The 212,465-nt window shown below is 37.6% G+C and overlaps 6 protein-coding genes across 9 annotated transcripts; 3 read left to right on the top strand and 3 right to left on the bottom strand.

The window, feature by feature from the left end:
• The first annotated feature begins 677 nt into the window (after positions 1–677).
• Positions 678–24,510, top strand: LOC139134685 (cytidine monophosphate-N-acetylneuraminic acid hydroxylase-like). The gene is given in 16 exon segments (XM_070701653.1): positions 678–1,265; positions 6,486–6,577; positions 7,142–7,183; positions 7,186–7,250; positions 8,034–8,224; positions 10,557–10,704; positions 11,296–11,377; positions 15,866–16,003; positions 16,133–16,268; positions 16,761–16,904; positions 17,372–17,419; positions 18,397–18,523; positions 19,080–19,202; positions 20,124–20,239; positions 20,726–20,856; positions 22,567–24,510. Coding segments are annotated over 16 exon segments (1,914 nt in total). The 5' UTR covers positions 678–1,056; the 3' UTR covers positions 22,689–24,510.
• Positions 24,511–27,599: 3,089 nt separating this feature from the next.
• LOC139134728 (uncharacterized) lies at positions 27,600–48,524 on the bottom strand. Its single transcript, XM_070701714.1, has 3 exons — positions 48,219–48,524; positions 43,059–43,478; positions 27,600–32,642 (listed from the first exon to the last, which is right to left on the bottom strand). Exons 1-3 carry the CDS (start codon positions 48,454–48,456, stop codon positions 31,945–31,947), a joined length of 1,356 nt encoding a protein of 451 aa, XP_070557815.1. The 5' UTR covers positions 48,457–48,524; the 3' UTR covers positions 27,600–31,944.
• An 11,449-nt stretch (positions 48,525–59,973) lies between these two features.
• Positions 59,974–63,262, bottom strand: LOC139143888 (uncharacterized). The gene is made up of 4 exons (XM_070714484.1): positions 62,532–63,262; positions 61,727–61,996; positions 60,288–60,761; positions 59,974–60,062 (listed from the first exon to the last, which is right to left on the bottom strand). Exons 1-4 carry the CDS (start codon positions 63,112–63,114, stop codon positions 59,974–59,976), a joined length of 1,416 nt encoding a protein of 471 aa, XP_070570585.1. The 5' UTR covers positions 63,115–63,262.
• Positions 63,263–77,758: 14,496 nt separating this feature from the next.
• LOC139134717 (uncharacterized) lies at positions 77,759–113,916 on the top strand. 2 transcript variants are annotated; one of them, XM_070701693.1, is made up of 9 exons: positions 77,761–80,917; positions 81,505–81,771; positions 82,509–82,988; positions 85,031–85,110; positions 93,154–93,226; positions 94,185–94,934; positions 96,083–96,505; positions 98,706–98,975; positions 107,513–113,916. In XM_070701693.1, the coding sequence occupies exons 1-9, from the start codon at positions 79,228–79,230 to the stop codon at positions 108,226–108,228; spliced, it is 4,749 nt and encodes a 1,582-aa protein (XP_070557794.1). In that variant the 5' UTR covers positions 77,761–79,227; the 3' UTR covers positions 108,229–113,916. The 2 variants fall into 2 exon arrangements, with proteins under 2 accessions (XP_070557800.1, XP_070557794.1); XM_070701699.1 differs by lacking the exon at positions 98,706–98,975 and having other exon boundaries at positions 77,759–80,917.
• Positions 113,917–119,685: 5,769 nt separating this feature from the next.
• On the top strand, positions 119,686–176,706 carry LOC139134859 (cytidine monophosphate-N-acetylneuraminic acid hydroxylase-like). 3 transcript variants are annotated; one of them, XR_011552892.1, is made up of 17 exons: positions 133,977–134,324; positions 137,949–138,179; positions 140,478–140,569; positions 141,063–141,172; positions 141,414–141,604; positions 142,012–142,159; positions 142,883–142,964; positions 145,832–145,969; positions 149,579–149,714; positions 150,449–150,592; positions 153,400–153,447; positions 154,445–154,571; positions 155,054–155,176; positions 168,359–168,474; positions 172,431–172,561; positions 174,240–175,942; positions 176,186–176,706. XR_011552892.1 is itself a non-coding variant. In XM_070701930.1 (16 exons), exons 2-16 carry the CDS (start codon positions 137,962–137,964, stop codon positions 174,419–174,421), a joined length of 1,986 nt encoding a protein of 661 aa, XP_070558031.1. In that variant the 5' UTR covers positions 119,686–119,806; positions 137,949–137,961; the 3' UTR covers positions 174,422–175,422. The 3 variants fall into 3 exon arrangements, 2 of the variants coding, with proteins under 2 accessions (XP_070558031.1, XP_070558044.1); XM_070701930.1 differs by lacking the exons at positions 133,977–134,324; positions 176,186–176,706 and adding an exon at positions 119,686–119,806 and having other exon boundaries at positions 174,240–175,422; XM_070701943.1 differs by lacking the exons at positions 133,977–134,324; positions 176,186–176,706 and adding an exon at positions 121,822–121,911 and having other exon boundaries at positions 174,240–175,422.
• Positions 176,707–179,563: 2,857 nt separating this feature from the next.
• LOC139134734 (uncharacterized) lies at positions 179,564–206,097 on the bottom strand. The gene is made up of 3 exons (XM_070701723.1): positions 205,663–206,097; positions 181,237–181,454; positions 179,564–180,108 (listed from the first exon to the last, which is right to left on the bottom strand). The coding sequence occupies exons 1-3, from the start codon at positions 205,799–205,801 to the stop codon at positions 180,082–180,084; spliced, it is 384 nt and encodes a 127-aa protein (XP_070557824.1). The 5' UTR covers positions 205,802–206,097; the 3' UTR covers positions 179,564–180,081.
• Positions 206,098–212,465: the final 6,368 nt, after the last annotated feature.

A 212,465-nucleotide genomic window follows, 5' to 3' on the forward strand; every position in this document is an offset into this window, starting at 1 on the left:
ATATCGGTAAATCTTGCTTAATTTGTTCCTTCAGTACCAAAATTTGCACAGTGACTCCTTACTTGTTCTTGATTTTGAAAGAGTATGGGTGAAAGATTCCTTGAGGGAAAGTTTGAGCAAAACTTTGTCCTTCAATTTCGAGACTCATACTACCTTAATGAATACAACGCATGCGCAAAACGCTCTTGCAACTTATGGCTCCAAAATTTCAAGCAAACACTGTATAAATAATCGATGAACGGTAGAGTAGAAAAGCTGCGTTTTTGGAGGGTCTATGATTTGATTTTGTCGAAGTTTTAAATGTCGACTTTTTTGCCAGGGTAAACGTGTTTTTGTTGTTGTTGTGGGCTATACCATTAGATCTCTAAGGGGTGGTAAGAGTAAGGATGCTATGATGAGTGTTCTCCTTCAAAGGCGTTATCATTCTGTACGATGCACCGCGTATATCTGTAAGTTTACGGTATTCCTCCGTTTTCAGTTATTTTATCGTCATTTGAGCAAAAGTTGTCGATAGGCATTTATTTATCTGCAATTTCACAAAAGGTAGATTTTATGTAACGACAACTCCCCCATCGGGAAGGAATCAGCAGCCCCTTTGACTCCGTGAAAGGTAAAAACACGCCTGAATGGTGTTGTCGATATGCAAATCCGTGGACCCTGGTTACCTCAACGCTTCGAGTGACTTTTCTTGAAATTTATATCACAACGTGTCATACTCGACACGTAACCGGTCTATTTACAGTTCTACCTTGTTTTGCAAATCTCCTGAGCTGCAGGTCCGCGCATGTCGCCCTGGAAACCTTTAAAGAGTTAAGGTGAAGAGGGAAGTCTGGTGCCCTTACTGCTGCGTTTTAACGTTGGTGGCAACTTTAAAACAAAACAATATTGCGTGAACTAGATTCAACCATTGACTCTCGAAATCTAGGATTCAACGAACGTGTGAGATCCGGACAGGTTTTGGCGCTAGGCTGTTTGAAGATAGTTCAACCGCTCGTGAACAAGTAAGATTTTTTTCTCTCTCTCTTCTACCAATCAGACAACTAGCCTGTCACTGCGATGCAACAAGAGTCTGTCACCGTTCTGAAGCTGTCCCGGGAAGAGACGGAACAACTGAGACCGGGACCAAACTTGATCACCAAGTCGGCCGATGAGCAGTTCATCATCTTCAAGGGAGGCGACGACATCGAGTCGTTCAAAGCTTGCAGGAATAAATGCAAACACCAAGGTGGTTTGTTCGTCAGGGACATCGAGGACGTTGACTCGAGGTTTGTTTCTCGCTTTTTTGTCGATATTTTTTGTCAAAGGACCTGTACGATCGAGGTCAATACACTCTCCTCAGATCTCCCCGAGTGCATATAATTATGGTTCATCTACAAACTTTACGCCCGCTGCCTGCGTCGAAAGTTCAAATGTGCATGTCATGGGCAGGTGAATTTTCAGTGTCACTTTCTCAAGAGGACAATTAAATACTTGCTTTCAATTTCAAGTTACTATTGTAGTACTCTGCAGTCCCTTTTCGTTAATATCGATCCAGTTTTTTTGGGGGTTTTTTTGTCGTAAAGAAAAACAGACTAGAAGAACATCCTTATAAAAGTGCAACTGAAGACGACAAGAACCGACTGTGTATACTTTTCGTTAGATTGAAAAATTGCAACCTCCTGTAAAACGTAGTAAAATTTAAGTCAATAGTTCCAGGTCTAATATGGAACGTCACTGTTACAGTTATTGCACTCCAACAAAAGAAACATCAAACAAACCTAAAAACGTTCGCTCCAAAAACATTTTCTCTTCTGCAGATTTTGAGTCTTTTAACTTTGAGGTTTTTTTTAAATGTGTTCAATGTCTACCTGTCTTAAGTTGCCCTGCCCATCTTGCAAATTTTTCGATGTCCTAGCACATTACGTAAGATACTTTATTAGAATCGGGGTATCATTTGTATGATAATAAACCCTACTGCTGTTTATTGTGTTCGAGCAGATACAAAAACCTCCGCTCTATTCATATTATCTGCCTTCATTGTGCATTGAATCGCCTATTCGTTACACAATGCCGGTACAATGGGCCTCGATCGGGGACAGATATTCGGACTCTCAAACTTTTACAATTCTTTTCTGATCTACCACTTGTTGGGGTTCATTTTAAAGCTCTTGGAGTAAAAAAATTTTACACCGCCGTAGTTTTTTCGAAAGTTTTCATTCTTTTCTCCATAGAGGCAACACAGGGATAGCGGCCATTTTGAATTTTAAATATCGGTAAATCTTGGGAAATTTGTTTCATTAGTGCAAAATTTGCACGATGACCCCCGAGTTTCATTCTTGATTTGAAAGAGAAAGGTTGAAATATTCCTTGAGGAAAGTTCGGCAGAGGCGCATACATGTGCAAGTATTCGTCTGCATAACTTGTCAGTGCCCAATCTCCGTCCAAAGTCACTTTCGTCGGACCATGGACGTAAAAGATGGTCCAACGGAGTCGGCCCTAGTAACCTAACGTCACGTCAATTTAGAGAAGTGTGCCTGACGGCGGCATGGGATTATTTTTTTCACGCTGCCGGTCCGGTCCGTCCATCGTGTGTACTTTGTGATTCGTCATCCTTGGGTCGGTGCAGGTATACGCGTTGACGAATCGATGCCCAAAGGTTAAGTTTTTCGGTTCAATAATCAAGTACAATGCGCCATAGGATGTAAAGTCTGTCTATTTTTGTACATCCATGACTGCGCTGTTACGCAAGCCTGTCCTTGATTCAGAATCTATAGAAAAAGTCATGGAAAACACAGTGTCCTACAATTTTACGTTATTGAGGGAAAGCATTGCTAAAGTCTAGTCTGGTTTCACGATGGCGCGAACATTCGTTTCGCGATTCGCGTAACCGGTTTATGCCTACTGCACCATTTTCGGCCAACCATGGATTTTCTTCTTCGATGATGACTCACATCGGTTGCCTTTCATAGGTGAGCAGTGGTATCCCAATCAACCGTGCTTCTGAATATTCTAAATAAAGTTTCTATGAAGCTGAAGCAAATGGGTCTCCGAAGCATTGTTTTAGTACCTATGAGCATTGTCTCCTAGACATTGTAAGCACCAAATTGGGCCTCTTATTACCGTGGATTACGCCACTAGTAAAATTTAAATGTCAATGCGACGGCTCTGATGCGTTGACCGGCGATTGTGTTGTTTTGGATTTACGTGCTTGGAGAAGTGAATGTAATTAATGCCTTACGCTGACAATGGCGATTACAGTGGGGAGTGGATGTGATGACCTTGATGACAGTGGTGACAGTAGTGCAATATGAATGCTGGCTGCAGCAATGACATTGAAAGCCAGACTTCAGACACATATTGGAATTACAAAACTTCCATGCTATTGGTTTGTAGTTTCCAAGAATATAATGATATTCAAGTAAACACACTGACCCTTTATATATAGAATGTTGTAAATACTAATTCATTTGAAAGCCCGTTTATTCAGGAGTACAGAAGACAAGTTGCTCGTTAGGTTTTGAGACCACGATGCCGGCATTTCATATTGGTTATCTCTTTCCAGAGTACTCTAGTCACAAGACTGTTTCGGCACCAGGATTGTTTCGTGGCCTTATTTAGGTACATTTTGTAAGGAGGTCGGTGATAACGCCCGTCATAGTACAGAATGCGCCTCGGAGACGGATATTCGCACCGGACTCTGAAACTTTTACGAACCGTTTCTGACACACCACTTTTGAGGCGGGGGGGGGGGGCTCATTTTAAAGCTCTTGGAGGAAGACTAATTTTCATCATCTTAGTTTTTCGAAAATCTAAAATTTTATTTTCCCCTATAGTGTTAACATAGGGATGGCGGCCATTTTGAATTTCAAAAATCGGTGAATGTTATGTATTTACTTCTCTAGTACCAAACTGCACGATGACCCCCGATTTTTATTGTCGATTTGGTGAGAAAATGGTTGCAAGTTCCGCTGAGGCGAGTTTGAGCAAAAGCAAGTGTTTCACTGTGGAGAGGCACACTACTAAAGGCACGGATTCTTGATACGTTCCCTCTATTATCTATGGCTTGGTTTAAGCCCTCTGTTGACAACTGTGATCATTGACCGGTTAACTGGAATTTACCAACGCGGAATCAAAAAAAAGTACGCCCCGTTCCCGACAACAAGTTTTTGCAAAAACAGGTTCATACTTGCGCGTGATGGCAACCCATGATAATGTTGCATTTTGTCAGACACGCCCACCATTGAATGGTATTTTTTTAGGCATTTGTACCTGGTCTTTATACCATGTCCATGTACGGATCCATTGTATGAAGAAGAAAAAATAATTGGGACGTGTACAAACAAACACCGAGCCATTACTGAAATTTATGCCTGTACGCAGATACTGATAGAGTAAAGAACTTTTACTAGTACCGGTATGCACGGTCACTCCACAAAACCGTGCTGTATAGCATGTAATGTACGACTTTCTCAGTTTGTCTGTGTCAGCGAAACCAACCTTGCATCTTGAACAGAAGTACCGCAGATTCCTGGTGGTACCACACTGACCGTGGATCAATCAAAATATTAAATAATGGAATGTAACCTGTGATATTCAAGCTTTCTATTACGTCACGTTTGTGGAGATGACGGCGACTACAGTTAAAATACTGTACATTTGCCATAACTTTGTCGTTAATTTTCTCAAAAGATTTTGATTTTTCAAATGAACGTTTATTACTAAAATTAATCTGTTGTACAGAAAAGTACATATCAAAACAATTCAAATTTTGAGACGAAAAGCAAAATGAAATCAGACAAAATGCGAAATGGCAAATGATGTTCAAATACTGAAAATACTAGGCAAAGCTGGACTAATAAATGAGCAAAAACTGCGAAATGGCTATGACACTGATGCTGGAGCGAGACGGAGAGAAACGGTGAAAAGGCAAACAGCAAAAATCACTTACAACATGGGGAAGGAAACCAATTAAATCTGAAAAAAAGCACAATTTTCTCAAAAGAATAAAAAGACTTTTTTTCGCATAAACGATGATCAAGTGCCCCAGCGTCAGATATACTTGATTCGACCATTTCTGGCTCTTGACGGACTCGGGTTTGAAATTTACGCAGGTGGCCTTTCGGAACATTTGTCCTTTTCCCGTAAAAATACGATACGCACGTCGTCGGGTGCGAATAACGCAAGATTTACAAGCTTTACCTGTCTCTGGCTACTTGCTACAAAGCGGTATTCAAGAAGTTTTACTCGGGGCATGCTGTTCTATGATCAGAATAACTACTCTACGTAACCCAACCAAACTTCCCCCTCGAGGGGAAACTCGAGCACCACGCTGCAAACATGGGGCAAGTTGCTGAATTTTTGTGATGATGAGAAAATACCCTGATTAAGAGAACCACAAATCCCGGAAATTGACCTTTAGCAGCGACTTCTAGTGGCCTCTTTTTCGTGCATTGTATTGAAGCCCCAATAGCTGTGAATTTTATACATTGTTTTCATGATTTTATTTTCAAACCAAAGTTGGTTCGTGTAGATGTGCTAACTGAATGATGTACGTAGAAGTATCACTGGTCGCTGATTTGGACCATGCCCACATGTTATAGGCTGAATAATAAACGGGTGCCGCACCCATAAAATGGCGCCCTCGCGGAAAAGTACAAAGCAAAAACAGTATTTCCTGCTCATACACATCATGATCATACCAGAAACAAGCATGATGCCATTCGCCTGATTGGACAACACACAATGGCCAGCATTTTGTTGTTGTAATCTTTGTTTTCTCTGTTACATGATTAGTTTTTTGGAAACGGCGGGAAATCTAAGGCGATTGTAAAACGATTTAATTTACATGCCACTTTCGACTCTTATGACACTATTATACACTTTTTGAGTCTTTTATGGATCTTATTCAAAGAAGACTTCCGGAAAACTCCTGTTTTGATATCCGTTTATAACACATTCGCAGCTATTGGGGCTTTAAGAGATAGTAAAATGCGAGCCATCAAAGCAAAAGTTATCCCCAAGTCTTAAACCGATTAAAAGCAATATTGTGCTTAACGAGTGATATGGCGCTGCTGTGCCTTTCTCTCGCTTTGCAGAATGTCACTTCACCCATGAATTCAGTATCCTTCAAAATGCTGCGCGAGGTCATGGAGGTTCTCTGCCATATTATCAATGTATTGAACTGTGTCTGTATCCTGTCTGTACCTTCATGGTACAGGTGGTTTCGGAACCCGTGAAGGCAGAGATCCATAGCTTTCCATCATTAGTTTTAATATTTAATCGTTCCTTTCGGACTTGTTCGCATGATTTTGTTTTCACTGCACACCTACCGCGGCCTTCAATTTATGCTGTTATCGCTCTTGACATTGGGCAAAACAAAGTATCATGGTTCGTCCGCCGAATCAGTCTGCTCGTGTGACATGTGCATTGGGTCGCCCGAAGAATTCGACCTTTGATTTTTTCTCTCGGAGTTTTGCTCACTACTTTTGTTTGTTTCATTCAAACAGCGTGCTGAAGTGCTCCAAGCATGGGTGGAAGTTGGACTGCTCTAACATGCGATACGTCAATCCCCCGGACAGTTTCAAGCAAGAAGAAATAAGTAAGAAATTAAAATCGTCGAAATCGCTACTTTTTCCTTTTGATTTTTTGTATAAAAAAGAGAACCTATATATACCCAAATAATTTCTAAGGTCTATAGCGTGGCATCCGGGTTGTCAAAAACATTGATAACTTATTATGCAGATAGCTTCCGAAACTGTGTTAACATAAGATGCCATTATACATCATGAAAACCAGAATTCGACCACTTTTCACTCAACAAAAGCAGTCATTTCAACATTCGTTCCAATATCGTTGTTGCTTCTATGACGTAAATGAAAGCTATATGGCCATTCATCACCTGACAGACTCTGGGACGCCACAATGTTCTTTGCATCCACTTTGCTCGACAGTTGACAGTCTTTCATGGACAGGAAATTCACTTGAAGTTATTCAATAATTCATTTTTTCTCAAACTGCCCCGCTACCGTTTTTGTGCACACCTATACATGTAGATACACAAACAAACAGGTCTTTCCGCAAAGACACGATAAGTGCGCAAAACACCCAGAGGGTGTAATTATGTAAATATTTGTTGAAAAAATATTTCGTTTCACTTTTAAAGATCCCGAGATTGATGCTGATGGCTGCCTCTCCCTTGTTGAACTGAACCCCCTCAACCCTGGCAAAATGACGTCAGAGAGAAACTACCAATAGAAGCCGGCGAAGTTACTGTAAGTATTTGACCCTTGACCTTAAATTACATCACTTTCCGCCATGATGAATTGACCCTAGAGAACGATTCAGGAACGTTTTAATTTAACTTACGGTGTGGAGCATCGTCCAATTTTTTCATCTAAACTTCACATAAAGATTTGGAAATTAACATCACTGAAGGTACATGTACAGAAGCTTTTTTGCACTACCTTATTTTATAGGGTCGGTACTTGTAACTTTTGATTTTCTTCAAGTTTGTATTGCATGTCAATTTGTATGTTCTCCTCCTCAAAGCATGTTGAAAGAAATACACTGCACATACTATTCACCTTGCCATCACACAACGTCTATAGGTGTAAAATGTAATGTTATTGTGTACATTTCAATGTCAGTCCGGGTGAGAATTCGCTTGCCAATAATACTGATGCAGTCCACACATGTACAGGCTGATTTGACAGGCTGAAATAGTATGTCAACATGCATTTTGGGGTAGAACAAGAGACTGTATTTGAAATTAAAAACAAGAAAGTGGGAAAAAATCACTAAAAGTTAGAGCTACTCGTCCTTTAAAACAAATCTTTACGTTCTGAAGAAAGGGGAGGGATATGTGTGTAAACTTAAAAATTGATATTCTGGATTAGTTGAATCGTACCTGTTCGTTAACTGAACAAGGATATAATATGGCTGCATCTGCCGCAAGAGGGTAAGTAATATGGTAATAACCAGGCGTGGGTGTTAAGAACTTTTTTTCACGTCTAGCCAACAAAAGTTATAACAAGTTAATTTTTTTCCTCTTCAAGTTCACATACCTCACCCATGCGTGCATGGAGATCAAATTTGGTGACGTCACCATGTTCACGGACCCCTGGCTGACGGGCCCATCGTTTGCACGTGGGTGGTGGCTAATGCACGAACCTCCATCCGATTGGCTGGATCGCCTGGAGAAAGCTGACCTCATTTACATAAGCCATTTGCATTCCGATCATCTCAGGTAGGTTACTCGGCAAGGTTACTTGCAGTAAACGTGACAAACACACTCATAATAATGTCTGTACGTTAGCTTGCAGGTATAGCAGCTTGCATTTGTTAGAAAAAAATCGAAGTTTCGTGAGAGTTTCCTTTTCTCAAAATATGTGGCCTTCAAGAAATCAGCCATTATTTAATATGGAGATCCAGTCTGCTTCTGAAGGGACAAAGTCGGCCATTTTTCATGAATTTTGTTTGATACGAGATACTACTTATATTTTTTGACATGTTGAAATATACTGAATAAATGGTTGACCATGCATATATTCAACCCCAGTTTTAGACACGACAAATGAAACCATCGCGAAAATGAATTAATGGTCATCATCAACTTCGCGACTACCTCCATGATCATAATGGGTACAATCATTGCGTTATACTGTGCCGGAAGAGGTATAGTCATTTCAAAGGCAAATAAAATTGTCTTCGCTCTCCCTTCCCTCCTCCCCCACCCCCCCTGTTTACATTTGCACTGGGAAAACTTAATCGGGGGCACTCACTGAAGTATCTCGACCGAAAAGTTCAAGTGGCCTGAAAACTCCACGATTTACGCATGACGCCTCAAATCGACCGTGTTTACTGCTAAGCCGAGCACAAGGGAAGACGCGGCTGGCGTTTCGTTTTCAAATTAGGCATTGCGGACCATAAACAAAACCCATAGTTCTTCTTAAAACAAGCCAACAAAGCCATACAAACAGAGGCCCTGCCTCTCTTTGATTATCAGGGGAGATGTTACATACTTTATTTATACACATATTATTAGTCAATTATTCTGCAAATGCGCGCAATAAAAGAACGGTGGAAATTAACATATCGTGTTCCAGGTCGCTAACATTGATCCTCGCGTTTGTGTGTGAGATATCAGGAACCCTTGTAATGAATTATCGCTGGAGCGAAAAATCAGCGATCTCGTGATTACGATGGTAATTAAACATGCGTAACGAAAAGGTAACTAAACAAATGACTTCAGTTCAAATATTGTCAATTATATCAATACATCAAAAAAGTACGCGTTCCAAAAAACGGAAGTTTAATTACTATACAATGGACAGTAGTAATCACGTCAATTTCTTTCGTTTGAAGAGACCTCACCTTTGTGAAGGCAAAACCATACAGACGTGTAGCTGGTCAAATTTAACAAATAAATTAGTGTCTTGTGGCAGATTATTTTTTTAAACAGAGCGCAGTGTAAATGAGCAATTTCTTTAAATAAAATTCACACCTCTATGAAGATAATCGCACCTAAATCTTTTGTAGTAGTGTACAGTATCGTCAATACTTTATTCCATAAATCCAGCATAATTTGCGTTGAATACCAGTAAAATATATTTTAGCGCATATTTAAAAGGGACGATAGCAAAATTTCAGTGATGTTATTTTTGCTCTGCAGTATGAACACATTTACATTTTATATACCCCAAGCCGTGCCAACACAAGGTGTTCGCTACTATAAGCGATGCTATTGTTAAGAAAGGTATAGAATTCAGATTTCAACAATAACTTTGAACATGGCATACACGCAGCCTGTGTTAGCAAAATGAAAACAAGGCATTCCGAAACGATTCTCAGTCTTCGATGACGCAGAAAAAGTTCATGTGATTGACATGCGCAGTAGAGTGCGTCAAAAGCAACAGCGAATGGACTACGGTATAATGCGCCCTGGAGACGGATCTTCTGACGCCTGCGGTGGTTCTTAAACTCCTGTAGTCGTTTTTTCAGCCTACCACTTTGTGGAGACTCATTTTAGAAGCTCATAGTGTAACTTTTAGCGATTTAATTTTCGTAAACATTTTGTTTTACTTTGACATAGGTATGACGGCCATTTTGAATTTCAAATGTCTGTAAAAAATTGATAATTTGTTTAGCTTGTACCAAATTTTGCATGGTGACCTCTCACATTTATTCTTGATTTTAAAAGGAAAAAATGTAAGTCTTTTACAAAAAGTTTGAACAAAAGTGTAAATTCAATTTCGAGGCGCGTACTACCTTAGTAGCGTATGTCGATAGATGATTAACCCTTTGAGCGCCAAAGTCAATTTTTGTCACCTTTATAAAATGTGCCCCAGTCAAATTTTTTCAGATTTTTGCCAAAATTTTGGTGAAAAACTGTAGCCAATGAAATGTGATGTCCATTTGATCCAAAATTATCAACAAATTACAGAAAAATTCATAAAAATTGGTAAAATGTTGCGCTGAAAATTTGGTGGGAGAGATTACAGCACTCAAAGGGTTAAAGGCCAAGAGAAAGCTTGTGAAATCTCTAAATATTCTTTATTCTCATGATTTTCCCGTTTTAGTTATCCGACGCTTGAGCTTCTTCAGCAAAGAAATCCGGACATACCCATCTATGTGGGTAACACGGAAACTCCAGTTTTCTGCAAAATGCGCCACAATGATGTCCAGATGAACAATATAAATGTTCTTGAATTCGGCATTTGGAAAGAGGTAAGAATCTTTTGATAATGTTTGCAATTTTTTTGGTTTTTTTTGTTCCACGAAACAATTTTTTCGCTTTCTTCTCCTCAAGGATGTCGGAGTGCAAACTAATGGCATTTCCAACAAAATCCGCTATGTATAGTAATTATTCAATAGTATTGTTGGAAGAGGAATTTCAGTCCATGTTAAAATTCAGGGTATTAACATTAACACTGGACGCCACATCATTCTAGGATGTGGTAACGAGTTGAGTACAAGGCTCTAAACCATGATGTCGAGTGTAAAACAAGATATTTTTACTCTACAGTGACAAATTAATGGCAAATACAATCGAGCTTTAGTTGGTGCAGATTTTACGTCACATATAGTCAGTGACCTATGACCTGATGAGTTCCAAGTCGCCGATACAAAATGTCTTTTTGATGGATCATGCCATCAGGATCAATAATTCATTTGTAAATAAATTTTAGAGTCCTGTCATTGTGCCACTGGGCGAGTGTTTAAATACTCTGATAAAATACATTCAACCCTTTAAATAGTTCGATAATGATACGATGTTGAATAATACGGTGTATTTTTATGTTAATTCTATATTGTTAGATAAATTCCGATCTTCGAATAATGATATTAATGGATGGAGTTCACCCTGAAATGGACACGTGTATCATTATGGATTACAAAGGTAAACAATTGCTGTTCACAATTTTTATCTTAGCTCTCCCCCTCCTCCGTATTCTGTCTCTCTGTACGATCATTCCTCCAAGGTTTCTAATATTGATCCGTGGCGCTCTTGTGTCGATATGGTAAATGAAGTTACATAACGGTCTGTCTATCTCTCTGTGTTTATCTTTTGGTCTGGCATTCCGTCGTGCTATCTCCACCGCTGTCCGTCTCTCCACAGGCCGAGCTCGACCACGCACCACCACTCAGACCACTGACTGATGAAATATTCAAAAAAACACGGAAAATGTCAGTATCACTGCATCAAACTGTCGCCAAGTGAACTCTAAACATACATTGATAAATGATGAGATGTTCCGAAGTGTTTGATGACGTCATCATACAGCTAATGAATATTTTAAAGGGGCAAAAGCTGTCTTCATGCGCTTTGTTCAATAAAAACTCCCGAACTTATGTTGAAATAGAAATCCGCCGACCTGTGTAATAAAACTGTTGAATTCAAGTCATGACTATAATTCAATTCACAACAATAACTTGACACTGCGCATGCGCCTCTGCAAGCTGTATTAACCAGCTATATACAGGGCACATCGGGACTAGAACCTGAAACTGAGAATTTTGAGATTGAAAAATATACCTCGAGCACAGTTTTACGGAAACTCATATTTTGCACAGCGCCCTCATGGTCGTCTGCTTGCGGGGACTCATCTTTGAGTAGTTGTAGTTTCCAGACAGAGTTCTCACAGTGATGGCGGTCACATTGAATTTCAAATTTAGGTAATTGGTTTCTCTTGGCTCGTACGTTCACCTTGATTCCTGCCTTTTTACAGCTGAAAACTGTCCTATATTCCGAGGCGCTTTAGTTTGTTATCACTGGATCAACATTCAGTGCTTCATCTCGCACGTGTCACTGGTAACAACATAGAAAGCGAGCGCTGCATTTGTAGACATATCCGTTCCTGTAGGTTTCGCGCGGTCTATCTGAGCAAATCAAGCGGAGGCACTTAATTACGTGAGGCACTAATTGCCCGTGTCACTCACAAGGTCTGTTTTGACCAAACACACCTAGAATATGTATTGATACACATGAAATACTGAAAACGCTACGATAGGACCGTGCAATCATGAAAATGAGTTAATAATTTAACGTTTAAGAAACGACTGAAAAGGGGGACGGGTCATCATCATCGTTTGTGCGATCGTGCATATTATTCTCCATATCATGCCATCGACAAGGCCTAAAAATAGGATGAACGAGGAAGACATAGGGAAAACGCAGTAATGTTGATAATTATGAAGCGAGTTAGTAATTGAATGTTATTAATAATGGACTGAGGGGGAGTTAGGAAAAGGGCATCTTTTGAAAAACTGGTCACATTCACCGACATTATTAGGTAGTTCTCATGTTGTACATCCGTCAATTTGTGATGTTTTTTATCTGCGGAAAAAAATGCCACAAGTACTTTTTTATGTGTAACTTGAGAGAATTTAGGACACTCATTGTATGTGCACGAACGAGTATTTTTATTGTATTTCAAACCGGCTGAATTTATTGTAAGTGTTTTCGCGATAGAAAAAGCGAGCCCCCGTTTTAAAAACAACGGGTTGCAGTTAAGGCGATGAAAACTAGAGTTAATATTTGGTCAACGGATAGACGGTTGAGAAACCAGTGTCGTTACCGGTACTCCTGCTTGTTGACAACTGCTTAGCACAAATCGCCTTTTGTATCCAAGTCTTTTCACATCAAGGTGCAGATTGTCGCGTTCTTATTGTTATTAATGCGACGATTTGTTACCGTTACGTAACGTCAGCCCATGTTGAAAAGCACAAGTCGATTGCATTAGACCATGAAGGTAGACCCTCTCTCTTTCTACCTCCATGATAAGACTTTGTACGGCCTCGGGGCAACAGAGATAGTTTAAGCCGCTACATTTACAAAGCAGTGTCGCTACTGCCGATGGTATCCAACAACATTATTTTCTAGACCCGTTTGTTTCTGGAAATGGCGGACTTGAAGTTGCCAATGAAGACTGCTGTATGCAGTGAAACCTACTGCGGACTATCGACAGAGCCTGGATCGTTAGAACTAGTCATATCACCAATTAGACATATCACCAATTAGACATTATCGAACTGAAACAATAGCCATCTGTAATTAATAAAGTCCAATATTATTCCCGAAATGGTCCTAAATATGCACGAGCGCGTCATTGGATACAATGTATTTGTTCAACGTGGAAGTCCAGGGAAATTGACATGTCACTTTGTTATTGCTCTGTGAAGATGAGCATTTTGAATTTGGGCGCCATATTTCACAGAAATCAACACCCGTTACAAGCAGTTTTTTACAAGCTTTTAATTTGTACTCCGTGTATGTGACCTTGCGTCAAAATAAATTTTAATACGCAGATTCTTGCGCGGAAACGCCTTCTTGTGTACAAACATTCTTTAAACTTTTGATCACCTGAACTTAACATTAAAACTCCGGAGATTTTTTCAGTGGGTGGTGTATTATTTTTTCCTGACGTGAAAAAGTGGCTGACCCCAACCTTTTTCCATTTTTTATGAAAACAGGGTGACCCCCGCGTCAAAGGTACAACAAGGGGGAATATATATATATATATATATATATATATATATATATATATATATATATATATATATATATATATATATATATATATATAATTTCTTGCTATATTTTAAGCATTCAATCATCATTCTGTGTTTTGGTGAAATTGTTGACATGTCAGTTGTAGATTTCAATTTTAAAGTGTGAATACAGTATTTTTAATGAGCTGTGAATGTATTTCACCTTTTCTATGCAGAACCAGATGTTCAGAACTGTTGTACATAAATGGATGTCAATCACTAATACCAAAGACAGAACATCAGTAAATCATAAACTTAATTTGGTAATTTGACTGTTGACAGTCATCCAATTACTTCTCCTGAGAATCCTGAGAGCTATTTTTATAAGTTGTAGCCAAATCTGATGTGCACAGTGTCTGAGAAGACCTTTTCTTTTAACATCGAAACCATAAAAGGACAGCTGATAATAACAACTGCGTTTTGTTGACTAACATTTTGCTTATACAAAACGCCTTTTACGTGAAAGCCTGTGACATAAAGGAAAAAAGTTGCATCCATGAGTATGAAAAATATCTTGTCATTTCTAAAATATGTCACTGTATCAAATGTATTGTCAAATATTAGTGCACGTTGCTTTCTTATACTGAATTCTCACAGAGAAAACAGAAAATCAGGAATTGGTCATGCTTTTCATATGAATTGCAGATTTCATAATGATTAGTACACTTTGTAAAACTCTTTCTATTTGTAAACATCAAGATATCTCTGACCTACGTGTCTGATATATTTAAGTTCTGCGCCCGAGGGGCACACCGAAAAATATTACACATCCAGATATCTCTGATATACAATATCTAATATATATAAGTCACGCGCCCCAAGGGCGCGCTAAAAAATATATCTCTGATATATTAAAAATATGCGCCTAAAGGGTGCGCCGACAAATGCAAGTGAATGATGAAATTCGTGGCTGGCACGATGTATTTCAGGCTATTATGAGCCCGTATTGAAATTCAAAAACACGATGACCCTCCCTCAATTGCACATTTAAAAATATGGTGAACCCCCCATTCACCAATGTCAAAAACAGGGTGACACCACCCCCACTCCATGAATTCATCGCCCCCAGGCCCAAGGCCGAAGAAACTGGCCAGTCTCATAGGGACAAAATAAATAATTTGGAGTTATTTTAAGTATTTTATTCCAGAAAACCAGAAATCGTCGTTCCTTTCTCACCAAAATATTTGTCGCAATACAATGTATCGGACTTTTGGAACACTGCCGAAATTGTGCGCAAAATTTCATGATATTATCGACAAATAAATTGAATCCGACCTAAAATTCGGTTGTCAACTATGACATTTGACATGACACGCAAAAAATACAGGTATAGACGAGTTGAACGCTGGGTATTTCGTCATGATTTTAGGAGTGAAACTTGAAAGCATATGTCGGGAACTGAACAGATATGATGGCAATTGATAGTTACAGATATTATGGGTGTCCCGAGTGCAGTCACAGCCCTCCAGAGGTGGCGCCCTGCCGTAATTTCAATGTCTCAGTGGCAAGGGTGTTTTACCAGAGGCTGTATATCGAGAGGGGCATGTCTAGTTCCCAGAACGCAACTGTCGCAAACTTTTATGTTTTTTTCGTTTTGTTTTGTTTTTTGGCCAAACACTAGAGAAGACGACGCTTTCAAAAGTTCTGGACAATAGCAGAATATCCAACGCCGCGGCGCGTAGTTCATGATCAATCAAGGGCCAAATTTTCAAGGTAAACACAAAGACTATCCAAGGACGAGCTATGTTATAACGACTCCTATTGCTACAAAAATTCATGTACTTTTAAGTCCCCTTTGTGATAATAGTATTAACTTTCTTTCGTGTTTTCTCGATAGGTCATCTGATTTTGAACACGGTAGATTGCACCAACCCGAATGGAGGGAAACTTCCTCAAAATATTGACGTCATGCTGTCTGACTTCGCTGGTGGCGCGTCGGGTTTCCCGATGACTTTCAATGGCGGGAGATACACAGGTAAATTGTGACCTTTGATTCCGTAACATATTCAGTTCAATTTCTGTATTGCCTTCCATTATCTCGTAATTAAGATTTACTTCTTGTCCGGTGAGATAATTGCATATAATTGACCTCTTTTTTTCGCAGAGGAGTGGAAAGCGAACTTTGTCAAGCGAGAAAGACTCAAGTTGTTGTACTACAAGACTCAAGTTGTTCGGCAGGTCAATCCAATAATTTACTGCCCGTTCGCTGGATATTTCGTAGAGGCCCATCCTTCAGACTGGTAAGTAATTCGTTTTATTGGCCCGTTCACAAAACCACTGATCTTCGTCGATCAGGAGCTTGAAAAGTGGGATTTGCATATTGTCTAGTCAATAATTTTCACAATCACGAAAAACGTAATTTGAATAACGGGGGAAAAATAAGCTTATAGTATTGGTATTGATACGGTGTGATTCGTAGTATGCGCTCAAAACAAACGTCAAATCAGCCCACCATATCTGACCTGGTCGAAACAAAACTTGATGCGCACTGTTGCGAGTCTTAATTGTTTCAACTATCTTGTAAATTGCCGCATCGTGAGTTCCTGATTCTTGAAAAACTATCTACGATGCCTCCAATATTTGGCTTTTCATTACGCCCGCCCCTTGGAACTGGACATATGTCACCGTTCTAGGTTCACATTTGCGAAACACTAAAAAACTCCGCCAAGCGGTAATCAAACGTAACTCTCAATTAATAGTTCAATATTTCTGTCCTTTCTGATTTTTTCCAGGTACATAAAAGAAACCAACTTTAAAAATGACCCCAAAGTACTCAATGATCTCATAAACAAGTTTTCTCCCCACATAAGGACGTGGACACCGATTCCGGGAGCGCAACTTGACCTGGGAGTTCTTCTGAAGGACCCTACAGACCCGTAAGCATTTTAAGTATTTTCAAAATCCGCGAAATGTGTTTCTATTTCACATGGAGAAGGCCAAAATAATTCGATTGATCGTTATGATCGATTGATTTATGGCATAGTTATTTGGTTGGCTTGTTTTCTTATCGTTTATGCTTCGTATACATTTTGCTCACGAAATACAATAGAGCCTAACCCCCCACTCCCCTTTAGGTGACGTCAACAAATCACAGTGCATACATCATAATGGACTGACCAGGCTGTAGGCTGTACGTATAGGAGAGCCAGCATAGCAAACAGGCACACCACAATACAGAGATGGAAAGAATATATGCAGTTACGTTTCACCTATACATGGCAGAACGTGACTTGTTGAAAACTGAGAACTTGTGCAACGCCTAACCATACGCCCTATCTCTTACTCCAGCTTTAACGAATTTGCCTGTAATTATCTCCGTTTTATGTTTTGATCACTCTGACAGGCTGGCCGTTTTACAACCTCCAGAAGGAACGAAAGTGAACAAAGATAGGTAAGCGCATTCAGGACTCACCTGTTCATGCATATCGATTTAACTCATCTCCTTGAATGATAAGTTCCGCAGCCTGTCTGGGAAAACACTGAATGGAATTAAATACCGTCCTTTTTGCAAATATTCAAAAATCGTGACGTAGTTATGTAAGACGGATACTTGACGGACTTTTGATGTTCTGTCCAAAATTTCACTGAACAGATGCAATGTTGCCGAGTCGAAAGCTCGTTGGAGTTGTTTAGGTACTTGGCGCCTCGAAATTTTTGCCCAAAGTGACCGTACAGAAATGTTTAAACCATATAAATCAATAGTTAAAAAATCAGGGATCACCGTGCAAAATTTGGGACCAGAGAGAGAAAGAAAACTCAATATTTACAAAAACCTGCAATTCAAAATGGCCGTCAACCCTGTGTCACGCATCCTTCTGGCGAAAAATAAAGTTTTCCATTTTCACAAAAATGAGACTGAATACTTAGTAATTACTCCCTGAGCTTCATACTGAGTCCCAATAAGTGACAGACCAGAAAAATATTGTAAAAGTTCCACCATGAATATTTGTATCCAAGCACTTTCAATCTCCTTGATGAAATATATACCATGGAGCTAGCTCCATGTACAAACTAATTTCTCCACACTCAACCCCCCTTTCAAACAAGCAAATCTCGGCTATGACGAGGACAGCTCATTTTCTGGAATGTCGATCCAGGGTGGAGGGTGGATTCGGAGCTGTCCTAAAAAGCTAGAAGTGCTTTGCATATTTGAGTCTTGTAATTCAGTGCCTCATTCAGGGATCAATCCACGGAGGTTTCAAGTTTCTAATTGGTGGCGTCTATCGGACCGGAAGGTGATGTAACGATGCCTGCGATTGGTCGAATGGTGACTATGTTTCACATTACCGTGATTGCCACAGCCAATTAGAAAGAGAATTGATCGATATGGTAGATTTCAATAAAAGATCTTTTTGCTTTTTTATCTAGCTGGGAGTTTGACAAATATCTAGATCGAATTAACGAACACGTTTTTGACGAAGTATTCTCATATCCCGAGTGGATCGCTTTCTATTACAACTGGTGTGGCTTCAAGAATTATAACTTAATTCTGAGGGTAGGTCTATTTTTATCCAATATTTTGTTTCGACATGCCTAGAGCAGGCCGATTTAGCTTATTTAAAATGCAGACCGCAATAGAATAATGAAGTCTGAATTTATTTTGACATCGTGATGTTCAGATGTAGGCTCTGTTCAGAGGGCGTTTTTGTCCTTGTCATATGTCTTAACCTGCTCACCCCCAATTCCCTGTAAACTTGTCCACCATCACCATTGATGACAATGGTTTCGGGCCAAACCATTGTGGGGAAAGGGTTAAGCATGGCAGAAATGTGAAAAGAAATTGTCCCACTTGGATTTAGGCGTCGTTGAGTCCAAATCTACGAAGACTCATAAGAACGCATAAGCAAAAAATAGGAAACACGATTTTGTCTGCTTGATATTTCTGAATTTTCCATTCTAGAGATGCACATATAGACCTAGTTTAGCCAACAGTACGATACGAAAATATTAACCGCAGTATATTTTTCTTTTCATTTGTCATTTCTGAACTCTCTCTCTCTCTCTCTCTCTCTCTCTCTCTCTCTCTCTCTCTCTCTCTCTCTCTCTCTCAGATGATAGAAACCGACGATGACTTTGATCCAATTGAAGGAGGCTACGATTTTCTTGTCGACTTCTCAGAGGAAAAACCCACCTTTCCGAGTGAGAGGCCAAACAGAGAACACAATTACCTCGAGGTGAGAAATTTACCATGGGGCAATAATACGACAGAATCAATGATTTCAATTTAGTTTGACATACCACGCCACAAGGGTATACCACGAAATTTTGACAAGTTCACGACATATATGCACCAGCGCTAGCGAGTACCGTACATATACGTGTGAACTGGTCAAAACAGAGTGGCGTATTCGATGAGGTGGTGTTTCTTTTTGCAGTTATTCATAACAGTGAAATTCTTGCGTGTACGTCAAAAGCATCCAATCAGAGCCTCCGCGTGGTCCAATTGTGCTACAGTTATTTTCACGTCTCGACCAATCAGATTGTTGTACTTGCACCATTAATAAACTGGTCTGATAATATCTAATATTGACCTAGGTTAAGTTCCGGATAACTAGTATCAGAAAGAGCAACTGTGGTCAACTGGTGTAATCCCGGTTCTGGAGGAGACGAAATTCGGGGACGGAATATATGTAATGGGGGTCACACATTAAACAGTATCAATGTTGAAGATGGCGTTTCGAAATTGAGGCCAGGGATTCTGTCGACCAAACCGCATAGAATCGGGGAATATCATTTACATATACGGACAGCACATATCTTTAGAAATGCAGCGTCAAATTTCTAATTCGTCAATCAGGTGTCGGTTTATTCGCTGCTCCCCTTTCCTCGGTGACACAAATTAACTATTTTATTAAAACTAAAACCTCATCGTTGTGAAAGTCGAACCATTCTCGTTTCAAGTCCACAAAAACTTGTAAAGGTGAACACGTTTTACAGTATAGTATGGCAAGCCAACTTAAAATTGTCACTACAGGTTGGTTTGGGCTTAATCCAAAAAGACATTTGGCCTGCAATATCATTCCCATTGACAACACTTTTCCACAGTCCACTGTGCAATACTTGATTTCGACATACTTGTTATTCCTATTTTCCAGATCAAAAACCGTATCGGAGTTCACCGGCAGACCGTCAGACGGGGAATGTTTTGGGACGATCTGTACATTGGTTTCAACAATCGTGTTTCCAGAACGCCAGATACTTTCCACTTTCTGTAAGTCTGAGATTTTTTCACTCACCTAAAGTTTCCTCACAGCTGATGAACTACACCATGAACCCTATCACTTTGAGTTATGATAAAATATCCGTTAGTATTTGAATGAATGCTATTTTGTTATTGCTCGTTGAAGCATAGAGGCCGCCATCGTACTCAGGAATTGGGTCAGAAATCGAGGCGAGTTGGAGGGCTGCTCCTGATGAACCTTAAACATCTCTGGGGTATACCTTCAGTTTGATTCAGAAGTGTCAGCGTTGTCCTTTATGACAAACTAACCTAAAGGCGGAAAATCATGAAGATAGGGTTTAAAACCAAGGGAGATGTTTGATTTGACAAAGAGGACAAGATACCACTACCTCTCTGATTTCTCAGGCTGTCTATGAACATGGTCTCGTATTGGGACGGAAAATTGAACGATCCGTGGATTTTAGTTTCACGCGTAATTATGATTTAGTTTCAAGCGTAATTATGATTCTTTTTCAGTTTCTGGAATCACATGCAGATCAGTGTCCCATCTGAACCCCCAGACTGGGAGTCTTTCCTTAGCGAACAGAAAGCCAATAACGCCAAGCGACGCGAAGTCTGGAAACCATCTGATCCTCTCATGATTCAAGGTGGGTCAATCTTCTGGAGACATCTTCCAATTTATTTCAGAGTAGCGGAGGGTGACTTAGAAAAGAGCTTCAGAAATATTCAGTGACACCGTAATGATTAACTAATTTGTACATTATATATTCTCGCCACCATCTTTCTTTAGGGTCTATGTCTGAATATAGTCGGGTCCCATAACCAAAGCTTGCAGATAATAACAATGCCACATATGCACAAATTCTTAGCACGTACCTGTACGCTCTGCTGAAGGCTTACACTCCAAAACAAATTTAGCCATAAGGATATTTTTCCTCGTATTATTTTGGGATGCTTTCACGCTAGAAAACGTTGGCCGACAATTTTTCTTCATAGACGTGATATCTTCCAAAATACTCCTTTGCACAATTCTTTGGGTTTTTTTTTTCAAGTTTGATAGCAGCTTAGTGGCAAATTTATTCGTGTAGATTGAATTATGTCTAACCTCCCTTTTTTTGTTTTGCAAAATTTGATCTTTATGATTTGACCAATCTTCCCCCTTATGGTGTCGTCCTCGAACCCTCTTCGATGCCCGTTGAGGGGAAAGAGTCTTTTCTCTTTACACCAAAGTTAAAGGCGTATAGTTGGCGAATAGTCCAAACGTGTTGGCAGTTTACCATTAATTACCCCACGAGGAATACATTAAGGTAGAATATGCGTCGGGGACAGATATTCGGACTCTCTCAATTTTTTTCAATTTCTTTGGCATAATAAAGATTTTCACAGTCTTAGTATTTTAAATCGAATTGTTTTTCTCCACTAAAATTAACACAGGGATGGCGGCCATTTTGAATTTAAAATATCGGTACATCTTGAGTAATTTGTTTCTCTAGTATCAAAATTTGCAGTTTAGCAATAGTTTTCTCAAAGAATGAACGGGATACATATTTTGGGTAGAAAACTTAAATTTCGGTTTTAATGACAAAAATTGATTTAAGTCGTAAACATGATACTACTTTAGGAAATTTAATATATCATTTGAAACTAGAGTATATGCGAAAAAAACGACAACTTTGTTTTGCGTTCTCTAATCTTGTTAAATCATTGTCAAACGGTAGGGATTGAAAGACTGACATTCAAAACAGAGTGATAAAATCATAATAAACAAAAATGAAATGACTGTTATTAAAAATGTAAGAACTTTATTGCAAAACAAAACTACGGTTTTGTTCCATAGTATAAAGAACATCATGTGAAATTTGAAAAAAAAAATTGAACAAGCAAGAGTGGAATTAAATTTGTTTCGGAAATTTTGAAAAAGGGAGAACAAAAGCAGCCAGGAAATCTGGTGATTAACATAAACCTGCATAAATTTAGACTTCTTTTCTATCAAACTTAGGACTGCTTGACATGCTTAAAGGTGAACAAAATCAATATTTTAATCCTATCTTAATAAATTCATAAAATGTTGAATGAATCTTAGCAAAAAAGTCATTTTGAGAAAAATACGATGTATTGTGAATTGCCACCTTAAAGACAACATCCTGCATCACTCATCCATTTTAATATTATATAATCCTCATTAACAACTTTGGGGAGGGGGGACAGAGAGACAGGAAGACAGACACAGAGAGAGAGAGACAGGAAGACAGACATAGACAGACAGGCAAAGGGAGAGAGAGACCGAGGCCATAACACATAATCACAATTGAAGAAATTTTTTTTGATAACCATATCCAAAATACATTTTCTTGCAGGGAAACGCCTTTGCGCTGACAAACCGCAGAACGAGTTCACGGTTTTTGGTCTAGATATGCGCCTTTTAGTGCCATTGGCCATCGGTGCGGCGGCTTTGCTCGCATACCAAGCCAGGACCTGAGGGAGAAGACTTTGTTTGACATGTGAGGCCAGCCAGGAAGTTTTACGTCATCAATTTTCGTTCGATAAATTGTCTTTGGAACTTTGTATCAACATTGAATCCAAGTTAAACTTTGGCGGCCAATATTCATGTCGATGAAAAAAATGAACCAAAGTTTGGCAATCGAGCAATCAAGGGAAACTGCAATCTATTATTTCAGAGACAAGTTTAGGTAGAATGCGCCTCGGGGATAAATGTTTGGACTCTAAAATGTTACATCTCTTGATGCTGGTAGAGTAAAATCAAGTCTTCATCGGGTTATTTTCATGAATATAAAAATAATAACCCTTTTCCCAGGTACAGCTAACACAGCGATGGCTGTCATTTTAAATTTCAAGTGTAGGTAAACATTGGAGTACAAGTTAAATCTTTTGATTTCGAGGCGCATACTACCTCACGTCGCTTAGCAATACAAGCAGCAATTTGGTTGCAAATCTTGACACCACAAGCAATAAGAAGAGGTTTGTTGTACGTCTTCAAAAGAATTATTTTATAAAATGGTGCTGGACATTGTAGATGTGTTCTTCTAAGGATTTTTGCTCTTCCAAGTATAAATTTATTTTTTATGTAGACATCAACTGACTGTGTTTTTGCTTCTCCTGATACTCTTTTTAGTAGATTAAATATTCTTGTCCTTTCATTTAGATATTGGCCTTGGACTCTGAGTTACATCAGATCGTTTTTTGATTCCAGAAATTTCTGGATCATTAATTTTAGACCCATTCTTTTAGCAAGCAAGATGGCATCAGCCTGAGAATGCTATGGTGTAATCTCGTTGTTATTTATATTGGTGAATGCTGTCTCTGTTTTCTGTGATATGGCCAGTAATCTTTTCTGCAGAAATCTGTGGAAAGAAAGAGGGAAGAGAAATATGATAGTTTTTCAAATGACGTAATGCTTGTGAAGCCTGTAAAGGTGAACAATACTGTCAAAGCCACCGTTATTGTGTTTCTTTCGTTATTAATCTCTGGTGATACACTCTAAAGTCTAATTATCAGTATATTTTTGTGCATTTTTGTTGTTTTTTTACCAAGCTGGTTTGAAATCAAAAGGAACTTGTGTAAAAACGTTTACCGATGTTTGACCTCAGAATGGTTTTAACCCTTTGAGCGCCAAAGTCAATTTTTGTCTTCTTTAGAAAATATACTCCAATCACTCTTTTCACATTTTCGTCAAAATTTTGATAAACCTTAGCCAATGAAATTAGATGTCCATTTGGTCCAAAATTATAAAAAAAATACGGAAAAATTCATAATAATGTTGCACTAAACTTTTGGTGGGAACAATTACATCACTCAAAGGTTTAAACATCGGCAGCTAACGTACAACTTACAAGTTAAAAAAAAAAAACATAAACAAAAAAAAACAACATAAAGACATGGAAGTCACTATATGGCCGCCATGAGCGAGTGTAGAAAATTTAAATTGACACAATTGATCGCCAACGGCTGTCATATTGGCATTTTCAAAACTACCTTCAGGAATTCAAGACATCACTCCGAAGATTGCATTGCATGATATATTTTGGATAAGTAAAAAATATAAAATTGTAATAAAATGGTCAAAACTTACAAATTACAAACATTCATGTGTTTGAAATGATCTTTAATTATTCATTTACTCGTGTACTAATTTTGTTTTTGAAAAAAGGATTTTATTAATCTGCCAACAACGGGGTGGAAGAATGTATTCTTGCCAAGATGTTTGTGCAAGGACCGTTGATTTGGAAATGCGGTTATGAAAAATAAACTTTTTCAAAATAAAAATTCTTCATCGTCCATTATCAAGGTTGTGTGCTTTTCTTTGTAACAAACTTATAGAGAGGCTCTCTTTTCACAATCTAGAGACAATTCTTTGAAAGATATTATAGGGATTCACTTTATTTTACAAACACTTTGTAAAAACTGAACACACACATACAATTATCAAAATCGTTCAACAAAAATTAGTGAGAAAACACTTTTACAATTAATTAACATAAAAACGAAAGAAGTTGCTACGTACATGAAGTATTCGACGCAGTTCTACCTGACGAAACCACCCGAATGAGTGAAAATTATGGCACTGCCTGTGTTGAAGATGCTTAAATTATTTGACCCCAAAAGCATGCGCCAGACAAGCTCTGCGATGTATTGACGGTAGTTTTCTGCAGGTTTCTCTTTGACACATTACAGATATCATAACGCAAAACTTGTATAATGTGCCCATCATGCATAAGGGAGCCATTAGTCCGACATCGGGAAATCACATGATCTTCTTCCTGGAGGGTAAATTGCCTTTTGCAGCTTAGCACGCCTCCCCTGAATAATATTCATACTACTTCGGAAGAAGGGAGAATTATGTGAATCTGACAATCATTTGGGTGATTTCCATGATAAACTAAGGTCAAAGTCAAACTTGCAAAGTCAGATTCTGAAGTTTTGTGCTCACGCCCAATCAAATAGATTATTTGTTTATCTTAAGGCAGTATGCGCCTCGAAAGTTGAAGATTTAAACTTTTGCTCTAACTAAATTTCCTCAATGAAACTTTCAACCATTCTCTCACCAAACAAAAAAATAAAAATTAGGGGTTGCCGTGCAAATTTTGGTACTAGAGAAACGGATTGCCTGAAATAAAGCGATATTAGAAACGGCCGCCATAATTGTGTTGAATCTATGAGGAGAAATTGAAATTTTTGAATTTCGAGAAACTAAAACTAAAAAAGATTTTGTTTCTCACTCGAAGACTTTCAAAATGAACAATAACAAGAGGTAGAACAGAAAAGAATTGTCAAAAAATGGGGAGTGCGAATATCTGTCCCCAAGGTGCATTAGCACTGAATACTGTTCAAAAATGTTTTTCGCAAAAAAAACAATGCAGCCTTTTGACCAGAAATTCATTTATATAATCATTAGTGTGTTTACTTTCATGTTTACATAGGGCGTTAGGATCAGTTATGTAGTTTGGCGGCCATGTTGCATTTTGCCAAAAACCTATGATAACCAGGGAATAATGTTCAAATTTTTTTTAAGTATCCAAAACCAATACACTATTTAAACTGAAATTTTACTGATGTCATCATTAGTGTGTGTACTTTAGTATATCTTGATCATTACTTAACTGCTTGGGCCCCGGGAATGTTGCTTGCAGCTTTAATTTCATTTGGTTTTATACATCTTTATCTAATTTACTTTTGATTTTTTTTTTAATTTTTGTACATCTATGCTAAATATGAGATATTATTTAGTGACTTCTGCAAACTTAAGGAGAGTACACAGTGTGTTTAATTTTACACAAGTCTTCCATCGACTCTGTAGTAATTTCTTTCAGAAACACGCCATTCTTGTATGCATGAGAGTGATACAAATGCGGCAAGAAATATCTGCTTTCAAAGCTTCCAATGATACTTGAAAACAATCATCATATAAACTGTGACTTCAGTAACGTCATCTATGCTATCACCTGTATAAAATGTCCATCCGCTGTATACATTGGCCAAACAGGACAGCCACTGCGGAAACGCATCAACAATCACAAGTTCGATATACAGAGAAACAAAACATAATAAACCTGTTGCCGAACACTTTAACCTGGCCGGACATTCTATCAATGATTTCCGTGTGGCTGTACTGAGAAAGATCCATAGTAAAAGCACCATCCGCAGAGAGACTGAAGAACTCAAAATCATACAATATTTCGACTGTATCGAAGAAGGACTCAATCGAGATTACGGATTTTTAACACATTACAAATAACTATGTTGGCTGTATTTTGCCCCAGTTGTTCCAACCATTGTCCTCATTCAACAGTGTTTTCACACCTTTGCTCAAACTCATTGTTTCACATTGACACCTCCTTTAGGCATTGTCCATTACCCACGATGCATTTGGCCTTTTGCTTCTTTGTCTATTCCACTAGTACATCTGATGAAGGAGACTGTCTCCGAAAGCTAATGTCATACTAAAAAAGTTGATCTACAGTGTGCTACCCTCAACAATATTCACAAGATTGAAAACAATGGAAATTGTTTAATATATAGAAAAGTTACCTAACCTTTGACATGTAAATTTGCGAACTACCTAGTTCCAACGATACATGCAGTGAAAATGGAGTGTGTTTACTGTGGAAATGTTTTCCTTGTAAAACCGAAGGATTTTAACGGCACAATATCAGTGCTGTATGTCGGGGAGCACATGTTTCTTTTTGGGGTGCTCTCAAGCTCTATTTAAGTTTCTATCACCCCTATCAAAAAGTCTGACTGTTCAGCAGCCGAAAGAAGTCTCTGCAGTCGGTGCTACAGCCTTGTCAGTCGACTGTACAAGACTAAGAAATCGATTGAAGTTATCGCGGAGGAGTTGTGAAAAAAAACAACTGCTAAAGCTACTCCGACAATTTTGAAAGAAAGACGGAAGCCACCAGCTACTGGTTTGGCACCGAAAAGTAAAAGTCTGCGATATGGAACACCTTCATTTTCACACGCAGGTTGTAATTCCGAATCAGTGAAACAGGTAGACCAGTATACAATCGAATATCGACCTATGTCGATTACGTGTTTATGTCAGCATTGTGCCTCAGTATATTTTCATACTTTACCCACAAAACACCTGTGTACATTGCATGTGTTTTAGTTAGCCGAAACTATTATATTTACTGAAAGTCAATCCACTGTAGCACATGAAAAAGTTACTGTAAATGCAGTATGTGAGGGGGGAAAAACATGTATTACCGATCCTAATTACACGCACGAACCCTGATTTTTTCGTATTTGAAAACTGAATATAATCACACGGATGTGCTAAATTTTGCGATTTCCTTGTCACAATTAACAGAATGTACAAGAAAACATGAAATGTTTCCAAAATAGCAAATAATGATGATGATAAAGACGATGATGATGATAGAGTAAATTTATTACCACTTTTGATACAGAAATACGCAAAGCTACATTGAGTCACCGCTATTCACTCAAAGAGGACACCTACATGAAGAAGACATCTACAAAATCCAAAGTAAATTCAAGAAGGGCGCTAATATGTTAAATGTATGTAATTAAGGACATGCTCTATGATTTATATTAAATCAAATCAAATAGAAAATTTCACAGTTTGAAAAAAGTGCAGCATCTTTTTGGGCAGGTTTGGACCATCACGAAAAGTGAGCTGAAGTCGAATTTCTGCTTACAACACGATTTGAGCTAATTTGGGATAATTGGATGGTGAAGTTATGCCGATTTCGTCTGCAAATGTAAGCTCATCTGCTTTTCTTTTTCAGTTACACACTTGTTCTTATGAGTAATTTGTAATATTGTCATATTCAGCTATATGGCACCTAACATGAGCTACATATTCATCGTATACAACTTACAAGCACTGACATTAGACAGATTTCTCATCCATATTAAAGCTGGCAGTACCAGACATTGTTTTCTTCCTCAAACAGACATGGAATTTTCCTTTGTTTTGCTCAAATTTTGTAGTTTGAGAAATTTTACATGATTGGCATAGAATATGTGGCCAATGAAAAAACAACCGACTTCAGCTATTCTCTGAGGTTGCTCCAAACTTGTTAATACATATTCCTGTTTCACTTTAATCCATTGTATTATTTTGATATAGCTGTCTATCCATCAGTTAAACATTTTACGAGTGAATCCAACATTTATTCAAAAGCTTACATTTGAAAAAAATTCAAAAATCATATATCATTATAATTTTCCCTTCTTTTTAAAACAAGAAATATTAAAACATTTTCATTTCTTATTGTTATTGCATAACTGCAGCTCCTTTGCACATGCAAATTTGAACAATTTTTGTAGTATGTGCAATCAAACAACTTGTTACAGAATGATCACGTGAACATATTGTTTGCATACATATTGTTCACTACACAACTGAGTCATGTGCTTGAACAGTCATTATCTCCTGGAATCAAATATGCCAACAATGTTTCTACTTAACAATGTAGATGCAAAATTAAATCTTATAACATCTTGATGACATAATAGACATTCATGATCATAAAATTTTCACTGTCAAACATTAATTCTGCAGAGAATCAAAAATTGTAGCTTCGTGGCTGCAGGTGCCAATAAACAATAAAAGTAAAGACATATGTGAATGACAGTTAGGCCAGGAGGAATAATTAAATTGTTAGTCTGAATCGCTGCTTCTACTTTTGCCAATTTTGAAATATTTTTGAAATTGCAGCAAATGTTTACTTATAATATTGTCAAGTAACATCAGTAACAATGTAACTAGTGGGGGATCAGTCAACTTCAGCCAATTTCTAATTACCATATTTAATGATCTTTCCTAATTAGGGTTATACATCTTGATTGACTTGACCAAAGTTGACGAAACTTGCTACGTACATGGTAGATATTATGATACAACGTTATTTTAAGTCATTAAACATTTTTACTTCAGCCAATTTCTAATTTGCATATTTGATAAACTTTCCTACTCAGGGTTATATATGTTGATTGACTTGACCAAAGTTCGTGAAAGTTGCTATGTACATGGCAGATAGTGTGTTGTCCTTATATTTAAAACTAGCGAGGTAATTTTAAAAAGTAGACAGGTGAACTGCGAGACAGCGAAGCAACCGAGCGTCAACTGAGCGCAGTGAACAAAGGTGAGAACCCAGAGGGGGTGTCCCCCCTTTTGCAAGGCGAAAAATGAAATTTGTGAGTGGAATGGTGTGCTGTGGTCGCATCAGAGGTGACATTTGACTATCATGTAGACTGTAGTTGTACTTTTGTTCTGTGTCTTAGATGTGACTCACATACAACAAAACAAACAAACATGATTTTGTTTTATTTGTATTATTTATGACAGACTTATGGTTTTATTTGCAGTAAAGATCTACTTCGTCATGAAATGTACAAAGAACTAAATCAGAACCCCGGACTCAATAAAAAAATGCTAAAATATATAGTCAGAAAGAATATCTGATAAGTACAATCTAGAAAGTATAACCAGGACTCACTCAAAATTAACTAGATCAAAGTTGGCAAGACATGCTATGTACATTGATGATATTAGATTAAACAATATGGAACGTCATGTAGCATTTTCATGTCAGCTAATCACTAATTTGCATATTTAACGAACTTTCCTTACCAGGGATATATATCTGGAATGACATGACCAAAGTCGACAAAACTTGCAATGAACATTAAAGAAACGAAGTTAAATTATTATTGAAAGTCATTTAGCATTTTTACTACAGCTAATTACAACTCTGCATATTATCAAAGTTTTCTAATTAGGGATATATATCTGGATTGACTTGATCAAAATTGGTCAAACTTGCTCTGTACATTGAAGAAACTATAGAGATCAAAAGTTGGATTACATGTTTTTAAGAACATCCAGTTACTAATTTGCATATTCAACGGGCTGTCCTAATTAGAGATATATATCTGGATTTGCTTAAATAATATGTTGACAAAATGTGCTATGTACATTGAAGATACTATGATATAACATCATTGAAGTCATTAAACAATTTTATTTTAGCTAATTACTGAGTTGCATATTTAACAAACTCTCTTTATTAGGGGTTGTATATTTGGATTGACTTGACCAACAAAAATGAAAATTGAAATGACCTTGGTAAATTTGTCTCGAATGAAAATTATACACGTTCAATACTAACCTCTGTATCTCAAAAGTAACTTTCATAGTCTATGGCAAAATTTTAACGCTAAATATTATGTGTACACTGATCACCAGGAATGTGAACTAGCTACACCCCCTGAATGATTTGGTGTGGATTTAGATGCTGTGTGCATTTACCAAATTTTACGAATCTCCTGTAAATCACAAAAAGCAGTCTGGGAAAAATATAAAGAACAGACAGACCCTCTCGGCATCATGCCACAGAAAACATGATTATCGTTGTCCTTGATTTGACCACAGTGCATACCTGGTCTCTCCACCATAGTTGCTAACCCTGCAAATGATGCTGTATGTTTCTGAGGCCTTACAATGCCAGGAACACACAGCAACGTACGCAGGCTACATAGTTTCCGGATTATTTATAATGATAATGGAACACACTGAACGGATAATAGCCCTGCGCACGATGATGTGTGTTCCCGGCGTTGTACGGACATCCCTGAGACCAGACGGTATAACTTCGGGAACACACAGCATTGAACACAAGGCAAAACGGAAAAATGCTACTGCTCGTTTGGCAATACAAATTTAAATGTCAATATATGAATTAAACAACCATGGAAAGCTCACATTAAATTATCCTTACTGCTCATTGGTAACAGTTGAAGAGTTCATCGATCAATCACTTCTTCATCTCCATGGCCTTTATATTACTCATCTACCATCTTTCAACTGCACCCGCATGCAGCTGTGCAATAGTACCCTCTACACAAACCCTGCCATAGTTCATTGCAATGGCGTCAGGTCAACATCGTGTTCGTATAAACGTTGGATATAATGACTTATGTCGGCGTAATTTTGATGCATTGATAGGAAAACTTGAAACCATACATATAACAGAGATAACAGAGGATATGCAGGTAATTATTTTAAACATGATATTACAAACACAACTCTTGATTCTCCATTCTCTACGAGTAGAGATATGTGATGGGATTGGTTCTGTAATCAGTAAGATTGCAGTGCAGAACACACTTCTTGACAAAATGAATCAAATATTTTGGTAAAAATTCTCCAAAACAACTCAGGTTTTTGCATAATTGTATCAAAGACATGAAGTGATAGCTACGTCAAATATTTTTATTCAAAATTCTGTTTGGAAATGCAGAAAAATAATCCCCATATTGATTTTTTTGACACGACTCATATGTTGTAATGTTGACAAATCAACGTCGACTGTCATACATTTCTTGTCAAAGTTCTTTGATTTTTTCAGGGACAATGCATCTGAAATTATTAAATTTCATTATTTTCAAACTCTAGAGATATAGCGACAGAATTTTGAATATTTTGTCCCCTGAATATCGGTTCTAAAAGTGAGAAATAACGGATTATTAGTTTGGAGGTTGATTTAAACAGTGTGGTTTGATCATTTTGTCATGTTCGAGTGAAGATCAAAATTAGCGCCTCAAAGCTCTTGAACAAATTTCAATATTTTGATCAAATTTAGACATTACACATCATCTTGGTGTTTCTGTGTTCTCAGAAAATACTAAAATTTCATTCCAGGACTGGTACCATCCACTAACAACAGCAATTCTATCACTGTCAGCGGTCACGGCCATGAACCAGGGCCATCTATTCCACATTGAAATCCTGTCATTGATGTTATCACAAACATAAACATTGTCAGCACCATCAATGGCAATGCTGTGTGGAAAGTAGAGCTGACCATCGCCGGTACCGTATTGACCATATTTGTACAGGCAATTGAACTGAGTATCAAAACACTTGATGCAGTGATTCCTACAGGCAGACACCACGATGACATCCCTACTGTTGACAGCGACAAAGTAGGGCAATCTGAATTGTGTAGAGCCATCACCGTACCACCAATCTCTGCAATATATTGGCCATTCTGGCTGTACTTTAGGACACGGTGACCTTTGACCTCTGTGACAATAACAAACCCCTTCACAAGAGCTACGCACCTGGGATCTGAGTCTGCAGGCAGGCTAATTATTCTGATAACTTTATTATTTTGATCACAAACAACTATTTGCACATTACTCTTATCAAGGATGAAGTAGTGGTTGTCCTGAGAGACAGCTATGGACCATGGCTCGAATGGCTTGTCAAATTGACCACTGAAACTGCCAAACTCCTTTTCACATGTGTAATCTTGGTTCAGTATGTGTACAATATTGTTGTCTTTGTCACACACCAAAAGTTTGTCATTGTGGAATGCCAGACCTCTCACATCTTTGAACTTGTGTCCTTGATGACCCTTCAGAGTTCTTCTTGACCATCGTCCTGAAAGATCAAAGGTCAAAACAGGATAAGTAGAACGGAAATAGAAATGAACTGATTTAGTGACAATTGGCTGTACCAGACCTGATAGTTATATCCTGAAGCTCAAAGCAGATATGGATTCACATTAAACCAAATCAAAAAGTAAATCATTCACCCAATCTTTTTGGTTCACTTATTATCATACCTCATAAATTTTTATATTATTTTACAATGGCAACACAATAAGTGCATGTTCTGTCGAAGATAGTCATTTCAAAATTTCATCAACGACACAGCTTTTAAGGTAAAGGCGCCGAATTTGGACGCGCACACGCTTAGAACGTTTCTGCGCAGATTTAACTCCAGCCTGCCGCAAATTGGTTATTTTGTAGCGCATGTATTCAACATCACCTGTCATTGTTGAAATTGCGCTTTTACCTAATTTTTTGACCCAGTGTCTTAGAAATACATGTGACCTATAGCCTTGTCATATTTTGACCCCTATGAAGCTCGTTTTTATTCAATATGAGCGAAAAATTAACATTTCTCTCCCATTTACATGACGCATATTACCCATTCAACTGGAGATATCGTAAAAAGTAGCAGGTGACACCCTTCTATTTAAAGTGTAAACTAAATGGTATTACATGCCAGAAAATGCCAAGACATTTTGACCGGTTAACCTCGCTGTTAATTTTATGCAGGAAATTACAATAACAATGCTTGGTCGAATGACGCAGTGCCTTGAGGGTGGGATCGCCAGTGGTATATGGGGAGGAGTACCTTCCCGATGGTGATAAGTGGTGCAGATTACCGTCGCCTAGGTGACTGGCGTATACGCGTGCCAAAAGACACCTATGGTTGATTTCCTGTTGACCAGTCGGATGGCAGAGTTGCAAATACCTGGACTGAACCATTTGGTTTTTGTGGGTGTCGGTGGTACTTTGACAATAAAAGTAAAGATGCACATATATTGAGTTTATTGTCTTGTTTATGAGCGGCCAGTATTTCCAACAGCATAAATTATGTGCATTTGCCTTGAAGAAATAAATAATTTTCGAATAAAACATCGCGAATGTAACTACATTCCTTAAGCTCGACGTACACTTAAGTGCCCCAAAGAACCATGAAATCGCCCGACTTTCGATTGAAGAGATGAGTTTTGCCAAACCGCGTATACAGAAAAAGTGGCAGATGACTTTATTTTTAGAATCATAGACAGTATAGCGAGATGTAAAAAATGTGAAACAGGCTGCCATCTAACTATCCTAAATGTTTTTGTATCGAGTTTGTGTTTGATTTGTTTCGAAAATGTGTTCCTACATTCTTATCCGATTGTTTGTGTTCATGAAATGTTTGTTTTGCTTTGGATATTTGTAGAGAAGTTTGGATTAGTGTGTACGGTAATGTTTTGTTTGTGTGGGGAAAGCTTATGGCGAGACGCAGCCGGACCTATGTTGTTACAAAAGTTGATAGAGTCGCCCTTTGACGCTTGCGTTTCAAAACCCGAGTGTGGTTTCTCATCAGTCGCAGTGTAGATTCTTTCCTTAGTTTGTGTTTGTGAAAATTTATTTTAATGCATTTTAGTGGTCTTGCTTTCCGATTAGCGAGGCAAGTATATTAATTTTGGTCACGTTGTGAGTCCGTTTGGTGGTTCGGTTTGTTTGTTCTATATTTCTTTACTTCGGTAAATTTTGTTTTGACTGGTGTGTCTTTTAGATTTTTGCGGAGGTTTGTGAATTTTTAGGCAATAAGTACCACTGCGGGGTACGGATTTTATGTTTATTGGATCAAGATACTTACAAATATCCTGGTTGATGTGCTTGTTCTCGTGCATTTTGATTAATAGTTCGTTTACTTTGTTTACTGTTTGTTCTGGCTTGTGTATAATACTGAGTGTTGCGTAATTGCCTTTTGCATTCGAGTACGTAATCATTTGTGTTGACAATAACGAAAAACCGACCCTTGTCGAAGGGTTATTTTCCCAAAATTTGTCCATTGTTTGCAAGCTGGTTTATCGCGATTCTTTTGGCACGCGACATGTTTTGTTTCCTTGTTTGAAAGGGTATCTCTAGAAGTGCGAGTTTAGCAGCTTCAGATAGCTTTCAAGTTTTTGTTTTTTTGTTGTTCGTGGAGCCCAATTTGACTTTTCTTTGAATTGGTTTTGCGATGTTTGTGTCTCACGATGTAGCGTAGTCACATTATACGACTTTATTTGTTGAAATCCTGAGGTGGTTTTATTCTTTTTGGTTTTGTTGGTGTCCAAATGAATTTTAAGGCTTTTGCCTAGTACTATTTTTCGGAGTTTCATAGTTTGAGCGATGATAGGTTGTTGTTGAATTTCATGTTGTTGTCGGCTTTTCTTTAGAAATAGCTGATTTATTTCCACGGCCATGTTTTCTGTTACGTTACTGTGATTGTTTTATTTTTATTTAATGTTGTGTTTCAGTTGTTTGTTATGTGTACGATTTTTGTTATTTATTTTAAGTGTTTGTGTGTTCTATGTCATTTTATCGTATTTTTTGGTAGTTCTCTTTTTGGAGTATTTGGTGGCCCTGAAAAGGGCCGCTTGGTATGGGTTTTTGTTAGCACTTGGCGCGTTGTTTTGGCGATGAGCCTAGCTTTTTATGCTTCTTTTCGCCGATTCGATGTGCTTGGTGAGTAGGTGTTTGCCGCCTTCTTGTCACTGTGTGTGCGTACATGGACAGTCTGCATAGCCCTTGAATGTGGTCTCGATTTTGATCAAACTTACAATTTAGGAGTATATATCAAAACTGATAAATGATTTATGTGATTACTGTAGCTATAGATAGGCTACATTCAGGACGGGCAGCGACGGGCAGTAATTAGTAGGCAAAACAGGTGTTTTTTTACCGTGGGCAGAACTCGGTGCAATGATACTGAACATTAATAGTAAGCCTGTCACCTTGAAGGTAATGCTGTAGGTGAAACAAGGACTTCAAACGCACGATGGTACAAACAACACCACAAGTGAAACGTACACATAGAAATACACGCTTTCCTACGTTGTGCCCACCCGGGCCACGAGATTAAAATATGACTGATACTGCTGGATAGTGTTAATTGGGTCGGTAAACAGTCAATTAATAGTTTAATTGACTACCTGGGTGATTGGTAGGTCGTGTCCAACGACGCATATGCAAAGCAGGCCAAAAGACAAAAGCCCCCAAAGTTATTGACAGCTGGCCAGGGGTCACCATGAATACGTAATGAAGCTTCACTACGCAGAAACTGCGTAGTCAAGCCCTTCTTAACCGGTCAAACCCTCTTGGCATTTTCCCTCATGTGTCAGGATTTTATTCGCCAAGTTTGGTCAAAATGACACCATTTAAAGCAACAGGAAGAAAGTTCAAAAATTATGTAGTGATATAATTTCGATATCGTCATTTTGTAATCGATACTTATGTAAAAATTTCTTTACAAACATCATGAAAACTGTACATTCGATAGATATGGATCTTAAGTCTTGGTATTTATTAAAATTAACTCATTTGCTAAGCTTTTTATAATTGCTTTCTTTAGTTTAAGTGAATTATATCATTTTTATTTATTTCGAACAACGCCATTTTAACGTCCGTTTCCATGGAAACGAGCGTGGTGACCCCCATTTTTTATTTCATTTTTGCACTTGCACAACTTCCAAGAATATTTGTGCAAAGTTTCAAGAAAATGACACCACAACCTAATTTTGACATAATTCGTAGTACTTCACCTTAATGTGTAGTTTATTGACCATGTTTGATTATTAACATATTATTGTAACGAAAGAGTCTTTGTCTGGTGTATTTGATTTCATGACAATCATGTTGCCATAGCAACACTCTTTATAAATTTTGGTTCAAAAATTGTCACTGGATCTTATGTTTTGTCCTGAAAGGTTATAGGTCAAAGCAAGATAACAGAATCAGCAACAGATATGTGTAGATAATCTGACTGTACAGTAATTCAAATACCTTTGAAATATGAAGAACTATTTAAACAAATTATATTGACCTTTCATGATTATTATACAGCCAAACTCCTTGATGCATCTGTTATCACTGTTTTTCAGCTTTATTGCCCTTTCACCATGGCAACACAATGAATACAAGTGAAAAAGATCTCTAAATGTTTTAAACAACTCAGCTTGTACGTGTGTGGTATCGATTACACAAGTAATTGTTGTATTGCTGTATCCTTAGTGTGAATATGATTAATTTAGTAAAAGCAATGTTGTCATAGCAACATATTTTTCGCTCTTATTTGGTATACCAAAGAGAGCTTATCGTATATAAGTTGAATCAATTTATTTGCATCTCATATACATGTCTGCATGTATGTATGTATCTATGTCTGTATGGATGTACATCTGTTAAGATCAAAAAATCCTAAACCGCAGCAGCTACCATCATATTTGGGTATAGGTGCACCCAGGGCACGAGCGTTCGATCGCGTAGAGCCATTAACATTCTAATCAATACTGAAAGCGTACGTGATCGGCAATGCATTGTGGGAAATAGTGCCCCCATTCCTTGGGTGGCGAGAAAAAAATTCAAGTGTGTATCACGTGATTCCTTTGTTATACTGCACTTTGAACCCTCCCATAGTCACCTGATCACTCCAATGGCGCTATAACAGTGTAACCATCATGCGTGACCTCGCGATCTTTCAAATGACGCAAACCGTTTCAAAATCGGGTAATTACTCGCAGATTTATACTTTTTTGAACAATTGACCGTTATTTTTTGTAATTTTGACAACATATACAAGAAATTTTGTTGAAAATCTTCAGTTAGGCGGTCAAGTTACGCATGTTTTCGCCCATGTTAGGAAGCAGCTGGTCACACTCTATGAATGGAATGTAAACAACACGTACGTTGCGTTAGTTTTTGATAGTTGTTCGCTGTCTAAAGGTACGGTATTGTTTTTCACGTTAAAGACCCCGCCCATCTTTAGAATATTACGTAATATGTTCTGAAAGTCGTATTTTTCAAATCATTTCCCTTATTTTAATGTTCTTAGTTGTCTTATACCGTACATTACATCAGCGGGTAGCCATTTGCAATACATGTTCTATGATAGGATTGAAATACCGATCTTGTAGTAACAAAATCGACCGTATACTTTTCTTGGCATGCACTTCCTGTTTACATAGACTGTGAGTACCTATGTGCTCAACTTAGTTCATAAGTGAATTTTAATAAAAAATGCTTCAAGTTACATGAATATTTTGGTATTTTTGTGTTCATTATTGACTTGACTTTCAAAATTAACTAGAATTTTCTCCAATTCCGTTAGGTTTCATTCCAAAAGCTTGGTCTAAAAATACACCTTGAACTAATTTGCATATTGACATGTATTACGTAATGATGGATAGTGTTTCACTCATGATGGCATCAGCAGAAGGGATTCAAGTCTGACAAAGGGAAACTGCAACAAACCTTTCTTTTATTGAAATATACTGATCTGTAGTTATTCTAGCATATTTTGAGCATGTGTTGATGTTTTGTTTAAATGCAACTAAATTTTAACAAGGGCAAGAACAAAAATCTGATTGACCAAAACATTCACCAGTAGGCCTACACTCATCAAGTTAGTTTCAAATTTGGGAATTTTTTTGCGTTGAACACAGAAGACAAGACTGTGTAGAAATAGTTTGTCAAATTTTTAACAATTATGTGTACTGGGTACCACACCTGACATCATTTCAAGGGGACACGTACTTGGCCAATTTGCTGGGGGCAGGGCCGGGGTAGCCAATAGGTACTAGGTCAACAAAAAGGTGAATTGTCCACGGTCACCTCCTTTATGTGAAACACTGACATCAACAAGCCAATCTTCAAAGTTTAAAATAAATCATACTGCGCACACAAACACACAAGAAAATAACTTTACACACACAATATATATAATATAAAATATTATATTTCTTTCTGTCTAACCAATTCAGAACATTTCCAAGCAGTTACAGAAACAATCATTTTGTTTCTCATTGATTGCTGTAGCATAACTCGCTATTGGAGAAAAAAAAAGGAACTAGAATGGGTTTTACAAACAAAACACTGTTTTTTGGGCATCTGCAGTGCTCATCTACCTCCCTGGCACTGTCTCGAATTTTGAGAACGGGCGATGAATGCATGTGAATCGTATAGACGACGGCGCTTCTGCCCCCGGCGTCTGCCATGCCGGCATGCCATGCCTGCCAGCGGGTCCTACTAATTACTGCCCGTAACCTCCCAATTACTGTAATCAATCGATATCTCAACACCAAAGACCACTACTCTTTGTCACAACAAACGAAACAGTATTTCCAGATCCGAAAAATGTTGATTTTCGAACGAGTAGCAACGCTAATCCTGTGATCGTGTACATGCATCACCACTGCCACACGTGCACACGGTAGTATGCCCGTCGACGTCCGACCACTGCCCGTCAGGAAATTTACCTTCTGATTACTGTAATCAGTTGATATCTCATATCAAAATCATTACTCACTCTAGAACAAAACAAAATTGTCGTCCCAGCCCCCAAAAACGTTGATTTGCGAACGAGTGGCAACGCTGATCGTATTGAATGTGCGAACGCTGCCCGTCATAGTAGGGGCGCCTGCAGGTCATGTTCTAGAATTTACTCTACCGCGTTCGATTGTTTGTAACAACTTCCGTTCCTTTCCTCCAATTATTAGATTTCCGAGACCAACGCTCGTGAGGGGTGGAGATGCGAATTTGTTTAAATAAACATTTCAGTGTCAAAAATATGCAAATGAGGTAAAAAAGGAAAAATCCTGCAAATTGCTGAAACTCAGTAAGTGTTGGTCAGATTTCGTTGAAACTTGGTATGTAAGTTCCTTTTAGGTATTCTAAATTAGGTATGTACAACTTTAGATGAAATTTGTATGTTTGTATTTTTGCGGTAATTTTTTCAGTTTTCAGTCAAAAAATCTTCATCTCTGAAACAGCTTGTTCGATTGCTTTGAAAGTTGGTATCCATGTTCATTGTTGATGACACAGTCCCCACTTATTAATGGGTAATTTGATTACAAGTCCTTGGAAAGGATAGAGTCCGGTTCATTAATTGGGTCGGCGATTAAAGATGAGTTGCATGGTGAGGACGTAAAACCAATGTGGGCTGCCACCCAAATTACAAAAGGTCATTCAACAAGTCAATTAGTAATTAATTGACAGGATGTTGCCAACACTGACAGATTATCATGTGTACCACATTTCATAAACGATACATGTACCAAAGCCTATCCCTGAATTTGTTTCACGAACAACCTCCCCTTTTTAATCTGACACAGTTAGAATTTAAAAATGCTTAAAAAGGAGAGAAAACATACTGTTATGGACAATGGCGAGAACGTTTCTTGGCGAAGCAAAATCAAAACACGGCAGAAGTACATGAAGTAGGTCACGGTCTTGGACTCTGTGCACGAACCTGATTGGACACTTCAATACCTTTGACCCAAAGTTATTATTCATCAGCACTTCCATATTTAGGGATTGGGGCGAATGATACTGATAATGCCATGCCATGAGGCTAGGTAGAGAACATATGTAGTCATTTCTGGCGATCGAGCAGCGAGAGAATAAATCAATCACCAGGGGTACAGCTAATTTGCTAAACGATATTTTATCTTGAATAGTGAGTTGAATGAGTCATAAAATATCATATTTTTAACGTTCAATACAAGGTTGAAACACGGAGGGACCGTGGTTAAAACAAGAGCCAGCTGTAGTCAACCTGGACCAGCTCATTTCACAGCGCCTTCAAACAGTTGATCGTTTTCACTTGTCATACGCGGCGTCAGTGCAAGCTCTCTCATAGACAACCATGCAACAGAAAAATTAAAACTTTCATAACTTCATTAATATCCAAGCCACGCCTACTAAAACCTTTTCAGTTCTTGCCATTCATTTAGATCCTGAAGCTGTGCACCAAATTTGGTTGACATCCCTTCAGCAGTTCTTGAGATATCGGGTATACAGACAAACACACACACACACACACACACAGACAGACATCGAATATGCTCACGTGTGTGAACACATGAGCAAAAAATGGCCGCATGGCTGCCATATTGGATCGTATCACAAAATAAATCAACGTGCATATGTATGACATATGAAGTAATCCTTGTACCAAGTTTGGATAAAATCACTCCTGGCATCTCTGAGATATCTGCGTGAACGGACAGACGCACGCATGGACACACGCACAGATGCATGCATGGACGCAAATCAAAAATTGAAGATATCATCACAATTTCAATATATCAAACTAAATTAACCCCTAGAAACCTGTAAACCAAATATCATTGCTTTCAAACATGTAGTTTTTGAGAAATAGGTGTTTTGACCAAACATGGCAAAAATTTTCCCAAAATACAAAATTGTAGTTTTCATCGTGATTTGAATATGTCATATTTTAATCAGTGTAATTGTAGTTTCCATCGTGATTTGAATGTGTCCTATTTTAATCAGTGCTATGAATCTGTATACCAAACATCAAAGCTATAAAATAAGCGGTTTTATTTTAAAAAATTTTGACCAAAAATGACTAAAATTGCCTTAAAATTACAAATTTGCATATTTCTACACAATTTGAACAAATCTGGAAGAGGTTATCCCTAGGGACCTATATCTATCCCGAACATTAGCGCAGTTTTGAAGAAGATTTTCAAAGATTTTTTTTAAAATAATTGCCTGAAAAATAAAAATTTGCATATTTCATCACAGTTTGAACTAATCTAAGTAAGGTTATCCCTAGAGACCTGTATACCAAATATCATAGCTGTCTGACTGGCGATTATGAAGATTTTTTATTAAAAACAGCTTTTTCAAGCTAATTTGCATATTTTCAACAATATCAGAAAACAAAAGAAAGAAAGTTGGTGATAATCACATGTTGCATCTATACAACAAATATCAAGTCTGCAAGTACTGTAGTTCTCAAAATATTTGAGTGGACGGACATTCATACATACACATACATACATACATACACACATATACATACATACACACATATACATACATACATACATACATATATACTGATGCCGGATGTGTATACCCATCCAAATAGCTTCTATATAGTAGCTAAAAATGATATAGCAACCTCTGCTTATGATTAATTCATAAAACAGGTAAATATTTCAAGATATGCTGTGTCAGTCTGGTAGAATTCAGGACACTGCTTGGCAATTTTGACTGGTGTGTAACTTTAAAAAAACTGACAAAACACTTTATCACAATATTGACACATGGTATAGATGAAATAACTCATGCTGTCTGGTAGTTTTGGCATTCAGGGCTTTGTTTGAAGACAGCTGGTAAGTAAGAAATGTTTTTGTAAGACTCATGTGCCAAGCCAAGAAATACCGATGCAAGTACAGGAAATCCTAAGTATAAGATATCTGTATCTTAGGGTCTGAAAAAGATATAGTTTTTGATCTAATTATGCTTCTTAAGCCAAAAATGGTGCATGTAGTTGTAATCGCAACACTGTATGGTACATACTGACCAGATGAACTAGGATTGCTCTACCACCAACCATCTCCTTCACAAACTTTGAATCTGAGGTTTCATCACCACTGTCACTATCTGATCCACATAGTGCCTCTGTACCAGAAAATGCTCTACCGCAAAACATCTCAGCCCTATGGACTCTGAATAATTTCCCTTGTCTTTACCATCACTATATGAGCCACTTTGTTCCTCATTACTTCCAGGTATTGCCATACCACCAGACATAACAGAGGACACTGGACAACTAGACAATGCTTTATACCAGGTATTGCCATACCACCAGACATAACAGAGGACACTGGACAACTAGACAATGCTTTATACCAGGTATCGCTGTATCACCAGACATCACAGGGAACACTGGACAACTAGACAAGGAAATTCACAAAACCAGCTCACTTTGAAGTAAGACCTCATTAGTTATATGCATGCCACCAGCATGATGACAAGTAATGACCAATAGGCTCTCATTTCATGAATGTACACTGAATGTTCATTAATGCCATATGAGGGAGTGTTAGAACTAAGGGATCCCACAAATGTGTTTTTTTTTCTTTTGTGTTTTCTATGCAAAACCCTCATCCCTTCCACTCCCATGATATGACTGAATACTCTATTTTCCATCCTCGTTTCAACTCTGATGTTATTATAATAATTAATTCTTTTAACAACTCAGAAATGTTTCCTCACATGTGCCATAAAGACAGTTTCCAGGACTACATCTGTTCATAATTAGTGTCATTTGCCTCATGCTTTACTGAATCATGGTTAAAACTTAACTTGCACAACACTGTATATAATTATTGGAAGTTGACTGCAATGTTTTCTCTATAAATTATGTTCTCCTTATTGATATGCCAAACCATACTTAAAAATATCACATAAATTAACACTAAACTTTTGTTACCTTTCTGGTGCTCTGTTACTGTGGTGATCTTTTTTGTCTTTATTCCATGTCCCTCCGTGCCAGTCAGCTCGGATTGTGTTGGTGTGGCTGTCTCCATCTCACTTCCCTCCCTGCCAGTCATCTCAGCTTGTGTTGATGTGGCTGTCTCCATCTCACTTCCCTCCCTGACAGCCATCTCAGGTTGTGTTGGTGTGGCTGTCTCCATCTCACTTCTATCCCTGCCAGTCATCTCAGGCTGAGTTGATGTGGCTGTCTCCAGCCCACTTCCACCCCTTCCTGTCATCTCAGGCTGAGTTGATGTGGCCGTCTCCATCTCGCTTTCCTCCCTACTGGTCATCTTAGGTTGTTGTGCTACCTCTTTCTCAATCTCAGTGATTTTAGGTTTGATGTTCTCATCATCTGCTGAAGTACCAGTCACTTCTAAATATGAACAAGGCAATTTAACCAATAAGTAGAGATACTGTTAATATAAACTTTTCAATGAGACAATGCTAATAGGACATGAGAACATTGTTCTGAATTATAGACTTTTGAGTCTAAAAACCACCAGCTTTTATTTTTGGTACCAAATAGAAATACAATATGGCCTTCTGGACAACCATTGTTTACCTTCTGTGAGTTTGAAACCATCAGAGAGATACTACATCTCTAATTTCAAAAAGACTGAGACAAAATCTCTTCATTGTGATTGAGCTGGGAATTTTTTTATTATGAAGTTTCAGACAGCAGTATATTTGTCTGTTGATGGTCTGTTTAAGTTATTTTGGTCTAATATTAAAGCGCAGCGGTCGTCGCGCTGCGCGTGCGCGATTTTTTGTTGATAAACATAAATGTTTGTAAACATATTAAGTCTTCTCAACTTCAATCGGAGTGAGATGGGAGTGGTCCCTCGCTTTGTTTAACGCTGTTGTAAGACTCAACATCATGCAATAGTAAAATATTAAAATCGGAAACGAACTTCAGTATAGTATTTCTATCTATAAACTCATGTAAGGCTACGAACATCGAGACACTCTTCACATCATGTCGGTGAGTTTACCACATGCAGTCACAGTGAACAAATGCTTTGATCGCGCCACGGTCACGCTGGTTGTACACAATGCCATGTACAGCATGGTAAAAATACATCACTAAAATGATAAACATTGTATATATACCGGGTATGTAGGCCTAGACCAGCAACAAGCACAATGCCTAACACAAAAATTACACTCAAGACCATGATCGGCAAGCCAGAGCAGGACACGCGAGATGCTGTTGCTTCGATAAGGGAGAAGGTCACCGCGTTGACGTACACGAATATATGAGAATCCGGTCCCACAACCAGCTGCACAACGTACCGGCCCCGCAATGACTTTGCCCACGACCCACTGTTGATCACCATTTCTTATTTCTTTTAGTAATACGTGGCAAGAATTAGTCAAATGACAGGACAAAATAGACAAAACGAGCGGGTTTTCGTGGCATTTGGCAGCAAACACATAGGGACGTATCGAGAGATCCGGGCGAGAGATCCTGTACACAGGTCATGGCAGAGATCCATGAACGGCGAGCAAGTGTAGGCCTACGGTGCTACGCCCCGCAAACTTCGTTGTTGTACCTCCTGATTGCCGGTAAGTCTGAATCCCCTTTCAAATGAGATAACCCCATATAACAAGAATACCTATGAAAGGTCCTTCGCTTGACTTGATACCTGTACTCGGAATTCTCGTTTGCACCCACCAACGGGGTAAACTTCCTAGTGGAGTTGGATTCTCCACAGCCGAGTGTAGCGCGCCATATACCCGGTTCTCTTGACACCGACGTTCATGCAGACCACGGAACAGTGTTTCTTGCTGCAGCGGGCATTGCTCTGCGAGCTGTAGATTTCTGTAGCTTGCGTTTTTGTCAATTGTACTCCTGTTGGGCCTCTTGAAATGAAAGTTCTCGTCCTTGCTGGCGATGTCGTAGACCAGACCCCGGTCATTGATAATCTGTTGGCATATACACGCGTACGGCAGTACGGGTAAGTGTTTAGCTCCATGGCTCGAGCGAGCCCCGTTCAACTGATTCAAGAAAATCATGATCAAATGTGATCTCAATCCAGTGTGTAATTACTGTTCAATATTCAGCAGATATTTAACTTAGATTAATTGACCTTTTATTGCGTGTTAGATTTGGTAAGTTGGTATGCTTGTGACAAATCAGCCGCCATATCAGCGGCAATATCGCAAACATAATAATCAACCCGTAACTGCGTAACATCATGCTGCATTCTCGGATATGTTGTCAACAAGGGGGGACCCCCTCAGGAGCATGCGCAGCGCGACGACCACTGCGCTTTAACCTAAAAGTGAGAGCTTAAAGTGTCAAAAAGCATCTGAAATTAATGTTAAAATTAAACTAAAATGGACACAAGTTTTAAAAGGCTAGCATATTGAGAACTGAAAATTTATTTGGAACTGACCACCAATTCTGAATTTTGTTCATCTATGAGGATCACCACTTTATAATTTTAATTTCAAGCCTCGAGCAGTAAGAGATACCGGTATGATTTATCATAGGATAATTTTGGGTCTAAGGTCACATGACATTTTGTCAAAAAATTTCTATCCTATAATTATCCCTATATACAAAATCAGACATCCAGCTCTATTGGCTTGCTCAGAATTAGATATGTGCTTAATTAATGAGGTACAATATGTGGCGTCATAAGAGTCCCATCATACCAAATATGAAGGGTGTAGCACTTGTGGTTACAGAGTAATGGACAAATATGTATATTCGAGGTCAAAGGTCATTGAGGTCACGTGACATTTTGTCAAAAAAATTGTATTGCTAAGTTATCCCTATATACCAAAAATCAGACCTCTAGCTCTATTGGCTCGCTCAAAATTAGATATGCACATAATTAATAAGGTGAAATATGTGGCGCCATAAGGTGTCCCATCATACCATATATGAAAGTTTTAGCACTTGTGGTTACTGAGTTATGGACAAATATGTATAGTTGAGGTCAAAGGTCATTGAGGTCACGTGACATTTTGTCAAAAAAATTGTATTGCTAAGTTATCCCTATATACCAAAAATCAGACCTCTAGCTCTATTGGCTCGCTCAAAATTATATATGCACATAATTAATGAGGTACAATATGTTCCATCATACCAAATATGAAGGGTGTAGCACTTGTGGTTACTGAGTTATGGACAAATATGTATATTTGAGGTCAAAGGTCATTGAGGTCACGTGACATTTTGTCAAAAAAATTGTTTTGCTAAGTTATCCCTATATACCAAAAATCAGACCTCTAGCTCTATTGGCTCGCTCAAAATTAGATATGCACATAATTAATTAGGTACAATATGTGGGGCCATAAGGTGTCCCATCATACCATATATGAAAGTTTTAGCACTTGTGGTTACTGAGTTATGGACAAATATGTATATTTGAGGTCAAAGGTCATTGAGGTCACGTGACATTTTGTCAAAAAAATTGTATTGCTAAGTTATCCCTATATACCAAAACTCAAACCTCTAGCTCTATTGGCTCGCTCAAAATTATATATGCACATAATTAATGAGGTACAATATGCACCATCATACCAAATATGAAGGGTGTAGCACTTGTGGTTACTGAGTTATGGACAAATATGTATATTTGAGGTCAAAGGTTATTGAGGTCACGTGACATTTTGTCAAAGAAATTGTTTTGCTAAGTTATCCCTATATACCAAAAATCAGACCTCTAGCTCTATTGGCTCGCTCAAAATTAGATATGTACATAATTAATTAGGTACAATATGTGGCGCCATAAGGTGTCCCATCATACATATATGAAAGGTTTGGCACTTGTGGTTACTGAGTTGCGGACAAATATGTATATTTGAGGTCAAAGGTCACAAAGGTCAAATGACATTTTGTCAAAGTGTCTGAGATATCTGTGTGAACGGATGGACTCACGGATGGACTCACGGATGGACATGTCCCAATCTATAAGCCCCCTGGACTTTATTTGTGGGGACTAAAAACTGTGTCACTGCATCTTTTTTGCAATATGAATACGATGAGAAACTAGATTTTTATTTTTCTTGGCCTTATACATGGGAGTCTATGGAGAGCTGCCTTATACATGGGAGTCTATGGAGATGTAAACTAAAAAGTCCTCTAACACGGCCAAATTTGATCGCATTGTGAAACAAATCGACGTGCATCTGTATGAGGTAGGGTACTATTCTTTTGCAAAGTTTGAAAGAAATTGACCTGGGCATCTCTGAGATATCTGCATGAACGGACGGACGGACGCACGCACGGACATGACCAAACCTATAAGTCCCCCCGGTCGGTGTCCGTGGAGACTAATAAGCATACGAATGATAATCAGTGTGCACTTCAAGCCAATTTTAAACTCTATGACGAAAGAATCTTCTCTTTGATTAAAGCCACAATAGCTGCAAATCTGTAATAAACTGATCTCAAAATATCTGGTTTTCCAAGAGTTTTCTTTAATTAAGACCCATTAAAGACTGAAAAAGTGTACCATATGTCATAAGTGTTGAAAGTGGCGTGTAAATTCAAAAGTTTTTAACATCATTTTAGATTTCTTGCCATTTTTAAAAACTAATCACGTGACAGAAAATAAAGCTTACTACAACAAAATGTCAGCCACTGTGTGTTGTGTATTCAAGTAAATTATGCTTGTTCCTTGGATGATCACGATGGTGCATAAAATACTGTGTTTTTCACATTTCTGTGGGGTTGCATTTTACCAGTGCGGCACCAGTTTCTCATTTAACCTGTTAAAACATGTTGCCATGGTCAATATCAGCAAGCAGTGATACTTCTTTACACTTTCTTCAATTAGCACATTTACACAAACCAAATTTGCAGCTACTGCGGCTTTAAAGAAAATTTTAAACATTGCAAAAAAAAACATAAAAGGACTTAATTTACTCTTGAAGGAAATTTCAAGAAACTTCTAATTTACTTCAAACTTGAGAGGGGCACTCAGATAGCAATACTGGTAACTCAGTTTTCAGAATATAATTAAATCTCATGAACTGTCCATTCTGGTTGTATTAATGATTTCAGTTCTTATCAATAAATACATAAATAATAAATTGTGGTTGTATTTATGATTCCAGTTCTTATCAATCAATCAATATTAAGGTTAGTTTAACTCACCCTTTTCATCCATTCCAGAGGTGACAGTTGTTTCATCAAGTTGTCTCTCTTCAGCAAGTTTCTTCAGCAGTTCAATATCAGATTGTGCATCAGATACTTGTTCTAGTTGTGTCCTCAGTCCAATTATTACTTTTTCTTTTTCTTTAAGCTGAGTTTTTAGTGTATTGATTTCACTAAGCTGTGTAGAAACTACTTTTCCAGCATTTTGATACTGCTGCATGTATTCATCACGTTGCATTTTTAATTGTGATTTTTCCTGTAGCGCATCAGTTAACCTGCCTTCCAGAATTATCTTCTCTGTGAAAGCCTTGTAGAGACTGAACTTTAGACTTTGCCAGTGCCAAGTATCTGATGTCAGAATCTGTGAGTTGATATTTGCTTGGTTTTATTGGTAGTAAACTTCTAGCCTGTAAACTTAGTGACTCATATGCTGTTGAGATGGACAGAGTTGGGTCACTATGTTGTGTGAGTTTTTCCTCTAATCCTGTAATACAACAAGATATACCGGTAGGAAGTATACCAACTACTTTCTATTACATTGGCTTTCAGTGGAAAACTAAAACTGCCTATTTCACCAAATACATTGCCAAATGTAGGTTTTCTACATCCAGTGTTCATTCTAGGATGTAAAAACAGGGGGCCATTGTCCCAAGGGGGCCATTTTAGAAAATCGGAGGTGTCATCAATACACATGTAAAACCCTTGAATTTTCTGCAGAAAATATTATAGTCTATCAAGTCAAGAAAAGGAGAATACAAGAGATTCCCCCCATTAATTGGAGTTGATATCTTAACTATACATTATCTGGTTAAAGTGATTTGACTTTTTAGGAGCCAAGTCCTGGTTTTAACTTTGTTATAAAGTTCAGGTTCAGCAGGTAATTTTCAATACTCACTTATAATTTGTCCAAGGTTGGTCTGGGATGGTTCAACAACTGGATCACTTGTTTGCTGAGACAAATCAGGTTCTTCAGACTGACAAACAAATCAGAAAGTTGTTTATGCAAAAAGCTAAATCCACACTGATGGTCTGCCATAATCTCCTAACATTTCCTAGCTATACGAATCACTGATATTTTGCCATTTTGTTGTAAGGCCACTTGAAGAAAATTCTTTGTTTGCCATCCTTAGATTTTTGAAAAACCTACCAGCCAGCCAGAGAAAAAAAACAAACACAGACAAAAAGCAAAAGTGTATTAATATCAGCTCAATTTTAATTTGATTTCCTTTAGAAAAAAAATTATTTTATTTGTAATAGTGTTAACATAGTGTATGTTTTCTTAATTTTCTCTGAAAACCTATCAGCATATGGATGGCAAACAAAGAATTTTATTTAAAGCGCCTAACAGCATAATACAATCTGAAAATGTACGCTAAATACGATGTATACTGCTTGTTATGATGTGGCTGCTCAGAATTTCATCAACGTAACTGTAATTAGGGTGGCTGTCAAAGTTAAGCTAAAATGTTGCGACATTATACGCAACTCACGCACACTGAAAGTGAAATTTGATTTTCGTGAAATTTTAAACGCCATTTTTTCTGAAAATAAGTAGCTCAGTTACTGAAAAAATAGATATTTCCAATTAAAATCGATGTATGAGGCAGGTTTCATTAAAAAACTGAAGAAAAACGATAGAAAAATAGTGTTTTTCCTCTCCAAAAATGCCACTTTGTACTGACCGGCCACAGCGCTCGAGCGGTCGCCGCTCATGGCACGCACTTCTGAATCCAGTCAATACCTATTTTGCAACGGAACTGCTTTCGGGCCCTGTGCACGCTGTCATAGAACTGTGAAACTTGGCCAGGAAGTGGCAGACCATCCCATTTACATGTAGTGGTGAGTTTTTGTTATATTCTGGGAATTTTAGCCAGCAAACACGAGGTAAAGTGAGTACGGTGAATTCGGTGTAGATTTCCCATTTAGATACATATTTTTGCCATAAAACTTGTAGCATGCTCTTTTTAAACATCATTCCAACATTTCTGTGAAATATGACGAAAATCTGTCGACGAGCACAAGTACGAATCATAAAAACAAAATCATGTTCATTCATAGACCTCAGTACAGTGTAACTCAAGATGGCGGCGGAAGGCAGTCACACTGACACACCATTGACAGCCTGCCTGAGGCTGAAGTTAGGGACAGCTATTTCTTACAATTTCATGGCTGAAAATTAACTGCATTAAAAGACAAGTGGCAGTTTAAATTGATTTGTTAGAATTGAGTGTTATTAAATAACATTGTGACAAAATTTCATCGTATTGTTAGCTCTAGTTTTTAAGTTATGTGAATTCAAAATTCATAAAAACATAAAAATCCATCCATTTTTCGATGGTACGGTGCCGCCGCAATTTTGACTAAGTCAGACAAAATATTTTCAATTTTCAACACTCACAGTTTCAAAATCCAAGACTGTGCATCAGTCAAATCTTGATTTTTCCGTAATATTTGGTAAATCTGTGCACAAGACACATAGTTTAATGATTCCATGTGAAGTAAATAAAAAATTATGGGTTGCCAAACTTGAAGGAATCGGCATTCATTGAAATAATTTTAAAATTTGCCGAAAATTGTCCGCGAAAAAATGGCATTTTTTTTGCTTTAAAACTTCATAACTTTGATTGGATACAGCTATTTGCATAATTTTTTTTTATTTTTTCTTTTTACCCCATTCTTGCTAAATATCCATTTAAACTGTGTGTATAAACAAGAGAAAAAAATGGCTTGGCCACCTTACTGTAATATGAAGGTGGCTGTGATAATGACTGCATGTTGCCTCAAAATCCTTAAGGCATATACCATACAATGTACTTCACAATTGAATGATAAAAATTCATTGCAGTTAATTCTAAATGACTGGGCTGCCTTGGGAAATGTCACTGTACAATTGTCACTGTATGAACTTAGCCACAGTGAGAGAAGAGAGAGAAATTACACACATCTTGTGTAACAAATACGCTGTAGCAACCATTAAGGGGGTACTCTTATATTACCAATGTGTGTTTCTTAAGTTTTGAAGTGATTATTTCGGTAGCCTTAGCACCTGAACTTAGCCAGAGTCATTGAATGATCCTTGAAGGCTTTGGACCAGGTATATTGTGAAGTTAGACACTCTGCCATGAAAACTGAATAGACGCTTACAACTTGTCCAATCAGTGAGGCGAATGCTGCATGTTTCAACACGGCAGGACGAACATACCGGGGTACTATGTTAAAAATACCGCAATTACACGGTGTCGCTCAAATTTGATCAGAATTGGTACATACCAAAGATCAACAATAAGTATTGTTTCTATCTGTTGAGTGCAGGAAAATTATACGTTGATGTTATGACAATTTCTGCACAGTACAACCAGAAAAACAACAAGAAATATTTAAACCAGAAAACAAGAATGACAAATGTAAATAAGGTCTTAAACTTTAGGTATACTGAAGGTCAACTTTAGCAACATGCATAGCAGAGAATCTTTCAACCATGGATGTACAAAATAGATATCCATGGTTTCAGCAGGTCTGTTAATATGTCATAGTTCATAAACGACAGGAAATGACCAATTAGCTGTTTCAGTTACTGCTACCACTCCCAAATATAAGAGGTACCCTGCATACAAATAGGTTAAGGTCAAAATCCTCTTATTCAGATGTGTGGGCTGATTCAGTTACTGCAACCACTCCTGCGCATTTACAGGATTTCACTTTTTCTTACCTCATTTGCACATGACGTGTTCATTTGAACAAATTTACATCTCGACCCCTGCATCTACCTGTACTGGTACACCCAAATACTGAGATGGTAGTTTTGGCGGTATGAGAGCCTTTGTGTGTGACGGACATACCGATACATACATACAGACATACAGACGCCACCGACTCATCATATAAGCTCTTTTTTGGTATTTATATATTGTTATGTAGGTCATTTCCCCCCACACTCATCATGACCTGAGTTCAATTAGTCTAGAACATTCTCAAGGTCACTGCCCTTAATGACCTCACAACCTTGAATTCAATTAGTCATGTTTGGAATGTTCTGGAAAGTTGATTAGTTGTGTAAGAGAGATAATTTTAGAACAGTAATTAGCATGTCAATAAAAGTTCTAGATTGTTCTTATATGCCTTTATAAAAGGGACGTGCTCAGCTTCCAGTCAGACTTTTGGGATCGTGTCTCTTGTGTGTTACTAAACTCCAGCAGTAGTCATTCTCAAGACTTCAAGACCTTCACTGTCAACGCTGGATTTATACTGTGGTCTTTGTGCAGCTTCAAGCCTGCAAGCCAAAGGACTGTTCATTCATCCGACTGACTGTTACAACTCTGAGACTGGAGCTTTGCCGTCCCAGCTGAGATAAGTAGTCTGTACACTTTTAAAGCTTGTACTCTGTCCCTAACTTAGCAATTAGTTTTGTTTTCGTAATAAATTTTGTTTAAACGGAAACTGCTGAGTTCACCCTTTTGTTCGTTTTCTCTGCACGTAACAAATTGGGGGCTTGTCCGGGATACGAATATTTTGAGCCGTTTGACAACATTTTGACAGCCTTTTCAAAACTACTGTATACTGTGAACTCAGCGAAATTTAATCATGGCGGAATTTAAGCCAGACGAATTTATGGATGACCTTGATCAGGACACATTTAATTCCCTCAGAAAAGACAACCTCATAGCACTGGCCAATTTCCTTAAAGTAGATGTCAAAAGATCTATGCGCAAGAGGGAAATACAGTACCGTATTGCCAAACATCTAGTTGATTTAGGCCAATTTGAGGAATCCACCCTGAAAGATTATGAGCCCAAGTCTACCTCTGAACTCAGAAAATTAGAATTAGAAATGCAGACAAATTTGGAGATCAAGAAACTAGAATTACAAATGAGAGAAAAAGAATTACAAATGGAAAAAGAGAGACAGGCAGATTTGGAGCTTAAGAAATTGGAATTAGAAAAGGAAATGAAAGAAAAAGAATTGCAAATGGAAGAAAGACAGAAAGAAAAAGAAAGGCAGGAAAGATTAGAAATGGAAGAAAGACAGAGAGAAAAAGAATTGCGATTAGAAGAACAGCGATTACAGGTAGAAATAAAACGTTTAGAGCTTGGACAGTCAGGAAAATTCTTCCCTTCGGACAAGTTTGACATTACTAAGCATTTCAGGTTAGTTCCCCTTTCCAAGAAAAGGATGTTGACAAATATTTTCTCCATTTTGAGAAAATTGCTCAGAGTCTGAATTGGCCTAAGGAGTCCTGGTCTATGCTTTTGCAGAGTGCTTTGGTGGGTAAAGCCAGAGAAATTTACATTCAGTTGTCAGTAGAGCAGGCTTCAAATTATGATTCTGTGAAGGAATTAATTCTCAAGGGTTATGAGTTGGTGCCTGAAGCGTACCGTCAGAAATTTAGGGATTGTGAGAAGGCGAAAGACCAAACTTATGTTGAATTTGCTCGAACAAAAGAACAACTGTTTGATCGTTGGTGTTCTTCTGAAAAGGTCAGTCAGAATTATGACAAATTACGACAACTTGTTTTGATTGAGGAATTTAAAAGGTGCATCCGGAGTGACATCAAGACGTTTATCAATGAACAAAAGGCAGATACATTGGAGGTTGCTGCACGTTTGGCCGATGATTATTCGTTGACCCACAAATCTTCATTTCTCAGCAAACCATCCCAGCCCTTTTCATACAGAAACAATGCAGGTAAATTTAACTCCTCCTTTTCATCCAAGAATTTCTCAAAGGACGGTAGAAAATCAAATGACAACAGTTCACAAAATTCAAGTAACACTCCCACATCATCAGATCCCAAGTCTCAATCTCCTTCTGACAAACAGTTCGGTACACTTTCTTGTAATTATTGTAAGAAAGACGGCCATTTAATGTCAGATTGTTTCAAATTGAAAAGAAAACGTGAAGGTCAAAGTGGTCAAAGTGGATCTAAGCCAACCGGCTTTATTTCTTCATCAACTCAATTAGAGTCTAATAATGTGTGCAACACATTTTCTGAGGTTAAACCCCTCTTCATCCCCAATTAATGAGGTCAAGGTCAATTCTTCTCAAGATAGCATTATGGGTATTTTCGAACCATTTATTCACGATGGTTTTATATCACTTCTAGTGATTTTTCTTCCGCTACCCCTGTCAAAATTTTAAGAGATACCGGGGCTTCCCAGTCTCTTTTGTTGGCAGATACCCTGCCGTTTTCTGAAAAGTCATTTTCAGGTTCTAAAGTTCTTATTAAGGGGGTAGATTGTAATGACTACATTCCTGTTCCTCTCCATAATGTCTATTTGTCTTCGGACTTTGTTTCTGGACCTGTGGCTTTAGGTATTAGGCCTTTTTGCCTTTTGAAGGGATTCACCTTCTTCTTGGAAACGACCTTGCTGGGGACAAGGTCATTACTAATCCACTTGTGACTGATAATCCTAGTTTAGATCAGGATCCAGAGCCAATTGAACAAGAGATACCCGATTTATTTCCTTCATGTGCCATTACTCGAGCCATGTCAAAGAAAACTTCTGAGAATCAAAATACTCTCAAAAATAATGTCACAGATGTGACTTAAATGACACCTTTCTCAGTCAGGTGTTTGACACGGATCATTCCGTTATCCCTCGTGGATTTGAAACTTCCAGTAAAACTTCTGCTGACCAAAGTCAGACATTTTCTAGATCAAATCTCATTGCAGAACAACACAAAGACCCAGATGTTTTGTGTTTGTTTGACAGGGTAGATGATGAAGATAAAACTTCAGATAGCTCTGTTTCCTATTATACAAAATCTGGTATTCTCATGCGTAAATGGAGACCTCCAGATGTCTTGGTTGATGACGACTGGGCTATAAAACATCAAATTGTGGTTCCAAAGCCCTATCGTGCTGAAATATTGCGCCTGGCCCATGAAACCCCCTGGGCTGGTCACTTAGGAGTCAGGAAAACTTATCATAAAATTCTCAGTCACTTTTATTGGCCTAATCTCAGGCAGGATGTAGCACATTTCTGTAAAACTTGTCACACATGTCAAATGGTAGGAAAGCCAAATCAGACCATTCCAAAGGCCCCTTTACAGCCAATTCCTGCATTTCAAGAACCATTTAGTAGGATACTAATAGACTGTGTTGGGCCCCTACCAAAAACAAGATCAGGAAATGAGTACATGTTGACAATTATGTGTACATCAACTCGGTTCCCCGAAGCCATACCACTGAGAAATATAAAGACAAAGGTGTCCAGTCCGATCAAGGCTCCAACTTTATGTCTGGAATTTTTCAACAAGTAATGGATCAGCTAGGCATTAAACAGTACAGGTCATCCGCCTATCATCCAGAAAGTCAGGTGCTCTTGAGCGATTTCATCAAACTTTGAAAAACATGATTAGGACCTACTGTTTTGACACAGAGAAACAGTGGGATGAAGGAATTCATTTTTTGCTCTTTGCTGTTAGAGAGTCAATTCAAGAGTCTCTTGGTTTTAGCCCATTTGAGCTTGTATTTGGACATACAGTCCGTGGCCCACTTAAGCTCGTTAAAGAGAAATTCCTATCAGACGATGATGATTGTCTGAATATTTTGCAATATGTGTCAGATTTTCGTACAAAACTCTCTAAAGCATGTGAATTAGCCAGAGAAAATCTTGAGTCATCTCAGCAGTCAATGAAAACCAAATATGATAAAAAACACTCAAAACGGAAGTTTGAACCAGGTCAAAAAGTTCTTGTTCTACTTCCGGTTCCTGGCAAACCACTCCATGCTCGTTACTTTGGGCCATACCTAATTGATAAGAAATTGAGTGATTTAAATTACATCATAATAACACCTGACAGGCGAAAACAAAAACAGCTATGTCACATAAATATGCTTAAGCCATATTTGGATAGGGATAATCCTACTATAACTCAGCCTGTCAGTGCAGTCAGTTCAAACCATTATGAAGATAGTGATACTGAAACTGACTTGAGTGAAAATACTCTAAACTCAAAGCTGGGCTCGGTCAAGCTTCAGAACTCAGAAATCCTGGAGAAGCTGGAGTCTACAAAGTTGGCACACCTCCAGCCAGAACAACAACAACAGGTGAAAGAACTGCTCCACGAATATAAACACCTGTTTCAAGATGTTCCAACGAGGACAAACGTCATCTATCACGACGTTGATGTTGGGGACAGTAAGCCTGTAAAACAACATCCATACAGACTGAATCCAACAAAAGCGAAATATCTCCAGGAAGAAGTCAAATACCTGCTGGACAATGACTTTATTGAACCCAGTAAAAGTAACTGGAGTTCGCCGTGCATACTTGTTCCCAAATCAGATCACAGTTATCGTATGTGCACAGACTTTAGGAAGGTCAACACTTTAACAAAGACAGACACTTTCCCAATCCCGAGGATTGATGACTGCATCGACCGAGTGGGAAAAGCCAAGTATGTGACGAAATTTGACCTACTGAAGGGATTTTGGCAAGTCCCTCTGACGGATCGTGCTCGTGAAATATCCGCCTTTGTTACACCAGACGGATTGTCAGTACAAGGTGATGCCATTCGGAATGAAGAACTCTCCGGCAACGTTCCAACGGATGATCAACGACGTCATATCCGGGCTAGACGGTGTGCAGCTTATGTTGACGACGTCGTCCTGTATAGTGACACCTGGGAGGAACACATCAAGCTCATGCGGAAGTTCTTTGAGAGACTGAGCAAAGCAATGTTGACTGTCAACCTTGCCAATCTGAGTTTGGTTGGGCGAGGGTGACTTTACCTCGGACATACTGTAGGACAGGGTGAGGTAAAACCTGTTGATGCCAAAATCAGTGCCATTTCAAGTTTTCCATACCAAACTGCAAACGACAACTGATGCGCTTTCTCGGTATGGCTGGTTACTACAGAAAATTCTGTCCAAATTTCTCCACAATTACTGAGCCTTTGACTAACTTACTTAAAAAGAAAGTAAAGTTCGTTTGGTCAGAGCAATGCCAACAGGCATTTGATACACTTAAAGCCATACTGCAAAGTGCTCCAGTGTTGTCTGCACCAGATTTCACTTTGCCATTCAAATTAGCTGTGGATGCTAGTGATACGGCTGCTGGTGCTGTTTTATTGCAAGAGGATAGTCATGGTGTAGATCATCCTGTTTGCTATTTTTCACGCAAATTTAACAAATCCCAGAGAAACTACTCTACAATTGAAAAAGAGTGTTTATCTTTGATATTAGCTTTACAGCATTTTGAAGTTATGTTACTTCTTCAAATCAGCCAATAGTGGTTTATATTGATCACAACCCTCTTGTTTTTCTGCAGAAATTTAAAGGCAAAAATCAGAGATTGCTAAGATGGGAGTTTAATGTTACAGGAGTTTAATCTTGATATTAGACATATCAGGGCAGAGACAATTTAATTGCAGACTGTCTCTCTCGTATTTAGAGTTTATTGTGTTCACTTTCAAGAAATTTTACTTTAGAGTAAAAAAAAATTTTGAGTACTTAAATCTTTTCAAGATTACATTTGCAAAAGAAAGATTTTTCTTTGAAAAATTTCTTTTTTTTGAAGAGGGGGTGTGTTATGTAGGTCATTTCCCCCACACTCATCATGACCTGAGTTCAATTAGTCTAGAACATTCTCAAGGTCACTGCCCTTAATGACCTCACAACCTTGAATTCAATTAGTCATGTTTGGAATGTTCTGGAAAGTTGATTAGTTGTGTAAGAGAGATAATTTTAGAACAGTAATTAGCATGTCAATAAAAGTTCTAGATTGTTCTTATATGCCTTTATAAAAGGGACGTGCTCAGCTTCCAGTCAGACTTTTGGGATTGTGTCTCTTGTGTGTTACTAAACTCCAGCAGTAGTCATTCTCAAGACTTTCAAGACCTTCACTGTCAACGCTGGATTTATACTGTGGTCTTTGTGCAGCTTCAAGCCTGCAAGCCAAAGGACTGTTCATTCATCCGACTGACTGTTACAACTCTGAGACTGGAGCTTTGCCGTCCCAGCTGAGATAAGTAGTCTGTACACTTTTAAAGCTTGTACTCTGTCCCTAACTTAGCAATTAGTTTTGTTTTCGTAATAAATTTTGTTTAAACGGAAACTGCTGAGTTCACCCTTTTGTTCGTTTTCTCTGCACGTAACAATATAAAACCAAATATGAGCTAAAAAGAGTACACAATTCATTGTATTTTAATAATAATTTAATTTTTTCTCATCTTGAATGTTATGGTTTTTGTTATCTACTTGTACGTCACCATTGTTACGACATTAACCGTCTACGGGACTTTGTTAGTTGTCTGTCCCATCTTAGAACAGGTTTTCTACTCATTTATCACAGTAGCATCAGCAGTCACCCAAAATGTGAATTAACAACAACAACAAAATGATTTTGACAATATTGTATCACATCACATTGCAAAATACCAGATGCCTCAGACATAGTGTCTGGTGATCTATAATTGAGGTCTATTTTGGTATTTTTGCATATGTTTACTTGACAAACTGATCTAATACAATTTTGCTTCCCATGTGTTGCTGTCAAGTCACATTAACTTTTTAAGTTCTACAACTTACGATACATTTTCTTTTACCTCTGAATCCAAGCTACAATGACCATCATCATCCTCTATTTCATCATGGAATATAACTGGCTGAACTCCCCCACCATCGCCTGGAAGAAAGGAAAAAAAATACAATCAGGAAGAGAACAAAAGACCTGTTTTGGTCCATGGCATTTTCACAAAAATGCCTTTTAATCTCTTTATTTCCCAATACAACTTACTATGAGATTACTGAGTTGTTCTTTCTTTTATTCACTTTTAGATTTTTATCCATGGAGGGTGGCCATTTGTTCATATCATATATATGAGCTTGCTAAACTGCTAAACTGATATTTGTCTGTTTGTCTGTTAGCATATGGCTCATCCATCAGATTGAAATTCTAGTAGCAGACTCTGTATGGTAAAAACCGACAAGTGTTTGGTGGGCTTGTCTTGCCTAATTAATGTTAATTTGTAATATGAATCTTCAAAGACTTTACAAAAGGTGCAGAAACTTTTCATGTACATTGACGATGCAAAAATATGACACTAGCAAATGACATTAAGCAGTTGAGTTGATCTCCATATTTCATAGTAATATGAAGTGAACTTATATATCAATTATGGTGACCCAATTAACTTTTGTGGAACTTGTTACTAAAATATTATAAAGAATACCAGTTTACTGAAAGGCATAAGACAAGTTAAAGTCAAAAAGTCAAATAATGCCAATTTGCATATTTGACATACATTTTGCAAACTTTTATTTTGTCAATGGAACATTGGCTACATAAATGTGTATGATGTTGTTATATTGACGCTCATCTGATAGGATATCGGTATATTGCAACAGAAAATGAAAGTGTCAATAAACAGACAACTTTACTCACTGCATATACCAAAGTGTTAACATCTGGCTACACTAGAGTAACTTCATGTAGGGCATTAATCAGTGACAGTTGAGTGTACAATTAAAATTTTCACTTTCCTGATTCATGTAGATATTGGCAGTCCAGATTCGAGGAACTAGCAAATACAGATGTTACACAACAATGTCAAAATAGCCTATGGGATGCTGGCAGTTTTTTTTTCAGAGAGCTACTGTCTATGATGCAATCGAGGAATCTTCCCATTTCAAAATGTTTATTTAATTACACAAGTTTGATTACTTTAGAAACTCACAATTTACCTATGAATACATCACAGCAATGTTAATTTGTCAAAGGAAAGTAATTGGAATAGGAAAACTCCAATTTGTCTAAAGGTCACAAAAATAATCTGTTTGCGTTAAGTGATAGGATAATTTCTCCTTCACCTCTGTGACTTCATGCAAGTATTCAAAGTTCCCTTGATAGTACAAAAAGGTAAAAAACAGACTCAGGTACTTTTTCCCTATAAGTCTTTTATTATTAATGTGGATACCATGCTCTGTGAACTGTGATTTAATATTAATAGAGATACCACTTACATTTTGTGATAATTTTAAAAGTAATAACATAAACTCAAAAAAAAGAAACATGCACACTTCGCCTGTGTGATGATTTGTGAGCGCAAAATTCAGAATGAGCTTACGATTAATGAAGAAATGTTCAATTTCTTCAAACTTCACCATGTCATATGTAGCTTTCAACTGCAGTGTTATTCCAACTTTGGCAGCTATCTCTCTCATTTCATCTGTTATCAGCAGTGGTTCCAGTGCTTTGGCAAGATTTCTAGATCTACAAGTCTGCTTCAACCTGTAGAGATAATAAAGTGTTAATATCTTCAGCAAGATTCCCAAAGACTCTGCTGTCACAGTTGTTGGATCCAGACCAACTTTCTCCTTGCAGACTTTCTTTACTTCATTGCAGCTGTCTTCATCTGCCAGCACAGCTTGCACTCTGTTTGTCAGTCCATGTTCACATTCTCTCCATGCAGCCTTCACCTCATTCTTTTTCATTTCCTGCAACCTTCTAAGTTGTACAGAGAGGGCTTGGGTTTGTTCTTCTAGTGTTCTGAGACATTTTTGGAGCATCTCTTCATTCAAGGCTACTTTAACAGGTAACTCTGGAATAAGATAATAAAGATGGTATAAAAAGTCAGAAAACACAGTGTGGTTGATAAATTTACATGATAAATTGAACTTGTCCTTTGGTAATATTTGTTTGTTGTTTGTGTCCATAATCAAAGATTAATAGAGTGAATAAATTGTATGGATGACCAATGCTAGGAATTCCTGAATTGGAACCATTATTACTTGTTCTAAACATGTATAACTTTGAATCTTATATGTGGGGTGATAATTGACATGTTTGATTCTTCTTACCTGAAGCATTTGTAGAGGATAAAAGAAATGATGTCATGGATATAATCTTTGAAACATGACCATGATTGACAGCATACCTGTAATCATTGACCTTGATTGTTCATTTCAGTCATGTAGTGTGCCGGAAGTTGAACCAGTACACAAATTATCCAGATTAAAATTGATTCACTCACTGTTGCAAATTTAGTACAAAATTGCATGCTACATACATAAATGTGTATAGACTGCCCTAACATCGTTGACTTTGTACAGCAATTGGTTACTGCTTGATCATGTGTGCCTGGAACTTTATTGATATATATTTATAATCATAAGTACAATAATGAACAGAACTAATAACTGAAATTACCATGTTATGTTACTATATTTCATAACTCGTGTAGATGTGACTATTTCAGGGGTACATAAGAAATAGTAGTTTTGACAGTGGAAAAGATGCATGACTATGCACGCAGTAGTTTTGACCCAGTGTCTAGGTAGTCACTTCAGAAAAAGTGATGTCGTGCCGATTATCCAGAAGCCGTGACGAAAAAACAAAACGTTTTGACTAAAATTCCACCGGCAAATTCCTCAAACATGTTGAATATTTTGCTCAACGGCTCGAGAGGTAAAAACTCACAAAAAATCGCCGGAATGACAGAGCAAACAGCCTCAAATGAAAATTTTTCTCAGCTAATTCCTCTTGTGTGTGGCAGGCTTAAATTACCTTGTTTTTCTTCATTGCAATTTATGTCCTTTAATGCCTCCTCAGTATTTGGTTTTTCATATTCCACCCCAGACGGTTTGGTCATTGCTTGGCCAGACTCTGCATTTTCCTTACCCATCACATCACCATGTGTTTCTTCAACTGCTTGGCTTCCAATGCCATCATCTTTAGTCACAACTAATGTTGACATTTTTCCATTCATTGATTCCAGAACTCCCTTTGTTGATTGTGTGCTTGATTTTCCAATGTAGCTTGAGTGTTTTAAATCAGCTGGTGTAGTACCGTATAAGATTAAACAAGGAAAAAGGTTAACACACTCTCGAGTCTCATTATGCTTTACATTAATGCAAACTTAGTGTTCATAGGATATCATTTTTAACTACTTATTACAAAATCCATTTGTGTCCACAAGTACAGTCATGATCTTTGTCTTCCTTTTCCATTCACTCTGTCATTCTGTGGATGTCCCATAAAAAGGCAAATGAAAATATGTGGCTTGCTTTCACTTCTGATATCAATGTCATATTAAATTTCATCATGCACAGGTTTTCAAAATTGACCCGTCCTTACACTATAAAGTTATGCTGATTTGTTTTCATTTTAATTAAAAAAGAGAGTTTAACCATAATGACATTTCAAGTGATAATACTTAGTGAAGAAAATGATATGTTGATCTTCTGGGACATGGTATAGCAGAGGAGAAAATGGCTGAATCAATTTCCTCTCAGTCAGATGATTTACTAGTGATAGCAACAGCTAGTATTTGCAGCTTTTTGGGCATGTGATGTTGAACATAGGTACATACCGTCATCTTCATTTTCTTTCTTTATTGGTTCCTGTAATAATGATGCAAATTTTGCAAAACTTTCAGTGATAGCTTCACACTTTGTACGAGCAGTTTTCAAAGCCTTTGCCTTCTTGAAAGCCATAGGTGTCTCTTTGAGATGTTGTGATATTTTCTTTGACAGTTTATCCTCACCACTTCTGACAACACAGTAATCAAAGTGCATTTCCAAATGTTTCATTAAAAGGTGAGCCAGATGAGAATCCTCATCAACTGAAGTTGGCAAACCGAAAGTCATCGCTTCCAATCCATAAAAGCTATAATCCCAATAGCATGGTGAAGGTAGGCAGAGATGAGACTGTTGTAGAGATGTTAGTAGAGATTTTGCTGAGTGCCCTGGCTGGAGTTTTGGGTACACATATGGACTTTCTGATGCATCAGCTAAAATCTTCTGTTCAGTCTTGCCAGCTTTTTTAGAAACTCCTTGTATCTTCCACTCTGGTTGGCTGCTGTAATGTGCTTTTCGATGATTAGCTGCAGTACCAATGGAAGCTGCGATAGACTTGCACCTTCTATGGCCATCTGTGTATCCATCTGACCACATGTTAGTATGTGGTGTTGTATGACCGGCTTTTCCTTCGGTTCTTTCACCCAGAAACACCTGTCTGGTCGTGGAAGAATCTCCTCATGTGGAATGTCTGATAAGTCTCTACCCTGAACTTCTGCCCTGTATGCATTCTCAAAATAATCATAGATGCGAGGTCCTATGGAAAACAGGATGTCTGCCTCACTTGCCATCTGCAGCATCTTTTCTTCAAATTCCACCTGACCATGCTCTTCAGCTTGCAGGCAGTTAGTTTCTGGACAAGCATGATTGATAAGAACTAGCTTTGCACCAGGAAAGAGTTTTCTCCTTATATCAGCTGCAGCACGTCCTGTCTTTGGAGCATAACCAATTACATATTGAACATTTTCTACTTCTCTCAGGTCTGGATAGTAGATTTCATGATTCAGCAACCATTCTAACTTCGGAGGATCATCTCTGTGATCAGCTTTCTCTTTCCTCTGTGCCGGTATCAAGGTTACACCACAGTTCTCAGCATCTTTCTTCTGGTCATCACTGATTTTGACATCAAGTACTGTAGAATAAGCTTTCAGAGTTTCTCCTGCCTCGGCCTTCCTTTCACAAAAATCATGGACAAGAGTTCTGTGAAATCCTTTCAGATCTACCTTATCGGTATTCCATGCTTTGTAAATGAATACTGCTGCTGAGGGTTGATCAGGTGGTTCATAAAACCTGGCATCAGGGAAGAGACTTTCTTGAAGTGCAGCTGCTGTCTTCTTGACATTTGAAGACAATGCAACAACATGGTTTATATTTTCCAATTTTCCAAGTCCTGGATAGTAGTAGTCAGGAAAAAGAAGCCAAGTAACTCCAGGTGGATCTTCATCAGGATGAGATAATTTAGGTCTGGTGGCTGGAATCAGAGTTACACTGTGTCTTGCTGCATCTTCCTTTACTTCGTCACCCACATCAACATCAAGGACAGTGCAGTGAATTTTAGAAAATTCAACAGGCTTCTTCTTCAGTGTATTTTCACAGAACTCTGTGATCATCTTCCAATTAGCTGGGCCATATGAATTTCTCTTCCATGATGTTATAAACAATGCTGCAGATCCTTCCATTTTGTTTGCTGGTAAAATTCCAGATTCAATCGTCAACTTCTTATCCTGAAAATAAGGTGGACATGATGAAATGTTTTACAATAAAATGGTATTAAGTATCTTCATCAAGGTCACATGTTCTCCATTATAGTAACAGTTGGCCAATTATAATAATTAAGCTCCAAAGTTCAAGGAAAAAGATCTTTAGAAAATATGTGGGCATCATTGTTTGTAGAGTTGAAAGTTAAGGAACAATGTTTTGATTTCAATGTCAGTTGTTGGCCACACCTCAAGTTCTAAACAAATGTAAAACATCTCACGTGCATATGTATGACATAGGTCAATGTCCTTGTACCAACTTTGAATAAAATCGGTTGAGATATGCTTGAGTTATGGCTCTGTACATGAAAAAAATTGTAACAAAATGGCCGCATGGCAGCCATATGTGATCATGTTGTGAAACAAATTGACGTGCATATGTATGACATAGGTCAATGTCCTTGGACCAACTTTGAATAAAATCGGTTGAGACATGCCTGAGTTATGGCTAAGGACGTCAAAAAATTGTTGTAACAAAATGGCTGCTATGCAGCCATATTGGATCATGTCGTGAAACAAATTGACGTGCATATGTATGACATAGCTCAATGTCCTTGTACCAACTTTCAATAAAATCGGTCGAACTATCTCTGAGTTATGGCTCTGTACATGAAAAAATCGTAATAAAATGGCCACACAAGAGCCACATTAGATCGTATCACAAAACAAAGCAACGTGCATATGTATGACATATGAAGTAATCCTTGTACCAAGTTTGAATGAAATCGCTCAAGGCATCTCTGAGATATCTGCGTGAATGGACGGACACTCGCACACACAGATGGACGGCCTGACGCATGGACATGACCAAACCTATAAGTCCCCGCGGATGGTGTCAGTGGGGACTAAAAATCACCAACATATAAAATTCTGACTCCCAATTACAGGCATCTTCACAAAGTTTATACATTTGCTGCTCATTATTTTTTATTTAGCATAGCTTTTGCCCGTGATAACTTCATTCAAACAAATTCCATTTACAGTTTAGCATGCATCACCTACACACAAAATATGTGTGTTATGTGCAGCCATTCTTAATGTTTTGTAATTTTAGCAGAGAATTCAAGAATGATATATTTGGCATATTTCTGACCAAAAAACAGCAAAAATTGTCACAAAATACAATATGGGATGTTTAGTCCCAATTTGAACATACTCAAGCAAGTTACCCCTAAGAACATGCATACCAAGTTTCAAACAAGCAACCTAGCGGCCGATACAGCTCCACTGTGTTTTATGTAGAGAATAACTATTTTTGACCACATGTTGATGAAGAAGGTGGAAATCTTTGATAGCTCAATGCAGTGGCCAGAAAAAGTGGCTAAAATAGCTGCAAAAATACACAATTGAAGATTTCATCATACTTTGAACATATCACATCGGATCATCCCTAAGAACATGTCAACCAAAGCGATCTGATGAGTAGTTTTTTTAGAATAAAATTTTCTGACCAAAAATGGCAACAATTGCCCCAAAATTACAAAATTGCAGATTTTATCAAATTTCAATAAATATCATTTAGTGATCTGTAGGAACCTGTGTACCAAATATCAAGGCATAAGATGAGTAGTTTTGGAAATACACATTTTTTTGACCAAAATGGCAAAAATTGCCCCGAAGATACAAAATTACAGATTTCATCAGAAATTCAATATATTTACTTAGCTCATCTGTAGAAACCTGTATACCAAATTTCAAAACTATCAGACCAGTACTTTTTGAGAAATACATTTTTTGACCAAAAATGGCAAAAATTGCCTTAAAATGCAAATTTGCATATTTTTGCACAAATTGAACAAATCTGAAATCGATCATCCTAGGGACATATGTACCAAATATCAAGCTATCTGACTGGTAGTTTTGAAGAAAAAGATTTTTAAAGATATTTTACCAAAATGACAAAAATTGCCTAAAAATACAAATATGCAAATTTCACCACGATTTGAACAAATCTGACTGAAGTCACCCTAAGTAAACTGCATGTCAAATTTCAAAGCAATCGAACAAGTGGTTTCAGTAGAAGATTTTTTTACCGAAAACACAAAAAATGCCCCAAAAATACAAATATGCAAATTTCACCATGATTTGAACAAACTTAAGTGAGGTCACCCCAAGTGAACTGCATATAAAATTTCAAAGCAATTGGAGTTGCGGTTTCAGAGGAGAAGGCAATTGTTGACGGACGACAAGACGGACGACGACGACGACGGACGAGACCGAAAATCACCTATTTGATAAGCTCCGCGTCGCTGACAGCGGAGCTAACAAATCTGATGGAGATCACCCCTAGGAACCTCAATACCAAGTTTTAAATCAATCCGACATGCGCTTTTAGAGAAGATGATTTTTTTACCAAAAACAGGAAAAATTGACCCCAAAATACAATTATGCAAATTTCACCACAATTTGAACAAATCTGACAGAGGTCACCTCTAAGATCATGCATAAAGTTTCAAATTATCGAACATGAAACTTCAGGAGAAAGTGATTTTTGGATTAAAAATTAGAAAATTTTCCCCAAAAAATACAGACATGAAAAATTCACCCCAATTTGAACAAATCTGAAATAGGTTAACCCAAGGATTATGCATATCAAGTATCATAGCAATACAGTAAAAACTTTGGGAGAAAATGATTTTCTGACCAAAACGGGGAAAATTTGCCCCCCCCCCCCCCCCCCCCCCCCAAAAAAAAAAAAAAAAAATTGAAAATTTACGACAATTTGAATAAATCTGACAGAGGCCAACCCTAAGATCATGCATACTAAATTTCAAAGCAATGGGACAAGCAGTTTCAGAGAAGATGATTGTTTGACTAAAAACAGGATAAATTGCCCCAAAAATACAACAGTACTATAAAAATTTCACCACAATCTGAACAAATCTAATTAAAGTTAACTTAAATGACCTGCACACCAAGCTTCAACAAAATCTGACATACTGGTATGGTTACAGAGTTTTAGAAATTTGAAGGATTTTTCCTTTTTTTTTTAAGTTATTCGCATATTTTTGACTGACATTATTTGACCAAATTCACATCTCTCAACCTCCCCAAGTCCACATGTACACCAAATACCAAGACGGTCGGTGCTGCATTTGTTTAGTTTTTGAAGTGGACGGACATACCGCTCATTCATACATACATACATACAGTACATACATATATACAGACGCCACCAACTTATGATATAAGCTCTCTTTGGTATATATACATATACCAAATGTGAGCTATTAAATGAAACTTTTCAACACTCTGGGCCACAGTGAATAAGTGTCAATCTACTGAGTTAAACTCTATTCATTGATGAATAGAGTAGATAAGGTGAATTACCTGACTGCCTAATGTTATCAGTAATGAGACCTACACAAACCTTATTTTATCTCCAGGCAGTCCATATTTGTAGCATTTTGTCTTAGAATATACTCCTCCACTATGGTCTACAACCTTTTGTCGGAAACTACTTGTCTGATAGGCCTAGTATTAATGTAACTTAGCTGCAGAGGAGTTGGGTTTACCCTTTTCATTTATTTTGCACATCTTTTGGAGGATAACTACTTCTCTAAAATTGCTTACCTGATATAACCACCATATCGTTCATAAAAACGTTGGTATAGATGACTTCTTCCATATAAGTGCACATGATGATCAAATATGCATGCATTCCTAGACAAAAGCCATTCAATTGTTTAGAGTTTATTTTTCAGTGAATATTTTGATTAATAACTGACAATACTAAAATGACTGATAAATTCAAATGGTCAGTATCAAGAATGTTCTGTGAATTACTGAAAACCAGATAACTTCAGCTAATTTTCATTGCTGTTTTTCCAGAAACATCTCTCAGAATGTATTGGTCGCCATGTTATGTGTTCTCATGACAACAGTTAATGACAGCTGATGAGCAGAACATTTAATAACACTGGCATGGCTGAAACCTGCACTTAGGATTTCGTGCTCACTTCAAGTGGTCAGCAAATTAACCAGTAAATCTGACATGATTAGAATAGGCCTATACAAACTTCATAACAGCATTCAAATGTATGGCATGTGTGGTATAAATGGAAAATCAAAAATTTCTTTAAATATGAAGATTGTGCTTTTTGAATGCTAAGTGGATTGCCAGTTGTTCAAGGAATGTGTAGAGTCGCACTTAGAAATTAGAATTAGTTACAGCCAGCTTACCACCTCTGAAGCTTTATTAAAGAGTCTAAAGTAAAATATTTTGTCTCTAGCCCAACGGCCAATATCGGAATGCTACGTTATTGATTTATCCCTATCTTTTCACCGACATTTATCTTGGTAGGATGTTTTTATCAGTCAAGTTGGATTTGTTGTTGCTTGTGACATATATGAATCACACAATCCCACATAAATTTGTTCACAATCAGTAACTAAGATCTGAATGGCCACCAGACAGCCATATTTGATCGTATCAAAAAATAATTTCATGTGCATGTTTGAGTCATAGTTTATTGTCCTTGTGCTAAGCCTGATTGAAATCAGTTCATATTAAAGCTGCATAATGCCCACAGACATGAAACAAAATGGCAGCCAGGCAGCAATATTGGATCGTATCCTAAAACAACATGATGTGCATTAATATGTCCACCATAGTGTATTACTCTTGTACCAAGTTTAAAAGAAATCAGTCCAGGCATGTCTGAGATCTCCGTGGACACACACCACTCAATCTATCATATAAGTCCCTGCCCGACTTCATCAGTTTGGGAGGGGAATATAAAAATAAAAACAATTTACAATTAATGCTGCAAGCAGCTTCACAGGCCCAAGCACTTGCAAACACTGGTAAAAGCTACCAGACTGATAATCAATAACCCTAAAAGCCATCAGATGCTTCATCCCATCAAATTTAAAAAGTTTAGCATTTGTGGTTAGTGATTCACAAGCATATTTGTAAAAGGTCGTCTGGTTGAAGGATTTGGCAAATAAAATAGTTCCTGAATTTTCCCATGAATACCGAAATCAGACCTCATTAGGCATATGCTTATTTTAGGTCAAAGGTCATCAAGGCACATGACAGTTTGTTGAAAAATTTTCCTCTCATAGTTATATCCTGTACCAAAACCAGACCTCTGGCTCTATTGCTAGCCCAGTTTTCTCGAGGGTCTAGCCCAGATATAGAGTGTTTGGTATGGACGGACATAAATCCTGTGATGTGTCTGTGTGTGTGTGATGTGTGTGGACACAGGGACAGACACTGGTGCAGGCTTGATGTATTAGAACTGATTACTTAATTGTTTAAGAGAATAGACTTTAACATAGCACGTCACGGACACTTAATCTGTGGAATGTGATTGTCAAGTCAGTATACTGACTGAAGGATGTTTGCTTGATGAAAGTGAACAGATGTGAGATAGTGTTGAAACACTCCCATCTGCACATACTATACATGATTACATGAATACAGACATACAGACGCCGCCAACTTACCATATAAGCTCTCTTTTGTATATGTATACATATACCAAATATGAGCTTATAAGATGCAAATGAGACGGATTCACATTCACAAATTTGCAAGTCCCTACATATAATTTAACAAACTCTGAAATATGTCCTTCCTAGGGACCTATATCTTAAATATCAAAGCTCTCTGACCGGCAATTTTGAAGAAGATTTTCAATGATTTTTTTGAACAAAATGAAAAAACTTGCCTTCAAAATACAAATTTGCGTATTTCATCGCATTTTGAACAAATCTAAATAAGGTCATCCTAGGGACCTGTATACCAAATATTAAATCTGTCAGACCGACTATTAATGAGAAAAAATATTTTTGCCCAAAAATAGAAAAAATTATCCCAAAAATACAAATTGCATATTGCATCATAATTTGAACAGATTTGATTCAGCTTATCCCTGGAGATCTGTACTCCAAATATTAATCAGACTGGCTGTTTGGAAGAAGATGCTTGGAATGAAATAAGTTGATGGACGCTGCCACTCATCCACCTATCATATAAGCTCTGCAATGTGTCACTGACAGCGGAGTTAAAAAGTACATTTTGAATGCGTTTATTGTTTCCAGGATAAACAATACGTAAATTTCCAAAAAAAGCAATGTAATGGAATGGGAAATGAAAATATATACCTGTACTAAAACTTTTGTCATGATTAAACAAATAATTCTCAAGATATTCCTATTTTTATATTTTCAATTGTCTCGATAGGTGGCATTATTCTTCCCATTGTTTGCATAAGGTGTTACATAACAGCATGTTGCAAAATCACATAACAGATTTAAATTTAAAAATGGCATAACTCAATAACAGATCAACAAATTTTAATGGAGTAAAGACTCAAGTTCTTAGAATTTAGTTCTCTACGTACATGTATGCATGAATGAACGAGGAGGTAAAAGAAGTACAAAAATTTCACCAGAAGGCCCTAAATGAGGGTAACACACTTTCTTTGTCCTTCAAAGTCTTAGTGACCATTGGCTATCAGGATTACCATTCAAAATCATGATCATTCATTTGGTACAAACTCTGGAATGGCAAGAAAAGAGTGTAACATACCCGAGTCTCCGAATGTCACCACAGAAGTTCCTTAGATTCACACTGGACTATTGATTTGAAATTACTAAATCACAAGGAAGTTAAACTGGTCCATCAAGTTTGCCGTGAATGTGTCAACACCCAGCCATTATAGCTCATGTGATTTGCATCAGGAATATATTACCTGGTAACCAATGACATGCTGATGGTAAAGTTCATTAATGACACTCACTAGAGGGCGCTGTAATGATTGGTTACCAGCATGGCTGTTGATTGACTTTGTAATTTTCCTGTGTTGTCTTTGGTGAAAAATATAAAATGATCATTTGATGAATGATCTTGTGTCAACATACATGTGAGGCTGTAACCCATGTGGTAGTGAAATATCAATCCTTTGTATCAATCAAATTTATGAATAGGTGTATATACTTACAACAAAAACTCTTAAAGTCGGCCATTTTTTCATGAATTTTGTTTGGTACAAGATACTTATATTGTTTGACATGTTGAATGATACTGAATGAATGGGTGACCATGCATATATCTGATCCCGGTTTTAGACATGATAATGAAACCATCGCGAGAATGAATTAATGGTCAGGACTATTAATTCGTTTTCGCGATGGTTTAATTTAATTTGTCTAAAACCGGGATCAGATATATGCATGGTCACCCATTCATTCAGTATCTTTCAACATGTCAAACAATATAAGTATCTTGTACCAAACAAAATTCATGAAAAATGGCCGACTTTGTCCCTGTAATTGTTGTACTATCATTGCCATTTGAAGTTATGCAGAAATGACAAGAAGAAAACAAGTCATTGACAATGACATAGTCCCCACTTGTAATAGGAGTATTAGTCTTGAGGGGGCAGGGAAATGAGGTCATTAAGAAGTATCACGTATATGTTCAGATCTATGGACACATAGGTCTATGTCATTGTTCCCAATTTGAAACAAGAGGCATGTCTAAGTTATGGTTCTAAATCGGGAAAAAAGATCAGACCTCTAGCTGTATTGGCCAGCCAAGAAATACATATGTGCATAATAAATGAGGTACAAGATGTGACATCTTAAGGTCTATTATCCTATCAAAATTGAAGCGTAAAGAACTTGTGATTACTGAGTTATGCATATATATGCATATTCAAGGTCAAAGGTCATCAAGGTCACGTGACATTTTGAAAAAAAACATTGTATTGCTAATTAATCCATATATGCCAAAATTCAGACCTCTAGCTCTATTGGCTTGCCCACAATTATATATGGGCATAATTAACGAGGTAAAGCATGTGTTGTCATAAGGTCTCCCATCCTACTAAATATAAAGGACATAGCACTTGTGGTTACTTATTTATTGACATAATCGTGTATTTTAGGTAAAAGGTTAAAGAGGTCACATGACATTTTGTCAAAAAATTTCTATCCTATAGTCTATCCCTATATAGTAAAAATCATACATTTACCTCTATTGCCTTGTTCAAAATTAGATATGCACATAATGAATGAGGTACAATATGTGGCATCATTAGGTGTCCCATCATACCAAATGTGAAGGGTGTAGCACTTGTGGTTCCTGAGTTATGGACAAATATGTATATTTGGGGTCAAAGGTCACCGAGGTCACGTGACATTTTGTCAAAAAAATTGTATTGCTAAGTTATCCCTACATACCGAAAATCAGACCTCTAGCTCTATTGGCTCGCTCAAAATTAGATATGCACATAATTAATGAGGAACAATATGTGGCGTCATAAGGTGTCCCATCATACCATATATGAAGGGTGTAGCACTTGTGGTTACTGAGTTATGGACAAATATGTATATTTGAGGTCAAAGGTCACCAAGGTCACATTACATTTTTTCAAAATAATTGTATTGCTAAGTTATCCCTATATACCAAAAATCAGACCTCTAGCTCTTTTGGCTCGCTCAAAATTACATATGCGCATAATTAATGAGGTACAATATGTGGCGTCATAAGGTGTCCCATCATACCAAATATGAAGGGTGTAGCATTAGTGATTACTGAGTTATGGACAAATATGTATATTTGAGGTTAAAGGTCACCAAGGTCACGTGACATTTTGTCAAAAAAATTGTATTGCTAAGTTATCCATATATACCAAAAATCAGACCTCTAGCTCTATTGGCTCGCTCAAAATTAGATATGCACATAATTAATGAGGTACAATATGTGGCGTCATAGGGTGTCCCATCATACCATATATGAAAGGTTTACCACTTGTGGTTACTGAGTTATATATGTATATTCGAGGTCAAAGGTCACCAAGGTCACATGACATTTTGTCAAAGTGTCTGAGATATCTGCGTGAACGGATGGACTCACGGACTGACATGACCCAATCTATGAGCCCCCTGGACTTTATCTGTGGGGACTAAAAACTGTGTCACTGCATCCTTTTTGCAATATGAATACGATGAGAAACTAAATTTTTATTTATCTTGGCCTTATACAGGGAGCCTATGTACTGCCTTATACATGGGAGTCTATGGACTTCCTTATACATGGGAGTCTATGGTCTGCCTTATACATGGGAGTCTATGGACTGCCTTATACATGGGAGTCTATGGTCTGCCTTATACATGGGAGTCTATGGTCTGCCTTATACATACATGGGACTAAAAGTCCTCTACCACGGCCAAATTTGATCGCATTGTGAAACAAATCGACATGCATCTGTATGAGGTATGGTACTATCCTTGTACCAAGTTTGAACGAAATCGCTCCAGGCGTCTCTGAGATATCGCGTGAACGGTGACGGACGCACGGACGCACGGACATGACCAAACCTATAAGTCCCCCCGGACGGTGTCCGTGGGGACTAAAAAAAGACTATTGTACACTGTAAATATGCCTTCATATTATGATATCTCTACCGGTAAATACACTATACAATACAATGATTCCTGTAATGTGCAACTTACTCAAAGAAATTTCCTTATTGTGTTTTTTCAGATGTTGTAAATGATATGCTAAAAGGGCTGAATGAACACAATTCAACATCCACCGGATAATGCAAAATCTGATCCTAAATATTATAAAGAAGCCTCAATTGGTTGAATGTGACATGATACAGTGATACATTTTTTAGTCTGATCAATGCATTCAGAGATCGAGAATCACTGTTTGTGAATTTAAGTTTCATGATACGAGGTATTATTACATATGTATCGCCTTATTCCATTTTGCATGTGAAAATACCCATATTTTTGCAAGTTAATATGCAAATGAACAAAAAACAAAAGTAATCTCATGTCTTTATTTACATCCAGGTAATCTCTGACATTTGTTTCCCCCATTGCACTCAAATAATGTTAAAGGGATACGTCTGATACCAAATGCATAGCAATATTTGATACCAAAGTGATCAAAATCGTAATATGTTGGATTAAAACTGCATGTGATAACCTGGTATTTTTATCATGTCATATGCAAATGAGATTATTGATATGGAAATTGAAATAATCAAGGTCTTTAAGGGGAAGTACTTTCTGTTTGTAAATATCTCTCTCCGAATATAAAATGCTTCACACCGTATGTTATTTATTATGATGATTTGGACTGAAATTGCTTTCTAAACATTTTGACTATTCTTGTTGAGTATTAATTCCATTAAAAACTATAGTGTCTTCACTTTTTGTTCAAAATTAACCTATTGTACTTTAACAACAAGTTTTCTTGTGAAATAAAACAGTCCAAATATGTGACATGCGTAATCTATCTGTGTTTTGTTCTTTGTACATTATAGAACATGCTGGAGAGTGCTCAATCGCAAGCAGATTATGATCTCTATAGAAAATATACACATGAATGTGTATACATTAGCTCAGCCAATCACAGACCTCATAGAACGTCAGCTCACTGGAATTTTATTATATAATATCCATGGACTTTGCAATACTTTTTGCTAAATTAAAGGATCATATGTCATAATAACAGAACCCCATGGCCTCGCTTGTGAAAGGTACTGTGGCAGGATTAGGATATGCCGCATCAGTCATAAAAATAACTTCAGTATCCCTCAAATTGCTGCTCGAGGCCATTGGATTCTGTCATATTATCACATTCATTCCAAGAGGTAACAGCAACATTTTTTTAAACAGTTCAATAAATCTGCTATTTGCCATGTCCATTATTTGACATGAACTTGAAAAAGTCTTTCAGTTCACTCATAAGTTATTGTGATAAGTGAACAAAGTCACCATTTATTCTCAATAAAAAATGTCATTCAATATGGAAATTAGCAATTTGCAGGCACAAGACTTTCAGTCCTTCAAGTTGTACCATATACCTTTGGTGAAAATCCATTAAAAATGAAAGTAGTCTCTTTCATGAAACTTCGGACCTTCAAATCTGTCATATTTCTATGGTCCATATATGTATTGTATAAGAATCATCAGATCTGACGCAGTCATGCTGAGAATATCTAACTTCTTAGCAAATGACTGTGCAGATTTGCATGAATTATGCATTCCAAGCGATCATACAAACCACAAAATGCTGACAAGTTTTGCCATTCCAAAACTTACTGTGTGTGCAGAATCTTTTTTTAATTCTGATCCAATGTACAGAATCTTATTTAATTTTTAATTCTGATCCAATATCAACAGAAACACACACAGAAAAGCACCAACAAATCGGCAGTGATATCACAGTATAAATATGTGAACTGGTGAACTTAAAATCAATTTAAAAAATACAAGAGCACTTCAAATATCATGCCAAAATTCTTTGTTACTTTAGTATCTAGTGTGCTTTGTGTCTAGTGTGTATATGAATTAATACTCTGATATTATCCTTTGAAAATAATTATTGATGTGTGTGGAAAACATATGCATCCGATGTCATACATACCATGAAATTATAATTTTATTGTTTGTTCACTGCATGGCAGTCATGGTTAGTATAAAACTTACTTTAAGGACATAAATGAGCTGTATTAAAATAGCAGAAAAATAGTACTGAATTCACAATTGTATAGTGTATTTAGAGATGTCATGAAATGAAGGCATATTTACGGTGTATATTTGAAAGTAAACAAATGCTAAAACTGTAGTCTTTCTTCTTGTTTTCATTTCTGCACATAACTTCAAATGGCAATGACAGTACAACAATTACTGTTAGAGTTTAATTGTTGTACGTATATACATGTACTGTACACATATTCGTAATTTGCATTGATATAAAGATTTGATATTTCACTACCACATCAGTTACAGCTTTACATGTACCGGGGGTGTTGACACAAGATTATTAAGTAAAATGATCATTTTATATTTTGACCAAAGACAACAGGAGGAAAGTTACCATGCAAGTCAATCAACAGCAGCCATGCTGGTAAAAAATCATTACAGCGCCCTCTCGTGAGTGTCATAAATGAACTTTGCCCTCAGCATGTCATTGGGTTACCAGGTAATGCATTCCTGATGCCAAATCACGTGAGCTATAATGGCTGGGTGTGTTGACACATTCACGGCAAACTTGTTGGACCAGTTTAACTTCCTTGTGATTTAGTAATTTCAAATCAATAGTCCAGTGTGAATCTAAGGACCTTGTGTGGTGACATTCGGAGACTAGGGTATGTTACACTCTTTTCTTGCCATTTCTGAGTTTGTGCCCAAATTAATTATCATGATTTCTGATAGCCATGGCCACTCAAACTTTGAAGGGCAAACATGTATAGCCTGGTTTTACCCTCATATTAATGTCTCTAAAAATGATGATTTTGATTATTATTTCAAAGAATATGAACAAGTTGTACAAATATAAAGGCAAATATGCCTTGAATTTTCAGCAAATATCTCTCTGAGTAATGCTGTAACTTCACTAGAAAGGTCTGTGTGACCTGAAATGACCTTTCTGACTCAACAATGACAGAAGAGGGAAATAGAACTGGGAAGGGAACTTTGTAATATACAAACTGGTATTCATCTTGGGCCCAGGCCCAACACCGGTGCTACACCAAAGTGGTCAATCTGAATGACACATGTTTCAAGTAAACTAAAAGGACCAAAATAATGTCCAAAGTTAGTGGCTTTGTCTCGTTAAGTTGGTTACTTGACATCATCCATACAATAGTTAAGTCATTCAGCAATATTTTGTAACTTTGGATGGGACGCTCAGCTCTGAGTGAGCTCAGCTCTGAGTGAGCGTGTATTTTGTTTGTGTTATGAGTTCAATAATGTTGCTCTAATTTCAAAATATTTTTCATAACAACAAAGCCATGAAAGTGGCACATCAGAACACCAAAAGTTTTTTTCATCTGAAGTACCAGCAAACATTGATCAATTCTAGTTATAAAATATCAAAGCTGTAACAACAATTCATCACAAATTATAAATAAGAAAGAGAATGACAAGTGTTCATTTGACAAAAAACTACAGTATAAGGCAAAAAATTGCCTTTGTATTCACAAGAATCTATCCCTGGGCATTACATTGTGAGTGGAAATGCCTTTTACTTAAAAATTGTCTGCAAATGCCTTTTGAAGGACATAGATGCAATTTTTGATGACGTTTTTAAATATTTCTGTTCTGTAAATCAACTGCATATCCTTGTTCTGGTTCAGGTTCCAAAATTGTTTTGAAATGCCCAGAGTTCAACTTATTACTTCGGCCAATAAATTTTTTATTATTTACAATTGAATTAGTCTGGACTAAAATTCAAATGTCAACAATAACAATGCTGATATCAGCCGTGTTCACAAGATGAACACTGAACATTCCATAATGCCTCAGGCAAATGATTAAGAAAATACAGTTGATATACATGCCACTTTATGAAACCATGTAGGGTATTGTAAAGCTATTACAACAATAGTTTATCATGAAATGTGATTTATTTTTAAAATTTGGATGAATTTTCTGGTGTTACTTAACATTTTGTATTATGTGCATTTTGCTCTTCGGACGGGACAGTCTGAATTTTTGAATAAATTTTAATTTTTACAAGGTAGAAACAATGCATAAGGATATTATGTATGCAGCATTATTTATCACTTCATAGTATTTTTTTTTCATGGTGAAGTTTTTTGAAATGCATAAACAAAAGCGTATAGGCAACAAAATAAAGTTTCACTCTTCGGACGGGACATTTTTAAATTTCTAAATAATTCTAACTTGTAGAAACTACAAACATTCAGCAATCTATAACTATGTTGATTATTTACCAATGTGCAATTGCTAATTGTGATGATATATTTACAGGGATTGTATCATGGAGAACCAGCTGGTATTCCAACATGTGTCCCGTCCGAAGAGCTCTTCGGACGGGACACATTTTGTGTTTCGGAATTTGGTTTCCTTTTGTAACTCAGGTCTATGGATGTAAATCATTTATATATTACAAACAGCAACTCTTGACATCACTCCGAATTCAAACCAATTTCTATTCTTATCTCAGTGTACTTTCTTGGATTTTCAGATAACATTTTTCAATTTGACACCGTGTTTCGGAAAAATAAATTTGATTACATTTGCCCTAAAATGAACATGAGAATAGCTCAGGATCAAGGAGTATTTATAAAATTCTAAAAAAAAGCATGACTGCTTACCATTATTTTTGGTTGATGTTCACTCACCATGGTCACAAAGCAAATGAGAGCTCACAGATTTCAAACATGGTTTTTTTTGTGTTTTTTTTGTTACACATTTCATACAACATTGCACTTGGGTAATTTATTGCACACACACAATGAATTCAACAGATCCTGATTTTTTTGAAAGAACACCTTGAACTGTCTAACACAATGGACACAGGAAAAAAATTGTTCCATATTCCTCAAGTATAGGTGACCTTAATAAAAAGTCATGGGAAAATCTCTACAGCTGTTACAACTGAAAAACACCATTTTTGTGACCTTTGAACCTGTACAGGAAAAAAATAATTACACATTGGCATTTAATTATCTCCAGTAAAAAATCATAGGAATCCCTAAAAAATAACCTTCATTTACATTTCAAATAGAACATCAAATAGGGAATTGGACCAACAACCCACTTTGGCACGTTTAGCTTGCAACAGCCGTCTAGCAAAGTCAGGTGTGTAAAAATGAAACAGACCAAGCCACACAATAAAAGTAAGAGTCCTGTAAGTAATGTGTCTGTACATATAATATTAGATCAACTGTATTAATGCTCAAATATGAGACATTTTACATTTGTTTACTATAAATTGAGGTCAGGACAACAACTGGCTTTAAAATGAAATCAAAACACTGTTCCTGAACTGTCAATTCTACAAACAATGATGCCAACATATTTTCTAAAGATCTTTTTTCTTGAACTTTGGAGCTTATTGGCAAACTATTACTGTAATGGAGAGCATGTGACCTTGATGAAGATACTCAATACCATTCTATTGTAAAGCATTTAATCATTTTCTACTCATTTTCAGGATACAAATCTCACAATGCAATCTGAAAGTTTATCAAGAAACAAAATGGAAGGATCTGCAGCACTCTTTATAACATCATGGAAGAGAAATTCATATGGCCCAGCAAATTGGAAACTGATCTCAGATTTCTGTGAAAACACACTGAAGAAGAAGTCTGAGTTGTCAGCAATTCACTGCACTGTCCTTGATGTTGAACTCAGTGAAGAACAGAGGGATGATGCAACACGATATGGAGTTAATTTGATTCCAGCAACAAGGCCAAAATGGTCTAAGCCATCTGAAGATCCACCTGTAATCAATTGGCTTCTCAATCACTACAATTACTATCCAGGACTTGCAAAGTTAGAAAATATCACACATGTGGTGGGGCTGTATGCAAAGACACACAATGCTGCATCTGCAATACATGAAAGTCTCTTCCAACAGGCCAAGCTTCACCTGGTGCCTTCTAAACCGTCAGCATTATTTGTTGGAAATTCCTGGAACAAAGATGAGCTGGGTCTGTCAGGATTTCACAGAACGCTTGTCCAGGATTTCTGTGAAATGAAGAAGAAGGCAGGAGAAGACCTGAGAGCCTACTCTACTGTTCTTGATGTTAAAATTAGTGATGACCAGAAGAAAGATGCTGAGAACTGTGGTGTTACCTTGATTCCAGCACAGAGGAAAGAGAAAGCTGATCACAGAGATGATCCTCCAAAGTTAGAATGGTTGCTGTATCACGAAATCTGCTATCCAGACCTGCAGAAATTAGAAGATGTCCAGTATGTAGTTGGTTATGCTCCAAAGACAGGACGTGCTGCTGCCGATATCAGGCGAAAACTCTTTCCTGGTGCAAAGCTGGTTCTCATCAATCATGCTTGTCCAGAACTTAACTACCTGCAAGCTGAAGAGTATGGTCTGTCTGAATTTGAAGAAAAGATGCTGCAAATGGCAAGTGAGGCAGATATACTTTTTTCCATTGGTCCTTGCATTTATGATTTCTTCCAGAATGCATACAGGGCAGAAGTTCAGGGTAGAGATTTATCAGACATTCCACATGAGGAGATTCTTCCACGACCGGACAGGTGTTTCTGGGTGAAAGATCCAAAGATGAGGCCAGTCGCACGACACCACATACTCACATATGGTCAGATGGATACACAGATGGCCATAGAAGGGTGCAAGTCTATTGCAGCTTCCGTTGGTACAGTAGCCAATCATCGAAAAGCACATTACAGCAGCCACCCAGACTGGAAGATACAAGGAGTTTCTAAAAAAGCTGGCAAGACTGAACAGAAGATTTTAGTTGATGCATCGGAAAGTCCATATGTGTACCCAAAACTCCAGCCAGGGCACTCAGCAAAATCCCTACTAACATCTCTACAGCAATCTCATCTCTGCCTACCTTCACCATGCTATTGGGATTACAGCTTTTATGGCATGGAAGCTATGACTTTCGGTTTGCCTACTTCAGTCCATGATGATTCTCACCTAGCTCACTTTGTAATGAAACATTTAGAAATGCACGTTGATTACTGTGTTGTCAGAATTGGTGAGGAAAACCTATCAAAGAAAATATCAAAACATCTAGAAGAGACACCTATGGCTTTCAAGAAGGCAAAGGCTTTGAAAACTGCTCTGACAGAGTGTGAAGCTATCACTGAAAGTTTTGCAAAATTTGCATCGTTATTAAAAGAACCAAAAAAGAAAGATAATGAAGATGATGGTATGTATTTAAATTCAACATCACATGTCAAAAAAGCTGCAAATCTTGCTAGGATAGCTGTTGATATCATTAGTAAATCAGCTGTTTGAGAGGAAATTGTTTCAGCCATTTTCTCCCCTACTGTACCATGTCTTGAAAGATCCACACATCATGTTCTTCACAAAGTATGGCACAAAGTATTATCACTTGAAATATCATTATGGTTCAACTCTACTTTTTGAATAAAATTAAAACATATCGGCATGACTTTATAGTGTAAAGACAGGTCAATTTTCGAAACCAGTGCATGGTGCAATTCAATATCACATTGATATCAGAAGTGAATGTAAGCCAAACATTTTCATTTTACCTTTCATGATGACATCCACAACTCATGAAAATGATAAAGTTATCGTGGAAATTCAGGTAAACCATGGAGGTCAATATGGAAAACAAACTGACATAAATTGTGACTCTGTTTGTTGAAACTAATGACTTTTAAAATAAGTAGTTGAAAATGATATGCTAGAAACACTAAGTTTGCATTAATGTAAAGCATAATGAGAGTGTGTGACTATTTTTCCTTGTTTAATCTTGTACTGTACCAGCTGATGCAAAACCATCAAGTGACATTGGACAATCAAGCACACAATCAACAAAGGGAGCTCTGGTATCAGTGAATGGAAAAATGTCAACACTAGCTGTGACTAAAGACGATGGTATTGGAAGCCAAGCAGTTGAAGAAACACATGGTGATGTGATGGATAAGGAACAAGTGGAGTCTGGTCAAGCAACGACTACGTCGTCTGAGACAGAAAACGAAAAACCAAATACTGAGGAGGCAAAGGACAGAAATTGTAATGAAGAACAACAAGGTAATTTAAGCCTGGCACACATGAGAGGAATTAACTAAGCAAAATTTTATTTGAGGCTGTTTGCTCAGCCATTCAAAGGACTTTTTGTGAGTTTAAGATAAGATAAGATAAGATAAAACTTTAAATCCCTAAAAGAGCAATTTGAATGCCTGCAAAAAAAAAAAGAGTCTAAAGTCAAAATGTACAAAAAGCACAAGTCAATAAAAGCGAAAACAGAAACAAAAATGAGCATGGCTGTTAATTTTCACAATTGAAATTTGCATTAAAAAGACTAACAGCTTGTGGAATAAAAAAGTTTGCGTAGTGCTGGGTACGGGCTACCAGTGGCCTAAGTCTGCCACTTCTTACAATGCGCTTGTCGACCAAGTCGTGATGTAGTGGATGAGTCTTGTTGGTCAGAATAAGGGTTACTTTGTTATCAAGTCGGTCATGGTAGATAAGGTCAACTTGTCGTTGTGAATTTCTGATGATTGTTTCCACCTTGTCCTGTAACATTTTGTCCTGAGTCCTGTAACATATGAGATTCAAAGTTATACATGTTTAGGACAACTAACAGTGGTTGAAATCGAGGAACTCCTAGTATTGGTCATTAGTACAAATTATTCACACTATTAACCTTTAATTCAGGACACAAATAACAAACAAATAAGCAAAGGACAATTTCAATTTATCATGTTAATTTATCAACCACACTGTGTTTTCTGACTATTTTGGCCATCTTTATTATCTTAATCCAGATTTCCCAGTTAAAGTAGCCTTGGATGAAGAGATGCTCCAAAAATGTCTCAGAGCACTACCAGTAGAAGAACAAATGCAAGCCCTCTCTGTACAGCTCAGAAGGCTGCAGGAAATGAAGAAGAATGAAGTGAAGGCTGCATGGGGAGAATGTGAACAAGGACTGAAACGCAGAGTGCAAGCTGTGCTGGCAGATGAAGACAGTTGCAATGAAGTAAAGAAAGTCTGCAAGGAGAAAGTTGGTCTGGATCCAACAACTATGACAGCAGAGTCTTTGGGAATCTTGCTGAAGATTTTAACACTTTATTATCTCTACAGGTTGAAGCAGACTTGTAGATCTAGAAATCTGGCCAAAGCACTGGAACCACTGCTGATAACAGATGAAATGAGAGAGATAGCTGCCAAAGTTGGAATAACACTGCAGTTGAAAGCTACATATGACATGGTGAAGTTTAAAGAAATTGAACGTTTCTTCATTATCCGTAAGCTCATTCATTCTAAATTTGCTCTCACAAATCATCACACAGGCTGTATGTTTCAAAATAAGCCTGTTTCTTCATTTTGATTTTATCTTATTGCTTTTAAAATTATCACAAAATGTATGTGGTCTTTTTATTAATCATAAATCACAGTTCACAGAGCATAGCTGGCACCTAAATAATAAAAGACTTAAAAGGGAAAAAGTACCTCTGTTGTTACCATTTTGTGATATCAACAGAACTTTAAATACTTATATATCACTGAATGCAAACAAATTATTTTGTTTGTGACCTCTAGACAAATTGGATTTTTCCTATTCCATCCTACTTTCCTTTGACAAACTTCATAAACATTTGTGTAGCCAATATTCCTTGGACAAAATAAAAATTCCAAAATGTGTCAAATATGCAAATTGGCAATCGTTTTAGGGAGCGTTCAATTTTTACGGCCTGGGGGGCCGGCAAAATCTTGTCGCCGATGTTCAAAAAAATATAGACCCCCCCCCCTGCATTTTTTGTGAAAAAAAGATGACCCCCCCCCCCCTTTGTCAGACGAAAAAAATTGATGACCCCCCCCCCCCCTGAAAAATAACCAAAACCCATATGTCAAATTTACCCGCATGGTTTGGATTTGAACTCCGGTACGCGGCGCACTTTATTCGTGTAGCAGAGATGCCAGTGCACAAACTTCTCAGCCACATCCATTGAAACGTCTGTTAATTAGGACGACTGTAAGGCAATTTTTAACTTCCTTTCCATAGACAACTCATATGTCCATGGACATTGTATAAAGTAAACTTTATTGGAGTGGTTCGCCAAAGGCAGCCCTCCGGTTAAGAGGGTCATGGGCCATTACGAAAGTCAACTTTATTCTAGTGGGCCACCAAAGGTGGCACGCTGGTAAAGAGGGTCGATCATGGCTATTGCATAAAGTAGACTTTACTGGACAGGGCTGCTGAAGGCGCGCGACCATTACCATTATTCAGTGCGTGATCCCAGGGGTCCCTCAAAAATGTTTCTAATACAAGCCGCGGCTTCAATTGGGAATTTTACGGTAAGATTGCCGTGGGGTATTACATGAAGTCAATTTATTGTAGTTGGCCGCCGCAGGCGGCCCGCTGGTAAAGAGGGTCGATCATGGCCATTGCATGAAGTAAACCTAATTGGAGTGGGCCGCCAAAGGCGTCTGCTCGTTAAGAGGGTCATGGGTAATACATAATGTATATTTATTGTAGTGGGCCGCCAAAGGCGGCCCGCCGTAAAGAGGGTCGATCATGGCCATGGCATAAAGTGAACTTTATTGTTGGTATTATGTTTTTGAAAATGTGGTGACCCCCCTTTCCTACCAGTGAAAAAGTGATGACCCCCCTTTGCGGATTCCAAAATTACGATGACCCCCCCCTGGATTTTGCCGCCCCCCCCCCCCCCCCCCCCCCCGGCCGTTAAAACTGAACGGTCCCTTACTTTAACATGTCATACCCCTTTTAGTGAACTGATATCATTTATAATAAGTATCAATTGAAGTACCACAAAAGTTTATAGGGTCACCATAATTGATATATAAGTTCACTTCATATTACTATGAAATATGGAGATTAGCTCAAATGTCATTTGCTAGAGTCATATTTTTGCATCATCAATGTACAAGAAAAGTTTCTGCAACTTTAGTAGTCTTTGAAGATTCATATTGCAAATTAGTAATAATTAAGCAAGACAAGCCCACCAAACACTCGTTGGTCTTTGCCATAACCATACAGAGTCTGTACACTGATACTAGAATTCCAACCTGATGAGCCATTTATGAGATATTTTGCTGACAAGTAAATGGACAAATATCAGTTTAACCAGCTTGTGTATATGATATGAACAAATGGCCACAGAAAGATAAAAATCTAAAAGTGAATGAAAGAAAGAACAACTCAGTACTCTCATAATTAGCTGTTTTTGGAAATGAAGAAAGTAATAAAAAGGCACTTTTGTAAAAATGCCATGGACCAAAACAGGTCCTTTGTTCTCTTTCTAATTGTAACTTTTCTTTCTTCCAGGTGACGGTGGGGGAGTTCAGCCAGTTATGTTCTACGATGAAACAGAAGATGATGATGGTCATTGTAACTTGGGCTCAGAGGTAAAAGAAAATATATCATAAGTCTTAGAACTTAAAAATTAATGTGACTCGACAGCAACACATGGGAAACAAAATTGTATTATATCAGTTTGCCAAGTAAGCCTATGCATCATCATCAAGTAAAAATACCATACACTAGTATAAACCTCAATTATAGATCACCATATAGTATATCTTGAGACATCTAGTATTTTGCAATGTGGTGTAATACAATATTGTCAAAATCTTTTTGCTGTTGTTTATTCTCATTGTTCTATTTCCCTTTGTTTAAAATTATTGTTGTTATTATTATTACCATTCTGTATCGAAAGACGATGTAGTTGTGTAATAAACTAACTATCCTTACTGGGTGACCGCTGATGCTGACTGTGATAAATGAATAGAATACCTGTTCTAAGACGGGACAGTCAACTAACAAATTTACAAAAAAAGGTTCATGCTGTAACAATGGTCAAGTAGATAACAAAATTCATAACATTAAAGATTAGAAAAAATTACATGATTTTAAAATTCAATGAATTTTGTACACTGTTTAATATAGTGTGTTAGTCCTGCCATGTTGGAACATGCAGCATTCACCTCACTGATTGGGCAAGTTGTAAGCGTCACTTATCAGTTTTTATGGCAGAGTGTCTAGCTTCACAAAACATGGTCCCAAGCCTTCAAGGTTCATTCGATGACGTGACTCTGGCTAAATTCAGGTGCTAAGTCTATAATAAAAGTACCCCCTTAGTGGTCATTACAATATATTGTAACACAAGATGTGTGTAACTTTTCTCCCTCCTCTCACTGAAGCTTAAGTTTGTACGGTGACAATGAAGTAGTGTAACAGTGACATTTCTTCTTCAGGCCACCCCATTTAGCATTACCTGCAATGAACTTTGTCATTCAGTTGTAAAATACATTTTACTACTGATGTATGGTATGTACCTTTAAGATTTTGAGGCAACATGAAGTCATTTCACAGCCACCTTCATATTACTAGGGGTGTCGCACGTCCGTTCAACTGCTCACACTGAGTCATAACTAGCTGATTACGGGTCAAATAAAATGTAAAAAACATACGATAAAACCGCATATTATCACGATTTTTTTTACAGGATTTATATATTCAAAAATATCTTATCAAAACTCAATTTTTTTGGTAGTCTTCTTTGTTTTAAACCCGAAAAATGAAAGGTCAAAATGTCTGTGTTGCGGTACCGGCCGCCGCAGTACGCGTAGGCGGTCACTGGTACCCGGAAGGCAAGTCGTGCGTAAACAGAATTCCGGGAATTCCCCAACCTCATTTAATATTAATGTATGCAAAAATTGAAAGACCACGATTCGAGCTACATGGAACTTGTTTCCGATTGTCAATCGAAGCATTTTTGGCGGAGATATGATCGGCCAAACATTTTGAAATGTTTTTAAAACCCAACGAACTCAGAATATATGAAATCGGAATTCAAAATTTAATTCTAGAGCATTAGAGCTTTCAAATGATGCATAATTCATAGTGTCACGTGAGACACTGTAACCCCGATGAAAGGTTAAAGTTCCCGCCACTGTTGTTTCCAGTACAAACAAACTACAAAATGGCCGCGACCTTTGAGCCTGGCGTACGCGTAAGCTTTGCCGATAATGAGGACTTCGCCGCCCGAACCACTGAAGGCGCAACGCTCAGTGATAAATGACAGGTAAGTCAGAACTTCAAAGATGTTTTTGGTTAGAGGAATACTGAATGAATTTTTTATCAGATTTTAGTCTCGCGAACTTTGTATGTGTTCTAGAGAAAGCGTCATTGTTGCTATGAATACCGTCGAGTCAAGTCGCCGGCCGGCCGCGGCCGTTACCAATGCTCGTTGTCATTCCGTTTTTGAATCAATGGCGAGTTCGCCTGTGAAAACTTTACGGTTTTTCGCTGGCAAGTCCTGGTTTTTGTCAACTTATCATTGGAAAATAAATATTAGTTTGGAAATTCAGGACGATAGTTACTGCAGGTCATGAGGTCAACAACGCGACCAAATCACATGACACCCTCGATCAGCTGTTCCAATCCTTCGCCATCTAATTCTTCAGTTCCAACGATGATTTTTTGACAGGGTCATGACAACAGTTGTTTTTAAAATGTGAGATCACATTAACTCATATATTTGAGATTTTACCTTATGAAATTGACATACATAAGGCATAAACATATTTATTTTGTTGCTCAGCTAGTTTTTGTCATGTTGGCTTCTAAAAATAAGGAATAAATACTATTATTTTATCATTATTTTTTATTATTATATTAATATAAATATTATTATTGTTATCATTATCAATTTACAGATAATGGATAATTTCTTTGCATGTACAAGGTAATCATTTATTTTATTTATTTTTAGACTTTGAGTTATACAATTATGTTGTGACGAATTTGTATTGCACTTGAAATGCAATGTAATTAATTTTAAGTTCATTGTTACTGTTGATACTGAATTTTGTAGTGGATTACCCCCATGCAGGGCTCGAAATTAACTTTTAGTGATGGTGGTCGACATGATAAACATTTTCAAAAGTTGGAAGTCAACAGGTAAAATCTTGATAGAATAACTTGCTCAGAAATAAAGTTGGAAAATCCCTGGGGCCCCTTGTGAATTTTTCAACTGTTAAACATCTTTTTATTTCAACAGGTACAATTAAAACTGACCGATAAGACTGACTGTTACTTGTCCTGTATATGTATAGTGCTGTATATACAAATACATACGTACAAATCATTATGAAATGTTTGCTGACGGGTGATATATACATGCAACAGTTTAAAACACATAGTAAAGTCCACCGATTGATCACCTGTAAACATAATACGGTACTCATTTAGGGTGAGGTAAACAAACTTCAAAGGACTGTGACATTTGACCTCCACATTGACAATTTTCTAAATGTTTGATCTTGGATTATTACTTTGTTCAATGATCATCCTTTCAAATGCCACTTTGTAATTGTGCACACTACTAGTTTACTATATAATATCAACTCTCAAGTTCAATCATGAAAACCTTTGTAAAAGCAAGGTCATTTTGTGGGTAGTACACAACATTAAGTGTTGCTGATCATGGTATTTCTATCAAGTCTTTCTTGCTGGAAGCAATGACCTCTGAAAGTTTTGAGTCATCTTTAATTTTGTAGTCAGGATGGCAAAGTTAGATGTCAACTGCCGCAAGACTACCACTAATTTCGAGCCCTGTCAAGTATTTATAAAGATTCTGAATGAAAATTATGGAATTTAGAATCAGCATATACTCAGTATTTGATCTTTATTTTCCAGATCCTGGTGATTTCATTGGAGTGGAGTGTGAAAAACTTGGTGTAAATGTGCATAGTTTGCACACTGTGTCATCATCCCCTGTATGCCTAACCCACATGGCAGTAAGTGAACTTGACAAATTCAGACAAAATACCAATGCAACATGGAGAGATGCCTTGATATGGATGCAAAATCTCCTTGGAAAAGAAGCAGTGCCAATTGATGAAAAGAAATTGAGAGACTCTTGGTTATCTATCAGAAACAAACGAAATAAGGCTGTTAGAAATCAAGATGAAAAAGCAATAACTTGTCTGAAAGAAACAAAATATGTTGTAATTAAGCCACGAAATGTCACCTGCAGGAAAGAGGATACTGGTATTAAAGAGAGAGAGTTAGCCCGATTTGACAGAATGGTGTCAGCTGAAAAGGAGAGAAACATAGAGCTTGAAAAACAGTTACATGATGCATACAAAGAAAATAGTAAAGTAAAATCAGTTCTACAAGATTATGAACAAATGGAGAAAGAGATTAAGTTAGAGGAAACCAAGTTGGCTAAAAGGAAAACAAACATGGATGAACTAGAAAGTCACTACAAGCCACATAATGTTGATAGGAGAGAAAAACGAAAACAAATGAGAATAGAAGAGCTGGAGAAACAAATTGAGGAAAGGGATGAAAAAATATCATCTTTGGAGAAAAGACTGGAAAAACAAGCATCTTGTGAAAATTCAAGGAACTATTACAAACGAAAGGATAAATCACAGACACTGTCACAACAACTCACAGAAAAATGCACAGAAATTAAAGATCTGAATAAAAAATGTGAAGATTTGAAGAAAGAAGTGGACAGACTTGAGTCAGATGTACACGAATTAAGAGAGGGAAAGAAACTCACTCTGAAAGATGGCACTCATTCCAACAGTTTATACAGTAATGATGTGCGGCGGTGTTATATGACTCTAGGGAGTCTAGGTGTCAGCACAAAAAATATGAGCAAAGTTGCTGCTGCTGTCCTACAGATGATAGGCAAATTCAGTGTAAGTGAAACTGATTTGCCTGGAGAGACATTTTGCAGACTGATTCCTGTTGAAGCAAACCTGGTTTCATCAATACAGGTTGCAGAAGAATTGTCTAATTGCACACATGCAACCCAGCATAGTGATGGTACCTCCAGAGACGGACAAAAAGTTGTTGACTTTGAAGTGTCGTTGGGCAAAGGGAAAACCCGAACATCCGGTTTGATAGAAGTACATTCAGGCAATGCAGATACACAACTTGAAGCCTTTAATTTCATCATGGCAAAAATGGCTGAGCTGATAGATGATGATGATAGTACAACAACTGCCAAAGTCCTGTGTTCCAAAATCAAGAATACGATGGGGGACCAAGCAGCTACTCAAAAGCTTTTCAATGAGAAGTTAGAAGAGTACCGGTCAAACATTGTACCTGAAATTACAGAAAACTGGGACCATTTAGATGACAGGACGAAGGCCAAAATGTGTGAAATGAATCACTTTTTCTGTAATCTGCATGTGTTGATTGGAGCGGCAACGTATTGCGATAAAGCCATGAAGCAATTAGAGGAAGTATGGAGGGAAAAATATGGAAAGCTAGGAGTAGAGGGCTTGCGAGAATTTCAAGATAAAACAGGTCAATACTCATGGAAGCATACTGACTCGGCTACTCAGAGACTGATCAGGACTGTGTCTGATGCAGTAGCTCCTGGTGGAGACCAGAAAAGTGGTTGCATTGGCCACTTTGCGACATATAGATCCATGCATTCTGTCAGCAGCTGTCAAGTGGTGCCCTTCCGAGCCAACCGCTTCAATGTGATGTTTAAATGTGCCGCAGGTACCTACTATCATCATCGGCATATTTCACAGATGTTTTCAGATGGATATGTCAAAGCTGGAAACAAACTGCTCCGAGCAATTCAAGCAGATGTTGCATGTCGACCACTGTTGGCTGGTGCTAGAGCCCTTGGAATCCTGCACAAACACATCACTGAGCCCTACTGGGAATGGAGCGAGAATGATAAGCTGCATATCATAGAGGGTGTAACTCCTCAAGTACAACAGTTGCAGAGTTTGTTAACTGAATGGAGTGATGATGCTACTCCACTGTTGTCCAGGGACATACCAGCACTCTTTAAACTGGATGACAATACCTATGTACCAGTCAAGAAAGACAGTGTATTTGATGCACTCTATCAAGATGTTGACTCTGAAGTACAAACTCTGACAAAGCAGGCTCTGGAAGTGTGTTGTAGTGCCTTGACTGTTCTTCTTGAAAGAAGATTCATAGACCAACTTCATGGCAAGTACAGCATCCCTGACAATGTTTCTGACCAAACGAAGGAAGAAACCAGTGGAATGCCAAAATCTAACAAAAGAGGTGAAAATGACTTTGGCTATTGGGCCTATGTGAAACAAATCAAACCCTCCATTGGCCCAATGGCCGCTGAAGGATCAGTCATGTACAGATGTAATGATACAGCCCAGTGGCTTGATGGCCTGAGTGATGACCACCTTAACAAAGTCATGAGAAAAGCAAGAACAGAAAGAAGAAACTGGATGAATAGATATAAGGAGAGACAGATGGCAACCGAAAAGCAGAAAGAGGAACTCATGAAGCAGCAAGCCAAGGAACAAGAAAACAAGAGCAAAAGAAAGTCTGATCAACTGAGAGAGTGGCTTGAGAAAATTAATGAGCATGGAGGTGAAAGCAAGTCAGCTGAAGATGTAGATGTCTTTGTCCAAAACCTGAAAACAAAAACAAAGCAGTTAAGTGGACTCAAGGCACACATCAACTTCTGTCGTGAAACCTACAGGTTTGACAGTGAGATTGCTCCGCTGATGAAATTCTCCAGAATGGGTAAACAGTTGACAGTTGAAGAGCTGACATCAAACCTCAAGCTAATCATCGAGACTATAGAAGCTGGAGGTCTGAAACCTGTAAACGAGAAAGATCAGGATGTTAGCATTGCATCATCATCATTGCCAGAACTCACAGAAGAACAACAGGAAGAAATGACAGACATGATCAGTAGAATCAAGGCAAATTTCTCAAAAGAAGCCATTGGCGCCTCCCAGAGAGCTGTTAAAATAGTTGACAGGGAAAAGGAGATGATAACAGAGGAAAATAAACGTGACAGTGAGGAAAGTTCTTCTGAAAGTGGCAGTGACATTGAGTCTGATGGAGAGGATGACACATACCATTCTGCCCCTGATGACAAGGTCTACAATCCAGGAGACATTGTGATAACTGCTTATGAAGACCACTGGTACCCAGGAAGTGTCATGTCTGTAAATCCTGACAGCACACTCAACGTCACTTATATGCAGAGACAGGGAACAGGATTTTCATGGCCATTTGCACCAGATGTACAAGTTACACACCCTAAATTTGTAATCAGTTCGGCAGTAGTTCTTACCCCACAGAATTACAGTGGCAGATTATTCAGAATTGAGAATTGTGATAAAATTGAAAAAGAATATAATCAATATTATAATAAGTACTTTGTACATCACCGGCCTCCAAAAAAACGAAGTCGGAGGAAATAAAAACCAAAAGAGAACTTCATCAGGTATAAAGAAACTTTTATTCATTGGATGATATGCGGTTTTACCAAAATGATAATTCACTGACAGCTGAAAACAAAAAACTGCTTTACTTGTATCATATATGGTTACCATAGCAACATGTAAATACAATATGTAACATTTAACCGGATGAAGTACTATATACTTTTCAGATTTCATTCCATGCAACTTTTCCCAGACTGTCTAATTTGTATATGTACTTCATGTGTAAGTCTGCGGATTACCAGTAACGTTGTTTTAGGGAGACTTTATGCTGTTGCCATGGAAACTAATACTTACCCTGTCAAACTGGAACTTGTATGTGAGACCCAGAAAAGATTGAAATGTAGTTATTTGCTACATTCAATGTCATCATCAATTATTCATATTTAATATTATGCTTATTTTTAAAATTTTGGGATGGTTGCCATGGAAACTTGTATTTCTGTACCGTTTAGCCCAAAAATGATATCATCATTGGAAAGATCATCAAAAATTACCTACTAGATGATGCAGCCAATCCTTTTTGAGGGTTTTATAAGGAGATATCTGTAAATTCCTGTTTTTGTGCTCAACTTAGAATTTTTCAGGTATTGCAAAATTTGACCACCAGTAAATTTTGGCCTTTTGGCCAACTTTGTGACCCTACTGTTTCACAAATTTGCAAAATTTACGCTCAATTAGTTGTTTATTTATTACAAATGGACTTTTACTGTTACTATCTATTCAAATAGAGGGGTCCTCATTTTATTTATTTAAAATACACTCAGTTAAATTTGTCATTTTATCAAAAAGTCACATTTTTGGCATTTTTCCGTGAAAAACTTTGAAAAATCCAGAACTTCAAAGTGCTGTAAAGTTTTTACGGATTGTCCGATACTGAAAATGTAAAAAGTTAAATGTTTTTCAGAGAAATCTCTCTTAGATAATAATGGAAACTGGTTTGTTTCTTAATTATAATATTTTTGTGTGACACCCCTAATATTACAGTTACATTGATCAAATGCTGAGCAGTTACACCATATAAGCAGTATACATCATATTTAGCGTACATTTTAAGATTATATTATGCTATTACAACAAAATGGCAAAATATCAGTGACGTATAGGAAATATCAAGAGATTATTGAAAACCACCAGTGTGGCTTTAGCTTTCTGAATAAGCAACTTCTCTGTTTTGTTTGTCAGACTGAAGAACCTGATTTGTCTCAGCAAGCAAATGATCCAGTTGTTGAACCATCCCAGACCAACCCTGGACAAAGTGAGTATTCAAAATTACCTGTCAAACCTGAATCTTTTAAAAAAGTTAAAACCAGAACCTAGCTCCTAAAAATTCAAATCGGTTCAAATCGCCAAGTAATGGTCACTGATTCCCCACCACCAACGCTCGAATTTCCTAAAAATCGTCTTCCAGTCGCATTAGAATTTGACACAGAGTTAGATTGGCAACAGCTTTACACTGACTGCTTATTAGTCTGTCTGCGTTTTATTTTTGCGTCCAGAAAAAACTAAAAGTGGCATTTTCTGGAGTGTGTGCCCGCGTGTTGCCTGTTTAGTGTCCACTTTACACGATGAACGCCGCCATAGCTTTGCACCCTTTTAAAGGGAGGCTCTGCCTCTGTCTGATATTGATTCCAAACTTAAAAGTTAGTCATACACTTAGACCAATGAACATTTAAGGAGTAATGGAATTGTATGCACTATTAATTAAGTAGCCAACCTTATACATTTGTATCACTGTATGGAATGAGATATGGCATGAACAATAGTCAATGGTGATTAATCCAGTCATTGGGGAAAAGATATATTAGAGCAAAATGACATCAAAAGAGATCCAATATTCAGCATCATTCAAATCGTGTGTATACGAGGTCCAAGGAACAAGTAGAAAATGACAATAACGATAGAGTCATCATGAACCACTGCTTAGTGGTGGTACCTACAAGTAGCAGTAGTCTCATCATGAAATCACCAATCTATCATCATGAAATCACCAATCTATCATCATGTAATAGCATGATTGTTCTCCTTCTTGTGCAGGTCTTGTTGTGAACTCTGTCAAAGCAATTACCTGTGTTCTCTGAAAAAACTCTTTGTAAATGAACTGGATATAGAAAACCTACCGGTATATTTGGCTATGTATATGGTAAAATAAGCAGTTTTAGCAGCAAAAGCCAATGTTATTGAAAGTAGTTGGTATATATCTTGTTGTATTACAGGATTAGAGGAAAAACTCACACAACATGGTGACCCTACTCTGTCCAGCTCAGCAGCTTATGAGTCACTAAGTTTACAGGCTAGAAGTTTACTACCAATAAAACCAAGCAAATATCAACTCGCAGATTCTGACATCAGATACTTGGCACTGGCAAAGTCCAAAGTTCAGTCTTTACAAAGGCAGCTTGACAAGGCCTTTACAGAAAAGATAATTCTGGAAGCCAGATTAACTGATGCACTAAAGGAAAAATCACAATTAAAAACGCAATGTGATGAATATATGCAGCAGTATCAAAATGCAGGAAAAGTAGTTGCTACACAGCTCAGTGAAATTAATACACTAACAGCTCAACGTGATGAATATATGCAGCAGTATCAAAATGCTGGAAAAGTAGTTTCTACACAGCGTAGTGAAATCAATACACTAACAGCTCAATGTGATGAATATATGCAGCAGTATCAAAATGCTGGAAAACTAGTTTCCACACAGCGTAGTGAAATCAATACACTAACAGCTCAACGTGATGAATATATGCAGCAGTATCAAAATGCTGGAAAAGTAGTTTCTACACAGCTTAGTGAAATCAATACACTAAAAACTCAGCTTAAAGAAAAAGAAAAAGTAATAGTTGGACTGAGGACACAACTAGAACAAGTATCTGATGCACAATCTGATATTGAACTGCTGAATAAACTTGCTGAAGAGATACAACTTGATGAAACAACTGTCACCTCTGGAATGGATGAAAAGGGTGAGTTAAACTAACCTTAATATTGATTGATTGATAAGAACTGGAATCATAAATACAACCACAAGTTATTTATTTATTTATTTATTTATTTCAACCAGAATGGACAATTCATGAGATTTAATCATATTCCTAAAACTAAGTTACCAGTATTGCTATCTGAGTGCCCCCTCTCAAGTTTAAAGTGAATTAGGAGGTTCTTGAAATTTCCAAATTGGCTTGAAGTGCACACTGATTATCATTCTTATGTTTATTGTCATTGAGTGCCGGCCGCTCAGAGCCAGTCATGGCACTCGCAAGAAGGAAAACGGATGGTTGATATTTGTTCTTGTATTTTATGAATTGCCACTCAAATTTAATCAACACCATTTTAGACCCAGGTTTACAGTGGAATTAATATCCCTATTTTAGACCAATTTGCTGAATTACCCAACCCATTCGGCAGCTTATATATACAGGTACATATTGGCAAGTAATGGAAGTGCCCCCCACCCCCAGGGGTACTACCCAGTGCAACCATGCACCAGTGTTCTCACCAGTGCAATTAAGTACAGTGGCCAATAATTCTGGTAAAACATAGATATGCAAATTAGCCATTATGCTGTCAGAAATTCCTGAGAGAATACTGCATGCACCCTTTAATGTACCTGTACATGTATGTCACTAAATATTAAATCTCATTGTCTTTCTCACATAAATTTGTGTTACTCCCTTCAAAATATTTAATAAACTCAGAGTGACTTTGAAAACAGTTTAATTTATATCCCTGTGGCGAAATTTCACATTAGATTGATTTTGACGAGAAACACCCTTTCAATATGCACAGGTGAAAGTAAACACAGCAAATCATATTTCATGAGGATATAATTACTTTGACGTCCACTCAAAATTTACCCACAAGTGTTCCAGCCTCTATAAAGACAAATGGGCCAATTATCACTTTTTACAAAAGCCATCATGAGTTTTCCTTTCCTTTATGGGTAAACAATGGTGCTTCAGAAGGCTATTGTATTTTAATTTGGTGCCAAAATTAAAAGCTGGTGGTTTTCAGACTCAAAAAGTCAATAATTCAGAACCCTGTTTTCATTTCTAATGAGCGATATCTGATTGAAAAGTTTATATTAACAATATCTCTACTATTGGTTATTTAGAAGTGACAAATACTTCAGCAGATGATGAGAACATCCAACCGAAAATCACTGAGATCGAGAAAGAGGTAGCACCAGGACCAAAGATGACCAGTTACGGGGATGGAAGTGAGATGGAGACAGCGACATCAACTCAGCCTGAGGTGACTGGCAGGGACGGAAGTGAGATGGAGACAGCCACACCAACTCAACCTGAGGTGACTGGCAGGGATGGGAGTGAGATGGAGACAGCCACACCAACACAACCTGAGATGACTGTCAGGGAGGGAAGTGAGATGGAGACAGCCACACCAACACAACCTGAGATGACTGGCAGGGAGGGAAGTGAGATGGAGACAGCCACACCAACACAACCTGAGGTGACTGGCACAGAGGGACATGGAATTAAGACAGAAATGATCACCACAGCAACAGAGCATCAGACAGGTAACAAACATTTAGCATGAATTTATATGATGTTTGTAATTATGGTTTTGCATATCAATAAGGATAATATAATAGATAGAGAAAACATGGCAGTCAACTTGAAATAATAAACAATGTTGTGCAATTTAAGTGTTAACCATGATTCAGCAAAGATATAGGACAGATATACCAGTAGTCCTGGAGATTGTCTTTATGGCACATGGAAGGAAACAGTTCTGAGTTTTTCAAAAGAATTTATCATAATAATAGATCATAGTTGAAATGAGGATGGACAATAGATCATTCAACCAAGGTCCCTATATGGAGGGATCGTGATTCAACCATATCATGCAGGGCTCGAAATTAATTTCAAATGTGGTGGTCCATGTGGACCACCTAACAAATATTTTGGTGGTCCAAATGAAAATGTAGTTGTCTGTAATATAACAATTGTTTAAGATGGTGTGATAGGTTTGTGACGGACGACATACATTCAAACGACAACTTCTCGCCCAAACTATGTTATATAGTATTACGTAAAACTTGCATATCACCAGAAAGCTATTTCTATGAACTTTAATGCTGTACCATTACATTTTGGTTTTGGGGGGATCTGAAAAGGCCGAATTTGGGATATTTCACCATGAAAATTATAACCATCACCTCACATAGCCGATTGTCATTTGAACAAAGCAATCTAAAAGTTTAATATACTGTCAGCATAACTGTGTCTTAAAATTTTTGAAGACGACTTAGGTTTTTTGACAATCACCAGTCATGGTTTTGAATCGTCGACTTACACTATTTAGACCGAGAGAATCGTGCTAAAATGGCAAGAAAGAAAAATGGAAAAACACAAGAAGTTTGTTTGCATTCCTTTGTTGGCATAATTTTCAAGAGTGAATAATTTTTTCGGCATATCTGATGATACTATACTGAAAACTGACCACCTTCAAAGGCCATGTCCTTAGGAAGAAATGGCATGGAAAGGATAGTTTTTCGGAGTTTTGAAGGAAAATACTCATACTAACCTATCACGCTACCTTAAGATGATTTTGAGTTGTCAGTTCACATACTCTTATGTTCAAAATTATTCCGCCAGGTATCAGCTGTTAACAATTATGATGACAAAAATCCCACTATTTGCTCCATTGAACTTGAAATTCACAATATTATTTTTTCTGAACTTTATTATCTACTATAGAGAGTCAAAATACTTCCATTCATAAAAACCAATAGCAACCAGTAACAGAACCCGATTTGAACACTACCTGAACACGAATGGGCCTGGGCAGCGTTTCCGTTACAATTTCAAAACTTGCGTACGATTTTACGCAACTGAGTTTTTATTTGCGTAAAATGTATTCAAAATGCGCACAGTAGGAATCAGTATCTGAAGTGAGCTGGGCAGTCTTTTCTGTAGAACTTGGGGGTTTCCTGTAATGCGCATGCTCTACTATTAACAAAAAACAACAACCTGGGGGCTTTAAGGTGTAGCTGAACGTTTGCCATGCCATGGTGCATGTCCCGTATATGATCGTTGAGCAGTCCAATGAGATCATGTTCAAAGAAAATACCTGATTGAAGCTTTTGCAAGGAAATCACAAAAGAAAGTACAATTGTGGGATCACTGTGTTCTAAAACTCCCTCATATGGCATAAATGAACATTCAGGTGTACATTCATGAAATGAGAGCCTATTGGTCATTATTTGTGTCATGCTAGTGGCATGCACATTAACTAATGAATAGGATGTCACAAACTGAGGACTCACTTCAAAGTGAGCTGGTTTTGTGAATTTCCTTGCAAATGATATGTATATTGAAGTAGATTAACAGACTATGTTAAGGTGGTTAATTTGTAATGTGTTTAAAGGTACAGCTGTGAGAACCAAACTTACTGAGACACTGCTCACTTAGCCTTATGACGTGGATGAATTCAAACTTTATTTTTCTTCAGGGAATGAAAAACCCGGAATTTTACAAGTATTGGAGTAACATAAGAAAATATTCCTACACACCAATGAGCTGAGATGGAATGTCTTAACTCTTTTGGAAACTTGTATCTCATATGAGCTGGACAGATATTTTAAACTTGTGTGAGACACTTATTTCAGCCCACTTGGGGATACACGTAGTCACAGAACAAATACAGCATCAGTTCTCTATGTGTTCAAATGAAAATATTTACTCACCTCTGACAGTTCTTTTGTTCATCCACAGAAAAGAAAGATCCGAGTGGTATTTTTGGCAAGTTCTTCAAACGTCTTCTTGGTAGTAAGGACAAAACTGATGGTAGCAAAGTGACATCTGGTGGTACAAAGGAACAGAGTGGTTCAGCTACTTCTGGTAGTAAAGAGTTGTCTAGTGGTGCAGTGTCCTCTAAGATATCTGGTGGTATGGAAACACTTGGTAGTAAAGAGTTGTCTAGTGGTGCAGTGTCCTCTAAGATATCTGGTGGTATGGCAAAACCTGGTGGTTCATATATTGAGGGTAAGTGACAAGGGAAGTGATTCAGAGTCCATGGGGAGATTGTTGGTGGTAGAGCATTTTCTGGTACAGAGTCACTATATGGATCAGATAGTGACAGCGGTGATGAAACCTCGGATTCAAAGTTTGTGAAGGAGATGGTTGGCAGTAGAGCAACTCCTAGTTCAGCTGATCAGTATATACCATAGTGTTACAATTACAAATATGTGCACCAATTTCGGCTTTGGAAGGAATGTCTTGATCAGATCAAAAACAATATATATATATATATATATATATATATATATATATATATATATATATATATATATATATATATATATATATATAATATATATATATATATATATATATTTATATATATATATATATATATATATATATATATATATATATATATATATATATATATATATATATATATACACGTATACTTGAGATGTACAGATAGCTCCCAGTGTTGTTCGTAGCGTGGTTTGGTATGTGCACCAATTTCGGCTTAGGAAGGAATGTCTTGATCAGATCAAAAACAATATATATATATATATATATATATATATATATATATATATATATTATATATATATATATATATATATATATATATATATATATATATATATATATAATATATATATATATATATATATATATATATATACACGTATACTTGAGATGTACAGATAGGAAGGAATGTCTTGATCAGATCAAAAACAATATATATATATATATATATATATATATATATAATATATATATATATATATATATATATATATATATATATATATATATATATATATATATATACACGTATACTTGAGATGTACAGATAGCTCCCAGTGTTGTTCGTAGCGTGGTTTGGTAATAGTAGATGAATAAAATTGCACACGTCTACTGATCTGCTTGTATATTTTCTGTTTATTCTGTTGGTAATTTTGATATAACCTGATACAATCAAAAATTTTCAAAATTACCAACAGAATAAACAGAAAATATACAAGCAGATCAGTAGACGTGTGCAATTTTATTCATCTACTATATATATATTTATATAATCCCCCCGTATTCCGAACGAGTGTGGCTGCGTCGCGGACGAGTGATTCCCCGTGTAGCGGCCGTATCCCTCCGAGCCATAGGTGAGGGGGGATACGGCCGCTACACGGGAAATCACGAGTCAGCGACGCAGACACACGAGTGTAGAATACGGGGGATTATATATTTATCACATGCATAGACCCAGTTTTCCATGAATAAACCTTCCAGGAATGATAATTACTGGAAAAAAACGAGAGGGAGTTTTTTACAAGAATTCATACGCTTGTGTTATGATGCGGTCGTGGCTGGGTCACAGCTGACTTGACTGTGATCAGCTCAACATGTCGGGGCTGCTCCTATGGATAATTAGCGTCTCTCATAGGGCTTTTTCTGTGCGAATCAAGCGGATATAGGAAAGACTATGGATTTTTTAACGCAAGTTATTTATTTGGTACTTACTATAACATCAATTTTAGTGAAAATTCATTCATAAAATTATTGGACATACAAGCGGGGCGTCGCGACACTCAGCCGCGGCTGGCGAGAACGGGTTATTTTTGTCAATATTCAAACATCATTCCAATAATTCTTCTTTGCAAAGTTTAATTGTATGAAATTTTCAAAATTAACAATTATTATGTTTGGTATGTTTAATATTTTACGAATAAAATGAGCGTGTTTAAATATAATGAAGAACAGTGTTCGGCTCTGACTCAATCGGTAAGACAACATACAAGCAACGAGTCTTTCTTAGCTCAGACGCGAGACGACGGAAGTTCAACAACAAGGTACAATACAGGAAACGTGATGCACAATATGCATGGACAAAACAATAGCTTGCACCTTTAAATGCACTGATAACATTGTGAACTCGTCGCTCTTGAAAAATATAATAGCGTTTCTTCTGATGAGTCTCAAGTCCGGAGTATCGTCATTGCTGTCAGAAATAATGTACGCTCTTTGCTTCATCGGCTCGCCCCGGGGGCTCGACTGGTTGACTGCCGCGGCAGCATTGATCGTGATGTTGAACTTGAAACCCGTCAATGTTGCTTCAGAAAACATTCTTACTGCTGTAGGGATGATTGGTACGTGTCTTGGGTTATCGGCTACCCTTATTATGTTGTTTGATGGACATCGAGAAGGGCAATTTTGACAAGGTAGACAACACAAAAGGCCGGTAACATACCATTACATGTAAAATGTCAGCGGTGTACAACTCAAACGTTTCAATCGAAATCCACGACGAAGAAACACAAATTCATAAAAATTCTAGTATCGACGGTATTTGTGTTCTGCACATATATTTTCATACTCCATATTTCCTTATGTTTCATTACCCTCCCACTTTTGCATTTCAGGGATTTGAAAATAAGTTCTGAACTGAACAGCTGATTTTTTGTTTATGTTCTAAAAGTAGTCCGGGTCCATATCCACCACATGTGGAATATGGATTCATTGTAGTCATATACCTATAGTGTGACGTCATACTATAGGGATAACTGGGTCTATGTATGTGATATATATATATATATATATTATATATATATATATATATATATATATATATCACATACATAGACCCAGTTATCCCTACAATATGACGTCACACTATAGGTATACGGTTTACAGGATTTCCGTATACCCCTACTTCTGACATCAGAAGTAGGGGTATATGGTCGGCACTTTTTTCTACTGAAGCTGTTTGTAAGCATTCTCGTGCGGATGAAAATTGAGTGGGCACAAAGGAATTTGCTGTAAAATGCGGTAAAGGTAATAAATATAGCGAAAACGTCAAAGCTTTTGATAGCGATGATTGTGAAGGTTTGCATGTTTTTTCAACTGGGGAAACTACCGGTAGAGCGTTAACTGTCGTTTGCTCCCTACATTTGCTACTACCACTGTGCTACGCTCAGTACAATTAAGCCGTAAACAGCTGAGTCATCACTCAAAATCGACAAATTTATCACTGAACAACAATCCAATATATATTAAGAATTTGATGTATCAAAATCAACACATCATCCTGTCAGATGATGGGTTAAATTCTTAGCATCGGCAAAGTGTTGTATTGCTGTTGAACTTCTGCAGTAGGCCATACTAAAGCATGAATGTTCACAGTAGCTATGTACGGCAAACGCGGTTTTCAGTAGCTTGTGCCACTTCGTCGATAGCTTGATGGGTGCAGCGGCCACAATGAAGTGTTTTTATAAGACACAAGTAAAAGCGAGATCGAATGAACGTTTCATGGCAAATGTTAAAAGTTTCTTGTTGCACTTTGTTTACAGTGATTGTTTATGATTTTAGTTTTACTCATAATTACGATGAACGATGATACACTTTTCCTCTCAATTTCAAACAGCGTCCAAGGCGCTGAGAATATATGCGAACGTACGATCTTCATACGGCATTATACAGTCCTTGACAGTTTCAAGCAATATAATTTTCCTAGCTGTAGTATGGTTGCACAAATGACCAACAAGAACGATGTGATACAGTTCAATGGTGGTTTTATGACCGAAGTCAGGAACTGACATGATTTTTAGATAGCAGTAAAAATGACGACTGCAGCATTGTACAGTGTGTATAGTATAAATAATGTATAAGCACCGCTATGAACAGGAAGACAAGGTTAAATTTCGATGCATTTTTACATTATCACTTTACCTTCACACAAAATAATCCATCTGAAGATACTATATCATCCTCCTTTCCCTTGTCCTCGATGATAACTGCTATATCCATTAAAGTTTTGCGCGGAAAATCCGACCGCGAGAGACTACTCTGACGTATCGAGAGAAACGTGTGTCCGAATGTGAACGGAATCAGCTGGAGCCCTACCACTTCATCCGCCACGCTGACATAATAAAGGTCCAAATTATATCGCACGGCAAAGTGAATTTTATTTGAATAAAAAAGTGGGTCTATGCATGTGATAAATATATAATCTCCCAATATTTCTCTCTCATGTGACATCATCGAAGACTCGTATTCCCCCCCCCCCCCCATATAGCTGCATCCCTCCTTGCCTACCGGCTCGGAGGGATACTGCCGCTATGTTGGGGGAACCCTCATCTTCAATGATGTCACACTCATTCAAAATACTGGGAGATTGATTATATATATATATATATATAATATATATATATATATATATATATATATATATATATATATATATATATGTATGTATAGGATAAAGCCCGAGTACGAGGGCTCTTCTGGTATATAAAGTCCAACCCACATAAAATGTTGAGGCCGCAGGCCGAGACATTTTATCGTAGGGTTGGACTTTATATACCAGAAGAGCCCGAGTATGAGGGTTTTATCCGACTTAAAAACTATCGCCCCTAACTGATATATTTTCGTTTTCAATGTATTTACGTCAACCGTCCCCTTCGTCAATGTAACATGTTTAAGATATGAATTAAAATTCTATTTGTGAAATAGCCTTCCAATGTAATGGAACATCCTGTGAATGCCCAGGGCACATTATATAAATGCCCTAGGGCACAGCAGATTTTGTGTTGCAGCTGGTTTCCGCGCTGTATTACCAAATTTGAATATTAAAACGTACCAGATGTCTACAGAATATGACATGTTCACTTTTGATTGGACAGTACTTTACTACGGCGCTGTCATTCGTTTCTGGAATTTGGTGAACAGGGCTTACGTGTAAATAAAACACCCTGAATTGAGCACTCTGATTGGTCAATCAACAGTGGATAGTTTTAAATATATATATATATATATATATATATATATATATATATATGTATATATATATCAGTATTTTGAATGAGTGTGACATCATCGAAGACGAGGGTTCCTCAACATAGCAGCAGTATGCAGCAGTATGTCGGAGGAAACACTTTAGTCTTTGATGACGTCACATGAGTGAGAAATACTGGGATATTATATATTTATCACATGTATAGACAGCCTCTTTTATTTGAATAAAATTCCCTTTCCCTTGCGATGTAATTTGGACCTTTATTATATCAGTGCGGCAGACGAAGTTGTTTGGCTGCAGCTGATTCTAGTCAGATTCAGACGTACGTTCCTTTCGATGCGTCAGAGAAGTCTTTCTCTGTTGGATTTTCATGCAAAACTTGTATGGATATAGCCATCATCATCAAGGACAGGGGAAAGGACTATGATATAGTACATTGTGTCTTCAAATACATTAATTTATTTGAAGGGAAAGTGATAATGTAAAAAATTCATCGAAATTTATTCTTGTCTTGCTCAAGTTGCTGTTTCATAGCGGCACTTATACATGTACGTTGTTTATACTGTACAACGAATACACTATGCAATGCAGTGGTCATTTTTACTGATAGTGCTACTGCTATCTAAAAATTGTGTCAAATCTTGACTTCAGTTACAATATATGAATAAAACCACCATTGAACTGTATCACATCATTCTTGTTGGTCACCACAATACACCTAGGAAAATAAAATTGCTTGAAACTAGCGAGGACTAGAGGATGATGCCATATGAAGATCGTATGTTCGCATATATTCTAAGCGCCTGGAACGCTTGTTTTAAATTGATAGGAAACGTGTATCATCCTTCTTCGTAATTATGAATGAAACTTAAATCATAAACAATCACAGTAAACAAAGTACAACAAGAAATTGTGAACATGAACGTTCATGCGATCTAGCTTTTACTTGTGTCATGACATGTGTGTGAAAACACTTCATTGTTGGCACAGCTCCAATTGAGATGTCGACAAAGTAGCACAAGCAACGCGTTTACTGTACCTAGCTCCAGTAAACATTTTCACTTTAGTATGGCCCACCACAGAAGTGAACAGCAATACAACACTTTGCCGATGCGAAGAATTTAGTCAGTCGCCTGACAGGATGATTTGTTGATGTTGATACATTTTATTCTTAATATATATTGGATTCTTGTTCGGTAATACCGGTACGTGTAAATTTGTCAAGTTTGACCAATGACTCGGCTGTTACAGCTTGTGACGAGTAGCACGATGGTAGTAGCAAATGGAGGGAGCAGACGACAGTGAATGCTGTCATTTTCCCCAGTTGAAAATAAAAACAGACAAACTGTCACAATCATTGCTATCAATATCTTGGACGTTTTCGCTATATATTACTTCTACCTCATTTTTCGAAGTAAATTCCTCAGTGCACACTCAATTTTCATCTGCACAAGAATGCTAACAAACAACTTCAGTAGGAAAAAACTGCCAACAGTATATCCCTACTTCTGATGTCAGAAGTAGAGGTATACAGAAATCCTGTAAACGGTATTACTATTTGATGTCATACTATAGGGATAACTTGGTTTATGTATGTGATACATGTGTCTGTGTCTGTTTGTGTCTCTGTGTGTTTGTGAGTATGGCATATGTGACCTAACAAAAAAAGTATCCATTGACTCAAATTATGACAATTTTTTGAAGAGTGGCAAATAAAAACGTCTATGAACCATAAGTGTGATAACAGTATGTCAATCAGAGAACACTGCAGTACAACATGATGGCAACAATCATTTACCTCATATCACACATCACTTTCTTTTGAAACACTGAGGATAATATATCGATTATCAAAACAAAGGTCAGAATACGTCTGAACTCTGAAGAGTGATTTGTAGCAAATTGATGAAAAAAGCTTTACAAGAACATCGCATGAAGAAAATTATTTTTGAAAACAGCAGAAAACATTGAAAACAATCAGATCACTTGATCAATAGCAGTTAGGAAGACAATGGTTTAAGTGCATCACCACTCAAAATGGGAAATTCTTCTTGTACAAATTATATTGTTAATCTCATGGAAATAGAGTTTGAATTTTACTTACATAAAAAGATTCAGCTATTCCATATAATATCCGGCTTCAAATTTGTAGTCTAACGCTATTGAAACTGTAATGTGACAGACAAAAAGGAATCATTGTAATAAAAAAAGTTGATATTAAAATTGTTATAGAACAGTTATCTGTTGAAATAAATCATTTCATGGGAACTATAATAATCAAAACAATTCAAGCAGTTTCAAGTAGTGGGGAAAAAACAGCTGTGAGATACCCACACAATGTAGCGGTATAGAAACAATGGTACTAACATTTTGGAGTGACAGAATTTATAGTCTAGGGGGCTTGTTTTACATACTTGAATTGCACAATCGCAAAATCTATTGTTCAATGACAAACTGAACTGTATTTTTTTATTATGTGTATGGAACCATATCAATTTGCTGGTAAAACAATTGTACTTGCTTGCTAATGAACATGTGTATTTTGAAAGAATTTCACCCAGGCTGAACCAATACATACACGTAATATAAAAGCAAATGAGAATTTTTGAAGCAATGTCAACAAAAGCACTGCAATGGCAACATAACTTTTTTCCCAATTTAATCATGCAGATAAAAAAACTGCAGCGAAACGAGAACATTATTTTAGAAAATCTGGTTAAACAATTTCAATTGTTTTTAAATTTACAATTAAAAGATAGAGAGTAACTTGAAAGGTTAATGGCATAACAGCAAGGTTAATGGCATAACAGCAGAAATATTATTTTTTCACCAAACTAGTATTTTACCATCATTTATCATTGGAAGAGTCAAGCAATTGGGCTTGTAGAACATGGGTTTCCTTCATCCAAAATGAATTTTGGAAGAATTTTTGATGTAGCTGAACAAATAGAGCAGATATATACATATGAGAATTTTTGAACCAAAGTCTAAAAATGTGTTGCTATGGCAACATGGCTTTTACTAAATTAATCATATTCGTGCTAAGGATACAGATATACAACAATTGAAAGTGTAATCAATAAAACACATTTACAAGCTGAGTTGTTCAAAACATTTCGAGATCTATTTTCTACAAAAATTTGTATTCATTGTGTTGCCATGGTAAAAGGGCATTAAAGCTTAATCAAAATGATAATAGATGCATCAATGAGCTTGGCTGTACAATTATCATGACAGTTCTATTTAATTTGTGGCAATATTTATTCATATTTCAAAGGTATTTGAATTACTGTACAGCTAAGATTGTCAACACAAATCTGTTGCTCATCCTGTTTTGTTGCTTTGACCTTTGACCTTTCGGGATGAAACACAAGTTCAAGTGACAATTTTTGAACCAAGATTTATAAAATGTGTTGCTATGGCAGCATGGTTGTCATCAAATCAAGTACACCAGACAAAGTCCCCTTCATTGCGATAATATATTAATCAAATATGGTCAATAAACTACACATGAAAAGCTGTGTTGTTGATGACCATTCTTTGACAGAACATGCCCTTATTGTGTTGCCATGGTAAAATATAAAAATTTATGAGATGAATAATAAATAAATTAATAGTTTTGGTGAATGATTGACTTTTTGATTTAGTTTAATTTGAATCCATATCTGCTTTCAGCTTCAGGATATTAGTTCTTGTACAGCCTATTGTCACTATGTCAATGCATTTCTATTTCAGCTACTTTTATATCCTGTTTTGACCTTTGACCTTTCAGGGCGATGGTCAAGAAGAACTCTGAAGGGTCATCAAGGACACAAGTTCAAAGATGTGAGAGGTCTGGCATTCCACAATGATAAACTTTTGGTGTGTGACAGCGACAACAATATTGTACACATACTGAACCAAGATTACACTTGTGAAAAGGAGTTGGGCAGTTTCAGTGGTCAGTTTGCCAAGCCATTCAAGCCATGGTCCATAGCTGTCTCTCAGGACAACCTCTACTTCATCCTTGATAAGAATAATGTGCAAATAGTTGTTTGTGATCAAAATAATAAAGTTATCAGAATAATTAACCTACCTGCAGACTCAGATCCCTGGTGCATAGCTCTTGTGAAGGGGTTTGTTATTGTCACAGAGGTCAACGGTCATCGTGTCCTGAAGTACAGCCTGGACGGAATGTACATTGGAGAGTTTGGTCGTCAAGGAGATGGTCATACAGAATTCGACTACCCCTACTTTGTCGCTGTCAACAGTAGGGATGTCATCATGGTGTCTGACTGGGGAATCACTGCATCAAGTGTTTTGACACTCAGTTCAATTACCTGTACCAATACGGTCACCGCGGTACCGGCAATGCTCAGCTGTCCTACCCAGACAGCATTGCCGTTGATGGCGCTGACAATGTTTATGTTTGTGATTACGACAATGATAGGATTTCGATTTGGAGAGAAGATACAACGTGGCTACGTCATCTTTTCCATCGTGAATTGAGATGGCCCTGGTACATGGCAGTGACCGCCGACGGTGATAGAATTGCTGTTGTTAGTGGGTGGTACGAGTCCCGTGATGAAATCGTAGTATTTTCTAAGTAGACAGAAACACCAAGATGATGTGTAAATGTCTAAATTTCATCAAAATATTGAAATTTGTTCAAACTTTTGACGCGCTAATTTTAATCGTCACTCAAGCGTGACGAAACGATCGGCCTGCACTGTTTACATCACCCTCCAAACTAATAATTGGTTATTTCTTGCATTTAGAACCGAATTCTGGGGACAAAATATTCAAAGTTGTTGTCGCTACATCTCTAGAGTTTGAATGTGATGAAATTTAATAATTTCAGACACATTTTCATTGAAAAAATCGAGGAAATTTGACAAGAAGTGTATGACAATCAACGGTGATTTGTAAACATCACAACACATGAGTCATGTCAACAAATCAATAAGGGGGTTATTTTCTGCATTTCCAAACAAAATTTTGAACTGAAATATTTAACATAGTTGTCACTTCATGTCTTCGATACAAATATACCAAAAGTGAGTTGTTTTGTAGAATTTGTACTGAAATATTTGAGTCAATTTGTCAAGAGGTGTGTTCTGCAATGCAATCTTACTGATTACAGAACCGATCCCATCACATCTCAACTCGTAGAGAATGGCGAATCAACAGTTGTGTGTGCAAAATAATTTTTAAAAAATTACCTGCATATCCTCTGTTATCTCTGTTATGTATGGTTTAAAGATTTCCTATCCATGAACCAAAATTACGCCGACATAAGTCATTATATCCAACGTTTGTACGGACACGATGTTGACCCGACGCCATCGCGATGAACTATGACAGGGTTTGTGTAGAGGGCGCTATCACACAGCTGCATGAGGCTTCAGCTGAGAGACGGTCGATGAGTATACACAGCGCATGGAGATATAAAGAAGAAAATGATTGGTGAAACTCCTCAACTGTTACCAATGAACAGTAAGGGCGATTTAATGTCAGCTTTCCATGCTTGTTTAATTTATATGTTGATATTCGTATCGCCGAAGAACATCTTTTCAGTATCATTTATCTGTTAAGCCCTGCGTACGACGCTGTGTGTTCCCAGCGTTATACCGTCTGGCCTCTGGGAGGACTAGCCCTGCGAACAGGTCTGTGTGTTCCCGGCGTGATGTGTGGAGGCCGTATCACGCGGGAACACACAGACCTGTTCGCAGGGCTATGGGAGGACGTACAATGCAGAGAAAAAACCTCATCGTATGCAGGGCTTATTATCGGTTCAGTGTTTCCTGCTGTCATGATAAATAACCTGGAAACTATGTAGCCATGCGTACGATGCTGTGTGTTGCCGGCATTTTACGGCCTCGGGAACACACAGCATCGTACGCAGGGCTAGAAACTATTGTGGAAAGACCTGGGTACGTTAACTCAGTCCCTATTGTCAACTCAAAGGACAACTTTACTCTTGTTTTCAGTGGCATGATGCCGAGAGGGTCTGTCTGCACTATATATTTTTCCCCCGACTGCTTTTTGTGATTAAAAGGAGAATCGTAAAATTTGGTAAATGCACACAGCAGTTCCAAATCCATGCCAAATTATTCATGGGTAGGGTAGCTAGTTCAGAGTCCCAGTGTTCAGAGTACACATATTTACTATTTGGTGTTAAATTTAATTTTCCTATAGAATGTGAAAATTCCTTGTGAGATACGGAGGTCAGTATCGAAGTTGTATAATTTTCATCGGAGAGAAATTTACCAAGGTCATTCTAATTTTCTCAAGTCTTTGTATGCTAGGCGTCGCATACTGGAGTAGTTACGCGTTAGGTGCATCTTGAAAGTTTGCTGCGAAAACGAGCCCTGCCACTCCTTGACGTGTTCTGCTGGGAGTGGGGGCTGCGATGTGAAGAACTGAAATATCGCACAGGATAGTATTACACATGCACTATGCCGAGCGCACGGAATTTCGAACGGCGCGAATTTGAACGCCATTTTCGATCTTTACAGAATAATTTCAATAGACTTGGTCCAAAGTCCATTTAGCATCTATCCATCGGAAGATGTCTCGGTATTCCTCAAGTTTACCTACTTTTAAACGGGTTTTTCCAACTGTTACCGGCGATCACCTTGAAGTCAGCGCCATCTTGAATTTTAGTGCATGACCCATGACGTCATGCAAGTCTCGCCGTTCCCGTTCTAGTAAACAGACAACACGTGCGCTCGACCATCGTCTTTCACACTTCGCATTGTCGGCAACGTTGTGCGTATTTCGCAAAAAAACCGGAAATGTAAATATTGTAGATTAAAGGAAATAAAAGAAAAGAAATTTGGAATGAGTTGTGTTTTTGCACTTTTTTATATTTCATTTTTTTTAAATTTGGAAGGGGGAGGGGGTTTGACATGCATATTATGAAAGTCTTTTGTTTTATAAATAAACATAATTGTATAAAAATAGTTGTATAAAAATAATTGTATAATGCAGGCGCACATAAAGACATCTTAAGTCGTTAATCCTCCTAAAATATTTAGTTTCTCAAACATTACCGTACCAAGACCCACTGCAATTTGCTTACCGCCAACACAGGAGTACGGAAGACGCAGTTCTCTGTCTTCTACATACCCTCACACAACACCTTGATACTTCCAATGCATCTGTTCGAATTTTATTTGTGGACTTCTCAAATGCATTTAATACTATTTCACCAAACTTATTAATCAGAAAATTGAAAAATATGTCAGTATACAGGCAGTTAATTTATTGGGTTGCAGATTTTTGGTCGCATGTGCGATTGACAAATACCGGCTCGCCTCAAGGCTCGGTTATATCACCGTCATTATTTACCATATTTAATCTGATTGTACCCCCATACACGCGGACAGTATGATGATGACAAGTCTTTAATTGGCCTCATTACAGCAGATCAGGACACAATCTATAAGCAAGAAGTGGACAGATTGGTTACATGGTGTGATGATAATAAATTAAGCTTGTTTTTGAATGTAAAGAAAACAAAAGAAATGATAATTGATTTCAGGAAAAACAAAATCAGTCCACCTCCGTTAAAAATCAAAGGTGAGGAGGTTGGAAGGGTAAATTAATAGTTAGATATCTTGGGATCCTTCTTACAAACATGGTTTCTTGGGATGACCATGTGAATATGTTAAACCGTAAATGTCAGCAAAGATTGTATTTTATGCGCAAGATTGCATAGATTTGGTGTATCCGGGAACATTTTGCATATGTTTTACAGATCAACGGTTGAGTCAATCATCTGTTATTGTATTTCTTGCTGGGGCGGTAGTATTTCCTCTTCTAATAAAGTTCAGATAAATCGTATCATCAAAGCTGCTAGGAATATTCTAGGCGTACAATTGTATAGTTTTGATGACTTGTATATGAAATCAGTGAAAAACAAATCTACAACTACATTGTCTGACAAAACGCATCAACTGAATAGTAATTTCACTAAAATGAGGTCTGGTACCAGATACTATTCAGTAAAGGTGCCGCACAAACAGGTTTAGAAATACTTAAAATTTGTACCCTCAGCAGTGAGAATTCTAAACCAATTTTCTAACAGGTGAAAAAAACAAAAAAACAAACTCATTAATGGCTACTGTTAGAATTATTTAAATTGTATTGTTGTTGATCGACAAGTGCTTTGTCTGTTATTTGGAACTGTGCTTTTTAATCTGTGTGATCTCTTTGTATTTTATATATTGTGGAATATTTCTTTTTAGACTGTGTACACCACAACACATTTCAATTTTTTATATTGGATTAATAAAGGATATAATAATAATAAGTGGTCCTTCATTTGAAATTTAGTAAGAAGTTAGGGTGTTGGTTCAGTTCAAGTTCAGAAACATTATGGAGGTCAAATGTATGAACTGTGGAGAAGTCTTTGAGGAGAGCAAAAGGTTACAGACAAGTCTCCATTGGAAGGGATTCATAAAACAGAAAATGTGAAAGATATAAAGGAAATAAGGGCAACTCCACACATCAGCTCTACCAAGTTTGTTTAATATTACGATATGGTAAATAAAAGGATCATTGCATTTATTTTGTGTTACATGTGATGGAGAACATCATGATCTATAATGTAAAATTTCTCTGGGGAATTTAACATAATTTGCATGATGGATAATAGTTGGAAGAAGTTTAGTGTCATTCAACAATTTATTTTATTTATAAACTTATTACATATTTTATTCACAATTTTTGAAGTTAAAAGTAATTTGCTTTCTATTCATTCACTTTTTACCACGCGAAATTCGCATAACGTAGCCGACAATGCTGAGACAGCAATACTAGTCAGCGCACGTGTTGTTTGTTAATATCTGAATGCAAATGAAGTAGGAACGGAACTTGCGAGACTTGCATGACGTCATGGGTCAAGCAGCTTTAAATTCAAGATGGCGGTTATGCAAGGCGATCGTCGGTCTTGCTGCGAAAAATCCATTTGGAGGAGAGAAAAATGACAAATACCGAGTATTATTGAGCGGGTAGGTTATATGAACACCGGACACGGTCCTTTTTGAAAAGTTATGTCAAATTTGTGCCTTTGAAAATTTCTGGCCAAGGCCGTATCCTGTGCGATATTTGCGTATTACACATCGTAGCCCTACCACTCCAATGACCAACCTACCCGAGTGGTAGAGGCTACGGATTCGCAGCAACTGAAAGTGCGAGTACAGAGAATGCGCTCTGTCAGACACAGTCCTTTCCATTGCGATTGTAGGGAAATGCCGCGCAGCTGGGGAATTCAGTGCCCGCAGCTACAATAAATTTCTGGATATTTTCCTTTCAATGTGATTTTTTTACCTTTGACAAAAAACCCCGACGATTAAATAAATTGGAATCAAAAATCAGCCGTGCCCAAAGCTTCCGTTGATTGGACACGAGAGACAGATTTGCAGATCTTTCGCCGTCTGGTGTCCAAGCACTTTTGAGGTTCGGAGGCCTTATTTCCGGTCTTATAGCGTTGTAGTAAAGTTCAGTAAAGATTTGCTCATTGGCTTTAGTGGCAGAAACATAGCGACAGTAACTTTTACGTATCAAATTGCGTTTGAAGGGCGAAATAGAGAGATACATTTACATATACACATACACATGTATAGCGCCCTCAATGTTGAATTCTTTCAACTACTTTCGTTCATATCTTATTTCCGATATAAACATCAGAGCTTGAGTTTCTGATTCAGTTTAAAGCTGTGACACTACGATACGAAGGCATATTTTTCTGCATAAACCAAAAATAAAGTGGTAAAGAATATGAAATTAAATAAAAAGGAAATATAAATAAGGATTTAACGAAGCTATCATCGCGAACTTTGTAATTTATTATCAATATGCTTGGAAATTTTACCATCTGCATTGTGTTTTTAAAGCCGCATCTCTCATTCAAGTCTAGATTGATTGAAAATGTTTTGAACACTCTAGCAGGTATAGGGCTGTATCAATGTACTCTTGTTTAATTATTGTGTCCAGCATTACATTTGTATGACTACTTCAGCACATGTACAGCAGTGAACATTTATATATCACCAGAGTTAACGTTGTACTGAGAAATAGAAATATCACGGTTGGAGGGACCGTGAAAAAACTTGCTCTTTGACCAGACTTAATGGTGACTCATGTAATATTTGTTTATTTTGTTTCCAATAAAGAGATAAATTTGGCAAATTGTCGTGTCTTGCTTTATTATGATTGAAGAGTGTAAAAGTCATTGATGTTGATGTTACAGTAAGCAAGAATGTATTTATGCTGTATTTTTCAAAAACCTTTGGACAAGATTTAAAGCAAGCAATAACTTGTTCTAATAGTCAACTTTGATGGTGAAATCCAACCCCTAACTAGACTGTTAATGTCTGCCTGAGCGACTTTGTCCTTTCGACCTCACACAAAAGTACTGCCAGTTCATTTTGAGTGAGTGCAGGCTATGCAACAGTCTACGACGTCGAACGGCCAACTTATCCACAAAACAACCAGTTATGGTAACACTAATGAATTAAGTACCAGTGATTGTAGAGTCTAGAATGGTAGGGGACCTGACAAATTATAAACTCTGTGGCCTGATGTTTGTTTTGTACACAATCAGATAAAACCAAATTCCAAATTATACATGTAAACACTGATGAGACTCAAGCATTTTCTCTGGAACTGGGGCCTTTAAAGCTCCATTAGCTTTTACTTATGATTTATTTTCCGGTATTTTTGTAATGCCTGTGATGCAGTTTCTTGTTCTACTCCAAAAATCGTATCAAAATGTCTATTACTGAATCCGATAACAGAGTACTGCTGTGCAATGGCCAATATTATTGATAACTGTGACTGCAGAGTTTCTTTTGCAAAGCTACAGGGGTGGAGAGTAATTTTTTACTAATCAGCAAAATCTCCTTGAGCGAAGTGAAAAGGCTTTAAATATTAAATTATTACAATCGCATTAAAATTGAGCATAGTATATATTATTGCAAACAGTATTAAAGGGTCGTAATTTGACACACAAACAACAATGTCTAAATTTTCTCAGGAGTAAGTTAGCCATGCCATATGGCGCTCAATATCATCTTTCAGATCAGGTGTAAACACATGACCAAGATACACAAATTTAGACACAAATTCTATTGTATGACCTAACTGGTGGGATAATGCTACAATCGTTTGGAGATTTAAAATACATACGTTTTTGTTTTCATTACATTATAAACAATATCAGTCTCCCCAGCAAAGTGCTGGCAAGTGTTAATAAGTTTCCTCAAGCCCTTGATAGAAGGTTCAGCTGATCACATATATCATCTGCCTGCGATAAATTGTTCAACATAGTGCCACTTTTTTCACAACCAATCCCACAGCAGACAAGGCCTTGTTTGTTTAGGTCGTCAACATGTACATTAAAAAGTATGAGTGACATAATCCCTCGTTGTCGCAAAACAAGCCGCCATAGTTGCTTTTCCCCAAGGAATGCAAAACATCTGAGAGCAATACAAAATTTTAGAATACGAACAATATAAAGAGGAATGTATATTTCAATTGATTTCTTCAACAAAGTAAAATGATTAACCTTAACGAATTCTGTTTCGACATAAGGAACCATACATAAACCAAACTGTCGTTTTTCCTATAATATCTTATTGTTTCTTTTAAGAGAAAAACATTCATATCAGTCCCATGCTTCCCTTTGAAACCGAACTGGTAATCTGAGGTTGCAAGTTGTGCAGCACAGGGATTACATTTCGTGAGGTTTTCTGGTACAAATCCGTGCAGTAACATCGAGGAGAAACACATTGCAAGGTGAACTAGCAATTTACAGCCAGCATAACGCAAATGCTCTACCCGATACCATCACTGCCCGGCGATTTTCCCACGGTAAGATTGCCGATAATATTACGAATTTCGTCGACATTTATAAGCATCTCTTCGGCATAGGGAATGTTGTCAAGTAACACGATTGGAACTAATTTGGGATAATTGGATTGTGAAGTAATGTCGATTTAATCTACAAATGTAATCTCTTCTGCCTTTCTTTTTAGGTTACACTCTTGTTTTGATGAGTAATTTGCAAATATTGCAACATTCAGCTATAGGGCACCTAACACTTTTGAGAAATTTGAAAAATATGAAAATCCAATTATCCCAAATTAGTTCAATCGTGTTAAGTGCTGTTTGTACAAACATACTATACTTCACATTATGCACAGAGTTCATAAGGCTATAAAAGTGGTCAACCCACATATTTGCAATATTTTGATCGCCTTTGGCATCGTTCACGCAAGTCGCTGAGGGGACTTTTTTGTTGTTCAAACTAGCAACGGCGGCCCAAAAACTTCTGTGCTTATTTTCCAGTAGGGCGTTTGCCATGCTATCAGCCCGCCTACTCTCTCCTATACTTTCTCAAGGGATATTTGATAAAAGATCTCGCGCCACGCATTTGCCCTGCAATCGGGCCAATCCTTGGTTCACAAGCTGATCTCCATGTAATGTAATAAGGCGTGCTGCACTATGTGCCTCTTTGACAACATCATTCCCACCAGGTACTGAATGATATTTGGCTTGCTTGAATGGAAGACATCATCACTTGCCTTGGTCAAAGTATTACAGATTTAGTTATAATACACAGAAATTTGACTAATACGATGACGTTGACGGTATTTTGATTGTTTACAATAAATCAAGTCGAAGGGTAGTTGAACTTTTGAGAAACAGAAATTGGAACAAACTGAGTACTTTTGGATATCTGAATCATCAACTTTCAACCATTCAACCCCTTTCCAGTTTGCCTGCTGACAGGTGTTGCCGGAATTACTGTTTGAGCGAAGTGATAAGGCTTTACATAACAAATTATCTGTTTGAAGACCACAATCATTGTTATTGACGACAAATGAATTCTAGCCTGGACTGGAGTACAAAAGTCTCTCTGATTTACGACACGTCACCACACAATGTTTTTCCATTAATAGGCCTACCAGTTGTATGTAAGTTACGCAAGCTGGTTTTGTGCAATAACCGTAGCGTGAATATGCAGAGCTTTGTGATGGGCAAGGTGCTCAAAGGTCTGCGTTCACCTTCCTCGCAAAGACTAAGGCGTTTTGGAAACGGTTTAAAGAAATTCGCGAAACATTTATATTTGGGAATATATATATATATATATATATACGATGAAAAGAACAGGAAGTGTGTATAAAATTCTCAATGCAAAACGATGGGCTAACACCATGTAAATACTCAGTGTCAACAACAACTAATGCGAGAACCAGGGATTGAGAACTGCCCCTTTCAAGAGAAGATACCCAGGGTTCCACGGGTGCATTCCTCCATTGTGATGATTCCAAGGAGGCAGTGATGAGCGACAACTCTTGTTGACTGTCAGGAACTGGGTTTCTAGGGCACTTTTAAATCACCATTGTCGCTAATAATTCTTTATGTTTTCTAGACCCGTGTGACTTGTATTGGTAGCGAAGTGGAAAATCGGCGTTGCACATATTTAGGCTTCAGAGAATAATTATGGATACACTTGTCGCGATCACGTGAGCTTTATAGGTATACACTCACTTGTAATCTAAATATGCCCATACATGGTCAAAGGGGCGTTCCATGGTATTCAAAATGCCCATGTGAGGGCGCTGTTTTTAAAAAGCGGCCACCCGCTTAAAATCTGTGATTGGTTAGATTTTTTCTCTTTCCATGGTAACTGTGGCAAAATTGGAACAGGTGACAGTATACCTTTAAGCAGCACTAAATCTGACAACATGTATGTTCGTTGGCACTAGTCCAGATAGTGAACATCCCGATAACATGACTTGTACTAGCGTTAGCTGATTGCGTTACGGGAGAGTAAGTACGGGATAAAATAAAGTACAATCAGACATTTACAGTCACCCTATTCCCCGCTGGTTGGCGGGAATTGTTCGCAAGGTGCATGTCAGGTGTTAAGGTTGTACACGCCTCAAAATTGAAAGACTTTCCACTCGAACTTTTGTACGAAAACTTAAACCATTCCCTCTTGAAATCAAGTTTAAGGATCGAGGGTCATCGTGCAAAATCTTGATTTAAAAGAAACAAATCGCCCAATAATAAGGGAGCCTTCAGAAATTACAGGGGGTGGGCCGGGGGAATTTGGGGAGGGTCACTTTGTAGAAAACAGTTCAAGGGGGGGGGTCACTTTTTATAAACCTATCTTGGGGAGGGTCACTTTTGACAGAAGCTGATTTTATGTCCAAAACTTTGATTGTCTGTGTGATATTTCCTGAATAGGAAATCACCTACAGAATATGTACACATTATCCACAAGTTTCACAAGCAAAGAAGATGCAGTGGTATCCTACATTAAAGGGACAAAGTCGGCCATTTTTCATGAATTTTGTTTGATGCGAGATACTACTTATATTGCTTGACATGTCAAAAGATACTGAATGAATGGGTGACCATGCATATATTCGACCTCGGTTTTAGACACGATAAACGAAATCCTGGCGAAAATGAATTAATGGTCATGACCATGAATATGTCCGCGAGAAGCTGCAATAATTTTAGCCCACGGGCCTTCGTTTGCCGTGTTGCATGTTGGCTATTCAGCCCCGTGGCAATTTTGCACAGCAGTACACAGAAACGGCCGAACTGGCGGCGAATCTCCCCTTACCCCACGGAAATTTAACAAAAGACTTTCTTTCTGGTCATAAGCGATCCCATCGAGGCAAACCAAGTGTTCGATAGTCGTAATTTAGGCTGAAAAATGACAGTTGAACAACTCTGAGAGTAGGTTTTCCCTGCGAGATCTCGTCCGTTCAAGATGGACGCAGATTTGAAAGAAAAACTACCCTCAGAGTCGTTTAAACTATCATTATTCAGCATAAATTACGACTATCGCAGTTGATTTGCGTCGATGGGATCACTTATGACCAGGAAGCAAGTCTCTGGTAAAATTTCCGTAGTTTCGCCGCCAGCGGGGGCCGTTTCTGTGCACAGCAGATCTGCTGTGCAAAATTGCCATATTTTCTATGGGAAGTATTTGTAGCCCTGCGGGCCGGGGCTGAATAGCCAACACGGCAAACAAAGGCCCATGGGCTAAAATCATTGCAGCTAGCCCCCGAGGTGTATTCGACCTTAATTGTCCCGATACATCTTGTCTTCAAGTTGTTCTGTAGCCAAGTTTCTTTCTCCTGTTTCTCTAGGCTTCTACCAAAACATAAAACCAGTATATTCGGAAACAGTTTAACCACTTATTGCGTTTATCTGATCTCTGTACCTACTGACATGCACCCCGAGATCGTACAGTCGCCACTCCTATGCTGACAGCGCATGTCCTTCGGGAACTCCCTACCTCTTCATGTAAATAAAACTTCTCCAAATTTAAATGTCGACACTTTCAAAAGACGCTGAAAAAATAGTTTCAGAGAGTATTTGCACTATCTTTGCAACTCTGAACGTTATTTTACTTTGGATATTTGGCATTGAATATGTTTTTCAGACAGGTAGGTCTGTGTAAAAAGTTCTATGGAACTTATTTCCACAAGACCAGAAGGAGAGTGCCAGGTGGGGAGGGGGGGTAATAAAATATAACAAAGGGGTTATTACACCGCGATCCAGAACCAAGACATGCATGGACAAGAAGTTGAATTAGGAATCGTTCATTATATCGCGGGGAGGGAATAATCAAACAGAACTCATCACATGTCCAGAGTAAAAAATGGAAAAAAAAAGACACGAGATATTTCTACCTGACTGCTGATACATGGGTTATTCACATGACTATCGGCCAAAAATGGGATGCATTCTAATGTACAACATGCCATATTAAATCTGATGAATGTGAAATCTGAGAAGGCCAAAATAATGGTATGTCTAACCAGCGAAACATTCTCACTGTCAAAGCTCTTCGCCTTACATAACGGAGACGAAAGGCCGCAAGGCAGTAGCGCTTTTTTAAAAGTCTGAGGATATCTGTAATTCATGACTACTTCAAAGGAACAACGTATGTTACAGCGTAAGACGGAAGTATGGTCGTGTCACATTTCTCTTGAGAAAGGTGACGTACTCGCTAAAAGAACTGTGGATTCACATCGCATTGCTGGATAAGGTATACTAAAAGCTCTTTAAAATGTTCAGATGCCGTGCTTTTTGTTCCTTGCAAACCCATGATAATGCACAGGGAATCACAAAGGTAGATTATCATAAGAAATTCGCAATACCTCTCCACGGTCCCTCTATCACTGTGACTTCTCGTATAAACTTCAGACGACTACCACGAGTGGCGGTGAGATTAAGCCTTCACCATGCACGGCAATGCAGAGTGTTAAGTTTTGAATGACAAAGACACTTTGCCCAAAGCAAGGGTAGAAGCATTTGCAACATTGCTAGAAACTGTAGAAATAAGGGCAGCACCATTACACCCCAAAATGTTGAGGGCGCAGGGATAACACACAAGTTTGTTTTTACGCCATGCAACTGACATTTTTACAGACTCCATGTATGTTACAGTTTCTGAAAAGAGTATTACAGAAAGAAGCAGGACAAGAAACTTAATTTGCGAAAACTATTCGTTCAGCAGATTTATATTCAATATTTTCCCCACTTCCTTCCAAGATCCTTCGGGTCTGCAAATCAGTCGACTTCGAGAAATTAGAGTTCTCTAAGGCGTTTTTAATATCTAATTTACTATTCAAACATATTCTTAACAAAATTCACTAAAGGCTGTCCTCTTGCCATGACTTGAATATCAACCTGCTCTCTCTCTCTCTCTCTCTCTCTCTCTCTCTCTCTCTCTCTCTCTCTCTCTCTCCAAAAGCCCTAAACTTCCTTCTTCCCGCCGTACGATTTTGCCATCCCGCGAGTAACTCGAGCAAACAAGCGATTCAAACTCCCTGTCCTCCCGTGCATTGCAAGTGTTTTACCGATCACCCGCTAGGCAAACGAATAAATTTCATCACCCGGCAGTCAGGGTTCTGTAGAAATGATACTAGTGAAATGAACACATGTTTTATTGCTTTGTTTTCAGTCAGCAACTTTTCTAATAAAACGTTTATTATCCATCGGCGATCCACTCTGTGACATTAATCCTTTGAGCGCCAAAGTCAATTTTGTCACCTTTACAAAATATACCACTATCAAATATTTTTCAGATTTTTTCCAAAATTTTGAAAAAAAAAACTGTAGTTAATTAAATGTGATGTCCATTTGCTCCAAAATTATCAAAACAAATACAGAAAAATTCATAAAAACTGGTAAAATGTTGCACTAAAATTTTGGTGGGAAAAATTACAGCACTCAAAGGGTTAACGCGGCCTGTAAGCTATCTGTCGTGATGTTTACAAATTGAGTTAAACCTCCTATGCGTTCAACGCATCGAGTCATTGACCAGGACAGTCCGGAGGGACTGCAGTGTCTGTGTGCAGACGGAATACAACTATGTTTGGGAAAGTGACGTAACAATGCGCTTCGGGCACAAATAATCGGATACACAAATTTTTCGTGCTCTACCACTGCTGGGGGTTCATTTTTAAATCTCTTGGTGTAAGAAAAATTGCCACCGTCTTCGTTTTTTCGAAAAGAAAGAGTTGACACAGAGGTGGCGGTCATTTTGGATTTCAAATATTGGAAAATGTGAAATTTGTTTCTCCAGTACAAAGCTTTGCACGGCGACCTGTAAAAGAATGGTTGCAAGTTTAATTCAAATTGGAAAAGTTTGAGCAAAACTTGTAAGTCCTGATATGTTCAACACATCAGGTTATTGCATACGCCACAGTCTGGAGGGCCTGCGCTAATATGTTTGTGTGCATAATACAACTGTTTTTTGGAAAAGTGACATGTTCGAATTGAATTAGAAAACAGGTCGATGTGAACAATCGGCGGTGCTAAGTTTGCCTGTTGCTAGCAGAAACTGTTCGCGGGGAAAACAAAAGAAAATAGACAGGATTGGAGGGGATTGTCTGCATTTAATAGTGCAAAATTCAAGGTCTTATTTGCATGATATAGAAGTCGTAATCGCTATACTATCGAAGCGCTCTCGGGAACATGTACAGTAGGGCCTGTTTGCTTACATAAGACGTTAGCAATCACAATAGAATGAAAGTCAAACTCTCGTCCAAGCTGGGTCATCAACATCAGTATTCTTAGCACTGAAGTCAAGTTTCGTGAATATTTTATGGATTGGCCAGCTTCTTCGGCAGGGTGTCTGCGGTCCAGGTGGGGCATTTCAATCTTGTCCAAGTTTAGGTGGGGGTCGGTCACCATATTTTTTATTGCTGTATGGGGCGCGTGGGCATTCTTTGCGGTTTTTTTTTTCACAGAAGGAAGGGTTAGAGTAGGTAGAACTAAAGCAAAATGTTGGTGATCCAAACACGAGAGAAATTCTTGAAGTTTGAGTATTGTGCCATAGTGAGCTTTCAGTGCCATCGCATCTCCTCTCCTCTCTGAGCCCAAATGATAAATAATGGGAAACCACGAACATGTTAAGTAGAACGCGCCTGGAAAGTGAAAGACTTAAACTTGTGCTCAAACTTTCCCGAATGAAACTTTCAACCATTCTCTTACCAAAGCAACAATAAAAATCGGGCGTCCCCTTGCAAATCTGGAACTAGCGAAACAAATTACCCAACATTTTGCGATATTTGAAATTCAAAATGGCCGCCATTCCTGTGTTAACTCTGTAGGGGAAAATTAAAATTCAGATTTTCGAAAAACTAAGATGGTAAAAGTTTTTCTTTCTCCAAGAGCTTTAAAATGAGCCCGCACAAGTGATAAATCAGAAAAGAACTGTCGAAATTTTAGAGTCCGACTATCTGTCCCCGAGGCGCGTTCTACTTTAAAGCTGCAAGCAGCATTACGGGGGCCAAAGCGCGGTTGTAATTTGCAGGAAAATCATTTTTTGTCCAATTTGTCAGCAGTGAATTTCCAGTCCATATACTTCTCCATATTCAAGCTACATTCACAAATACTGATGAGGGGGTAAGACTGGAAGAATTCAGGGGATTTGAAAATTCTGGGGGTAGTAGAGGGGGACTTGAAAGTTTTGCTCCGCGTAGAAGGTGGGGGCTGAAAATATTTTGGTTCCCTATTATTTTTTACATTTAACACGATTGGAACTAATTTGGGATAATTGGATGGTGAATTTAGGTCTTTTTAATCTGCAAATGTAAGCTCATCTGCTTTTCTTTTTAACTTACACACTTGTTTTATGAGTAATTTGTAACATTGCAACATTCAGCTACAGGGCACCAAACAATTTTGAGAAATATGAAAAATATGAAGATCCATTTGTTCCAAATTAGTTCCAATCGTATTCATCGGATAATATGTTTCATTGGATTGCCTGACAAACTAGGGAGTCTGACAATTTTTCAGACTCCCTAGTTTGTGAGGCAATTCAATGGAAAAAAGAATAACTTCACTGAAAACGGATTGCCATCTTGTCAGTTCTCCGTAATATCCTGTATTTACACATATTTCGTATTCTGTCTGACATGATTCATCACTAACCAATCAAAGTCAGACACACTAATATTCTTTCCCGCCAAAACCGGCAATACCACAGCCTGAATTCATCTCTTTACTTTAGTAGGCCTATATGTATTCATCACGGTGTATGCGTATACTCACAGCGCATCGCTCGCCACCGGAAGTGGTCGTCACTTGTCCCCAAACTGATAAACGATATCATTTTTACAGTAGTACAAAGTAGCTGTAGTAATAGAGTTTGAAGACATGAGTCGCCGTCTCTGTCTCCATCACTTGAACTCAAAAATATCTGCCACACAAATAATTCCACACGCAAAGATGTCATTTATCTAAATCTTAGTTGACAAGTTTTGCTGACAAAAGAATCTCCCTTTTCCTAAGACAGTGGGAAATTTAAATCAAAATTATTTGTTGCACCAGCGGCTAACTGATTACACATGCTCAGGTTTAATATACTAATTCGGGTAATTGGAAATGCCCCCGACTAAATTCATGAACGCCGCCTTGTTTTTTAGTGCCTGTAAAGAAACAAATACGAAACTTGCAAATTATTATTTTTAACACGCCTTTAGTAAAATAATTCACTGCCATTAACTGATAAATATTATTCTCCACCTAGTCATTGATGCAAGATATCATTACCATTACGACTAAAAAGTACTAGAAAAAGAAAGAAAACTATCGTGCATACGAAGGAGGACACAGTCAAGAATGCTTGGACAATCGGCTTTCATGTTTACAAGAGCGCCCTCTGTGTCAATAACTCGATGCAAAAATTCTCAGTTTTAGACAGAACGCTGGTTTTCAGCTTGCAATGGGGAGTTGAGCAGTACAGCTGCTATTGCAATGATAAAGATGCACAACACGTCCCCTGTTAAGTAAATGGGTTGTTATCATGGTAAAAATTGCCTATTTATGTTCAACTTTTTCACAGATTAAACAGAAAATCTACACCTACTCCGGTCTGACATAGCGTTTGTGAATTGTTTTCATCAGAGGGTAAACTGTTTGTTATACGCAATGCGTAGTGGTTCTACTAATGTATATAGCAAGTAATAATCAAATATATTGTATTCTTTCTTATTACAAATCATGAATCAATACTATTATTGGCCATTTAATCGTCGACTATGCAACTTCAGACAGAAATAACCCCTGGTGCGACACCAAGAGCTTAGCCTTGTTTCATATTAATTAAAATGTTTTAAAAAGCAGCATTCAGTTTCGAAACAAGCCAACACCTATGAGAATGACATTGGATGAGGCAGTAAACTGCCAAGTTGCGCTAACTCACACGAGAATTCAAAAGCGAGTTGCTGTGCGCCACCAACGGCAATAGCAATTACTAGTTTTGCTCGGCCGACTCTAAAATCATCCAACGGTGTAATTGGCTTGTTTTAACTGGTTTCCATTGGTCAACTTTATTGCTTTGCATTTTCAAGTGAAATTGTTGTAATATGCTATTATTTTTTGTACTCGTTAAAATACGCAGCAAACATAATGACTTACAAGCTATGCATAATTAATGGTGGGAACAATAATAATAATAGACGTCAATATCTTACGCTGTGCTCGCTCTCTTGGCAGGTATGTTACACAATATTTCAATAATACTGCAGATACATTTGAAGATAAGTATTTTTATGAAAATAATATATACGTATCTTTTTACTATTCAAACGCATTTAAGAATGTTCTTAGATAATTTGACAGTTTCTTTTTACACTCTGACGATAAATATTTTTGAAACATTTGGCACGCTGTGCACACAACAGTGTTCGTGTACATAAAAAGGCAACCAAAACAAAAGCCCAACTGTTCCTATGGCGTGTAATTTAAGTTGAAACTAAGTTCCGAGTCGCATTCTTTAGTTAGAGTCGCACTTTTCGAAGTTAGGTTGCGAGGATTCGAAGATAGGTTGTGAAGATAGAACCCTCTGACCCGATATGTAGGTACCAGTACTGATCGACGTACGATTTACATGCTAGGTGATACCTTCAACGTTCTTGACAATCATCCGTACCACTTCCGTGCCATACCTTACCATGCCATACTATACCATCTTTCCATCGAATGTAATTTTCAACCTTTTTTCCCTTCCGAGTTCAATTTCCCTGTCATGATCTCTTATACGAAATTCACAAAATTCACGTCTCATTTTAAAACTAGACAGATCTTTCTGGTGATTTTCCACTGTTTAATCTAATTTGAACATTTTTATGTCCGTATTTTATTACAATTACCACATCTGTAGCCTGTTGTTATTAAACTTACAGATAACAACGAGTGTGTGTGTCCTTTCTGTAATTTTAATTTTTATACTATTTATCATGTGACCAACTATCAACGAAAACAATTTGCAAAGAGCAACTACCCATAATTGTTATATAAGAGCTAACACGTACACATATTGACTGAATTTTACAGTAATGTTTTCATTAAAAATGTGTTTTTTTTACTTCTGACAAGCAGGCGAGACTGTACCAAAGATGAAACTATAGATTGTCACTCCTCACAGTAGTCCAATATATCACTTGTCCAGATCTCTGAACCGTATGAGATAATAAGAGCGATTAATTTTGAACAAAGGACAGGGGTTAAAAGATAGAGTCAATGAATTGGCAAGCTTGTTATCAAGTTGATTCTCTTGAACATAAATAACATTGACTGGAAAATTGCTGGAAAAGGGTTAGATATATTGTAACCAGCCTCCTGGGTCGTACAAACTCCATCACATATTATCTTTTTATGTGTTTTCTGATGGCACTGTTCAAAAAAAATTATCGAATGGTCGTAAAAATTAAATTAAATCCGTTTTAGCAAGATTTGATGTACATGATTTTAAGAAAGAATGCGAAATGACATGTCAACTTCTCATTCCTTCGCCAATTAACGTTAGAGAGGAAGAGGTCGTCAATTCTTTTCTGAAACTCAACCCTTCTAAAGCCTCTGGTCCAGATGGCCTGAAGGGTAGAGTCCTCAAAACATGTGCCTATCAGTTAAGTCACGTATTTACTCGTTTATTTCAACTGTTTTTGAACACCCACTTTGTACCCCGATCATGGAAATTATCCACTGTGATCCCTGTCCCAAGAAAACCACACCCAAAAACAACTAAATGATTATCGACCGGTGGCCTTGACCTCGATACTTGCTAAATGTATAGAAAGGTTGGTTAGTAACAAGTTGACAGCATCTGTGGCTGATCGCTTGGATCCATTACAATTTGCCTACAAGCCCAGAAGAGGGGTAGAGGACGCTAGTCTAATGTTAGTAAATCTAATCGCTGACCATCTTGAGCATCCAGCCAATTATGTACGCATTCTTTTCATGGATTTTTCCTCCACGTTTAATACAATACAACCACATCTTTTGATAAAAAGACTATTGGATTTAGGCGTTATCATTCTATCATTCTCTGGATAAGGCAATTTTTAAGCGATCGACCTCAACGTGTAAATTTAAATGGTGCAATGTCCGATGAACTAACGTTGAATACTGGTGCGCCACAAGGTTGCGTCCTCTCGATCGCCTGTACTCTTTTCAATTTACACGAACGAAATCATGTTATCGGATAATTTGTTGACTTTGCTGAAGTTTGCTGATGACATGGCACTAGTTGCCAGATTAAAAGGCGAAGTATCCTTGTCACGCTACTTTCCTGAAATTAATCGCCTGTGTTCATGGTTCAAAGACAGTTTTCTTACCTTAAATATCAAAAAACGAAAGAGTTGGTTCTTAATAATGGCAGAAAGCTAGAAAAAGTAGAATCTGTTACCATTGACAACCAACAGGTTGAAATAGTATCATCATTTCCATATCTAGGGTCCATAGTAGACCAGAAGTTAAGTTTCAAAGAGAATACAGACAAAATTTATAAGAAAGCTCACCAACGAATATTTATTCTGAGGAAGCTAAAGAGTTTCAATGTTAGCAGTCACATCCTTGTTTCTGTGTATCGTTGCTGTATTGAAAGCATTCTAACTTATAACATTGTCACATGGTTTGGTCATATTTCTGTTAAAGAGAGAATGCGACTAACGAAAATTGTAACATATGTAGTCGACTTGTCGGGACAAAGTTAAAAGATCTTGGAGAACTGTATACTTATGCTCTTCGTAGGAAAGGTTTATCCATTCTTGGTGATAAATCTCACCCATTGAATGACAAGTTTCAATATCTGCCTTCGGGACGCCGTCTACTTGTGCCCAGGGCTAGGAAGAATCTTTTAAGAAGTCATTTATACCGTCAGCAGTTGCTGTTTTAAATATGAATATGTCTGATTCCATCCGGAGAACCAGAGCAAACACCATTTTAAGTAAGAACTTTTAATATAGTGTTGTGTTTGTCTGTAACTATTGTATTGTTTTGTATGGTGTTGTCCGTATTTGGTGTTTTTATAGCGGTCCTGATGTTTAAAGACAACTTTCCATGATTTTATGGACAATAAAGTATATCTATCTATCTATCTAAAACTTCTGATTCTTCTAGGGAAATAGAGTATACACAAGTTCTAATTTGCAGAAATGAATACACCTGTTGAAATTATACTTAAGAATTGAGCTTGTGTTAAGATATAATTTTGAAAAAGAAATCTACAGAAGAGATGAGGAGTTAAATTTTTTAGGAAAAGCTGATAAACGTGTTTAATTCTTGCTTATTTATACCTTTCCTGTAATATGTTTTCTTTTGAATGGCATTGTAGTCATCTTTATCTCCGTACGGAATTCGACAAATAAAAGACAAAAAAGGACAGGGATCACCATTTTTATCTAAAACTGATCCTCTAGTTGGAAGTTTTGCCTTTATAGCTTACATATGATTTCCATGGCTTTCGTTTAAATTGGAATAGTAAGAGTGTACAAGAATCATTAGATTTTTCGGAGGAACATAAATCAGATAAATTTTTAAGGAAATGCAAAATGGAGGGGGACTTTTTAGCTCACTGGAGAATTCTCTCTCTCTCTCTCTCTCTCTCTCTCTCTCTCTCTCTCTCTCTCTCTCTCTCTCTCTCTCTCTCCTCTCACATATATACATATATATATATATATATATATATATATATATATATATATATATATATATATATATATATATAATATATATATATATATTATATATATATATATATATATATATATAAAATGTATACAATGTGCCCTCCCGGTTATCACCATAATGGCTTCATGGCAACCTCTGAACTTGGGCACAGAGCGTACGGTTATATACATATATATATATATATATATATATATATATATATATATATATATATATATATATATATATATATATATATATATATTATATATATATATATATATATATATATAAATCAAACAAGTTACTGGTGGCGCATAATACAAATTCTATTACCATGCCCTGTCCATCGCACTTTGATTGGTCGAGCTGAACCATGTGACTGCCCACAAATACACAGTTAAGGTTTGTTTACATGCTCGAGAATATGCATAATATCGTAATCATAGTAACTTTGCAGCTAAAACGAAAATTGTGATTTGTACAAAGATCATAATCAATCACAAAATAAAATGGAGCACTTGTGGACCAAGTTTTAGACATATTTTTCAAAAAAATCTTCGGATTTGCAAAATATTTGCAGCGCGCGCCCTACTCACTGACAAGTTCTGGGGCCCTGTTGTTTGACTGGGGTTTTTTTAACGTTTATTTATGAGCGCGGGCGAGAGGAAAGCCCGGGCGATTCAATGCTGTTCGTCGGATTATGAGATAAAAAAGTTGACACGAGAATACCCTCCATGAGTTGAAAAGATTACCGTAGCGTGTAGTTGTGACACGAAAATAGTTTTGCAGCAATCTGTACTATCTGACCGTACCAGCTATGTATGTAACAAAATTATTTAATTGTCTCAGAACTGAGTAACCTGCACTATAGCGTTAAAACTCCTCTTCCGTTAAGAAACGACATATTCATCTCAATTCCAAACATTCTTCAATATGCTCAGGGCTATCTATTGTCTTTCACTTTGCTGCAATCTGCAATATCCGATAAGCTGTGACTCAGCTCCGTGCAACGTTCACTAACGTTAAAACTCCGTCTAGGCTAAAAAATGATCAATCTATCTCATTCTGCAGCATCCTACAATACACTCAAGACTCTATCAAAGTCCACAGTCACTTTGCAGCATATCTGCAATATCCAACACGCTAAATGTATGTACAAAAATTATTAAAGTCTCAGCTCGGAGCAAACTGCACTGACGTTAAAATTCCGTCAAGGGTGAGACATTTCAAATCTATCTCAGTCCGTTGCAGCAATCTGCAATATGCAATGCGCAGTGAGTATTAGGAAACGGTCAAAATGTCTCAGCTCGGAGCAAATTGCAGTAACGTTAAAACTCCGTACAGGCTACGAAATTACCATTCTATCTCGGTCCGCAGCATCCTCTAATACACTCAGGACTCTATCAAATTCCACGGATACGAAAAGTCATTCACTTTGCAGCAATCTTCAATATCCGACACACTATGTGTAGATACGAAAACTGTTAAAGTCTCAGCTCGGAGCAATCTGCACCAACGTTAACACTCTGACCAAGCTAAGAAATGACCAGTCTATCTTAGTCCGTTGCATCCACAATAAATTCAGGACTCTATCTATATTCCACGGATACGAAAAGCCAATAGTGTGCAGCAATCTGCTATATCCAAACGTAGTGTGTATTAGGACACGGTCAAAATGTCTCAGCTCAGAGCAAAGTGCAGTAACGAAAACACTCCGTACAGGCTACGAAATGACCATTCTATCTCGGTCTGAAGCATCCCTAAATAAACTCCGGACTCTATGAAATTCACGGTCACGAAAAGTCATTCACTTTGCAGCAATATGCAATATCCGACACACTAAGTGTAGGCACAAAAATTATTAAAGTCTCAGCTCTGAGCAAACTGCACTGACGTTTAATAAAACTTCTTCCGGGTTATTAAATTACTAATCTATCTTAGTCCGTAGCATTCTCCAATTAACTCAGGACTGTATTTAATGTCCACGGTTACTCTTTCACTTGGCAGCAATCTGCAATATCCGACATGCTATGTATAGTACAAAAACAATAAATTCAGGACTCTATCGAAAGTCCACGGATACGAAAAGTCAATAGTTTGCAGCCATCTGCAACATGCAATACGCTATGCATATGACGAAACAGTCAAAATGTCTCAGCTCGGAGCAACCTGCACTAACGTTAAAACTCCGTCCATGTTAAGAGATTACTAATCTATATCAGTAAGTAGCATCATCCAATATGCTGGGCACCCTATCTATGGTCAACATTTAAGAAAAAAATGCAAAGTTTCCAACAAACTGCAATATCCATTACGCTGTATAGGCCTATATGACGAGACTTAAAATGTCTCAACTCGGAGCAAACTGCAAATAAAAACTACGTCCAAGCTTCAAAATGTATAATCTATCTCTGTCCGTTGTATCCTCCAATAAGCTCACAACTCTACCTAAAGGCCATGGATACGAAAAGTCAATTATTTGCAGCAACGTGCAGGATCCAATACGCTGTGTTTATGACGAAACGGTATAATGTCTCAGCTCCGAGCATACTGCACTAACGTTAAAACTCCGTCCAGGGCAAAAATGACCGATCACTCACGTTCGATTGCATCCACAATAATATCAGGACTATATCTAAAGTCCATGGTTACGAAAAAAAATATATCCGACACGCTATGTGTAGTACATAAATTATCAAAATGTCTCAGCTCGGAGCAAACTGCACTGATGTAAAACTCCGTCCATGTCAAGAAATTACCAATCAATCTCAGTCCGTCGCATCCTTCAATATGCTCGAGTCTCCATCTATAGTCAACATTTAAGAAAAAACGGCGAGTTTCCAACAAACCCCAATATCCAATACGCTGTGCATATGAAGAAACTTTTAAAATGTCTTGGCTCGGAGCAAACTGCACCAACGCTAAAACTATGTCCATGATAAGAAATTTCAAATCTATCTCAGTCCGTAGCGTCCCCTATCGGGTGTTGCCGATGACTGGCGACGAGATGGCTTCAGACTTTTTGTAGCCTGTTTGGCCAGAAATCATAGACCGGGTAGATCGGACAGTAATAATAACATTTATTTGTGTTATAATAGTACAAGAGTCCCCACACGGTTTAAATTGGCTTGTCAGATTGGTCTCACATTGATCGTCATATTGCTAATGTCTACCTTGCATGGGCAATTGCCAATGAACTATACAAATTTTTCGACCTGCTCCGCCACAGGACGGAGATATTATGTCTGAGCTCAGAGGGAGGCTGGCGGACCCTCCTCAATAATTAACTTCGACCTTCGAGCGTTCAGATATGACAACGCTCGCCAATGTGCCTTCATTGCTTCCAATATGTATTATACCTGGTGACGGAATTATTGAGAAAGAGCGATTGACCTCCCTCCTCTAAAATAAATCTGTAAACTTACATAGCAGTAACAAGCGAGGGTACTCATCGTGATCCTTGTAAAGTCTCTCACCAAATCAAGAATAACCAGATATGAACTGAAAATGCTCACGTGTTTCATTATATATTGCAGTCATATGTAAATTTTAACCTTTGCCACATGTTTGCAACTTCATTGAAAATATTATGATCAACGTAATGAACAATAATCACCGCAAATTTATAGGTCATGAAGTATACAAATATGTAATTAGTTGAAATAAAAATATCAAAGATATTTTACTGCTGTCATTGTATCACCACTTTATATAGCAAGTGTAATTACCATTGGCCAAGTCCTTCAAGCCATATATGCTGAGCTGTGAAAGCTTATTAGACATGCAAATTATAAATTAGCTGACATGAAAATGTGAAATGACTTTTGATATTGTTTTAACCTGGTATAATCATCAATGTACATAGCATATTTTGCCAACTTTGATTAAGTAAATCCAGTATATATCCCTAATAACCAAAGGTCATTAAATATGTAAATTAGGAATTGGCTTATAAAATGCTTAATGATTTTCAACAATGTTGTATCATGGTATCTGCAATATATGTAGCAAGTTTTGTCAACTTTGGTCAAGTTGATTCAGATATATATCTCTAATTAGGAAAGTTCATTTAATATGCAAATTAGGAATTGGCTGAAGAGAAAATGCTTGATGACTTTCAATAATATTGTATTATAGTATCTTTTAATGTACATAGCAAGTTTCATCAATTTTGATCAAGTCAATTCAGATAAATATCCCTAATTATGAAAATTCATTTAATATGCAAATTAGGAATTGGCTGAAGTAAAAATGTTTTTTGATTTTCAATAATATTATATCACAGTATCTTTGATGTATATAGCAAGTTTCAACAACTACAATCAAGTTAACTCAGATGTATATCCCTAATTTGGAAAGTTTATTAAATATGCAAATTGGAATTGGCTGAAATAAAAATGTTTATGACTTTCAAGAATTTTGTATCATTGTAGCTTCAATACATGTAGCAAGTTTCATCAACTTTGGTCCAGTCAATTTAAATATATATCTCTAATTAGCAAAGTTCATTAAATATGTAAATTAGGAATTGGCTGCAGTTAAAACGCTTAATGACTTTCAATAATGTTAAATCATAGTATCTTTAATATACATACCAAGTTTGGTCGATTTTGATTGAATCAAATCAGACATATATCCCTAATTAGGAAAGTTCATTAAATATGCAAATTAGCAACTCTCTTTCATGTCATCCCTTAATGGTTCCCACAACTGATATATCTTGGTGTGATCAACATTTGTAGCAAATCTCATCAAATTGTGTGAAGTCGTTTTTAATGAATATCCGTTTTTTTCTAAAATCATTAATTATGCAAATGAGCAAAAAGTATGCAAGCCACAACCACCAAAAACAAATCAGTTCTTGCCATTTGCTAACTGAATATATGTACCAGATTTGATTCTGATCTGATAAGCCGTTTTTGAGATATCGGACCAACAGACAGACAGACAGACAGACAGACAGACAGACAGACAGACACACGGACACACGGACAGACAGAGAGACAGACAGACATCGCTGCGACGTATGCTCACGTGTTAAACACGTGAGCAAAAAATCAACGTTGACATCGCAAATGTAGGTCCCATGGAAACAAATTACCCAATAGTTGCCATCCTACGTTGACTGTACTTGGAAAGGAAAATTTTCGACTTTTTCCCAAAACTGAGAAGGTAGAAGGTTTACGTATTCCAAAAGCGGTGGGCTGGAGAAGAATTGTAAAAGCGATGTGCGTCCCGATGTCTGTCCACAGTCACTTGTGATCTATTTCGCTCTTGGATTATGCGCACCATAAACGTGTGTACATATGCCTGAGAAAAACCAAGTCAGGAAACCAAATGACTATTTCCTATTAGGGATTATGCCACCATGTCGTCTTCGACGTTCGATTTTACTGTGAAAAGTAGCAAGTTCGTCTATCATGTAACCGTCGATCGTTCCCTATCATTCTCAAAATTTATACCTGGTACTTAATTTGCTTCAAAAACGCTCGTTTCGTGTGATTTTCCGCCGAATTCGACGGAGACATAGCCAAAACACAGGGGACTGTGGTCTTTCCCCCGAGGCGCATTCTACAAGTTTAGCAGACCAGTCAAAGACCTCAAGATTCGCGGTTAGTGAACTCGGGCATCGTGCCCTATAAACCAAGCACTGTGATTGGATGAAACGCGAAATACCTTTTGTCGCCAATTAGAAGGAGACATAAATAATCTACAGGTATTATAAAGAACGCGTACGCAACTTGCCTTTTCCAATTGACAGTAAATAGGGGAGGTTATTTGAGAAATGCAAGAATGAGGCATTGTTCGTGATTTGTGTTCTTTCAAACTCAAACTTCAAACCCCGTGCGTGCTATATACATCTATGCGACGGTGCCAAGCATTCTAAACCGTGTAGATTGCGCCTTATCGAGTATATGGGAGACGTGAGTCAACAGAGATCATTGCCACAGGGATGACGGTGACTCCCACTTGATTCATTTTAAAAAGTCGATTTCTGCCATTTTTCCGTCGGATTAAGAAGTTGCAAGTTACGGGACCTTTTCATCGAGCATAGAAGACAGAGATCAAAACAATCGGGCGCGTCTTCAACTCGAAAGGTGCGTTGTCATGTGTTCACAAATGCTGTTTAGCGCTACCGTGATTTATTCATGTTGCAGACCTTACAGCAAAAGTTCTTTTGGGGCGATTTGACAAAAAAAATTCGGTTGTCGGTACTGTAAACCCCATGTCGTTCCTTTAAGATAACTTCTTGTGCGGGGCTTGGGTAGGTTTTGAGATTGTTACCGCGGGAATTTGTAGCGAAGGGAATCATCAAAGGCTTTAAGAAAGACAGAACGCGCCTCGGGGTCAGATATTTGGACTCTCAAACTTTTACAATTCTTTTCTGATCTACCACTTGCGGGGTCTTATATTTAAAGCTCCTCTATATTCGGACTCTCTGCCTTAAGGGAAGATAATGCATACTACCTTAAGGTAGAACGCACCTTTGGGACAGACATTCGGACTCTCAAACTTTTACAATTCTCTTCTGATATACAACATATTGGGGTTCATTTTAAAGCTCTTGGTGTAAGAAAACTTTCTACCGGCTTAGTTTTTCGAAATTCGAAAATTTATTTTTCTCCATAGAGTTAACACAGGGATGGCGGCCATTTTGAATTTCTAATATCGGTAAATCTTGGGCAATTTGTTTCTCTAGTACCAAAATGTGCACTGTGACCCCCTATTTTTATTCTTGATTTTGAAAGAGAATGATTGAGAGATTCATTGAGGAAAGTCAGAGCAAAAGTTTAAGTCTTTCACTTTCGAGGTGCATACTACCTTAAGGGAAAATAATAGCTACATACGGAGATGTTTGTTTAACCTTGTCGGTACATGTACCATGAAAGAGGGTACTTTCTGGGTCTTGCTAATTTTAAATGTAAATGACATGTTGGGCACAAGGTTTGGAGATCGGGCTCTAAGTTTTCAACAATGAAAGCTTAACGATTTTCGTACTTGGAAATGTATGCTATAGCTACCGCACTATGTCATAAAACAGGTAAACACCGAAATTTTGTTGATAAAAACGGGGAAGCTGTCACTGATTGGTTATCACTGATTGGTCTTAGGTCCCCCTTTTCTTCATTTGGCCGTTGGACTTTTTGTGTTGAAGAGGGGGGACTTTTATCAACTCAAATACCCTTTATTATCAACTTCAATGCTTTTTATTGCTACTTACATGTATAAATTTTCTCTAACATGTTGGCGGTGGTTTTGATGTAAAACAAACAAGGGGCGGGCGCTCAGTATATGAGTATTGCCTAGAAACATACATGGGTGGGGGCTGAGGGCAATTTGACTTTGGTTATTTTAATGTCAGAAGAGAAAGCCGTTTTCAAGGGTCACATTCGGGGATAAAGCTGTTAATTTTGATGATTTTATGCACTATTTTTGTTCTAAGTGTCAACTACAGTTTCTTGTTCTACTTTCAAAGCATGTTAATATACACAATATTGAGCTGGTTGATTTAGCTTGTAACTGTGTAGACTGTTTGATATTGTTGACAAGTGAATTCTTGTCTGGTTAGACATCAGATGTGCATGACAAAAAGTGCTATTTATACTTACAGACATATATGATGACGACAACAACAACAACAACAACAAACAATAATAAAATATTTTTGCTCCACCAAACAATTACAAGGTAACAAATTAACAACATTATAAAACTATCATCGCAATAAAACCACACCAAAACTGCTGAAGTCATTGACAATGGCGATTGCTCACATTGTTGTAATTGTTGATCTGAGTTTTAAATGTTTATTGCACTTGGTATGAATGATTTACAAAAAGATTCTTGTGAATCACTTGCATCTGCATCGTCTTTCGGACGGTATCACTTCTTTCAAACTGACAATATTATGGATGGCAAGTATCATTGACAATCCTCGGTACCTTCTATGCCTTTTGTCTCATGCTAAGGGGTCAAACTACATGATGTTGCAATGCATTGTGGGTAAAAAGTCGACTTCTTCTACGGCAAGGGTTTGAGACAGTGATTTGATGAATACTTTTAACATAAATATAATCGTTGTCATGGCAAAACGTTCGATTCGCTCGTGAATCAAGCTAAACTTAACCCTTTCACCACCATGGTTTGGTCCAAACCCATTGTTATCAATGGTAAGTGTGGACCTCTATACAGGGAATTGGGGATGAAAAGGTTAAGCATCTTGTCAACTTTTTTTAAGTATTTCCGGTATGAAATTTCTGTATAAGATACCTTAAATTTTACTTCAGCTTAATTTGTGTTGTACTTTTAGAAATCCTCGTCGATCGCCTTTTATGACTTACCTAGGTGGCATAATCGTATTTAAAGTACCGGGCATTGCTTGGCATGCTTGCGCTTATCTGTGAATGGAAGTTGAGTTTATTGTTTCTTGCTCATATTTGCGCGGCAATGTGTACAACTCGTGCAAGTTGGGTTCTATTCCTAACACTTAAGGTAGTATGCGCCTCCAAAGTGAAAGATGTGTAGAGGAGACAGGCTACAAACAGCCTTGTATACAGATAGAACTAGGTTGTACATATAGCGATAAGATATGGCGGATACCATTGTAGAAGTGTAAACATTCCAACGGATGAGGTACCAATGTCACAATTCAAAATAAGTCACATTGCCCGCTTTAAAAGACAGTTCAAGCGATCCATATCCTTTTGACTACAACAACCCCAAATACTAAGACACTAATCAACATATGGTACAATGAAACTGTTACAAAACTAAAGCCATGTCACATTCTATGATATCAAAAGTAAGTACGCAAGTCTTTCAGTTAGGTTTTTGTAGACCTTTTTAACTGACACCAAAATTTCTCAGCCTCCTCGACAGAAACATAAGTATAGCATGGTTATCTTAAATATGTAGTTAGTAGTTGCATTGGAATTCTGCCTTTATTTTTTTTTCAAAGTAAGCCCGTATAGGTATTTGAAATACTCAACAACTTCTAGACCGACCATCCACCGTCAGCGGCTCTGGTGCCAGATATCTACTATTGGACGTATCTACTATCAATTCAAGCGCCATATCATCAGCCTATTTACACGAACACGTGACATGGGTTTGAATTTTCATTCCATTTTCAGATCAGGTGATGAAACATAGCCTCGAGGAGCATTCTGTGCTGAGAACAAGTTTGCCTCAGTGAGGAGATAGCATTCATCAGTACTCTTTGTGGCATGTGATGAGGAAAGTTGGTGTTGACATGCAAAACAAAAATAACGGGGTGAAAAAATCAGAGAAAGCTACACACACCCGGTCATGTATTTCGGGTTTCGCTCATTTCTTTTTCCGCCGAGACGTCACAGTCAAATTTCGATTGTTAGAGGAAAAGAATAAAAAAAATAATATATTGCAGCATGGGTACACCTACCAATAAGTCAAAAAAATATACTGTTAAAACGTTATTTTACACTATTTTTCTTTTTTCTCAAACTAAGCAAGAGCTAGCTAAATAAGCGGAACTCTAAGTACACGAGCGGGTGTTTACCGGTACTGTCCCTTTAATGTCATGACACATAACCAGAGTACGCGAACGCAGGTCAAGTCCATGGCTCTCGGTTCTGTGGCCATGTACCAAAGATTATATGATTAATTGAGGTTGTTCGTGGTAATATAACATTCTCAGCATTTGTATGTTTTTCCTTTTTTCATTTCTCTGTTTTGTTTATAAGTGTTTGAGAAGAAATGCCACAGGAGTCGGTCACCGTGCTGGAGCTATCGTCCGAAGAGACGCGGCGGCTCAAACCGGGAGTCAACCTTATTTCCAGGTCTCCAGATGAACGATTCATCATCTTTAAGAAGACCAACGACAAAGTCAACAGCGAGTCCTTCAGAGCGTGCAGGAACACATGCAAACACCAAGGCGGAATCTTTGTCAGGGACATCGAAGATCTCAATTCGGAGTAAGAGAGAGAGAGTTTGGTTTTCATGTTTAAAATTATAAAGTCCCGTTGACTGTATTTTTTGCATTCAACTAAACAACACAGCATCTTTTAATCTTCGGAGAATTAGTTTGAATTTCCATTATAAAGTAACATTTGTGTATTATTTTAATCTTTGGTTGCGGTTATGGTCATTAATGTAGGAGTTTAAGCGTGTGTTAATGGCGGCCATTTTTTTAAAATTGCGAATTTTAGTCGTTAAAATGTAAGTTGCGCGTTCGTTTCCAATGCTTTAAAAACGTCTGTGGTCACACTTCGGGAAACATTTTTACATGAGTTGCATTTGATTTCAGGATCCGGACATCTTCTCGAAAAAATGGCGCAGTGTAAAAAAAAAGGCAAAAAGATGCAGCTTGTGGGGTTTTCAGTCTTTAACGTCAGAAGAAAGGTTCTTTAGTAGCTGCATAATCAGTTGGCATGACAACGCGTCTACAGCGGTGATGAAAATTGTGACGATAAACTTCTTTTGACATCATTGTAACTGATTGACCATGAACGAATTACTTTTTTTTATTTAGAAAAATCAATTTCTAACAGATCTTCATCATGACGCTCTGATGAAATCCCACAATTCATTGGTTGCGTTTTAAATGTCAACTGGGAATTTTTTGCTTCAAGTCTGTCTTTATCTCAAAACTATAAACGTCAGTCAGAAATTTATCAAAACACAACATCTCAGACACCGAGCGTTCCAGATCCGAGAAACTCAGAACGATAACTTAGCAGCTGAGCTTTCCATCGCAAGCTGATTAAAATTCGACCAATCGAAAAGAGGCTTACAGCCGTCACTAGTTGTGGATTGCAGCATCGTATTCAAAACGCAAACTGATTGGCTCCTGCAGAGCAAGAAATTCGACCACGATCTTCTATGACGATGGTTGAGATGCAGTGGGGTGACTATAGCAGTTAACGAGAACTGCAGGATAGGGGGAAGTCGCTGCACATTGACTCAGTATTTTGTCGATTGAGAAACTAGCTTGCTGGATTTCAAACTCCGCCCATCGTCTTAAAGAGCTGATGAAAGCTTCGTCAACGCCTGAAATCGATCCAATCTTTAATGGAAGTGGTGGCACGTTAAGACACGAAGGCATTTACATAAGGAGTTTCAAAACTTTTCTCTCTATATGATTGATGCCTAGGTTCATGTTCACATATATTTTCGAATCATTTTAACAGTTAAAATGACCTTGACTGCCCATGTAGTGCATTCAGTTTTATATTTGAAAAATACACTAGCTTATTTTGAAAATTTGTGGCGTCTGTGCCACTCCAAAAGTGTCTTAACAATCAAGCTTGTTAACAACAATCAAGAGTTGCATGAATACAATGGCTAAAGAAACCGAGTCTGTAAGTCCCTGATCGCCTTTGTGTCAAAGGAATTCCTGAATATATAAGGGTATTTGTCGACCATGCACATCGCTCCAGTTTGAACATGTTTAGATTTGCTCTTTATAATTAGTATATCGAAACTGGCATCAAGCTATAGACATGGACCTTATTTACACTATTTTGTGTCCCGAGGAGAAGATCTACATGAAGCATATGAAAAACCGGCAAATATAACCATAAACCATGTATAAACAAACCCTTAACGCATCCCCCACCTTTCGATTTTCACACTTTATTATGAACAATAAAATCTGTAGGGTTTTCCTCAGGCACAGAACACTGGAACCGCTTACGTTTGGCGAGGGCAACTGTGAATAATCAGTCCGACTGTTTTAATTAGGTTTAATTTTGATGATTTTTTCACTATACTTGTGTTTTATATCAACTGCAAGTTCTTTGTCAACTCTACAAAGCATGCAAAAACGCCACTATTTTGTTATGCTTGTCAACACAGAGTAAATACGTGTAAAATGGCACTTTTATTGTTTACGCTTGAATTCTAGTACGGACCAGAATTCACTTGGCAACAATAAAAATGCAGTCTACACATGTACAGGCTGAGTTGACAAGCTGAATACTGTGTATCTCAACATGGTTTAGAAAGTATAACAAGAAACTGAAGTTGACATCAGAACACAAATTTTAAACGGTTATAGCTACTGTCCCTTTAAACACAGCCTGTAATATACTGACGTGTCCTTAAATCTGCTTGAAAATGTCTTACTGTGTACACGTAAAAACACGTAAATTCTTTCCATAAAGTGCTGCAAGAGACATGAATCATTTCATGTCTGAGCACCCACTATACACTATTCTTCAGTTTTTCCACCGCAGGGAAATCCTTATGACAATTTCAACTGTTTTTTGCAGTGTAGTGAGTTGTACGAAGCATGGCTGGCTCCTCGACTGTTCCAATATGTTGTACGTCAACCCTCCAAAGAGTTTCAAGCAAGACGAAATACGTAAGGATCATTTGTCACTGTACTTCTGTTGTTAGAAATATGGACTGTCTGCCTGACATAGATACATACATACATAGATACATACACACATACACATACATACATACATACATACATACATACATACATACATACATACATACATACATACACACATACATACGTATACACACACACATACATACATACATACATACATACATACATACATACATACATACATACATACATACATACATACATACATACATACATACATACATACATACATACATACATACACTGGTTTAAGAGGAACCCAAGCATTAGTAGGTCAGTGGACAAAATAATGACGTCGAGCCAATTAACCACGTTTCTTTAAGTTTTTGCAAAATGTATCAAAATTGAACTGCAGTTAGAGTTGTATTTTGATGTCACAAAATGTGAAGCATTTACACTGAGCAGACAGACGTTTGCATAATTAACAACTCACTGGCTTCCTTCCTCATTTAAGTGCCAGAAATCGACGAAGAGGGCTGTCTCAAATTAATCGAACTCAACCCTCCTCGACCATGGACTTGCGCCGTTCGAGACAGGAGACCCATACTGCAAGGCGAAGTAAAGGTAAGACTGAACGAGTTAGCTAGCAAGCTTCAACAGACGCCATCTTTACCGAAGAAACAGAATATTATCGGTAATAGTGATATTGTAACTAAGAGATCGTAAGCTTACATTGTCGAATGTCTCGTTGTCCGAGACAGCGATGAAGAAAGGAGTTGTTAAAATAAATAACGATAAACTTATGAAAGAGCAGAATTACATATCACTGCTATCTGTCATGTTTGACTTTCTTATTCTTTTTCAGTTTACATATTTCAGTCACGCATGCGTGGAGATAAAGCTTGGCGACGTCATAATGTTCACCGACCCCTGGCTGACGGGGCCATCGTTTGCACGTGGGTGGTGGCTTCTGCACGAGCCCCCATCCGATTGGCTGGATCGCCTGGCGAAAGCTGACCTCGTTTACATAAGCCATTTACATTCTGATCACCTCAAGTAAGACATTTGTCTAAGATTAAAAATCCACAATTCTTTGTGCAAAGTTACAAAGGACCAACCAGACACCATTACACAATAATATTCATTATATTTTGAAAAGACACGTGCGTCAGAACTCAGTAGCTTGTTGGGATAAGACCCTGTCATCATTGTACTGTCGAATGAAGAAAATTATAAGACAGCTTTCGTCTTAGAGAATGGAGAGATGGAATGTTGTTTCGTACAAACATTATACTGGCACTGCAGTCACGTGGTAAACTTGAAAGAATACGAAAAGCATTCTTCTATGCAACGTTTAGGTGATTTTTTCAGACTGTACAGAGTAGACACAAGAACGGCAATTCTGCATTGGGCTGTTACAATGAGTACCTAACTGTTCCTTGTCCCGCTATGTTTTGTTTTAGCTATCCAACACTTCAAATGTTGCAAGCCAAGAATCCCAACGTTCCATTTTACGTCGGAAATACGAACCCGCCCGTGTTCTCCAAGATGAAACAGAATGGTGTCCACATGAATAACATCAACGTATTAAACTTCGGAGTTTGGAAAGAGGTAAAAAATAAATGGTATAAAATAAGGCAGAATACACTTCAAAGAGAAAAACGTAAGCTTACACTTGAAATAAACTTTTCTCTTTCAAAATAAATATTTTTTTTATTTGCAAAGAGAAATAAATTACTTTCAATTTACGGATATTTTGAAATTAAAAATGGCCGCCACCCCTGTGTTAACTTTATGGGAACAAAATAAATTTTGGAGTTTCACAAAAATCAGGCTGTAAATATACATACATTCTAAGAGCTTCAAAGTGAGCCGACACAAGTTGTAGACCAGAAAAGTTTTGTGAAAATGTTCGCATGGAAAGCATGGAAATTTTACAGCAAACGTTGAAATTTCTGACAAGCCAAATCAAGCGTATTAGCTACAGCACGTTCTATGACCTTCACCGTACCCAAATTTACATCTTTCCAAACCTCATATTTCTGCTATGAAAGAGGACTCTCGATAAATTAATCTCAGTTCTTTCCGGTCCGCAAAACTTCATCATGATGAACTCAGTTGCAACACCGCAAAACGCCGCTGAAGGCGAGATAAACCACAACCGAAATACCAGCTGAACTTCACCCAAATACATTACTGTACGAGGCTGTGCACAGCCTAGCCTGTCACTCCCCAGACAACAGTCGACTGTACTCGACAATAACCCGTGGGGGGGGGAGCAAAATTTGACCATACTGCTGTAACGAATGTGAGTTTATTTTCCTTTTATTTCAGATAAACTCAGATCTACGCATTATGATTCTAATGGACGGCGTCCACCCTGAAATTGATACATGCATAATTATTGATTATAAAGGTAAGACAAACGATTGTAATCGACTGCTCAGGTTTTTGATACCGTTTGTTTTACCGGCATTGCATTTCGTCTTATTATTAAGACTTAGACTTAATCAGCTCAGCGCTCAGGTGTATGAAAAGAATCACTGCATATATTTAAAAAGATATGTCTGTGTGTCGGGGCAAACATTAGTGAACGAAGTTCTTTCAGATTTACTAGATCATCAGCCCTGCATGGTGTGCTTCAAACTAGGGCGTCACCGCGGTTCGAAAATAACGGTAGTCCCTGGTCCCCGGACAACTAAATATGTTGACCTAAGGGACTGACACTTGCTGCATATATCATGGAATAGAAACCGCAGTGTACAGCTGATTGGGGTGTGTGGGCTCTGAGCTAACTTGGAGACTCTTCGGAATAACGGTGTATCAGTAATTGTGCATCAGCTTGGTGAATTTTGAAGAATAATGATCAATTGATCATCAGCTTTGATTTATTCATGCTTAATCTCCCGTGGCCATTCAGGATAATAAAAAAGTTAGGATATGGAGGATGTTGTACCTTTTTGTCTCGTGACTACACTGGATGATTAGCTTATCAGGCTGTATTCACAAACACCTCTGAAGGGAGGGGGCGAGAGATTCAAAAAAAAGTTCTCAGATTTTTTAAAATACCCCCCAACAAATCTGTGTTCAAGTCTCCCCTTCTGACAGGCTATAATTTTGAACCCCCCCCCCCCCAAAGAAAAAAATATGAAGGCAAAATGTGGCCGATATAGTGCTTCGTCCAAAAATATCAAATCATAAGACACGGGAGTTTTTGGGCAAACTATTAATATTTTCACCATAAAAACATATGTGTGTGATAATTCATATAAATGTACTTTGCTTAGAGTGACAGGTAAAAAGTGCACGTGTGTACAAACAATTTAATTTTTGGATTACATCAATAATGTTGATTTACTATACATGGTAGCCTATGAGAAAACTATGAACGCGTATTTTCCAAAATAAAAATAGCAATATCTGTTATCTATAGATGTTTGATAACTGATATAAATGTACTTGATTAGCATAGGGTGTTTACAAGTGCACATGAGTACGAGAAATTTGATTTTGAATTTCGCCGAAAATCTTGATCCACTATACATGGGAGGCTATGAAAAAGCTGTGAATATATTTTCCCGATTAAAAATCTGAAATATTTGTGCATATATTGACCCTGAATAATTGACGTAATTGTACTTGGTTAGAAGAAGGTGGTTACATGTGCATATGTGTACAAGAAATTTGATTTTGGAATTTCGCTGAAAAGGTTGATCAACTGTACATTGTAGTCTATGAGGAAACTATGAATAATCTCTTTAAAATACAAAGGTCCGTAAATCTGTGTAATTATGTATGCTTGATTATTGATATTAATGTGGTTGATTAGACTAAGTTGGAAACAATCGCATGTGTGTGCAAGAAATTTGATTTTGTTTTGATTTTGAAATGTTGATTCACTATACATTGTAGGCTATGAGGAAACTACAAATAACGCATAGGTTATCAGTTCCAAAATTGATGACACTATGCACTATTCTAAACAGTTTGTATTCTGTCAAAGTCCTCAAAAAATAAAAATGTACATACGGCGACATGAATGTTTGACACTGACCCTGTATCCAACGTATTGTCAATGGGAGATTGATATTAAATAAGTTATCGCCCAAATTGTTATTGAAATGTTAAGTTAAAACTTTTAGTCATTGTAGAGGGCAGTTTTGCATAACAGAGGGGCTAAGTAAGTAGAAATCATGACAACCTGAATCTTTTGGCTCAAAGCGGCTGATTACAATTATATAATATACCCTAAAACTTGCGCCCCAAGGGCGAAAATGGAAATGACAGAACATGAAAGTGCCAGAAGGTATTGAAAAGGAATTTGATATTCAATAAATTTTCATGTCCCCCCTTTCAACGTCAATTTTTTTCAGACCCCCCTTGCGTGTTGTAACTTTTTCAAGTCCCCCCCCTTCAAAATCTCCCACCACCCTCCAGAGGTGTTTGTGAATGCAACTTAAAGAGAAAAATTGATTGTTTTGCAGTTTAGATCAATACAGCATTTCGGCTTGACCCTGCTCTCATGCGTTGTCACTGTGTTGCCTGGCTGAGTGGATGGGAAATTAAACTACATGAGAGACGACATCAGATTGTAATTTTCGTTTGTGAGCCAGATTTTCATGAGAAGTAATCATATGATTTGAAGTTAGCCATATAGGTGGGGTTAAACCGGACAAACTTATGTTTTCTTGAGACAACAAATATGCGACATTCGGAATGGTTAATGGTTGTCCACTTGGACAAGAGCACACCCAGAAAGTTAATTTCGAAGCCTGAGTGTGGACATTAGCCCTTTGCACCCTGAACCCCTGATACTCTATGACGTCATCGGACATTAATGCCCGAGCCGGGTTCAAAGGGTTAGTCCTCTACAAGTTGCTGTCGCAAAAAAAAGTTTAGGAGGGCACATATAGTCAGAAATTAAAGAAGTCGTCTGCTTGTAATATCCTCGATTCCAAAATCCTGGCACATTTCTAGGATCAATTTTTGTGCAGTTTTGTAGAGGCTGGAATTAAAATCTGTGGTTTTAAGAACAACTTATTTTTGGTTATGTCTGCAAACAGACTGATAGAGAATAGTCGTACACTTGACGTACGAATGAACACTAGCATTAAGGATCATTTGGCCCGATACAAACGCGTTTCAGTACGTACAACATTGGTGTTTTTGTGTAACGTCAGGTCTTTGTGACGGTTTTCCAGTAAAGGACTTACCTAACTCTTCAAAGACGTGACAGAATACCTGGCTCATTCATGTACGCTTGTACTTTTCATCATTCTCCAGGTCATCTCATATTAAATCTCGTAGATTGCTCCAATCCAAATAACGGAAACCTACCACGTGACGTCGACGTTTTGCTGTCGGACTTTGCCGGGGGAGCTTCGGGGTTTCCGGTCGTGTTTTATGGCGGGAGGTACACAGGTTTGTTGCGTTAATTTTGACAGTAATTTTACATTGAATTGAAGAGTATTTGTGTTCTGTTGTAGGGCGAGAGTGGCCCCAACCTTCATCTTTTGCGTCATGTCAGAAACGTGTTTGCAAATGTTTGTGAAACATTCGTAACTCTTACACATTTTGTCTTCACATCAATATTTGGCCACAGGGAAGAGCACGAAATTCACACCCCTTTTTAATGATATCTCTAAAATTTCCGATACAAATGTGTTTTCTTTCCTCTCCCTTTGCTTTAACACGTTAATTGCAATCTCTGATCATTTGACTAAACACTGCTGTTTGTCCATAACATTACCTAATGCTGCCGTGTTGACCTATCAGGGGATGGAATCTGTCGGGAAAAATTTGCACATACTGATGACGTACAAGAAATGGAGGCTTTTGAAGGGTTAAATATGTTCGTTCCTGTTGAAAAAAAAAACTTACTCTTGAAATGTTTTTAAAAAGAGAGGATACCATTTAAACAGTTTCTTCTTCAAGGTAAGCATACTTTTTCTAGGGGAAGCCATCATTTTTATGGCCCATTGTCCGTTTTTTAAGACGCTTTTCAAGAGTTATCACTAAAGTGATGTTTTGTGAGGTATTATCTAGCGATTAGGGCGAACGGCACACCATGTATAAGTAGCAGCGGACTATACGAAAACACAGGGTTGTAAAGCATTATTAGTCAAAATATACGTGTAAAAATTATTTTTATTAATAATTTATGATTATCAATATTGTTGATAACACTTTAATACTTCTGTCCTTATTGTATGCTTACAAACGTACCCTGCAGCGCTCGAATCCTGAATGATGATCAATATCTATGCCAAATTCACGCAGTTATAGTACAGTCTGTTATTAATACATTTATGATTATGAGTATTATTGACAACACCTTAGCGTTTCTGTCATTATTGTACACTTGCAAAAGTACCCAACTACACTAGAATCTTGAATGACGATCAGCATAATATTTATGCCATATTCACGCAGTTTTAGTACAGACCCTCAGAAGATAGTCTATACAGTTGATGCGCGGTCACAGTACTGCCCTGACAGTCTCTCTGAACAGTAAATACTAGTAATAGGAAGGGGCCGACTCAAAGCATTACAGCAGTGCACGAAACTTCAACAAACTCATGTTTTCTTCAGTGCTGCTTCGTGATCTCCAAAATGTCTACCACATTGGTGTAGGTCGATTGGTCAAGCATCCACCCGGCCTTGCTTTAAACACTCGGCCGCGCGACATGTAAAGCCTGGGCCATCGAGAATTGATGCGTTGTTGAGAATTTGGGTCACTTTCAACTCAGCCTCAATCGAGAGGTCATACATCTTATATGGATTTAGATTGACAGGTCACACTTGCATAACGTCGGTGAGGGGTGTACCACCGGTCATCAGCACACATAAGGCATGCTGATACAGTTGACTGAACGGCAACTAACTGCTGAATCATGCAGCCAGTCGGCAATCGTGACCTCTGACTACACCCGTGGAAAACAAAGTTGGCCCTCGAGGCATTAAAGATTTGCTCATTTTTCATCATACATGTTTCTCTTTACCGCAGTTTGGGACAGTTTCGAGCGTACTGGGTATATAACACCCCTCAAGTGACCAATCTTTTCACCCATAGGCTGTCCAGTCGCCAAACGAACATGTTCACTTTTCACTAATTTCAGTTGTTGCTTGTGACACAGACTTTTTGGTTTGCGGCCCTTAGTATTCACGCTTTAAGATAGCATGTGTATTTCTGCAGTGAACCACAGCCATCTTACTGTTTTTGTAAGCGTAACGAACCGGGGTAACGAACCTTCGTAATTGAGTATTTTCGAAAAGTTAACCGCAGCCGTAATGACTTTGTAGTAATTTTCCTAGAGAGCATTGATTCTTGTGGAGGGACCGTGGTTGAGGTGGCATATAGATGCTGATTCGTCCGTGACAACCTGTTACTCTACGTACAGGGACACAGTCGGTTGTGGTTCGATACACGGCGAAGCTTGCGAAGGCTGCCTTTCTCATGCATACAGCGGCCTTCGCCGTGTATTGAACCATGTCGCACGACCGAGTGTAGAAACAAGGTCGGTTCAATATTTGACCTATCGTCCTGCCGGCTGCCGCCCACCAAAAGAAAGGACAAAAGGAATTTACATGCTGACTTTTCTCGGAGAATAACCCCTTCAGCTTTTCATAACTAGCTTCCCAAAAGCATGACATTTGTCGTACCTGCAGAATTTGACTTTCATGGTCATTTAACGGTTTCTTTGAAAATTATAATGAAATATAAAGTGCTTTTAATAGATGAAATTAATCAAGAGGCTTAACATTATTCCTTTTATGCCGAACTGAAAAAAGTTATAAGAAAACTAATGTCGTTGGTACAAATCAAACAGAATTTGCGGGTAATTTATTGTACTGTGCCATGTTGAAGAAATTTTGGAAATCAAGAAACAGCAGTGAAGAGAAGGTGAGTTATTTGAAGACCTGTCCACTGCTTTGATGGTCAGAGTCCGCTCCCTTACTATTATTAACTGCTTAGAGAGAATACCGAGGTAAAACGCGCCTCGGGGACAGATAGTCGGACTCTCAAATTTTCAACAGTTCTTTTCTGATCTACCACTTGTGGGGGCTCATTTTAAAGCTCTTGAAGAAAGAAAAACTTTCATTGGCTTAGTTTTTCGAAAATCCAAAATTAAATTTTCTTCCATAGAGTTAACACAGGGATGGTGGCTATTTTGAATTTCAAATATATCGCAAATGTTGAGTAATTTGTTTCGCTGGTTCTAAACTTTGCACGGTGCCCCTGATTTTTATTGTTGATTTGGTAAGAGAATGGTTGAAAGTTGCATTCAGGAAAGCTTGAGCAAAAGTTTAAGTCTTTCACTTTCGAGGCGCATACTACTTAAACAAGATTGGAACTAATTTGGGATACTAGTAATTGGATTTTCATATTTTGCATATTTCTCAAAGGTATAAGTGCCATATAGCCGAATGTTACAATATCGCAAATTACTCATAAAAACAAGTGTGTAATATAAAAAGAAAAGCAGATGAGATTACATTTGCAGATTATATAAATCGACATTAGCCTACTTCACCGTCCAATTATCCCAAATTAGTTCCAGTCGTGTTCTTAATGTCAGTTACATTTTCTTGATCTACTATGTAACGCATATTGCGATAAACAGTATCACAGACTTTTCTCCTTGTCTGTGACAGTATTCAACTTGTCAGCTCAGCCTGTACATCAGTAGACTGTACTGTTATTGTTGACATGTAAATTCTGGTCCGGACCAGAATGCAAATGTCAACAATATAAGTGGACTCTATGTATGGCCTTTTGGAGTAGAACAAAACTTGCACTTAACTTGTGATGCAAAACTCAAATACATGTAGTGACAAAATATCAAAAGTTACAGCTTCTCTGCCAGCTAATAGCGTGACATCATTTCTTGTACAAAGGCTTCACCTGTGTTTCCAGGCTTGCTGCTCAATGGTACAGTGAGTGTCTCATAGCCTCTGGTGACGTCACTCATCAGAAAATACGCTGTTGGTGTTAACTAAAATGATGTTACTGCTCTATCTTTCTGTCAGAGAAATGGAAGGCATCGTACGTCAAGAGCGAGAGGCGGAAGTTAATGTATCACACTTCACGGGTCGTTCGTCAAGTCAACCCGGCGGTGTACTGCCCTTTTGCCGGCTATTTCATCGAAGCGCACCCCTCTGATCGGTAATAGCAATAATATTGGAGTTTGGTCTCCATCCGATTACAATCTTTCTGTTCTCTGGAGCCCAATCGGAATTGTAACAGTATTCCATAACTGAAGGCGTGGTAGCGCCATTCTCGCCAAGTCTCCAATTTCAAAATTTCTTTGCAAGTCAACAATATCTGCATCAATGCAATCTTTCGACACATTTTAACACTATAGCTTGGGTCAAGACGACACATTGTGAAGTTAGGACGGTTAGTGCAATTTGCAGCTTTAACAAAATGGTAGTTACGGTGATGAATTTAGCGCTGTTAGACTTCTCTGGGAATATACGATAAAAGTACTGATAATGTATTCATAAGTATTTTCTAATTATGGTATTAAAACATATTCCGACAACTTTCTGGTTACAGTGAAAACCTGCCCACAACCTTCATTCTACGGTCGACACCAGACTTGCCCCAAGTCTGTGGGCATATTAATATCAAGAAAGAGTTTTGAAAGAATAAAGTTCGGCAGACTGAAATTGAATCGAAGCAATGTTCTTTTGCAGACTTTGGGTGACTGCGATGGCCCACGCTTGGCCAGCCATTCACTAGAGTACGCCCGAGAAAAGCCGACTCATTCAACGACCTTTACCGAAAAACCACACGTGGGCTCTTGCATTGTATCGTACATATACCAGAGTTTATACAGACAATTTTCAACAGTTCTTGTAAATATAAAATGATATACATATCTACTTCTCCCATAGGTACATAAAAGAAACCAATCTTAAGAACGACCCGAAGGCTCTCAACAAACTCATAAATAAGTTGGTCCCTAATGTAAGGACATGGACACCTCTACCCGGAGCTACTCTAGACCTTGGCAAAATTTGTAAAAATCCAAAAGATCCGTAAGTATTGCGCACCCTCTTTTACGACGTCACTAATCTGATGAAAAAATGAGTTTTACATTGTTTTAATCATTCAAATGGCCAGTATTGCTATCTTTTAATGATTTTTGGACTCTTTTGTTTTTAATGTCAACCAAAATTTCTTGCTGTACTCCCCAAAACGTGTTGAGATACACAGTATTCAGCTTGTCAACTCGGCCTCTACATGTGTAAACATTGTTATTGTTGACAAGTGAATTCTGTCCCGGACTAGAATTCAATCGTGGCATACAAAATGAAAATAATGAAAAAAAATTATCAAAAGTTAGCATTACTGGCCCTTTATGAAGTCGCTTCATCGCTCAGAATTTTGAAACATACTTGCTAAGCAGATGTTTAAAACATTTTGAATCATGATGTGAGCAAAAGTCACAGTGTAAATATGTCAGGAAAGTAACATATTCCCTAAAGACTTTTTTCACCTAACAGGCATACATATTTAGCGGTGACTTCACAATGAAGATATGCCATTCAATGATATTGTTCATTAAAAGTTCACAGGTTGATAATAAGTTGATTAGCAAACAAATAAACAATATCCATAAACTTAAAGGACGGTTACTATTGAGTTTACCATAATAAGTTGATTAGCAAACAAAATAAACAATATCCATAAACTTAAAGGACGGTTACTAATTGAGTTTACCATAATAAGTTGAGATGCGAACAAATAAACAATATCCATAAACTTAAAGGACGGTTACTAATTGTGTTTACCGACATAATTTCCCGTGCCTTAATTCCAGCAAGTCTTTGTTTTACTGCTGTTTCCATCTAAAACTTAATGAATGAACATGAGCATTTCAAATAATTGTTTCGCAACGTATCAGTTATGACTAATTGATTATGACATGGAAATTATCGATCAACAATTGTATTGGTGATTGTGACTTATGATTTTTTAAATCTTTGATTCATATGTGTTCTTGTACTGTTTAAACCACGCCATATAGGTATCGTTGCAAAACACTTACTTCGTTGGCATTCCGAGCGTTTTATCTCCTAGGCCCGACAGTGTATAGAACTAGACAAGGCATAAACATTTATTGCAGTTCACTGTCTCCCTGGGGAGATTGCGCCGTGACTGGCTCCGGTAATACGCCGATATTATTCATTAAAACTCAACGAGTCCCTCTGCCTTCTCTGTATGCAAATCGACTTAAAATAACCGATGGTGTTTCAATTAAGGTAATATGCACCTCGAAAGTGAAAGACTTAAACTTTTGCTCAAACTTTCGTCAGTGAAACTTTAAACCAGTCTCTTACCAAAGCAAGAATAAAAATCAGGGGTCACCGTGCAAACTTTGGTACTAGAGAGACAAATAACTTGCGATTTTCGATATTTGAAATTCGAAATGGCCGCCATCCCTGTGTTAACTCTACGGGAAAAAATAAAATTTTCGATTTTCGAAAAACTAAGACGGTGAAAACTTTTCTTTCACCAAGAGCTTCAAAATGAGCCCCCACAAGTGGTATGTCAGAAGAAATTGATAAAATTAGAAGGCCCGAATATCTGTCCCCGAGGTGCGTTCTACCTTAATAAAATCGGTGTCTGGCATTTCGCAATATGGAGTACAAGGACGACCGCTAAATGTATTCACCTGTATATCAGATTTTTAAAAAGTTTTGGAGGTTGAAATTAATTGCGAAGACATAAATACTGGTGTCTAACTGATGTATATTTGACAAAAATTGAGAAGACACAGACATTAGTTGATGATTCGTTTTAAGAAGAATTTTCTTTAAATTTTCTTCTAGCATACAAAATTGTGAAAAAAAAAGTAAAGATTTCTTAAATGCACCTCGAAGACTGATATTCGAACTCTCAAATTTTTACAATTCTTTTCTTGTCTGTTACTTGTGGAGGTTCATTTTCAAGCTCGTGGAGTAAGAAAACTTTCATGTTTCTAGTTTTTCGAAAATCGAAAATTTTATTTTCCACCTTCGAGTTAACATGGCGGCCATTTTGAATTTCCTATATCGTAAATGTAAGGTAATTTGTTCCAAACTTAGCACGGTGACCCCTGAATTTTATTCTAGTTTCGGTGAGAGTGTCGTTTGAAGTTCCATTGAGGAGCTTTTCATCAAAAGTTTAACCCTTTGAGCGCTGTAATTTTTCCCACCAAAATTAATGTGCAACATTTTTCAAATTTTCATAATTTTTCTTAATTTATTTGGTAATTTTGGACTAAATTGACACCATATTTCATTGGCTACAATATTTTAGCAAAATTCTAGCAAAAATGTGAAAAAATTGACTGGCGTATATTTTGTGAAGGTGACAAAAATTTACTTTGGCGCTCAAAGGGTTAAGACGTTCACTTTCGAGGCGCGTACTACCTTAATATTTAAGCTCAACCTTTTGACTTTCTTGGACGAATTACCAGCAGTGGACGAGACTCCATCTCCGGACTTCCTGCAGCCTCGCGTTCAAACTACTCAAGCATTTTGCCAGAAAACTGATCTTACACGATGATTCGTTTTACACGATGATTCGTTCTCGTACACGAGAAATTACTAAAATCATGAACTTGAACCAAGCCTGACGTTTGACACTTTCTCGATTTTCGTACTTGACGATCCCACCTACGAAGTGACGTTTGAATTCCTGAAATCAATTGTTCTGTTCATTTAGCCTATAAACTTGTCAAATTATTTTCTCTTAATTACGTAAGTGTTCCATAATTACGTATTCCTGTATTGTCACTAGGCCAAACATTATACTTTACAGTTCTCAAGATTAAAGTGAATTTATTTTTCTTTTATAGGTGTGCAATTCAAGACCCACCGATTGGACGTAAAATATTGAAAGACGAGTGAGAACTATATTTACTCTTCATGTTCCTCAATCTCATTTAGTCATACACGCAAACATTAATCAAGCCAATTTATTGAAAACACAATTCACTCTTCCGAATATCCTAAAACTCATGCTCATTAACTGTCTGTCATACCACTGATTGTTTAGCTTAAGACAAGTCCTATATCCATAGAAACGCCAACAGCGTGACTCAGGCCTGTCCCACTTATCTGTCCATCGACCCAACCACAATGGCTTTGATCTATTTTTAAATACCTACCGTTGTACAAGGTATTGCAATAGCCCCGGGACTTTTATTCTAACTCTATAAACAGAACGCTATAAAGCGTATAAGTAGTACATATGAAATTCCACAAAATTGCTTTACCTTGGTCACCCTTGCTCGAATACTTGTCACGATTCGCATGATAATGGAATAAATGCTCAATTTCCATATTAAAAAAATTCATATACAAGGTATAGTAATAAGCATTATCTGCAAATTATCAGATAACGAGCGGTGAGTATTGTAAATTATCAGATAACGAGCGTTGAGTATTGCAAATTATCAGATAATGAGCGATGAGTACGTGCACATTATCAGATATTATATTATACCAGTATATTGATGGCGAAAATACAGCGATCGGATTGGTCGAGAACGCGAAAAGAACCGTGGTGTATTGGCGATATACCACCGCTGACATACGCGCGAGCTCTCAGCTTGAGCAAAAAATCCGTTTTTGACGTTCCCCGCCAGAATTTCAATATACTGTTATGATATAATAGCAATAAATCACACCCAAGGACGGTATACCACTATACCGGTATACCACCATTTCACTTCATATGCTCGCGCTATTGCTCGTGCATATATGTCGTGAACCGGTCAAAATATCGTGGTATACCGTCGCTGGGTGTGCTTTATTGCTTAAATAATCTGTACATAATATTAAGACAATGAGATTCTAAATTTATCTGTGACTTCTAAGATATTTTATCTTTCTTTTCAGGTGGGATTTTGACAGGTATTTAGAGCCCATAAATGCTTGTGTGGACGACGTGATATTTTCATATCCGGAGTGGATAGAATTCTATTACAAGTGGTGCAACTTCAGGAACTACAACCTGGTTTTGAGGGTAAGCTCTATGCAAGATTTTTTTTTATTTGTTGAATTATAAATTTCTATAACCATAGAAAATTTCAGATTGTTTGCCAACGTCAATATATCACCAGTTCCTCACTTTTCAGGGGGGGGGAGGGAGGGGGAGAGAAAAGCTCATCTAGCTGTCGCCTCTCACTACGTGAAAGGCGACAGCTAGAGAAAACCGCGCAAGTACAGAGACGTCGCTGTACTCTACATCTGATTTTAATCAGATTGATAATGTACACTGACTCAACCGCGTCTCTGAGAATAGCAAGCCTTATGAATTTTCGTGAGTTGTAATTTTTTATTGATTGATTAATTGATTGATTGATCGATTGGTTGTCCCTTCTTTTTCCCCTTCTTAGTCTATCCGATGTAGCCCCACAAGTCCAAGTTCATCTCAATTTCACTCCAATGTCTTCTCACTGATATTCTGTCAGTATGTCTCTCCGACTCTACGTGGTTGTTTTACAGATGATCGAAACCGATGATGATTTCGAGCCCATTGAAGGCGGCTACGATTATCTTGTCGACTTCTCCGGCGAAGAGCCGTCATTCCCCGAGGAAAGGCCGTCGCGAGAACACAGTTACGTCGAGGTGAGAATGCCGAGATGCCGGTGTCAGTAGGGATTCATTCGCCGAGTCGACAAAATTAATCCTGTTGAACTGTGGTTCATATAGGACCATTTGTTGGTTCAATCACGGAGATAGAACGGAGGCTCTCCCCTTCCTAGCTCTCTCATTAAGGTAGTATGCGTCTCCAAATTGAAAGATTTAAACTTTTGCTCAGTCTTTCGTCAAGGATACTTCTAATCATTCTCTTTCAAAATCATTAATAAAAATGGGGTCACCGCGCAAAATTTGGCAGCAGATAAACAAGAAACCTCAAGTTTACCGATATTTTGAAATCCAAAATGGCCGCCATCCCTGTGGTAACTCTGCGGCGAAACATACAATTTTTGATTTTCAAAAAACTAAGATAGTGAAAAGTTTTCTTAACCCAAGACTTTAACAAAGAGACTCCACAAGCGGTAGATGAGAAAGGCACCGTGAGTTGAGAGTCAGAATATCTGTCCTCGAGGCGCATTCAACCTTAAATTGAAACGTTTTCTGGGTTAGCGGTTTTTCTCTTTGGTGAACATAAAAGAGACACAAGGGCCTTGACATTTATCTTCCTCGGTGCTTGGTCAGATGAACGATAAAAGTCCTTTCAAGGACATTTATCTTTTACAATTCACAAGTTCTTTATTAAAGGCATAAAAGTCCGAGTCCTATGACCTTCATCACCATCTACTATGTGCTTATTAGCACATAGTAGATGGTGATAGACTGAACAATGACGATCTGACCTGTCAAGACAACACGGAGGGCCGGCACTCGGCATTCAGATGAATTACTATAGCGCTATTGTGGAAGTAAAAGACACTGTGCCTTTCTGTTCATCATCCAATCGTCACCGGCCTGAAAGAAACATTGTGTACTTGATGTCTTTTGTACACCTTTACTGGTAATATAAATGTAACGACAGAAAGACAAGTATCCGTGCATTAATTGGCAACTATTTGTGTAGAGTCTCCATGGTTACCGCTCTTAAAAGAAGCTCGCGGAAGACTGACTTTTACCACGAACCTATCCGTCAAGGTTTATGCTTTGACAAACTTTGAACACCGAACAGACAACTTTCGAAGCGTCACTACTCGCGCTGTTCTGGTGTCATATTTCTCTGTCACAATGCACCTTCTTACAATCAAACATGAACCAAAGACAGATTTTGACGCAGAAGTTAATGAGTGTCAAATGTAATTTGATGTATTTTAGTGAGAGTAGGCTTCAAGAACAAATATTGTGACCTCCAAATAGGACCAATTTGAAAATTGTGATGCAAACGAATTTTTCACCATCTCGCCCTTTTTTTTAAAGGAAAAGATTTTGGTAATGGTCTCATGCTAACGGTCACGAATTGGGTAAACACACGCCGCTAAAGTACATGTGAATTCTCGTACATCTATGAATGCTCGTACGAGATAAAATTACATGTGAATTCTCGTACATCTATGAATGCTCGTACGAGGTGTGGCAAGGTGCATGCCTCGTACTTTCGTGATTGCTCCTACGAGGTTAGGGTCACGAATGCTATAAACACACGCCACCAAGCTAGATGTGAACTCTCGTACCATTATGAATACTCGTACGAGATTTGGCAGGGTGCATGTACAGTGTGCTTTGAAACACCTTCCGCCTGGATAGGAATAAACTCTCATACCCTTGGTTATGCTCACACGATTGTCTGCAGAATGCATGTACAAATTGCCTAACGATAAGTACACCCCTAGTGTAGGGGAATACAGTAGCTGATGGTGATGATTCACACGTATTAATGACAGCTCACTCAGTATCTCATCACGATCCACGTACAAATGACGTAGTACATGAGAAACAAGTGGACTAATGCCGACCTGATCATGTTCATACACACTCTTTAGTTGGTCGTGGTCGGCATGGTCGTATAGTATAAGGTGTGGTCAAATGCATAAAAGTACTGACATAGTGCAAGGCATGTGCTGTGTGGTCGTGGTCGGCATGGTCGTATAGTATAAGGTGTGGTCAAATGCATAAAAGTACTGACATAGTGCAAGGCATGTGCTGTGTGGTCGTGGTCGGCATGGTCGTATAGTATAAGGTGTGGTCAAATGCATAAAGTACTGACATAGAGGAAGCATGTGTTGTGTGGTCGTGGTCAGCATGGTCGTATAGTATAAGGTGTGGTCAAATGCATAAAGTACTGACATACAGCAAGGCATGTGCTGTTTGGTCGTGGTCAGCATGGTCGTATAGTATTAGGTGTGGTCAAATGCATAAAGTACTGACATAGTGCAAGGCATGTGCTGTGTGGTCGTGGTCAGCATGGTCGTATAGTATAAGGTGTGGTCAACCGCATAAAGTACTGACATAGTGCAAGGCATGTACTGTGTGGTCGTGGTCAGCATGGTCGTATAGTATAAGGTGTGGTCAAATGCATAAAGTACTAACATAGTGCAAGGCATGTGCTGTGTGGTCGTGGTCAGCATGGTCGTATAGTATAAGGTGTGGTCAACAGCATAAAGTACTGACATAGTGCAAGGCATGTACTGTGTGGTCGTGGTCAGCATGGTCGTATAGTATAAGGTGTGGTCAACCGCATATAGTACTAACATAGTACAAGGCATGTACTGTGTGGTCGTGGTCAGCATGGTCGTATAGTATAAGGTGTGGTCAAACGCATAAAGTACTAACATAGTGCAAGGCATGTGCTGTGTGGTCGTGGTCAGCATGGTCGTATCGTACAAGGTGTGGTCAAATGCATAGAGTACTGACATAGTGCAAGGCATATGCTGTGTGATCGTGGTCAGCATGGTCGTCTAGTATAAGGTGTGGTCAAATCCATTAGGTGCAGACATACAGCAAGGCATGTGCTGTGTGGTCGTGGTCGGCATGGTCGTATAGTATAAGGTGTGGTCAAATGCATAAAGTACTGACATAGTGCAAGGCATGTGCTGTGTGGTCGTGGTCAGCATGGTCGTATAGTATAAGGTGTGGTCAAATGCAAGAGGTGCTGATTTACAGAAAAGCATGTGCTGTGTGGTCGTGTTCGGCAGGGTCGTATAGTATAAGCTGTGGTGGGGCAACTTTCCATAAGGTTGTATTACTGTGAACTTGGAAATTTTCGCGACGATAAATTTTCGCGCTGTCCACAAAGGCGACTATTTCGCGACGATTGTTTTTCACGTTCTCTCATTTCACTATAAAATTTTTGTCTGTTTTATCGATAACTGCACGGTTATCTCCGAAAAACATGATATTGTACATTTATTTTTCGTATTTGTAGTTACAAACCATGGTGTCGTGACCCATTCAAACACGCGCAATGTGTAGAATGACAGCAGCATAGTTGCACTTCGGTTTTGGATGTATTAAATTTAAAACAGAATATCTTTTGAGTGTCGGATCTCATTTGGCTTTGACACTTCGGCCGTACTAACTTTTTTTGTGTGTGTTTTCGGCCGAACTAAAAATCATATTGGCGTATGAGGGTGCAAGCAAATGTATCCGCACGGTTTAAAGTTGGGTTCCAGCGCGAATTTCCGCGAAAAATAAATCTGCGCGGATAATATGGGTCTTTGTGATCTTCCATGTAGCTCCCACGTCGGGCAACTTTTCATAAGGTTGTTATATATGGGTCTATGTAACCGTCCATTTAGCTCTGAAGCGGTTAAACTTTTTATGTGGTTGTTAAATATTGGTTTGTGCGATCTTCCATTTAGCTCTTAGGTTGGTCGATTCTCCATGATGTTGTATGCGGTTCATTTAGCTCTGAGATAGGGCAACTTTTGATACGGTTGGTAAATAATTATGCTGTCTTTTGTGTATTTGAGACTTTTCAAGTGATTTTAATGCTGAAGAAAACCTTCAAATTATTGTATTTGAATTATTCGAAACCAAGCTATATTCTAAATTTTCTCCATTCAAAAATTTGTCTGTTTATCTCTCATATTGCCTACAATGGACATAAAGTGTTGTGTCTACAATGGACATAAAGTGTTGTGTACTCCGCAATATTAACTTTACTGTGCAATAAGACTATAAATACAGTTATGCTTAAGTTCATTTAATTAAACGATTTTGAATAGACACTTTCAGTTAGATCATGATCACGAAATTAAATCAGAAATCCCAATTATTCAACCTTTAGGTCCATAAGTATGATGTTGAAAGGACAGAGCTTTTTACAGTCAATTTTATTTCGAAGTTTGACTATTTGACACATGCTTACTTGTGGCTTCTGGTGAAGTGTAGAAAATACTCTGCTCCAAAACAGACAAGATAAAACATTCCGTTAAACATTCTCTCGTACAGACAGAATATCAATTTCAATGCTCAACTGTCTGTCACCATGCATGATTTTACACTGTTACATAATGTTTAGACATGTAGGTTTATGATATGATCTTGATTATAGGGATTCCTTTCATTGAGACCAAGTCCTCCAGTGCCAAAAAACATTCATTGCATTGTTTAGGTGTCGGAGTCGCCGATGAAGTGTTAGTGATGTGTTTTTTACAAAAGTGACTGGATACTGGTCGAAGGGGTGTGGCCTACACTGGGAATTGAGTCTGCGGAAACGCTATGTGATAACGTCTAAAGTCCGCCCGACACTGTCCTTATTAGTGTTGCATAAATTTTACACGAAATGATATGTCAAAAGTGAGAAACCAACAAACGTTTGTACCACCATATTAAATGTAACATCTTATTGAGCTCGCTCGCTGAAGTTGCCCCACCTCGAAGCTGCGTGGGCTCGGAGTAGTTGCCTGATCTCGGAAGTAGGCTGGTAGATACTGATGCTTTGTCCTCCCAAACTTTGTTGATTGTTGAGTTAATTTGCTTTTGAGTCCACAATAAATGCAGTTTCGCGCTAGAGTTTTGAAGCATGTCCATACTACTTTTCAAGAGGGGGTGAGGGGGTCCGGAGGAAAAACTAAGGGAATTAAGTTTTTTTATCCTACATAGAACTTTTGACGTTGTCCCTAACTTATTTAACTCACGACTGGAGTAAAATATATTTTTGGGTAATTTTTATCATTTTTGGTCAATTTTTTTTTTTTTTTGCAATCACCCATTATAATTCACAAAAAAGTAAAAATATATAAATCTTGTATTTGGGGAGGTGACGATTTGTGGTTTTGAGTAAAAAAAATACTCCCAGAATACATTGGCCGGGTTAATTTAAATTTTATTAGTAAGCAGCTTGTATTGTTCTAAAGTAACCAAATATTGTGTGTTGTTGAAAATGTGATGAAAATACATCCAGTCTATTTTTATAAATATTTTTCACTTTTGATCAAAAAATCTTCATTTGAGTTTTGAGGCACGTCTCTACTAACATTCATAATTAAGAGTTACAAATGTCACTGCAATGGATTTTTTGGCACTGATATGGGTATTTACATATTTTTTACAGGTATATGATCAAATTTGTCAAATAGAAGTATCTGGATTTTGTATCTACAAGTTGTTTTAATATATATATATATATATATATATATATATATATATATATATATATATATATATATATATATATATATATATATATATATACATATATTAAAACCCATTCTGCAAAACATTGTGAGCGTGTTCATTGACGGTATTTTTTGCTAAATGGTTGGGGGCCTCGAAAAATTTTGACCTTTTACAGAGGGATTTTTGCTGGTTGTTGAGGGGGAATTTGAAAGGAAAATTGAATATAATCCAAATTCCTCCAGGCCCCCCCCCCCATTTTTTGTGAATGCACATTTTTATGAATGCAGTCTAAGTCAGTAGTGTCAGAGTTCGTTTTTAATATTTTGAAAATTGACATGAAACAGAAGCCCTATCGCGTAAGTCCGTGATTGTAATGCTACCCTTAGTACTCTGGGAAATCTCATGACAAATGGTCATTGTTAATGAGTTGGACATCAAAGCGACAAGTTTCTTTTCTGTCTGTCTTTGGTGTGATTGTAATGCGAATTTATATCGGCTAAATATCGGATATATCCACCAGTAAAATATTTGCTTGGAAGGTCCGATCTAAACTTCAGCTACGTGGGGGCTAATTTAGAAAGTTTCGAACCGTTAGATCGGCTAAATGTCGGAAAGATCTGCTAACTTTGTAAATTAGATTTAGATTTTGAAAAATGCAATATAGCTTTCTAAACTCTCAGCTACTTTAGTAAATTTAGATTTAGAAAATTCTAAATTAGCTTTCTAAACTTGCAGCTAAACTTTCTTCATTATTGATAAAACACAATTTCGAACCTTAATGCAAATCTGGTAATTTTTCAAAGCAAAACTGCTTCCATAAAGCACTTTGATAAAACTTGACAGCGCATGGTGTCATACTCAACACAACAATCCCTCCACAGATGCATAGAGTATCGAGACTTTTTGATGATTTTGTTGGTGTTCTAGTTTGAAGTGCTTCCATTTTGAACGACAGGTCGCTTTTGTCAACTTCGAGTATGACGAGTATTTCAGTTCAACTTCGAGTCGCTGATGAAGTTGCGATGTTTTCATAAGGAGGCCTTTTGTTTGTCCGACGAGGATTTTATGACTGGACAGCTGGTAACATGTTTACCGATATCGCTTTTGGGGATCTGTCAATCTATACACTTGGGCGACCACGACCACACAGCACATGCCTTGCTGTGTGTCTGCACCTAATGGATTTGACCACACCTTATACTATACGACCATGCTGACCACGACCACACAGCACATGCCTTGCACTATATATGTCAGTACTTTATGCATTTGACCACACCTTATACTATACGACCATGCTGACCACGACCACACAGCACATGCCTTGCACTATATATGTCAGTACTTTATGCATTTGACCACACCTTATACTATACGACCATGCTGACCACGACCACACAGCATATGCCTTAATGCACTATGTCAGTACTTTATGCATTTGACCACACCTTATACTATACGACCATGCTGACCACGACCACACAGCACATGCCTTGCACTATGTCAGTACTTTATGCATTTGACCACACCTTATACTATACGACCATGCTGACCACGACCACACAGCACATGCCTTGCACTATGTCAGTACTTTATGCATTTGACCACACCTTATACTATACGACCATGTTGACCACGACCACACAGCACATGCCTTGCTCTATGTCTGCACCTAATGGATTTGACCACACCTTATACTATACGACCATGCTGACCACGACCACACAGCACATGCCTTGCACTATGTCAGTACTTTATGCATTTGACCACACCTTATACTATACGACCATGCTGACCACGACCACACAGTACATGCCTTGCACTATGTCAGTACTTTATGCATTTGACCACACCTTATACTATACGACCATGCTGACCACAACCACACAGTACATGCCTTGCACTATGTCAGTACTTTATGCATTTGACCACACTTATACTATACGACCATGCTGACCACGACCACACAGCACATGCCTTCCACTATGTCAGTGCTTTATGCAGTTGACCACACCTTATACTATACGACCATGCTGACCACAACAACACAGCACATGCCTTGCACTATGTTAGTACTTTATGCATTTGACCACACCTTATACTATACGACCATGCTGACCACGACCACACAGCACATGCCTTGCACTATGTCAGTACTTTATGCATTTGACCACACCTTATACTATACGACCATGCTGACCACGACCAAACAGCACATGCCTTGCTGTATGTCAGTACTTTATGCATTTGACCACACCTTATACTATACGACCACGCTGACCACGACCACACAGCACATGCATTCCTCTATGTCAGTACTTTATGCATTTGACCACACCTTATACTTTACGACCATGCTGACCACGACCACACAGCACATGCCTTGCACTATGTCAGTACTTTATGCATTTGACCACACCTTATACTATACGACCATGCCGACCACGACCACACAGCACATGCCTTGCTGTATGTCTGCACCTAATGGATTTGACCACACCTTATACTAGACGACCATGCTGACCACGACCACACAGCATATGCCTTGCACTATGTCAGTACTTTATGCATTTGACCACACCTTATACGATACGACCATGCTGACCACGACCACACAGCACATGCCTTGCACTATGTTAGTACTTTATGCGTTTGACCACACCTTATACTATACGACCATGCTGACCACGACCACACAGTATATGCCTTGCACTATGTCAGTACTTTATGCGTTTGACCACACCTTATACTATACGACCATGCTGACCACGACCACACAGTACATGCCTTGCACTATGTCAGTACTTTATGCATTTGACCACACCTTATACACTGTAAAATAGCGGACGCTAGACGCGTCTTTACGCGTTCAAAATGTACGTGTCGGTGTTCAAATTTGAACGGCTAGTGTTCATATTGTTAACACTTGTGTTCATAGTATTAAAAATGATGTTCTAAACCTGAACACGTAGTGTTAACAACCATCTCCTTCAAGTGTTCAAAAACTGATCATCACAGAAATTTTACAATACTGTGAAACAATTAACAATCTTTAGTGTATTTTACTTTACAATGGCTATATTAAATTTACTACAGCCTCGCTGTCCGGCAAACGTACATGGATTTTGGTGTAACGAATTTCCCACTAAGTAAAAAATATTTCCGGTCTACAATTGCTGAAAGCATGTTTTTTCTAAAAAAGAAAGTATACAAAATAATTTTACACGTTTATTACGTGTTGAAATTTTGAAAATTTGAAAAGAAAATCAGAAAATCACCATGAACGTTTTAATTTTAACATCGGCGTGCAAGAGGCGTTCTATTTCTAAACACTTGGTGTTCAAGTTTGGTGCTTTTTCCTATCCCATGATGCATCAAAACGGAAGTTGCGACATTTTTCTTGTAAGCGCACCCTGAAGTCGTGATCGTGCGGAAGCATGACCAGAAAGGGTAAGTTTCCTCTCCAAAATAGTAAAAGGTATTGGATTTTGAAGTATCTGTATTAATATCCTTCGAAATTAATCGTGTTGTACTTTGACATAGCTTAACTACGCGAAGAAACCTTTTTTTCATTCAGTGGCTAGTATACCAACAACAAGCTGTGAATACGCGGTGATACTTTGGCCATGGCATATCGATCCATCTCACTCGGGTCAAGGGTCATCGCAACTCAACTATAGCGATAACCCTTGACCCGGCATGAGCGCGATCGATACGCCTTGCATAGTACCGCTGCGTAATCACAGCTGATATATGTCTTTCAGTAGAGACAATCGTATGTAAATCAATTGAACATTGTAGAGTATACAATGTATTGTTTCAGCATATGAGAGTTTGGCTTTTTTATTTTAATCAGTTGATGACAAAAGAAGAAGCAAATATTTTGTAACAGTATTGAAAAGAGGCACTGTATATATGAAAGTCTCCCCTTTTCCTTAACCTAATCAGCCACTTGTCTTTCATTTAAAGTCTCATCTCGCCATATTACCTATTGTTGCATTATTTTCAGGATGTAAAAAGTTGGATTTAACTGAAAAATCGAAGAGTTGTTACAGAAGCTGGTGGTACAGATAATGAAGAAGATGAGTGTACAGGTAGCTGTCTTGAAACAAGCTTGATAACCTCAGTTCATCTCTAATGTAGATTTAAACTTCCAAGGGTCAGTAACTGAATTTTGATAAGTTTCTTTTTTTCTGAATTAATCTAAGCTTTGGTAGCATGCTATGATCAACTAAATGTTGCTGGAGAATAAGCTTTCACAGACATGTAGTCTCCTTTATCAGATGCAAGGGTGGAATGAAAAATTAAAGCTGAAAGCGACGGAAAATTCAGAGTAAAAATGTCCACTCTGAATTACTGAATTTTCTGAAATTTTCACTCTGAATTTTCTGTCACTTTCTGCTTCAATTTTTCATTCCCCCTTGCATCTGATAAAGGAGACTTCACGTCTTTGGAAGCTTATGCCCCTATAAAATTTAGTTGATCATAGCATACTACCAAACCTTAGAGAATTTGTATTGTAATTCAACAGTCTCTTGTTCTTAGCAACTGGTTTATAACTTTGCTGTTAGCTAAATAGGTGGATTGTCCTAAAATTTGTACATCCCAAGGTTTTTCTTCAAAACAGCCTTTAGTATTTAGATTACAGGTCCCCAGGGATTACCCTAATCACATATGTTCAAATTATGATGAACAATGCAAATTTATATTTTTGAGGCTAGTTTTGCTATTTTTGGCAAAAATCTTCTTCTCTTTTACTGACGTCTTCAATATTTTGTAAACATGTCCCTAAGAATGACCCTAGTCAAATTTCTGCTAGTTGTGATAAAATACTCAAAGTTTCATATTTTATGGCAATTTCCGCCATTTTTGGTCAAAAAAACTTTAAAAATCTTCTTCAAAACTGCTAATTGAACAGCTTTGACATTTAGGACACAGATCTTTACTGATAGCCTTTTTCAGATTGTTCAAATTATGCATTAATTTGGAACTTTGTATTTTTAAGACATTAAAGACATTTCAGACATTTTTGAGATATGAGGGATTACCAGAATGTGGTATATTCACATTATGATGAAATCTACTTTTTTTATTTCAAGGGTGATTTTTACCACTTTTGGTGAAAACATTGGTATAAAAATTAATAGCAAGGTACAACAGAATTTGAAAGGTCTTGACGAATATGTTTTTAATTTCTGAAAAGTAGATTTTTAAAATGTCACCGATTTATTTCATTGTTTATTTAAAGATATTACAAACAGACAAAGCTTTTTGTTCATGAAGGAATTTGTGGGACAAGGAAATAGGTTTTACTCTGCCAAGGACCAAGTTTCCCCACTTTCTGCATGTTGTGCCTGACTGCGACACTTTGACAACTTGACATGTTGTGTTTACATTAATGTGGACAACTATATACCATGTGCACTTGAAAAGCCTTGACTAACTTTTTTTTCAAAATTCACAGTTGTCTATACAAAAGGAAATGTCTTTCAAACCACCTTACAACAATGAAGTATGCATTCCATAATATACGTGTATTCAACACAATAAGTGGGCCTAATTTTTTAGCTTTTTCAGATGATTTTTTGTACATTTTAAACAATTATGAACCTTAAAACGTTATCCAAAATATTTAAGTAAAACCTGTTTTTTCATTACTTTGTTCATATTTTTTTTATGTTTTTGATAGAAGGGTGTTAACACCGTTGATATTTTCCTCTGACAAATTTTACATACAAATTGGCAATGTTTATTTGCCCATTTTACAGTAAATGATTGTATTTTACTTTAGAAATGCTTTGTTATTTTTAGAATAAAATAATTTTACTGAATATCAGTGGTCTGTAATGTTAATTCAAGGCTTGAACATCCCCTGAACGCCCAAAATTAACGGTGTTCAATAAGCGCGCATCATGTGTTCTAGCCTTTAACACACTTATCGTTGAACGGCGTCCATGCGTTCAAAAAGTGTTACAGCCCTTTGAACGCGTAAATGCGTTCAATTTTTTGAACACATTTCATGTGCAACGTGTGTTCAGATATGAAACACCATGGTGTTCAATATAATGTCTGATGAACACGTAGCGTTCAAAATCTGCACACGTGTGTTCAAAAATTGAACGTTGGTTAAACACGTAGTGTTAAATTTCTGAACGTCTAGACGCGTTCAAAAAGTGTTACAAAAAGGCGTTTAATTGGTGTTCTATCCTTTAACACTTAACTTTACAGTGTACTATACGACCATGCTGACCACGACCACACAGCACATGCCTTGCACTATGTCAGTACTTTATGCATTTGACCACACCTTATACTATACGACCATGCTGACCACGACCACACAGCACATGCCTTGCACTATGTCAGTACTTTATGCATTTGACCACACCTTATACTATACGACCATGCTGACCACGACCAAACAGCACATGCCTTGCTGTATGTCAGTACTTTATGCATTTGACCACACCTTATACTATACGACCATGCTGACCACGACCACACAGCACATGCATTCCTCTATGTCAGTACTTTATGCATTTGACCACACCTTATACTTTACGACCATGCTGACCACGACCACACAGCACATGCCTTGCACTATGTCAGTACTTTATGCATATGACCACACCTTATACTATACGACCATGCCGACCACGACCAACTAAAGAGTGTGTATGAACATCATCAGGTCGGCATTAGTCAACTTGTTTCTCATGTACTACGTCTCTGTGTCTTTATGGCCATGTGAATTGTACGTGGATCGTTATGAGATACTGAGTGAGCTGTCATTGATACGTATGAATCATCACTATCAGCTACTGTATTCCCCTACACTAGGGGTGTACTTATCGGTAGGCAATTTGTACATGCATTCTGCAGACAATCGTGTGAGCATAACCAAGGGTATGAGAGTTTATTCCTATCCAGGCGGAAGGTGTTTCAAAGCACACTGTACATGCACCCTGCCAAATCTCGTACGAGTATTCATAATGGTACGAGAGTTCATATCTAGCTTGGCGGTTTGTGTGTTTAAAGCATTCGTGACCCTAACCTCGTAGGAGCAATCACGAAAGTACGAGGCATGCACCTTGCCACACCTCGTACGAGCATTCATAGATGTACGAGAATTCACATGTAATCTATCTCGTACGAGCATTCATAGATGTACGAGAATTCACATGTACTTTAGCAGCGTGTGTTTACCCAATTCGTGACCGTTAGCATGAGACCATTACCGATTTACTTTTTCTCTAGATTGCGGCCATTTTGAATTTTTAATATCGGCAAATTTTAGTCGCCACATGCATTTCTTTCACCGTGACCAAATCTGAATTGTAAACGCTTGATTGTGGAAGAACACGATCAAAAGCTTACGTGAGGAAAGTTTTAGATGAGTTTATTTGGAAACTTTGATATTTTAGGTGCTTAATAACCTCGACGTTTACCTCCACTGTTTGATGGTACAGGCGTTTACAACTGGGCACGTAATACTGCTGCAGAGGTCGGCGACAGAAATTGTGTAGCCGTCTTTCTATAGGCATTCTGTTTCTAAACGAGGTTGATGGCCTGATTTTTTAAATTTTATTTTGGTTGGGAGAGGGGAGGGGGCATGATTCCAGTATGATTTTTCAAGGTTGTCGGTCGACGAAAAATAAATTCTGACAGTATGTAAAATTTGACTGAAATGTTTGCGAATTTTTGGTGCTCTTTAAGGTAAAGAATCGAATCAGTGTGCACAGACAGACGATCAAAGAAGGCAATTACTGGGATGACTTGTACCTCGGCTTCAACAATCGCATCTCTCGATCGCCAGACACATTCCATTTCCAGTAAGTACAAACTCCGAATATCTTGACTTTTCAATGGACAAGATTCATCATATCAGCGTAATATTTCCTTCGATGCAATTTTTATAGCGTGCACTCGTCCTTCAAACTAGCAAACTTGAACGCCGAATAGTTTGCAAGTATCATGCGATGTGAACTGCGCGATGTTAAACTGTTACCAAACTATACTATTTTTTTTTTCAATACACTGGGTCGGAGGTAGACCGATCAAATTCCAAGCCATTGGTGACTCAACACCTTGACCCTGAAGAAGGCGTATTTCTATGACTTTTCGAAGGTATGGACAAAGGCGTATTTCCTTTAAAACTACCAGATCATTATTAATATATATAAATAAATATATATATTATCTATATATATATATATATATATATATATATATATATATATATATAATATATATATATATATATATATATATATATATATGACTTTTTATTACAGTTTTAGTTTGACATCCAGACACATTTATGGTGAAAGCTGAAGTATCTTGCTTGCTGAGTATTGTTTTAGTCGAAAGTTGTAAATCACATTTTTGCAGGCAACGGCGTGGCCATGGCCAGTGTCGCTTGTGGCTCGGTACACAGCGGGCAGCCCCTGTAGCTGTGACCACTGACAAGTTCTCTTCGAGTCAAAGGGACCTAGATTTACCCTGTACCAAAACCATGGCGACGCTGGCCATGGCGTGTCTCAGAGCGCGGCCTCTGGTTTGCTAATTGGGTGTGATGCTGGACGCAATGACAACTTCTCACGGCATGTCACAAAAGAAATTTTATATTACTGCCAACCTTTTGTATGACATGCTCATTCAATTCAAGGCCGAATTGTTGTTTCTCCTCTGAGTGACGCCCTCGAATGACGTAGTGTTAGTCTGGCCACAGTCTGGCTACCAAAATGAGGTTATGTGACTGCCCTTTCCAGACCGCAACGCTTCACGAACGGATATGCAGCGATCATCAGGGTAAAGTGCGCCGCTGACGGTAGAGTTAGACATAATAATAATAATAACTTTATTGACGTTATTCCCTCAAAGGTGAACATAGTCAAGAACTAATACTACAAAAATAAGAAAAGGATACTTATCAAAAAATAATAAATATATACATATATAATATATAAATATAAAAATATAAGATATAACTTTATGCATAATATGAAATGTGGGGTAATCTTAAAAAATATGTTTCTTGGATAAATGTTGTGAGGTATATCATGCTATCTGTATTGCTCATTATGTAGCAAAATTTTGCGTGCAAATCCCAGTTGTTGAAGTTTTCATTGTTGACTGCTATCGAGTCTAACAATTTTTGTCGTGATTGTGTATGACATGGACAACACATGATATAATGAAATTCGTCCTCAACTGAGTTGGTATCACACCTATTACAAATTCTGTCCTCAGCTTTTAGTTTTGGTCTCATGTGTCTACCTTTCTCAATCATCAGATTATGGTCACTTATTCTCAGCTTGGTAATGTATTTTCTGTCATTTTTATCCTTGATACAGCTTAAATACTTTTCCATTTTAAAATCCGTTTTAAACTTTCTATAAATGCGTAATTTGTTATTCTCTCCTGATGATGTCTTTTCTGCATTAACTTCATTTTTCCATTTTAAAATGTAGTCATTACTTATCTTATCTGTTAAGTTTTTTTCACACTATGTTTATCATTTTGCCAAAAATTACCAACACTCTCCAATCCTGTAATTTCTTGCATTGCAGTTGCCCAGGCCATGTTATTGTTAGTACAAAATACCATCACCTCATGGATCAAAGTATTTTCTTTCTTACTGTATGCTCTATACCAATATTTAACCATCATTTTCTTGATAAAAGTTAAAAGAGGATACCTGCCCATCTCACCTCTCACTGCTAAATTTGTTGCTGACTGATTAACTTGGAGAAGTATTTTACACAACTTAAGATTCAATTTTTCAATTGGTGTCCTATCTGAATATTTCTCAGTTCCCCAAATTTCACATCCGTAAGTTAGTATAGGCCTAATAACATGGTCAAAATATGAATCCATGCATAATTATTTATGTTAGCTGATGAACTGACAACTTTTCTAATATAAAAGAACGCTTTCAGTGCCTTCTTGTATAGAGTCTCCTTTGCAATGTCAAACTTCCCATTACATTGAAGTCATGACATGATATAGCAAGCATATACACGAGGACACGTCTATTATAGCGAGACCCACAGGTGCTTGCAACGTTTCTCAGACAGTCGATCGAAGGCCCGGGATTGAAGTGCGAGGCCGAAGGCCGAGCCTCGAGAGTAGTGAGAGTTTGTGGAGGGACCGTGATATAGAAGGTATGACTAGGCAAATGGGCGAAAAGTTCGAAACCAACACAGCCCTCGAAAAAGTAACAGCGGACTGTCGAAAATACCGTACAAAAGTACAAATCTTTACTCTGGCAACTGCATTTGAATGATGCATGCCAAATTTAGTTGCAGACGTTGTCAGTCCGCCATGGAAATGTGTATACTTTCACTCCCATATAATCCTTTGCACTTGGATGATCCCAAATGGCGGACTGGCAAAGTGATGGCAGAGAATTTCCAAACAGTGAATTTGGCATGTATCAGTCAAATGCAATTCAGGTGCCGCCAACTGGTAAATTTCATCAATTTCGCAAAATCATCACAAAACATGTTTTGAAGGCTGATATGCCGATTTTACTTATTTTTGACCTTGTCCTAAAATTTGGAGGGGAAAGTAGAGCTGTTCGTAACTGCCCTCCCACTGGCATACACGGAAAATATGCCCGCCCACTGAATTTTGATGCCCACTGCCCTCTAGTATCTATTGTTTGCCCGCTCCCCACTCCCCACAACAATTCAAGCTCCCCACTGCCCACTCCCCACTACTGAAATTCCCCCTTGTTCACTAGATGCCCATTAGGAAACACAGATCAACGCAAAACCATGCGAGCAGCTAGCAGTATACCTTGGAATATTGCTCCCCTCTAAGTTAGACGCTTAATCTCCTCTGAAGTTCTGTCAGCCACAGCATTCCCCTCCCTCTACGTAGTTTCCCGTACCCACTGTCAAAAATTTTCTCCCTGCCCGCTGAAAATAATGAAATTTCTTCCCGCCCACAGTAAATATCGATTTTTCTTCCCGCCCGCTGATTAGTTTTGAAAATTGCCCGCCCACTGAAAAACTGCGCACGAACACCTTTTTACACGAACAGCTAAGTTGGCGGCACCTGACAATTACATATAGTAAAGATTTAAACTTTTGAGAAGGTACTTTCGACCGTATTTTCGAGGGCAGATCTTTTATTGTGTCGGTTTCGGACTTCTTGCCCAGTTGTCTTGTCATACCAGTCGCTTACCTTGTTGTTCGATACATGACGGCCAGTGTGGTATACAGTATATCTTAGCTCTGCGTGACAGGGTTGTGTGTTACCGGAGATATACGGCCTCCAGTATTAACACAAAGCCCTGCCACACAGAGCTAACATAATACCATACAGCGGCCGCCGTGTATCGAACCACACAAGCGACTGTGCTTTACACTACTACCGAGGTTCGGCCTCACACTTCGATCCCGGGCTTTCGATCGACTGTCCAAGCAACGCTGCAGGCACCTGTGGGCGAGACTATGCACAAGAATGACGACGGCACATATGAAGAACATTTCCCCAATCTCACCGGTGATATGAATGAGCATGCTGAGGGCACATGTGCGTTGGATAAATATAAACAAAGCCCCCTAGGATAGGGTGAAATTTCAAAGTAGCCCACTTAGCTCAGTGTTCTTCGGTCTTTCCGCAGTTACGTTCGGAAAACAAAAGTTTGTGTCAAATATGAAATCACAGACGCAATCTGAAGTTTTAAAGTAAAGCTATAGGGTCAGTTCCATGGAAATGGTGGGCCGAAGGAGATTTCTTAATTTTCCTTCATTTTTGGATTAACCTTCCGTTTCAGATTCTGGAATCACATGCAGATTGTTCTTCCATTGGACCCACCAGACTGGCAATCTTTCTTGCAACAGCAAAAAGCCAAGAACGCTAAGACACGTGATGTGTGGAAGCTAACTGATTGGACGGTGAAAAAAGGTTATTCAAATCACATTCCCATTTACACTCTAATTTTTTTAAATGGTGTATTTACTCATTTGTAGAAAGAGGTAACCGTAAACAGCAGGTTAGAGTATTTGAGTTCCATTTTATCAAGAATGCGCGGGTTCTTTCTACAGATGAAATGTTCTGTCAACAAAAAATACATACATACACATACACAGAGACAGAAACAGACCGACAGACAGGCAGACAGACAGAGATAGACAGACACCGACGATGCATACACTGAATATATTTTAGGACCAAGTGTCTAAGCAAAAGTGACACAATTGATGTCCTCAGTGGCAAATTCGTGCCCTGATATCAAACTTTAAAAAAAGGAAAATATCAAATGCAGTGTCGTTTTGATATTTGTCATATCAACAGTCAACCAGACTTTTTCTTCTAATTTTGGCCGAACTTCCTCAGGAAACTCGACAAAGTAACTCTCAGGGAATTAAAAAAAGCTATAGGGCCATTTTTAATGTGATAGAGTTTCATGGAATCTGTTGGCCAGGAAGTACTATCCCCTTTTACTTATCAGCATCCTATGATTGTTAGGGACTGGTCAGTTTCGTAAGCCGGGGGGACCAGTAGATTATTTTTGCCGACTTCAAAAAGTGGCTGACCCCCCCAATTCCAACTTTCGAAAACAGGGTGATCGCCCTATTCCAACTTTATATATATATATATATTATATATATATATATATATATATATATATATATATATATATATATATATATATATATATATATATATATATAATCTGTATAGATATTATATCTATACATGTGTGCGTGTTTGTATACATTTGTGTTTATCTGTTTGTTGTATGTTTGTTACTTATTCAATGTTCTATGATAACTTATGTTTGATTATTGTTTGTTTCATTTAATTTGTCTAAAACCGGGGTCAAATATATGCATGGTCACCCATTCATTCAGTATCTTTCAACATGTCAGACAACATAAGCAATATCTCGTATCAAACGAACTTCATGAAAAATGGCCGACTTTGTCCCATTTAAATATTTAATGAACTTTGTAATTAGGTATATAACTCTAAAATTACAGCACCAAATTTGGTGAAACCTGCAACAGATATTCATCTGATAAATATCTAATTGTGCTATGAAACATTGAGCAGTGTCAAGTTAATTAGGGTTCATTTGCATGTTTAATGAACTTTGTAATTAGTGATATTACTCCAAAATTACAGCATTACGTTTGTTGAAATGTGCTACATATGTTGATCTGATAGATATCTAATTGTCCCATGAAGCTTTGACCAGTGTCAAGTTAATAAACAGCTCATTTGCATATTAAATTAAGTGTTGTAATTAGTGACTTTACTATGAGAGCACTGACGAAACCTGCTACATATAATGATTTAACAGATATCTTATTCAACGTTCTATGATATTGTATGTATGTATGAATGTTTGTTTGTTTATTTGTTTATCTATATGTTTGTTTGTCTGCATATCTGTTTATTAATTATTTGTATGCTTTTTTGTATGTTTGTATATTTTGTTGATTTGTTTATTTGTTTATTTGTTTGTTTGTTTATATGCTTGTTTGTAGTTTTTTCTTTGTTCCCCTGTGATTCTACGTCCATGAATTTGACTAAATTGCACAAAATACAAGCTTCTGAATTTTCTTTGTATTTTCAGAAACGTCTCCTGGTGATAAAAACTTGTTAAAGAATCAAAGACGTAATTCCAATGGTCCTCTACGCCTTCTGCCAGTGCTGGCTGGAGCCGTTGTCTTCCTCTTAGTGTTGTACGTGTGGCAGAACGAATGCTGTCTATGGGGGCGCTATGTACAGTATAAAGGCAATCTCAACCTGTTCTAATCTTAGTTCTGCGTCGCAGGGCTCGCGTAGCCGGTAACATCATGAAGCTAATGGTAACATTAAGCCTTGCCTGCCGCGCAGAGCCACCCCGATCTGTAATTGGAAAACCCGTCAGCAAATAAAAATAAAACAAGGTCTAAACTGTTGAATGATTGATACACGGGCACAAGCGGCGGACTTTTTCAAGTGATACGACAACCGTGATGTGTAAGCAAACTTGTTTCGTGATGGTTCAATGAAATCCATTAATTGTGAGCTGTTTCATGATATTTTGACTGTTTACGTAGTTTTGATTGTGAGCCAGTCTTCCACACACTTGACGTACAATAAGTGAAGGGAAGGCACAGAGATCCCCGACGATTTCATGTTCTTTAGTATTATCTACGACTGCTATTGTCGTCATGGTGAGCGTATGTGCCGTATTGCACTCTTCATGGCGCAGCAGATGTGGTCGATCTCACCCCCATTCTGCCTCTGTCAACACAACAACTTGGAACCATGAGCGGTGTGAGATTAGCAGTGCCGGGATTCTTTGCAAATGACAGTCATTATGGGGGCGCTGTCGCAGGATTATTGGGGGAGCGAGCTTCAACACTGTCAGACTACAGGACGTCTCCGCTCCTGGACCTACAGCAGATTTCACATCACCGTTTACAGTTACACACGCGTTTCTTCTGAAGTACACACAGAAATCATCTCTTGATAGCCCGGACATACAAGCTGCTGACTTATTTTAGCAATTTGTGAAAAGTATGGATGAAAGAATAGAATTCCGCAGTCGCAAACTCCTAATCTTCATACAAAAAGCCAAGCCCAGCAAAATAAGTATAATAGAGGCTCCAGTTTTAGAAAAACATACACTGGGGTACAGGAGCTCGGTCCCAGCAAAGACAGCTCACATAATTACGTTGTGTATGCCGAGCATCACGCACAACGTTCGTATATGCCTGCCTTTTGAAACCCCAATAGCTGCCAATGTGTAATAAACTTCTCTCAAAATATCCTGAGTTTTCCAAGAGTTTTCTTTGAATAAGACCCACTAAAGACTGAAAAAGTACATATAACAATAGCATAAGTGTCGAAAGTGGCATGTAAATTAAAACGTTATAACATCATTTTAGATTTCCCGCCATTTTCAGAAAATACTGATCATGTGACAGAGAAGATAAAGATTAAAGCACCGTCCCTCGGTGATTACAGCAACAGCAACAAAATGTTGGCCATCGTGTGTTTCGCATTCAAGTAAATGGCATCATGCTTGTTTCTGGTGCGATCAAGATGTGTATGTGCAGGAAATACTGCATTTTTTGTACTTTTCCGTGGGGACGCCATTTTTTGAGTGCGGCACCCGTTTTTTAAACCTTTGTGTGAAAATAAAGCATGAAAATAATGCGAAAATTCGCAGCTACTGGGGCTTTCAGAGGTTCCTGATAAATCAATATAGCGGCCCCCTGAAGGCACCTCTTTTAATACACTGGTGATAAGTTGTGCAATATCTTGCCTTTTATTTATTAACAAATTGTGACAATGGAAACTGATTAAATGTATATAGACTCGTCGGAACTGCGCCTGTGCGAGTTTCTTGTTTACAAAAAATGTATTTCGTGCACGATATCATGACGCACCTCATCATCATAGCTGAAACATTTAAATTATACGATGATAGATTATGACTGACATGTTTTAACTGTCATCAATCACCATTGTGCCTTGGATACATTGTTGCCATGGGTCGTATGGGTCCCATACGACCTTTGAGCGCAGTTCCGACGACTATATCCCTTTAAATGTATATAGATTCTTACAAAAAATGTATTTTAATGGCTCCATAACATTTGAAAATTTTGAGTAATAATTATACTGTGTAACATGGTACTCCAATTTATTGTATGGTTTTGTAACTTTTATGTAAAGAAATGTATTTTAATTTGGAACTTTTTTATTGTTTTATCAATTGAAAATTATAGTATTATGAAGCACTCTGTCTTGGCAAGTGAAAAAAGAACCGGTCATCTGTAATAAAGAAGACATCCTTATCCATGGGTAATCAATCGTACAATTTGATATACCATGTAAATAAAGAACACTAAATTGTGTAACAAAGGCTTCCTCTACATTGCCAGTCGCCTCAATGACCAGATAAATTTATACTTTTACCACATGTCTGCAACTTCATTGAAACTGGTATGATCAACATCATGAACAATATTCACAAGAGATAATTCCAAAGGCCATGAAGTATACAAATATGTAATTAGCTTTAATAAAATACTAAATTTCATTGATTGCTGTCATTGTATCACCACTTTATATAGCAAGTGTAATTGCCTTTGGTCAAGTACTTCAAGCTATATATATGCCAAACTGTGAAAGCTCAATGGATATGCAAATTATAAATTAGCTGCCATGAAATCGCAAAATATCTTTCACTAATACGATACAATTGTCTCGTCAATATACATAGTAAGTTTCATAAAACTTCTGTATTGTCCTTCCAGTCTTATGTCCCTATGTTAGAAAGTTATCATATATGCAAATTAGTAACCTGCTAATGTAAAAGTGCAAAGCGACTTTCAGTAATATTTTGTCATATCATAGATAGTATCTTCAATGAACATAGCATGTTCTGTCAACTTTGATATTTATCCCTAATTATGAGAGTTCATCAGGTATGCAACTTAGTTATTAGTTTATCTAAGCATGCCAACACAAAGGTCATGAATATTGTATCACAGTATCTCCGATCTACATAGCAAGTTTCGTCACTTTTGATCAAGTCAATCCAGATATGTATTTTTCTAATTCGAAAAGTTCATTAATTATGCAAGTTAGGGATAGCTGAAATTTGTAATTAACAAGGAAATTTGTTGCATGGTGACCCAGATTTTTACTCTTGATTTTGAAAGAGTGTTGTTGGTAGAGTCCTGAGGAAAGTTTGAGCAAAAGTTCAAGTCTTTCTTTTTTCGAAAAGGCATGTACCCTGAGATTGGCAAATGTGGCTTGACGAAACACCGGAGCTTGCATAATCAATAATTACAATATAGTAAAGTGCTAATCTTTCAAAACCGTTACATCATAGTATCTTCAATGTGCATAGCAAGTTTCTTCAACTTTGCTTATCTGGCGCGTCATGTCGTAACGATGTGCCGGTAAAATCGGTGTTTGTAATGTCGGATATGTGGAAATAAAGCTTCATTTTGAAAGTTAAAACAGAAGGTCAGGCCCGTGCATTTCCAATTCCTATTAGCATCCTTACCTACGTATCCACGACGTTTGTAAAGATTTGCGTTGAATGGAAATATCAGGTATGTTGAATCCCCTATTTTGACACTCTCCGTTCTTCGTCCTTCCTTTGATTTTGTCAGTGTCGTTGTGTCATAAAAATTGTAAGAAGAAGCGATTCATCTGTTTTAGATAGGTATCTGGATATCAAATTTAATCCACGGTTTTGTTGTCAGGTATGCACTTGTGTGTTCATCGTTCATGGTAACACCGAGACACTTTCCACTGTCCATTTTATTCGGCCAATACAAGATAACAATGGAAAATGGTCTAGCAACAACGCCTGGCTTTTGTACAATCATGGTGTACCTTCCCCTGTGTAATGGACTGTAATTACATCTGTGTCGGATGTGTTTCCGCTGTATATTAAGGTAGAACGCGCCTCGGAGACAGATATTTGAACTCTCAAACTTTTATTATTCTTTTCTGATCTACCACTTGCGGCGGTTCATTTTAAAGCGCTTGGTGAAAGAAAAATTTTCACCATCTTTGTTTTTCGAAAATCGAAGATTTCGTTTTTCCTAATTGAATAAACACAGGTATGGAGGCCATTTTACATTTCAAATCTCGGTAAATTTTGTGTAATTTGTTTCTCTAGTACCAAACTTTGCACGGTGGCCCCTGATTTTTATTGTTGATCTTGATCTTGTTGAATGGTTGAAAGATTCCTTGAGGAAAGTTTGTGCAAAAGTTATGGCTTTCACGTTCGAGGCGCATACTACCTTAATCCGGGCATGTACCCTGGGATTGGTTAATTTGGCTTTAGAAACACCGGAGCTTGCATAATCAACAACTTTCGCTCTCTACGAGAGTATGCTTAGACTCAAAACATCGAACTACATTTGCGTGATTGATAAGTGGATCATGTTTTCCTTGAGAGAGATCTTGAACTTGTCAAAAACCTCATGGAAAATAATGGCTTTCTCCGTTGATACAAAAACCTTATTTTGTTCCACATTTAGGTACAACAAACATCTATAGTTTGTCGATCTCATTTTTTTTCTCTCTCTCTCAGTCCTAAAACATGGACCCTAAAATTTTTTAAAATATGGGCAAGTTTTGCCGAATGTATCGCATGTTATAATAATTATAGCAAAATTCACTTTTTCTGAATCCATGGTACTTTGCAGCAGGTCAATATTCAAATAGAAAATGGAAAGTAGGCTAATGATTAAATGTTAGACGTTTTTTTCTCGAGTTAAAAACTGAAATGGGAATTGGCTGATTTTGAAATGCGAAGAGTTTTCGTATTCCCCATGAAGCTTGCTCAGGCAAAATTATGTGACGCAACTTGACGGACTTTGTACATCCCGGGCTTTTTATCGCAAACATTGTGTAAGCGCAACGCATAAAGCTGTGGAATCGATATGGTTCAATTATGAATGGGTCTTGGAAGGACGAAATACATAAGCTTACTAAAATCAATATCTGTAGAGCGCGATTTTCGCAAAAAGAAATTTTCAAGCCTTTGTTTTTGCAAAATATATTTTCATATAATTAAGGGTGAAAAGGTGAGCACGATGGAATTCCTGAAACAGTGCGTACGCTCCTACTTGTTAAAACAATTCTCAAAATCTTGAACGGAGAAAAATTGCCTGTTTTCATTCTAAACCAACCTTCTTAAAATCAAAATGGCACTGGCCTTAGCAATATATCTGTGCGCGTGCGCACTCACAGCATTATGGATTTCATCGCCGTAAACCAATAGCTTCTTTACGGCAACAGCTGCGAGCATAGCCGTAAGACCATTTACCGATTTGCGGCAACTGCTGAGGGCGGCATCACAAAAGCATGTGGAGTGAAATTAATGCTGTTGACACGCGAAAATGACACATACATATGAAGAAACACAGCGATAGGTGGATTTATATTGATTTTATTGTTTCTTGCATTTTGGTGATCCAGGAAGACATCTGCCAGTACAGTCGTGGAAAAGAACAAACAAAATCGGAGTTCAAACAATGTCTCGCGGAAAAATATCGTTGCAATATGTAAATAACACGCTGTGAAAAATATATTATCATTCTTTTGTAGACAGGTGCTTGTGAAATTCGTAGATTTCTATTTCAAAACCAAAATAAAACTTGTATGAGTAAATTCACATCGGGAGGAGCATGCATGTACTTTCAGACTTTGAAAATTGGACGGAATTGTATAGAGATGGCGCCACAGGGAAGCCAGGATAAACAAACAAACAAACAAACAAACAAACAAACAAAGATAAGAGAAAGTGAGTAGTGATACTGACGTCACATCTTGGATATGTTGCATGCGTTGTTCAGTCAATTACTTCAATTCTTATTCAATTTATTGTTTTCTTCTATATTTGTTTGTTTGTTTTTATCCTGGTTCCCTGTGATGAGCGCAAACCGAGCCTTTTACTTTGTTATTGGTACGTAGTGATCCTGTAAGAGAAGAAAAAAATACATTTTGTACAATATTTGACGACACTAAGATTTCTATATGTGGAATTATATATATATATATATATACACACATATATATATATAATATATATATATATATATATATATATATATATATATATATATATATATATATATATATATATATATATATATATATATATATATATATATATATATATATATATCTCGACCCAGGTATCAACGAATACTAGGGCTGTAATTTTTTTGCATTCCAATGTAAGTTTTCAGAAAAGCTGTTGGAAACTACAAATGTTCACTCACAAAAATGTGGCCAACAGGCTGCCAGATATCTTTTACAGTCTGTCATATTCGCCCAAATCGTTTGTTAGTTTTTGTTTTCAATGGGCGAGCGGTTAAAGTGCTTTTAGCACGAGTTATGGTTCTCCCCTGAGGATCGCTCTATTTCTCGTTTCAAGAAAGACCAGCTCATCATACTTTGGCCAGTAGCTGTGACTTTTGATGCCTTTTATTATCAATATTTGTGTTTAAATGTCAACTACAGTTTCTTGTTCTACTCCCCAAAAGCATGTTTACCAGCCAGTCAAGCCAGCCTGTACATTGTGTAAAGAGCATTGCCATTGTTGACGGGTGAATTCTGGTTCGGACCACAAATTCAAATGTAAACAATAACAGTGCATTTTAAACATATAGACGCTATGTTAACAAAGTAAATGGCCGTGGTTTCAACATGCTTAGGGGAGTAGGAAACGAACTTACAAAACAAAACTAGTGAATAAAATCATTCACATGCACAACTGCTGGCCCTTTGATGGCCCGTTGTCCTTTCCCAAATTGTTCAATGATACTGCACCATCATAGCGTACAGTCAATCTTAGAATGGAAAAGAAAAAAATATGCAGCTATGTACATGTTAGACCATAGACCCATCTTTTGTTAGGGTCTATGGTTAGACTGAAAGATCCGTCGCTGGGGGCGCTCTATACACTTCCCCTCTTGTCAAAGGAGGACAGGGGAGTGGAGGGGGGGGGGGTGTAGAGAGCGCCCTCGACCGACGGATCTTTCAGTCTAGGTACATATAAGATGCAAACACTGCAAGTCTGTATATTGTCTTCATAACCTTACCGGCCTCTTTGGCTTTTTTACTTTTGTGTAATCCTTGAAGTTTGTGTAATTCCACCCGACCTCGCCGACTCTTTCATGTCTCGCTGACGGAGCGAATACAGGCGCCCGGCAGATGTACCTCAGCTCGCTGGTCTTCTCCGTGGAGGCGTCGCCGATGCCGAGGAAGACGTTGTGATCAACTACGTGCGTGACACGGTGCTGGCCTTTGTAGCTGGGACCTGTGTAAGAAAATGTGTGAAAGACCGCTCTGTTATTTTTATTCGCTGTTGCCAAGGTTACTCCAGTGTTTCATCTAGACAGTGGATGAGAGGATTTCCCCCTCTATTGACATGTTGAGACCCTCTAGTAATTTGTCAAGGGGGGACCAGCCCCCATGAAATGGTGCAGTCATACGTTAGAGATACAAGCAGGTGAAATCCCGCTGAATTTTCCGGTAAAGGGGGAAAATCTCCCCTTTTCATGCCGTCCTGGATGAAACACTGATACTCTAACCGTGCTGTTGGCAAACATTGTCTCGCAATCTCTGCTATAATGTTTACAACTTTTCTGTCCCCAGCTGCATCTCTCTGTGTGCGCCTCCGTCCGCCCGTCTGTCTGTATATGTCTATCTGTCAGTTTACCTGTCTGCCTGCCCGTGCACCCTTCATGTCATGACATTAGAAAAGTTCTCTTTTCGGAACGTGACTGCTCTTCAAAAACACTAAGATAAAAAATACGAGAAGTAAATATCCACGGAATGATGGAGCAGTGGTAAAAATAATTAAATGTGAACATCCTAAATTTTGAAATGATACTCATTAACATAAATTGGCAACTAAATAGGGATAAAAAATATCAATGTAAATTATCAAACAAAATATATCAATAGTTGTACTGCGGGTACGTTTTAACATCCGGGCATCTGGAGTATGGCGGGAAAGCATAAAAGCGCCACAAAATTGCAGAAATTCAATAATATTTTGACAAGAGCTGTCTCGATCCAGCTCGAGTGCAGCATCATCGTAAAACCTCAGTATTTGACATGCAAGTGGAATTCTATAAAATGTAGCTGATAAAACATTGATCATCAGTTACACTGCGCCCTTTGAAGTGTAGTGTACTTTAAGACACCATAACTGCCGCAAGTCTGACCTATGTTTATGACACTGAAGGTCCGTCAATTCTCAACTTTGCTCCTGACTGTACACGCCTTTCTGACTGCGTCTCCCGTCTACGTGAAAGTACGAGATCATACAACGAGATCATTGGGGCATATCATGTCAAATGAAGAATCTTACGAATATACAAAAAATCGATTACTATTTAGAGAGGGAACGGATCGAAATTTAGACACCTTCCGTCAGGAATTCAAATTTTCCACAGAGAATCTCTGAACTTTTTTATAATCTTTACGAAACCTAGATCTCGCGATGCAGTTTTTGGAGACATTATCGCTACAGTGATCTATAGTCACCTCATATTTGTATAGGAAAAGTGTTTATGCAAATGAAAATGGAAAAATATGAAACCACAGTTTCCCTTTTACTGAAGGTCAAACACATCTTTTCATCCCCTTCTTCAGTGTGAAATAAAACGGGAGCCTGTGAGCGAAATGGTGAAAGAGATACGTCGACGGCTGTAAATGGATTAAACTTCTACAGGAAATCATCGACAACTGATAATAGTGTTGTACAAATGTTTAGTATTGCCAGAAAAAAAATCCATTTCATTCAGAGTACTCATCTTATGGACGCTAAAGTGAACTGAATTGAATTTGATAGAATTATTACAAAACCTCAGATTCGAAAACCGACAACAGATGGCGCTGTTCAACGCCAACAGCTCTGACCTAGCTGACACCAGCAGGCCCGAGATAATACCACAACACTCACGTACAATTGATACAATCGCGGACTTCCGGATAGACTGGCCCCAGTTCCTTGCCGCTAACGCAGCAGTCTGCTGAAGTTTATTTCTTCAATGTATTTTGTTTTGTTATTTCTATACCCATGGATTTGGAGCAAGTCTAACTTTTCAGGACTTTTGGTCGATGCTCACTTGAAACTGAGATGGCGTGTTTCTTTGGCACCGCGCTTTCTCTGACATTACAGCGTACAGAGTCCATGTCGGATAAGTATATACGTAACTTTTGGAAGCAAAGAAAATAACATGTTTTACCTTTTCTTGACAGTCAAATGGCCAAAATGCGACAGTTTTCAAATCAAATAGCAGCTACATTAAGGCTATATACTTCTCTAATATTTAATACATGAAATATGAAATAATTTTCTTAAAGGGAAGCCTTCGTCGGAACTGCGCCTGCGTGAGTTTCTTGTTTACAAACAATGTATTTCGTGCACGATATCTAGATGCACCAGTGACCTCATCATCATAGCTGCAACATTTAAATTATACGATGTAGATTATAAAAGACATGTTTTAACTTTCATCAATCACCATCGTACCTTGGATACAGTGTTATCACTGGTCGCGTGGGTCCCAAACGACTTTGAGCGAAGTTCCGACGGATGTATGCCTTTAAGGTTTAAAACGGGTTGTTTCAACGTTTTTAAGTGTGAGCAATGGCTTGACTTCAGTTTTGGATGTAACTTTTGACGTTTTTTCTTATTCTATGTGTATCTTTTTCATGTCGACATCAAGTTCTTGTTCTACTTCCAAAGGCAAATTGTGAAACTGTAACAGTACACCCACTATCTATCTTGTCAGCACAGCGAGTATACACGCAAAGTACACTGTTATTGTTGACATTTGGATTGTAGCCTGGATCAGAATTCACTTGTCAAAATAATAACTGTACAAGCTACATATGTAGAGGCTGACTTGACAAGCTGAATACTGTGTATCTCAACATCCTTCAGGAGTAGAATATAATTTCTCTCGGTTCGATAGTATAGAGAGAAATTGATGTCTTCGCGCTACGTGATTTGATACTTGGCATTGAAAAATGGTGTGAAGGCTGGCTACGGAGCTATTAGTGGAAAGTTTGGGTCTAGCCAGACACTTCAGCAGCCTACAGACGGTTCGTCGAAATTATCATAAAAACAAAGACCTCTGTTTGTTTGCATATTGAGGGAATGAACGAGAGTGGTGAAGTCCGACACCACCCCATGGTCCTGTGTTATGCATTGTTTTTCGGACACAGGTTTCCAGAGAATTTCCCTTATCTTAGGGTTTTACCTCTGTTTTTTTTTCCTGGGCGGCATGCACGGGTAACGCGGGTATTTCACTTGATTTGCTTCCGCACCCTGGTATAATGTGCACAGTGTAATTCCTCTACTTGTCTGTAATAAAGCTGCCACCTCTTGCTGATCCATCATTAATAGTCAGGTGGCTATACAAAAATATCGTTACACGGATGACAAAAGTGCCAAATTTGCTACAGGTGTTCGCATATATGTGTAGATCAATTTAGCTATTGCTCCAAAACTTTTGGCCACCGGAAAGGCTCGATGACGTCATAAATTCAAAATGGCCGCCATTATAAGGCTTTAAAATTGTAAAATACGTCTAATTCAGGCAGTTTTCAATATTTTTTTAATAAACCGACACAAACATCCCAAATTACAAATACAACATAAAATTGATGCAAATCAATTATTATGATGACGTCATAAAGCCAAAATGGATGACCAAATTCAAAATACTCCCCATATTATCGTCTGATAATGTTCAAATACTGTCAATAAAGCCTTTTTCCAGCATTTTATCCCTGTACTGAAATTAACACCCTACATTATAGACAAAACATATAATTGAGACAAATTCATTATTGTGATGACGTCATAAAAGCAAAATGGCGACCGAAAATCACAAAATGACCTATTATGAAGTTCGCTGTGCTTAGTAAAATAGCGGCCAATTTACGTGACAAAATAATACTTTAAAGGTAATATACAATTTGTCTTGACAATCCATAAACTCAAAATAAATGATGAATGTACTAAAACTTAGCCAATACGCCCAACACAAATTACAAACTATTATAAAATTATTTATTTTTACCAATGACCTCTGTCTGAAAAACTGAACCAATATAAAGGAAATAAAGTTATCTTATAGGTTCTACCTTTGAAAGTGTTACGTTATAGTGAGTAGATCAATAGTGATGTGATTTCATGATAACGAAAAACATGGCGAGAAACCGGTAAATAAATCATGCCTTGACCCTGGTCATGTGACATTGGTCGCTGAAAAAAGGTTTTATGTTTGTGATTTTGGTCTAGACTTTTGCTTCCTTTGTTTCATAAGCCTTTCCCGTTTGAATTTTCTTGGATTTTTATGTCTCGATGTGTGGTGACATAGTTTTGTGCTACAGTTACTGTAGTTCTCTTTTTGGAGAATGTGCCGGCCTGAAATAGATCATTCGATCAGGGTTTTATGAACAAAAAGAAGACAATTTTTTGCTTTTTGAATCTAGCTTAGCTTATTTTTTGAATTTTATGAAAAGCGTCTTGCCTTGCGTTGTTCACTTACCAGACTGGTTAGGAATTCAAAGATGAAGGAAACTGCAAAAAACTTGACCAGACAAGTTTTGCTGTTTGGAAACCCAAAACATAAAAACATAAAAAAACACCAGGAAGAACATAAGCAGAAATGGAAGGTTAAACAAAGATAAGAACTCAGAAGGATTCTCAGATTCATCAACAATCTTGCAAATCAAACCTTAATCAAAGCATTAAGTAAAGGCCTGAAATTTATTCCCACTCCGGAGTGTCTAGAAAAATTGTCGTATGAGATATCAACAAATTTATTCGCATCATAAGATTATGCGATATCATGAGAAACAATCAATCAATCAATCAATCAGACATCTGTTCTAAGATAAGCACATGTTCAACACTAGTAACCGCGGAAACCCAAACATTGTAAAACTGTCTCGAAGCAACTTTAGATCGATAGAGGAAATTCCATTCGCAACCCACTTCAGAAAGAATATGACTCTGGCAGAAAAGACTGCCCTGAACAATCTGTCTAAAAACAAACAAATCTTAATGAAACCCGTCAATAAAGGATGAGGCATAGCAATTGTGAATAAGATAAATGACATTAAGAAAGTTATAGACAGCAGCTGCTGCGAATTGAAAAATGTTCACTAATACACTTTACGACATTGACTATACAGTGGATATTGTATACGAAATCATTTATCTGCGACAAGAAGATCATTGACGAGGTGATTTACAGTTTCCCCATTTCCATAAGTAGAATAATTTGTACACCACTATGGTATCTCCTGCCAAAAATACACAAAACCAAAGCAGAAGAAACAATCATCACCCAACGTCTCAATAGAAATGGCTGCTCGAGCCCAATAAAACAAATGTCGGAATTTCTAGACCTTGTCATAAAACCAATCGTCCAAAACGACTTATATATGCCAGGGACACAAAAAACTTTATTCTCTAGCTAGAACCAATTAAAAAAAACAAGCAAACTCTATTCTGGTAACATTAGACGTGATATCAATGTAGAAAAACATGCCAAAAATGAAGCCATAAATGCAGCAATCGTAGCGCTGGACTCTGAAACAGTACTGCCAACTGGTATGATACAAAAACCCACCATCAATGTACATGAAAGCCTTAACTGTCGATTATTCTGAAACGCAACATATTTTAATTCAACTTAGAAAAATACAAACGAATCTATGGATACAGTATGGTCTCATCAAATAGCTGATATCATATACCATGAAACGGAGAAAGTTATATTAAATCAAATCCGGTCAAATATTCGCATGGAAATTTAAAATGTGACATGTTCATGGTTTACACAGGAATCGAACATCAACTTTTAACATTCAGAACATTTGTCGAGGAGTGCAACACCCTGTACTCTACGTTCAACTTGGGAATTCATAATTGAACATTCTATTGACAAAATCTCATACCTTGACGCAATTGAGAGAGATGGCTCGATTTTAAAACCCACAAAAAACCGTCTGACGATATTTATCTGCCACCGACTTTCAAATGCTTAATTGAAGGTGAATTACTCAGATATGTACATGCAACAACAATATGGACTTCATAAAAAGGTCAATTTCTCAACGCAAAATCTTCAACAAAGAGATTACAAAAAGAAAGACATAGCTTGTATAAAAAAGAATGTAACAAAACGTCATTCATCCTTCATCAACAAAAGTAAGAGTAATGATGTAACAAAATACTAGCCAGCACAACCTCATCAAAACCAGCCTAATCAAACAATGTGATAAGAATCTGGAATATTATGAAGGGCGATTAAACGCTGGCCATGGTTTTCCAGAAAACCTATAATAACGTATAGTCCGTGGGCTAGAGTGGGTCTACGTGCACCCCCCCCCCCCACAGGATAACAAACCTGTATTTTTCAGAACCCTTGGGATCCCTAGAATACGAAATGGAATTTTAACAGGAAAAATATAGGGACGCAATAGCTGTTATCGTCATGTTTTGAAGGGTACCGCAAAATCACGATTTTCCAAGCCAAATGCATTTTCGTCAAATCTGTCTTCTTGTAAGTCATGTGCTGAGCTCATTTTTTAACATGACCTCACTTGTTTGGTATCATTAGAAAGTGACATATTGCACTATGCAATATCTTCTACAGTTTTTGTCAAATATAACCAAAACTTACCCCTTACCCCAAAATTTAACATTGCAAATTACAGTAAAACTCAAATTCTACCAATTTTTTAGCTAGGCATAATAAAATATGCATTGCTTTGTCTGAAATCTGTTTTATTTGATACAGGGACATGTAAGAAATATGAAATAGACTTTTAACAGAAAAAATATTGGGAATCTACAGCTGTAACCAAAACTTACCCCATACCCCAAAGTTTACATTGAAAATTGCAGTCATAGCTAAAACCAAATTCTACCATTTTTTTAGCTTGACACAAAAAATCTGGCCGTTTTTGCTATGAAATCTATTTTATTTGGTACAGGGACATGTCAGAAATATGAAATAGACTTTTAACAGAAAAAATATTGGGAATCTACAGCTGTAACAGTCATATTTTGAAGGGTACAGCAAAATAACAGTGTTGCAGATTTGCAATGCATTTTTGTAAAAACTGTTTTCCTAAAAGTTATTTGCTGAGCTTGTTTTTGAATATAACCTGGTTTGCTAGGTATCATTAGAAAGATAATTTACTAATCTTCAGAATGACATATTGTAACATGCAATATCTTCTAAAGTTTTCATGATATACAACCAAAACTTTACCCATACCCCAAAGTTTACATTGAAAATTTCAGTCATAGCTAAAACCAAATTCTACCATTTTTTTAGCTTGACACAAAAAATCTGGCCGTTTTTGCTATTAAATTTATTTTATTTGGTACAGGGACATGTCAGAAATATGAAATAGACTTTTAACAGAAAAAATATTGGGAATCTACAGCTGTAACAGTCATATTTTGAAGGGTACTGCAAAATAACAGTGTTGCAGATTTGCATGCATTTTTTGTAAATCTGTTTTCCTATAAGTTATTTGCTGAGCTTGTTTTTGAATATAACCTGGCTTGTTGGGTAATTTACTAATCTTCAGAATAACATATTGTAACATGCAATATCTTGTGTAATTTTCATGATATATAACCAAAACTTACCCCATACCCCAAAGTTTACATTGAAAATTGCAGTCATAGCTAAAACCAAATTCTACCATTTTTTTAGCTTGACACAAAAAATCTGGCCGTTTTTGCTATTAAATCTATTTTATTTGGTACAGGGACATGTCAGAAATATGAAATAGACTTTTAACAGAAAAAATATTGGGAATCTACAGCTGTAACAGTCATATTTTGAAGGGTACTGCAAAATATTAGTGTTGCAGATTTGCATGCATTTTTGTTAAATCTGTCTTTTTATATGTCATCTGTTGAGTCTGTTTTTGAATATAACCTGGTTTGGTAGGTATCATTAGAAAGATAATTTACTAATCTTTAGAATGACATATTGTAACATGCAATATCTTCTATAGTTTTCATGAAATATGACCAAAACTTACCCCATACCCCAAAATTTTCATTGAAAATTGCAGTCATAGCTAAAATCAAATTCTACCATTTTCTTTACCTAGACATATAAAATCAGGCATTTTATTGGGTCATGTCAAAAATATAAAATAGACTTTTAACAGAAAAAAGATTGGAATTCTGTAGTTGTAACAGTCAGATTTTGAAGGGTACAGGAAAATCTCAGTATTCCTGACTTGTGTGCATTTTTGTTGAATCTATCGTCTTTTAAGTCATCTGCTGAGCTTCTTATAGAATATAATGTAAGTTGTTAGGTATCATTAGTAAGATTATTTACTAGTCTTTAAAATGACATATTGTAACATGCAATATCTTGTACAGATTTTTATGAAATATGACCAAAACTTACCCCATACCCCAAAATTTACATCGAAAACTACTGTCATAGCTAATGTCAAATTCAAGCAATTTTTTACGCAGACATAAAAAATTAGACAATTTTTTGTATGAAATCTGTTTTATTTTGTACTTGGCCATATCAGAAATATGAAATGAACTTTTAACAGAAAAAATATTGGGATTCTATAGCTGTAACAGCTGTATTTTCAAGGGTACAGCAAAATCTCAGTATTCCTGATTCGCATGCGTTTTTGTTTTTGTTAAATCTGTCATCTTATAAGTCGTCTACTAAGCTTGTTATTGATTATAACTGGGTTTGTTTAGTATCCTTTTGGTTTGTTTAGTATCATTGAAAAGGTAATTGAATAGTCTTTACAATGACATATTGTAACAGGCAATATCTTGTATATTTTTCATGGAATATGACCAAAACGTAACCCCATACCCCAAGGTTTATATTGAAAGTACTGTCATAGATAACGTGATTAAATTCCGTGAATTTTTAGCTAGATATGATAAAAATAGCTCTGTTTCGGTATTAAATCTGTTGTATATGGTACTGGGTCATGTCAGAAATGTGAAATAGACTTTTAACAGAAAAAATATTTGGACTGTATAGTTGTAACAGCCATATTTTGAAGGGAAATGCATAAATCCCAGTACCGCAAACTGGCACCTTTTTGTTAAATTCTTCTTCTTGTAAGTCATCTGCTGAACTTATTTTGTGACACAACCTGGCTTGTGAGGTATCATTAGTAGGGCAATTTATTCTTCTTTAAGATGACATATTGTAATATACAATGTCATTCATAGTTTTCCTGGAATATGGTCAAACTTTACCCCATGCCCAAAAAGTTCAAATCGCAAATTACGGCTTATCTTAAATGCTACCATTTTTGCTGCACATAATACAAAAGGCAATTCTTGTTTAAAATCTGATTTATTTGTTACAAAGTATGTCACAAGTATAAAATTAACTTTTAACGGGAAGATGATACAATTTAGTAGCCATTTGGATCATTTTTGGAGGGGGAACCCATATATTGCAAATGTATGTGTTTCGGCAAATTTGCCCTGATACCTGGGTACCCTTCCAAATATGATCCAAAAGGCTACAAAATCATATTATGTTCCTGTTAAAAGTTAATTTCATATTTGTGACATACTTTTTAACAAAAACACGGATTTCATAGATTGCATACAAGCATTGCCTTTGGTATATAAAGTTAATAAATTGTAAAAAAAGGTAGAGTTTCAGATTTGCAGTAATTTGCGGTGTAAACCTTGGGGTATGGGGTAAGTTTTGGTCCTATTTCATGAAACCTAAACAAGACATTGCATATTACAATATGTCATTTTAAAGACTAGTAAATTACCTTTCTATTGATACCTAACAAGCCAGGTTATGTCAAAAATCAAGCTCAGCAGATGACTTATAAGAAGACAGATTTAACAAAAAAGCATGCGAGTTGGCAATACTGTGATTTTGCGAGACCCTTCAAAATATGACTGTTACAGCTGTAGAGTCCCAATATATTTTCTGTTAAAAGTCTATTTCATATTTCTGACATTCCCCAGTACCAAATAAAAAGATTTCATATAAAGCATTGCCTTATTTGTTATGTCTAGCTAGATATTTGTTATGTCTAGCTAGAAAATTGGTAGAATTTGACGATAGCTACGAAAGTAATTTTCGATATAAACTTTGTGGTATGGGGTAAGTTTTCGTCATATTCCATGAAAGCTATATCAGATATAGCATATAACAATATGTCATTTAGAACAGTAGTAAATTAGCTTTTTAATGATACCAAATAAACATGGTTATGTAATAAAATAAGCGCAGCAGATGACCTACAATGGGACAAAGTTAACAAAAACACATATGAGTCTGCACTGCTGTGATTTTGCAGTACTCCACAGAATATGCCTGTTACAGCCATAGAATACCAATATTCTTTCTGTTAAAAGTCTATTTCATATTTCTGACATGTTTCTTTACCAAATAAAATAGATTTCATAGCAAAAAACGGCCAGATTTTTTGTGTCAAGCTAAAATAATGGTAGAATTTGGTTTTAGCTATGACTGAAATTTTCAATGTAAACTTTGGGGTATGGGGTAAGTTTTGGTTATATATCATGAAAACTATAGAAGATATTGCATGTTACAATATGTCATTCTAAAGATTAGTAAATTATCTTTCTAATGATATCTAACAAACCAGGTTATATTCAAAAACAAGCTCAGCAGATAACTTATAAGAAGACAAATTTAACAAAAATGCATGCAAATCTGCAACACTATGATTTTGCGGTACCCTTCAAAATATGACTGTTACAGCTGTAGATTCCCAATATTTTTTCTGTTAAAAGTCTATTTCATATTTCTGATATGTTCTTGTACCAAATAAAATAGATTTAATAGCAAAAACGGCCAGATTTTTTGTGTCAAGCTAAAAAAATGGTAGAATTTGGTTTTAGCTATGACTGAAATTTTCAATGTAAACTTTGGGGTATGGGGTAAGTTTTGGTTATATATCATGAAAACTATACAAGATATTGCATGTTACAATATGTCATTTCAAAGACTAGTAAATTATCTTTCTAATGATACCTAACAAGCTAGGTTATATTCAAAACCAGGCTCAGCAGATAACTTATAAGAAGACAATTTTAACAAAAATGCATGCAAATCTGCAATACTGTTATTTGCGGTACCCTTCAAAATATGACTGTTACAGCTGTAGATTCCCAATATTTTTTCTGTTAAAAGTCTATTTCATATTTCTGACATGTCCCTGTACCAAATAAAATAGATTTAATAGCAAAAACGGCCAGATTTTTTGTGTCAAGCTAAAAAAATGGTAGAATTTGGTTTTAGCTATGACTGAAATTTTCAATGTAAACTTTGGGGTATGGGGTAAGTTTTGGTTATATATCATGAAAACTATAGAAGATATTGCATGTTACAATATTTCATTCTAAAGATTAGTAAATTATCTTTCTAATGATATCCAACAAACCAGGTTATATTCAAAAACAAGCTCAGCAGATAACTTATAAGAAGACAAATTTAACAAAAATGCATGCAAATCTGCTACACTATGATTTTGCAGTACCCTTCGAAATATGACTGTTACAGCTGTAGATTCCCAATATTTTTTCTGTTAAAAGTGTATTTCATATTTCTGACATGTCCCTGTACCAAATAAAATAGATTTCATAGCAAAAACGGCCAGATTTTTGTGTCCAGCTAAAAAAATGGTAGAATTTGGTTTTAGCTATGACTGCAATTTTCAATGTAAACTTTAGGGTATGGGGTAAGTTTTGGTTATATATCATGAAAACTATAGAAGATATTGCATGTTACAATATGTCATTCTAAAGATAGTAAATTATCTTTCTAATGATACCTAACAAACCAGGTTATATTCAAAAACAAGCTCAGCAGATAACTTATAAAAGGACAGTTTTAACAAAAATGCATGCAAATCTGCAATACTGTTATTTTGCGGTACCCTCAAAATATGACTGTTACAGCTGTAGATTCCCAATATTTTTCTGTTAAAAGTCTATTTCATATTTCTGACATGTCCCTGTACCAAATAAAACAGATTTAATAGCAAAAACGGCCAGATTTTTTGTGTCAAGCTAAAAAAATGGTAGAATTTGGTTTTAGCTATGACTGAAATTTTCAATGTAAACTTTGGGGTATGGGTAAGTTTTGGTTATATATCATGAAAAATATAGAAGATATTGCATGTAAAGATTAGTAAATTATCTTTCTAATGATATCCAACAAGCAAGGTTATATTCAAAAACAAGCTCAGCAGATAACTTATAAGAAGACAAATTTAACAAAAATGCATGCAAATCTGCTACACTATGATTTTGCAGTACCCTTCAAAATATGACTGTTACAGCTGTAGATTCCCAATATTTTTTCTGTTAAAAGTCTATTTCATATTTCTGACATGTCCCTGTACCAAATAAAATAGATTTAATAGCAAAAACGGCCAGATTTTTTGTGTCCAGCTAAAAAATGGTAGAATTTGGTTTTAGCTATGACTAACACAATTGGAACTATTTTGTGATTATAAGATGAACAGTAAAAGTCACAGAATATGCTCTCTAAGAGAGGGTTTACTCAAAGCATTTAGTAATTATCAATTTTTCAAGTGAAAACATCAAAACTGTAATTATTGAATTAAATGTTAAAGTAGTTTTTAAAAAATTGTAGTTTTAAAGCCATCTGCTTTTCAAAAATTGTAAATTTATCCCTTTTGACAATTTTTTAAGGATATTTCATCTCATTCATACACATTCTTGAAAATGTCAAGATTAAAGGTCAAAACTTGATGATTGCTGTATTGTTTAGAGGACCTGGATGCATTTGAAGGTTTTAGGATCATATCTGATTGATTCTTTACTATTTCAAAGTGCCTTTCTAGGCCAGTCCTTAAAAATGTTCAGGGGTCATATCTAAGTGGTCCCTTAAAAAGATTAAGGGACACATCAGGGTGGTCCCCGAAAGTTTCAAGGAATCATGTGGGTGGTCCCTTAACGTTTCAAGGTCACATTAGGATAGTCCTTGAAAAATTCAGGGGCACCTCAGGTTGGTCCCTGAATGTTTCAAGGACTCATCCGTGTGGTCCCTGGAAGTTTCAAGGTCACATCAGAGTGGTCTCTAAAAGATCCAGGGACACATCAGGGTGGTCCTTGAATGTTTCAAAGACTCGTCTTGCAATGGCGGTTTTTGAAAGATTCAAGGTCACATTAGGATAGTCCTTGAAAGATTCGGGGACACCTCAGGTTGGTCTCTGAAAGTTTCAAGGACTCATAGTCTTAGTCATGTTCACGCTACAACCACAGTCGCTGCCATCATTGTCAAGATCGGGAACAGCACTGTCAGTGTCACTCCACAAAGGACCGTGGTAACAGACATCAAATTCGTCGGAGATATCCAGTATTCCGTTGCTTTCCATGTAGTCCTGTCATTAAATAATTGGGGTAATGGACGTCCTACATTCAGAATCGGCAACCTTTCCCGCTCGGAATTAGTGCAGTAGTCAAAATCCATTCGAACATCACGCTGTTTACACACTCGACTTGAAACAATGCAGAGCCTCACAACAATGTGACCCGTGACCTTTACTATGTAAATTAGCAAGGACCATATTGTTGGTGTACGATTCAGTGTGTCGCTTAATGAGAAAAGTATCATTGACTATATCTCCAATTAATCATGAAGACTGTAACATACAACCATAGTATTTTAAATGGTGGGGAAACTTTACAGCATAAAAGAGCAACATGTACCTTACCCGGGACCTTACACAATCGCACAATCCTAGATGCCCCTGTAGGTTAAAATGGAATGTGCCATTATGAACTGATTGTTTGCGAATAATTAATTGTTTACTGTTCAGACCAGCGGCGCGTCGGCCAGTAACAGCATACTTCAACCAGCGAGTAAATTACCATTAATCGTCAAGGCTTGCTCGTCTAAGTCGACTGAAGGTTCAGCCACTGCCTAGTTTATCACATTTATGCCGGGAAGAACACCCTTGTAGATCTCGTCGCGTGATAAATATGCAAAGACGTGTTTTGGAGCCGGCCGACCAGTCACACATGGGAGCGATGAGGACGCTGTGTTAAGCCATTACATAATCTTAGCTTCGACCGTCATGAATATTGACGCTGTATGTGCAAGAAGTTGGACCAAATCTTTTCAGTGATTCGTCTGCCTGTCAGCTTTACCAAGTAATGCTTGTGAATGCACAAGCTGACGAGCGAAGGTCACATCAGGATAGTCCTTGAAAGGTTCAGGGTCTCATCTGGGTGGTCCCTGAAAGTTTCGAGGTCACACCAGGATAGTCCTTGAACATTCAGGGTCACATCTGGGTGGTCCCTGAAAGTTTCAAGGACTCATCTGGGTGGTCCCTGAAAGTTTCAAGGACTCATCCGGGTGGTCCCTGAAAGTTTCGAGGTCACACCAGGATAGTCCTTGAACGATTCAGGGTCACATCTGGGTGGTCCCTGAAAGTTTCAAGGACTCATCTGGGTGGTCCCTGAAAGTTTCAAGGACTCATCTGGGTGGTCCCTGAAAGTTTCAATGTCACATCAGGATAGTCCTTGAAAGATTCAGGGTCACATCTGGGTGGTCCCTAAAAGTTTCAAGGACTCATCTGGGTAGTCCCTGAAAGTTTCAAGGTCATGTCAGTGTGGTCTCTAAAAGATTTAGGGTCTCCTCGGAGTGGTCCCTGAAAGCTGCAAAGACATCTCTGCACAGTCCCTAAAGATTCCAGACAAAAACTGTTGGTTTCTGCCGTTAATATTTTAAGGTTTCAACAGACAGATGATATTGATTACATTTCTTTGAATCTACCAAAAAGAGTTCATTTTTAATAGTAGGGCTGAAATAGTTCAGTGATTTTTAAAAATTTTCCAGCATTAATTAGCACAAGTACAAGAAAAGGGTAGTTTTATCAAATTTACCAGGTCTCATTTCCTTGTATATGAAATAAATAAATGTACAAGTCATTTTCTTAACATCTACCAAATCATTTCAAAGAGAGATCACCAAAAAACATACACTACAGCAGAACTGATTTGGGTAGAGGTAGAAGGCCATTTTACCATCGAAAATTTAAAATTTTATCATGCATCGTTCGGTGAGAAAAGCAAATGCCTACAAATCAGCCTTGGAAAGGAAATTTGTATTTTCACTTAAACCTAAACAAAATTGACAAATCAGTTACATTTAATGGTTCTCCTTTCTGAGAGTGCGAAAAGCTAGACAAAAATGTAAAATTTGTTATAGGTGTATTTGATGATTGTGCAATTATCAATAATTTATAAAATTTGCCCTCGTCTTCACACAAAAACATTGTTAGATTCGTGATTTTTAAATAGATTACAACAAAATGCTCAAGATCTTATAATCACAAAATAGTTCCAATTGTGTTGACTGCAATTTTCATGTAAACTTAGGGTATGGGGTAAGTTTTGGTTATATATCATGAAAAATATAGAAGATATTGCATGTCACAATATTTCATTCTAAAGACTAGTAAATTATCTTTCTAATGATACCTAACAAACCAGGTTATATTCAAAAACAAGCTCAGCAGATAACTTATAAAAGGACAGTTTTAACAAAAATGCATGCAAATCTGCAATACTGTTAGTTTGCAGTACCCTTCAAAATATGACTGTTACAGCTGTAGATTCCCAATATTCTTTCTGTTAAAAGTCTATTTCATATTTCTGATGATTCGGATAGTTTTCAACGGATTGAACCCACAAATACGGCATCAGTCCTAGTGTAATGGCCATGTTCTGATATGTTCTTGTACCAATAAAATAGATTTCATAGCAAAAACGGCCAGATTTTTTGTGTCCAGCTAAAAAAATGGTAGAATTTGGTTTTAGCTGTGACTGCAATTTTCAATGTAAACTTTAGGGTATGGGGTAAGTTTTGGTTATATATCATGAAAACTATAGAAGATATTGCATGTTACAATATTTCATTCTAAAGATTAGTAAATTATCATTAGATGATACCTAACAAACCAGGTTATATTCAAAAACAAGCTCAGCAGATAACTTATAAGAAGACAGTTTTAACAAAAATGCATGCAAATCTGCAACACTGTTATTTTGCGGTACCCTTCAAAATATGACTGTTACAGCTGTAGATTCCCAATATTTTTTCTGTTAAAAGTCTATTTCATATTTCTGATATGTTCTTGTACCAAATAAAATAGATTTCATAGCAAAAACGGCCAGATTTTTTGTGTCAAGCTAAAAAAATGGTAGAATTTGGTTTTAGCTATGACTGCAATTTTCAATGTAAACTTTGGGGTATGGGGTAAGTTTTGGTTATATATCATGAAAAATATAGAAGATATTGCATGTTACAATATGTCATTCTGAAGATTAGTAAATTATCTTTCTAATGATACCTAACAAACCAGGTTATATTCAAAAACAAGCTCAGCAAATAACTTTTAGGAAAACAGTTTTACAAAAATGCATGCAAATCTGCAACACTGTTATTTTGCGGTACCCTTCAAAATATGACTGTTACAGCTGTAGATTCCCAATATTTTTTCTGTTAAAAGTCTATTTCATATTTCTGACATGTCCCTGTATCAAATAAAACAGATTTCAGACAAAGCAATGCATTTTTTATTATGCCTAGCTAAAAAATTGGTAGAATTTGAGTTTTACTGTAATTTGCAATGTTAAATTTTGGGGTAAGGGGTAAGTTTTGGTTATATTTGACAAAAACTGTAGAAGATATTGCATAGTGCAATATGTCATCTTAAAGAGGAATAAATTCCCTTTCTAATGATACCAAACAAGTGAGGTCATGTTAAAAAATGAGCTCAGCACATGACTTACAAGAAGACAGATTTGACGAAAATGCATTTGGCTTGGAAAATCGTGATTTTGCGGAACCCTTCAAAACATGACCATAACAGCTATTGCGTCCCTATATTTTTCCTGTTAAAATTCCATTTCGTATTCTAGGGATCCCAAGGGTTCTGAAAAATACAGTACAAAAAACATAATGATTTTAGCATCTGCCTTTGTGAACAATGGCTACCATTAAAATGAGCATGTGGGAATACAAAACCATTCAAGTGACTGAAGAAGGGACCCACTTTGGCCTGAAACGCCGCTACGAGGAATAACCAACATAAAACCTTATTTCCGGGACCAAGGTCACATTACGAGGATCAAAGCACTATCGATTCACTGGTTTCTCACCATTTTCCCCTATCGCCAAACCACATTGATCTACCCACTATACCGTATCACAAGCAAAGGTAGAACCAGTTTGTGAAGTTGCCTTCATTTCCTTTATATCGATTCGATTTTTCAAACACAAACCATTTTAATAATCAATAATCTCATAAGAGTTTGTTACTTGAACTTATTGGCTAAGCTTGATACATTTATCTTTTATTTTGAGTTTTTGGCATATTAATACAAATTGTATATTACTTTTATACTATCATTTTGTCACGTAAATGGGCTATTGTACCAAGCATAGTAAACTTCACAATCGTCCATTTTGTAACTTTCGGTTGCCATTTTGGTTTTATGACGTCATCTTAATACTTAATTTGCATCAATTATCTGTTTTGTCTGTAATCTGGGGTGTTCATTTCAGTTCAGGTGATAAAATGCTGAAAAAGGCTTCATTAACAGTGTTTTAACATTTTAGACAATGTTATGGCGGACATTTTGAATTTGGTCGGCCATTTTGGCTTTATGACGTCATCATAAGAATTAATTTGCATTAATTCAATGTTTTATTTATGATTGAGAATGTTTAAGTCAGTTTATTTACAAGAATAGTGAAAACTGGCTGAATAAACTGTATTTTACCATTTTTAAGCGTTATAATGGCGGCCATTTTGAATTTATGACGTCATCGAGCCTTTCCGGTGGCCCAAATTTTTGGAGCAATAGCTAATTTTGATCTACACACATATGTGAACCTCTGTAGCAAATTTGGCACTTTTGTCATCCGTGTAACGATCTTGCTGTTTTTTGTTGCTAAGCCACCTGACTATAATGAATGAATGGAGTGGAACGTAATTCATTTATTAGAATGAGAGTACAGAGAAGATCATGTAGTTGACATTCAAACAAATATTTAAAAAAAATGATGAAAAACTACAGCTACTGGCCCTTTAATGAATCGCTTCAAATCACCCAACCAGAGCCCTCTCGTGACTGACACGAATAGTCTGGTTCCCTGACCCATTTTCCCCGGTAGAGGGCGTGGAAAATGAGTCAGGAACCAGACTATGACACGAATGCATGATTTAAAAAAAAGTCATGGTAGTACATAAGAAAAACCAGAAGTTACACTTCAAATACAGACTAGGCTACGTTTTATCCATCTTCGCTTTCCAAGGTCTCTTGTCCGGGCAGCTGGATGCTCCCCGAAAGCAGAGTTAGTGGGAGACTGTAGTCGAAGTTACGGACCCGTGCGAGCGGATGGTGCGTTATTTCCCGCTCGGCACACTTGGCCATTCTGTGTGTATTAAAGCTGTTCGTAGCTTAGAAGCTTCGGAAAGGTTTGTCATTGTATCGACAACTTCTCTCTCGGGCGTAGGCGGTGTGTTTGTTCATCATCTGTCCGCGATAATGTCAGGTGTTTGAGCATAGGGGGTCCAATCTCCGATGATGACGATGATGATGATTAAATATTTAAAATGAAGATAAATAAACATATATTTGGACTCAGTAAATTTGTTGTTATTGTTGTTGTTATTGTTGTTGTCGTTGTTGATACTATTTGCAGAAAAGAACAAAGTATGCGCTGCAAATTTCAACACAGCCTAACTATACATGTGCGTCGCAAATTCAATACAGCCTAACTATACATGTGCGTTGCAAATTCAATACAGCCTAACTATACATGTGCGTTGCTGCCTAACTATACATGTGCGTTGCAAATTCAATACAGCCTAACTATACATGTGCGTTGCTGCCTAACTATACATGTGCGTTGCAAATTCAATACAGCCTAACATTACCCAAGGGGTGTCACTTCATTGCCACACACTTTTTTCGATCGCCACAAAATGCACCTAGCATGCATCGAAATCGGTAAAATTCGACGTAGGGTCAAAGCACATTAGTCCTTCTCAATAATACTCCAACATTTTTACCTCTTACCGATGAAAAGTCGAGAAATCAGCAAGTTTTTCAGCGTATCTGGACGTCTCTTACATTTCAGATTTAAAAGGCGCGGCAGTGTATTGAGTCACGTGGGCGCTTTTCAAATCGAACCAATAGCAGAGCTCGCCAAAATGCACCCAGCAAGCATCGAGAGCGGTAAAATTCGATGTAGGGTCAGAGCCCGTACTGAACGAATGGGCCCAGCGTGAAAACCCGGCAGTAACGTAAGTTTCTCACGTCTTTGGAAGACTATGGGTGACACTGTCTGCGTGCGTCTGCATACGAAATTCTGGTAACTTTAACAGTTCCAGTTCACCCGCAGCAAGAGATCGTTCTTTCCAAAGATGTGAGAAACTTACGTTGCCTCCGGGTTTTCACGCTGGTCCATTCAGCTCTGCTATTGGTTCGATTTGAAAAGCGCCCACGTGACTCAATAAACTGCCTCGCCTTTTAAATCTGAAATGTAAGAGACGTCCAGATACGCTGAAAAACTTGCTGATTTCTCGACTTTTCATCGGTAAGAGGTAAAAATGTTGGAGTATTATTGAGAAGGACTAATGTGCTTTGACCCTACGTCGAATTTTACCGATTTCGATGCATGCTAGGTGCATTTTTGGCGATCGAAAAAAAGTGTGTGGCAATGAAGTGACACCCCTTGGGTAATGTTAGGCTGTATTGAATTTGCAACGCACATGTATAGTTAGGCAGCAACGCACATGTATAGTTAGGCTGTATTGAATTTGCAACGCACATGTATAGTTAGGCAGCAACGCACATGTATAGTTAGGCTGTATTGAATTTGCGACGCACATGTATAGTTAGGCTGTGTTGAAATTTGCAGCGCATACTTTGTTCTTTTCTGCAAATAGTATCAACAACGACAACAACAATAACAACAACAATAACAACAAATTTACTGAGTCCAAATATATGTTTATTTATCTTCATTTTTAAATATTTAATCATCATCATCGTCATCATCGGAGATTGGACCCCCTATGGTTTGAGGAAGGCAAGTAGACGATGCTAAAAATAAAACTACGGGATTGTACAGACATGTAAAGACAGATAGGGGGTCCGCATATTTCCATGACTATGATAATGATACCCACTGCGGGAAAGTGTTGAATTTAGATAACGGCTTATTATTTCCAGCATTCTGTTCAAGACGGCGATGCTGTTGGAATTAGAATACCAACAGAAAGTTGTAAAATGCCCGTGGTTACTATGGTTACAGCGTTGTCATCTGAACTTTGTACCAACGTTTCGAAATCAAACAGTGCGGGAACGAGGAATGCGATACAACTTGATAAACAAAATACGAGGAATTCGAATTTGAATTGCACCTAGATCAAATGAGATTTGTTGTGTACTGTGGCACACAAACACATCGGTGGAAAACATGCTGTCATTTGTGTAAATGTACTCTGTAGGCAAACTGATGTGTAGACTTAGTGTCGGTCTTGGCTAAATACTCAGTCATGGAGGTCCTGCAGGAAGCGTCCACAGCAGATTTTGAAATAGCAGGCTTCGAATTTGAGAGTAGGATATATTTTGTCATTGCTCACTATATATGATCATATATACATGAAAAAGCGGCGAGTTTAATAGCGTGATGTTTATCTAGTCATCGGGCCAATCTATAGGTATTAAACCGAGCAAATCAGCAACGAAGTTGTTCCCTTTGTCACCGTAACAATAGACTCGCTCACAGCCCCTAGTTCGCGGAGCAGCTCCATCCTCATCGCAGCTCTATCCTCATATGGTGATACGAATTTACGGGCTTTCTAGCAAGCAGGGCTTGTACGGGTTGGGGATGTAACAAGGTTCTGGGTCAGTATAAATAACTGGATCAACACCCGAATCTGCGTTCAACCGCTTTATTGACTAGAACTCAACAACACTATTAAAACTAGTACTGCACAGTAATGTCTAAGAACGAGAGAAAAGTATCCGTTTGGCGGGATACCGCAACGTCACAAACTCAATGTGATTGGCTATGAATACTGAAAGCTGATTGAGATTGGCTATCATAGTTCAAAGTCTGAACCCGCACGACAAGTCCACGAACTTAACACTTTCATCTCCGATAGGGCTCACCGCGCAGTCGGGTTATAGCGCAGCGGAGCTTGCAACTGGTGTCCACAATTAATACGTTTTGAACAAAACTTTGCATTTTTTTTGCATTTTCAGAGAAATTAATACACGAGAACGGATTTTCCCCCGGACCTGCATTGGAAAAAAGCCAGCAGTGACCAAAGAAAGTCGACACATTATACTAGAAATACGATATATGTTTCGAGCTTGTTCCTTTTTTAACATTTTCATCCCACTCTTAAATTTGATTTCTGAGCTGTTGTTGAAAATATCAGTCAACATGCATTACTGGGCCTACATTTGCCCGCCTTCCTCACAGTCTCTCTGATTCATTCAATGTGACCGGTTGAAACGCGTTGAGTATGTCCGCTGTACATACCTCGCAGTATAAACTATAAACGTACAAAGTGTCTTTCTTGTATAAAACTGTCGTGAACATTCATAACCAAAATTTGATTTTTTCATTTCATAACCAACAAGAAGACGTAGATACCGTTAACCTTAGACATGGCTAATGCCGCTTGATATGCTTATATTTTCCGCGTTCACCTGATCAAGCTAGCTAGCTATGAGTCGCTCCAGCTGTATGTAAGAAATGGACAGCAACAGCGCAGCGGTAGCTAAGGGAAACAGTCGCGCGCACGAGCCACGCGATACTCGTGACCCCGGATTGACCACAATGTCAGCTATTACTGGTATTGGCGCTTTTCAAACAGAACAAAGAGGTTTTTTGATCTGTCGGCATTTAGAATTGTGGACTTCAAACACGATCAAATCACCCTGCGTCATTCTACCGTGCCGGTGTCAGTAATACAACCGCGGTGTCTCTTTACTTGTTCGCGCCTCGAAATTAAAAGACGAGAAATTTTGCTGAAATTTTCCTAAACTTTCAATCATTCTCGTTCAAAATCATGAATAAAAGTCGGGGTTCACCGAGCGAATTTTGGTACTTGAGAAACAATGTTAAAATTGCCCGATATTTACAGATATTTGAATTCAAAATGCCCGCCATCCCTCTGTGGGGAAAATTACCGATTTTCACAAAACTCGGCCATTAAAAATATATTTACTCCATAAGCCCCCTCCCCCAAAAGTGGTATAGGCCAAAATAATATAGTAAAAATCCTACCATATCTGTCCCCGAGGCGCGCTCTTTAACGTGCGTCTCGGACCAAAATGAGTTTCTGGATCCCGAATTCAACAGCACGGTAGTTGCAGAAGAATGCGCAATGAAAATGTATTAGTTATTTGAGTAGAATACATGTGTGTTTGCTGATCTGGGTTTGGAACTAACGACTAGCATTGTTTGTCCTCCAGGAGCGCTTAATGCAGGACGGAACCACGCAACTATAAAGTTTATAATTTTTATTGAACCGTGGCGCACGCTTGAATACAAAAATGAACAAAAGGTAAAAACCGCACAAGGAAGAATAATGAGATCAATGAAAAAAGCTTTTAAAAGTATGTGATACTTGAATGCCACATCTGAAAATTAAAACATGAGTTTTGACAACTAACACGCGAATTTATATTGAATCAAACTTTGAACAAAACATTGTTAATGCATACATACATACATACATACATACATACATACATACATACATACATATCATATGTATCTATGTATCTATGTATGTATCTATATATGTATGTATGTATGTATGTATGTATGTATGTATGTATGTATGTATGTATGTATGTATGTATGTATGTATGTATGTATCTATGTATCTATGTATGTATGTATGTATGTATGTATGTATGTATGTATGTATGTATGTATGTATGTATGTATGTATGTATCTATGTATGTATCTATGTATGTATGTATCTATGTATGTAATGTATCTATGTATGCACGACACGCACGTATGTATGTTGTATGAATTTGTACAATATGTCTGATATGTATATCCGTTTTCTCATTTTGCCGACCAAATTACAGGACAGAAGTAATCCACTTGTCGGGATGTACAGCAAATAATATCCTGCTATAAAGAAGTAATTTGACTTCGGAATTGAAAACTGATTCGAACAATGGGGTCAAATTCAGAGGTTGAGATCATAATGAAATTACGTTTATTCTTTTAAGATTAAAACAATAAAAGAGCGCATCGCTCTGCAACCTCCTGCGAAGGTTCTATCAAAATGTTTTGACCAATGACAGCCCTCCTTCAACAGGCGAGAGTCACAATGAATCCCTGCACCTGAAAACGTGAGATAAACATCCCCCATGAGGCTATAGGGTTTCTGCAACTGTATCGCGTAGGGACGTTTGGAGTTCACAACAGGTGACCTCACGTTTGTGTTTGTCACGCTTGACCGAGCCAATGAACCCTGATCGCGACCACAGACGGACACAGCCACCTGTTACGAGGGAACTTGCACGGCCCTTATTCAAACAATGACAATTTCGGTCACTACGTTTCCCAAATCTTGTGGTGAGAAAATGACTTGTGTAAGTAAAGTAAGAATATGAAAAAGTCACAATTTATCAGAGAAAATCTGCTTGAAGGATTTGTCGCGAAATTTTCCCAGGCCTGTACTCACTGAAACAATTTGGCATATTTATGCGTCCACTTCGGTTAGCGTTTAAAGTTTTGTATTGTGTCGCCTTTTTATGAGAAAGACGTCTTCGACGGTTTTATCGCCGTGCAAAAACAAACTGTCTCAATCAATGTAAAGAAACGCGACACTTATGAGTTGTTAGTGACGGTCAATCGACCCTTAGTCGTGTAAGCACCCTCTGAAGTAATTGATATCGTTTGCTTAACGTCGTATTGATTTCCCCTGTACAAATAACGTGTGTGAAGGTAAGGGACTCGGAGTTGTGCTTCAAATCGTCAACAGCCGCAACCATGAAGCGGAGACGCACACTGGCGCGTTAAAATTCACACTCAGAAGAAGTAAAATGTGGTTATAACGCCTGCATGTCATGATTATATATTGACCAATAACTGATATGTTATTGAAAGATGGCTTTATAAGTCGTGCACAAACGAATAAGCCCTGCTAAGCATCATTTAATATTAGTAGTAGATGTTAAAACATCACATGTTCCCATTCTTGATAACAAAGGCCAAACAATTCTTTTAAACCTTGCCGATGAAAACACGAGTCCTCCCACGAAGTGATACGATTGATACTGATGGAACCAAGTAGGACCGATATATGCCCGCCGTTACCAGGGACGCCGGTGTACCAATATGGCCGACTGCATTATGAACGTGCTAGTGACACAAGGACAACTTACCGCCAAAAACCATTATCCCTCTTTCCCCGTCAAGTTCAACTGGAAGCCTTTGTTCGGCGACTACACCTGCGTCCGGGGCCCTGCTGGCGTTGGAATAATTCGACGTTGCCCGGGACTGTGTTCTTTCTGTCATCGACATGATCCCGTCTGTGTGTGCGTGAGTTGTCCAGCGAAGCGTTACGGAGTGTGTGTTTTAGGTCGTCGCTGCTGCTAGACTCAGTCGGTAATGACAGATACTGCAGATTTGAGTCGATAAAGTCAGTACTAGGTTTAGTTAAAAGCCTAATATGGTGCACTTGTACAGAGTCCGTCCAAAGTAAAAAAAAAACTTAAACGACCCCTGCTCTTCTCTGCTCACAGTCTGATGATCGCCTGTGAATTGAATGAGCGGCAACACACACACCTGCGATTCGCGATTGCAATGAACACACACTGAGTGAACTTCTGTGATGAAACCAAACAATAGAACCGGCCCAAAGCATGCTATTTGCATACAAGGAACACGGCTTTTGACAATTGACCAGCGGCGGCGATTGGACCAACGGACGTTAACAAGGAGCGAGACGCATATTGGCAGTAATCGATCGAATGAATTTTTAATGTCGGGTTGCCTCGGCGACGTGACAGGCCACGCGTAGAAAGTGAATGGCCTTGTCTCATTTGGCATGAATCTTTCTTGAATTTTTTAACATTTGCGTTTCTTATAAATTTTTGAGAAGAGACAAACAAAACACCGTACGCGTCTTAGTTACGGCAGTGAGATTCCAGATATCCCATTACAATATATAAACACTGAAATTGTGTACCAATCTATTTGTAATTTCTAACATCCTCTTTCACTTTTCAATGTATGTATGTATGTATGTATGTATGTATGTATGTATGTATGTATGATGTATGTATGTATGTGTATGTATGTATGTATGTATGTATGTATGTATGTATGTATGTATGTATGTATGTATGTATGTATGTATGTGTATGCATTTCGAAGTGAGCTTTCTACGCACTATATTCAAACATTTTGACACTTATGGGACCGTCGCAGATTCTCTCATAAATTGAACAAATAACGGGATGTTTTGATTTGATCGAATTGTACCGTGACCATGGATTTTGAAGATCCTCATTCAAAATTCTATCCCCTGAAACTAGAGGGGGGAGGTGAGCAAATGCAGCCATGAAAAAAAACGCGAAGTGCGAAAGTGAAGTTCACTTAGGGAGCATTCAGTTTTTACGGGGATGGGGGGGGGGGGGTTTCGGTGGAATTTGAGCGACAAATGAAATGTAAAAAGCGACTCCCTCCAAATCAAATTTCTAAAATCTGACCCCCCAATTCATCAATCGTAAAATGTGACCCCCATAAAAAAGTCTTCAGATATGATTCATTAACCCTTCGCACCCTATGGCCCTGGGCTGAAAAATTAGGCCCTTCAAAAGTGTTTGCAAGAAAAAGAGTTACCCATCCCTTGAATTTTCATGCACAAAAAACAGCGACCCTCCCCCAGATGTCACAGTCCGTATCAATAATATCTTAATTGAATTATAATTTCCCATTTGACCTTTGAACTTTCAAAGAATCCTTTTGAACTTTACAAATAATCACTGGGTGAAATTCCAATATCATATTGGTTTTTCAGATCTGCTCTTTCAAATATAATATTCTCGTCACGTACATTTATATCAATCGTCAAACTTTTTTAAAGCACTGATTTTAATAGCTAGTTTTGTATTGTAAAAACAATATTCAAAGTTTCCTCACATACCACAATGTATAGAGAATCAACATTTTTGTTGAAATTCCAAAATCAAATTTCTTGCACACACATGAACTTGTAATCGCCCTAGTCTAATCAAGTACACTAACATCAATAATCAAGAGTACATAAATACACAGATTTAGCTAGTTTTTGTTTTAAAAGAAATTATTCATAGCTTCTCATAGACTACTCATAGATTATGTATGGAGGACTAAGCAACATTTCGGTGAAATTCCATAACTCCATACAAACCTTTGTAAAATTTGACTCCCCCCTTCCAATCATTGATTGTAAAATTTGACTCCCCTAAAAACGGTTTCGTAAAAGTCAATCCCACCTGATTTCCACCGACCCCCTTCCTGTAAAAAACGAATGCTCCCTTATTCAATTGAGGCCAAACATCAACAGTTTAAACTTGTGCGACAGTCTGAATAAAACACAAGCTACTAAAATGAGTGTACACCTGCCCGGCCCAGTTGACAGTTTTACAGCGCTCATTTCCTTAACAGTGTTTTGACTTCCGTGAAATACCGGACAGCTTGGCTCTAAAAGTCATCGCGACCTATATCTGAAATGTGATAAACGAGAGAGAGAGAGAGAGAGAGAGAGAGAGAGAGAGAGAGAGAGAGAGAGAGAGAGAGAGAGAGAGAGAGAGAGAGAGGAGAGAGGACCTATGCTATGTGTTATCTGCCATCGAGTGAAAACCGTTTACCAATATATGATTTTAATTGTCGACCTGACATCATAGCATAAAAGTTGATGAAAAACATTTCAAAGACGATCTAACAGAAAGCAAATTGTTCATGGGATAAAACTCAAAAGAAAAGAAGGGTCTACAAAGTGTGAATTGAATTATACATGTAGTCGCGCCATGGAGAACAATATCTGTACAAGTCGAAGAGGATACGGAGAATGCATCTTTAACGTTATTTAGGGCTATAGTTGTCGTCAAATTCGTGTTACGTTGACGGAATGCTATCACATATTGATATCACTCCCTAAGACTTGTCAGTTTTGATAGTCAGCGCCTTCACAGAACATTTGACTATGTTTTGCTTAGGTGCCGTCGATAATAAAAGCTGACGCACGACAAACGTAATTCTTTCGTTTAGGGGGAGGGGGTAAAAGCTCATTTTGTTTTGTGTGCGTCAAAATCGCATAAGGATTTTCGTCTATTGTTTTCGAAGTGCGACTTTGCAGCGAGAACGCCATACTACCTTCGCGTTCATCGAGAACAGAATGACCACAAAATACGGAGACAGAAAAGACAACGAAAAGACATAAATGTGAAATAAAAACCTGTATGCTTTTTCAACGTGAAACATGTACGTGAAACATTTTCCTACGTGCGAAATACATTAAAATGTTCTGTGTCTTAAAAAGTGAAACGCGTAAAGTGGAGGTTTATTAATTAATGTGCACTTCCGGTATTTTTTCATGGGCGTGCGGATCGGAGAGGTGCGTGTGGGTTTGTCAGAAACGGCATCATAATACGAAATTGATTTCGCATAAGAACTTTCGTTTTGAGGGGGAGGGGGTTTCAAGTAAAACGAAGGGATTACGTTTCTTGTGCGTCAGCTTTTATTATCGACGGCCCCTTAAGTGAGCCTATGTGTTATGGATTTCCTCACGTGGAAAACACAAGCACGGTAGATGACGCTGTGTTTGTGGTTGCGCGCATGGCGTACCTTCCTTCTGTCCGTCACACACTACACAATTGATACATTTTAGCCTACAATGTAACCATGTGATCACCGTTTACAACTTGTTATGATTGACAGACAATGGTGGACAGGAAGGGCGGAAATCCTCACACCAAAACAGCGAAATAGACTGAAATGACCGATTACCCTTCAAATGTACTCATACCTTCCAAAAGTGACCTTGGACCCTCGTCATTGATCGACAAACGCAGTGACGGCCGAGTGGAACAAATAGCTTATAAATGCAGACCTATCCTACCAGGAGAGAGAGAGAGAGAGAGAGAGAGAGAGAGAGAGAGAGAGCTAATTTATTATATGCTGATACAAAGTTTCAATGTTGTTGTGTTCCATTATAAGCATATTCATCAAATCTTATTAAGTTGTTGAAAATATAGAATTATAAAGGAAGAATTCATTTTTAACGGGGAAAGGGGTGGGTCGGTTGAAATCGCGAATGGGATTGAGTTATGGAAAACGGTTGTGGAGGAGGGACAAACTTTTACAATAGTCGGTTTGGGGATATTTTGCATGAGGTTTGTACAGAACTATGGCAAGGACAACAAAGTTGAACGAAAAGTTCATATACACAATAGAAACTTTGAGCATGGTTTTACTGTGTATAGTCTATGAACAAACATGGAATTCTTCTCACAACGATAAGGTATGTAGTGACAACCAATCTTGAATCATTCTCCTATATATTTGTTGGTTTTGTCAATTTTTGACAAAGCTTCACTTGATTGGCACTCTCAGTGTGTTAAACCGGTGACTGAAAAATTATAGTTTAATATCATGTGATCAATCTAAGGAAATAAACACGTTGAGAGGATGGGGGGGGGCAGATTTCACAATTGATAAATGGGAGGTATAATATTTTAGAAAAATAATTTGGAGGTGTCAGTGTTTGCAGTATATGCAGCAAACATTCAGCTGCACCCCCTCCCCCCATCGTAAAAAAATGAATGCTCCCCTAAAAGAAATTTGAAATATTCTGGGCTGTGAGTAAACACCGGTACCCGGCTGTCCTGAGATCACGTACATTGCGTTTCAAATCGCTATACAGTGGACCATTTGAAAAAAAAATCCAGGCAGTCTCTCTTTGTAAAGATATCAAATAAACAAACATAAATTGATATCCAATAATAGATATTATCTAAAAATACTGGTATCAAATTGTGTCAAAGAGAAACATCCGCGCTCATTTAACTTTCAGCGTTCTTTCTGTGCGCGTTCTCAGCGCAGTTTTTAACAGTAGACGATTATATTAATTAGGACATTTTACACGACGGAACATGGCCTAAAACGAAGGACCTTTGTAAAGGGAGGGGGGTCGTCGGAACTCTGCTCAAAGGTTGCCAGGGACCCCTACGACCGATGTAAACACTGTATCTAGGGTACGTTGGTGATTGATGAAAGTGAAAACATGTTAATTTGTTAACGATGAATATCGTAAAATTTAAATGTTGCAGCTATGTTGACGTGAAGCATCAAGATATCATGCATGAAATACAACATTATGTTTGAAAACAAGAAAGTCGCACACGCGCAGTTCCGACGACACCCTCCCTTTAAAAGGACCGCTATAACTTTCCCAATAGCAGCGACTGGCAACAGACTGACATTACGCATTTATTAATAAGAGTAATTTTTGCAATAAAATATGCTTTTACCGACAGTTTAAAAATGGCAGACATCTCTTTTGATTTCGGAGAGCATCAAGTTGCCCGGGTAAGAGACCTTGACAAGCCAAGATTCATCTTTACACTAGCAAGCAAAGTCCACTATTAGCTGCACTTTTCGAAATATCAAAACTCTACATGACAAAATTCCCAGCTATTGCCCCCTCAAACTTTATAGTAGCTCCTGGTTCGCATATTTCTTCCGATTTAAATATGTGTAACCTTATCTTCTATATTTTTACAACAACATCCTGTTCCACACTGACACGTGACAGAAAATTCGTCAGCTTTTCCTGGGATGGAAATTCAGATTAACGGATTCCTATGAGGTGCCAATGTTTTTCCGCCAGAATCCATCCGTTCTCTAATTTTGAGCACTCAAAAAGCCTCTGAATTTTTGTTCTAGGCATTTTTCTCCCAAGCAAATGTCATTCGTGATGACTATATCACCAAGAGAGACGATAAAAAGCTGGGGAAGTCCTTTGATATTTTTTGTCAAAGTGAAAAACCATACATTCATCATGTCATGGGGTTTACCGTCTAATGTTATTGCTTGCTATACGAGTATTACGCCCTGAAATGCTTGCCAATTGACGGCGTTGTCACTGTGCGTGTTGATTGGTGAATTAATATTATTCTCTATTATGATTGGACAACAAACTGTTACATTTTATAACCTATCGTAACGACGAAAGCTATCAAGCTATCAGGAGACCCCGCCCTCTTTTATTTTTGGTTAGTCACAGGCGCACGACGTCTTTTGAAATCACTTGTCTGTAATTTTAATGTTGAAACATGCATTTTATTAAAATCTGTGCAAACGGAAATCGTGCGGGCAGCTATTGAGACATACAGTGAACAGTGCCCCGTGCACGGCTGTGGCCGCTCAGCTCTACTGTTAACGCCCGTGTTAACGTTACTAGCTTTATAGAAACGGCGAATTTTAAAATCACTTGTCTACAATTTTAATGTTGAAACATGCATTTTATTGATAACTGTACGAACGGAAATCATGCAAGCAGCTTTTGAGACATACAGTGAGCAGCGCCCAGAACACGGCTGTGGCCGCTCGGCTGTCTTGTACACATTACTCTAAAGGTACGAAAGTATTTGGAAAATAATTTTTAAATTAGACAAAATTAACGGTTATTGGCCATCCTCGAGATTCAAACTTCAATTTAATCAAGGGAATACTTACACAAATCGATCGATCGGCTTCCTAACTTGTAAAGTCAACATCGGCCCTATCTACGGCTGATAATTAGCGCAATGTTTTTTTACGGACAAGTCCCATGCCAGCGCCATTTTCAAAGTGTGCAGCTTGAAGTTGACGCATGCGCATACTTTCCTTTTAAACCAATACGTTATTGTTATTCGTACTGATATGGGAGCCTTCAAAATGGCGGTGTCACGGGAGTTGTCCGGAGGTAAAATTTAGCGACTTACCAGCAATTACATGGCCCGGTGCAGTTTTTGTGTTTCAAGAACCCAGTCGATCGATTTAGTACCACGCATGCGACAACACAGAGAAGTTTGAATCCCCAGGGTTGCCAACAACGTTTTATTTTACGGATTTTATTTAAATTATTTTCCCAATAGTTTCGTACCTTTAGAGTAATGTGTACAAGATAGCCGAGCGGCCACAGCCGTGTTCTGGGCGC

The sequence above is a fragment of the Ptychodera flava genome, chromosome 1 (genome assembly GCF_041260155.1).
Source record: "Ptychodera flava strain L36383 chromosome 1, AS_Pfla_20210202, whole genome shotgun sequence".
NCBI classification, from domain to species: domain Eukaryota; kingdom Metazoa; phylum Hemichordata; class Enteropneusta; family Ptychoderidae; genus Ptychodera; species Ptychodera flava.

What these genes read in the sequence shown, in the direction of transcription:
- LOC139134859 (XM_070701930.1), top strand. Translation starts at nt 137,962, where the DNA reads ATGCCACAGGAGTCGGTCACCGTGCTGGAGCTATCGTCCGAAGAGACG. An exon ending in TACTGCAAGGCGAAGTAAAG is followed by an intron (nt 141,173 to 141,413) that starts GTAAGACTGAAC and finishes ATTCTTTTTCAG; the next exon opens with TTTACATATTTCAGTCACGC. An exon ending in TGATTGGACGGTGAAAAAAG is followed by an intron (nt 172,562 to 174,239) that starts GTTATTCAAATC and finishes TTGTATTTTCAG; the next exon opens with AAACGTCTCCTGGTGATAAA.
- LOC139134717 (XM_070701693.1), top strand. Translation starts at nt 79,228, where the DNA reads ATGCAATCTGAAAGTTTATCAAGAAACAAAATGGAAGGATCTGCAGCA. An exon ending in GAAAGATAATGAAGATGATG is followed by an intron (nt 80,918 to 81,504) that starts GTATGTATTTAA and finishes GTACTGTACCAG; the next exon opens with CTGATGCAAAACCATCAAGT. An exon ending in CCAGACCAACCCTGGACAAA is followed by an intron (nt 93,227 to 94,184) that starts GTGAGTATTCAA and finishes GTTGTATTACAG; the next exon opens with GATTAGAGGAAAAACTCACA.
- LOC139143888 (XM_070714484.1), bottom strand. Translation starts at nt 63,114, where the DNA reads ATGTGGTCAGATGGATACACAGATGGCCATAGAAGGTGCAAGTCTATC. An exon ending in GAAAGAAAATGAAGATGACG is followed by an intron (nt 61,997 to 62,531) that starts GTATGTACCTAT and finishes GTACTACACCAG; the next exon opens with CTGATTTAAAACACTCAAGC. An exon ending in TTGCAATGAAGAAAAACAAG is followed by an intron (nt 60,762 to 61,726) that starts GTAATTTAAGCC and finishes ATCTTATTCCAG; the next exon opens with AGTTACCTGTTAAAGTAGCC.
- LOC139134728 (XM_070701714.1), bottom strand. Translation starts at nt 48,456, where the DNA reads ATGCAACGTGATGAATACATGCAGCAGTATCAAAATGCTGGAAAAGTA. An exon ending in CTCTGGAATGGATGAAAAGG is followed by an intron (nt 43,479 to 48,218) that starts GTGAGTTAAACT and finishes GTTCATATTTAG; the next exon opens with AAGTGACTGGTACTTCAGCA. An exon ending in AGTAACAGAGCACCAGAAAG is followed by an intron (nt 32,643 to 43,058) that starts GTAACAAAAGTT and finishes TTGATCTTTCAG; the next exon opens with GACGATGGTCAAGAAGAACT.
- LOC139134734 (XM_070701723.1), bottom strand. Translation starts at nt 205,801, where the DNA reads ATGTCGATGACAGAAAGAACACAGTCCCGGGCAACGTCGAATTATTCC. An exon ending in AGGGATAATGGTTTTTGGCG is followed by an intron (nt 181,455 to 205,662) that starts GTAAGTTGTCCT and finishes TTTCTTACACAG; the next exon opens with GTCCCAGCTACAAAGGCCAG. An exon ending in TAAAAAAGCCAAAGAGGCCG is followed by an intron (nt 180,109 to 181,236) that starts GTAAGGTTATGA and finishes CTTCTCTTACAG; the next exon opens with GATCACTACGTACCAATAAC.